General features: G+C 41.2%; 11 protein-coding genes across 16 annotated transcripts in view; 6 read left to right on the top strand and 5 right to left on the bottom strand.

The window, feature by feature from the left end:
- tm7sf3 (transmembrane 7 superfamily member 3) overlaps positions 1–13846 on the bottom strand; it is a 15067-nt gene extending 1221 nt beyond the window's left edge. The window contains exons 1-11 of the mRNA XM_030719845.1: positions 13563–13846; positions 11890–12044; positions 6278–6428; positions 5797–5917; positions 4671–4842; positions 4412–4589; positions 2171–2257; positions 1311–1391; positions 1060–1215; positions 851–951; positions 63–225 (exon numbers count right to left, since the gene is read on the bottom strand). Of these exons, the coding sequence (XP_030575705.1) occupies positions 63–225; positions 851–951; positions 1060–1215; positions 1311–1391; positions 2171–2257; positions 4412–4589; positions 4671–4842; positions 5797–5917; positions 6278–6428; positions 11890–12044; positions 13563–13635 (1438 nt within the window). The 5' untranslated portion in view covers positions 13636–13846. The remainder of the gene's footprint in view (positions 1–62; positions 226–850; positions 952–1059; positions 1216–1310; positions 1392–2170; positions 2258–4411; positions 4590–4670; positions 4843–5796; positions 5918–6277; positions 6429–11889; positions 12045–13562) is intronic.
- An 847-nt stretch (positions 13847–14693) lies between these two features.
- fgfr1op2 (FGFR1 oncogene partner 2) lies at positions 14694–23521 on the bottom strand. The gene is made up of 6 exons (XM_030719846.1): positions 23386–23521; positions 19713–19849; positions 19413–19530; positions 19109–19251; positions 18891–19004; positions 14694–15127 (listed from the first exon to the last, which is right to left on the bottom strand). Exons 1-6 carry the CDS (start codon positions 23408–23410, stop codon positions 14990–14992), a joined length of 675 nt encoding a protein of 224 aa, XP_030575706.1. The 5' UTR covers positions 23411–23521; the 3' UTR covers positions 14694–14989.
- Positions 23522–23594: 73 nt separating this feature from the next.
- On the top strand, positions 23595–30315 carry med21 (mediator complex subunit 21). The gene is made up of 4 exons (XM_030719847.1): positions 23595–23768; positions 25753–25867; positions 27838–27938; positions 29643–30315. The coding sequence occupies exons 1-4, from the start codon at positions 23727–23729 to the stop codon at positions 29820–29822; spliced, it is 438 nt and encodes a 145-aa protein (XP_030575707.1). The 5' UTR covers positions 23595–23726; the 3' UTR covers positions 29823–30315.
- A 1637-nt stretch (positions 30316–31952) lies between these two features.
- On the top strand, positions 31953–47947 carry LOC115773702 (serine/threonine-protein kinase 38-like). The gene is made up of 14 exons (XM_030720578.1): positions 31953–32446; positions 39784–39923; positions 40476–40527; positions 40616–40738; positions 40846–40929; positions 41024–41147; positions 41269–41423; positions 41534–41636; positions 41801–41862; positions 41953–42070; positions 42520–42643; positions 43109–43204; positions 43299–43390; positions 44118–47947. The coding sequence occupies exons 2-14, from the start codon at positions 39790–39792 to the stop codon at positions 44240–44242; spliced, it is 1392 nt and encodes a 463-aa protein (XP_030576438.1). The 5' UTR covers positions 31953–32446; positions 39784–39789; the 3' UTR covers positions 44243–47947.
- A 7728-nt stretch (positions 47948–55675) lies between these two features.
- LOC115773486 (aryl hydrocarbon receptor nuclear translocator-like protein 2) lies at positions 55676–77470 on the top strand. The gene is made up of 17 exons (XM_030720239.1): positions 55676–55894; positions 61063–61174; positions 61311–61349; positions 61430–61471; positions 61742–61899; positions 61979–62061; positions 62142–62234; positions 63130–63247; positions 64805–64954; positions 68218–68455; positions 70062–70168; positions 70333–70483; positions 70627–70682; positions 70764–70875; positions 72454–72544; positions 73030–73132; positions 74081–77470. The coding sequence occupies exons 1-17, from the start codon at positions 55843–55845 to the stop codon at positions 74236–74238; spliced, it is 1863 nt and encodes a 620-aa protein (XP_030576099.1). The 5' UTR covers positions 55676–55842; the 3' UTR covers positions 74239–77470.
- Positions 77471–79787: 2317 nt separating this feature from the next.
- On the bottom strand, positions 79788–98870 carry LOC115773471 (sushi domain-containing protein 3). Its single transcript, XM_030720222.1, has 5 exons — positions 98194–98870; positions 82677–82868; positions 82321–82474; positions 82054–82239; positions 79788–81433 (listed from the first exon to the last, which is right to left on the bottom strand). Exons 1-5 carry the CDS (start codon positions 98477–98479, stop codon positions 81097–81099), a joined length of 1155 nt encoding a protein of 384 aa, XP_030576082.1. The 5' UTR covers positions 98480–98870; the 3' UTR covers positions 79788–81096.
- A 15683-nt stretch (positions 98871–114553) lies between these two features.
- slc13a4 (solute carrier family 13 member 4) lies at positions 114554–141080 on the top strand. Its single transcript, XM_030720309.1, has 16 exons — positions 114554–114984; positions 122442–122570; positions 127676–127812; positions 127927–128102; positions 128298–128361; positions 128938–128977; positions 129088–129174; positions 129285–129469; positions 133905–134024; positions 134279–134380; positions 134605–134706; positions 135295–135401; positions 137808–137929; positions 138182–138343; positions 139610–139747; positions 139930–141080. The coding sequence occupies exons 1-16, from the start codon at positions 114862–114864 to the stop codon at positions 140065–140067; spliced, it is 1932 nt and encodes a 643-aa protein (XP_030576169.1). The 5' UTR covers positions 114554–114861; the 3' UTR covers positions 140068–141080.
- Positions 141081–142336: 1256 nt separating this feature from the next.
- Positions 142337–143840, bottom strand: coa6 (cytochrome c oxidase assembly factor 6). 3 transcript variants are annotated; one of them, XM_030720312.1, is made up of 3 exons: positions 143765–143840; positions 143172–143317; positions 142337–143010 (listed from the first exon to the last, which is right to left on the bottom strand). In XM_030720312.1, the coding sequence occupies exons 2-3, from the start codon at positions 143313–143315 to the stop codon at positions 142912–142914; spliced, it is 243 nt and encodes an 80-aa protein (XP_030576172.1). In that variant the 5' UTR covers positions 143316–143317; positions 143765–143840; the 3' UTR covers positions 142337–142911. The 3 variants fall into 3 exon arrangements, with proteins under 3 accessions (XP_030576172.1, XP_030576170.1, XP_030576171.1); XM_030720310.1 differs by having other exon boundaries at positions 143534–143819; XM_030720311.1 differs by having other exon boundaries at positions 143608–143819.
- Positions 143841–154080: 10240 nt separating this feature from the next.
- Positions 154081–237279, top strand: ptprz1b (protein tyrosine phosphatase receptor type Z1b). Of its 3 annotated transcripts, XM_030720006.1 has the most exons (32): positions 154081–154345; positions 183633–183701; positions 203051–203230; positions 205686–205837; positions 205921–206016; positions 207661–207727; positions 208377–208534; positions 209954–210104; positions 211115–211299; positions 214135–214261; positions 214359–214411; positions 214754–215227; positions 215394–215577; positions 215900–216112; positions 220380–220524; positions 220613–220701; positions 220808–220893; positions 221910–221930; positions 223091–223187; positions 223272–223354; positions 223430–223564; positions 223922–224053; positions 224142–224299; positions 224392–224527; positions 232220–232366; positions 232460–232553; positions 233914–233987; positions 234093–234221; positions 234307–234456; positions 234549–234691; positions 234769–234904; positions 235005–235277. In XM_030720006.1, the coding sequence occupies exons 1-32, from the start codon at positions 154282–154284 to the stop codon at positions 235146–235148; spliced, it is 4272 nt and encodes a 1423-aa protein (XP_030575866.1). In that variant the 5' UTR covers positions 154081–154281; the 3' UTR covers positions 235149–235277. The 3 variants fall into 3 exon arrangements, with proteins under 3 accessions (XP_030575866.1, XP_030575868.1, XP_030575867.1); XM_030720008.1 differs by lacking the exon at positions 234769–234904 and having other exon boundaries at positions 234549–234636; positions 235155–237279; XM_030720007.1 differs by lacking the exon at positions 221910–221930.
- A 143-nt stretch (positions 237280–237422) lies between these two features.
- Positions 237423–246166, bottom strand: LOC115773772 (HMG box-containing protein 1-like). 2 transcript variants are annotated; one of them, XM_030720686.1, is made up of 13 exons: positions 246123–246166; positions 245061–245163; positions 244094–244201; positions 243801–244005; positions 242178–242307; positions 241883–241994; positions 241640–241749; positions 241372–241528; positions 241145–241289; positions 240504–240622; positions 240177–240360; positions 239964–240105; positions 237423–239872 (listed from the first exon to the last, which is right to left on the bottom strand). In XM_030720686.1, the coding sequence occupies exons 2-13, from the start codon at positions 245149–245151 to the stop codon at positions 239855–239857; spliced, it is 1521 nt and encodes a 506-aa protein (XP_030576546.1). In that variant the 5' UTR covers positions 245152–245163; positions 246123–246166; the 3' UTR covers positions 237423–239854. The 2 variants fall into 2 exon arrangements, with proteins under 2 accessions (XP_030576546.1, XP_030576547.1); XM_030720687.1 differs by lacking the exon at positions 246123–246166 and adding an exon at positions 246027–246070.
- Positions 246167–256660: 10494 nt separating this feature from the next.
- pik3cg (phosphatidylinositol-4,5-bisphosphate 3-kinase, catalytic subunit gamma) lies at positions 256661–271370 on the top strand. Its single transcript, XM_030720224.1, has 24 exons — positions 256661–256842; positions 258017–258236; positions 258323–258494; positions 258579–258841; positions 259759–259845; positions 259915–260015; positions 260142–260311; positions 260395–260582; positions 262299–262406; positions 262557–262641; positions 262730–263159; positions 263266–263364; positions 263444–263579; positions 265499–265564; positions 265777–265920; positions 266847–266928; positions 267725–267828; positions 267988–268134; positions 268210–268300; positions 268446–268576; positions 270169–270280; positions 270426–270583; positions 270750–270831; positions 271050–271370. The coding sequence occupies exons 2-24, from the start codon at positions 258024–258026 to the stop codon at positions 271247–271249; spliced, it is 3369 nt and encodes a 1122-aa protein (XP_030576084.1). The 5' UTR covers positions 256661–256842; positions 258017–258023; the 3' UTR covers positions 271250–271370.
- Positions 271371–288358: the final 16988 nt, after the last annotated feature.

Genomic DNA, 288358 nt, shown 5'->3' with positions numbered 1-288358 from the left:
TGAGTCTAAGTAACTTGTCAGTAACCTGACTGTCAGTGTTGCTGAGGTCTTCATGTACTCACCGATGGTTTGAAACGGCACATCGGTGAAGACTGCACTGAAGTTGTTGTTGAGGAGGCGTTTGAGGATATTCAGCGTGATGTAAGAGAGGCTTGTGTAAATGTAGCTGTTGATGGCCAGAATGACAGCATAAGCACCAACGATCCCACATGTGGTGATGTTTCCCTGAAACAAACACAAACACACACATTTTTACTGTGTGACTGGGTTATTTAGCTGGCTATAAAAGCTGAACACACAAAAAATCTGTGCTATACTCTGGGTGTTGTAATTGTGTTTTGGATAGAGCTATTTTGCCCAAAGGAGACACTGAACTCCCCCCGTGCTCCCTTTGGTACAGGAAGGAGAGTGGGGTATGTGTAACAGATACCCCACTCTTTGCTAGGGCAAAACCACTGCGTGGAGTTTGCACGTTCTCCCCGTGACTGTGTGGGTTCTTTCTGGGTGCCATAGGTGTGAAAGTGAGTGTGAATGGTTGTCTGTTTCTTTGACCTGTGACCTGCTCAGGGTGTACCCTGCCTCTCACCCTATGGCAGCTTTGATAGGCTCCTCTTATTCACCCAAATTAGCCAATAAAAACCGGCTACTTTCTCAAAAACCTCTGGTGCTGTATGTGTCTCACATAGAGCACCAAACAGCCTGACGCTGGCTCTGGATAATACAGTCTTTCAAACTACTGCGTCTGCATTTATCTAAGAGTCATTCTTGCTTTGACCACCAGGTCACGCCAAATTAAACACCCTCAAACTGCTACGCTGCCTGCAGTGGGTTAAGGTGTTACATGAATTACCTCTCTGGGCCAACGCACAAAGAAGAGGGGAATGATGAGCATAATGCTGCAGAACGTCACCCAGAACACAACATCTGATTTCCTGTACACATCGAGGTCACCTGGAGAAACACATGGAACATACGGCATTGTTTAACATTGTGTTAAATGTTTAACACTAGGCTTCTTTTTGTCACGGACACACAACAGAAGGCAGATTTATTCCATACCTAGTGGAGTGAAGAGGACAATGGAGGCGACGAGGAAGCCGAGCATCAGGCCGACCACAATCACGACCACGGCCACGACTGAACCAAAACGCCACCATATCATTACCAGGATGACCCCGCCCACCACGCCCACCACCCCTGACAGAGTCAGACGGACTGCAGAGAGAAACACAGACAGTGGTGAACAGGATGAAATGCAAAATCCTAAACATTATGTGAAAAGACTGAAAGCCTAGAAAAAAAACCCTTACTGTCATAGTCCAGTTCTGTGGTCCGTGTGATGAGGACAAAGAAGAAAAAGGCTGCAAAGCTGAAACCCATGCAGAACAGCTCTGCGTGACCGCGAGAGGTGGAAACAGAAAGAGAAAGAAAATAAAAAAGGTGGAGAGGGAAGAGAGAGAAGAAAAGCCAATCATCAGATAACAGCAATTCTTTCTCTTCGCACATTTCACAACACCATTGAAGCTCCTGGAACGTCACGGAAGCCACGTGCTCCGGAACAACAGATTCATCAGAGGACTGGCAGCGCGGGCTGATCGAAGTCATGGGTTCAGTTTGGAACAAATGTATTTCTGCACGACACGCCAGGGAGACCACATGAGAGGCACGCCGCTGCTAAAACCCACTGAGCTTCTGACACTAAACTACAAGAGATGCACCACACCTGCCACAGGTGTCAGCTCCACGTCCAATTCAGGCTTTTTTTTTAGTTTCTATGATGAAGTTATTATTTTTTAACCACATCTTCTGATCCCATAATTCTTTCTGCTACCCTGAAATGAACTGTGACTGGGAGCTCTTGTTTACAAGATAAACATTTAGTTGTGAGTTTAATTTGGAAGCTTTAAAGGACTCAGCCTAAAGAGTCACTGAAACTTGAAGTTACATTTCAGCTAAACAGATGACAATGCAGACTTCCCATTCATACTAATAAAGTTATTGACAAATCAACAAAAACTATGAAACAAAATTAAGATGGAGCTGAAAGCAATAAGCGTTTGAGTCACGACAAAACATGCATTCAGAGCTATAAACTCACTAAAATGTCCTGACAGTTTAATATAATGTACTGGGATACCAAAACCACATAAAACAAGAACAAACTACTCACCAATTTTGAAGAATCGATGCCCAAAGAAGCAGACAAACAAGCCTGCCAAGCCAACGATGGTGAAGAAGATTTTTGTAGATATCTTCCCTGAAATATAGTTTATAAACTGCAATCAGAGTAAGGTGGTTTGATAGCTTCTTTACTGCAGCAAAGTGACATTTATTTATTTACAGTCGGAAATCAATGATTCACCAACTTTTTGACTGAGCTCAGAGCCCTGATCATGATTCCTGTGATGATGTTTGAACAGATAATGTGCTGTAAAACTTGGGAAAGCGACGTCAAATTGAAATCAACCTTTATGTGTGCTGTTTGTAAAGCTGGACTAATTACATCAGGAGTGTCTCAGCTCTACCAGATGCACAACAGGGAACTGAAAAATGCTGCTGAGGTACACCTGTGGAGCCAGTGAGAGATCTGTCCAGTTTAATAATTTCATTCTTGAAACTACAGCATTTAGTCCAACAACTTTGTTCTTGAACATTTTTATGTACAAGTAGTCATTGTTTACTAACTCAGCTGTGATTTTTTTTAATTAATTGTTTTGTTACATAATGAAAACTGAAAATTGTGCAGGCTGTTTTGGGGTAGTAGCTGCCCTATGTTGCCAAAACTATTCACTCACCCATCCAAACCACTGAATTCAGGTTCCATGGCCACAGGTGTATAAACCAAGCACCTAGGCATGCAGACAGAATGGCTCGCACTCAGGAGCTCAGTGAATTGATAGGTTGCCACCTGTACAACAAGTCCAGTCGTGAGATTTCCTCACTGCTAAATACTCCACAGTCTGCTGTTAGTGGGATTATAACAATGTGGAAGTGATTGGAAACAACAGCAACTCAGCCGCGGAGACGTAAACCACATAAAATCACAAAGCAGGATCAGTGGATGCTGAGGTGCATAGCGCACAGAAATCACCAACTCTCTGCAGAGTCAATCACTACAGACCTCCAAACTTCATGTGGCCTTCAGATTAACTCAAGAACAGTGCATGGAGAGCTTCATGGAATGGGTTTCCATGACTGAGCAGCTGCATCCAAGTCTTACATCACCAAGCCCAATGCAAAGCATCAGATGCAGTGGTGTAAAGCACACCGCCACTGGACTGTAGTGAAGTGGAGACGTGTTCTCTGGAGTGATGAATCACACTTCTCCATCTGAATAATCTGATGGATGAGTCTAGGTTTGGTGGTTGCCAAGAGAACGGTACTTGTCTGGCTGCATTGTGCCAGATGTAAAGTTTGGTGGAGGGGGGTTATGGTGTTTTTCCTGGTGTTGGTGATGCAGTGAAAGGAATTTCAAGACATTTTAAACAATTTCATGCTCCCACCTTTTCAGTGTCTGACCTCACAAATGCAATTCTGGAAGAATGGTCCAAAATTCCCATAAACACTCCTAAACCTTGTGAAAATCCTTCCCAAAAGAGTTGAAGCTGTTATAGCTCCAAAGGGTGGGCCGACATCATATTAAACCCTATGGATTAAGAATGGGACGTCACTCAAGTTCACATGTGTGTGAGGGCAGACGAGCGAATACTTTTGGCAACATTGTGTATGACTACAGAACACTCAGTGTCTAAAGTGTTCATGACCATAAACAGGCTTCAAAACTGACAGGAGCCATCAGCCAACAAAGGGCCCATTATGTTTGTTGCATTGGATGGTTTGCACACAAACAGTGACATAACCACAACCCCGTCACCATTTATTATGTATGTGGCCTGATTGATAGGTGTCCCCACTCAGCCAAAACCTCACTGTAAGTGCTGGTATAGCAATAGAAGAAGCCACAAAAAAGAAGCAAGGAAACCAAACTGTTGCAACATCTCCTTCTGTACAGTCTGGGAATCTTTGAACTTCTGCACTGTCATCAGTAAAATTGCGGTTAAAAACTACACAAGATGAGGTGACCAATCCACAGGAACCGACACGCGAGGTCACAAAACCTGAAGGTGCAGGATCAACTGAAGCACTATTCGCAAGGGCCACAATGGCAGGTACAACAGGGCCCTTGAGTAAAGCTTTTGTTAGTAAGCAAATAAGAATTTTTCCCCCATTTCTGAAGTTACTCTTCCACATTACTTTGCCATTTAAAAATGGGTTGATTCCTTAAATGACTGAATCCCAAGTTTTTACAGTGCAGCATTCTAATGTTTTTCCCAGCAGGCACCATGTGGCAGAATACTTAAACACATGCAATAACACAACAGGAAGTGTGGTAATAACAGCAGAGGCTCACCCAGTGTTTGACAGCTGTCCAGAGTGGAATTGAAGCTGCAGGCGTAGGTGTGAACAGGCACGTAGGAAGCCGAGGTGTTCAACAGCGGGTCTCTGACGATCACAGAGTAGATTACGCCCTGACCGGGGATGGAGTTGAAAACCATCAAGCTCTTATCTGTCGATTTCAGCGTCGCGACCTGCAGGGAGGAGACTTAAGCAGGCTGCTCTGCCATATTAAACAGCTAAACATCAGCATCCATCATGTTCGCGCTGCCTACCCGTCTGCCATTCCCCATCACGCCCTGCTCGTCGGCCACGGCCTGAAAGCCACTGAACAGGCTGCGCTCTGACAGGTCGTTCTCAGGGAGGAAGTACTGGTAGACGTCGTACTGCAGCCGCCACCGTGTCTCGGTTCCTGTTGATTGGTCACAGGCCGGAGGAACCCCACCTCTGACACAGTAGCAACAGGGAGGAAAAATATGTGCCTTTTCTTTAGTGCCTTGCTCATGTGCACTTGGCCTTTTAAAACAGAGATTACTTCTGCTGAGACTGGTTCAATTATTCTTACAAGCTTAAGTGAATAGAGTGGTTTTTGTGCACTGTGTGGTCAATCAATTCAGTACTTTGATCAATCGACATGACAGTGATAGTAAACTATATATATATATATATTAGTTTCCCCCTAGTTTAACTGCTTTGGGGTGGTCACTGTGCAGTGCTATGCTACAACTAAGGCTGGCATGAAAAATTGAGCCAATTTAGTGCATGCACAGTATTATTTTTTTAAAAACCTATAGCACAGGTAAGACCTGAAAGGATAGAGGGAGTGTCAGCAGGTAGACTCATCACCTGATATAATAACACATGACTCTGGTCAGACAGGAAGAGTTTCAAACGGATCATCAGAACAGTGATTAACAAAGACTTTAGTGTTTAAAGTCTAAACCACTGAAACAATGAGATCCAAACTACATTTATCATGTAACATGCATGCTGTTTGAAAGTTACATTTATAAAAAAATGTGCGGCATTGTCTGACAAGTCGAAAATAAGCAGCATTCAGGGGTGGCAGATGGCACCTACACAAAGCTGCGCAAAGCAAATAAGCTGATGCATTTTCATCTGAAAGCTTTCAGATCAAATCTGAATTGAGTCGCTACAGACCAAACAGGAAATGGCTGTGTGTAAGTGAGCAAAGCCATTTCAGGGCAACCTTTTGGCACACACATGCAAAGCAGAGCATGAGGAGGTTAGGCTGTGTGTGTGTGACACACAGAGCACGAGATAATTTCAAAGAAAATAGAGGCGGTTTGACAACATCGCCTGGCAGATGTTGCTGTTGGTGCCTGTGGCTCAACGGGCTGAACAGGAAGTGAAGAAAACAATAACTGAGTAATGCGTTACCTTTCATATCCCAAGTTGGCAGGTGCAAAGCGGATTGTGGTCTCGTAGAGAGTGTAGTGAATGTAGATGTTTGGGTCAATTTCCAGGTTAAACTCTGTATTACAAGCTCCAGGGACTGGATCTGACACAGAACAAATTCACTGTTAGATGCTGTATTGGACAGGAGGCACGCTGAGGGTCACTTCGCTATGGCAGCATGACTTGTTAAAATATGTTTCAACACAGTAGACAGTCAAAACAAATCAGTGACACTACACACTCATGGTCTGCACGAGTTTCCTCAAGTCAAAAATCACACTGCACTGGCACTTTTATTTAGTGGCAAAAGTGTGTCTTTCTTCTTCTTTTTGTTCTTAACAAAAACTATGTAGCGCACAACTTTCCTTTTTCACACTTCTCACACAAGACTCAAAGACAGTGAAACGAGTCAGAAGAGACGCACACTGATGTGTTTTGTAACGGAGGACAGTTCAAGTGTTACCAGTGCCGAGGTAGGGGAGGATGACCCCAGTGCCTGCCACGGTGTCACCCTCAGGAGAGGACAGGAACAAGGAGAGGGACGTTTGGCCCGACTGGAGAGCTGACAGGAGCCCTGAGTCTGCCGCCGTCAGAGAGACGCCCAAGCCTGGCTCCTGATCCGAACAGAGATATTGATTAGTAAGCAGAGAATATGCAAAGGCACATGCTATACTGTTTATATAACAAAGAACTGTTCGTGTTGATGCTCTGACCTGATGATGGTGTTTGAGCAAAAAAATATACCAAGCATTCACTCAAGGTGGGGAAGTCTGTTTTTTACATGGCTGCCTATTGAATAGTTAGCTTCAATATGTGAACTTCATGGTGGCTCTAGATGAGAGACTGTAGATTACCAAAGTCATGAGGCCCTTATCTCTGAAGACCATGACTATCTAAAAAACTTCCATACAAATGTTGGTGAGCTATTTCTGTCTTGACCAGTCTGGAAAATCAGACCGATTGTAAGATAATCTCATTTATCTCTCAAGCTAAGGTGGAGACATATGTTTCTGTAACCTACAGAAACATTTCTCCTCTTCAGAACATCTCAACACACTCGGTTCTTTGTTTCATGGATTAGTGCGGTATTAACGACTTGCTGGGGATTATGATTCACTGCGGTCTACAGTCCTAAGAAAGTGAACGAGCTGACGTCAATAAATGTTGATGTTTGTCTCCAAAATACGAGCAAAGAGAAAGTTACCGAACAACTTGTGCTATAAAAATAAAGCCATAATTTCCACTAATAGAGTTCCCAAGAAGAATGACAAATGTTCTATTTTAAGAGAGAAACGTTTAGGTTCACTAAGGGTCATCATTTCCTTATGCTCTAATTTTTTAGCTGATGCTACGGCTATGTCCTGGGACTTTCACAACCTTCTATGTGCATATGTGAAAGGCATTAAACGGAAATCATAGCAGCATGACCTCCTGTATAGAACAGAGCAGGCATCACAGATAACAGATATGAGGCTGATTGAGTCAGCGTTAAAGAATGTGTTAGGGTGGGGGTGGACTGCAAAGCAGCTTGCAGATGCACAGCTGTAGGCAGGCTAAAGCAGGTCAAACATGGCAACCTATACAGCATTTGCCTACTGGATGTGTAGAGACATATCAGCGGAGACATCAGGTGATGTGGGCTGGCATTAAGATGAGCAGATATGCAGACTGCAGACAAACTTGACTTCGTGGCCTGCTGTAACTGTACTCCAGTTTCAGCAAAGCCGAATACTTTATTCCTCTGAGCCGCTGAGACGATCCTGCTGCCTGAAATACTCACTGGTATCCAAATGTGTATTAATCTACAACTGAGAAAAGTCCCTAACAAGCACACCATTTTACTTGTTTTTAATGAAATGTTTCCTAAAAAGTAGAGCGCCCTGTAGTTTTAGGATAGAACTGAGCCTTAAAAAGAAAAGTTATAAATTATTTGTGACCTTTAGTTGGTTCTTAAAAACAACACTGTGCCTGCCTCATTTCAAACAATAGCCACTTATACAGTAGTGACTGAAGGACAGTAAGAAAACTCTTTATAATACATATTAAACAATCTTCGTACTGTAAATGTTTTGTTGTTTTAATGTTTGTTAAAACTTTAATAATTTACATTTTGGTGTCCTTGAAAGCAGCATGAATCAATCACTGAAGTGTGCTGCATGGTCTACCACATCCTGAACCGGTCAGTCCTCAGTTCACATGAACAAGTTGGTTTAGAGTTACAGGATGTGTTTAACCAAAGCAAAAATAAAAACAGCAAAAAGACTTCATCCCGTGGGCTCCAACGGGACACTAAAGCCTGACAAACATGCTTCAGCACTGGGACAGCAGAGCCTAATGATGACCAAGAGGCTTTACATTATCTGTATTCTGTCTCACATGGAAAGATTTTTGCTTGTGACAAACATCATTCTCAGGCAATGATCTGAATTACTATTGTGTGACAGGCCTGGCAGCACAGAAGATTTGTGCCCCCACAGCATGACTCTCAGTCCGACTGCTCTATAATAACTGCATTGTATAACGATACTCTTGTTGAGACAGAGGCTGCTGGAGTACGCAGAGATACGCCAATAAATGCAGGCTGTAGTTATGTAATGAGCTGCAGAGGTAGGCCTGCATCAAACCCAAATATCACAAGTGAGTACAAGTCTGGCAACACTTAGTCAGCAACAGGAAACACACAACACTGATTCGATTTAGCGTAGGTTCCATTTATGAAATCATTTCCTATCTGAAAATGCTCAGGGTGATCTGTTTTTGTGCTTCTGGTTGAAATATCTAGTCGGCATGGACACCAATAACCTCGACAGCTGATAAGCAACAATAAACAGAAATGAGGATCTTGCGGTTATCACGTCAAATGAGCTAGAGTTGAATAAAGAAAGAAAAAAGGAAATTGGTGAAAAAGAGATAATATAAAAGGAAACTGATGCATGCAGTGTGCATATTCACTTTTTATTAACCTTCACTTGCAGCTATTTTGAAAGCACACTTCCTGATTTTCTTTCTCTGAATTTCTTCTTGCATGGTTTGGTGACTGCTGCTGATCTGCTACACGTCAACCTTTGAAGTTCACTTGCGTCAGTAAGGAGAGAGATCTTCTAATGGTGACGAGAGTCTTCAATCACATGGATTTGTTTTCTGCTGTCTCCATCACCAGAAAAAAAAAGGTTAAACTAAATTACTCCTCATTGCTCCTGTGTGCTGCACAGACCCAAACGGCGCTGTCTCCTGAGACTTCTGGGACTGACGCCAGAAGTTTCCCCCCCAGAAGACACCCTGTCTGCCACTCATGACCAGAGGACTGTAGATCAGCTGACTGTGGCTTCTCTCACAGGGTCACCCACAAAGCCTCATTCATTAGCCAGATGTAGAACTAACTGCCTGTTCGTACACTACGAAACATGCCTGTAATTTCATTTATTTTACTTTGTATTTTTGCTGTGTCATTCCACTGCATCTCTGAAGGAATCGCCCAATTGAGATTACACATCCGATTTGCTGATATAACAGGAAATTCCCCCTCATTAACTTTTTGTTAATGTTAATAATTAACGTTAATGATAATTCGGTGTCTAAGCTAACAGCTCAGGTCAGTGTCTCAGAGTTTTACTGGCCCGTGTATATTCTCACTTTTATTTTTAGATTTGTTTTTTAAAATATTAACCTCCTGAGACCCTGCGCCCTCAAATGGAGACATTACAGTCTGGCTTGGCTGCACCTTACACTTCATTCTGCTCAATAGTGTTTTATACTTTGTTAATTAAAGCATTTTGACTTTGTTGTGTTATGCTATAAAATAAACCCACTTTTTTTTTTTTTTTTTTTTAAACAAAAGTATGTAGCAACCATGTAACAAAACACAACTTCCTGTTCAAAGAGGAAGCTTAGTTTACATATCAGGTCCATCTAATCACAACTACCAAGGAGAAATTAAAAATCCATCACAAAGAGGAGATCAGGATTCAGGAGGTTAATACAATTTAATTAATATAATAATTTATTTATATTTTATATTACTCTAAATCTGCAAAATAATGTTTCTAAAGCCTTGAAATAAATAGGTCTCATAACCCCATGCCCCCTTTTTAGACTCACTCCTGCTTTTCCACTGTGTGAATGGAGCAGCCACACAGTTCACTTTTCTCCACGCTGGAGCTTACTGATCAGGTGGATTGGTGAAGAACTCCCTCGAGCTGTTTCCCAGTAAAGGTTTTAATGGTGAATAGAGCGACAAGTGCTGCTGTTTTGGATGCTAGAAAAATGTTTTGGTGCAGTGAGCAGGCGCTCGCCTTGCAGCCGGAGGGTTGCCGGTTCGAGCCCCTGTCCCTGCACTGCGTTGTGTCCTTGGGCAAGACACTTAAACCACATTGCCTAATGGTAGCGCCGGTCTCTGGCTGCATGACCGCAGATGCTCGTCTCTGGATGAGTGATCTGGAACGATCATTTCGTTGTGTGCCTTGTGAGTTGAATCTAATCTAACACCCGAGCTCACTGTCTCTGTAACGACGCCACCTCTTTGAGCTTCACTATGTGTGTGTGTGTGTGTGGGTGTAGCCTCCATGTTAAACTATGATGTCGTCATCATCGTCACTATTAGTCTATTTCTATTACTATTCACACCTGTTTTTAGTTGTAAATGCAGCTGCAATGCACTTATATCAGCACTAACAGTACACTAGCTTGTGACCTCCTGAAGCCAGGTAAATGCTAATAACTGGCCAGGTTAACGTTTATGTTTACTGCTGGAACAGGAGCTTTACTGATCTCTCAAAATTTCTCCTGAAGTGTTGTGAACCTCAGCTATTTCAGCGGGTAATGAGGGGTGAGGCTGTGTGCCTGCCTTCCTGCAGCAGTGCTTTGTGAAGTTGTGCATCAGCTGGAGGAGGCAAAACGGCACTGTTGGTATGGATACTTCTGCAAATGAGTATCTAATCTGATTTTCATTTTTAGTATTGATTAGTATCTGAGTAACACTCTTTTGACAACCCTGGTAGCCTCCGCATTGGTTAAATTCCCATAATCCACAGTTGCTACACATCTGCAACATGATGTTTGTGGTGTTGGTGCATTTTGAAGCATTTTTTTTTTTATGTAACTATTGATCAAAGTAATACGGTCTACTGTGAGGTAAGCCTAATCTTAAAGATGATGCTTCAGTTTTGGGGAGTGTTATTAGCCTTTTACTCAGAACTAATCATCAGCTCTATGTACAATCCAATCAAATAGTGACGATAGCATTAGCTGATAACTTAGCACTCCATTCTTTTCATCTAAATATGATCACTTCTGGTACCAAGTTGAGTCCACAAACCAATGGGTGACGGCCCTGTAGGTACGTCCATCTTTTATATACAGCCTATTACTGATAATGAATTAATGCGTGAAGACCTGTGAGGTGATTTTTTTTTTTTTTATTGTGGAAACAGTTATTGGGCAGCACGGTGGCGCAGTGGTTAGCACTGCTGCCTCACAGTTAGAATACCATCTGGAAGGCCTGGGTTCGATTCCACCTTGGCCGAGGCCTCTCCCTCTCTCTGTGTGGAGTTTGCATGTTCTCCCCGTGCTTGCGTGGGTTTCCTCCGGGTACTCCGGTTTCCTCCCACATTCCAAAGACATGCACTTACTGGGGTTAGGTTAATTGGCTACTCTAAATTGCCCATAGGTGTGACTAAGTGCGTGAATGTGAGTGTGAAAGGTTGTCTGTCACTCCGTGTTGGCCCTGCAACAGGCTGGCGACCTGTTCAGGGTGTACCCTGCCTCTCGCCCTATGACAGCTGGGATAGGCTCCAGCCCCCCCGCGACCCTTAACAGGATGTGCGGAAGCGAATGGATGGATGGAAACAGTTATTATCTTGTGATATAATTATCTGATTTTCAAAAAAGAAAAATGTAACCTTTTACAGTTTTAGGGGTTCTTTCATAATGCACCAATAATCAATGGTTAAAAAACTAATTCCATGAGTGGTTTTCAGTATTATTTTTTTTTTTTTAACAGTTTAAGTAATATTTCAACAGTACTTCTGCTCTTTCCACCTCAATAAACTAGAGGCCATCATCTCAGCACTTTCTCACCCTTGTGTAGGACAGTGTTGCGTTGCGGTGCTGTGTGTGGAACTGCAGAGTGATAAAAGCGACCGCTGAAGAGATCGTGGACACCACGGCCTGCACCGTCTCATTCTGTGGGATGCTCACGTTCTGAAACCTCCCCGGCAGGAAAATCACCCGGTCTGAGGAAAAAAAACAACAACAAAAAAAACCCACCTCCAAAAATTAAAATCAGGTCTTCTGACACAGTGCAGGAGAGGCACAAGTGCAAAGGAACAGATTACCACACAGGGATCTTTAAATTGCAACTGTACTGAAAGTGGTTTATGCAGGCATCAGAAGATGACTCTGAAGGGGAGATCATGCCAAATTTAAAGTCAGGTGAGCCTTCTGATTTTTATAAGCCAAGTCCCAGAAATTCATCGGAGTACAGAAATGATATTTGTTCTCCAGCTTCAGTCAATGTGGAAAAGAACGCTGGCTGGCCGTAGCTGACACATATCCAGATACAGTAAAATGCTAATCACATGACACTGAGAGCAGCTTTGACATCAAAACTGGACTTACACAAAATACTTTAACATTAAATTACAACTGTGATGGTGAACTTGAGGTCTACGCTGTCACTGCTGACGACCCCAACTCTGACCCTACCCTGATCCCTAACTCTAACTCTAGGCAATCAGAATAAGCAATTTTTGTTTTCATTAAATTGTTCACCCAAGTCTTGGCAATCATGGAACAATCTAAATAATCACTCTAAATGACACATATCAAAATCTATTTCCAGTTTAAAAAGAAAAAAGAAAAAAAAAAGTCAATTTTGCGCTTCTCCAAAATAAAACACAAACAAACAAAAACACAGAACTACTTTCAGGTTAAGCAACACTTCTGGTTTTGTTGCATTCACACAAATCTCTTCCACACTTCCTTAATTATTACTGCACAGTTTCCAGACAGGAACTGTGTGAGAAAATTTTAAACATGAAAAAAAAATGGCGGGTGCTGAACTGAAGACTTTTGGGGATACTCTCAGTTTTAGCATTCCCACCAGATCCTACTGACCTACTCAGTGATTTAATTTGAGCTCCGGGGTGAGGGCAACTATGGAATCAACATGACTGATCTTCAGATAATGGATGTGCGTTCCTGACACGCAGACTTCAACCTCGGGGCAGAGTCTGACAGGAGTTCAATCACTCTGCATGCATCAGCCCTGTTGACTGCTCTTTCTCTTGAATCAGTCCTGCTGTTTAACTTTCACGGAGTCTCTGGCCTGTTGTTGTGTGTGCAGATGAAATATGTAAATAGGATATTTGGACTCGTAAATCTCTGCATACTCGGTAAGGATAGCTTTAAAAGCAGAACTTATTCACAGAGCTGGGCACCTCTGTACAACACTAACATCCTGTGTACGAGTAAAGCCTCATTTCAAACTGTAAACATAACTGAATTAAACATGTAAGTTTTATGTGGTCTCTGCTAAACAGACATTACATTTGTAGTCCGTTACTGAGAGAATAACATGTCATTTTCATTAGCTAGCTAAAGCCACACACGAGGGTAACTCCAGCACCTCGTTTATTTCTAGTTTCAGTATTATAGCTTTTTAAAATAATATATATTGTACATTTAAAAGCCTCATAAAACTGAAAGACAGTTTACTTACGGGGAAAAAAACCTCTGGTAAGGCTACTCACTTTCTACTTGCGCTTCAACTTCATACCCTAAGTGAAGAACCAGGAGCAGCGGGAACCAAATCCACCGAGACATTTTTCTCCGCTTTATTAAATCCCCAACAAATCCTCTTCTGCCCGCTCCTCGGTGAAATCACTGGTAGCCTCGCAGCGTCCTGTGTTTTGGCAGTAGGAGTCCCTGCAAACGCAAAAGAGACATGCTTGGCTGAAGCGAAACACTGTCTGCGACAGCCTTCTCTCTGCCGCTCAGACGGCTCAACGGACCCTCCGCGGGATTCTCGTCCGAAATCCCGCGATATCCCGGTGTTCCGTCCGCTCAGCATCACATAATCACGAGTGGATGCCCCTCCTGGCCGTCTTACTTCTGTAGATCTGCCTATTCGTAAGTGGCTCTCGAGGAAAGGCCGCTGAGCTGACGCTCATTCAGACCACAACAAATCACAACATGAGAGTAATTTACACTGACAAGCACTATTTTACGTGCGCACCGGAGCGGCTGTATATGAGCAGCTGTGCTGGGTGGATGCCGTCTAACACCACTCTTTGGATTGTCGTTTGTGGTAAATTGGGGAACTATAACTAAACATTGTCTACTTTTCAACATGTCTAAATTCTCCTTTTTGTATTTTGGGGGTTGGCCTAGTTTATAAAGTACAATTCTTTGCTAAAAATCTAACTTCCCAAAAATGCACACCAGTTGAGTTGAATTAACATCTAATTTATGGACAACTATGCCATCTGATTTTGTATGCAATAATGCCACACATCTCTTCCATCCTCTAAAATGATTTGCCTGCTTTCCAATATATTTTTAAATTCTGGATTACGTGACTAATAAATCTAATGATTTCAATGTGTTACAGTAACAATAATGCTGTGTTTCACAAACCTTCATGTTTTCAGTGTAGTATGACTACTACTGCTGGCAGCAGAAGATGCAGCTGACGGTTGGAGCAGATCCTCTGTGTATATGGTTTCTATTCCCACCAATGACAATACCCTGGGAACAGAATCCACTTTCACCAACACGAGTTGTGAAAGTGAGAAGTCGTGTATCCACACCAGCAACCAAAACAGAACAAGAAACATTTGACATTTGAAAGATAAGATGAACTGCACACAAACTCTCCACACTTTCCTGTTTACAGATTTATTTGAACTCAAGCCCTTCATTTACTCATTCACACCTTAAAACCTTGCAGGCACCTTGCACCTTTCTGCCAAAATTAACAAACATTACAGCAGTACCAAGAAACAAAAGAGAAAAAGATGTGCGGGGTACACCACTTGTTGTCTGAACCATCAGACTGGGATGCAGGTCTGGAGCATGATGCTCTAAATGCACCGGGAGACTCTACACCTGCATGTGGCAACAGGCTGTACACTCTGTATACTGGGGGGGGGGGGGGGGTTGTGGCTCATCCTGGACTCTAACTCTTCCGTAAGCTCACGTCAGCGCTGGTGAGCAGTGGTGACAGCGACGTGCTCTCTGATGGGTCGTCTCTCTTAAGAACCAGGAAAGCTTCGCGACTGATTCCCAGCAGCTCTCGGAGTCCGTTGTTCTCCAGCTGAAATGAACACAGAGAATGTAAATTGGTGCTAAGATGAACACCCTTTAAAATATTCCCACTACTTAAAGGTGGCAGGTTATCAGCAATGCTCAATAACAAACACACAACGTATCAGTCTAGAAAAGATCTGATAAAAGTTAAAAAAAAAAAAAAAAAAACTGTTGCAGGTAAAGTCTTTATATCAACCCCATATTTGATTCACAATAGAACACAGAAAACATCAAATGAACATCAATTTCATGGCAGCAACACATCTCAAAAAAGTTGGGACAGGGTGAATGCATAATTACTGGAATGGGAAACAAGTGCAGGTTCTATACTCTGATTATGCTTTTCAGGTACCACAACTTGAGCTATGTCCCCAATGTAAACTATTCCAGCAGGTCATTGTGAATGAAGCAACCCCTACTGCTATCATTCACCTCAAGGAAACACCTGCTCAAATAAACTCTTTAGAGAAAGATCAGCCTGTTGTTCAACCTTCAGGTCTTCCTTTAAAAGCACAGAGCTCTGCAGCCTTACAGTTTCCAGGTACTAGATCAACATTTGCCCCTGACACTGAACTGTACTGTAAAGACTTCTGGAAAATGCTTTTCATTCTCATCAGTTTGCTTCTTCACCAGTGGAAGTAATTACACCACCAGGGCTGGTGGGACATCAGCCCACACACGTGCCCCTGCAGCACCATTACTCAAAATCAGCATAATGCCTTCAACTGGCAAATCTGGATGCACCCCAAAAGTAGTTGACCCTGAAAGAGGTCAGAATGCAGCATAACCTAAATTTCATGCCCATCCCCACAACCAGGACAGAGGACCCTGTCACTCTCCTCTGAAAATGGGAAAACCAAAGCTTGAATGAAAGAGTCAGAAGCTGCTGTGTCACACAGTATCTTAACTGGCACTTTCACTTTACTTCTCACAGCAGAAACCAAGCCACCTGACACAAAAGGTTTCCAAAATTAAAAAAGACTCTCTGGTGGGCACGCGGCTTCTCACTGTGACAGAGCTTCACTGGATCTATACTTAACCTTAAGAGCATAAAAATCCTCCAATGCTCATTTTATGGCAAAAGTTAGACTTTGTCCAGGCTGTGCAAGGTGCTACAGTCCCTGCCTTCAGGCCTACCTGACTGAACAGAAGGATTAGTACTATCAGCACTTGCTCCAACTGCAGTACAATGGCTATGAGAATCCCCAAAAGTTCGCTCACGCATCAACATATGCTGCTAAGGCAGCAGCTTGCTACTTTTTGTTGACACGTGTGGCAATAGCCTCAGGGATCAAAATTTTTAAACTGCTTCAAGATGATTAGGTCTCACAGCTTTCCAAAAACAACCCTGCAAGATTGAACACCAGCACATAAAATGAACAGATAAATCCCACGCAAAAACAAGACGTGTGTTTTTCTCCCTTTTTCCACGTCCAAACCTGTTGCCTATAAGCATCAAGAACTAGCTCATAAGCTTCCTGTCCGTTACTAATCGACACACACAGTAACAGTGTGAGCAGACTCAGGCCACTGTCTTGTATCTGACGCACTCAAACAAGGAGGGGGTTTCTGGTTTCTGGATCTTTTTCATTAAATTTTGGCAACAATTTCAGGTTGCATAAAATATCAAAATGCTCTTCAGGCTCAAGACAAAATGAAGAGTTCTGCAGTTCAACAGAACTGTGAGATTTCAGTTGTCTATTTTTCTCTTTTTGCTGTTCAAATGTTAAACTTGTTCCTAAACTTGGCAGAAAACAACCAGCAACAGTTAAATTAAGCTCCTCATCATGACAAACATAAGAAAAACTAACACCAATTTAGTCTCTCCACTAACAACCAAACAAACTACTCAAGGCTGGATCAGGTGACCCTGAACTATCCCTTAGTTACACTGCTATAGACCTAGGCTGCTGGAGGTTTCTTCCTGTTAAAAGGGAGTTTTTCCTTCCCACTGTCACCAAGTGCTGCTCATAGGGGGATAGTTTGTTGGGTTCTCACTGTAATTATTGTAGGGTCTTTACCTTACAATATAATGAGCCTTGAGGAGACTATTTGTTGTGATTTGGCGCTATATAAATAAAATTTAATTAAAATGAACTGAGAAAGCCTCCAACCTTCACACCTAAGGCAGGACAAACATTTGGCATCAAGACAAACATTTCTGTAAGTCCATTTAACAGCCAATTTAATGACTTACCAATTGTAAAAGATTCAGAGGCCACAAGTATGTCATAGTCCAGCTTGAGGGCCATGAAAAATAATGGGCAAGACCACTTGAACAAAGATTTACCAATTTATTAACCAAAGTGGAAAACCATAATACTCCACGAGGTGTGCTAATCAGTGTTTTCAGTGTGTCAGTGTCACTAAAACAACCAGGCCAAAGCCAAACAAATAACATGAAGCTCTTAGAACGCTCCAGAGAGACTGGCCAGGTGCTTCCAGTTGCACTAATTAACCCCACGCAGCAGGAGCCTGCAAGACAACACAGAGGGACAAGCAGCAGCCAACAGCAGGCGCTGGCCAAGACAGAGCACCGTCACAAGCACCACCTGAGGGTCCAAAGGTCACAGGCATCCAATATTGATTTTCCACCTTGTCCCTCGTGCACAGAGATTTTTGCAGATTCTCTGAATCTTTTAATATTATGTTCTGTAGATGATGAGATATTCAAAGTCTTCACAATTTTATATTGAGGAACACTGTTCAGAGGTTGCTCCACAAGTTTTAGATGCAGTTTTTTTTTTTCCCAGATTTGTGACCAGGTTTACTTCCAAGAAACTCTGCCTTTCTAAGAAACTCTTTTTATACCCAATCTTGTTACCGATCTGTTGCCAGTTAACCTAATTATTTGCAAAATGTTTCTCCAGCTGTTTCTTTTTAGTATCACTTTTCCAGCCCTTTGTTGCCCCTGCCCCAACTTTTTTGAGATGTGCTACTGCCATCAAATTAAAAAAAAGATAATATTTTTCATAAAAGGGTAAATTTCCTCAGTTCAATCATTATAGGTTCATGAGATTTCAGCATTGACCAGTTCAAGTTATAGAATGGAAATTTGATTTTTTTGTGTGTGTTTCCTAACATGTTATAAGACTAAGTGTCACAATAATGATCAGGGTTTCTGCTTGATCATTTCTAACCCACTGAGCCTAAGAATCGGGGGAAACATAATGGTTCAATAGCTCACTGGTGACATCTGTTGGTTAACATGTCGATGCACTACTGGAAAACAACTGATCTGAGATCATCTTAACCTCCCTTGTATTTGAAACACTCAGTGGTTCCTACTATCAAAGTCAACTAGCCAAACAGTAACATAGATAGAACTTTAATGGGATTTAAAGGTAGGAAAGGTAAACACCAAAAAGCCTACAAATACAGTTATTTAACCTCGTGAAAATAAGGGGGCTAAATGGCTAAATGACTCAGGAGCTCAACCATGTGCAATTTCCTTTTTCTTCTCATTAAAATATTTAATAATTTAATAATTATTGTAATTTAATCTAATTACTAACTGCTTTGTATACACATGTAATAATGCTTGTTTTATTTATTATTTAATAATTACATTCATTACTACAATTTCTTTGACACTTTTTGTCCTCCATAATGTTACAGACATGAACAGACATCACACATCTGAATATACATCAGATTTTTATCTTTTTTTTTTATTTTAGGGATTCATTTGTGACTTCGGTGGAGATTTTGTACCCTCCCCGGGTCTCAAAGCTTTGGAACAGTTGGAACTAATGCTGCTATGCTTTTACCTCTAGCTGTTTAATCCTCTCCTCCTCTTCACATATCCGCTCCTCATCCACCTCTATTGCCTTCCTCATCACGGAGGCCATCTCATTGATCTTGTCTATATGTGCTTGCATTTCCTGCAATGATAAAAAAGAAACAAATGCACAGAGTTGGAAAACATGAAATAATACGTTTAAAGTACTTACACCAGAGACTTCAGGGAAAGACGGGCCTCACTGACCGTAGTGTGCTGCTCCTTCAGCTGGGTGACGATGGCGGGGTCGTCTCTCTTACTGGCCATGAGGAGTCTGAACACCTGCTCCCTGTATTTGGTCATGATGAGCTCTAAAGCAGACTGGTGTTCTTCCAATGATGTTCGCAGCTCTACGTCAAGTATGAACACAGGCTTGATTTATTTACTAGGCAACAATGGGGAAGAACATCTGTCAGCTTTATATTCTGCAAATCAAAATTAAACCAAAAATGCACAAAGAGCCCGATCACCCAACAAAAGCATTGACATTAAAACGTAATTAACTGCCTACCTTTGTTTTCCTGCTGGAGCTCCCTAATTTGACGGTTTTCCTGCTGGATTCCCAGGACTAGACTGGAACGAGGTCGATGCCGTGCAACTTGGTTCAGAGCATCTATCTCCTCCTGGTACTGTCAATAAAAAACAACTAGAACAAGTAAACACCTTCAGTCTGAATGCTACATCATCATAGGAGTTACAATTCCTTTTGGAATAGTGTTATTGCTGCTTTTAACATGGAACTTTAATATATTCTACATCAACATCAAACACTTTAGGTCTCAGATTTCCCCAGGTACATGTGACACCCTACCTGTTTCATGGCCTCTACTCGCTTGTTGAGATGTGTTGTTTGTTCGATTAACATCTCAGCAGCGTTGTCATGGTTGCGAAGCCTTTCCACTAATGATTTGGCATCTGCCAGGACCTTCTCTATGGTGCAGTTCATGCCTGAGGAAATAAAAGTCATCCTTAAAAAGGAGCAATGAAAATGTTCCATGTAAACATACTTGTCATCCACCTTGCCCAACATTCACTCCTGCTATTATCTAGTGTGTGTTTTTTAGCTTTTTTCCTTCCTTCCTTCTTCCATTTATCCAATTCAGGGTCACAGAGGGGCTGGAGCCTATCCCAGCTGCCATAGGGCAAGAGGCGGGGTACACCCTGAACAGGTTGCCAATCTGTCACAGGGCTAACACATACAGACAGACAACTGTTCATGCTCACACTCACACCTAGTCAATTTAGAATCACCAATTAACCCCATGCATATTTTTGGACTGTGGGGGGAAGCCGGAGTACCCGGGGGAGAACATGCAAACTGTACAGAAAGGGATCAGACTGGATTCGAACCCAGAAGGTGACAGCGTCAGCCACTGCACAACTGTGCTGCTTTCTTCTTCACTGTAGGTAATAAACTGGGTTAAAGCAATTATCCCTCAGCAAGCTATTCATTATAGCAACAGACTGATTAGATGCTACTGTGAGATAATCTGCAAAGGCTGAGCACATGGAAGAAGTTTGCCTTGCATTTTTTTAATAGAGCCATGCAGGCTCTGAAAAAAGTGGTTAACATTGAAAGGATTGTTGAAACATGCAAGCCATGTTTTTTCCCCTAAGCATAAACAAGCAGTTTTGTTGCCTATTCTTAACCAAACTGACTAAAAATAATAGACAAATAAATCCCTGCAGACAAACTTCTCCTAATCGCCATCCTTATCCATGTGGTTGCTAGCTAGTATTGTGTAACTTTTGCAGTTCTCTGGGCAAAGGTTTGCTGTGTAACAATGAGAAACATGTCAGTGTTGGATGTAACATTACCTGATGACTGACAATGACCTAACAATGCTCAGTGTACCTTGTAACTTGATCAATCATAGTAACATATGTTCTTTCTTTAAAAATAGGTTGATTCTGTATTTTAGTGAGACAATATAGAAAAACTTTAGTCTATAATTGTCTTTTTCTAGCTGATCGGGATACCTTGATTGTTTTCAGCCATTCTGTTGTAGATTTGCTACTGCACTTGGGATCATTGTCCTGTGCATGACCCAATTTGGGCCAAGCTTTAGCTGTCAGACCTCACATTTGACTCTAGAATACTTTGGTATACAGAGGACTTCATGGCTGACTCATTGACTGCAAGGTGCACAGGTCCAGTGGCTTCAAAACAAGCCCAAATCATCACCCCTCCAACACCATGCTTGACAGTTGGTATGAGGTGTTTGTGCTGATATGCTGTATTTGGTTTACTCCAAACATCGTGTATTATGACAAAACATCCTCCCTTTGGTTTTGCAGCTTGTTCAGATGCAACTTTGCAAAGCTTAGTTCTTCACAGGACTACACAGAGCCCCATGAAAACATTCTTCTTCATATGACTGTAAATACATCCATGCTGTGTAGCTGTGATTTCAGCTCAGCAAGTCTTGTTTTCAGTGCTGCCAACAGACTCCATTTATTACAAGTATTTCAAAATAAAGGACACCAAACAGAACAGAACAGAAAAAAAAAAGAAGAAACAGAATCCACTGCTATGTGCTAAGCTTGTGGAACTGAGTAAGGACACACGGATATAGCAGCCAAATATAAACATGAATCAATGTGACTTATATTTGCTAAAAAGATAAGATTAATAATGCCAGTGGGCTTATGATTATCTACTGTGTAAAATAAATGTTGCATTGGCAAAATGGTAAATGAAAAAAAAAAATGCTGTGTGATAAGGAGCCGAAAGACTTCAGCTACACTATATTACCAAAAGTATTCATTCACCCACCCAAATCATTGAATTCAGGTGTTCCACTCACTTCCATGGCCACAGGTGTATAAACCAAGCACCTAGGCATGCAGACTGCTTCTACAACCAGTGAAAGAATGGGTCGCTCTCAGGAGCTCAGTGAATTCCAGTGTGGTTTCACGATAGGATGCCACCTGTGCAACAAGTCCAGTTGTGAAATTTCTTCACTACTAGATATTCCACAGTCAACTGTTAGTGGTATTATAACAAAGTGGAAGCAATTCGGAACAACAACAACTCAGCCATGAAGTGGTACGCCACGTAAAATCATAGAGTGGGGTCAGCGGACACTAAGGCACATAGTGCACATAGAGATGGCCAACCTTCTGCAGAGTCGATCGCTACAGACCTCCAAACTTCATGTGGCCTTCAGATCAGTTCAAGAACAGTGTGTAGAGAGCTTCATGGAATGGGTTTCCATGGCTGAGCAGCTGCATCCAAGCCTTACATCACCAAACACAATGCAAAGTGTCAGATGCAGTGGTGTAAAGCACGCCGCCACCGGACTGTATTGAAGTGGAGATGTGTTCTCTGGAGTGATGAATCACACTTCTCCATCTGGCAATCCAGTGGATGAGTCTGGGTTTTGCGGTTGCCAGAAGAACGGTACTTGTCTGACTCAGGAGTTGGGCTCGGCCCCTTGGTTCCAGTAAAAGGAACTCTTAATGCTTCAGCATACCAAGACATTTTGGACAATTTCATGCTCCCAACTTTGTAGGAACAGTTTAGGGATGACCCCTTCCCTAAACACTCCTAAACCTTGTGGAAAGGTGAAGCTGTTATAGCTGCAAGGGACGGCCGACATCATATTAAAACCTATGTATTAAGAATGGGATGTCGCTCAAGTTCATATGCGTGTGAAGGCAGACGAGCGAATACTTTTGGCAATATAATGTACTTTATGAGAAAGATTTCTTTGTTTCACAAAGGGAGGAAGAAAAAACAAAAAACAAAAATAGTATTGACAAAAAAATATCTATATCAGCTATCAGCCAAATTGTTATTTTAAACATCCACATGAGTCCAGAATTGCACAATTGTAGAACTGGGGCTTAGGTTGGCCAAGCATAAGTTTGTGCAACAAATAATTTGAAACTGCGATACTTAGATTCAGTTCTCATTCATAATTTAAAAACAAAAAACAAACAAACAAACAAACAAAACACGACTTAATTCAGCCATCTAAATATGGGTATCTGCATTAGTCATTAAGAATAATAATTCATATCGGTCTACCAAGAAGTGACCTTAACTGAAGCTTCAGCTCTGACTTCAACATACTAACTAAAACTCATTCACTGAGATTGACTCCTGGTCGTCCTACCCTTGATTATAGCTGCTGTGTCAGCTAATTCGCTTCTTAAAAGCTCGCATTGTTTTAAGTGACATATTCGCTTTACTTAGTTGCTTATTAAGCATATCTCTCTCAGCTGTGGAAAACGTGAAGCGAATTACGCCCTCAGTTTTTCCAATGCAGTTAACTGACAAGATATAAAATTATATTGTGAGCAGTACATACACAAGCTTTGATCACTTATTAGCTGACTTGCTAATCACAGTAAAGCTGTCATGCAAATCTGCTTACATGCTCGCACTGCAAACGGGTTTGTTTAACATGTCGACTTACTTTGAAATCAATGTTTCTATTCAACTTTAGGTAAATAAAAAAAAAAAAAAGTCATCATACCTGGAGAAGCCACAGTACAAGACATTGGAACTGAACTGCTCTAATAGAGTCCTCGCTACTTCCTGTTGATGTCTGGCAGCTAACATTAGCTAAAGGCTAACATTAGTCCTCATCAACAAACCACAAGCAGAGGCTCTAATGAAGCTGCACTCCTCGTTAAAACACAAGACAATCTCCACAGATAGGAAACTCTCGATGTTAACACGTTCCAAGTTTGCTGTGAAGCCAGCCGTGAGAGGGTGAAAGTAGCTACAAGTAACCCAACCTTTGCCAACCAACGCTTCCTAAAGTACCGCGGGATATTTAATGCTCTCGCGATAGCTGCATCGGAAACAGAAAAGATGGCGGACCGACTAACGCAACTTCAAGATGCTGTTAATTCGGTAAGGGAAATGTTGAATATTTTAAACGCACTTTAACAGAAGGAGGCGTAAATAAATATAATGGCCTCGTTATGTCGTTTAGAGTTGATGGCTACTGAGAAATAGTGGCGCGAGTATTGCAGTGAGAACGTGAGAACAACACGGGCTAGCTCGTCTATACAGTAATGGTAGCCAAGAGCCAGAGGCCTGGGTTAGGAAACTAGCTCAGTTATTTAGAACACAGAAGTGTTACCGTGTTAGATTACTATAGTGGCGTCTTTAGCAGCTTTCTGGCACAAAAGGACACAAAAGAAATAAAATGCGAAAACAAAAATACGTAAATGTGGGAAAGGCAGCACCGTAGGGAGTCTACAGCATTCAGATGAGAGCGCAGTGTTAGTGCAGTACTGTGAGAAAATCATGAGTTACCCGTAATTTCTTTATTTTGCTTGGAAGGAGCCAGATTTTCTTGTAATTGTTTTATGGTGGTCTTGAGCAGCAGTTCTTAAGGCTTTCAGAAGGTCTTTCAAAGTTTTTTGAACACATTTTTCTTCTCATTTTCAGTCCATTCCTTATACAGGTGCTGGTCATAAAATTAGAATATCATGAAAAAGTTGATTTCAGTAATTTCATTCAAAAAGTTAAACTTGTATATTACATTCATTACACACAGACTGATATTTCAAATGTTTGTTTCTTTTAATTTTGATGATTATAACTGACAACTAATGAAAACCCCAAATTCAGTATCTCAGAAAATTAGAATATTACTTAAGACCAATACAAAAAAAGGATTTTTAGAAATGTTGGCCAACTGAAAAGTATGAACATTAAAAGTATGAGCATGTACTGCACTCAATACTTAGTTGGGGCTCCTTTTGCCTGGATTACTGTAGCAATGCCGCGTGGCATGGAGTCGATCAGTCTGTGGCACTGCTCAGGTGTTATGAGAGCCCAGGTTGCTCTGATAGTGGCCTTCAGCTCTTCTGAATTGTTGGATCTGGCGTATCACATCTTCCTCTTCACAATAGCCCATAGATTTTCTATGGGGTTAAGGTCAGGCGAGTTTGCTGGCCAATTAAGAACAGGGATACCATGGTCCTTAAAGCAGACACTGGTAGCTTTGGCACTGTGTGCAGGTGCCAAGTCCTGTTGGAAAATGAAATCTGTATCTCCATAAGGTTGGTCAACAGCAGGAAGCATGAAGTGCTCTAAAACGTCCTGGTAGACGGCCACATTGACCTTGGACCTCAGAAAACACAGTGGACCAACACCAGCAGATGACATGGCACCCCAAACCAGGCCTAAAAACTGTCTATGGCAGACCAACAGTATCTGAAAGCCATGTCCATAAGAAATAGGGGGAAAAAAATTGAGCAAAGACCTAACGGGGGTGTGCCAAATTACGAGAACTGGATAGAAAATCAGTGGCAGCAGGTCTGATGGAGTGATGAATCCAAATCTGAAAATTTTAGTTCAAATCATCAATAAGTGCAGAGGAGGTCAGGAGAGAGGTACAACAGTGAGAGTCTATAGTCATCTGTAAAACATGGTGGAGGCTCTGTCATAGTTTGGGGCTGCATTTCAGCCAGTGGGGTTGGGAATGTTTTCCAAAGTGATGGAATTATGAATGTAAAAAAACAGGTCAGGTTTTGATATAACATACAATACCAGCTTACTAGAGTATTACAAATTCTCCGTTGTCTTTATATGCAGTATTTTCATGTACGTTTGCACATGTTTCAATAAACTGTTGTACCCATTTACCATGGAACTAGCAAAATATAAAGAAATGAGGGGTAGCTCCAGACTATTGCAAATCACTGTATATAAACTAACTGGATAAAATTGATGAAGGAAACTTCTTTAAAACTTGTTCACTAAGGTTTGTGGATAGGATAGCATCAGCAGGTAATGTCTTGCTGAAATGACAGTGTAATCCATTAATGTTTTTTTTTTTTTGTTTTTTTTGTTTGTTTGTTTTTTTTTGTGTGTGTGTGTCCAGCTCGCTGATCAGTTTTGTAATGCTATTGGTGTCCTGCAACAATGTGCGCCTCCTGCATCCTTCAGTAACATCCAGACAGCTATCAACAAGGATCAGCTAGCAAACCCAACTGAAGGTTTGTGTATTTTTACTATGACATTGCTATTTACACATAGTTCAGCGTTTAATTTAATATTAGGGCCCAAATGAATTATCGGCTGATATTATTTGTCAGTCTATTGATATCGGCATTCATAACAGCCAGTAAATAAAAGATGTTAAATTAAAGAGGAGATGGGACCTTCAACTGTGGTCTGAATGTTGATGTTGCACAGTTTGTCCAGCAGAGGTCACTCTGCAACTTTCCTATTGGCAACGTGTGTTTAGACTGCCACAAACACAAGAACTAGCTGATCTGAGCAAAGCACAATGTAAATTATTATTATAATATTCTGTAATTTCATGTAAAGTGTGTATAGTGTGAATTACCTATTTTTGTTCTTCTTATTTATATGTGTGTGTGTGTGTGTGTGTGTGTGTGTGTGTGTGTGTGTATATGGTTGCAGGTCCAAAATACATTTCACTGTGCATTGTACTGAGTATAACTGTGCATGTGACAAATAAACACTATCTTATCTTATCTCTTAGTTGTGCAGAGCATCAAAGAGCAGGTGCACATAAAAAATGTTGGGGAAATCTGTGTGCTTTGTGTGTCTGAAAGGGAAAACAAGAATTTGCTGATGTATTGGAATATTGTTATTTTGAATCACAAAATATTGTCATTGGTCTTAAAAATCCTCTTAGAAAAACTCTCTTTAATATACGTTTCCTGTTGTTGCATTTTGATTAATACTTTTTATGGTTGACTGTTTCTTCCCATTTAAGTAATTAAGTTGGCGGAGTATTACCAGATGGGACAGATTCATAAAAATGAAGGCACAATTACATTTTATAAACTTTCTCAAGCTATATTAATTTTCATAAGTCAAAGAAAATAAGGGTTTGAATGTGTTATTGACTGTTATGAACTGAAGTTATGAATTTGGTGACTTAACAATGATCCCAGTTAGCAGCACTTCCTGATACCCTCAGTATAGTTTCAAATAGGTTTGGGTGGATGTGTTAACATTTTCCAGCTTGCTACTGTCTGTCCAAGAATTTGTGGCTTCTGTTATTTACAAAGGAGTTTACGTGTGTGTGTGTGTGTGTGTGTGTGTGTGTGTGTGTGTGTGTGTGTGTGTGTGTGTGTGTGTGTGTGTGTGTGTGTGTGTGTTCCTACCAGCACCTCCTTGTGCACACACAAGAGCCCAGTCTGATTGTGTGTTGTCTTAGCTTTGAAGACAATCACTTGCATGTTATAGTATCAGAAATATGTGGAACAGTCAGTGTGTAGGCTACTTGTGTTTGCATTTGTGCTGTTTTTCCTTTAACTTAGACCTCTGACACAGAGAAGATATGTTATAATATATAAAGAACTTCTTTGTAGTGAAATGAAACACAGTATTCAAATCTATGAATATGGTCCACTGCAGCCACTCTGTGCTTCTCATTTTTATTTATTTATTTATTTTAATCTTTTCTTTTTTTTGAGGCTTCCTCTTTGTGGTGAACTTCTCTGTCCCTCCCTTTCCTGTTCAAGTAAACTCTTAAATTGATTAGCATTCTAGTGTTATCGCTGTCAGGTTACGCTGTATGCACTGATGGTTTCTCGAAATACGCTATATAGACAAAAACCTACACAAACTGACACAAACACAGTACCACGAATTCTCCTTTTACTTGCTGCAAAGCATTAACAAAATCAGCTATTTTAAATTGTTTTTTGTTTTTAACTAAGACTGAATCAGCACCTGCTGATCATACATGATGAGAATAATCTTCAGTGTCTCTACATCTCAACTGATTCATGTTCATCACTTTTTTACATTTTCCTCAGTGTCCAGTGACTCTTTTAACTTTTCATTCTTAAAAGTATGGTACATAGTGGGGTGAAGGGGGTACCTCCTGTGGCCCAGGATGTAGTGGGTATGTGTTATACTGTATGTTTGAATGAGTTACAGGGTAGAGAAGGATGATTCACCTGTGTTTTTCTTTATCTCTGTTTAGAGTATGCTCAGCTGTTTGCAGCCCTTATAGCCCGAACAGCCAAAGATGTGGATGTACTAATAGACTCTCTGCCCAGTGAGGAGTCCACAGCAGCTCTGCAGGTCAGCAAATTCATAAGTACCACTGATTATTTCACTGATTTATTTTCCCTGCCTTAGAGGAGATAATCAAACCCACCCAGGTAGAGGAGCACTGTTAGCATTTCTAACTTTCAGTCAGCAGAGGGAGCCAGTTGAATGTTTGTGCAGTTGCTTTCAATTCCAACATCTCAAGACTGCAGATTTTTTTTTTTTCATTGGTGTAAATGAGTTGTTACAGAGCAGAAGAGTTTATCCTGCTTTGACTTTAATATCTCTGTTAAATCGTCACATTAATGCACATAAATACTCTTCAGAAAAATATTTTATATTCTCTGTTTGCTGTGTTTTTGTATGTAAGCAAACATAGAGACAGCAGCAATCCTTCCTGTGCTGATTCCACCCCTAGAAATAGAAAGATGACATCAAATTCAAATAACCCCCCTGGTAACAGTGACAAAAATAATAGTCATATGACTGTGTGGTTTATATATGTATATGAAATGACCGTTAGGCTAGCTAAATAAATCAAGTGAGTTCCCATGTGTACTGCTTTCTACTACTAGATACAAAAACTCCAGAAGATAAAAATGAGAATGGGCTGTTTCTCAGCGAGCATGGCCAAGTGTAGTACACAGTGCTGCAAGTGAGCATTTGCAACACAAATATCTTTGAACATTACATAAGGACTTCCCTCAGAAAACCTGCTTCTAGCTTTCTGATCCGTTCCCATAGACCTTTATCAAAAGGCAAAAATGTTTATTTTATTATTTTATTGCCTTCACTTAAGAGAGGAAAGAGAACCATGTCTGGCATGTGTTGATAACAAGATTGAGGAACATCCATTAAGTAAATGTTGAGCGAGGTGTTGGAAATTTATAGTCTTAAGTATAAAGGGGTTTTCCCTGCATTGGGAAGTTTTAGCCTGAGCCAAAGGAAAATCAACAGCATTGTTGTTAAATGGTTTCTGACATTTCTGTTTCATATACTGAATGATCATGCACATTTTTGTTGTTGTTGAAATGACAAGAAATTGTAGACATTGCTAGAAAAAAGAGGTGAAACTGTCTCATTGCCTTTGCATTTACCAGTCATGCTTGATGTCATTACAAGCCCCAAAGGCCTATTCTGAGCCAAGTAGGTGTTACTATTTTTTTTCAAAGGAGCATGATATTTATGTCTAGGTGGTGCCATTAAAAAAATAAGCTATTTATAAGTCTGCCATTCAGACTTTCATTGGTCTTTCTGAAAATTAAAACCAGAAATGGTGAATAAACAACAGTGCTGGATCATTTTTTTCACAAAGCAGCTCTCTAAAGACCAACCAAAACACACAACTGGTTTCAGATGTAAAGCAAAAAGAGGGTCTCAGGATACTTCCTGTACACCTTGTGAATCATGTGTGAAGTCTCTTCACAGTCTGATGGGAGCTTTTGAGTCGTGAAATCGAACATGTAGAAAGCGATTCTCATCAACTCAACCATTTAAAAAGTGGCTCAAACACACCACTTGTATAGTGAAGAAGTATTTGCTTTTATTAGGTGGGAAATCTTTTATTTTGATGAGACACTTTCTCAGTCAGTTACTGAGAGATCTGTTGCTCACTGGTTATATAGTCTACTTTTGAAATGCAAACAATTTCATGATCTGTACACAATTAAAGGAGAACTACAGTCAGTTGTTAACAGTTATGTTTTAATTGAATCTGACCGTCTGTGACCTCATCAGGTGGCCAGTCTGCGGCAGCTGGAGGAGGAGAACCACGAGGCAGCAGCTCGCCTGGAGGAAGTGGTTTACCGCGGCGACATGCTGCTGGAGAAGATCCAGAGCGCACTGGCTGATATCGCCCAATCTCAGCTCCGCACCCGCAACGGGGCACCCAGCCAGCCATCACCAGCTGAATCCTGACCTTGAGCGTGCATAATATAATCTTGGACAATTTTCAGTCATTTCAGTTACATCTCGACTTTTCTCGTTTTTGCCCTCAGCCACAAACAGCAAGCATCAAACCTGCCAAACATGGTGTGTGTTCACATGTCCGATGTCTGAAAACGTAGATGCTGAAGCGGTTCTATGTGGATGAGGTCGTTTATGAATGATATTTTCTTTGTCTTTGAAACGTCTTTGCCTGCAGCCCAACTGGAGAAAGATGGTATCTTTACATGCAAGCAGGTTTTTTAGTTTTTTTCTTGTAAGCTTATATTAAAAAACAAAAAAAAAACTTCCTCGTGGTTGTAAAGAGACCGGTCTGTCGGGTGTTGTGATTTTATGTACAGTATATGTTATATATTGATGTCTGTTTTTGTAGATATTCAATGAAACGATCATAGCCCATTTTTAAAGTTGTATCGCTCAGCTTTCTGAAGTTTTTTCTTTTTTTTAAATAAACTGTAGACAGCCACATGGGTGTTAATTTACCTTTATTGACCAGTTAATAATTTCCCTTTTTATATGATCTGCAAATAGTCTTTTAATGCCACTTTACATGGAACTATATTTTTCCTAATATGACCTAGCAGAAACTGATATGACGTACTCAGAGGCTTTAGCAGGAAATAATTACAATTAAATCATGACAGATCATATCAGTTCATGTGACCTTTAAAGGAAATTCTGACGGACACAACTTTGAGGAACTAAGCTGTGGGTTTGGTGTGTGTTACAACATTTTTGACAAAAATACCGTGGGAGAACAAAGAATGTAGACAGGGAAGAAAACTGACTTCAAAATCTCCTCCTATTGACAGCTTGAAAATATAAATTTGAGCAAGAGATGTGAAGAATTTCAAGGTTAGGAAAGTTATGTATTTGCGTGTGTCCTGCTCTAAATCCCAGGCAGCCTGAGTAGATCCCAGACACATGATTAAAAACTTTCTAAGGAGGGGAAAAAAATCAATCATTTAAAGTCACAGCTGCAGCTAAAATAGTTTCATAAGTCATGCAGCGCAGTCTTGATTTTGCTAAAAATGTGACTGAATCCACTTCAGACTGCAAAACACAGGCTGCAGGCCAGAGAGTTTATAGCACAAATCTAAATATAGGTGCTGTGTCACAGCTCAGTGGGCCCCATTGATGTGAAAAATATAAAAACAGCCTTGTCTGCTGGTCGCCACACCCAGACGTGTTAACGGGACCCACCCGCCTGTCTGCACATTGACATCATGGTCCTAACGGTAAAAGCACTTAACCCGTCCCAATAAGGAGATTTATGACAGGGACTCTTCACCTTCCACTCTACAAAACTTTGCTGTGTTAAGGTCCTGTCATCTGCCTTCTCTTTCACATGTAATTACAGTAGCTTTTCCCTGTGTACGCCTGTTCTTTGTCCTATAGACCTTTGGGATACATAATCTACAAGGAAATGAAAGAGTCCAGATAGGGTGAAGATATTTCTAAGCACCTTTGATGGCATTACTGCAGTCAAATGCTGAGGAAACAACTCAGTTCCCTTTTGAAAATGTGCAATGTGGACACGTCATATAGATTGCGAGTATAAACAATGACCACTTTTTAACCTATTTGGTGTAATCATTCTGAACTGTTATGGCAAAAGATCTCACCTTAATAGAAAGTGTTACACCTGTGTCTGACACTTTTATCTTATCATACTTTATGTTCTGTCTCGTTTATTGCTACTCGATAAACGTAGTCCAATAAAATATCCATGTGGTTTTCCTTTTATATTGTATAGCAGTAACATATACATGTAGCTTCTTGGTCAACAACCTGCTGTTTGTGTACTGATCATCAATGTGACCTTTTAGTGACCTTTCATACCCTCTTGTTCATACAGCATTTCCTAATCAATATGAAGAACATTTTACAGCAACCAACCATTTAATTCTTAAAAATTATCACAATAATATTCTTTATTTTTAGCAAGGATTTGCGCTAATCACAACCAATAAAATTATGTAACAAAGATTACAACTGCAGTAGCTACAGTGTATTCCTCATAGCCGCAAATGCTTTGCTAACTGAACTTGCGCCTTGGACCCCTCTAACTCTTGCGGGGCGGATTGGATGCCCTTATTGACCAATTCAGCTGTCGATCTTGTGAACATGGGACGTATGATTGGGCCAAGGAAAACCTGGATCCTTTTCGTCATCGTTGACTGGTTGGCGGTAGCGTCAATCAAGTGCTACGGCGTTGCGTTGCCAGAACGTCAGATGAGCCCGATGGTCTCAGGAAGGAGCGGAGCTTATTTTATATATTGTAGCGATAAAGACCGGGGCGACGGCGGTTTTGGGGGGCTCGGCGGGCACATATGAAGACAGTAAAATATTTTCAAATTATTCCGGCTTGAAGTATTTCCTCGTCAGAGGTCTTTTGTTATGATTTGGCGTTAATATCAGCGATGTTTAACGGGTAGCCTCATAGGTTCCTCTAAGAGGGTAGCCAATAACCGGAGCCTCTAGCTTAAATTTATCTGCCTAAATATTAGGCAGGAGCGATATAACACATTTAATTTCTTCACCTGGGTCGTGGGCTGGCGGCAAGCCAATAGTTGACTCTGGAGCAGGACACGGAGGTAAGTGAAAAATATTTCTTCAAAATACAGCATTTTCATGCTGTCTGGATTGACTGTATTAATATATAGTTGAACCCGCCACACAGACGCAAATGGCGAGCTCACACAGCATGAATACATAAACGGCCTCGCATTAATTAAACTTACATGTATTTGAACGGTGAATATTATCCCCGGTATGAGGCGTGCAGCGGTGGCGTCAGTGTAGGTGAGCTGAGACAAACGTGTATGTGTGTACATACCGGTAACCGGTTTAACGCCACATGCAGGTACACAGGATGTGTTTTACACAATAAACCAAACACCGCACATACATTTTATTCACTTGTAAGACTAAATTACTTTTCTTTCTCGCGGATTGAATTGGAAAGAATATACTTGGGATAAATGCTCTTTATACATTTTAAATTCCTATTACTGTAGGTTTTTTAGTGACTTTTTAACGCGCTCTTGGCTGTTTAGCTTTAAATAAGCAGGATGTTAAGGGGAACATATGTTTTAGTGTGTGATGTGTGCACCCTCGTCATCTCTCAGGCATCATGACTGAGTCCTTTCATTCAGGAGGGAAAGGGTTTTCCTGTCCAGTCACTTGAAGGGTGGAGTGTGTCTATGTGGAACTGAGAGAATTTTTCACACCAGACCAAGAAATCCACCTTTACAGGGTGGGGGAAAAAATTACACCGAGCTTCCTCTGCCCTGATTCTTCTGTCATTCCAAAGTAAAATTTCCAAGTATTTCCCCATAGCCATATGCAGCATTTAGTCTCTCAGCTCAGCGTTTGCCAGGTTGGGTTCAGTGGGCCATCTGGGTCATAGCTGTTTCATGTTGCTGCTGGTTGTGTGGCTCTGGTTTATATAGATCTGAGATCCACAGATCTCAGGATTTCATTAAGAAATGCTTTCTTTCTTAGTACAGGAAAATTTGCTCAAACAACCTGCAGCTATTAACAACGCATTATTAATTAAGTGTAAGAAATGCCATATATATGTTGCTAATTTTGTGTAAAATTAATAGACTGTTCTTTGTTTAGTTTGCCATTGCTGGTAAATGTAAATGGACACAAGCACTTGTTTCTATGCCTAAGTGCTCTCTAACATTTACACTCTGATGGATGCAACTCAGGGTTCAGTATCTTGCCCAAGGATACTTTGGCATGCAGACTGGCACAGCCAGGGATTTGACCAGCAACCTTCTGATTAGTAGATGACCTACTCTACCTCCTGAGCTACAGCCACCCCATTTTATCCACACCAATCAGTGTGCCCGCTTTCAGATCACTCAATTTTACTCCAGCTGGAGTAAAATGCCCCAGACTGCTCCATCACCTCCTATTTGCCCCAAAGTCCTTCTGGTGACCTGAGCACTGTTGATGAACAGTGGGAATGACTCTGTTAGCTTTAACAGAACTCTGTGCATTTAAAAAACAAAAAAAAAATATGGCTGCTTGATAGACAGAAATGTCTGTTTGAACTGGGTAAACATGATTTTTCCTTTGGCAGGATTCTATCTTTCTTTAGGACTGGATGCTTTACTGGAGCCACTGGTGTATTTCAGTTCTGGTGGCCTGTTTTAGGCTGCATTCTTAAGGTTCTAAATAGCAAGCCTGAGTTGGTAATGCCTTCCTTATAAGTGCCTGAGTTGTGCAGCCGTGTTTGTTTAACTGTGGGGTGGATCTGGTTAACTTCAAGCCAGCTGAATCCCCTTTAGGCAGAGCTAAGGCCTGGCTGGCTGAGATGTGATCTAACTGTTTAAATGATGCTACTTTTTCCACTGTCTTGGGAAAACCAGCAAATTAAAAAAAAAAACCTTCCATGAGGGCAATGGCACAAATGTGTACAGCACATCATAAGTACTTTTTCATAGTCTGACATGTCACATTATGAAAAACACATGTTATTGCAGTCATGTCCTTTCTATGTGATAACAGGTTATCCAGTTTAGATTAACTATGTGACATTTTTTTCTAAGCTGACTAAAAACTAATTGTTAACAGTTCACAACTCAATCTTCAAACTAAATAAAAGAACTGAATAGACTTGGTGACTGTTCTCAGGGTTATTTAATCAGTTCAGCTGTATTCCAGTAGCACGGCATACTGGTATACTGGTATTGTGCGTGCTGGCTTATTACTAACACTGGTGCTTTTCCTGTCAGCACAATAATCAAGCCACCTTAATGATGACACCTTGATATTCCCAGCCCGTAGTAGAGGTTTGCACAGTCTTTATGTTAGGCAAAATTAATAATAGTTGTGGTGATAATAATAATAAATGGAAAACTGTGTTAGAATACTCAGTATAATATGAAATCCCCGAGGATATCTTTTATCCTTATCTTTTATTTATTTAGTATAAATAACTTGTTTTGTGTGCAAGCAAACTTATGTGCACAAGCTAATTTACTTTAAGTTCATATCCTTCTCTCTAATGACTTCAGTCGTACATACAGTGAAATGTTTGCTGCCCGTACAGACTGGTGTTTACCACAGAATCAGGTTGTGTTTATGTGTGCAAAAGCAGGCACAGCTTTGTTAAATATGTTACAAAAATACCGCATTACTTTGTGACAATAAACAGTAAAGAAGGCTGCCTCTACTGTGGGTCTCATGGACGAACTCCACCTTCACTTGCTTGAACCGCAGCAGGCCTCGTTCCTCGTTCCGCTCTGCAGCCTCAGTGGTGGGCTCAGCCGATCGTCCAATGAGCCATCTCTCCACCTGCTCCAGGGTCTGGTTAAGAGTGACTGAACTGTCAAAATAAGACTGAGGGGACTGTCCAATGTGAAGTCAGTAGGCTTATTTTCTCAGATGCATGAAAAGCTAAAAATCAACCAGTGATGCTTCTGAGCAGCCCGCCCAAATAAAGTCTGTATGTGGGAGACACCATTTGCTTTGCATACTGAACAACTCTTTATGACACAGTAGATGCAAAAATTCTTTCCTCTCTAGACAATCACCTGTCTACTGGAACACTACGTACCAACTTTTAGTTAATTTTCTTCAAGCATAAAATATTTATCCTGCGCACACATTATGGGGGGGCTTGAGGGGCTCTGGAGGCTCAGGATAAATATCTGCACGTCAGTGCTCGTGGCCTACATTTCCCTACACTTTCAAAACACGAAGCATATTATCATTTGCTAACCAACACTGACATTTCTTCGTACAGTCACGCAGCTTGCAGTATCGCCAACAGTGCCTGACTGTAACAGTTCTCTGAAAGGTTTCAGTGTGTGGAGGGGGTGGTTTAGCATTTTCAGCATTTTTTTTTGAGCTCATCATCCGTCACTCTCAAATGCCTCAGGGGGAAAAAAAAAACACTTGTCTCCTTTAAAAGATTATGTGAACACACACACACACACACACACACACACACACACACACACACACACACACACACACACACACACACACACACACACACACACACGGCTCGCTTTCACCCAAAACCATTTGAACATTATTTAATTACACAATTGGAAGGTCCCATGCAAAATGACCATACTGAACTAAACTTTTCATGCCTGTCCTGCCTGAAGCTTGTACTATAATGTGTACAGATTATTGTTATTATTATTAATTGTCCCATCACTAAAAGATGGTGGGTAAAACATGCTTTTATATTAGTTTACCACTTCTTTTTCTTTGAAAAAGCAATTGAGCAACAACTTCTGCTGAGTTATTGCAACACCACTTGAACAAACCACCTCCAGAGATGCAGTGCACTGTAATGTACTGGAACAGCTCATAATAATACTGGCAGTTTGTTTTCTTATGATTATGGTTACATATCAGAATATTATTTAAGGCAGTGGTGCATAGTTGTAGCACAGCAACATTTTTTGATTTCATGACATTTGGGTAGACACTTTGACCACATGTAGCCAATGTGACCCCTCCAGTACATGAATTTAAATAATTGGCCTATGATAGCCTCTGCTTTCATTCAGCTCATGTGGTATCCTTTCTCTCCAGAGTGGTGTTATCATGTCAGTAAAGTGTTGTAAAGTTGAAGATAGGTAGGTTTATGTAATTTGTACACTTTCTTTTAAATCCACTTCTAATATGTGGATCCACAAAGTGATGCTATTAATGAGGCGGTCACCAAAATCACAAATTCGTAGTCAGTAACTGAAAAATTAGCTGCAGCAACACAGAAATCAAACTGTGCACTTGTGTACCAGAGTGAGTGACTGAAATTAGTAGTTTCTAACCACAAAAGAACACCTGTCCCTGTGACGATGTGGTGTGTGTCTTTGAGGTGGTGTGGTTTCCACTTTTGTTTTTTTTTTATGAAAGCTGCCTTTGTAGGTAGAGTGCATATTGTTCCAGCCATAGCTGAAAGAGACTATCTTAAAGTTGCACCACATGATGCCCACGTAAACACAAGAATTGTAAAAAGTGCCCGTGCTGTTTTGTGCTTGTGCAGGGTTGTTGTTCAGTAGGTGAGCTGAGCTTCCAGTGTGTGTTGTGTGCAGGTAAATCAGCACCGAACTCACTTAGAAACTTAGAAACCATTATTTGCAACTGGTCCAGTTTTCTTTTTGTTTTTCCCAGTTTGGGCAGTGATGCAGGATTTTTCTCAGAAGTCAGGAAATGTCTTGTTGTTGTGGGATTGTTGGGGCCAAAACGGGAAAAGCACCGGTGACTAGACGAAACACGGGTCCTATCTCTGAACTGCAGGGCTGTTTTATCTCTTTGTGAGCTAATCAAGCCCATTCATACCTTTCTGATAGCGTACGGCTAAAATGTTTTGATGATATACACATCCCCCTTCTTCCGCTTTCCTTCTTACTCACTTTGTTACATAATAGGTTAAGTCTTTTTATATATATGTTTGTACTCTATTAATTTAGCAGGAGACAATGAAACCTCTTTCTCACTTTTTCTTGTGCTCTTTTGCATAATAGTTTTTTCTTTTTGATTTTATTTAAACAACCTTTCTAATAGTGGCCTCAACCTCTAAATAGTTAAATATATATTTTCAAGCTCTTTCATCTGGACTTAAGACTACGCTGCTCCTCTGCGGTGCAGAGTCCTTGCAAATAAATGATGTACTTTCTTGTTTTCACCTCAGCAGAGTATGCTTCCAGGATCTGTTAGTCCTCCTCCTTTGTTTGCTCTTGTTTATAGGCTGACAGTTTGATATGATAAGGCATGCTGTGATAGGTCTGTGGAGATGATTCCCTGTCCCTGTTCTGGGGTCATAAGAATATTTTGGTACCAGGGATCAGACTCGGGCATCTCCTGTCAGTCTGAATGGTCCAGAGCTGAATTTATTGACATGGATACACATCATCACTTTTACAACATTAGTGTGCACATAAAGGTTTGGAACAGTTAAGGCATTAGTGGAGACTCCTACTTTCTCTGTGAAGTGCACTGCTGCTGGAGCTGCACTGATAAATTACCTTGGCTGAAAGGTGTGAAAATGAGCTAATTACCAGTATATGATAGTGGCATCTGTGGCAGGTGACAAGAAGCAAGAAGTAGGTTGAAGTTATGTAGAAAATTGTGAAAGTGTAGCCACAGATATTTGTACATTTTTGATAGTAAAATGTTTATACAGTGTCTTTATTACTGCTGTTCACCATAGTTAATTGTTTTGACACTAAATGCAACACTCATGCTAAAAGGTTTTCCTCTTTTATGCTAGCATACAGCACCAATGTGGACACACTGCTTTGATTACCCTGTTTATGGACTTCCTGTTGTATATTGTTTACATTATCACGGGCATAACAGCTAATTTGATAACGGTCCGTGAATGTTCCTGTCATTGTCTCAGAGGTTTTAAAAATATATCTTTTTTTTTTTTTTTAAATAGTGACCAAATGATATTGGACTAATCTCTCACGGATAACAGATGAAGCTTGGAAAAACGTGTGCAGACACATGTAACATCTTAGTTGTTAAAGCTTGGTCAATACTCAAGGTCACAGTGTCTGTATTGGACATGAAACAGTGGTGTGAGGCAGCCCTAATATGTGCATATATTATATTCCAAATGTTAAACAACGGGGGCACTGACACCTTATCCAGTCAGCTGTGATGCTGCTCTGCTGCAGATGCTGCAGTAGTGATGATACTGTAGTAAATGATTGTGCTCTGCACAAACTGTGTCTCAACGCTATTTTTAAATTACCTCAACCATCATTTTCTGCATTAGGTTATGTGTGTGTGGGGGGGGGTATTTTGCACATATGTGGATACTAAAAATACTGACTCACTGTGGTCAGGCTCTATTTTGATATTAGGCCTTTTTGTTTGCTCAAAAGCAGAGACCTTCTTCCTCAGAAATGATGCTACTTTTTTCCTATATATGTATTCATGTAGTGTAGTACTTTTATGGTAATGCTGCTGTGACAGTCATGGTGGTGTGTGATCACTCTCCACACAATATGTGCATTCATACCTCAGATGTAAATACAGGTGTGTCCACACCCTCATCGTTACCTGAGCGCTGCAGTTTGAGGTGGAAACATTGTCATGGCCATGCAAAATACAACACAATTTGCTAACGGGATAGGAAGAGTGTAGGTTTGATAATCTGCTTAGATTGTAATCATCTGACAGTTATTTTACAAGCTGAATGCATCATGCATGCAACAAAGGAAAGTGAAATCTGAGCAGAGGAATGGAAAACAACTCAAAGCCTCAGATATATGTAACTCCTGTGAAGCTAAATTGTTATTAAAAATATAGCAGACACATCCACTAACTGAGCATGACAGCTTATCATATTGCTGTGTTTGACTGTGTGGAAGACCATAATAATTCTGGGAAGCAGTCTGGGAGTGACAGTTTCAAAAGAAATTCCACCGGACGCAAAGCTGTTCCTACTTGCTTTGTATCCTAGAGAACAATGAGCAGACATTAATAACCTTTTTTGAAATGATGTGGAAGATTTGGATCTTGCAGTGAGTCTGTCAGAAAGCTTGTTTTGCACTGTTGAATTGATGATTCTTGCTGGGATGTGGATTGCCATGTGTAGAATGGGAAGAGTTGTTTGTTGTTCAGTGTGTTGCTTTGTCTTGGTTGTCCATTGTCTATTTATTTTTTTTAAAAAAGCACCTACAAAGAATTTATGGGTGTGGCCTTTTCCCAATGATATTTTAAACCTCCCCTGAGCTTACTTCCTGTTAGTGAAGCTCCTACCTTGCAGCAGAGTGATAACTGAAGTGACACTATTGAGGTTGCACATACCTGTCCATATCTTTGGCGAGCCAGCAGCAGAGTTCACATTAGCATGGACTGCATAGTACAGATACTTCCACACATCAGCGGATCTATGTACACAGTCTGATCCTTGTTCTTCGTTGTTTTTGTTGCCTTGCAGGATAGTATGGCCATGACGGGAGGGACTGCAGCTGCCCTTCCCATGAGCAACCACACCCGAGAGAGGGTGACAGTGGCCAAGCTGACATTGGAAAATTTCTACAGCACTCTGCTCACCCAGCACGAGGAGCGGGAGATGAGGTAAAACAGCATGAGTGCTAATGAGATGCATTTTCTTTCCAACCTGCATTGTGTAGCACTTTGTTTCTTGAAGATTTCAACTCAACTCCTAGAGCCACAGAAGCTGTAAGAAAAAAAAGTGTTTTTATTCTTTTATTACCTAGGCATCATACCTGTTAATGCTTAGGTTATGCACACATCAAGTGTCACTCCAACTACCACTGGAAAAGGTAACAATGCAGAGATGTTTCACCTTAGGTGTGAACACAACAGAGGAAATCTGACCACTTCTGTTCCCACGTCACCTGAGAGCTGAGCTTTTGTCCAGGTTTCATGCTTCATTGGCTCCTGTAAGACAGCTGGGCCACCTGTTCCCACCCCTACATAAACTGTGAGGGGATTCATTTTCAAGATTTGACATGTTCAAGGCCACCCCACCACCACCACCACCACACCCACACCCACCACCACCACCACACCCACCCCCCTGAACTGTAATTTGTATATCATGAGGAACTTTTATTTGCATTATTTATGTTGTTAAATGAACGTGCTGTTTGTTTTTATTCTTAGGCAGAAGAAACTGGAGAAGGCTATGGAGGAAGAGGGTTTACCAGATGAGGAGGTACAGAGTTTGCATTTTAGTTAACATGTATCAAAATGTTCAGCTTCTCTTTCTTGGACTTCTTCACATATCTCTGGGTGTTTTACAGAAAGTAATGCGGCGCTCCCAGCATGCCCGGAAGGAGACAGAGTTTTTACGACTGAAGAGGACGCGACTCGGTTTGGATGACTTTGAGTCCCTAAAGGTGATTGGACGAGGTGCTTTTGGAGAGGTACGTTTCAAAAACAAAAAAAGGCTGTCAAATCAAGGCCTCGAGGAGTGTGGGACTGTAAACAGAAGGGTTTTCCTCGTGATTTTGACTAATGCTGTCTCCTTCAGGTGCGTTTGGTACAGAAGAAGGACACAGGTCACATTTATGCCATGAAGATTTTGAGAAAAGCAGACATGCTGGAGAAAGAACAGGTAAAGTGTTTGCCTGTATTAGAGTTCTCCAGGATAATAAGGCATACTCCTACTGCTGCTGCATTCAGGATGCTTTATCCATCTTTCCCTGTAGGTCGCTCACATCCGGGCAGAAAGGGATATTCTAGTGGAGGCGGATGGTGCCTGGGTGGTCAAGATGTTCTACAGCTTTCAGGACAAGAGAAACCTCTACCTCATTATGGAGTTCCTGCCTGGAGGTTTGTACTGATAAAAGTCCACAGACCACAGTGACCCTGTCATCGCAGGTCACCTGCTGTTGGGATCTCAAATATTAACTATGCTGAGAGAGACATTGTTGACCTCTGACCCTTTTGCCAGGCGACATGATGACGCTGCTGATGAAGAAGGACACGCTGTCTGAAGAGGCTACTCAATTCTACATCGCAGAGACCGTACTGGCCATCGACTCCATCCACCAGCTGGGCTTCATCCACAGAGACATCAAACCGGACAACCTGCTGCTGGACTCCAGAGTAAGAACAAAAACACAGAAAACAGAGACGTGCAGATTCACAGAGAGAAACATCCAGATTTCTAATGCGTGTCGAGTAGATTTCTTAGTCAAATGCTTATTTGCTCGCAGGGACATGTGAAACTGTCAGATTTTGGACTGTGTACAGGACTGAAGAAGGCTCATCGCACCGAATTTTACAGGAACCTTACGCACAACCCGCCCAGTGACTTCTGTGAGTCACAAACATAATATCCTCAGGAAATTAAAATAGCAGTGCCAAAAAATGCATGTTACTGAGTATAAGTAACAACTTTCACCAAAATACAATCCTTGATGACTCTGAGTTGTTTCAGAGACAAAAACCTTACATATAATAATTTTTTTTCTATCCTTCAGCCTTTCAAAATATGAACTCCAAGAGGAAAGCAGAAACCTGGAAGAAGAACCGGAGACAGCTGGTATTTCCTGGTTGAATTTATGGAATTTCTCTACTGTATATTTCTAACTAAAACCTTCACGTCTCACTAAAACTTCGGTGTCACTTTCAGGCTTATTCCACAGTGGGAACGCCAGACTACATCGCTCCAGAAGTGTTCATGCAGACGGGTTACAACAAACTGTGTGACTGGTGGTCTCTGGGTGTGATTATGTATGAGATGCTCATTGGTAAGTAGGACATGTGCAGAGAGGGCAGGGAATAGAGTGATTTTAATGAAGTGATTTGAAGTATTATATGCACACAAATACTTTTTTTTTTTTTTTTTTATGGTGACCGTATCTGTGAGTGGATGGCATTAATACAGAAAAGCATTTGTTAAAAACATCTGCTGTCAATGGGGAAAAATGCAGTATCTGGAACTTTTTCTTTTGGGAAAATGCAGTGAAAAAAAAAAAGTTGCTGTGAAAAATAGCTGTTGGTGGGTTAATATTTCAAAGGCTCTTTCATGCTCTACAGCAATCAAATAGATATAAATTAAAATACCCAATGGACACAGTTATTTGCCAGACAGTCATTAACTAGGTCAGGTTACCCTGTCAGAGTCATTGATATCAGCTGCTGCAGGTAGAATTGCTCCTGCCACCAGTGTTTTAATATGCTTGTTGGTTCTTTTCAGGTTATCCACCCTTCTGCTCAGAGACGCCACAGGAGACGTACAGGAAGGTTATGAACTGGAAAGAAACGCTCGTCTTCCCACCTGAAGTCCCCATCTCAGAGAGAGCCAAAGACTTGATATTAAGGTATACACTGGCTGTTTCAGCAGACTTCATTCTCTGAGGAGAAACTCCAACTTATCAAATGTGCTGCTTTTCTTTCTTTGATATCACTGCAGTTGACTCTGGTCAGCTGTGATGATAATTAGAAGCTAATAAATGCATGACTTCTGTCGCTGAAGCTCAGATTTCCTAATCTCACTTGAAGGTTGGATACAAAACATGTTGCCATTTCCTCAGTCCAGGTTATTAGTGTGGAAAAACTGACTAAACACTTTTCTTGTCAATTTCCTGCAGGTGTGTTTCAGGTTGTGAGAGTTTAAAGCTTCAACAACACTTGCAGTATAAAATTTGTTGCTTAAACAATAAAGTTGTTCTTTATGCTACAAGTGCTGCTGGAGTTTTAACTTCTTTAGACCTGAGCCTTTTCTTATTGCACCTTGGACGCAGGTGGGTATTCCAAAAAAACCAAAACAAACTGCTGTGTTTTAGGTTTTGCACAGATGCTGAGAACAGGATCGGAGCTGTGAGCGTGGACGAGATCAAGAGCCACTTGTTCTTTGAGTCGGTGGATTGGGAGCACATCAGGTACAAAAAAACCAAATCTGCTGCTTATGAATGCAACCCCTTCAGGAAAATGAAACATCTGATTTTTCTTATGCCTGTTAATGATTCTCCACAGGGAGAGGCCGGCCGCCATCTCCATTGAAATCAAGAGTATCGACGACACCTCAAACTTTGATGACTTCCCTGAATCGGACATCCTTCAGCCAGGTTAGTTTTCTGAAATATTTTTCTGAAAATCCTGAGCAGAAACACTAGCATGAGGTCAGATTCAGACAGAGCATGACAAACCACGGATGAGTCATGACAACAGTCAACAAAAGCAGAAGTTACAGCACTGAAAACAAGCTAAATTTAACTTCTTGTTATTTATCTAAGTTCTAAGAAAGGGCACCTGTCACACTGTTCTGTATTTCCTGTCATATACAAGCTCAGTTCCAGAAAAGCTGATACTGTAAAATAAGAATAAAATGTAGTGATTTGCAAGTCTCATAAACCTGCATTTTATTCATGATTATTTTATTCATATTTTACTTTATTGGGAAATTACCATATTACAGCAACAGGATAAAAAAACCTGTGTAATCTACAGTAAAAACAACATTGTTAAAAGTACCTCAGGCCTGTAGTGAAGGCCTTATAATGTGACAACTGTGATAAAGATGCTCTTTTATACCCAGTCACATTACTGACCTGACAGACAGACTGGGGCTGCACTAATGCTCGGTATAAGATGAATGAATTATTTTGAACTGTGAATCACACAAAGCTACTCTAATAGATTGACAAATAGAAATAGCTGGAAATGAGCATAATAAGTTACCTTTAATATTATAATGACTTATGATATGTGTAGGGGGTTATTATTTAATAGTCTGTGGTGCCCCCAAGTGGTAAACTGCTTTTGTTGTTTGTTTGTTTTTTTTTTTATGAATAGCCAATGCAACGGAGCCAGACTTCAAATCAAAGGACTGGGTCTTCCTCAACTACACCTACAAACGCTTTGAGGGCCTGACTCAGCGAGGCACCATCCCCACATACATGAAGGCAGGGAAGGCCTGACACCCTCAAACGGGAGGAGGGCGCAGTGGAGAAAAATACAGACGTTTACGGACACAGGGTCGGGCCCTGGAGCCCCGCTGGTGCTGAAGGCTGCACCGCCAGCTTCTCAGTCTAAATTTAACCCTCATCACAAGTTATTTAGGTCTGCTCAGCTGCGGCAAGAAAGCCAAGAGCTCAGAAATTAAGGAGCATTACCGCATTACCTCGGTTGTTAATATTATATACACGTGCCGTCTTTAGCCATAGCTCTCAGGCCAGCTCACTAACTAGGACACTAAATCAGCATATCTGCATGTTCAGCAGCATATTGCTTCTGGAGATGATTTGTTTCTTTTTTGTTTTGTTTTTAATGGTGAGAACAAGGCTTGAATACAAATGACTGCTCCAACTTTTTCCACATTGTTAGTTTTTACACTGGTGGCTAAATTAGGTTATTGCTCTATACACTGTAGACAAACTCTGGATGATCGATAAGAACAGGAACCCCTCACTTGTTGTAGCCAATAGTCTGCTATAAGGTTCCAGCGTGATTTCAAGTGTTTTTGCTCACTTTGCACAGTGAATTTAAGGGTTATATTTAAGAGTTATATTCACTGACATTATAGCAGCCATCAAATTGTAAACACAAAAGTCTTTGTAGTTAGCAGAAGCATCTTTCTTTGGTTTGTGTTTTGGCTTGACTTGTATAAAAAGAGGTGGAAACAGCCGTAACTACTGGAGCTAATGCAGATGCATGTTCTTGTTAGCAAAGTGGTAATGGATCCCATTTAAAGCTGGGTTGGCATCAAAATTTTAACTCTGCCCAGGCTTACAGCACCACCTATGTGTATGGGTCTTCAGTTGAAGGCTAAGCTTGATGATACATTTTTAGCAAAGCTAGCTGTGCTGCTTTAGGGATAGCTGCTTAGTCCACCAGCTTGACCCAACAACGACTGGATGGGTGTAGTGTTCTGATGTTAGCACACAGCTCCACTGATTCTTACACCTAAAGTGTAACAAAATATTTATAGATGTATTAAAAAAAAGTGACTCTGCATTCACTACCTATATGTTAGCCTTTAGCTGTTTTTATCCACCGTTTCAGACCGACTGACCCAAAACAGCAGCAACAAAAGGAGAGAAAATCTAAAACAAATGAGCAAAAACCTCAGATCATGCTGGACCCATCCTTTAACCCTCATGCTAGTGAAACATGGTGACTTTGTGGCAGCTCAGTGGGGGAAACTGCCTCAGCACAGCTGCTTTTCTCACAGAACAACAGCTTGTTGCCAGAAAACTGTGAGATGCAGTTTACTCTGTGCTTGACATCCTTTACTGCGGCGTGTCGTCCTTTCGCATTGCCAAACTAACTGCTGAGCGTTTCCCTTCCCTTGCAGAGTTTTGGTCAGGTCAGTGCTAAAGTACTTGATATAATTCTGATCAGCCCACGGCCCAATCGCTTCTTTCTTAGACGGGCAAAACATGCAAAGTGCCTTTTGATCCAGCTGATAAATATTTAACCTGATATACAGGTGAGACCAATAAGAAGGCATTCGCTAAAATGTAACTGTTTTCACTGAAAAGGGAAAGGGAAGCAGGAGGAAGCCTCTTTAAAGCCGGTGTGCACTGATGTCAGTGGTGACGCGTCTGCAGGGTGATAAGTGAGGTGATACAGCAGCAAAGAAACAATAGGAGTACAGAAAACAGGAGTTTTATAGCTTAGATAATAAAACAGGAGGCTTATAAAATATAACGTGTCATGGAAAACAGCAGTGTGTCTTTGTCAAGTAAGAATGAAAGTTGTAGATAAGACAGTGGATCTCTGTGTGTTCAAGTTCCTGCTTTTTTTTTTTTTTTTTTTTTTTATTTATTTTGAAATTTCGAATAAGAATGTGTTTAATGTCTAGGAAAGGAAAACGTTTATGGTGAACAGCAACCTTGAGGCCCGTCTTTCTCAGCAAACCATCTAAGCTTCATGTCTGCTCAGAGCTGGGAGTAGGCTCAGTGCTAAAAATGCTTACCAAAGAGCTCTGATCATCACAGATTCACATGTAGCTGTCGCTTACTGCACTCAACTTAAAACTACCTTTTTGGGGGGGGTAAACTCTGTTTTGGAATAAATTGCCATTTCTATTTGTATACATGTGAGAAAGTGAGCGTGTGGGGGATAAATCATCTAAATTAGGACTGATAGAGACAGTGTCTACAACTGATCTGACAAATATCATTATAATACCTTTATACCTTTTGTTCCTCCTTAACCTTCACTCATCAATCTAGTCCTGCTGAAAATGTGATGATTTGAGGCCAAATGCATTCACGTTTTTCTGTTATTTTCATGTTTTTCATTAAGAGGCTGATGAATTGGATTTATTGATCATATTCAGTATACTGAAAAAGGGTGATTTTTATGTTATTTGTTTGATCTAAAGTGTAAAGGGGTATTACACCTTGTAAAATAGCGAAGCTTAAAGCAAAGACCCAGCAGATGCCAGGGTATTCTGAGGGTATCCTGTGCTAAATGTATGAACCCGACATATCCTATAATGCAGCTTTTTTCCATCTCCTAACGCTCGTCTTCCAAACTCTGCACCGCCTATTTGTCACGCAGTTTCTCTGTTCATAATTCATAATAATCTCACATAACCTGGGTCACGTTTTCAGACATATGCTCCTGTCCCCGCAGGGAGAGTAATGCTCCCTTTGATGTTTAAAATTAGTGGAGTGCCCCTTTAATGGTTGCCTTGAAACACAAACCAAGCAGTCTGCATCATATCACATAAACAAGTCTATTGGCTGTTTTTATAATTGACACGTATGGGTCTAAGACCTGGTTACAGGAGGCTGTGGCCCTACTGGAGGTCCAGAGCAGGACATGTGCATTGGAGGTGGTGTGGGTGGTGGGGGTTGTGTTTGCTGGTAGCCACTGCTGCACATTCACTCTAATGCGCTGACATAACCTGGGTATCAAAGCCCGAGTGCTGCACTCAGAGCATCTGGTTTCACAGCCAAACAGTAAAGCTTGTTTATGGAAAGCTTGTCTGAGAGTGTGCGACTGTGTGAGTGACAAAAATGCTGTTTTTATTAAGTAGATCCTTTCTGGTGTTCAGTGTCTTAACTCTGTTTTGTAATAGATTTTTTTTTTTTTTTTTTTTGTCTTCATGAAAAGTAGATGAAAATTGAGGGTAAATCTCGTATTTGGTATCTATACAATTCTCTCGATATGCATTATGACTTGAAATCCATTACTGTGTCACTTTATCTAAAGGGAGTTGAATTATTGACTTTTTCATGAGGTAGACTTCAGGAAGTGCTTCACTTTTATTACTTATTAAACCAGACAGTTCATTTCTGATGGACCAAACCAGCCTAATGACTCAGCCTCAGTGTTGGGCACATCATTGTTGCCGAAATATATTAAGCATTAACTAAGACAAAAACAAAACACTGACATAAAAATAAAGGCTGAAAGATTAAGAATCCAGTTTTAGAAATCCGAGTAATGTGGCAAGTACTATGGAATTTCCCCTCGATGAGGCAAGTTAAGGTTTTCAGATTACTTTCCACAGGCCAATACTACATTGTGAGATATTTTGTGTAATGATGTGTACATATTGTTGTGGACACTTGAAGGCAACTGTGTGGAGTTAAAGAGGAAATGCTCATTAATATATTCATTCACGTCATTGAGTTTTTATGTTGATAAAATGCTTAAAATAATAAAAATTAAACACTTCATGTCTTAAGGTTTCTTTAATGTTGGGGCGGGGGGGCTCTTAAGTACCTTTGACCAAAAGGTATGCAAAAAAGGTGCAATATAATGTGTCAAGCACTTTGGCAGCACTGAGCACGTCACTGCACAACGGACGATCAGTAGTCAAACTGGTCTGTAAACTGTAACTGAAGCTCTTGAAGGGTTTATATATACACCTGGAAGAATGTTGGTTTAAAGTTGAAATGTAGAAAACTGAGCAAATTAGTGTTTGGCACTGTTTATTATTTTTATTATTTTATTGGTATTAAAATGGTAATGACTAAGCTCTTAAAAAGTCAGTTGACCTTCAGTCACTGTTAAACTGAATGATCACTTCGTCGTACAGCATGTTGTAATCCCCTCTCTGTTCAGTGCTGCACCTTTCTGCTATGATTAAATGTCACCTCTAGAGGGAGCTCTTGTAGCACCTTTTCCTTACTGATCAGACTCTTATGAATGAGTGCTTTGGCTTATAGCTACTGTATACATTCACTGGCCATTTTATTAGGTACATCTTGAGAGTATCTGGTTGCTTTTTGAACTGCTTTAATTAATTATTTATTATTTATTGCTGTCTGAACTGCCTTAATTCTTCGTGGCACTGATACGACAAGGTGCAACAGGTGAAACATTCCTCAGATTTTGGTCCATAGTGACATGACAGCATCACACAGTTGATGCAGATTTGTCAGCTGCACATCCATGATGAGAATCTCCCGTTTCCTCCGCATCCCAAAAGTGCTCTGATGGATTGAGATCTGCTGACTGTGGAGGGGTCAGGAACAATAGGCGGTGGTGTTTAAACGATGCTCAGTTGGTAGTAAGAGGCCCAAACGGTGTCAAGAAACTATCCCTCACACCATTATACCACCAGCAGCAGCCTGAACTCTGGATACTTTGTGGATATTTGAGTTAATGTTGCCTTCCTATCAGCTCGGAGCAGTCTGTTGATTCTCCTCTGACGACAACAAGGCATTTTCACCCAGAGAACTGCTGCTCACTGGTTATTTTCTTTTTATTATCAGATCCCAGCAGATCAGCAGTTTCTGAAACACTCACATCAGCCCGTCTGGCACCAACAACCATGCCACGTTCAAAGTCACTTAAATCACCTTTCTTCCCCCATTCTGATGCTCGGTTTGAACTTCAGCAGGCTGTTTTCACCAAGTTGCTGCCATATGATTGGCTGATTAGATATTTTTGTTAATGAGCAGTTGAACAGCTGTACCTAAGAGCTGTTCAGCTGCCGGTGAGTGTATATTTGTTGAAAGAAAAACATTTATCTTTTGGCTTTCTGATGAAGGTGGAAATGCTTCTGTATCCAGAGAAGGTGTATTAAGTACTAAGGCTTGCTTAATAGTAGTGTTAATAATTTTATGTTACAGCCAATGATACAGATGTCTTCAGCCATCCCACTGCACTGCTTTCACTGTGACATTTTTCCTGCCTGACTCTTGAACACTTTTGCACTTGTTCCAAGCCGGGTCAACAATTCACCTTTTTCCCCGCTGCAAAAACACAGTTGTGGTAACTGGGTTCTTCTATAATCCCTTACCCCGCTTAAGAAACCGGGTTCCTGGTGTCCATGAAGAAATCAGGTTACTGCTCACAACCACTGAGTTCTCGTAAAAGCACCTGATGCAGGGGTGATATCGCCGAGTCATGACCCAGTTATTATCATGCATCCATAGTTGTCTACCCATTGAGGAGCTGCTTGATATTTTTTCACTTTTAATTTTTTTAATTGAATTTGAAAGTTGAAAATACTTATATTTTAATTTACACATCCTTTAATTTGCTGACTGTTGAACTGAATAAGATGGCAAAACCTTTGTAGTCACAGCCTTATTCAGACGTTAGTGAGTCCTTACCAAAGCACTGTTACGGCATTTATATTTGGCCTGTTAAGGTTGTTTTTATATATATATATATATATATATATATATATATATATATATATATATATATATATGCAGTTATTTTATTTTTGTGTGTTTATATATATATATATTAGGGGTGGGACTCGATTAAAAAAAATTAATCGAATTAATTACAAGCTTTGTAATTAATTAATCGAAATTAATTGCATTTTAATCGCATTTCAATATTTGACATGAGAAATATTAATTTAAGTTTGGTTGATGAATGAATCAATATACATAAGCTTAAACTTCAAAATTTTGTTTATTTTCCCACCAGTCTACTACACAGACCAATGAAGGGTGGAAGTGCTCCTGTGATAAGCAAACACCTGACATTAAAGTTAAGCATCATAACTGGATAGTTTTATTCAACATTAATGTCTCACTTAATATAGTTGAAAATTAATCATTCTCTCAGCTGTATTCCTTGATGTTGAAATGTGTTATGCTTGTTTTAACAGCTTATTTTCAATAAAAGACTTAAAATTAAACCACAAAAAGGAGAAAAAGTTGATTCTCTGTTTAACAGCTGCTTTTACACAGCTGTGCTTCACACTCACGGTTGCTAGGCGATATGACCTACGCAGAGGTGAGGACAGGTGATGCTGATATGAAGGCTAGCTGCTCACGTCCTCCCTTTGCGGTCTTCGTGGGCTCTGAAGGACGTGGGCCGGGTCCTTCGCAGGATGCGGCCCCTGAATTTGGACATTGTGCGTCGATATAATCTGTATGCCGGGAACTCGTGCACTGAGAAACGTTCCACGGTGCAAAGTGCGTTAAAATTTTTAATTCGTTAATTTCCCCGTAATTAATTAATCGAAATTAACGCGTTAAAGTCCCAGCCCTAATTTTATATATATATATATATATATATATGTGTGTGTGTGTGTGTTTCTAAGAATTCTAAGAATTGTTACAACAAAGGAAGAATTCTACCAACACATTGAGTATTATATATATATACAGTGGTGTGAAAAAGTGTTTGCCCCCTGCCTCATTTCCTGTTTTTTTGCATGTTTGTCACACTTAAGTGTTTCGGAACATCAAACCAATTTAAACAATAGTCAAGGACAACACAAGTAAACACAAAATGCAAGTTGTAAATGAAGGTGTTTATTAGTAAAGGTGAAAAAAAATCCAAACCATCATGGCCCTGTGTGAAAAAGTGATTGCCCCCTAAACCTAATAACTGGTTGGGCCACCCTTAGCAGCAACAACTGCAACCAAGCGTCTGCGATAACTTGCAATGAGGCTTTTACAGCGTTCTGGAGGAATTTTGGCCCACTCATCTTTGCAGAATTGTCCCAATTCAGTTACATTAGAGGGTTTTCGAGCATGAACAGCCTTTTTAAGTTCATACCACAACATCTCAATAGGATTCAGGTCAGGACTTTGGCTAGGCCACTCCAAAGTCTTCATTTTGTTTTTCTTCAGCCATTCAGTGGTGGACTTGCTGGTGTGTTTAGGATCATTGTCCTGCTGCAGAACCCAAGTACGTTTAAGCTTGAGAACACGAACAGATGGTCTGACATTCTCCCTCAGGATCTCTTGGTAGACAGCAGAATTCATAGTTCCATTTATCACAGCAAGTCTTCCAGGTCCTGACGCAGCAAAACAGCCCCAGACCATCACACTACCACCACCGTATTTTACTGTTGGTATAATGTTCTTTTTCTGAAATGCAGTGTTCCTTTTACGCCAGATGTAATGGGACACACACCTTCCAAAGAGTTCCACTTTTGTCTCATCGGTCCACAGAATGTTGTCCCAAAAGTCTTGGGGATCATCAAGATGCGTTTTGGAAAAATTGAGACGAGCTTTAATGTTCTTTTTGCTCAGCAGTGGTTTTCTTCTTGGAACTCTGCCATGCAGGCCATTTTTGCTCAGTCTTTTTCTGATGGTGGAGGCATGAACGCTGACCTTAACTGAGGCAAGTGAGGCCTGCAGTTCTTTGGACGTTGTTGTGGGGTCTTTTGTGACCTCTTGGATGAGTCGTCGCTGCATCCTTGGGGTAATTTTGGGCGGCCGGCCACTCCTGGGAAGGTTCACCACTGTTCCATGTCTTCGCCATTTGTGGATAATGGCTCTCACTGTGGTTCGCTGGATTCCCAAAGCTTTGGAAATGGCTTTATAACCCTTTCCAGACTGATAGATCTCAATTACTTTCTTTCTCAATTGCTCCTGAATTTCTTTGGATCTCGGCATGATGTGTAGCTTTCAAGGATCTTCTGGTGGACCTTACTGTGTCAGGCAGCTCCTATTTAAGTGATGTCTTGATTGGGAACAGGTGTGGCAATAATCAGGCCTAGGTGTGGCTAGGGAAATTGAACTCAGGTGTGAAAAACCACAGTTATAGTATGTTTTAACAAGGGGGGCAATCACTTTTTCACACAGGGCCATGATGGTTTGGATTTTTTTTCACCTTTACTAATAAACACCTTCATTTACAACTTGCATTTTGTGTTTACTTGTGTTGTCCTTGACTATTGTTTAAATTGGTTTGATGTTCCAAAACACTTAAGTGTGACAAACATGCAAAAAAACAGGAAATGAGGCAGGGGGCAAACACTTTTTCACACCACTGTATATATATATATATATATATATATATATATATAAATATAAACACACACAAATAAAATAAATGAACATTCTTAAAACACATCAGATTTCAATGGGGGAAAAAATCCTGCTACACTGATTTGAACTGGGTAATGTGTTAGGAATGAAAGGATGCCACATTGTTTGGAAATTAAAATAACCAACCTACAGAGGCTGAATTCAAAGACTGAAAATCAAAGTGATAAAATGATGCAGCAGGCTGGAACATTTTGCTGAAATTTCACTGCAGTAACTCAAAATGATACTCGGTAGTTTGTAAGGCCTCCATGTGCTTGTATGCATGCCTGACAGCATCAGGAACTATATCACAGGCATGTTCTCCACAGCTTCTCCAGACCCTTTCATGGCTGTCACATGTGCTCAGGGTGAACCTGCTCTCATCTGTTAAAAGCTCAGGGTGCCAATTCTGATATTCTATGGCGAATGCCAATCGGGCTTCACGGTGCCAGGCAGTGAGCACAGGACCCACTAGAGGATGTCGGGCCCTCAGAATCAAGAATCAAGAAGACTTTATTGTCATATATATGTAAACATATAATGAAAACATATAATGAAATTTGCATTCCAGAACACCCATCCAAGAGAAATACAAAAACAGACGCAAACAGGGGGGACAGGTGTCTGTTTCTGATTGTTTGGTCTGAGACAGTCACACTAGCGGCTACTGGAGGTCATTTGTAGCTCTGGCAGTGCTCATCCTGTTCCTCGAGCAGACACCACTCCTCCTGATGAGTTAAGGACCTTCTTCAGCCCTGTCCAGCTCTCCTGGACTGACTACCTGTCTCCTGGAATCTCCTCCATGCTCTCGAGACTGTCCTGGGAGACACAGCAAACCTTTTGTCAGTGACATCAAGGGCGTAGGAATGAGTTTACTATTGGGGGGGGCAGATATTGGAAACCTGACAGATCCGTAAATACTCTGAGGTGGGACAAATGTGCCTGTCTCCAATATTGGGGGGGGCACGTCCCCCCCAGTTCCTACGCCTATGAGTGACACGTATTGGTGTGCCATCCTGGAGGAGGTGGACTACCTGTGCAACCTCTGTAGGGTTCAGGTATCACCTCATGCTATCAGCAGACACTGACCCTAGCCAAATGCAAAACTAGTGGGAAAAAATGCGTGTACTCACACAGAAGGGGGATAACAAGCCAAGAGCCAAAGGCACAAATAGTCCATGTTAAACATGGAGCACAAATCGCCGCACCCAAAAACATGCACACCCAGGGGTGAAAACAAACCTTTATGCCTCATATTGGTTTACACGTGTGACAAGAGTGAGTCCAGTACAAATAAAGTCACATAACTGAAAAACTCACCTGCTTGCTCATGATGGCACAGAACCTCTTAATACAAACTGGGCTATAAAAACTTACTTAAACGTCTATAAAAAAAAAAAAACTGTCTATAAACGTCTGCTCTGTGTATTATCACAGACATTTTGAGGTGTTTCCTGTCCACTTACGGTGTTTCCGGGTGGCTAAAGTGCACGGGGACACTACTTTCTCTGCTGACGGCCTTTAAATGGGTTAACGAGCCAAGCGACACGTGACCGTCCAGTTATATAATATATAGGTCAACACGTTTTTCTCTCGCACGTGCAGTCTCCCCCCTTACGTAAAGTCTCGTGCGAAGGTCTCGAATTACACTATGTAGGTGAGAGCCGAAGATCGTCGATATCAGAGATAATGAAGCACTTTGAGTTTTTTCAAATCTTAAATTAGGGGAAATTATGACATTAGAATTAGAGTTTTATATTTAACACAGTTTTGTTTTCTCTTAAAAAACAAACAAAACAGATTTATTTAAGGTACTATGAAACAGGGATATGAGGAAGGTGGCTCAACAAAATCCCCAAATTACACAAATTTTCCCCAGTGTTAGCCAACCCGGTCAGGATTTAAAATGGTAACACATTCCAACAATAAAATCACAGATGGGTGAAGTGGGTAACAGTGACACCCCCCACCCCATGGAAAGGGCACTACCCAACAGCAGTACCCCCCAACCCCAGTAATAAAGTCACTGCAAAACTACCCAGGAAAGGTTTGAGAAATACAACAAATGCAGAGCAAGTGGGGTCTAAATCCCTAGACCCATAGGATGCACTGGGATAACCCTGGTCCACAGAGGCTCCCACTCCAATATCCTGGTGCCAGAAACCAGAGGTCATCTCCAGAGGTCCTGTGTCCATGCCCCAAATGGCCAGAGCAGTATGTTGTGGCTGATACAGCTACATATAGCCTATGTCTGAATATTAAATTTAATAATAAGAGTAAGAGTAAAACAACACAGATAATTTTTGTGTCTTAAAAATATCTGATACAAACTCGAACAAGGCCCTCCTGCGTATCTGCATTATTTCACACCTTGGTTTAATCCCGTGTAGTTCTTTGCGTGCCCTGGATACCCCCTGAATGTGACTGCGCTGGTACCAGGAAAAAAAGTACAGAGTGAGACATCTTTCCTATGGCAGCTCTGTTTGGAGGAAAGCGAGAGAGGAGCGAAGTCAGATCGGTGACGCGCGCTCGGTACTTTTCAGGTCATCAAAACGTGCGATGCACCGGGGTTGCCAATCTCTCACCGGTCCTATCAAGCCAAGGCCGGCTGCATGAATGAAAGGTCGTTTATTAGCGCCGTCACAGCGTCATCCCACGTTTCCCGTCAGACCAGCCACTTCCTGCCAGACAGTTTGCACCTTTAAGGTGTGCGATGGGAAATTCAAGTCAGTACCACTGCCGTGCACGAAAACACCCGTTTTCACACCGTGCAAAGTCCGGTATGAGATGATAAAACGTATGATTTGAAAACTTATGAGATGATTAAATTTTCAATGGAAGGTGACGTTTTTTAAAAGCATTTTCAAAGCAGCAGTACATTCAGATGATATTCTAGCAATGTCATCTGAAAACGCTTATTTTTAAGTATTATTTTTTTCTTCCCGGTTAACGGGATGCTGATTCATGACTCAGACGCACTGAAATGAATGGACCGAGCTGCTTAACACCGTCGCGTGAACGCGGGTATGAATGAACCGAGCAGGCGATAAAGGAGGAGACAAGCGTGAACTTTCCGCTCGTTTCCTAAAGGACCTGGGTGTTCCGCTCTCACCCATCCCTCACGTTTCTTACCCCCCCGCCTGCCTTGTTTAAAAAAAATAAAAACAGGGGGAGGAGGAGTCGGGTGAGAGGGAAAAAATGAAGTCAATTATACAACACCCCGGCTCTCCCTCCTCTCCCCTCTGCTACTACTACAGCTGGTGGCTCCACATGCGCCGCGGCGCTCCGAAGCCTTCACCGGGGCACACCGGCTGCAGTCCGTAGGCATGTCGGCTGGGGGCTCTGACGGGACGGCGGACAGGCCAGCAGGTCCACCAGGTAGGGGCTTGACGATGCTGTGGTTATTGTGGGTTGTTTAGCTTTGATTTATTTTATATATATATATATATATATATATATATATATATATATATATATATATATATATATATATATATATATATATATATATATATATACACACACACACTACTTGTTTCCTTGGAAAAACATTACATTAGCAATATTTATCTACTTTGGCCAATTCTGAACTTCTTTTATCCCCTTAACGCAGCTTTTCTTTAACAGCAAGTCAGGTTATAGTGAGTGAGGTTTATTTACGTATTTCTTTTTAATTAAACTTTATTGACGACACAACAGCGACCGGTTCGACGCTACTTAACCGGGTAGGAGCAGTCACGGGAGCCTGGCTGGACAATATGCGGGCACCTGCCTGCTCACCGACGGAACCGGCTGGCAATGCGCGCCACCGCCTGTCCATTCATTCCGTAGGTTACTATGTGGCGCTCCGTCTTCGGGTGGGGGTGTCGGCAAACTTCACACTGAAGATTAAACACGTCACTGTAGCCATGACGACGACTTGATTCCCCCAACCCCCCCTCAAATGATTTTACATTTTTGCTATAACCTCCGGTTCCTCTTCGACGGCCGCCGTCTTCTCCCAGCCCGCTGCTAATATTAATATTTGTATAACCTTCACCAATCCGGCCTCGAGGGGCTTAGTTTGTCACGTGGTTCCTCGAGGTTTGTCCCCGCATTCTTTCTCGTTCAGCTGCTTTCAGAAACTGGGTCAGTAGATCAGTGGACCAGCGCTGCCTTCGCTGTGCTGCAGAGGGAAGCAGCCGCTTCCTGCGCCGAGGAGCGCACAGGAATGCAGGCTGTCAAAGCCTTCAGCTCAGACTTACGGCACGCTGTTAAAAACAAAGAGGCTAAAATATCAGAGCTTTTTTTTTAATTATTATTATTATAACTAGGACCGCGGTGGCACAAGGGGTGAAAATCTGTTATAACCTGCAGATGCAACGCAAGGCAATAAATCACTAGGGCGTAATGATGTCACAAAAATATGTTTCGGTTGCAGCAACACTCCCGGAAGATTAGCTCATCAATAGACACTGAAAAAAAAAAAAAAACTCGCACAGCTTATATAAAATATACAAAATACTTCAAATCTGAAAAGTATTGCCCTAAAGCAGCAATAACAGCGACTGGAAATGCCACATTAAAAGTGCAGCTCCTGAAACTGCACAGAAAGGAGCCTTTTGTGCTCACTTTAAATGTCTGCAGTGTGTATCAATCCCCACCCAGCCTGCCGCTTGCACAGGAACAGTAGGTAACACAGGTGTTACTAAAGACATTAGTGATATTGTGTTTGGGTTCACAGTTGAGTGGATTAGTAACACCTGTGTTCACTTATTTTCTCTCAGAATAGCCACTGTGACTAAGGTGCATTATATCTCTGTGAAAGCCAGTCAGCAGGCCGTTAAGGTGGATTTTTTTTTTGAATCCCTTAAGTGTAGTGTCTCAGTAAAAATAATCATTAACACCGAGGATTTACAGTTGGGTATTTTCCAAAGCAAGCTCCTTATAAATCTTCCCTTTGTCTCCCCCGCATCCTCATGCTCTGCATTTAATGCTAGCAAAGTTATTAGCTGTCTGCTAACAGGCTATTACAGTAAACCTTCATGAAAATGTAAACCCTTCTCAAGCTGTACACAACCCAGGTTTCCTCTGTAAATCCATATATTTTAAGTACTTTAAGGCACAGCTGTTAGTATCATAATCTTTAATCATAAGTGGTGATTTGATCTATAAAAACCTCAATAAAAGAATCATAGACTCAGGTATTATTTTGTATTCCATACAGTCCCCTGTATATGGACCTCAGTACAGATTCAAACTAATGAAAACGTGTGTGCTCTGTAACAGAATAGCCATCATGCCATATGTAAAAGAATAGTCTCTTATTGCAAAACATCCTCAGCAATTGCATGTACTGGTTTTAGCGGTTGCAGGAAATTGTAGGTCAGTCGACCAGAAATAACCCAGAACATACTGCATTGTAACTCTAGGGTTTAGGGCCTGACTCCTCTGCATCCATCCAAAACTACAACCCTAACAGTTATGGTAGCAGAAGTTAGCAGAGACACGGAGCTGTGTCATTTACCATGCCTGTAACAGCTCTGCCATCAGTTCTGTTTCAGTAAATGTTTCACTCTTTGTCATGTAAACCAAACAGGTGAAAAAAAAGTTGTTTTTTTTTAAATCTCAGCTAAATGCTGAAGTTAAACGTCAGCATTTAGCTGAGATAAGAGGTGATGCTGTCTTTCCCCTGTGTCATCATTTTCCACATCTTTTGTGTCTTTCTGTTCCTTTTGAGTATCACTGCGGGTATTTTTGGTGTATTTTGCTACCTCTTTGCAGTAGTTCTGTGTCTTTTCGTGTTTTTCACTACTTCTTTGTAGTTAACTTTTCTTTTAGCATTTAAAAAAATTAAGAATGAAGTCTGGTTATGGAGGCATTTTAAACGAGGATATTGACATTTTACTTGTAGTGCAAAAACAATCAAAAATCAAAAATATAGTTTGTTAATTTAGTTTTTTAAATTTATTTTTAAAAAAGCAGCCACATGGAAACTGTCAGAGGAGACAGTCAGCTTCTGTCTCTCACTCTAGTTTATGTTGTTCTCTTTGCTCTGCCTTATTATATCTTTCATGTTACTGTACGTTACCTGAATGGTGTCATCACAGCCTAAAAGCATTCCAGTAGCTACTTATGAGCCACAGTTATCCAAACAATTAGGGCTACATTCAACCTTTGTTTAATTGTCTTGTGTTTTAGGGCTATATCATTAAAATGGCTATGTGCTGGTTTATGCATTATTAAATTAGGGTTATTGTGCTCACTGGTGTATTATTGTGACCTTTATATGATATCTACAAACTAAATCAGGCCATGTCTAATATTTTTCCCTGTCATGAACCACGAGCAGAAAGGACCCAAATGCAGACTCATGCAGACGGGAGTGAGCAAAAAGCAAGCTTTTATTGTGGCTGGTGTAGACAAAGAGTATAAAAATAACAACATACACACACACACACACACACACACACACACACACACACACACACACATCAGGCACAAACAAAGCTGGAACACAGTACGGCTCAACAAGGAACTAAGGCAAACTGAGGCTTTAAATAGAGACAGGAGGTGGGTAGGTAGAACAGACACGCCAGGGGAAAAAAGACACAGCTGAGACTAACAAAGGAATGATCAACAGCTAGCAAAATAAAACAGGAAGTAAGACACAAGCAGGGACACGGGAACACTGAAAGACAAAAGACAAACAGAGAAAGCTGATGGAGGGACAGAAAGGGAACAGGGGGAACTGACTGAAAACAAACTCCAAAGACTTGACGTGTAAAGGAGCAAAGCAAAGAATAAAGAACTCATAAAAGAACCCAAACATAAATCATACTCCAAAAACAAAAGAAACCTCAAATAGCATCCCCACCTTCAAATACCTTGAAATTATTCAAGTGGTACACTTAAAGGTGGAGAAGTGCATGTAGGTCATGTCACGCTGACTGTTTCATACTGAGTTACACTCCTGCGCATTTCCACCACAGGTGGTGGCCTGTGTTCCTGCATTTCAGTAATACGGTATGTCATCTGCTACCCTGCAGGCCTGCAGGCCTGGCCTCTTGTCAGTACTCTTGTCACGACCGGTGCTCTTGGCTCGGGCGTGACTCAGAGTGTTGACCGTCCAGACGTGCACTTTTGCACCGCTAAAAGCCAGGGGCGTTGCTTTAGCTATCGCTCGGCAGGGCTGGTGCAGGTGGCAGGGGAACAAATTTCCTGAATAACAGAGAAACAGGAAAAAAAAAGGGTGTGATGCTGGAGACGGTGTGTTATGCAGCAGCCAGCAGTGGAAAGCTGTGGTGGTGTGGAAGGGAGAGCCGGCGAGTGTCACTCCCACATTCCACTTTTGCGTCAGTGATGACCCACTAACTCCTCTGGAGGGATTAAAGAAAATGATGTCAGTATCATTAAAGTTCACTGCAGTGCTGATTGGATAGTAAGAGTCCCTGCTGATAATAAAAGCTTGCTGTGCTTGTTGGTGGGACGTGTGCAGCACATGAGAAAAGGGTCACCGTGACTTCTTACTTTCCTCAGTGATGAATATCTCGCATTTCTGTTACTAATCTAAAAACAAACTTTTATTTACAGTGAATGCCACTAAAGCATGCTTAAAGCATAAAGTGGGTTTTGGTAACATTTTATATTAGAAAAGTAGCTGAGAAAAACATGGGTTAACTATTGTACTACTTGCTTTTCTTCACTTAAATACGGATCAGTCACTTTGAAAAACTTTTTTTTTAATTTTTTCACTTTTATCAAGACTTTTTCTTCCCAAAAAAGTGTCACACTTTATAGTATGGGAGCCCTGAGTAGGAAGTAGGTCAGTGTTGCAGCATTATATAAGCATTAGGGATGACAATGGGCCAAACCCCATTTACTCTCACGTGCCTCTGAAACTCACAAACTGCGAGAATGCAGAGCCCGGGGTTTGGCGCCATGTAATGGCAACTTTTAGCCAGTGCACCGAAAGTTTGCCTAGAAACAGATTACTGCAGAATGGGACCGAGCCAAGGCCTTTCAAATGTGTGTGTGTGTGTGTGTGTGTGTGTGTGTGTGTGTGTGTGTGTGTGTGTGTGTGTGTGTGTGTGTTGTGTGTGTGTGTGTGTGTGTGATTTGGCAAGAAACTAAACAGACAATCAAAGGCAAAAGGGGGAAAAAAAACTGGTCAGTCCTGCTATAAACATGTTTTTGGGTCAGCCTTTAAAGTGGTATATTCACAGTGAGCATTCCTCCTTAGCTGTATTTAAAAATAGTCGCCACCTATTAGTGCGGAAAATAAAAATTCTGAGTCATTCTGGTGGTGCTCATAGAGACAAGCACGTTTCAAAGTATGACTTATGCTCAAAAATACACACACAGGAGGTACGTATGAAGTTCTTTATGATGTATGAGTGAATAAACAATTCCAGTTGTAAACTGGACCAGTGCAGTGTGTTCATTCATTCATTCATTCACATGTAAACAGAGAATCAGGCAGGCGTTATTAGAAAGATGGAGGTTGTTGTGCTTTGTGTTCATTTGTAGCTTCTCACTTTGCTGTGACGGCTGTTTTCGTGTATCAGATCCCGCTGCAGAGGATGAAGGGCCAAGCCAAGCAGGCTCTTCGCTGCCAGCTGTCGAGCTGGCGAGGAAACGAAAGGGAGATGTGGAGGAGAGGTCAGACGCGCATGTACAGTAAGAGCGGTGTTATGTTGTCTATGAAGAGAAACAAACTGTGACATTTTACTCTTGTTTTTCTCTGAAGTTCAAACGATACGGTACAAATGTGCACAAATTCAGTAACGCACCGCGTGTCCAATCGATCTTACAGGCAAAGCCTCAACATCCAAATGGACGATGACCTCAGCAGGTACACTGAGTCGTTGGCTGTTTACTGGCGTGTGAGAGAATGCTGATATAGAATTTGATTTTTGATGCTTTCATTTGCAGATCTGAAGGGGAGGATCAGCAAGTCAAAATGAAATGCTTCAGGTGATTCTATTTTTATACCAAGCGACTGTGTCATCTGTGGTTTAAAAAAAAAACCTCCTGTAGCTTCGCTCAGTCTCATTTAGGCTCAGATGTCAGGTATTTAAAACCACAATGATTCAGACAGTCTTAAAATAGCTCCACTATGAACTCCAGGTAATAAATACCCTCACAAAACAAACAGAAACAAACAAGAACCTGTCAGGTAGAAATGTTACCATGTACACCCTTTCAAGTACTAAGACACAGACTGATAGCTGAATGTGCCCACAGGGAGCCTCATCGTCAAATTGAGAAGCGGCGGAGGGACAAAATGAACAATCTGATTGATGAGCTTGCCGCCATGATCCCCGCCTGTCAGCCCATGGCTCGAAAGCTCGACAAACTCACTGTTCTGCGGAAGGCGGTGCAGCACTTGAAAGCCCTCAAAGGTACCTGTTAACCCACCTGCTGATTTAAAAAGTCAGTAATGTTGATTTTTGTTCACTCTAAAAGCTCCCGTGCTTTCAGCTGGGATGGGCAGCGCCTTTTCAGAAACCACCTGCAAGCCTTCCATCCTGCCTCACGATGACCTCAGGCACCTTCTGCTGAGGGTAGGTCCTCATGCATAACCCCCTCTACTTTGATTCGACTTTTATGCATCTGTTGACGTATCTTTTTATGTATTTACCAGGCTGCTGATGGTTTCCTTTTAGTTGTAAGTTGTGACCGGGCGAAAATCCTGTTCATCTCCGAGTCCGTCTCCAAGATCCTCAACTTTAGCCGGGTGTGTTGCACTCCTGTCACACAAATTGCGGTCTTTTTTTTTTTGCAGCTACTTCAGGTTACAAAGCTGAATATTAAGAAAATTAGTCCATAAATGTACAGATCCCCCAAATGAAACAAAGTAGCTCACAAAATTAGTAAAATAATGAATATGGTTACCCATCTAATCAGAGGTCCCATACTATGTCTTTTTTTTTAAAGTGAATCTAAGATAATTCAGCATTTTGTCCATTTTCATGCCTCTGCATGTGTTTCAGATTTTGCTCTTGGCACACAGTCCACAATCCTCTGTGGCTGAACTAAATCTTTGCAACTCAGCGGTCACATAAATTCTTGTTGTGCAGGCTGCAGTTTTTAATGAGAAAACAACACATGAAGCATTTTATTGAAGCTCTGACGAAGCATCAGCACTGCAAGTAAAACCTAATAATCGTGTTGTTTTCTGCACAGCCAGCAGCTTTTATACATGTTTGGCTGCTATTGTAAACAAAAGGTGTGAATAGCAAGTGGATGGGGATTCTGTGCTCACAGCCAGAGCTGTGTGCCTAAAATGACCATATTAGGGTTATTGGCTTATTGACACTATACAGAGCCAAATGTAGAAAAAAAACCCTGCATTTTTTTCTCTCTTATTTCCCCCCTAAACCAGTCGCAGCAGATGCTGCCCCTCCCTGAGCCTGGATCTGCTGGAGGTTTCTTCCTGTTAAAAAGGAGTTTTTCCTTCCCACTGTTGCCAAGTGTTTGCTCATAGGGGGGGTGGGGGTGGGGGTTGTCTCATTGTTGGGTTTTCTCTCTATTATTTACAACATAAAGCCCCTTGAGGTGACTGTTGTTGTAGTTTGACACTATATAAATTAAAAAGTTGAGTAAATAAATGCATATCATTGTATTCACAGTTGGAGCTGACTGGGCAGAGCTTGTTTGATTTCATCCACCCCAAAGACATCAACAAGGTGAAGGAACAGCTGTCTTCTTCAGAGATGCACCCTCGCCAGCGGCTTCTTGATGCAGCAAGTAAGGCCACTGGAACTACAGAATAGTGCAAAAGTCTTGAGCCACCCTTCATTTATTTATGTTTCACTTCCGAGGAGCCAGACTTTCTTGGAATCTTTTTAAAGTGGTCTTGAGCAATAGTTCCTTTCCTTTTTGATAAAAGCTTATAGTTGGAACTGACAGGTAATAGGCCTGTTTGTGAAGGAAGACACCTGGAAGACTTTAATTTAAAAAAGTAAGACATTTAATAAATTAAAGAATCAGAAAAATCACACATGCATGTGGGGGACTCAGAGGAAGACTGTGCTCTCTCTCTCTCTGAGCCCGTGTAGCTCTCTAACCATATCATTTTATACTGCCACTTATCTATATGTAAACAATCTGGATGCTTTCAGTTGACCTTGTCTTCGGTCTTGTTCAAGCTGGATTTTCATGACCCAGATTTCTCTCATTAGTGGTGGAGTCAGCACATCTTCTTCTTGAGGTTTTAATTTTGTCATAAAGAACAATCTTGTCCAGATTAATAACAGAACATGGTGACGTTGGTGATGTTTTAATTGTACGTACTGTAACTGAACCTCCAAGATAAGATGCACAGAGACAGAGAAGTTGGTCAGCACTTTCTATCACTTTCAGACTGCTGTGGGAGTTTTGTGATACACTGCAGCACGTCATTACATTTTTGTCTTCTCTCTCCCTTAGCATCTGTTTTGTCCTGTCTCCCTATGCTCTCTTTGTCTTCTTTTTTCCTTTTTTCTTTTCTCTTTCTCCTCAACCTCAGCTGATCATGGCAGATGGCTGCCCCTCCCTGAACCAAGATTTCTTCCTGTTTAAAGGCAAATTTTCCTTCCCACTGTCGCCACATGCTTGCTCATAGGGGGTCGCTTGATTGATTTTCTCTAGAATACTGTAGGATCTTTAACTTGTATAAAGTGCCCCGTGGCAACTATTGTGATGGATGGATGGATGGATGCATGGATGGATGGAAAGGAAAAGCAGAACCATCAGATTTTGATGTACCATTTGGAAAGCATCTGATTGGTTCACTTTTTAGCATTTGCTGGATTTTTTCAGCATGACAACAATCTCAAACACACTGCATACCTGGATAGACACACAATGAAACACTATCAGTCATGGATTAGCCTCCCTGGGGCCCGGACCTCCACATTATTGAAGCAGTGTGGGATCATCTTCAGAGAGAACAGAACAAAAGGCAGCCAACATCCAAAGAAGAGCTTTGGATGTCCTTCAAGAAGCCTGGAGAACTATTCCTGAAAATTACTTAAGGAAAAATTACAAGAACGAGGCCTGCGAGAGTGCAGGCTGTGTTTTAGTAGAAATGTGGTCATATGAAATATTAACTTTCAAACTTTATTTTTGCCTTATTTACTGTATTTCCATGTATGTTTGCACACTTCAGTAAGTCGCTGCTCCTATTTCCCATTTTCCTAGCAAAACATAAAGAAATGAGGGGTGGCTTAAGATTTTCCCACAGTACTGTTTGTGATATTAAATTCAGAGAAACAGAACAAGTACTGCGTGTCACAGTCATGAATGCCGTCCTTCTCTGTGCAGCTGGGGTTCAGGTCCAGGTGGATGCCCCTGTCAGAGCGACCCACTTAACCACCGGAGCTCGGCGATCTTTCTTCTGCCGCATGAAGCACAGTCGACTGGCAGGGAAACACGAGGACAAACACACACTTCCCTCTACTTCTAAAAAGAAAGGTGGGTTCAGTCCAGAGCTGCTGCCACATGTAGCTGTGGAGTATCAGTTTATTAAAGTGGATGTGCTGTTCATGTGCGCTCTAAATATGCTGGTGACTGTTAAACATAAAGTTTACTTTTGTTGCTGATTGAATTTTAATTCAGTGAACACACACACACACACACACACACACACAGTGCTACTTTGGAGTATTTTGATTCTCTTGTGAGAGCACTTAAGGTGATTCGTCTTAGAGAAACAGCCTGAGTGAGTTATTTGTTGAAACTATTCAGCTTTGTAAATACAGTCGTAGACAAAACAGATGAGGAAGAGGATAGATGATGCGTACCAAAAGATTAATAAGATCTTTAAAAGCGTTTCTAGGCAATGAGGTCAGAATTTAGGCAGCTGGTGGAAAACAAGCAAGTGGAGTTGGGAATAAAGAAATGATCCGATTAAAATTTGATAGAGAGGTTGATGAGAGTTTGCTTAGGCATTAAGAGTAAACCTTTGGTTCTATGTAGCTGCTTTTTAAGGTACTAGTCAAATAGGTACTCATATGTTTTCCCCATCAACAGTTACTTAAATAAAGAAACAAATATGGTGATTTAAACAAATAAATTATACGATATGGGTCAGTTTTACTGAGTGAGTCTTTGCTGGAAATAATTCACTGTTTGACTTTTTTCTGACCATCACTTTAAAACATGTTGTTCTGCACAGGAAGTAGGTCAGTGTTACGCCATTGTGTAACCACAAAATAAGAAGATGGTCCAAACTCTGCTTACTGTAGAGCAAACTGTAGCTTTGGTGCCACTCAGTGGAAAAACTCTGCAACTGCATGACAGCACTGTAGGCTTCAGCATAATTCTGTGTATTTTAATATTATTTGGTATGATTATTTGTTTGAAAAAGAAAGTGCACCCTGCGTAAATTCTAAGGTTTTACATATAAGAACATAATCATCATCCTGTTGCATGACACAATTTGGGCCAAGCTTTAGCTGTCAGAGAGATGGCCTCACTTAAGCCTCTAGAATACTTTGGTATACAGAGGAGTTCATGGTCGACTCAATGACTGCAAGATTCCCAGGTCCTGTGGCTGTACAAGTGGTACACAATATACTACTGTACTACATCACCCCTCCACCATCGTGCTTGACAGTTGGTGTGAGGTACTGATATGCTGTGTTTGGTTTTGTCCCCATGCGGTGCTTTGCTTTACAGCCAAACATCTTCACTTTGGCCTCGTCTGCCTAAAGGACTGTTCCAGAGGCAAACCTAAGCTGTGCTGGCATGTTCTTTTTAGAGAGAAGAGGCTTTCTCATGGCAACCCTTCAAAACAAGTCATAACTGTTCATACTTGTTCAGTCTTTTTCTAATTGTACTATCATGAACTTAATGCTGTCATAACTGAGGCCTTTAGCTTCTGAGATGTACAGTGCTATGAAAAAGTAATTACCCCCAAAATCTAATATCTGATTGTGCCACCCTTAACAGCAAGAACTGCACTCAAGTGTTTCTGATAACTGACAATAAGTCTTTTACATCACTGTGGAGGAATTCTGGTCCCCTCATCTTTGCAGAGTTGTTTTAATTCAGTCACATTGGAGGATTTTAGCATAAACAGCCCGTTTAAGGTCCTGCTAAAGCATCTCAGTCAGATTTAAGTCCAGACTTTGACTCGGCCACTCCAAAACCTTCATTCAGTCATTTCTGAGACATTTCTGAGGTGGTGCGTTTTGGGTCATTGTCCTGATGCATAACCCAAGTGCTCTTGAGCGTCAGAACATGAACTGATGGCCGGACATTCTTCTTCAGGATTTTCTGGTAGAGCAGAAGTTATGGTTCCATCAAATACAGCAGGTCGTTCTGAAGCAGACCATCACACTACCATCACCATGTTTGACTGTTGCTCTGATGTTTTAATGAAATGCTGTGTTAGTCTATGCAGATGTGACAGGATTCAAACCTTCCAAAATGTTCCCCTTTTGTCTCGTCAGTCCACAGAATATTTTCCCAAAAGTCTTGGAGACCATAAAGATGTTTTTGGCAAATGTGCCAATGCCCTCGAGCTCTCCCGTGGATACCATTTCTTGCCCAGTCGCTTTCTTATTGTTGAATCATAAACTCTGACCTTAACTGAGGCAAGTGAAGCCTGCAGTTCATTAGATGTTATTCTGGGTTATTTTGTGACCTTCTGGATGAGTTGTTAATGTGCTCTTGGAGTAATTTTGCCTGGGAAGCTTCATCACTGTTCCAGGTGGATGTGTGGATAACGGCTCTCACTGTGGTTCACTGGAGTCCAGTGTCACGGTACGACTGTGTGGCAGGCAGGAAGGAGGACCCCAGTACAGGATACACTTTATTTGCGAGTTGCAAAACAGAAGACTGGACAGGATGGGACCAGTGGTGAACTGAAGCAAAACCATAAATCCAGGCAGGGAAGTGCACACACACAGCAGGAAGACAATGATGAGGACACAACAACAGGCAGAGAAAACACAGGACTTAAATACATAGGAGGGAACACAGGTGAACCAAATTGCACTGACGAGAGAAGGGGACACAAAACTGAACATGACAGACAGGGACCAGATGACTATCAAAACAAAGCACGGGGTCCTGTGGACACTCAAAGCCTTAGAAACGGCTCTGTAACCCTTTCCACTCTGATAGATGTCACTGACTTTGTTTCTCAGCTGTTTCTTTAGATCGTGGCACGATGTGTTGCTTTTTAAGAGCTTTCATCCTGCTTCACTTTGTCACACAGGTTCTATTTAGGTGATTTATTGATTCAGCAGGTCTGGCAGTAATCAGGCCTGGGTGTGGTTAATGAAACTGAACTCAGCTTTCCAGTTTTTACTCGGGTTCTCGTTGACTAATATTAAAAACCTTTTGATCTGAAACATTTAAGTGTGACAAATATACACAAAACTAAGAAATTAGGAAGGGAAAAATACTTTGTCACAGCATCGTAGCTCTTTTTGCAGTGTCTCTGAGTACTGCATGGTCTGAGCTTGTTGGATGTCCATCTGTGGAAGCACGACGAGTGCGCTTAGTTTCTCACACTGTATTCTGCACTTTGGTTTAGTTATTGTTAAATAAATTAATAATGACATGTGTAATATGTGTTGTTTTTCATCTGAGATTGCATTCACCTCATTTTTATTAATACCCTGATCTGTAAAACCTCTGAAATGAAAGAGGGCGTACTTTCTTTTTCACACGACTGTATGACTGTATGTATGCGGCTCAACACACTGCTTGTTTTCTGCCCCCAGACGCTTACAGATACTGCACGCTGCACTGCACCGGATACATGAGGAGTTGGCCGAGCAGCCAGCTGGACTCATCGGAGGCCGACGGCGACAAGGAAACCTCGACCCTGACCTGCCTGGTGACCATGTGCCGCCTCTACCCTCACGTGTCCCAGCAGCCTCCCAAAGACATCAACATCAAGCCCCCCGAGTTCGTCACTCGCTGTGCGATTGACGGCAAGTTCACTTTTGTAGATCCACAGTGAGTTCCCCCCTTTCTAACTACGTCCATGTGCACCATTTTTCTTTCCGGCGTGAGTCATGGATCTGTTGTGCGTACGCAGCTCTGCTGAGAAAAGAATGGCAGAGGCGTTGCGTGGTGAGGAGGCCTCTGAGCGCAGCAGCGTGAGATTTGTCAGTTTCAACTGTCAGTGGAGATAATCATTTCTGTGTCTGCCGTTGTTTCTCAGAAAGACCTGAGCATCTCGATGGCATCACATGAAAATCTCTTCTCATTTTTTGGGAAGTAATTTCACACCACAAGTATAGTGAATCACTTTATTAAATTACCCATATGTGTGACTGATGACTGTTACATGAGAGGCTTTTTTTAATGCTGTGCTAACACTTTACAATACGGGAGACAAAAAACTTTCTTAGTTGCCAAAGAACGAATCAGGAATGCTCTACTGAATATTAATAAATATTTATGTGTACTATTTAAGTGACTTGACCAGTAATTAAATTAGTTCATAACTGCCTGGAAGCAAAGATCAACTCTGAGCCAAATACTCAAGTGCACTAAATTATAACTACATATTCATTACAGGATTATCCAAAATTACAGTCATCAGCTTTTTTTTTTTTACTTTGCAGAAAATAAATAAACCACAGATATGACACAAACCTGTGTGTAAAACTCTCTGCCATTAATTAAAATGGTCTAATTTAATTTATTTGAAATACATTTCATGCTGCCAAAATGTTCAGCTACTGAACCAAAACAGTTTGTGTTAGATTTGTGTGATTTGTTTATTTGCTACAAAATAAAAAAAAGCTGAAGGCACGTCCTGGAGCTGTGGCTCAGTGAACAAGCCAGAGGCTGAAGTTGCTCTTTTTTTGTGCCGTCTCAAGTAGCGAAACATCAGAGACATGCTTACTTAGTAGTTCCTCACAGGAAATTGCCTAAAGCAGTATCAAACCTGGGGCTCCTGCTGTAGCCTTTTGGCATACAGGTCACCTGCTCGCTCCACTGTGCTTTGAGTTGCCAGCAGCCCATCCAAACTGGTTCTTTAGAATCAGTATCTGCTGTAAAATCGTGGCGCGGGAGTTAATAGGGAAATATTAAGTAGAGCCAACAGACCAGCAAACCAATGTAGGATTTTTAAGACCAGTACCAATATCTGGTGATTGAAGAATCTGATACAGTATCGGCTGATCGTTGTGGGAGTCAAACACCTGTTGCCTACAGGGAGGTTGCAGAGTGCCCTCTGGTGGACAAAACTATTTAAGGCCAGCACTCACAACATGGTTGAAGGATGCTTTGTCTGTCTCTCCTTTACTTTTTTAAAATTTTATTTTAATTTATCAGTTACCGCAAATATCTGATAAATAAGTAGATGAATGTGGGCTCCAGTCCTGGTGAGCAGCTCTTCACTCTCAGGTTGTTCCTGATTCGTTCCTCATTTGTTTGCAGGTAACTAAGCAAGTTTTTGTGTCCCTTTTTGTAAAGTGTTATATATTCTGTATTCACTTTTATTCCGTTTTCCTCTACTGTTTTTAATTGGCACAATCTTGAGAGGCAGTGAAAGAGGCGAAGAAAGCCAGAATAACTAAACTCCATCTTTTTCCTCTCTTTCTTTTCTCAGAGCCACGAGCGTCATTGGTTATTTGCCGCAGGAAGTTCTCGGCACATCCTGTTATGAGTACTTTCACCAGGACGACCTGCAGCACCTCGCAGGGAAACACAGACAAGGTAATGGAGCATAACTGAATGCAGATCCACACTAAAATAACTGTAGCTCAGTTTGTCTTCAGTTCACAAGAAATGGCCATTTTTAAAGTGTTTGTATCAGCTTTTTTCCCCCCACATCTCTCTGCTTTGCTTTGTGATGACTCCTCTGTCGAATCTTTTGGCAGTTCTTCGAAGCAAAGAGAAGATTGAGACGCAGCGCTACAAGTTTAAAACAAAATATGGCTCCTATGTTTCACTCCAAAGTCAGTGGTTTAGTTTCACAAATCCATGGACCAAAGAAGTTGAGTTTATCGTGTCTTTAAATAGGCTAATTTCGTAAGTATTGATGCATTTGTGAAGCTGTGATTTCTACTTTTACTCTTTATCTTTGTTTCATATACACCATGCTGCCATAATACAGCTTGTAAATACAATGCTGTTCTGGATGAAGCAGTAAAAATGCTCCTTTGCACCAACAGGGGGCCTGGTCACACTAAAGATGAGGAGGAGGCAGGCAGCTCAAAGGCACTCCAGGGTAAGAAATGCGTACTGTGTTGTGTATTCATGTTCATATTTTTCTTTTGTTTGAGCTTTTTTTGCCCTTCTGTGTTAACAGACGACATGAAGCAAATACCGGTCATTCCCGGCTTCTCCAGCAGCGCGGGCACAATGATCTACGCAGGCAGCATAGGGACCCAAATCGCAAATGAGCTCATCGACACCTACAGGTACATTCTGTTAAATTCATTCATAAAACACACAATTAAAAAAAAACAAACATTTATTTAAAAAAAATTTTTTTTTAAAGAAATGGAATATATTCTGATAGAAGCTGCAGCAAATATGAATAGGATATAAGAGTTTTGGTATATAGACATCTACAGTGGGGAAATAATTATTTGATCTCCTGCTGAATTTATAAGTTTGCTCACTTACAGAGAAATGAACAGTCTCTAATTTTTATGGTAGTTTAATGTAATGGAGAGAGACAGAATATCATCTAGAAAAAACACATTACATAAAAGTTAGAAATTGATTTGCACATCATTTGTATTTGATCCCCAGCAACACAGCCAGAATTCTGACGCCCACAGATTGTAAATGATTGATTGATTACAATCAGTCAATCAATCTATTACAGATACTCCTAATCTCAACTCGTTATGTGTATAAAGCACACTTGTCCACAGAATCAATTTCTTTCATTCCAACCTCTTCACCACCACGGGCAAGACCAAAGAGCTGTCAAAGGACGTCGGGGACAAGATTGTAGACCTGCACAAGGCTGGAATGGGTTATAAAGACCATCAGCATTGGCGTGGTAAGAAGGTGGGAACTGTTGGTGTGATTATTTGGAAATAGAAGAAATATTAATGACCATCAATGGTCCTCGGTCTGGAGCTCCATGCAAGGTCTTGCTTCATGAGGTGAGGATGATCATGACAAGGGTGGTGGATCAGCCCCAAACTGACCACAGTCACCGAGAAGACCACTGGTAACACACTACGCCGTAATGGACTGAGATCTTGCAACCCCCGCAAGGTCCCCCTGCTCGAGAAGGCACATGTACAGGTCCATCTGAAGCCTGCTAGTGAACATCTAAATGATTCAGAGAAGGCTTGGGAGAAAGTGCTGTGAGCAGATGGAAGCAAAATCGAGGTCTTTGGCATCAACTCAACCCGCCGTGTTTGGAGGAAGAGAAATGCTGAGTATGACCCAAAGAACACCATCCTTACAGTAAAGCACGGAGGTGGAAACATTATGCTTTGGGGCTGTTTTTCTGCTAAAGATACAGGATGACTTCACTGCACTGAGAGGCCAATAGACGGGGCCATGTACTGTAAATTCTTGGACAAGAACCTCCTTCCCTCAGCCAGACCACTGAAGATGGGTCATGGATGGGGTCCTCCAGCATGAAAGTGACCCAAAACACACCACCAAGCCAACAGAGGAGTGGCTGAAGAAGAAGCACATTAAGGTCATGGCTTGGCCTAGCCAGTAAAAGCTTTGAGTTGCCAAGCGGCAGCGAAGAAACCTAAAGGATTTAGAGTGGGCCAAGCTTGAAAAAAAGGCAACTGGACTTCTTTCAGGTTCTTTGAATACATTTCATCTCTTATCCAAGAGGATTCTTCAGTTCTAAAACCAAAAGATCTTGGATGACTGAGAATTTAAGCAGACACAGAAACTGTTCACTTTTTTGTAAGTGAGCAAGCTTACAAATTCAGCAGGAGATCAAATAATTATTTCCCCCACTGTAATAATGAGCCTGAAAGACAGTCTCTGATAAATGTAATGTTTTTCAACAGGGTGAACTCATCTCCATCAAGTGGAGCTTCCAGTCCATTTGGCCCAGCCCAGGAGAAAAGTCCAGTGGTTTCCTCACAAACCAGCAGGAGTGTGAGTGACCTAAATGAGAGTGCAGTCAAATGACACTCTTTTTATTAGCATTTAACATTAAACCCCAGCTGTAATCAGTTTGCTTATTATGCTTGAGTTACTTTACTCAAATATTTTATCCTTTGCACTTTTTTGACTTCCCGTTATTGTTGTTGAGCTGTTATTGTTTGGAGGTTTGGGCTTGCATTGCCTCGCAGTGACTGAATTCACAATGATACTTTATAATTTTGTGACATGTTGGTATTTGTTATTTGTCCCTTGCCAATACTTTACTTACTGTAAAGATCTGAGCTGTACTTCCACCACAGCATGCTCACAAGTTGTATCAGTGTCCCTGTAAACAAGAAACTCTTCAAATGTGGGAGGAAATGTGTCTGAGAAAGACGGAAGCAGCTTGTTTTCCTGAGTTTAATTACACACTTCAGTGAAGAAAGGTGAAACACGGGGTCCTGCACAGTGTTTTAATGTATAATGACTTGTTGTAGGCATCCAGCAGAGAGGAGGCAGCAGGCAGTTCATCACAGTCCCAGTCCCAGTCTGATTCAAGGACAGCAGCAAACATGAGCAGTGCGACTTCTGAAAGCGCAGGTACTGCCGGCCAGATCATCCCAAATATGCTGTGTTAACAGTTTTTGTATTTTCTTTACATCTCTGCAAAGAAGGGGAGGAATAACTGAGCAGCATTCACAAAGGCTTCAAAAATGGCATTTTATCTTAGAATTTTATGATTTCATAGTTGCAGACCCTTTAAAATTAGGCGTAAGAAGAAAGCTGAGAGCACGACTGCTGGAAAACTTCTTCAATTATCAAATAATCAGGCCCGCTTGACCAGCTCTCGTAGTAAGACTCTCAGCTCAGGCATCAGCGAATGCACACTGGGCCACCCCAGCAAGTCGCTCTTTATACAAAAACAATGCAAAAATAAATCTGCCAAGCCTGAGAGCCAGGTAAAGACAGAAAACAGGCTCTGTGACTTCGTGCGGGACTGGAATGTGATGTTTATATCTCTGAAATTCCCATCTCTGGAAAGGCCATGGAGACGGGAACACCTCCTGAAGTGTCATACAAAGTTTCCTCTTTACAGACACATCTCTGTTCATATAAGAACTTATACAACAATTCATAAAAGCATGATAGTTATAATTAGCACAGCAGCTATTTTTCTAACAACGACAGTCCAACGTTTATGCAAATGCTACACATGCATAATAAAGGAATGAATAGATGCTGCTGTGCTACACGTTAAAAATGTTTAGTCAGTGAATTGTAATTGATAAATGCCATAGAACTAGAATATACTGCAGGTTTTAATACTGTGATACAGATAGATTTATGACTAAGAATAAAAATAGGTGTGCATATTATTTTAAAACAAGATGAAAACAATACTTTGTGTATGCCGTAGTCAAACAGAAATATGTTTATTCATCAAAAAAAATTACTGTACTGTAAGTTACTGTAAAAATAAAAGAAAATTTGAGGGTACTTATCAGTTTTTTTTTCTCGGATCTCATTCTGCTTTGCTGTTTCCCCCAGGTGAGCCGTCCCAGCTGGACTTGGACAGCATGGTGGTGCCAGGCCTGAGCGGCTTCAGCAGCGATGAAGCTGCCATGGCGGTCATCATGAGCTTACTGGAGACGGACGTAAACATGGGTCAATCGGGGGACTTGGAGGATTTACACTGGCCTTTCTAGAGCGCACTCAGACTCTCAGCCTCTCTCTCACACACTGTTGTGCCGTTTCTTGCCGTTTGCTGAGAAGTTGGCCGTTCGGTTAATTCTGATCTGCCTGATGCCTCAACCGGCCTTGCACAATTGAAGCTACAGGACTTGTACCAAAAACCGCAACATGTCAGGCTTGAGGACTGCTGAATAAAAGTGTACAGGAAGTATTGTGACTGTGATTAGCTCGTGGGTCCCTTGGTTTTTGCTCGAAGGAAGGTCTGGTCCAAGTTGCCTTGGAGCCTGCAGTGATACAGTGTCTTCCTTTAGTAACACTTGTGCATCCTGAAGGGGGTTTGGGCCGAGACTTCCCACAGTAGAGAGATCTATTTGCTCTGCTGCCCTCAGGTCTGGAGGAGAATAAAGCTCCTGTAATGTGCAGCGCTGCTACAGAAACTCCTCAAACCTTTGATATTTGTGGAACTTTTGGTACACTTTTAGGACTGACTTGTTTTTCATAACATAGTCTGATTTGTTTCTTTTTTTGTTTCTTTTTTTAATGTTTTTTTTTTTTTAAAAATCCCCACCAGACACATTTTAAGTAAAAGTAAAGAAAGAAAAAACAAAAACAAACCTCATGAGTAAATTACTGAAGAAGGCTAAAAAGAATGTCTACCCTTTATCTCCTCGATTGAGAATTGCAGCTAAATATGTAAAAATGGGGGCTCGTCAGGCCTTGAACAACCACCACTGATTCAGCTACATTTCATTTTGGACATGGCTGGCACAACCACACAGTGTGGGGTGAGTTAAAAAAAAATGAATGAATGCTGTTACCTAAAATTCTGCATTGATTCACAAATGCCAAGATTTTTTTGTAATACCCTAAAGGCAGGAAAAAGGTAGAATTCCACTCTGAGTTCTGAATCTTTGGGTAGTTATCTTGTAGTTTCTCTACATAAAGACCAGTGTTTAGGCACATTTTAGATTTATTGACTTAGTCATTATTATTATTTAATTATTTTGTGACTTCTTCATACCCCACCGCACTTTACAAACCTGCCCACTGGGCCGTCGTGGCAGTAATGGGGTGAAGACAATATCACAGACTAGAAAGACTGGTTTATTTCAGAAATCACTGCTGGGGACATGAAGATTGTGGGTTTTATCGGATTAACAGAATTGTGAGATTGCCAAAGACACTCAACCCTTCAAATCACACGTACTGTATTATTTAACAGAAATCATGCTCAATTCTGATCATTTATGTACACAAATTATCCAGAAGTGTGTCTGATTTTGTCAACACAGCAACTATCATGTAGAGCATCTACTGAGCACGTTTATCACCACACGAGCAAAGCTGCTAGGCTTATGCTTAGAGAGAATTGCTCATCAAAGAATTATTACACTTAAATAATGTGATTAAAACTTTTCACATTATTATCTAGCACAACCACCACACAGATTCCAATTTTGAGCTAGCTAGAGGGCTATTAGCAATGAACACTAATGCTATGAAAACCTACGAATGGAACGTGTTTGATGGTGAACACTTTACTTCAGGACTGTTTTTATTGAAAGAAATACTTGAATATTGAATCCTGTTTACAGTTCTGATTGCTGGATAAATGATAGGAATGTTAGACTTTATATTTGACTTGCTACACATGTGCAACCAAATATCTGACCAAGTGGTTTCTCATTTCATAGAGAGAAGCTAAACCAAAATAGCTTCACATTTAACAGTTTAACCACCCAAGTTCCTCTGTACTTGATGTTACAAATCACGGCCATATATTTACAATTGAGAGAAATATGATTACGGCCTCCTTGTAAAAAATACAATAAGTAAAGGAGAACATAAAGAAAACAAAATAAAGTGGTGTTTATGTTGAGTATGTAACAGAAAGCTGGTAAAGTGTATGCTTCTATTATGAATATGCACTAAAGGATGAAGTATGCCTGTAGTGTTAGTTATCGGAGACTTTCTGTATTCCAAGCAGTACGCTAACATCCTCGGAGGAGAATGTGTGAAAAAATGTTTTCAGTTTAAACAAGAAAGTCAAGTCAAAGGACTTTGAGGACAGATTTCCTTCCTCTCGCCTCGGAATATCTGAAATTAGCTGTGATATTTGTGTCCCCATGGAGCCACTCATGAAGCATCTCAACATTGTGGGTAGCTCAAAAAGGCCACCATTAGCTGTCAGAGGTCAGAATGAGCTGCAGCCACTATCATGTACTACATTACCACGCTTATGATTAGCTTGTTAGTATAAAAAATCTGGGGTTGACGGGCTGGATGAAAAGGTTTTTTTTCTAAAAAAAATAAATATATAAAAAAATCACAAATTGGGACCCTGACGAAGGTGGGTTTTAGTTTAATTTGCAGTGACTGCCGTCAGTATAGCACATGTAGAGTCTGGTTATATCACTGGTTCCTTGAAATCTTGAAAGTATAATGTGATTCTGTTGCCTTGAATACATGTTGCATCTGATGGGGTTCGGCCGGAAATCAAGAGTTAGGCGGTCTTTTTCCTTTACAAGGAAAACTCACAACATACTCTTGCCATCTGTGCCATGTGAAATGGACTCTAAAGCATGATGATCATGCCCCGTTATCAAAAGACAAAGTGTCTGATATTTGTATGTGATAACTGTTGTCATTGTATCTGCTGTAACAGAACAGAGGGTGAAGCCTTTGTCAGTAAAATAGTATTTTTAAGAAATTGTCCAAAATTCTCCTTTCATTTAAAATTATGGTCTCAATTTGATACCAGTGCCACGTGGTTTTGCACGTCACTGTTTACTGATGTCTGACAATGAAAATGTTAATTTTTTTTCTTATTTCAGTTTTGTGGAAGAGGAAACATTTTCTTGTCTTGCAGAGGTAGAACAGGTAGATCAGGACACCAAATCTGAGAAACAACAAAGATAATTATTTCAGATTACACAGGCCCTTTAGCCACTGGGTTAGTCCGTTAGACATGAAACAGCATTTATCTTTAATATGAGAACACATTTACAGAGGTTTATAAAATCTGCTTCACTGTCCAAACATTTCTCACCACAGTCTGCTCTTTGGCTGTGGGGAATCAGTGTTTGAGTACAGTCACCTGTTTTATTTGAGTGGGTTTATATGCAGAGGTGCAATACATGGCAAACTTACTACATGACATTCCCCACTTCATTACATTTTCAGGTGCCAAGGCATTAAACCTTTTTAGACCTAATCAATATCACCTGTTGGGAGACTTTGAGAAGCTGTGCAGGATCAAAATGGCATAAATGGGAATGTGACTGTACTTTCTGACTGTGCCAAAACATGCTTTGTATTATTGTAGATTTGGAACATTGTTGCACTTAAGAAACCAGATGCCTGTTTTAAGGTTTTAAATACAAGAGTTTCCATAGCAACTTTGTGTTAAATGTCACAGTGCTCTATGCTGTGGCTAATTCCCTTGCCCAAAGTCTACATAAATGCAGACTTATTGAAAGAGTGCATTTAAAGCTCATAATATCTGGGAGAGTGTTCTCATGCACTTGGATGGTTGACAGTAGGACAGCCCTAAGCCCTCGGGGTCTTGTGAGAGCTTAGGGCTTAGTTCATGGAATGAAATCTGTAAGTCCATGAGTGTTGAGTGTAGGACTGAGTCACAGACCCTTCTTGTTTTTTCCTCATAAACTGTCAGCCATGTTGTGGCATGTGCCAGCTCTACGAGGGCTCTGTTTGCTGACAAATTTCTCAGCTAAACTCTGACCCAGCGCTTACCTGAAAGGATCAGGTGAGCCCCCACACTGCTGCAGAAACAGCCCTACATAACTTCCACCTCCTCACTCTCACAGATCTAATTATCACTGGATAATGTACTTATACATTATATCAACATGGGACAGCCAACCAGGCTTAAGATATTTGTGATACCTTTTCATTCTTTTATTAGATACATGTATGTAGTGTTGGAAGTGATTGGCAAGATGGGTGAGCAGACAACAGCAGGCTTAGCAGTAGCCTCATGCATCATCTGAGTTAGCTTGGAATAAACTAGCCATAGTTGGTAGATGTACTATCAGTCTCTCAGCTAACATCTAAAATGGAGGTAATGAGATATTTGTATGGCATTCATTTTCATTCAAAATTGTGTTAAGCATCTGTACAGATGAGGTACTCAGTTGGGAAACAGTAGTAGTAGCACTTGTGGTGTGGCACTCCGGGAAGTGGTTCCAGTTTTGCACAGAAAGATTTTTTGTTTGGTGTTTTGTTTGATGGGTGTGTTTAAAACCAAACCAAAAGACTCAGATCCAGAACATGAAAGGCAACAGTTTAGGTTCTTTGGCAAAAAGCTTTAAGAAGTGTCATATCCCACCGAACATGGTTGAATCCTTGACGTCATCTCCCTGGTCAAAACTGGTCGTGGTATGACTGCAAAAACTGCAGATGTTGATTTTGTTTCCGCATAGAACAGAAGTCCAGTCAGACTGTCTCAGATTACAGACAGATTCCTTCAAAAACACCAAAGGTAGGGCAGTATTAGTTGCCAACCCTGTGATTGGGAAGACAGTATCAGGAATGTATTAGATTTCATCCATCCGCTTTTGACAGCAGTCATTTGAGACGGCATCCGTATGATGTCATTATATTGCTGGAAATGTCAGGAGGAAATGTTGGCATGCTGGTAATCTTTGATACACAGTCTCACCAAATGAAATCCAGTCAAAGAATCAGAGAATATCAAAATTTGACCTTATCAAGACACTTTTAAGACATAAGTGCTCTGTCATAGATTAATTTTCATGACAATAGTTACAAATTAGAAAGTAAATAGAGAATGTCAAAATGCACATGAATAAAGGTTAGTAAGATTATTAATTTTTTTTCTGCATTAGGCTGTGGAGCACATTGAAAAACATTATTTCTGAAAGTAAAAGTGGCTTTGGACACACACTGAGTCATCAGCACTGTGGAGCATCCCTACTGTGTTTTGAAGGTATTTTCAGTATTTCACCAGATGTCTGATGTTCTTCGATCTCAGTGCCTCATTTGCAATGCAAAGGAGAGATACTACAGTGATGAGTGAAACAAGAAAATGGTTTCTCAAAAGATATGTTGCTTAAAATGAACCAAATTGAAACATTTAAATTGCATTGGGTAGAGATGTAACTCTCAGTTGGGTATGTCTCAAAACCTTGACAACACAACCCAAACCATTTATTATTGATCATATATTATTTACCATATATTTATTACCAAATGTTTCGACGTTCTAGAGTTGCAGAAAAGAGAATTTTGAAATTTCCTAGATTTCTGTATACATTATGTTCTAAGACAAGATTTTCAAACAAGTCCCATCCATCCATCTACATTTTTTTGGTTTAAAAACACAGGTTTTACTTTTTACAATTAAGCCAGCGTTTCCAGCCTTCAACCCCATCAGTGCGGGCAGAGAGGTCACTCCAGCTTCCTTGTGACACAGCAGTGAATTGGGTTCATATTTCTTCTGTATTTCTTTCACTCGTTTCTTTTATTCTTTCATCATTTATGACCATCCACTCCTCTTGTAAACATAAACTGAACACACCGAGCTGTTTGAACTCTCTTTATTAAGCATTTATGGCAGTCCTATTGTTACACAAGAAGTTTACAATAAAAGACTAGCCGTTTAAAAAAAGGTTAAAGTGCAAATTTATTAGTGTTCTATTAAAAATAAAAGTAAATGGGTCTTGTACAGAGTTTATTATTTAAATGCATGTGCACAGTTCAAAGGAACAACAAAGGTTTATGGTTAAGAAGTTTCACCATCTCCCCCTGGTGCAGACTCACAGTGTGTCTGACTTCCTTATGCTTGCTTACCAAACCAACATCATTAACAATGCACATGTTGTTGTATAATTAATTTTACATGTGATGATTATTTGCAGTGTTTCTAAACCCATCTGCGTCCCCTGAATGTGGGAATGTTTCACCAGTCACAGTGCTGACCACTAAATCTTTTCTTATGAATAATTTTACTACACAAATAGCTGCAAACAAACAAACAAAAAAAGAAAAAAGAAAATCAAAGGAGTTAACAGTGTTGGTGAGAAAGAATAGGTGAAGTAATAATGGCCACTGTGTTATTAAATCCATACAAATTGGCTGTATTGAGTGGTTGCAGCAGCAGTGGTATTTAAATCACAGTGTCTATGCTGCCAATAAAATCCATCTCTTTACTCTGTTTTCAGTGTGGAAAATACCACAGTGTATAAACAAGAGCTACTTTCATTACATCACACATGGCTCTGGTTAACAAATAAGTGAGATTCCAGAAGTTAAAAAATATATTGGTTTATTTAATTCTAGAGTAGATTAACCAGATCTGCTGATGCCTGATGGGGGACCATTTCTAAATAGTTAACTATTAAAAATGTACATTTCTCAGAGCTGCCTAAACAAAGTCTTTCTTTAATGAACTAAATTAATGGGATCTAAATCACGACTCTCTGTGTCCCTTCGTTGATAGGCTACATAGGGTTTCAGTGATGATGATCTGGTGGTTATTAAAAGAAAGCTGGATTTTCTCTGACAGTCTCCTCTTGCTGGTGGAGCAGCTTCATTTGATTAAGAATCAAAGGGGAAAAAGATGTTCAGTTCCCGCTCAGTCCAAACTGAGAAGTTCATCAAGCATGCAGCACAAGGGGGAGCTTCTACAATGGCTGCATGTCCATTTCTACACGTCTGCTTTAGAGCATGGGATAGGCAGACTTTTGTGGGAGAAAACTGGGATAAGAAAGAGTAAAAACACTTCATGTGTCTCCAAACGTGCCTGTGACGTTTTCTCTCTGTGTGTTCCTTTAGCTTCTTCAGAAGAAACAGCGCAGCACCCTGAAAATATGGAAGGTGGAGTACATAGCTTACTGCCATGGCCTTTGTGGTGTCGGGTTGGGGTTGGGATAGATAGGTGCCGGTGTTGGGTGGCGGTAGTTTGGCACTGCTACATTGGGTTTAGGAGGATACGTTGGAGTGGGGTACTGTGGCATGCTGTGCGGCTGGCTGTGTGTGAGGTTGTGGGCAGGTGAGGAGGCGGCAGAAGAGGAGTCAGGAAGGTGAAGGTAGAGAGGCGCAGACGGAGCGGAGGGAGCAGAGGGTGCAGTCGGGGTTGGGACCCTCTGCAGGACAACGTGTGGGTATAGTTGAGACTCTGAGCGGTAGAGCCCGGGCATGGAGGCCTTTAGCAAACTCTCCTGACTCCTGAAAGATAGAGACACAAAAAGAGCAATGTGAGAGAGACGCAGTAAGCTAGCAGTTATTACAAACAAGGGAAATGCATCCATGTGAGGAGAAAATCTGATTTCACTGAATGCTGAAATTTCTCATGAAACAACTGGTTGATTGAATCATGTCAGGAATCGAACAAATACTATATACAAGTATGAAACAAACCAAGCTTAACCTGACTCAGTACATTTGTTACTCTTAGAAGTAATCCTCAGAAAGCGTCTGGAGGCAGTTTGAAAAAAAATCTGATGCCATAACCAAGAAAAAAAAATCACTAGTATTGTAATAAAACTGAATATTTAATCCATTATGCTGATTCTGGTTCATTTATTGAAGCTTAATTCATATTTTTCCACATCAAATAGTGAGAAACAAGCAGACAATTGTAGTAACACAGACACATTGGCTTCACCGCACATGCCCCAAACTTCCTCAGGGAAAACCCTGGAACCATCGATCACCACCTGCCTCGATCACCACCTGCCGCAGGCTAACTTCAACCAATTAGCGTAATGACGCTTATGACATAAGTAGAGAGGGCAGATAGTTTTTCAATCAAATGGGTTTGATTCCTGTGAATGTTGCAAGTTTACCTCTGGTACCCTCTGTTCTCATATCCACTGAGGCCTCCTGTCAGGTAAAGGGGGCTGTCTGGAGCAAGACGGGGGTTCATCCTCTGGGACAGGTGGAAGATCTTGGGTGGAGGGAAAGCTTCCCACTCGCACTCCTCTCTCTCCAACCAGCACTCACTGCGACGGGCTGAGCGCTTGTCTCTTCGCCTGACAAGGACAGGAGAGATTTATCAGTTTGCTAGTTTGACACCGACCAAACTCTTAGACACCTCCGTCCACCAGTCCTACCTGCTTCGTCCCTCTTTCTTGGCACGGTCCCGGCTGGATCGCTCCTGCAGACAACAGATGAGGAAGGACAGGGACATGGCAAGGATGACGATGCCGCTCACCACTGAAGCCAGTACAGCCACTCTCAGTCCACGGTCCTCCGGCCTGGGGATTGCTGTTGGGAAATGACTCAGTCTCAGGTAACACTTTAAGTTCTCTCCTCTTTCCTCTCTGCTTTTGGTTGTTTGCATGCTGAGAGGAACAGTTAGACTTGTTCCCTGAGCATGAAAAGGCACAGTGCACTGTCGCCAGCTGTTCTTTATATGCAAGAAGATTTCACGCACAACCAGGCATGAACCATACTTAAATCTACACACCTTCACAGACAGGCAGATAGTTGCTCCACTGTGCTTTGCCGTTCCTGACATGGCAGTATATTTTGTCGCTGCCAACCAGCTGGTATCCGTCTCTGCACCAAAAGGCCAACACACTCCCAATCGACACGCCTGTGCCGCCCTCCACATAGAAGGAACCCCGGCGTGGTGGCAGGACAGGAATACAGGACAGACCTGATGGGAGGTGAGACAAAGCTGCTTAGATCAACAAAACACTTGGACACTGTTTTAAAGAATGAGGGATTATGTTTAGACAGCGAGTCCCAGATGGATCAAAAGCTGATCCATTCCTGAATTTTATGACGCAAGTTTGCAAGTGTATGAATACTTGGCTCCATCCAAGCACATGTCTGAATATGTGTAAACGTAGCTAATTCCTGTTATGTAATTCTCCTCAAAAGCTCCATTAGAGAGGACCTATTATTTACGTTTTCTTGCACCCTACCTAATTACCTCATACTGGGCCTCAGTGCAGCCTCTCGGTTTATAATCTGTCTGACACAAGTCAGTTTAGCTCCTAACGCCTTCCTTTAAATCTGCTTCATTCTGATTGGAAACCCCTCGCAAACAAAAGGTTTGAACAGTGGATGGGTGGAGCTATTGTGCTCACAGCCAGAGTGGCATACTTGAGATAACTAATTTAGGGATATCTACTCTCAGGGACATCATAAAGAGCCTAGAGCAGAAAAAATGATGCTTAGAGTAATGTTTAGAGCAGTGTGAAGTCTGAGCTTTTGGCTCACTGGAATTACATTACATTACTTACACATACCTCATTTTAACCATTGGCCATGTTGAATATCAGCTTCAGTGACTGTAACAGTATATGTATGACATAAAGTAAGGAAAAGTCTAATAGCGCCGCCCTAAAGATTCTTAATTGGGGTCATGAGGTAGTTTTCATTATAACTTCTCATGAATTATGGCACCTATTGCCTCGGGGGAACAGACACCAGTCACTGCTTTCTGATTTCAGTGAAATAGTTAAATGGTTCTGATCTGGCTTCTTGTTGTCTTCTCCAGTAGCTGGACCATCTTTAGCAGAGTTAATGGGCGTTACATTCTGTTTCACTTTCATTTCAAGCACAGCCACAGCCTGGTCCAGAGTGTCTGCAGTCTGTGCTGGGACACTTAGATTACCATTTTCAGTGGTAGACAAAGAGAGAAGAGGCATGCAGCACTATTTTTATCTTCCTCATGCTACAATACGCAAATACCTCTGAGAGGTCTTGTGATACAGCTGCTATTGTTAGAGTGTGCTGTGGGGATTTTCGAGGCTCTCAGGAAATTTCATGTAAACATGCAGCACCACTGATTGCACAAAATGTCCCACATTTTTACACTGCATCTTGAGGCAAGCATTGTTTTTTTTTTTTTTTCAAAAAAAATGACCATATGATTGAGGCTGACAGGGTTGTCAACAGAGTCCATTATAGTGATGATTCAGAAATTACCAGGTACAGAGTGAACTGCCAGGATTCTGCATTTTAAGTGCTATTGCCAGAATAGTGCACATGAAGTGCCATTTTTGTACTAATGATGGTGGATTGCCAGCTGAAGATACACAAAATTTTGAACTTATTTTGGAAGGAAGTGCAACTTCACTTGAACCATTAACACAAGAAAACTGCTACCAAACTAAAACAGTCGGACACTTATACTTTGGGAAGGTTGGTGACATACTATAAGACTGTGAGGTCTGCATTATCATCGATAATGATGTAATCCTAACCAAAAAGGCGCGTCCACAAAGGAGCGAGATACTTGTCACGCCTTGCTTTGTTGTGACGGTCAGTCACTAGCAGATATACCAAGCTCTGGTTGCCTAAGTGGCCCTTTAATGGATTTACCACCCTGACATACTTTATGCCAATTAACTACATTGGTAGTCGTTTCAATCGAGCACTTGGAAGTTGAGAAAAATTTAACTCGGTCCACACATTTTGTGTCACCAGTGGTTAGTTGGTTATTACCCATCATCATCTGAAGTCACCAAATGTCACTGACCTTTAGTGTGTTCTAGATTAACTCAAAGTCAGAATTTTCAGCTGGAATGTCCCCTCAACTAGGATTTCCAACTTGGAAAGTCGGAGCAGCCCCGATAACCCTGAGTTACCAATCCAAGATGGCGGCAGTGAATGTAGTAAAACTTTTAATCTGTCCAGCCACTGCTGTATGAATGGCTCTCCCTTTTTTTGAGGAGTCTTTCTAACTTAAGCAGCTAAATGCTATGCTAGCACTGCCAGCCAGTTACCAACTCTATGAAATCATGCAGTGCATTAGATGGTTATCAAATTATTCAATTATAGTAGCCAAAAGAAGTCACAATAATAATATTATCACAATATCTATGGAAAATATAAAAATACAATTCTTTCAGTAAAACGTATTTTTAGTGTTGTTTACTGTGATTTTATTCCTGTTTTGGAAAATGGTGTTGGGTCAACCTCCAATACAAACAAGTTAACTTCTTCCTCTTTCTCATCTATCATCTTTTACAACACAGCTTTGTGCAGCAGGAGTAGCCACCTATGGTGGCAGCAAACGGCACCATACAACAAAGCTGACATGAAATTCACGCCACTGCCGCTGTTTCTGTAGTCTTGCACCACTCGATTTTTTTGTAACCTGGCGTATTGTGCCACTGTGGCTAGGTTGAAGACATGAATGTATGATTGTGCCAGTTTTTATTGCTTTTTTTTTTAATGATATATCAGTATAGAAGCTCAGAGAATCACAGATTATACAGAGCAAGATGTTGCAAGAGTTTGAAAAGATGAGACTTTGTTGAAAAGCTTTGCTTTCTTTGCTTCCAGTTTTGACTCCTTCTCCTCCTATATGGGTACTGATTTAGAGGTACTGTCTGAGTGGTGATTCCTATCATTCAGGAAAACACTGCAGCAGTTAACTGCTCTACAACAGCCAGTATGAATAGATCTGGCTGTGTCATGATGCTACTGGCGGCACGCACAGTGACCAGCGCAGGAGGTTTACTGGGACCTTTACAAGTTCCCATGTTGTCATCTTTGTTCTGTGTTACTTTGGATGGCAACTATCATTACACCCACTATGTTGCAGTTTCAACTAGATGTGTAGTATGTGTTGTAACTGGAGGTGGGTTAGAATGGGAACTTCTCAGACCTGAACAGTTAATCTGCAAGAGATTAAATCCAAATGCTGAACTGAAAGATGCTAAAACGGGATGACAAGCATGATTCTTTGTGAGTTAGACACCTATGCACTGCGGATAGTAATATTTTGTATTTTTAAAGAAAAATAATTATTTTTACAGCTTTAAAATGGATTAAAGAATTAAACAGAGAAAGTAAATTACAGCAGTGTTTGCTAATATGGTGTTTTAATGAGTAATGGCCAGAGGAGCGCGTGATGCTGTGGAATGCTTTGCTGTGTCAGTATTAGTGTAATCTGTGTGTGTGTGTGTGTGTGTGTGTGTGTGTGTGTGTGTGTGTGTGTGTGTGTGTGTGTGTGTGTGTGTGTGTGTGTGTGTGTGTAAATGAAACACAGAGAGACATATCATCCTTGTGAACATGCAAGCTGCTCTCTGCTGATTAGGAGCGACAGATGGGAGGATTTCTGCTGTGGTAGAGACAGTGAGGGAGAGGATCCCGTGATCCTGTGTGAAGATGACAAGCATCCTTTCCTTCATACACACACACACACACACACACACACACACACACACACACACACACACACACACACACACACACACACACACACACACACACACACACACACACACACACAGTTACACATCATGGCACACATACCAGACACGTGCATAATGGCTACAGTGCAGGGAAACAAGGACACGCTGACTCTGTTTTTTTAAACGAGGGAACTAAAAGCTTTTCTGTTTTCCCTAAGAGACCTTTGATTCATGCTTTGTGTTTGTATGTAGTATGTGTGTATCTGATGACCATCATGTAGAGGACTAAAAAAACAAACACTTGAATTTTTTAGGTCCTGATTTTTTGTGTTGGCAGGACATGCACACACAGCACTCAGAGATAAAGTACAGTAATATCATCTGTTTAAATAACTTAAACAAACGGCTTTACAGTCATACAATCCAGCATAACTTTAACTTATAAAAGATATTATGTTTAACCCTGTGCAAAAGAAAGATACACATGTGATGCAGATCAGACAGAGAAGCATTAATTTATTCTATTTTTCAATATTTGGCCCTTTTCTTTTTGCTCCTTTGCAACATTAAATATTCCTGCTGGGTGGGAAAAAGTAATCTGCTCATTTGTGTTTGAGTGAAGCATACCTCTCACCGAAAGAATATTAAGGAGATCACATTTGCATTTGAATGAAAGCTAAATGATCTTTAATTAAAATGAGGTGAACGTAATTATCATCAGAGATTCATCTGGTGAGTTTATCAGACATTATTACAGCACCAGGAGCTCTCATTTTATGATCTATTAAAAAGGCAGAGCACTAAACAACACATTGTTCAATGTCCTTATGGGGATATCAATTATTAGCTGGTGCAGAATATTAACTTTCAACCATGTGGATTGATATTTAGCTGTTAGATCTACAGGAGGATTAGCCCACTAAGAAGAACTTCTAGATTTACAGAGAGCCAGTGTCTAGAGGCTGTTATTTACTGACTGTAACAGTGTACTTTTATATAAAAAATATTGCTATCATTGCCCTAACAATGAACTAACACTGGTTTTAATTACCAGGCTATTAAATTTACTGCAGTATGCAGTTTGGCTGTCTAAAGTTCACTTTACTTTTACCTCTGTTTTGGTTCCCACTAACTCCCCCCTTTTCCCACTGTACATATATTCTGACAGATTTAAAAAACAAAACAAAAAACTTGGTGTCAAATGGGGTTGTCATAAAAAAAAAAAACAATATTACAATACAAATTGAAATTAAAAATTACAATCACATTAGATACTCATTTGCAGCATTGTCATCTTTGCCTCCTCCAGTTGACACACAGCTTCACATACAGTAGCTCCTCTGCAGACATGCAGGCACACAGCCCCTCCTCCCACTAGCAGCTGAACACTTGGAGCTGTGGGTCACAACACTGAACAATGAGGACTTTTAAGAGGTCAGTAAAGGTCCTGTTTCAACAACACTTAAGTTATCATAAATGTTAGCGTGGCTGGCACACACCTTAATGTTAGCTATTTTAATATTAGCAATTACCCACATTAGCCATCTGTTATCACTAAGGTAGTGGCTAGTAGCTAATAATGAAACAATAATGTTGGAGCTAGACAGTGAAAGTTATGAGCCCAGCCTGTCTGTAATGTATTATTACATTTTTATTATTTAGATTATTTTTATATTATTATTGTATTATATTAGACAGTATTAATTTAACAGGAAAACAATTATTTGTCTAAAAAGTTCTGGTCCTATAGAAATCTATGTTAAAATGGCTCTGTAAGATTTTCTCACCGAGTTTATGGGCTCATTCATTTTGGGTCATACTGAAGAAAAAATTCAATAGGGAAAATAAAAATGAACTAAAAAGTCTCTTTTGTAAATCATACTATGTTTCAAAATGGATCATATGGTATGCTGATTGGCTAACAACTTCTGATTGACAAGTCCTTAGCTGATGAACATGGTTTCACAGCCAGACCCTCTTCATCATCGAGGATTCAAAACAGAACTTCAGAAACCGTTGGGTGATGTCACCATAGCTATGTCCATCTTTTATACTGTCTATGGAGAAGCCCCCATGTTAAAACACTATACCAAAAATAATGTTAAATGTTTATTGTCTGGAATAAAATGGGTCTCTTTAGGTAATTTTACTGTTTATGACAAGTGTAAAGAAGGGAATATTTGATTAATTAATATTCTGGGGTGTTGAGTACCATTTCTTTGTTGCTCTAGGAGTCGACAGTTAAGATTTTTGGTTTTCTTTTAACCCTATTTTTCATTAGCTATAATTAACCATTTTATTTCAAAACAATAGTAAGCTGGCGAGCTTCAAAAACAGCTAAACTCAAAGCTTCAAAACCCATAGTCCACAAACCAGTGAGCTTTATTATCGTGGCTTTAAGTCTTGCTTTTACACACAGTCTAAGTTAGCTCATTAGCACATTAGCTATCTGTTGATCTGCTGTGTGTTAAGTGCACCTCCTAAGAAACAGATTAGGAAACGGTATGCTATTCAAGACTCTGATCCACCTCCCTCTGAGTTTGTACTGTAAAAAAGGAACAATGAAGACAGTGTAGAAGTCAGTGGTGCACAGAAGCAATAAAAAGCAGAATTAATGCTGGAAAGATTGAAGCTGTGTGTTGAATTTTGTGTGGTGCACTTTCTTATTTATCTGAGTTTAGACGACATTATTGCTCACAGGGGACATTGAGCAGGGGACTGATAATATCTTTCAAGCATAGATTTTGTGTGCTTATGCGATGTATTCAGGTATTGTGTGTCTTCCACAGAGAGGAGACTGTATAGCGCTGTGAGGGTATATGTGTGTGTGTGTGTGTGTGTGTGTGTGTGTGTGTGTGTGTGTGTGTGTGTGTTAGCTCTGCGCTGTGTTTGCTCAGTCATGTTGTTTCAGACCCATTCAGGAAAAAAAAACACATCATTGTGGAAAATGTGGGTTGCTAATCAAAGACTTTGGCTGCCAACAGGGTACTAATACAACTCTGGCCCCCCAAACCAGGCAACCCCACACCGCCCAACCAAGCATCCCCTCTGCTGTACTCTTCTTTATCACGTTCCACACTCATCTCTGTCATGGAAGCACTCAGAATAGTTTGTGATTAAATAAAGATTAGGCTCCCCACATTAAAGATTCAAACACGCACGTTCACAGGCACAGAGTGAGTGAACACATCAAAACTGCACAGCCCACCCCCATACATGTGGTATATTTTTATTAACAGCTGGTCTGCAGGGCCCTTTCGCCATTTCATTTAAATTTCAACTTCTTAAAAAAAAATCGAATTTATGACCTTACCCAAGAAAGACCATTACAGGACAGTGTGTGTGAAACCCCCCCCCCCCCCCCCCCCCCCCCCCCAAGTATTTCATAGAGTTCGGGGACAATTCAGGCAAAAAAAAAAAAATGGTCAAAATACGAGTCACAAAACTTGTCCACATATGTTTAGATAAACAATGCAAATAAACTTCTGCTAAAAGTCTGAATTGACGCTAATGAGAGATGGCATTTCTGGCTGACGGCTGACTCGCTTCATCTCGTTCGTCCTCGTGTTCCTGTCTTCTCGAGCATTTCTTTTTTTTTTTTTTTTTTTTGCTCCCTTTGCTCCAGCTGCTCTCTTATGTGATCTGACCTCAAACAAACATCATGCTTCCCTGTCCTACCCATCAGTGGATCTATTTCTGTGGCACCTCGCTGATGCGCCACATCACAGCTGATTACCTAATCCCTGCAGCTCTCTCTGCTTGTGCAGCGTATGTTCCTGTGCAAACACGTAAATGCATGTGTGTTTGCCTCAGCTGTGCATTACATTTGAAGTGATCAAAGCCATTTATGAGGGATTATCATTTTGGTTTATGCTGCCCTTCTTCCATTGAGTGTGCAAAAACTTTAGACAGAAGCTGAAAGGTACCAGTTTTCTCTGTTAACTAGCAGCTTTTGCTGGATCTGACTGAGGATAATTTATCCAGTTAAATAGGGTAGTGACATTAGGGCTGAACTCTGAATGGCAATAATGTCTTTTGAATTTGAGTTAGGCTTGTTTTCAGTGCATTCTGCACAAAATAAAAAGGCTTAAAAACCACATTTAAGCAAAAAGGCTTCATCAAATTTATATAACAGGACATCCTATTCCCACTTTCTCTGCTTGCATGTTCCACCATGGTGCCTGTCACTTTGTTTCAAATGTGGAGAGTCAAGTAAAACTCATTCTTGCATTTTAAAAATGTAGGAAATGGAAATACTTAGAGGATGAATTAGAATACTTATATCACAAAAGAAAATCAGAAATGACAGAGTGCAAGAGCAGTTGTTCCCCTTCACCCATCAAAGTAGAGAGAAGGCTCGTTTCCAGCTCTCGCTTAGTGACTTTGTCGAGCTAGTTTTAAGCTGTGGGAAGGTAATAATGAAGTTGAGTCACTGCCAAAAGCCATATTGGATTGACAGGCCAGAGAAAGAGGCAAGGCTTTTTTGTCTGGAGCTCACTGAGCCTGGCCGGCTCTGGAGTGACGATAGTGTTTGTCATTGACAGAAATACCCCTGGATCTATGTGTGTGCATGCATGCATGCGTGTGTGTGCGTGCATGTGCCCTGGCATGCACAATACTCATCTCAAAATAAATTCCTGTCACTCATGCTGCAGAAATCCAGAAACTACCATCATTATCTTTGCTGATATTCTCCTCTATGAAACTCATTTTTTGAGTGTTTCTCACTTAAAGGGAATTAGTGAAAATTTTGTGGTAACTGATATTAGAGGCGGCATGGTGGTGGAGTGGGTAGTGCCTCACAGCAAGTCGGTTTCTGGTTCAAACCCCATGTAGGCCCATTCTGTGTGAAGCTTGTATGTGATTCCTGTGCCTGTTTGGGTTCCTCTCCCAAAGACATGCATGTTAGGGGAATTGGTGATTCTAAACTGGCCATGGATAAAAGGTAGATAATACACTGGACTTTACGTAGTACTGATGAGTACATCTGTATTCCTTTGTATAAGTGTGTCATTAACAGGATTTCTTGCACTAGAAGTAACCTGGAATAGACAAAGGTAATTGGCTTTGTCTACAACTTAATCAGATTAAAAGCATCAAAACTTTTTATGTTTACATTTTTGGCTTACCTTTTAATTTAAATCAACTCAGCATGAATAAAAGCAGCTTAGTATGAGCATCTAAGCAGACGCTGTATTTAAAATGGAACTTTTTGTTTTTTTTCACAAAGTTAATAATTTTAGAGGATTTAGCTGATTTAAACTTAGCAGACTTGGTTGTGCTTAGTTGCACAAATAAAAAAATACTTAATTTTTTTTCTCCAGTGCTTCCTATGGTAGTAATATATATGGCTGCAGGTACAAAATACATTTCACTGTGCATTGTACTGTGTATAACTGCGCATGTGACAAATAAACACTATCTTATCTTATCTTATCTTAATATAGAGGGAGTCTCATTCAGTCATACACTAGGAGACTTTTAAATGATTTTTTTCACCATTTTTTTTAACCAATAGCACCGACTGACTGTCAGGCAGCCAATAAGGATTCACTGTCAATTTTGGCTTGTTCAGATTAAACAGCCCAAAGGCCTGCCAAGTAACGGATATAGGCCTCACTTCGGGATTAACATTAACCCTTACACTCTGTTGCGGTTAATAGGTTGTGTTACCGTGTTAACTTTGAGGCTTACAGCTTTCCTAAAGCTGAAATAGCCGCTGCGCATCAGGAGTCCGCCAGTTCCTCCGCAGGAAGTCGATCAGGACATCAGAATGCACCACAGCAGCTTCTCACTCCGTCACCAGCTCAGTCTGCTATCGACCAGATATTTAAAGCAGAGCTCCATAAATTTGAGAAAAGTAGTACAAAATAAAATATTTCTGCCAACAGGTTCTTTTTATGTTGATTTCTAAGTGCACAGTTCACTACAAGAGGGACTTTGTTACATTTAGCATCTGCCTCATGCACTTCAAGTTCCTACTTTCCAACATTTCCTTTTTCGAACTGCAAGACAGCTGATTTCTTGCCTTACTCCGATCTTTTGTTTCGATCTATATGATAATCTGAAGTAGTGCAGAACTGTCAATGTCCATCTATTGGTCAGTAACACAAAAATATTGGATAAATTCTTGTGAAAATTCCTCTAAAAAAGAATCTTAATGATTTTGGTGTTTCCTTCAGCATCAACATGAAAACCATCAACTGCATGTTTCACAATCTGTACCTTCCTGGTTGCTTAATGAATCCTAACGTCTTTGCTGAGTCCCTGATGTTTCACCCAGTTCCACCATGAGGTTGAATTTGGTTTGAGACCAAATGTCTTCTTTCATGCAGGGAACACTGTGTACAATGTAAGTTCTGTATGAAGCATACTGGATGGAAATTTTTGGATACTGTGTGAAATGAAAGCATATGTTGGACTACAGATAATTGTACCGGTAAAAAATAAATGTACATTATATTTGTTAAATTTTCACATAACACATTTTGAAGAAGTGAGAAAAAGAGGAGAAGCCTGACTGGTTGCACATGTATGTAAATGTCGTCAGATGTAAAAGGAGAACTACCCAAGGACTTAATCAATAGTAGAACTTTCAGATCAATTTACTTCCAGGAAGGGCCAGCGGCGAGGATTCCTGGATGAGCTACATAATGAATCACGGCTTCTATTGACGTAGTCTGAAAGCCCTGTTTTATCTAATGTTCCAAGGACCTTCGCACGAAACCTTAAGACGCCTGCTTCACCAGCTTTGTCGATTTTAACACTGAATTCTGTTAACAGGGCTTCTCAGTTGTGTTTGCAGATATTAAATCTCTGAAATAGCCACAGATGAAGACAAGAATTGACTTTGCCTGCAATAGATGTAGTCTTTTTAAAGTGTATTATTACAGTACAGTGAACTCATTGTCATGTTAAAGAAACCATTTTGAGATTATTTGATGGCATGGTGCATTATTCTGCTGGAAGCAGCCATCAGAAGATGGGTACACTGTAGTCATAAAGGGATGGACAGTAGGCATTTAAATGATGCTCAGTGGGTAATAATGGGCCCAAAGTGTGCCAATACTATATCCCCCAGACCATAACACAACCAGTAGCCTGAGCTGCTGATAGAAGGCAGCATGGCTCCATACTTTCATGTTGCTTATGTCAAATTCTGATCCTACCATCAGAGTATCACAGCAGAAATTGAGATCATCAGACCAGGCAACATTTTTTCAATATTCTATTGTCCAATCTGGGTTGAACTGCCTGCTGTGCTCTGCCTGTATTTTTTGTGGCTGCTCATTGTTTTCACGTGTACTATATGCGTCTGCTCCCTGTCATTGTGCATTTCTATTGGGCATCCAAAAGAACGTCACACTGCATGAACTTTGACCGCGTCACATACGAATGCTCCCTGGCCGGCATGCTATCGCTGTAATGTGCTCTGCTTGACGCAGCGGGACGTCATTTTCATTCACCGCTGTCTGGGGACTCCCCCAAAGTTTGTCCAGTTCACATCCAATTTCTCTAAAAGAAAGTTATATTTTTGCCAAGAAAGGTGAATTTTAACCCAATATCTTGCACCCTCATCACCCCATACCACCAAGAAAACCCTCTATATCGATTATTTCCCATGCAACTCCAGTGCCAAGTGACATTTGTGAGGTACCAGGAATTGCCAAAAAAAAAAGTTTTATTATTTTTGTTTAATGCATGAACTTATTTCATTGTTTTTACCCCAAATATACAATTTGGGGTAAAAACAAATATACAATATACAAATGTTTTTTGCAGATAATATTGTTAAATAATATTCAAATCAGATCAGCTGACTACTAAAGTTGGGGACCATTGCTGTAACACGCAAAGACGTTTAATTAGACTTTGTTGATAGCCTTTAATTTGGCTGCCGAATCGAAGCACTCTTCATGTTCAGAAATCTCCTTTATTTAACTGGATTTATTTTTGTTCTACAAAAGTCACGTGAGAGTGGCTTTACACTCACAAAGCCCAAACAGAAACCCCTATAATGACTAAACATAAACACAGTATTGCTGCTGTAATCCAGTCCTAAAGTAAAAACTCAAATAGCTTTAAAATGATGGTGGGGATAAGTAAACAAAATCTGGAGAGCAGCTTTTTATCTATTAAAGCTCGCAAATTAAGCAGTTTATTTTGTCATAAACATTAACTACCACATGCATTTTGGGAGAGCTGATATTAATCACACCTTTAGGATTTAAAATTTTGGATAAAAGCTCTGGTCTGGTGAAATCCCTCCATGTGGTACAGTGTGTGCAAAGCAGCAGATTACCTGTGTGTGCATGTGTGTGTTATTAAAGTATGAAGTGCTTATTCTTCCTTGGGCAGACACATTGTTGCAGTTGTGAAATGAGCAACTGTTTACTCTCTAAACCTTTAAGAAGATTGCTGTCGTTTGGGCTGAGTGTGTCCATTTCTAGTGTGTGTGTGTGTGTGTGTGTCTGTGTGTGTGTGAGAGAGAAAGTGAATTATGTGTGTATTAGCCACGTGAGGTTTGCATTTTGTCATCTGCTGTAGGCTATTTGTGTGCACACGTGAGGATATGGGCAGTGTGACTGAGAGGGGGTGGGTTTTGTGGAAAACCAAAAAGAAAGAAAGAAAGAAAGAAATACGAATGGAAATAGAAAAGAAATAAATGAGATTGAGAGAGAAACAAAGTGACAGAGGACAAAAAAAGCAATTAACAGAGAAAAAGAAGAGACAGGGGCTGGTGAAACAGAGAGACACATAGACAGGAGAGGAAAGGGAAAAAGGCTAGATGGGCAACGGGAGTGGAGAAGGAGATAAAGGCAGCTCATGCTCCAGTAGAGATGAAGTCATGCGAGTGGCGCTGCAGCTTTCTCTTCAGGCTGAGCAGCTCCAGCGTGGACATAATGAACTGTCTTTAACTGCATCACCTGCTGCTTCACACAGCACCCACTTACACTTCTGTAGTACCATACAAGCATAAAAAGAGCCGGACACGGATGCACACGTATAGAAACGCTCAGTTTGTACTTGAAGATACTGTATTTATAATTGTATTCCAAATCCCAAACCAACTGCATGGCAGATTGAATGTTGAAACTGACAGTTTTTCGTGTTTTTTTTTTTTTTGTGCCAGATGTTTGTAATAATCTGGGCTGCTGGCAGCATGTTTTAGTAGTACAGGGCCATGCTGTTGGAATACATAAATAATATGGTTTAAATAAGGAAGACTTTTCCTGAAAATAGATGGCAGTATACTATACGTTACTCCAGAATTATTTATATATATAGTTCAGTATCAGCAGCGCCTTCACAGATGTGCATGTTGCTCATGCTCACCTCCTTCTTTACCCCAAAGGATGTGCCATCCATGATTTCCAAGTAGAATCACAGCACATGAAACTTTTCCAATTTGTTCCCCAGACCATATTTTGTAAAGCCCAGAGAAGACAGCAGTGTTCCTTGTTTGAATATGGATTTTTTTTCTTTGCATGATATAATTGTAACTTGTATTTATGGATTTGTGTTTATGGATAATAGCTGTTTCACAACAATCATTCCAGGGGGTCCCGTGGGAACTACCTTGCCAGCCTTTTTTTCCCTGTTTGCTTTGTGAACTCTGCAGTGACGTAATCCAACATCATCTCTCGCTGTAGCTTTTTATTTCCCTGTAATGCTTTTTCAGCTTATTCATCTACTCTCTAAATTGCTTCACAGTGTGATGGATGCCTAACAAGTTGAAGAAAATGGCTATTATACATTTTTAGATTTAGGACTGACAAATGAAAATCACATTGTATTTCCTCTGTCACATACAGGCTCCATAAAGTCTGGTTTTTATTGCTGGTTCATTTTTCTGTCTTTGTAATTTATGTGGCTAATTGGATTTATGTATTTAATCAACTTATACATATATCTGGACCAAACTCAGTGTAGTTACATCATTCAAAACTTCTCATGTTCTGGAAGTACCTGCCCTGTGTTAGGACTGAAAACACTGCGCACATTGTTGGTTGCAGCAGGCCTCAAAGTCCACCCCAAACAATCCCAGCAGATCAACCGATCTTAACGTCAGCCCACAACTTCTGATGGCTCAGCTGATACTCTTCTACGCATCCAATTAACAAATCTCACAGGGGCTGTGGTAATCCTCTGAGTCTTAAGTCATCAAAGGTGTTAAGCCTAACCCTGTACTAACCCTATATTTTGGAAAAGCCCAAAACTGACTTGTCAACAACAACCCTGTATTTTTGATCCATGCATTTTGTTCCCGGATTGCCCAGGGTTAGGGTTAGGGTTGTTACCGATGGCGATTTAGACCTCTGAGGATTAAGCTGCTTTAGCCTGTCTACATTTGCTTCAAATCTGCAAGCCACTTTGCAGGCCACCTCCTTCACAGCTTCCTTATCCTTTATCTGACTTAATGTCACATCTTTTGTGACATTTGCACTCTGTTCTGTGCAGGAGTCCTGCAGCTTCTCTTCCTACCTCCATCTTTTCTTGTATACACACAAAAAGGCCCCATCAGGTGCTTATTGCACAGCTATCTCATTCTTTTGTTGCCCTTGTGCTTTATTTATTTAATTCGATAATAACTTTAATCTAAATGAGTCACTGCACCTTGTTGTCAAAGTTAAAATACAAGTGTTAAATGATTTGGAAGTCATTGCATTCTGTTTCCATTTACATTTTGCAAAGCCTCCAAATCTGACTCTCTCTCTCACACACACACACACACACACACACACACACACACACACACACACACACACACACACACACACACACACACACACACACACGTGTCCTTGCATGCACTCATCCTGACAAATGTTTGCATGCTTAGCAAACTGCAAGCTTACTTAACTGCACAAAAGGATTTACTATAAATCAAAAGCAAAACCCGGCCTTCATAAACAGTCCAAACGGCTCAGAGACAAACACACTCGCACACTGTAACAGCCAGATTGATACAGATGTTTACTTGTACAAATCACCTTGCTTTACTGATGAGTTTTGATGGGAGAGATAACATGCCTTTTCTGTTTGTTTGGGGTTTTTTTAAAGACTTTTTCATGGTGTGTGAACTGAAAAACAAAGTGGGAGCTTTCAGAGTGAGTAAGTTTTCTCCTGGGTGGGTGCAAAGACATTTCAGACCAGCTTGGAACAAAAGCACTGAAATTCACGGCACTTTCACTAACTTTCAAAGACACTTTTGTAGATAAAATACAGTGTTGGCCAAATAAATGGATCTTTGAGGATTTTTCTTTTTTTGACAGTCTTGGATGTAATCCATTTTTTTGTGGTTAGGCTTAGTGTTCTGGTACAAAGTTAGGTCAGAGGTCAGATGAGGAGAGAAGCAAAACCATAGACTCCATTACAGGTACATATGCAAAAATGTTACCTGGATTTATAAATGTAGTGTATTTATCTTATTGTGGTTCGATAGCTTTTGCAAATTACCGGGTTGTGTGTAAAACTCTGACCTGTGTCCAATATTATCTACCTTTTTAAGTCATAAAGTCACAAATTTGGTTCATATTTATTGGACACAATTTGCTGCATATAATATACTCTAACTTAGTATGTGATTTCATGTTGTGTCCAGAGTTATGAAGACCTAAATAAGGGGAAAACTTAATTCAAACATTGTCAGTTATTATCTTAATTGCACAGCCTTTTCATAAATTCAACTTTGCCACTTTAATCACACGCCTCAAAAGTTTTTGGTCATAAGCAAAAATGATCATTTACCCCTGAGACACACAAGGTTATTTAAGCAGTAAAAAAAGTAAAAGTAAGACTTCAGTGAGTATTTGGAGGTAAACCAACCTGTGTAGTTGCTGGTGACACTCTGGGTCTGCATGTCTGTCAGAGCTTCTGACTGTGCTCTTGTCTGTGCTTCTGTTGGTGTCTGGGCTTCAGTCTGCAGGTCTGGCTGTAGCTGTATTGTCGTGCTGGTCAAGTCTTCTAGCAGCAGTGTGGCTGCAGTTCTCTGCAAGTCCTCGGGGCTCAGTGTGGCGCCTCCAGCCAGGACCAGAGCACAGAGCAGGGGGCACAGCAGCATCCAGCGGTGGGTGCTGGCACTTTTACCGGTGGGTCCCACTTTCAGAGACATGGGTTCAGCTACTGAAGAAGAGCTATGTGGGAGAAAGAGAATTCAGAGCCTCATGGTGAGGTTTAAAATGAGGAGGAAAGATCCGTTAGAAGAAAGTTTTCTTCTCTCTGTCTTCCTTTCTCTGTCTTTATTTCCTTTGTCTGTTTCTTTCCTCTCCCCCTTCCTCTTCTTTTCCTCACTCCCTTGGTGAAGAGAGGTAAACTCCCTCTGTGTTTCCTCTCATGATGCGGCTGCTCTGCATGGCGGTATGAAACAGAGAAAAGGATCGTGAGAGCGTGCATATAAGTGAGTGTGTTCATGTATGCATCTGTGCATATGTAGTAGATCCAGCTGTAATCTGCCTGCTCTGTGCTCACTTGCTGCTGTTTTCTCTCCTCCTCGCCGTCCCTCAGCTAACTTGCCTTGTGCTCTTACTCGGACTGCTGCGCTCTCTCTCTCTCTCTCTGATCTCCAGCTGGGCTGACTGAGCTCTTGCATAACAGTAACTCACTCGCTGAGCCGTGCTGAGCTGTAACTCATGCAGCCTTAAGTCCTGATATTCCTGGCTGCTGCGCTTTCTCTCTCTGACCTTCTCACCCTGATTCTCCCTCTTGGAGGTTGCATGCACTGAGCGTTGACTATAGATGTAATAGATGTAATCGTTATCACGAGATAACGATATCTCGAGATAACGAGTTATTATCTCGTTATCTCGAGAAAACGGTAATCGTTATCTCGTGATAACGAGTTATTTATCTCGTTATCTCGAGAAAACGGTAATCGTTTTCTCAAGATAACGAGTTATTATCTCGTTATCTCGAGAAAACGGTAGTCGTTATCTCGAGATAACGGTAGTCATTATCTCGTGATAACGAGTTATTTATCTCGTTATCTTGAGAAAACGGTAGTCGTTATCTCGTGATGACGAGTTATTATCTCGAGAAAACGGTAATCGTTATCTCGTGATAACGAGTTATTTATCTCGTTATCTCGAGAAAACGGTAGTCGTTATCTCGTGATAACGAGTTATTTATCTCGTTATCTCGAGAAAACGGTAGTCGTTATCTCGTGATAACGAGTTATCTCGTTATCTCGAGAAAACGGTAGTCGTTATCTCGTGATAACGAGTTATTTATCTCGTTATCTCGAGAAAACGGTAGTCGTTATCTCGTGATAACGAGTTATTTATCTCGTTATCTCGAGAAAACAGTAATCGTTATCTCATGATAACGAGTTATATTGAGTACAATGGTTGCCACTATTGTATCTGATGGGCACTAGTTCATGAAGCGTAAGGTTATGCTCTAAGTTAATAAATGTATGTGCGTGTGTTCCGGCCAGAGCGGGGCAGTGTGTGGCTACCAGTGAATAAGAGTGATGTCTCCCGCTTCGTGTGTACATCTTTAAGAATGTCTACCTGAGGGAGAGCCAAGAGCCTCTCGTGTGAATGTGAGATCCGCTGCAGAAGAGCCAACAAGTTATTTATCTCGTTATCTCGTTTTCTCGAGATAACGAGATAAATAACTCGTTATCTCGAGAAAACATCAGAAAATAGTTTATACGTACCATGGCGGCTTCCGTAGGTTGGGGTGGATGTATGGGCTGACAAAACACAAAGCCTTAACATAGGAGAACTGTATTATTTTCAGTTTTAAATGTAACTGCTGTTTCCCCCATTATTGTGACCATGACGATTAAAGACAGCTATTAATATCTCACTTTTTACCCTGGAGGTCAGTGCTTCCTTTAACCATGACTTTTTCATCACCTTAAAACACTTTTTAGTGAGGAATAGCCAAAACGGAAGGCCGTTTTTGCTCTGAGCTTCTGCTTATTGTTCAGCCCTGGTCTCATAATGTCAGTTCAGATGAAAGAGGGCTCAGTGTTTCCTGACAGGAAGGGAAGTTGCTGTGGTTAGCTGGCTTATGCTGGGATTCTCTGAAGAGACACATAAATGTCTCAGCAAACCTGGATGAGAGAAGGGTGAGATGGGTAGATCTAAGAGTGCACACCTCCCAAATCTTGCACCTTGATGTCAAACAGCAAGTCTGGCAAGCTGATATGCATCTTATTTGTTGAATTCTATTCAAAATATATTTAAAAAAAGATCTATTCATAGCCTTGCAAAGTCAGATAAACAAATCTTTTGCTGGGTTCACTGAAGTCAGGAACTCATCCCAGCATCCGGTGGTGAAAATTGTCTGTCAATCCAAAAATAGGAGCCCTAGATTACCCTGTGAGGCAGATTTGGAGCTTTGGTGACAACAGATGAGAGTGTGAGGAATTTATGATTAAATTCCCACAGTCTGAATGCTGCTGCAACAAAACCCACACCTACAAACTATCTAGCATGCACTGCATCTAGATGCACTGCATCATGCACGCACACGAAAAAACTAAAAGCAGTGCAAACTGCTCTCAATAGGCAAGGAACTTAATCTGCAACACATAATTTGTAAAGTCATTTGGCACGATACTCCCAGGTCAGTTTGATCTTCTTACAGTATGTCACCCTTTCTGAACAGTTCTCTAGTTTGTTGACTCTTCCACAGTAATTAACAGTGAGCATCAGGCATGCTCAGACCACATCAAGCTGGATGGTTTTGGTGAGAGGGTGTAACGCAGCTTAGTGTGAATAAGACACTGAAGCCTGTGAGGAGAGTTTGATGCTTTGGGGAATATTCAGCGCAGAATGGAGTTTCTCTGTTCATTAATTCATCAGCACTGTTTTTGGTGATCTTTTTCACTGCATTCATGTGATCAAAAACGTGACTCCAGTACCTGCCTGGCTTCGCTTGCGTCACTAAGTGTGTGCACTACCTCACATTTTTGTTCAGCTGTGTGTGTGTGTGTGTATGTGTGTGTGTGTGTGTGTGCATCCTCATGTGGGACTGTGTGTGTCACAGGTATAACATGATGACCCTGATAGCTCTTGTTGATAGCGCCCTAGTCAGAAAGTCCATGCGAAGATATGAATTATTGATGCATCTGGGATCAAAAATAGGAGAGAGAGAGAGAGAGATGTGGAGAGCAACAAAAAGAGGTAGAGTTTGAAAGCGATCAAATAAGCGAGAGAGGAGGGGACGGAGTGAGCGATGACATGAGAGCGAGGAGGAAAGCAGTGGGAGAGAGAAAGACGGCAAAAGATTGAAAAAGAAAGAACGATGAAGTGATCTGGCCCTTTTAGCCTGAGAATACTGCCATCTATCAACTGTTCGGCCTGTAAATGGGGACTCGCTGGGCTCCGCTGATACAAACTGCATTATTTACAGCTACAGCTTTGCCAAAATGGACACAGGGATGGCTTCAAAGGACTGATCCAAGGTTTTATTTTAAACCATCAAATTATAGCTGAACAAGACCAGGTTTCTATGGTAAAAGTACTACTGGTGTGGTACAGAGAAAGGAACAGAGAAAGGTGGCTTCCAATACTTGCAAAGATTGGATTTGTTTAGAAAAAAGAAGATCAAATTCATTTTAGTGTAAATACAGAGGTGCAGTCTGCAGCTTCTTGGCTGGCAACCCTTTCTCAATTAAATGATAACAAAATCCACCAACCAGCATGTGACACTCATTAAAATCTCCTTCAATTTTAATAATGCCATTTGAGCAGTTACCTTTTTATTTTAGTCTAATGTTAAGCTACAGTCATGTGAGCAAGAAAGTGCACCCTCTTTCAACTCAAAGGTTTTACACTGTATATATATATATATATATATATATATATATATATATATATACAGTGGTGTGAAAAAGTGTTTGCCCCCTGCCTCATTTCCTGTTTTTTTGCATGTTTGTCACACTTAAGTGTTTCGGAACATCAAACCAATTTAAACAATAGTCAAGGACAACACAAGTAAACACAAAATGCAAGTTGTAAATGAAGGTGTTTATTAGTAAAGGTGAAAAAAAATCCAAACCATCATGGCCCTGTGTGAAAAAGTGATTGCCCCCTAAACCTAATAACTGGTTGGGCCACCCTTAGCAGCAACAACTGCAACCAAGCGTCTGCGATAACTTGCAATGAGGCTTTTACAGCGTTCTGGAGGAATTTTGGCCCACTCATCTTTGCAGAATTGTCCCAATTCAGTTACATTAGAGGGTTTTCGAGCATGAACAGCCTTTTTAAGTTCATACCACAACATCTCAATAGGATTCAGGTCAGGACTTTGGCTAGGCCACTCCAAAGTCTTCATTTTGTTTTTCTTCAGCCATTCAGTGGTGGACTTGCTGGTGTGTTTAGGATCATTGTCCTGCTGCAGAACCCAAGTACGTTTAAGCTTGAGAACACGAACAGATGGTCTGACATTCTCCCTCAGGATCTCTTGGTAGACAGCAGAATTCATAGTTCCATTTATTACAGCAAGTCTTCCAGGTCCTGACGCAGCAAAACAGCCCCAGACCATCACACTACCACCACCGTATTTTACTGTTGGTATAATGTTCTCTTTCTGAAATGCAGTGTTCCTTTTACGCCAGATGTAATGGGACACACACCTTCCAAAGAGTTCCACTTTTGTCTCATCGGTCCACAGAATGTTGTCCCAAAAGTCTTGGGGATCATCAAGATGCGTTTTGGAAAAATTGAGACGAGCTTTAATGTTCTTTTTGCTCAGCAGTGGTTTTCTTCTTGGAACTCTGCCATGCAGGCCATTTTTGCTCAGTCTTTTTCTGATGGTGGAGGCATGAACGCTGACCTTAACTGAGACAAGTGAGGCCTGCAGTTCTTTGGACGTTGTTGTGGGGTCTTTTGTGACCTCTTGGATGAGTCGTCGCTGCGCCCTTGGGGTAATTTTGGGCGGCCGGCCACTCCTGGGAAGGTTCACCACTGTTCCATGTCTTCGCCATTTGTGGATAATGGCTCTCACTGTGGTTCGCTGGATTCCCAAAGCTTTGGAAATGGCTTTATAACCCTTTCCAGACTGATAGATCTCAATTACTTTCTTTCTCAATTGCTCCTGAATTTCTTTGGATCTCGGCATGATGTGTAGCTTTCAAGGATCTTCTGGTGGACCTTACTGTGTCAGGCAGCTCCTATTTAAGTGATGTCTTGATTGGGAACAGGTGTGGCAATAATCAGGCCTAGGTGTGGCTAGGGAAATTGAACTCAGGTGTGAAAAACCACAGTTATAGTATGTTTTAACAAGGGGGGCAATCACTTTTTCACACAGGGCCATGATGGTTTGGATTTTTTTTCACCTTTACTAATAAACACCTTCATTTACAACTTGCATTTTGTGTTTACTTGTGTTGTCCTTGACTATTGTTTAAATTGGTTTGATGTTCCGAAACACTTAAGTGTGACAAACATGCAAAAAAACAGGAAATGAGGCAGGGGGCAAACACTTTTTCACACCACTGTATATATACATAATAAAAAAAAATCATCCAGTCTTTAGCAGGTCTTAAAATCAGGTAAATACAACCTCAGATGAGCAACACTGTATGACATATTATACATGTCTTCATTTATTTAACAAAAATTCAGCCAAAATGCAGCAGCAGTGTGTGAACCCTTCCAAATAAGTGTGGCTCATTTGGAAGGGTTCAGGGGAAACCTTCTTCTCTCTAAAAAAGAAAATTAAGTTTGTAAAACTGGATCTGAACAAAGCACAAGACTCGAACAAACAGCTCATACCAACTGTCAAACACAGTGGTGGAGGGGTGATGATTTGGGCTTGTTTTTGCCACCATAGAATCTGGACATTGAGCTGACCATAAACTCCTCTGTATACCAAAGTATTCTGGAGTTAAATGTGAGGCCGTCTGTCTGACAACTACAGCCAGGCCCAAATTGGGTCATGCAACAAGACAGTGATCCCGAGCACAGCAGCAAATCTACAGCAGAACGGCTGAAAAAGAAAAGATGCAGGAGTTGCAATGACCCAGTCAAAGTCCAGATCTCAGCCTGATGGCAGGACCTTAAGAGAGCTGTGCATAAATGAATGCCTGCAAATCTCAATGAACTGAAGCAATGTTTTAAAGAAGACAGGGCCACAGTTTTCTTCTGCATTTTTGGCTTAGTTTTCATTAAATAAATAATGAAAAGGTATAAAATGTTTTATAGTCAATCTGAGGCTGTATTTAAATTATTTTAGAACCTGCTAAGGACTGGGTGTTTTTTTTTTGTTTTTTTTTATGTCCTTAGAATTGAAAGAGGATGTACTTTCTTTCTCTGTATGGTTAGATATGAGGGTCCTAACTTCTAACAAAAATATTTCTCATGTATTCATTTGACTCTAAAAGTAGGATATTAAATAATAATAATAGTAATACCTTTGTTTGTATAGAACTTTTCAAAACACAGAGTGACAAAGTGCTTCACAGTTTGAATAAAAGCCACACATAAGTATACATGAACATACAGACACATGATGAACCACATGGTCATAGATCTTTATATATGAAGGCATTAGTTATTGTTTTATGATGGGGCTACCTCTGAGCTCAGAATCACTGGATACACAACAAACTGTTAAATACTCTACTGTACTCATTATCTCGTTCCTAACTTTGCGTGTCTGCTGATTGAAGGTGGGCAGGCTATTCACTTGGGTTTATCAGAATAATTCTTTGCTAACACTGATGTGCTGGAAGGAGGAGTTAAAACTAAAACAACGAGCTAAAAGACTGTAAAATGCAGAGAACTGTGGATAGCAGAATTTGCTGTGGATTAGTGACCAGCAGCTCCTTTCTTGTTGCCACTTCACCCATTTTTATAAAAAATATTAATCGATACTGCTTTTAAAAACGTAACTGTAAAGACAGGTAAAAGCAGCTAGAATATTAAGGTTAATAATAATCATTAATAACATAATTCAGTCGACAAAGTGTTTGAATTAAGTTTTGAGGTCTGGGAAAGCATGGAACATCGCTACATGAAAAAGCCAGCGTGTGCTGTCAGCTTAGAGAAAACACAGTCTCATTTTGTTCTGATGAATAATAAAACTTCCTGCATGTACAGTGTGGTTAGTATGAGGAATATTAAACATTAGGAGTCTGCCTGCCTGTGTGTACACTTTCACAGAGGCGGAGACAATCTGCAGCTCAGTCACCATCAGCCTAATCCCTAATGCGACATCTTAGAGCACATTAAATACTGTTATATAATACAGAAACAGAGCACTCACGTTTTCTTGTTTGTGTGTGTTCCCATTCCTGTTTCTGTGCAGTTCTTTAAATATATATACACTCATATATGCCAAAATTGGGTGCTAGTAAATCTGTAGATAGAATCCATACATATTTGCATGATTTAGGAAACATCAGAATCTGGTAGCTTATATTTATTATTAAATATCAAATATGTGGAAGTAGTATTGTCGTGGGGGCAGCATGGTGGTGTGGTGGTTAGGACTGTTGCCTCACGGCAAGAAGATCCTGAGTTTGAATTCACCATCTGGCTTTTCTGTGTGGAGTCTGCGTGTTCTCCCTGTGTCTGCATGGAGAGACATGCAGTTAGTGGGTTTAGGTTAATTAGTGATTCTAAATTGGCCACAGGTGTGAATGTGAGGTGACCTGCCTCTCGCTCTGTGGCAGCTAGGATAAGTGCCACACCCTCCCAAGTATCTCCCACAGTGCAGAGCATTTTAGCTCATTGTTTTGGTTTTACGACCACACCATAATATTTATTTCAAACCAAACTGACTCAGATTTACTTCAGATGTACTTCAGTAGTTCTTTAAATTATACTATTTTAATCTGCCTGTTGTGTAACATTATTTCTTAATTATTATGACTTCCTATGTAAAGTTCATCTTAAGCTTCTGATAATGTCATTAAGGAGTCAAAACAATGTTTTCTTCGGGCTGCAGAAGAGTTTTAACGTTCAAACAATGCATGCGAACAACACTCAGCAGTGAATTCATTCATTTCCAATCAGAGGAACTCAGATTAGTAAATATATAAACAAACACATTTTAGATTGCAAATGCATATATTTACATTCAAAGAGCTGAAAAATGAAGCTAAAAATTGCAGCTTTTCAAAAGTAGCGGTCTCCAAAAACATGTAAAAAAAGGCTGTGACCTACCTAAAAGTGATACGCACCATATATCCACCATATTTCATAAACATTAAACAATCATTTATGTTTTCCTTTAGTTATGTCATTTCGTTGCACTGTTTTCTTCCAATTTTATTAAAACCTGAGTGGAAAATTAATATCACCAGCTTTTTGTTTTGTTTTTATTAAAAAAAAAACTAAATCCAACTACAAATATGTCATATGAGTATAAAAGCAGGCATTGTTTTCTCAAAGTTCAAAGATCATGTAATAATATAAAGGAAACCTAGCAATGTTTGCATGCTCGTTTACATTTTCCAAATTTATAGAAATGTGAAGTTGGGTTATTTTAAGAGAACGTCCGGCATATTCATCTACTGTTTTCTCAGTCCTTGAGATGTTTATTGTCTTTTGTTGCACCAAGTTGGGTTTGTAGTTCCTCCATTTCTTATTTTCATGTTTGTGTGCAGGAGGTATTGCCTCTTTCAGTTATTTCCTGTTTTATTTTGACAGTTTTCTTTTTCGTCTTGTTGTGTTTTTACTTCCTGCCTTTGCTCTTTTCACCTCCTTTATGCGTGACTGCTCTGCCTTCTTTTTGTTTCACCCTCTCTGTTTATAGTCCTGTCTCCTCATAGGTCTTATGTCAGTCTGTCTGTTTTCATTCCTGTTTACCCATACGCTCCTCCTCTGTGCTCTTCAGTTCCTTATGCATGGCATTATTTACTTGTTTAGACTTCACTCCCTGCCAGTATTACGCAGTCCCTTTTGTTTGACAGCAAATGTTATTAAAGATATATAAAAAAAGTCTTACTGCTCGGCCTGACTCATGTCCTTCGTTTGGGAGCTGATTTTGACAGACGCTCTCACAGTAAGATTAGGAGTCAGGTGTTGCAAGATTGTGGATAGATGTCACCAAAGGCTTCGTTCATATTTTATAGTTATTTTTATTTGATTAAGAGTGATAGTATCTTATGCCTTTTCCCCCTCTAGACCTGTCTGCTTCCAGCTAAGTCGAGTCATTACTTTCAATCCATCAGCACTGCATATAATGCAGACACAACATCATCATACCAGCGATAAACAGCTTACAGGGTCTTACTGCAGCACAGTGGGGGTACTGTAGATTAAAAAAAGATCTCCCCTGATTGGATTCATCTTTCTACCCCATTAATGAAGTGAGGTTTTTGTTTTTTTTTAAATGAGAAGCAGTTGTATCTTGAAGCATCTGTTCCTGCTGCGACAAACCACATTTGACCCTAGAGGAGGGAAGCAGAGGTCAAACATGACAGAGGGGATCTGAAAGGCAAAGAAGATGCTGGTTCAATCATGGACTGTATACAGTTCAAAACCCCAGACCAGCTGGGGAATAATCTTCCACAAAAGCATCCTTGAGCACTTAGTGAAGTCTTGCAGGATCTTATACATAATTGTGTTTGTTTGTTGGGACTAAACAGAAGTGATTGTGGTCTAGGAAAAATGTACTGCCCACACTGGTTGATTGACTTGACTGAAAAACTTCTCTTTCATCACTGAGGTAACTATGAGAGATGAGATCAGATCAAGTTATTGATCTCTGTGGGGAAACTGGGCCATCACATCACCTGAAGAAAGGAGCGTAAGATGGAAGGGAAAGACAAACGTGATACAAGAGGGGGCAATAAAATGTTGCTGTTACACAAACTGTAATCAGAAGCTAAAAGTTCCTGCTTCCACTTTGATGCATCTCTGGTTTCCTATAGTTTCCACACCTGCAGACTCCACTCAGCTCTTAAGATTGAAACACTGAACCACTTCTTAATCTGTAGGATGAGGACTTAAGGGAAGAGACGAGCTTTGGGTGGCTCCCCGCAGCTTCGACGTTAATTTGGGAGGCAGGCAGCAGTAGCAGATTAAAAATAAGCAGTCAGATAAACACGTGAGCCTACACTGACTCTCTGAGAGGCTGAGAGATGCTGGGACCCCTGTAGCGTGTCTGACCTCCCGTCTGATCTACGCTGCGGGACCAGGCTTCAGTAAGAGTCGAATAACAACTGGTACAAAAGTGATTAGTCGCTGTCGTTTCAAGAACAGTTAATGACAGTGTGGCATTTTCATTTATACAAATGAAAATTAGTACTAATATTTTTACAGTTTTAAAAAATACAAAGTCTTTCTCAGTTTGTAAGAGTGTGTGTGTGTGTGTATTTATCTTCCCTCTACTTGAAGATAATCAAACCATGACCTTAACAGTAAAATCACAGAGAAGAAAATCCAATAAAATCACAATATCAGGTGTTTCTAATAAATAAATTAAAATGTTGAACCTTCAGCCATATTCTTATATTCTCTCTCTCTCTCTCTCTCTCTCTCTCTCTCTCTCTCTCTCTCTCTCTCTCTCTCTCTCTCTCTATATATATATATATATATATATATATATATATATATATATATATATATATATATATAATTTTGCAGAGGATGTGTATGTCAACACTGTACATCTGTAAAACACAGTACTGACTGCTCCAGCACATACCTTGGGGAGGTATACAGCACCATCTTGTAGCTATGAGATGCTAATGCAGGTTAACGTCACTCCCCTTCACCTCGACTCACACCACCCCATTTTTCACTGTGTAAAACAGAGAGCAGAATGCAATGATTGGCAAAAAGCTTGAACCTTATATTTCATTGAAAATACAAACAGCTTCTCAAATGTTGAAAAACTTGTACAGTTTTTTCTTAACATAACATATCCTTTTAAAGTTGGTGCCTCCAATATATTTTATTAAATGTAACAACAAACTTAACAGTCGACCCCTCATTGGAGCCAGAATTTTTAAAGTGGTGCTTTTTCAGTCCAGTCCTCATACCTGACTGTTTTCAGAGGAATATTTTTTTTTGCTTTTTAAGACACTTAAAACTGACCTATGAATCATTCAAGCATAAAAAGGCACCAAACTCAAAGGATGAGCCAGTGTTGGGTTTGCAACACAGACAAACTCAGCAACGGAACAATTTTAAATTGTATCTTCAGGCACTTTGTTACTTGTGGCCTGTCACAAAAGCACCTAATTTCTTCCCATTTCTTTAGCAGAATCTATGAAAAATGCCAAAGATAACATGGTCTGACAGGGGTAAAATAATGTTTTACTACAAAGTTAATCACAAAAAAAAAAGGTCATATTTTGGAATCATCTGCAGTGTGTGTTTTTTAAAGGGCAGGCCTAAAAACACACTGTCTACAGCAGATGAACAGTATCTGAAAGTCATGCCCTTAAAGAAATAGAAAAAAATCCAGCAAAGACACAAGACCAGAGAGCTGGATCTACTACTACACTACTGATCCATCTACTGTTCACTGAAGCCTCATCACAAATGGTCTCTGTGGAAGGGTGGCTGTCAAGAAGTCATTCTTTAGGAAGGGAAAACAGGGAAAAGGTATGCCACATTAGACAAGAACTGGAATGAAAATCAATAGTCAATTAAATCATTAATACACACACACACACACACACACACACACACACGTGTGTGTGTGTGTGTGTTGATTTGATATACATATATATATATATATATATATATATATATATATATATATATATATATATATATATATATATATATATATATATATATATATATATATATATATATATACTCTCTTAGGAACACTTTCCTGTGATTTCTTTAACTAGTCTGCAGAAATCACAGGAAAGTGTTCCTAAGAGATTTCAGGCTTTGTTGAAGAATAAAAGTGGTCGTACCATATCGATTTTCAAGTTTTTGCATCATAAACACTGCATTTCCATTTGTGTTTGCATGTTTCAATAAAACACTGCACCTATTTCCTTTTTACCTAAATAGCTCTAAAGAAATGAGGGGCTGGACTTTTGACAGTTTGGGGTGTCTTTTTGTTTGACAGAATGTCTTGTTTTCAGTGGTTATAAACTGCAAGCAGGCCAGTGTAGCTGTCATGTTGTGGGTCAGATGGGACTGTTTTTGTTTTGGCTTTGTCTTTGTTTTTTGGTGGGCTGATGGGCAGGCTGCATGCTCTCAAAGGAGCTTTTGACTTTTGACTGGATACCTGCGAGGTATTTAGGACTGACACTTCACCAGATTGTTCACCTTCTATTGTGGTAACACGGCTCAGCAGCAGTACCTAGGACTTGGTATTTAGCCTGTGATCACACTGTTTTTTTTCCATTCTCTCTCAACCCACCACTTTGTTGGTTTGCCCTTGTTACACCTCGGAGCTACTCCACACAGCCGCTGCCTTCGATGCACAGTCTCCAGCCACCTCGCCCTCTCACTACCTGCCTGCCCTTCATCTTGCTGAAACAAGCACGGTCGCGCCTCAAAAAGACATCTGGGTGGCAGCATGTGTTGTTGTAAAAACAGCATTGTTACTGTCGCCTTCCCAAATGTGCAAGTCATCCATGGCACGTGCCTAGACTAACAAGGATGCTGACTTTTGAACTGATCTCTCTCCTTTCTTTATCCCTGATGGTTTTCAAAATGAACTTTAAATTTTGATTAGTTAGCCATGGATCAATCTTCACTTAGGTGCATCCTAAATGAGCTCAGGCTCAGAGAAGGCAGCGCTGTTTCTGGACCTTGAGTAGTTTTTTTTTTTTTCAACAACACGCATTCTGTTTTATTTACTTTACACACATTACATTATTGTGTCATAATTGTATGGAAACACAACAAAACTAAATAGTTCTGTGCTCAACATAACTCTAATTAATGATCTGCTAAAAACAAGCTGCTGCTAATGTGCTAATGAACAGCATTCAGCACCACCGAGGGGTGGACAGCTCCTCCTCTGGTTAAGCAGCGTCTCAGAGAAGCTGCACATAAAACTTGTATTTAATAAGTAACGATACGCACACGTGCAGCTGGTGTAAACACTGACAGGTCTCAGGGTATAAAATCCCTGTTGCTGTGCATCTGTTTCCTTCTCTAGCCTATTTTCTGTTATGGAATTGCCTGCTACAAGGCCATGCTGAGCTTATAATGGAAACATGTTTGTTGCAAGTGGACTGCAGAGAGATGGATTCATGCTGAATGCAACAGCATCCACAAAGACAGGTTCATATTCCTAATATTCAGATCCTGTTCCTAACAATATTAGGCTGATTTTAATAACAGCACAACACTTTTGAAGGGTATCAAAGAATATCAGCACCCTGCATCATAGCAGCCTCAGTCTTATGTAAAGACTAAAGGAGCTGGAGGGAAAGGACTGAAAAAGGAAGCAAAAACTGCCACAATGGGAACATATCCAGTGGGGGAAAAAAGGTTATTTTATTCTCTGTAGCATTGCTAAAACAGAAGTGTAAAAATAATTTTTATCAATAGAAAAATGCAATGCCTAATTAATAAATACTTAATTTAGAACATTTTTAACTTTACCTTCTGATTCATTATTTTTATAAATATTAATAAAGTAATGTATAATAGAAATAATAATTATAAAAATGAATTCTGAACTAATTATTGAGCCATTTAAGCTCATAAATAACAAACTTGTAAAGTTCTGGGGCTTTTGGAACGCCTTCCATAACTTTTTGAAGTCTAATAATATTGAAAGCTGGATGGAAGAAAGACCTGAACTGACTCCTGCATAGGGTTATCCCTATTATTAATAACAATAACTGTTTTTATTATTATAATTAGTATTCTCTGAGGAGAGCATGCCTTAAGAAGAGATTTTAAGGACATTATTAGAAGAGTGCTACAAGCATCAGCTGCAGCTTTAGAATAACCATTCTGATAATGATCATAGATGGTTTACAATCTAATTATTAAGTTTGTGTCCACGAACTGACCATTTATTAACAAATGCTACAATACCTTTAGCAATGTGTTTACAGGCTGTTTTACTTTCTTGAATGTTTTAAAATATTTAAATATTTAAAGAGCATCAAAGATGATCTTGTACAGCACTTTGGTCAACGTCGTTGTTTTAAATGTGCTTTATAAATAAACTTGACTTGACTTGACTTGACTTGAAAGATAAGTTTGACAGCACCCCGCCACACAGAGGGGTATAAGTACCACCGAGGACTAAAGTTATGGTCTTTTTCAAAATTTTAAGGTCCTGGTGATGAGTTTATATTCCAAAATTAGCCAGATTACAGAGACTTTTTTAAAACTCTGCAATGAAATTAATGTTGAATTGATATTTTGTATCTATTTGGCATCGTTTAGACCATCATGTCAGATATAAGTTGTCATTGTCAAACTGGAGTTGGAGATCACCAACAAGAGGTAGCAGAACACCAAACACCACCTAATCCAATGAAAATAAAGACCAGCCAGATGATGGAATTATTGAATTCACCTGCTGTGACTCGGTGGCCAGCTGTCAGCATAGAGACCATGGCCGAGTGTAATCTAGATAGATCCTGTGAGAGGCAGAGGAATGGTCACTGTGGTGCTGTGTGTTGCTGCACATACACACACTCACTCGGATGCCTGCTTGTGTGAAGTGTAAAAACCACTGACAGAGTTTCTCACATATTAAGACCAATAAAGGTTCAGAGAGAATCAGAAACAGTGATGAGGTTATTAAAACCTGTTGAAACAGTTGACTAGATTGAAATACCCCCTTTCATTTCCAGGCAGGACTTCTGTCCATTGCAGTAGAAGCTAAGCTTAATTGCACAGTGTAGGAAAAGCCAGCTGACTGCTTGCTGAGTTCAAATACAGTGTCAGAATATTTGTCAAGCGACTGCCCTGTGCTGCTTGTTAAATGCACTCCTCTGTAACATGATATCATTGCAGCAAAATCAGAGTTCTTAAGTTAAATACTGTGTATTTACAGCACAGCATACTATTTATCAGGGCCAGCAGGAGCCTGGTGGAGGAAAGCAGTTTAGAAAATTCACTTGTTCACACTAACTCAGTGAGTCCTCTAGATGGCAGTGTGTAACTGCAGCCACACATCACTGGTTTCCATATTGGCCTCTTTTATTACACGTCCGTATGTAACTGATTAGTGTTATACAGTATGACACAATTTTAACCTATACACATGCATTTTTTCATTAACCCTTTCTTCATTACATAAATTTAGGATTAATGCACGCCCACTGGCCCAAAAAACCTTTCAGAGCAACACCGTCAACTTTGCTTCCTGTAGTATTAAAGAATGATTTACAGTAACTGACTCTTCATTTGGTGGTTATTTTAGTTGCAAGTGTTGCTGTAGTCGTGTTGGTTGGTTCATTTAGGAAGAGTACCTAGTTGCCATATTTGGATGCATGTACTCCAGCAGTGGTTCATTTTGTTGCTGTAGTCATTATGTTTGTATTCAAAGTTTCATTGCATATTTGGCTGTAGTTGTAATGGTTGGCGTGGTTAGTAACTTTGTTAGAGAAGGTAAGGAGAGACCTTTTGCAGATTTTACGTTCTGAACTGTTTAGTTGCTGATGTTACTACAGAGACAGGTATTGCTGTATTTGCAGTTGTTGGTTAGCTGCAGACAGCTGGTATAGGCTCCAGCCCCCCGCGACCCTGAAAAGGATAAGAAAATGGATGGATGGTTTACAGGTGTTACTGTAGTTGCAGTGGTTACTTTTTGTCACAGTAATTTCCATATTTGGTTGCTGGTACTCCTGTTGCTACAATGGTTAGTTGCAGGAGATGCGAAGTTTAGTTGCAGGTGTTGTAATGGTTGATGTAGTTGCAGCAGATTGTCCTGCTCTGTGATTGCTTTGTTGCTTCTGTGAAGTATAACTTCATAAATGTTCTCTATAAATGAAGATAATTTGTATTATTTGCTTCTTATAAAATCAACTTTCCTCCTGCAGGAGTTTTGTCCATGATCCACTATTTTTATGTAATTTGATTAAACCTCGCGGTATTTCCTTCTCACCCCTGTAACACGTTTGTTTAGGGACAGTTTTATTTTTTGTTTTGTGTTTTTTTTTTGGGTTTTTTTGCACACGCACACACTCGCTCTTGTGCAAACTTTTTCTTCCACCCTGATTGGTGGCCTCACAGCCACAGAGGGTGGGGCAACGTTGTGATTAATTAGCATACCTATGCAGTCCTATAAATGCGCCCGCAATCTCACCTGATCCCTCTGAGAGTGTCACACACTGAGAGGAAGAAGGGGACCTTCGTGTGAAGTGCGCGCTACGAACGTCAGTCACATTGGAAGCAAAGCGCTCTCACCTCACCGATACACGCGCAGGTCCGGTCACCGTCTGCAGTCTGTGCGTTAAGGCGCACAGCCAACACAGAACTTTACGCTCTCCCGGGAGGACCGTACCCCTTCTTCCTCTTTCCTCCGGCTCTCCCCGCTTGATTGCACCTTGAGGCTTTCCGTAGGCCGTATTTTTTTTTTAACTCTCACGCCCGGTTCTGCTGAGTTGTGGCCAGTTCGACCCAGAGCCCCGGGTCACCCATGAGGCTGGAGGCCGCAGCCAGGATGGATCTGTTCAGGAAGCTGTGGAGGGCGAGGAAGCTGATCCTTGTGGTGTTTATCCCGCTGTCCCTGCTTCCCTTACCGCTTATCCACCCTACCAGTGTGAGTACCAGAGAGAGAAAGTGGAGTTTTTACTAAGCATATGAACGCAAAAGAAAGTTTACCATATGGGCATGGTTTTCAAAACAAGAGCATGGTACTGTTTAACAGTATAATTTTTACTAACAAAGCATGACAATCTAATTGATTGATAGAAGGTAAAGGTATGAATATTCCATTGGAAATTAATATAAGTACGACAAAGTCAGTGAAGTCATTTCCTTCTTTTTTCTTGCACAGATTTGAAAAATTGGTCATTTTGAGCGACAAAATGAGAAATTACTTCCGAAGTACCATAAAATCCGATTAAAGCATTACCAGTGACGGATGTACCACTGTTTATAAGAGACATTAATAAAAAAACAGGCACGCATTGTATGTTAAAATGATTAGCATGTGTTAACTTATGTTAAATAAAATGTATCAATAATTTACTCTTAATAAATACCTAGCAAACATCCGACACAGCAGTAAGCAAGATATCCAGTTGATCTGTCGATGATGCTGCTGCTACTGCTGGCCTCAGTGTCCTGATGGGATCTTGGTGTGTGTGTGTGTGTGTGTGTGTGTGTGTGTGTGTGTGTGTGTGTGTGTGTGTGTGTGTGCGTGCGCGCGCGTGTTGGAGAGAGAGAGGGAGCGAGAATCAATCAAAAGGCGCACTGTCCTCTGTTTTGATGATCGCTTGTGTCGCGCTCCCTATCATCAGCTGAGCCTTGTGTGTGAAGAGGAGATGTCGCAACATGTTGATGAGATAAAGATCAGCGTGCTGCTGACAAAATAAAGCAAAGAGGGAGAAGATGCGATCAGAAAGCGAGGGCACAGCTCCCATCTTATTGTGCCTTTTTTTTCTGTTACTGTAGGATAGATCTGTCTGTGTGAAATTGTAATGGAAACCACAGGGTTACATGAGCCCTGTGGAAGCATTCTCCTTTCTGAGGCAAAAAACTTAAATTTTGTGGTTTCCACAGGTTCCAAAATGAGTGTCATTCTTGGTTGTTGTGGTTGTTTTAAACCCTCAGGTCGTGGTGTTTTCTCACATTTACTGAGGCTCAGACCTGTGAGATTTGTCTGATTTGCAGTCTCTCCGGTCGACGTGGTTTCATGTCAGATTTCATGATGGCCAGTGAAAAGCTTTTTTTCTTGTGTATGTCATACTGGCACAAGGACTCAACTGGGATTAGGATTTTTGTCTCCAGTGACTAGTAGTGAAAGACTGTAGTAATCAGCAAACCAGAATTGAAGCTTTAAAATGCCCTTTCAGAGCATCTCACTGTATTTATCATGCTAACGGTACACATTAGCACCAGTTTGTGACTTTAATGTATTACCATCTGAGTCAGAGAGGTAATAATCAACAGGAAAAATGAACACCTCTTATATCTTTGAAAAGCTCACATCATTATAAACGTATTTTCAGCATCCTCAGGATCTTCTGAGAGATTTTTGCTGCTGAAAATGACATCAGTTTATTGCATATTTAGGTGTTTCCATCTGTTTCTTATATTTTCAAGCATAATCTAGCATAATATTTAGAGAATAGTGTGGATTTGTGAATATAGTTACCAATGTGTTGAAGTTGGGGGGGGGTTCAGAAACTGCTGAGCATGTATTTCAGAGAATCTGATGCTTAGAGCTATGAATGTCCATGCAAAAGCTGTTTATTCATATAAGATAAATTATTCAGCAATCAGCCAGCACTGCATGAACACGTTAAACAACTCCCAACACCCCTGTTAAGCAGTGCTAGAAGCATGCTGAACAGTTTTTCTTTATGCTCAGTATTTCTGCATCATGTATTGACACTGTTTCTGATCAGCACATTGTAAAAAGTGCCACAAAGTGATTTTAAATGAAGCGTAACACCTGAGAGGGTGTGGGCTTCAGCTCATATCCTGTCACGTTGACTGACACTCAGCCGTATTGTCTTCAGCACTTATCTAAATTAGTGCTGCAGGTGTTTCTCTGCTTCTTTTAATGCCATTAATGTTCCAAGTAACTGTTGTGTTCCACGAGTTGATCGTCGGCCAATAAGAGCAATCGCCAAGGAGCCTTGCTGTTATGTCAGTGGTGGTGGATGTTTGGCATGAGTGAGTGGCGCAGGATGAGGCCAAGAAAGAACAAAAGAACAAAAACTTGACTACAAAGAAAAAGGGAGAAACAACCCAAGCAATTAAGTTATATAATCAACCCGCTGCCACGCTGGATTTGAGCCCCCACGTGGCTTCCTTACGACACCAGGGACCCCAGACTGTGCAAGGAATGTGACGGGTTCAGAGCAACAGTGTGTGTGTATGTGTGTGTTTGGAGAGGTACTGTGTCCAGCTGCAGCTGAACAGGACATCTGTAGGATGCAGTCAGGCCAGGTCAGAGAGACAGAACAGAGACAAAGAAGCAGAGCCGGTGGCAAATAAGCACAATGCTCATCAGTCAGACTTGCGCAGTTTCACAACTTCATATTCATGGATGCAAAGAGGTGTTCCCTTGGAGGCAGGTTTGGGTTTGGTTGCTGTGATCCGCACTGAAACACTGATGCTGTTGGAAAGATTGACAGTTAATTGATTTATTTAATGATCCTCCAACTTTTCCTCCTGTATGAAGTTGGCATTTGTGGTTTTTAGCTGTCTTGTCATGTTGCTGGATTGCTATTCGAGCAAAGATCTGCCCTGCAGGACGATAATTTTGATCAGGGCAAAATTGAAACTTGTCCATTACTTTGATTTTTGTGCTCAGTGTTAATTAGCAATGCTATGATTAGCCTTTGAATCAATGACAATTTTGGAAAAATGTTGAATATCTAAAATAAAAAAACAAGATTCAAACTTGGTGAACAACTGGCATATACAACTGTGCTTAATTTACCCAAATTTGATAGCAACAGCTGCACTGCATGGAGACAAATTCAGTTCAAAGCATTATAAAATGTTTTGGCTAGTATTTCAATAATTAATTGGCATGAGTATAAGAGAAAATCTAGATATTTCAAATAAACGTCACCGAAGTTGGTATATATTATAGTTAAAAGACCCCAAAGATTGCCCATATTTGCGATATTATGAGTGACTGTATCTGGTTAAATAAAGTTTTATGCTATTTCACCACTAGGGGCACTATAGTAGAAATTGAGAAATTGCTAGAAGCCAATTTGACTCCACTTTTAAGACATCAGCTGAAATCTTCCAACAATCACACTGCAGTTTGTGCTGGAATTATAAACATGCTAATGATAGCATTAGCTTAAAGCACTGAAATAACATTTGGTGCCTTTGTGATGCTGTTGGAAAATCCTTATAGATTAGAAAAGTTTTTAAATGGTTATTAATAGTCAGGTGTATGGGTGCATGGATGATACATGAATATATATTGTGTTAGATTTAGATTTAAAGTGTCTGTTTTTAACAGGTTTTATATAAATACTGAGCAGCTACAGAAAAACATCATTATACACACAGGAGATGGTTTAGTTGTACAACCCCCCCCCCCCCCCCCCCCCCCCCCCCCACCCAAAAAAAAAAAAAACAGGCCAGAAATGTTAGATTTAAACATTATATCTATACCATAGTTTTTTACACTGTCACATGTGTGACAGCCTGCTCAGCTCTGCTACGTGTGATGAAGACAGAGGCAGAGCTGCTCTACTGAAGAGTTATGTGATCACACAATTTCTAAATTACATCAAGCATCTTTTTCTGCTGACTGATATATCATCCATCCATCTGTTTTCTTCCAGTTATTCAATTCAGGTTCAATTCAGCCTGTCCCAGCTGTCATAGGGCGAGAGGTGGGGTCCACCCTGGACGGGTCAAACTCCAGTGTTATCAGTGAAGTCAGTTTTCTTCACAATGCAGGCTGTGTGAATGTGTTTTCTATTGAGCCATTTAGCCTTCTGCTGATTGATTGGAGAAACAAGTTTGAGCTGTGGTGTAATCAGTCCATCAGAAGTCTTTAGGTAACAGTTTTCTTTTTTTTTTTTTAAATGAATAATTATCACTTTCATTTCTCAAGCTGATCACAGGTAACAGTTGATGAGGCAATCAGTGGACTTCTGCTTAGACAAAAGTTGACTTGTCAGCTGTAAAACAGATTTTAAGGACGACTTCACTCTCATCCAAGTTAGCTCACAGGAATCGCTTTACTCAAACCTTCTAAAACCACAATGCAAAAGACTGAACAACTGTCTTGTGAATGGGAGCGGAGGGAAAGCATTTGCATTCCACAAAGAGTGGCTTACTTTCTAGTTAAAATGATTTTTAAAGATTGATAACTGGTTACATAACCTCCACAGAAGCTCACCTTAAAGCCAGGTCTGACTTCTAAGCAAAGCACAGGTGGTGACTTCTGCACCATGACACGTCTCAGTGTAAAGTCTTTTTTTAAACACAAAGGTTGAAGTACAGCCGCTTTAAAAAAGAAAAAGAAAAAAGAAGCCAAAGATGATTTGAGGATCGGGCTGAAGTTGCAGTTCTTGTGTGGCAACTGTGATAAACAGGCCAATAATCAATGACCTGTTACTGCTGATTTGCCTTTTTCTTTTAACAAAATCTGTCCATTTGTTCCTTCTTGCCATAGGTCACCTCTCCTTTTTTGTCTTTACATTCTTGTCAGTGTGTTTCACCTTTGGCTTTGCTTTAATCTCAGTTTCCCCCCCTGGGATTAATAAAGTATTCTGCATATTCAGGCTTCCTGCACATCCTCAGTGTGGAGTCACGTTTGACACAGGCAGGATGCTGCAAAGCTAGCTGCTAAAGTGCAAAAAACACATTCTTTTTGTCACAATGTCTCTTTATAAGTCTGGAATGTTTTCTAAATTGCTGTAACCTTTTCAGTGGCGAGGTCCTCTTTGATTATGAATCCCAAACACCTCATTCTGCTCTAATCCAGCAGCTGCGCCTAATGGCTGGAAATGCCTCTAAAATCTTCAGGAAGGTTTCCAAAAAGGAGCACAGGCTGTTGCTTTAGAGTAACCACCTGTGCTGTAAACGCCAAACCAAAAACGTATTTTCCACCTGTTACAGTGGTAGATGCTCGGTAATCATGGCCAAAGTTTCATATGAGGTCCTTGTATGTGCAAGTAATCCCTGTGAGCCAGCAGCTCAGGCTTCAGACTGCTCTAAATGCTTCTTTTGAGACAGTTTTTAAAATATATTTGTCTTTCTCTGATATCAGTGAGAGCAGAGGCGCACAACTCTGGCTGAAATGCACAAACTCAACCCACCTCTTGTTCAAATGTATTGCTTACAAGTGGCAACCAATCAGAGGAAGGAGAAGGGAGCTTAACTATGAATTATGCAAAAGTACTCAAGTCCAAAAACAAACATACAGAGTTAAAGTGAGGTGAAAATAATAGGTTTTTAAATGTTTATTTGACACATGATAGAATATGTTTGGACTCAGCAGCTGCACAGGCCTGACTGCAACAGGATTTTTGAGTCACATTCATTAATTTTTGGGTTTCAAAAAACAGATTGCTGCCAGTGTGTCAGGTGGATTTGTTTGTGTTTGGTATTATTTGAATTTGACAGTTGATTGTCCTGTTGGACATGATGTCATAGTGGCACTGTTTCTAAAGTCCTTCAGTAAATCTAATATTGCTTCAGATACCTGACGTCTTTGTAGAATTCCAGACACAGTGGCTTCAATGACCATCACAAGCACAACAAATGCTGGTTGATGAATGGGATGCCATCCCACAGCAGTGTGTGACCAAGCTGGTGACCAGCATGAGGACAGATGCCACTGAGACCCCTCTTTGTTAAATGAATAAACTGTTAAATGGTTTCTTCAGACTTTAATCGTCCAATGAACGATGCCAAACAAGAGTCAATAGCAGAATCAGCTGTTTGGCATCGGCAGAGAAGATTTGACAAGTTTTTCATGGGCGTGACCAACCCACTCAACTCTGCTGCTCAACCCACAAATGTATTTTCCTTACAGATGTGGGTCCATTTAAGGGGAAATAAACAGGTTTTCCAACAGTACTTTTTCTCCTAAGTTTATATATAAAGTCTATATATAGAGACCTTCTCCTCAGTTCAGTATAAACGGTAACAGAAGTCCTGCAGAGGCGGTTCCTGTGATCGAAAAGTACAGATTTCTGGACTGCCTTAAAACGGCCTGCAAGCATCATATCAAACCCTTTGATATGATGTAGAGTTCATAGTTGAGTCAACGACAAGTCGGCCAGTTCCTGAGACAATGAAGCAACCATGCACCACAGCATTTCCATACCTGTACTTTGCAGCTGCTGTGAGGTTCCTCTCCTGAAAAGTCTTTAATTTGTACCAAACATGTCTACTGCTGCTCTTGAGCTCTTCTGTTCAGAGCACAATGATCAGAAAGTTCTCGTCTTCAGTGATATATTGATCGCCAAACTGGGGTTTGGCTGTAATCATCATTTTGAACAGCAAATGTTGTTTTCAAACCTCCCATACAGATCACCTTTGTGCACTCTTCTTGTGATTGTTGTCACGTGCACTCGGGCATCTGCAGTTACCTGTGGATACTGTGGTGAAGTTTCAGGGTTCTTTGAGTCTTCTCTTTGCACCAGATGGGATGTGTTTGATTTATATTTTCCAAAGCAAGAACAAAGAATTGATCTGTATTAGTGGCTTTTTGGAATGAAATGTGATAATCTGCATGCCTTTTCTTTAATCTCATCACTGCAAACAGAAACCAGATATAACTTGCAACATAAACACAACCTGCAGACATGGATAAGCTTGAGTGGTAGGCAATTTATACAATATTTGACTTCTGAAAAGTCCTTTTTTGAAAGACTGAAGTTCAAACAGGTCTGGACTCGCTTCATGCTGGAATCCTGTGGCTAATTCTCCCCCTCTGGGTTTATTAATTTGAGATTAACTGACCTGTTACTGGCAAGATGTTATACTAAACCTTCTTCTTAAGGGAAATCACTACAGAAGTAAGCAGTGTTATGTTTAATACTACAAAACAAAACTCCATCCAAGTCTTACATTAAAACTGCCGTAAACTGCATATGTAATAGCTCTATGTGCAGCCTGTCTGTGACGCATTGATTCTGACCTGCTTTGGGCTAATTTATGAATTAATGATATTTTTTGGCAAAGTGAGTGTCAGCTATTACAGGTCTTAACAAATGTCACGAGATTCGTCTTTAGTTTTTAAGATTGGAGAGCGTGTCACTAAGCCGACTGGTGTTGCGACAGAGTGGTGTGAGAGGCTGGTATGTCGATATTATATAACCATAACAAGATTAATGCAACATTGCTGTGTGTGTGTGTGTGTGCGCGTGCAGCCCAGTACAAACCCCACTCCCCACTGCAGCCACAACAGTAAACTCACAGGATAAACACACAATACTTTGACTTAAAATTGTATTCTAATAGTGATAGTTATTATATAGGCCTGTGTGTTTGTTTCTGCTTTCCCTGTTGTGTGGAAGTATGACATGCTGTGTTCTTGTTTTTTTTGTTTGTTTGTAGGAGGCATGTTGTGCATATGTGTTGATGGTGACGGCCGTCTACTGGGTGTCTGAAGCAGTTCCTTTGGGTGCTGCTGCTCTAGTCCCAGCCTTCCTCTACCCGCTATTTGGGGTGCTAAAGTCCAGCGAGGTGAGTCATTCAGACCTTCTTTTTAGCTTACTGTCTGGTTAGAGGTTCAGGTCTCTGTTAAATAACACAATAACACACAATAACACACAAGCACAACACAAACAGAACTTGCAACACACTAAATGGCCAAGATGTCTGTGTTGTGTTGGAGAGATTATAAAGTTAGAATGTTACCCAGCTAGCACAAACCCAGACCATAAAACAGAGCCCAGCCCAAACATGGTACACTGTACCATGTACACTACATGGTACACCGTCTACTTTGAGCTCAAAGTGTTGATTTTTTTTTTTTTTTTTTTTTTTTTTTTCCCATTGAAGCATCTGTGGATATCACAGGTGTGCTCCATCTTTGCTACAAATGGCACAAACCAATAATTCAGTCTGTGATCACAAATGCTGTAAATCTAAATTATCTGTTAGAGCACATGTGTCAAAATCAAGGCCCGTGGGCCGGATGATTTAAACATTGCATCTATACCACAGTGTACAGCCTGCGAGATAATTTCATGTGGCTATGATTAATGACCCACCGGTAAATACCACTCCCACCACTTATACAAATCCCATGATGCACTGCAGCAGCTGTCATGCAAGTGAAGACCTGCGCACTAACCCATTTTCCAGCGTTACCAATGACTCATTGATCAGTGGATAAACATCGGTCAGCACTTTTTACAGCAACATTTATACTAGCCTGACACCCCCCCCCAAAAAAAAAAAAAATGCCCAAACGAAAACTGGAAAACAGAGATTTTCCAAACAGGTGGGAGGCAAACGACCTGATCACTGACATCGGAGGTAAACCTGTGCGTCTCTATTCCCCGCCTGCGAAGTGTGGGGAAAAGAGCGCATTGGTGGGACGGATGCTGGAGAAGATGCAGAGGGAGACCTGCACAGGTGAGCTGACAGTGCATCACAAAGCAGGAAACGCTGCGCAGCAAAGTCCTGAAGAGAGAACGAGTCATAAGCGCTGAAACACAGGCCTTTCTCTGCAATATAATGAAGCATCTTAATCCATTAAACCTGCAGCTTCAGGGATGGGACCGCGTGATTACGTGTGTGATCATGTTGAGGGAAAAGTTGCAGTTTTCCGGCCATTCAAATTCGTATTGCTGATTAAAATTTGTTTTAGACTATTCAATAAAGGTTAATCCTGTTTGGCCCGTGACTTAGACTGTCTTCAATTTTGGCCTGTCCTTTGAGTTTGACACCCCTGTGTTAGAGTATAAATCTGTATCTGCTGTTTTTAAAGGGCCTTATATATTGAACCTTTAACTTAATCCTTTAACAATCCTGGCTTTTTTTTTTTTGACAAATTGTTTTGGGCCCGGATACGGGCCCTAGATCAAAGAAAAACAAAGGATAAATTTATGAAGTGAATTAAAAAAAAAAAAAAGAATTGACTTGACTGTGGCAGTTTCACATAGACAGGCCAGGAGATGCGGAGCAGAGTGTAATGTGAGGCGAGGTGAAGCCAGCCACAGAGGTGTGCAGGTGGATAGCTAGAAGAGCAACGGCGTAATAATCCACAAAAAGGGTGGTTTATTCCAAACATCAAAAATAAGGCACTGGTTTAAGCTACACGCTACTGAGAAAAAACACCATTCCTCATACACACAGAGGTCAGGTCTCTCTCTCTCTCTCTCTCTCTCTCTCTCTCTCTGTAGCTGATTTGCATCACTGTGACAGCGCTTTAAGGAAGGAGAAAAGGACTTGTATTGATTGGTTAGGCAGAGATATTGAGCTAGAAAGGATGTGCAGAAGGTTAAAGTGTCTAAGGACAGATGGAAAGAACTGATGAATGAAGAAAAAGAGAGGAGGAGGGATGGACTAAAGATGGGAACAGCTAGAAGAGCCACAAGAAAATGTAAGGCTCTGGGGTTCTAGGGCTGTACTATAGCAATCAATCAGTATAGAGGTGATGCTACAGTTGCATGAATTGCCCACTCAGTCACTCAAGGAAATGGGAGAAGCATGATGACTATGCTTACTCAGAGTCCAGTATCCCACAAGATAGCAGCCAGAATTGTTGCTGCTTGTTTGATATATGTGAAAAAGGGAGCCAAGATCATTCTGCAGAGAGAGGGAGGCAGAATAGAGTTTTCTGATTTTTCATTTAGCTGGAGGAAGTTTTGGGACAGCCAACACCCAGTTTCTAAAAAGACATTACCTGCTGTTACTGTTTTGTAATGGGACGTCAATCTTTGTGTCATTCCACATAATAATAAATATTGTGCTTGCTGATAGTATGTCTTAATAGACTTAAATGATGAACAACAAGGTGCCAAGGATGGAGACACAGCAGTATCTCTGTGTAGCGGGAGGGAGCATGATCAGAATGAGACTATCTAGAATAATAACCATTATTTATGGTAATTTTTATTTTAACGTAGTTTAATGTGTAATATATTTTGTATATTATATTTTAATTAAAAAAAAAAAAACCCACACATTCACGGTGGCCCTGACGTGCAAAACACACATACACACTTTTCTTGCAAAAGACAGCATTTCAGAATGGACTAATTAAAAGGTCCTGCTCACAGCTCTTAAGGTTTTTTTTTATTCAAATGCTAATACAGTAATACCTGTGTTCTTGTAACTGCACAGTATATGGGGCACAAGAATGCAACAAAAACTTCTGTCTCTAAACAATGGTGTTTTTACCTATAACTTTTTAAAAAAAAACATCCAGGTAAGTCATAAGCCGCATTTCCATTAGTGCCTACTCAACGCGGGTCGACTTGACTCTTGAGGCAATTGACCGTTGAGGACCATCTCAGTGTGGGTGGAATCGATATAGCAATGCGGGCAGAAGTCTCCTGATGTAACTTGTATGCAACTCAAAGTGTTTTAGCTTTTGTTTACACTGCTCTGTTGTGCATTGTTACCCGTGAGCAGCAATTAGCTCGGAAACTTCATGATAAACTTTCTAATTTCTCGTCTCATCTCCCAACAAGCGCAGAAATGTCTGCACCTCCTCATTTGACCACGGTGTTGGTTTGCGTGCCTACATTTTCTTGCTGTCAGGTTTTAAAAATGGCGCGGTTGATTCTGGTGAAGGAGTCGCTCTCATGACTCTAGTGACGACACTTCCTGGGCAATCAGTGCCATGTTGTTTGACATCACATTTTCGCTTGGAACCACGGCTGAGTAGTACCTGGTACCAGGTACTTTTTAGTACCCAATGGAAATACCTACAAACTGTGCCGAGTCAAGTCATACTGAGTAGATACTAATGGAAACGCGGCAATAGTGCCATTTTCTGACTTGATGTATAATGTATAAGCTATAGTTGTATTTAATTTAAAATTAAGTAAAGAGCTCTTTTCTTTGGCATAGATTGTTTGACTTACCCTCACACCACGCACTCAAAATATACAAGTTAGTAAAGCCAACTTATTAAATGTTACAAATTTTTACTAAAAATGTTTTTATATACAGATGTAAGGCAAGTCCAGATCAGAGTGTATGGATAAAAGGCTGTTGTGTTCTGGACTGCGCTGCATATGCTTAAAGAAATGGGGTCCATGTGGGTGCTTCTCAAGCATATGCCAGTTTTCCATGTTGATTTACAATGCAGTGTTGCTTATCCTATTATGTGCCAGTGTAAACCAGAGGCATGGGCACTCGACTGTGAAGGTTTCATTAGACATGACTGAGTGGAGAGTGCAGATGAACCCATTAACCCGGCACTCATCATCATCATTATCCACTGATGTTCTTCAATGTTCTTCCATACTTGATTCACGTGGCCACACCCAGCCACTCACGCGCTTCATCAGCCATTAACACCGCTGCCATGCTCTGTTTCTCCTTCCTAGTACAATACGATTGGCGTGACTGATAGTCGCGGTCATTGGAGTCAGTCTTTTTTTTTTTTTTTTTTAAATACCAGTAACCGTTTCCTCTCAATTAAACTCACATTCATCATCTTTACCTTTCTTATCTGCATTACATAAAAAGTGAGCTGTGACCAAAGTGCCTTGACAAACAGTGACAAAAGCTGCCTGTTAACACTGCTGTAAGCCGCTTACAATGGTGTTCCATAAATACGCCAGCAGAGAGCTTTATGCAACATTTCCAGTCTATTATAGTACTTTCATTTTTTTGTAATCTCCTCATTTTCTGCTGCATGCTTTAATGCTGCTAATTTAGAAAATGAGTGACAGCAGAAGGTAAAACTTAAGTGTTGAATATAGCAGCATCAACACACAGGATCTTATCTCATCCAGTTAACATTTTCCTAATTGGGTTTTTTTTTTTTTTTTTTTTTATTGTCTACAGCTGTATGTTTCTCATAGAAAAGTTAAAATAGAAACTGACTGGAAAGGCCTCTGACTTGGATTTGTAGCTGAGAATCTAAAATAAAACTGATTAGCCACGTTTCAGGGCTAAACAGCTGGAAGCTGGTGAGGATAATCTGTATACTGTGTGTGAATACTGTAGCAATGATTATGTGTCTGTTACAGCTGGAGCTCGTGTCTCTCTACTAAGCTTCACATTAGCCAATGCTGAGAATTTAGCTATTTTAATCCTTTCCTTAACTTATTATCATAACAACTGGAATTTCTGTTGTAGGCTCGGATATATTCCAGCATCTTTCCAATTCCCATTTGGTCCAAGAAGTTGGTTTCTTTTTTTTTTTTTTTTTTTTTTTGTTAAATAGTATTTTGATTTGAAAACAGTGTCGAGAGACAAGGGTGGCATATAACTAAAGGGCCCTGAAGAAAGAGGATTTTAGGTGAGAGGTGAGTGGATGTGGGCTTATGTAACTCCGCAGAGCTATGAAAACTGCCAGTGGGAAGTAGAGCAGATTAAGAAGAACAAATGGCAAACTGCAAGTGTTGATCCAAATGAGGAAGGGTGAAGTAGGTCCTCGCCGCTTCTTTCTGTCTACTCGCATCTCATTTTGTTTATTTTTTCCTATACTGGAATTTGTGCCAGCAACCGTTTGCATAGTTTTAAATGACTTAGGCTTTTATTTGAAGTCAGAAATTTTAGTGTGTGTGTGTGTGTGTGTGTGTGTGTGTGTGTGTGTGTATATGTATGTATGTGTGTATGTATAATTTTTTATTTACTTTTTATTTTTTATTTAAATTCAGGTGGCAGCAGAGTACTGCAAAGACACCACTCTGCTGCTGATGGGGGTCATCTGCCTGGCGGCCTCCATAGAGAAGTGGAACTTGCACAAACGGATTGCTTTACGCATGGTCATGATTGCAGGGGCGAAGCCTGGCATGTGAGTGTCACAATTTTGTACATTTTAAGGCACATTTAGGTTAAAAGGTGTGGGTTTTTTTTTTTGTTTGTTTGTTTTTTCACAGAAATATCAAACTCCGTCTTTCTCCTGCAGGTTGGTGCTGGGCTTCATGTGCTGCACAGTATTTCTCTCCATGTGGCTCAGCAACACATCCACCACAGCTATGGTGATGCCCATAGCAGAGGCTGTCCTGCAGCAGCTGATCTGCACCGGTCTGGCTGACAGTCATGACGACTCTGAAACGGCAGAGGCGCCTGAGGAGGACAGCGGTACGTCTGTCACTACAGGAGAAAAGTCTTTAAACACCTTCTGCAAAAGTAATGACATTAAACCAGCACTGACATTAGCTTGTGAAGCTAGAAAACTGGGGTGCTTTAGCAGGAGAGTTCTCCCTTTTAATAGATAAATGCTAAAACTTTTTGAACTAGTTCTGTCATTAATTTGATGCCTATGGCTATCTGCAGCTGTTTCAGACAAAGAGGAGAACCTGGACAAGAACCAGTTAGAGCTGCTCTATCGCAACAGCTGGTATGTGTGTGTGTGTGCGCATGTTGGGCCTTTGTTTTTTTCTGTGTACACTTGATGAGTTTTAAATGTTTGTGCAAGTTGTATACACAGGGTAGATATTCTTTATTTTATCTCTTTATGTGTTTGTCGCCTTGAGGGGACTGCTGTTGTGATTTGGCACTATATCAGTCATGCCCAAACTCGGCCTGTGGGCCGCTCCTGGCCCTGCCCCCTACTTTCGGTCCGCGAATTGATGTCAAACTAACGTACAATTTGGCCCTTTCAGTTTCTTTTTTGATATTTCACCTTCCCCTCCAAATAAGAGAGTTAAGCAAAATGTCAAAAAAGTAACTTAAAGGGCCAAATTGTATGTTAGTTTGACATCAATTCGTGGACCGAAAGTAGGGGGTGGGGCCAAAAGCGGCCCACGGGCCAGGAGTTTGGTCACCCCCTGCACTATATAAATGTGAATTGAGTTATTTATGCCTTCAAATGACATCAAATAATTGGTTTTCCTTCAGTCTCACATCACTTCTTTTAACCAAAGTAAAGTCAATTATCTCTGACATAATAATGCTAATTCTCCTCTTATTCCAGCAATGACTACACTAAAAAGGAGCTCTCCACACTCAGTGATGTAAGACATGTCAAGGCTTTGTGTGTGTCTGTATGTGTGAAGTTCAAATTCAGAAATTGGCAGCAGAAAAATCTAAATGCTTGCAGTGACGTTTGTTCCTGTGTTTTCAGACACAGACTGGTGAGGTCAACGGTTTGGGTCTCAAGCCCATCTCAAACCAGGAGTTCATAAGAAACACCAACGGGCACCTGCCGCAGGTTAGCGGCGTGTTAACGAAGAGTGTGTCACAGTGTCAAACTCAGTCTCTTCTGTCACTCAATCCAAGTAATGTTTGCTCTTTCTTTACTTTTACCTCGCTGTGATTTAGGTTGCAATTGAAATCCCAAATGTAAAGCGGGTGAAGATGAGAAGAGACTCCCAGTATCCCACCAAAAGGGATCACATGATCTGTAAATGCCTGTCGCTCAGCATCACGTATGCAGCGACCATCGGAGGACTCATCACCATCACCGGCACGTCAACCAACCTCATCTTTGCTGAGCAGTTTAACAAGTAAGTGTGCATGCACATATAGCATCTGTGCAAGTTACTGCTGTACTAAAGCAGCTTTACAAACTGGTCAGAACCAGGATCAAAGACACGTCGGTCTGTGTTAGCTTAGGGCGACTCCAGACTCCTCAGTTCTCAACCATATTTACAGCATGATTTCTTGGCTGCTGTGTTTGCTGGACTGAAAAAGTTTATGTTAACTGAGTGTCTGGGGCCACGAGGGGTCGGAGATCAAACTAATCAGCCTCTGCGGTGCTGACAGAGCCGATTTCCTCTTGCCGCTGCTCTAAGCCTGACAGAATGGCCTCCTTCATGTCACAGCTCGTTGGACAAAGGTCAGGTTTTGATCTGTGTGGGATTGAGTTCTATTAGTTGTAATGCTAATGTCATGTTGCCAGGAACAACAATCAGTCTAAGCAATGGAAAGTAAAATCTCATAAATTAGAGATTTGAGCTCGAATTTCAGTCAAAGTGCGTGTAAAGGTGATGCACGCGCACAAACAGCCTCTATAAGTGAGGGGAAATGGCCCTGTGTTTTTTGTTCAGTGCTACACAAATATAACCAAACTTCTGAAAATACAATAGCAGAGCATGCAGACAACTTGGACAGAAAGGTTTTCTATTTTATCATTTCTGTGCTTTTTATTAAGCTGTGCTGGTGTTTAGCGATCTCGGCTAAATCCATGTATGGACACAGTGCTTCATATTTGAACTGGAGGGCTCCTCACTGTCAACCACACAATATGCAAATGAGGGCTGAGACACTTAAAAAAAAAAAACTTTGTCAGATTATTTCAGCACACAGTTGGCTTTTGTGTTAGCAGGTTGCTGTTGGCTAGCGGCTTGCAAACATAACATTACTCACAGCTTTATGAATCAACATTTACTTTTACCTGATGTTTCACAAATGCAGTAAACCACTACATTAGAAAACTAAAGCCAGTGTGAAGCAGGCTTGCAAAAAAAGATTATATAGACGTCTGTGACTAAATGACCCTAGCATTGACTTGATCTGTGATCTCAGTAAACATTTTCTTGATGAGTTTATGGTCTTAAGTCGTTATCTTAATCGTAATCTTTTTATGTAGTCTGTACTGAAGTCTCACATCTTTAACTGTTCTCCACTTTTGTCTCCTGATAAGCTCAGTTTTACAAAAGCTTGGTTATGTGTTCATTACCTTATTGGTGGTGTGTCCCACCACACTGCAACTTTTAGGAGTTGCTCTGTTTTTTCTTGCTGATGGAACTAACAAGGACACATCTTTAAGCAGTATAAAGGATTTATTACCCACTCTGCTGTTGGCTTAAATGTGCTCTGTCTCTATTTCTAATTTTGTAGGTAATTTTGTGGCGGTACAAACTGGATTTTATGTTTCAGTGGGGAAAGTTCTGCTCTTACGACGATATTACTACGATATTCATGGAAAATGGGTTTCAACTATTTAAACTGCCCAAAGGATTTAGGTGTTTCACTGCAACAGACTCAGATTCACATCATAAGAGTATCAGATTTTTGTAAAGTGACTCTTTAGTTCTGATCATAAAATCAAACCAGATATAAGGAAACAAGATGGGCAGCCATTTATGTTGTCAACATATTATAATTTTATGATATTTATTTTTATTCAGTGATCACATATTACGCAGACAAAAACAGTTCATATAAAATCCACAACCTTTTTAACAAATAGTGACTGACAGGCTCAGGCTGAAGCAGTGCTTACATGCCTGGGCCATGTTCTTATCATTAAAGCTGCTCTACTTTCCAAATGGAAGAAGAAAATTACAAAGAACAGAAACAATATTCTCGCCTCTAACCCTCAAATATATTTGTAGAGCGTTCTTTTTCATGAAAAAAACATTTAATCAATGTCTCAGTGCGATCATAATAACCAGCCTCATTAATTACCTGTATTGCTGTGTGGGGTTTTTTTTTTGTTTGTTTTGTTTTTGTTTGTTTGTGTGTAAATAACTGGTGAATTTATTTTTAAATTTTTTATGTTGATCCCAACAGTTTCACACAGTAAGAAAAGTAAGGAAGTATAAGTGAACAATAAATTATATGCAGGTCATTATAATTTAATACATTCCTGTTTTTTTTTTTTTTTTTTTTTTTTTTTTTAAAAGAACTGCTGACGACTGAAAGTTTTCATTCAATATAATCTTTTTTGTTTTGTTTTCAAGTTAATTTGTGATCAATCACAACACCTAGAAATTTTGCTGCATAAACTCTTTAAAGTTTAATGTCACAAATCTTTAATTCAGTGTTTGCTACGATTTATTTTTGTTTGCGAAAATCATAAATTTATTTTCTTTTAATATTAAGGGACAATTTATTAACATCAAACCACATTTTAAGGACTTCCACCTCCCTTTCAATAACATACAAAAGATCCTTTACATTTTCCAAGAAAATAACAAATTTTAATAACTTACTAATATTGCATTATAAAGTGTAAAAAGTGATAGTTTGATAGTCAAAAATATGAATGTCCTGAGGTCAGAAGCAGAGCTGTTCGTGCAGCACACACTTGTTCACCATCTCACCTTTACCCTACTTAGTGTCCATACAGCAGGCAGAGCAGTGAAGCATATCTGTGCAAACACACTTTATTACTTATATAGCTTTAAATTAAACAGAAGTTGTGTTATAGCTTAAAGTGCCCTGATCATAGACTACGACACACTGCACCTTTTTTTTTTTTTTTTTTTTTTTTTTTTTTTTTTTTTTTTTTTTTTTGTGCAAGCATCTCTTACTAAACTCTGACAGAAACATAAGAATGTCTTTTTAAAATTGATGTAGCGTATAGCAACTGAAAAATGGGTGTGCAAAATATTAGGTACACTTCATCTGGTTCAACTGTCCTATAAAAATTCTCTTCAAATGATTTTAAAATATTTGCTAATGCTCTTTAGTCAGAAGTCTTTAAGAAGAACAACATTTGGGTTGTTGTCATGAATGCTTCACTTTCTCATTTCCATCTGCTAACTTAAGTGAATTTCATATATGAATATTAAAAAGGAAAGTCTCACCCCAAATTAAATTCATGTCAATTTCATGTTTCCTCTGGCCTGTCTATAGATTGCGTGAGTTTCAGTTTTGGAGATTTTGCAGAGATGTCTACCTTCTGAATATAATTGAACCAAATTGTACTCGACTTTTTGTCAGTTAAAGGCTGAAAACTGAAAAAAATCTCAGCAGTCTCATATTTATTCAGATGTCATTTTGACAACTCAACAAAACTGTGTTGTGCACAGTTTCGGGTGGGAACTATAGCTGCCGACTGTATCACTGTATAAAAAGTCCCTAAACATCGACCCACGATAAAAGGCTCATGCTAGTGACAGCCTGACATGATGTAAAAATTAATGCTGACACCCCCTCAGCCGAGCTGGCTTCACACTACTTTTGGTTGAGTAAAAAAGAAAATATTGGTTTTTGGGAAGACGAATTGCTGATGAGTAATCCATCCATCCGTCCATAATAATTGGAGAATATGCAAACTCCACACAGAAAGGCCTCAGCTGGCTGGTGAATTCAACCCATGAGCTTTTTTCTGTGAGGCATCGAGGGCCATTTAGTTACAGCTGATATCTGTAGAGCTTTTAACACACACACACACACACACACACACACACACACACACACACACACACACACACACACACACACACACACACAAACACACACACACACAGACAGACAGAAACATTCCAGGTGTATAAATAGCACTGCCGGCTAAAACAAATACATTTGGTTTGCTGGAAAACTTACCTTTCCTGCGAAACCTGTTTTTAATAATTTGCTGAATCAAATCAGTTTGTAGTTGTAGATGTTAACAGCATTGCAGGAGGAGGATAAATAATAGCATCGTACACAACAGGGCAACCATACATGGCTGTAGTCTCGGTTCATATCTGAACTTGGATCATTTTGTATTTGCAGATTTTTATGCTGGATTCCCTTCCTGATGCAACCCCAAAGGGATTTGTGTCTCCTTCTGGGATTACTCAGTAATAGTGGTCTCCACTAAGTTTAAAGAGTGTTTAGTTGACTCATTATGGCTTCTGTCCAGCAGTGTACTAAAACAAACCAGGCCATACTCTGATGCTGTCACGACTTGGAGCTGTGATATTCACTCTTATCAGTGTGCACAGTCAGCTGTGCAGCAGCGCAGATAAGTGAATGGGAATGACAACATCTGTCAGTCAAAGCAAACACACGTGACCAAGGGTCAAGGTGTGCAGCTGTTGTGGGTTAAACGGTCATTTTTAAACCTGATAAAGTTGCATTTTTATCAATGCAAATGCTGTCATGTGGCACAAGGTTCAGCCTGTGTGTAGCATATGTGTAGTAGCGGGTATATTACACATTAGCATCAAATGAAAATAACCGATGAGTGTGATTTAAGGCTACTCTTTCCAACTTTCTCTCCAGTCGTTATCCGGATGCAAAGGTGATCAACTTTGGTACATGGTTCATCTTCAGCTTCCCCATTGCCATCATCATGCTGGTCCTCACCTGGCTGTGGCTGCACTTTCTCTTCCTCGGCTGCAAGTGAGTGCCCACACGAAGCTTTTTGGTGTGTTGTGAAAAATTCTAACCTTCTGTGTTGCTAGTTGTTCTGCTAATGATCACATCCAGGTGTGTGATTACAGAGGTGGATGTCCTACTTGCCCACATCTATATCTTATCATTATGGACTCTTGGTAATCCCACTGTCTGTATGTTGTTGAGGCTTCAGCTTGAAAAGCACAAAACGACCATATGAGCTTACCGTGTGATTGATGTTATTGTTGCTGTGTGTTCAGCTTCAGAGAAACGTGCTCACTGAGTAAGAAACGCAAAACCAGGAGAGAGATGCTGTCAGAGAGGAGGATCCATGAGGAGTATGCAAAGCTGGGACCGATCAGGTGTGTGTCAAACCCAGTCTTACATTATATTAATCTAAATTAAAATTCCAACTCTGCTGGCAACTGTTCAACTTTTATGGGCTTCTATAGGACTAAGTCACCTGTGAGTGAATATACGTTATGCATTTGTATCTTACTCACAAACCCAGACGTGACACTGTGTCCCCATCGTGTTGTCACTCGTGTAATTGCTGCTGACGCGCTTGTGTGGATTGTGTGTATAGCTACCCAGAGGTGGTGACGGGTGTTTTCTTCGTCCTGATGACTCTGCTGTGGTTCACCAGAGAGCCTGGCTTTGTGCCCGGCTGGACATCGCTCTTTGAAAAGTAAGTACTTGCAATGTTGCGACAGAGAACCACAAACGTTAAGAAGTGTTAGTGGTCAGACGCTTTACTGTAGTGCTGGTTCTCAGTAACAAATACGCACCCTGTCACACAGGGAGCATGCAGCATACACGTAGAGGGGTGCTTCTGTGCCCATTTCAAGTTCCATATTTTTATTTTTGGGCTATAATAGTGTAATTTAGCATGATTTGCTTTTCAAATTCATCTTCTACTGAGCCTTGGCACAGCCCATCATTTCATCTGCAGTGTGCAACGTGTTATTTTAGCCACTTCTCCCTCCTTTTTATTCAGTTTTCTCCTCATTGGCTGCATCTCCCAAACAAAAAAATTTAAACTTCTGCGCTCACAGCCAGAGCTGTGTCCTGAAAAGGCCGTATGAAGAATATCTGCTCTCAGTGACATCAGACAGAGCTTACAGAAAGTAGAAAACAACTGTGATACTGAGTATTTAGAGACCGAAAATAAGGAGAAGTATAATAGGTCCCCTTATCTGCGTGTGTGTGTGTGTGTGTGTGTGTGTGTGTGAGATAAGTCTTTGTATCATTTTTATATCTGCATGTTTTCTCTTAGGAAAGGCTACAGGACTGATGCAACAGTGTCTGTTCTTCTGGGCTTCCTCCTCTTCCTCATCCCTGCCAGGCGGCCCTTCTCTTCCTCCTCTTGCTGTAAAAACTCAGGTCAGGAACATGCACTCAAGCATCCGACACTTTTGATATACCTGTTCTACTTTTGGGCTATCTCATCAGGGCACCAGTGGGTGACTTTAAAACATACTGACTAGAAAAAAAAAAAGGGGGGTCAGTGATGTCGTTCAGCTCTGTAAATCAACCTCAGTTACCATTCATATATTAGCACTGTTTATCTTAACAGCACATTGTAGATGTTGTGATCCATTCATTTGGCAAAATAAATGACTGTAAGTGTTAGTTGACTTATTGAGGTGAACAATTACAGGTTTTTTTTTTTTTTTAAATAATGCCTGACTCTGTGACACAGCTGCATGCTCCAGACTGCTCTGGTTTCATTGGGCCCTTGTTTGCATTATCTGCCTCTGCAGGTTGACTCACTGGGTCAGAGAAACTCTGCTTTAAGAGAAATAGCAGGTCAACTTCAGACAGTTTCCACAGTTGTGCAATGATTTGAAAAACCCTGGGAACGCCTGAGATTTGTCAAAATTTACAGTTTCGTGCAGCTTAATGCAAAATATAGTGCTGACTCTAATCAGTACAGTAACCTCTAACACCATAACATAAAGGAAACACAGATTTAATTGAGGTGTGCGCTTCAATATCTGTGATATTTCGGACACACAGAGGGGAAAAAAAAATGATGTGACATCATGACTTTAATGCATTTACTGCTTTAGAACATTTAGCTACCTCTGCTCTTCAGTACGCAGGTCTGTTATTTATTTATTGTTTCCAAGACATTCATGAAACAGCTTGTTAACCAAACTCAACACAATTGTTTAGCTTCTAAAATTTAATTAGTCTTAATCATGGTTTACATGGGTTTGTTTTTGCCTGTAAATGGTACCATGTTTGATATTCTTGATCATAAAGTCATGGTCAAAGGTTCACAAAGTTTGCTGCTTCAGTGCTTTTAAATCTTTTTGTCTATTGTTTCTATGGTATACTGAAGTATAATTTGAAGCATTTAATAAGTTTCAAAGGCTTTCATTGACAATTTCATACTTGCAGTGTGGGTCCTCTGCAATTCGCCCTGGCACTGCTGTCACTCAAGTTCTGAGGCAAATCCTGACTGATAGTGACCCATTCTCAATGCTCAACGCTTGGAGTTTGTCAGAATTTGTGGGTTTTGGTTTTTCAGTTCACCTCTTGAGGATTAACCAAGTTCTCAATGGGTTTGAGGTCTGGGGAAGTTTCTGGCCATGGACCCAAATTTTCAATGTTTCATTCCCAGAGCCTCTTGGTTATCACTTTTGCCTTATGGCACGGTGCTCTGTCACGCTGGAAAAGGCCTTGTTCTTCACCAAACTGCTCCTGGACTGTACCAAAACATTGGAGGATGTTTTGGTATCATTCATTATTTATGGCTGTGTTCTTAGACAAAATTGTGAGTGAGCCCACTCTCTTGGATGAGAGGCAACCCTATGCATGAAAGGTCTCAGGGTGCTTTACTGTTGGCACGACACAGGACTGATGGTAGCTCTCACCTTCTCTTCCAACAATGCTTCTTTAATTTTCTGGAAGACGTTTCACTTCTCATCTGAAAGGCTTCAGTTCTCAAACTAAAAGGTGAAGAGACCCAGGTATTTAAACCCCAGTGGGGGTGTCCCCTGGAGGTGGTTGTGATCCACTATTGTGCATGTGCATAATCACATAATCACATTCATAATCACATGGGGAATGTTGGATTACGTTACCAACTTTCCCTAATCTTCAATGCTGTCCTGAGGTCCCTCCCCAGCAACCTCAGCCTCCATTCACACTTGACAGAATGGGTGAAGTCCCAAATTGGTTTCACCCAAAACCACTGTGATTATGCACATGAACAATAGTGGGTCACAACCACCTCCAGGGGACACCCCCACTGGAGTTTAAATACCTGGATCCCTCCACCTTTGGTTTGAGACTCGAAGCCTTTTGGATCAGTCTGTCCTTGGTGTTTTTTCTGGGAGAGAAGTGGCTTCTTTGCTGCCGTTCTTCACACCAGGCCATCCTCAAACCTCACTGCCTTTGCAGATGCATTCACACCTGCCTGTAGCCATTCCTGAGTGGGTCCTTTTGTGGCAGGGCTGAAAACAGTGAAAATATTTATTTTTTGGACTAAGTACATTTTTATGGCAAAGAGCGACTTTGCAATTACTTGCAATTCATCTGATAACTCTTCATAACATTCTAGAGTACATGCAAATTGCCATCATAAAAACTGAAGCAGCAAACCTTGTGAAAACCAATACTTGGGTCATTCTCAGAACTTTTGGCCACAACTGTACTTGCATACAGTATACACAACTGAAATTTGAGAGATTTTAAATCAAAAAATATAAACATATTTCCCCAGCTCCTGCTCTACTGACTTTTTTTTTTTTTTTTTTTTTTCTGTCCTTTTAAAATTAGATGATGAGTCAGAGTCTGACCCCCTGGCTCCTATGATCACCTGGAAGGACTTCCAGAGACTCATGCCATGGGAGATCGTCATCCTGGTTGGAGGAGGCTATGCACTGGCAGCTGGCTGCAAGGTACTGTGTATTCTTGTATTACTGTACTGCTCTGCTATAGTCATTGCATCTGGGTAAATTGACGGTTATGGTCCATTTTATCATTTAAAATTTCTTGATTACTTTGATGCAGCAAATTGGATTCAAATACATGTACAAGAGACTGTGTATTTATTTCAGATAATAATACAGCAGAGGTGGTGGGCATGCATGAACACCACGCAGAAAGCTGATATAGTGTGTGTGTGTGTGTGTGTGTGTGTGTGTGTGCAGGTGTCAGGGCTGTCAGTGTGGATTGGCAGACAGCTGGAGCCCATGAGTGGTCTTCCTCCCTGGGCGGTCACCCTGCTTGCCTGCCTGCTGGTGTCCGCAGTCACCGAGTTCGCCTCCAACCCAGCAACTCTTACTGTCTTCCTGCCCATCCTGTCAGCGCTGGTATGACACACACTCCTTTTCACACCGCAACATCCGGTCCTCATTAATCATAAAAATATCAAATCATAAAAGCAAGCATAAACAAACTGGGGGATAGTCAATTTAACAAGTCTGTGTTTATGTCTGTTTGAAAGTACTTTTTCATTTTTAAACCGTGCTAATTACTTCTGATGTGGGCCACGTATTTGAATAATCTTTACCAGGTGGTCTAAATACTACTGGTTACATAACTGTTACATAAGTGTGTGCATGCAACAGTGCAAAAAATGTAAAGCTTGAGGCAAGGGCCATTTTTTTGTGAAGCCTGTTTCTTCAGTGGTGCAAAGCCATGTGCTGCACCCTCAGTTTACTATTTTGTTCCTTCAGTTGAAATGTGAGTAATTTATATTATAATCTTATTTTAGAACATAAAACAGACTGTTATTTACGTTATAGTTTCCAAATATAGGCTGCATATATATATCAGACATACCAGTACATACTCTATATTGCCAATAGTATTCACTCACCCATGCATATCATTGAATTCAGGTGTGCCATGTCCACAGGTGTATAAAACCAAATACCTAGGCATGCAGACTGCTGCTACAAACATCTGTGAAAGAATGGGTCGCTCTCAGGAGCTCAGTGAATTCCAGTGTGGTAATGTGATAGGATGCCACCTGTGCAACAAGTCCGGTCGTGAAATGTCCTCACTACTAAATATTCCAGTCAGCTGTTAGTGGTATTATAACAAAGTGGAAGTGAGTGGGAACGACAGCAACTCAGCCACAAAGTGGAAGGCCACGTAAATTTGCACGTCATGACCAGATCTGTCAGTCAGATCTGCTAGGTTCCAATTAGGTATGTAGAGTTAGCTGGCAGGTGTTAGCTTAGCACACAAACTGTGTGCCAGCTCTGCTGTCAGGTAAACCAATCTGATTACTGGCACATATAAACCTGATAATCCACATTTCCATAATCTTTGCTTAGCCAAGCTAACTGATTTCTGTCTGCAGCTTCATATGTAGTGGAAAGAGCAATAGCTAATGTCTAGCTCTTACCAAAAAACCAAATAAATATATTTCTCCAAATCCTGAGTAATTCCTTTTGAAGGATTCACATTTTGTATATTATATATCTTGGTGTTGCCTTCTCTATAACCCGTCCCACCCCCAACCATCTCACCTGACATGTTGAACTCAACTCCTCTCCTCTCCTCTCCTCTTTTTCTTCATCACTCTCTCTTTACCCCCTTTATTCTTCATTGCGCACTTCTCTGTCCAGTCGGAGACTCTGCTCATCAACCCCCTCCACACTTTGATCCCTTCCACCATGTGCGTGTCATTTGGGGTCATGCTTCCAGTGGGGAACCCCCCCAACGCCATCGTCTTCAGTTACGGCCACGTGCAGATCAGGGACATGGTACGACACACACACACACACACACACACACACACACACACACACTGTTCCTTTTGCACCTGCAGAATCAAAAGGAACAGCATGTCAGGTTTGACGCTCCTTGTTTTTTTTTTTTTTTTTTTTATTTCTTAACAAAAGGGAAGCAATAATTCTTACTGCATTTTTCTCCTCCTCTTCTCCAGGTTAAAGCAGGTTTTGGTGTGAATCTGATTGGCGTGGCGGTTGTGATGTTGGCCATCACCACCTGGGGGGTTCCCCTCTTCAATCTGACTGAGTTCCCAGTCTGGGCGGTGGCCAGGAATGGCACTGGGAGCTTATAACCAACAGTGGGCTGGGAGCTGGTGGTACAAAGAGGGGATGAACTCAAAGATAGGAGAGGAAGAGACTGAAGAGACTGTCAAGAGTGCTCAGAATTATACTGATTAAACTGGCCTTAAAGGAGGAACATGGATGTGGTGAGAAGAAGAGGAAGAACCATCACCAGCTGCTTAGATATAAAATTATGTCTCGGCCAAATTGGGGTGTTACGAGGAATGTTAAAGTGGCCATTGGGGGGGTTAACTCTGAACTCCAGCTGAAACCTTTTTCTTCTTTTAAACCTCTTAATGCATTAATGCGGTGATCAAGAACTGATTTTATTTTTTTTAATATAATAGAAAAAAATTACAAGTGAAGGTTTTAGAGTATACCCCCGTTTTTAGACAAATAAGCTACATATGGCCACTGCAACTAGATCGCACACATTTCGGCATTTCTGGAAAATCTCAGTTTCTGTTTTGTCTTTTGTGGACGAGAAAGATGTGGCTGCTGCATTAAAGCAAGATGAATGCATGAAAAGAGAAGTCCACCTTGGCTGCAGGTGTACTGTATACATACAGCTACTGTACTTTTTGTCGGAGACGACGGGCCTTTCTTACACATTTCAAACACATTCCTACCAAAGCTGCTTTTGTGTCCTTAGATGCTGTGAAAATGATTCTTGTTGCTACATTTTATTTCAGCACACTGCAGTGCCTTTACAACGATAATGCCTTAAATTCTAACAGTGTTAATGTCTTACTGTTATCTCAAAGCATGTGGTTGCAGTCGATTAGTCAGTTTTGCTTAGGAAATTTCATAAAATGAGTGACGTGAGCCTGGCAGCCATAATAAGAGCTGGCTAAATGGTAAATGCTAAATAAAGGAACTCCTTTTATTACCTGCATTAGCATATGATGCACTGGAACGTCCATTATGAAAAGGGGACAATGCTTGGAAATGCTCTCTAGGCTTGTTTGACCGGGGCTTAAGATGGCCTTTTTGCGATCCTTTTTTTTTTTTTTTTTTTTTTTTTTTTTAAAGCATAGTAATATCACCTCATAAGACCCATGGTAACAAGACTGAGCAGTGTGGTGTAAGAACAGGATTGTGGTTCTCTTTTACTAAGTCCTTCACATTTTTAATGGAAGCCAAGGACAACTGATTAGACTTAAGAGGTCATTTTTTTTTTTTGACTATTCGACCACAACCAGCCTCATTATTTTCCTCCTTCAATCATGTAACATAACAATGTTACAAAAGGAAGATGCACTGTAATTATGCTAGAGTCGTGCTGCCATCATGTACTTGCTGCTCGGTTTATTCCTGAACTTTCTTTTCCTTGTTGCAGAAGCTTGTAGACAAACTGGCAGTTATTCAGTAAACTCAGCAGGGTGCTGTGAGTTCTGCAAACCTGTCTGTACTCTCCTTGATTTACATTTATGGCAGATGTTCCACTTTTTTGTCATACTGACTACATTTGGAAATGTTTTTTTTTAAGTTTAAATGACGTCAAAAGGATATTTTACCTGCTTAGATCTGAAATTATGGAAGTATGATCTTTAACTGTGACACTGTTAGTCAAACACTAACAAATGATCATTATGAAACACTGATAGCTTGATAGCAACTATACGAAAATCGGTTTTATGAAATTTGTCACTTCTGCATGTCACAACAGGATGATCATGTTTTGTTGTCTCCCTTTTGAGGAGCAAGAATTTTTTTCTTGGCATGTAAAGAAGAAAAAATGAAATGTCACTGTGGGAGGCTGCAGATTCCCTCTGGGTTCTGAGGTATTAAACAAAGCAAACGTTTAAGAACGAGACTGGGCGAGCGCGGGGTTGTAGGGTGCCGTATTTTTTTTTTTTTCCAATCAACTGTCAAATCACAAGGTTTGCACAAAATGTTCATTGTACTGTGCAGAAATGTAAAATATATGCCTTATATTTTTACAGATTTTAAATGTCAGTCACTTTTTTTTTTTTATATCACTGCATTGTCGGTACAGTATGGACATTAGTGCAGGCTGAATCAGAAGCATGTCTGTTTAATTTTCATCACTTCTGCTAAAGGTTTCATGCATCTCAATGGTGTTACAGCAGTGACCTTTGACCCAGGGGCCACCCTCTTCTGTAAATACTTTGACTTGTAATATAAACATAATGTGCCTTTGCCTGTTTCAAATGAGCTGTAACATTCTTAAATTATGTTTTACCAGCCAGCTACAACACAACGTAGGAGTCAGGACGATCCAATGATATTCATGTACAACAATAAAACCACTAAAGCCACCCTGTTGTTTTGATTTATTTGCAAACACCACGAGTCATTCATACTTCTAAAGTTTTGCAAAATGTGGAACTCTTCTGGGAGTAAAGGGTAAGTATCCACACTCAGATCAGCTCTTATTTGCAAATGACAAAGATTATTTTAATCAACACACCACACAGAAGTAGAACAAGATTGTCTGTTCTACTCACAGAAATGGTGAAAAAGATGTTTTCCTTAAACACAACCACAGAAACGTGAATATTGGACAGTGTCAGGATAAGCAACACATAATGGGATGAGTGTGAATTCCCGCAGGACATAACACTAAATTATGTTGTTTTGAGGTGAAATCCAACTGGACTCCTTAACTCTGGCTCCTTAGTATGTTTTTGGAAATGGAAGATGCATAGATTTTCAAACAGGTTCATTGTGCTGTCACTTGGATTTCAAAAAGCAGCTTTTATCTTCAAAAATAAATATTAAAAAGGTGATCTCCAGGTTCTCTGTCCACAAAGCTGCAAGCTTCCACAAAGTCCTGCACCTCAGCACCCAGGTCAGACTGCAGCTCTTGATGATTTCTAGTTGGGCAGTGATTAGGATGCCCCTTGGGGTCCTTGAGCAGGTGTGAATCCCTCTGTCTGCATCTTGTCCTTGTATTTCAGGAAGTCTCTCCTTTTGGTGAAATATTTCACCTGCAGGGGAAAATGGGAAAGATCAACAAGCTAATAAGGAGTGCCAATCCTGTTCACGTTTCCAGAATAAACACTCATTTGTGAACCTACCATCCATAGCATCTATAATACAGGTCATGACGCTAACTTCAACCAAAGACAAAAAAGATGGGATATTTTACCCACTGGGCGGGGCATTTAGCCTCAAACTCGGTCCGGAACCTCTGGCAGGATGCAACACTGTCATCATTATCATCCAAACACTTCCACAGATGGTCCCTGGCGTCCCAGCAGGCCTTCCTTTCTGCCGAGTTTGGAGCCGTCATCACTGCGTGCACAATGGGGAAATGAATGATCATTAAAACTGAAATTTCAACAGCTGCTGATTTCGCACAGGTAAAGGGTTAAAAAAAAAAACGATGCTGTGCCACAGAAACCTATTCTAATGATTCTAACATTGTATGCACAACTGGGTAAACTCTGCCTTCAAACAGTTTCCACTACTTTCTATGAGTGAGCCTCAAAAGTAACTTATATACCTTACCAGTTAAGCTAGGTTTAGTCCAGACTGCTACTTTAAACCCCGTAAGAACCAAACCGAGGGCAGCCTGCCGGTACCTGTATGAACGCAGCTGCCGGTCACTGAAGGAAACGCTGAAACCTCCCACAGCGCTTCACTCTATAAACCCCAAAACACCGCGCAGCGCTGCTACTGTTCTACACACACAACACTTTAGAAAAGTGTTTGGATCCGAGGCAGAGAATACTCTCTCACCTCTGGTTTGGATACTGTCGCACTGAGCTCAGTGAAGGACGCTCGCAGCGGCGCTTCCTTGTCGCTCAGCGATGACGTTTAGACGTACCTACTAGAACGTACCAAGTGATGGCGTCGTTGTTAAGCAGAAGAAGAGCAAGGATGCGCGATTTGAAGGTTTAAAGGTTGCTTTTATATAAAAATAACTGCTGAAGTGAATTAACCTAATATTTAAATTAATTAAATTGTATTTTTAAATATGGTGTCTTATGTAACTCGTAAGGCAAGTTCTGTCAGGTTGGTACAGTCAGAGCCCTGGAGAAGTAAAGAAGTGGGCGTTTCCTCAAGGAAGCCACAGGTGAGAGGGCGTGATTATTGAAAGCTCTCATTTATCGATGACAGTCTCATTCACTGCACATCAACACTGCATTATATCTAACTCTTTATATCTAACTGCATTATATCTAACTCTTTATAAATAACTGCATTATATCTAACTCTTTTTGATATTGTCCCCCTTCCTTCCTTCACTCCCCACCTTTCCTTTCCTTTCCTCCTTGGAACGGCTATCATGGTAAAGTAATCCTGGTGCACCGACTGCCAAGTTATTTCTCATTCCTGTTATGAAGATGTGGAACATCTGTCAGATATTCCAAATCTTTGGAACAGAAGTGGAATATGTTGAGTATCTGACTTTAAAGTGATTTTAAAAAGACCGTTTTAATTACCCAGGGAACTGGGTAATATATATATATATATATATATATATATATATATATATTACCCAGGGAACTGGGTAATATATATATATATATATATATATATATATATATATATATATATATATATATATATATATATATATATATATATATATATATATATATATATATATATAAATATATATATATATATATATATATATATATATATATATATATATATATATATATATATATATATAAATATATATATATATATATATCAGTGGAAGCCTCAACAAACACTAAGTGAATGTAAAGTTTTTGTGTGTGCATGCAGGGGTGTGTGTCTATAGCTAAGTAGAAAATGCGTGTTGTTGATTAACTCTCCCTTTTCTTCCCTCCTTCAGCCACAGTGATGGAGAATAGCCCCACTGGTTGCCATGGTGCCCAGCAGAAATCCATCCCAGTTAGTGTGCTTGTGCGGACTGAAGGGAATGGAAAACACAAGCACCCCAATGCAAGGGTGGGAGGCTCACTCTCTTCTGGGGAAAGTAAGTGTTTATTTGTGTGTGTGTGTGTGTGTGTGTGTGAGTGTGTGTGTGTGTGTGTGTGTGAGACTTGAGCATGTCTCTTCAGAGACTGAACCTCATTCACTATTTATGCCACACACCATTTACTGACCTCACTTCAAGTTTGTTTCCTCCACTGTTAATGAGGGGTTTTCATTTGAGCTCGCTTCGTTACGGAGATTTAAGCAAAAGCATGCAAGCATTTATAGAAGCAGCTCTCCTGGAAGTACGTGGAAAACCAATAGACAAAGAAATAAAAGGCTGTGATCCACGAAAAGTTTTAGAGTGGCTGAAAATTGTCTGTACCAATGTCACCACTACAGTGGGATGAGTAAATTGATTTGAATTTTTGTTGACACACAAGATAAATATTTTATAGAAACACCAAAAACCCAGCTATGATATACTGTTATCTACTAGGATAGCAGCTGAAGCTGTAAGAAAATGTTTTAATATTTGAAAACTGGAGCCTCCTTCATGTGGCAGGAATCCTGTGCATTTGCCATGAGCTGTATTCCACCAGGCGGTCAAAAACCCTTATAGTAAACATGCTTGTCAGCTTATGTAGCTGCTGTGCAAATGTAGTTCAGCTTAAAAAATGCATTAAGTTTTGAAGATGTGCTGTAAATGTCTGAGTGATGAATAATGAGTGTCTCCCTCACGTCTGTAATGTGTCACCTGGGATTTTTGCATCCTCATTTCAGTTAATCGTGGACTTACGGTGACTCGTTTCATCTGGGAGGACAAAAGTATGTCGCAGGATCACAGGCACTTATTAGGAACTAAAGGACTAAGGGATCAAATGCTGGATTCAGAGATAACAGTTTAATAGTTCAATAGAGTTTCTGTGGGTCTCAGAGGCAGCTGAGTGTAGTACAGAGTGGCTCAGGCAGCTCAGGTTGCTAGAAGCAAGGCATACGTGAAGTTTAAGCTAGTCTGACTTGTAATTTGAAAGTTGGAAAATGGAGAGCCATGTTATACTGTATATACACTGCAGGGTCTTGATGACTGGAGAAGTCTTTGAGGCCCACGCTTGCTGCAAGGGAAGAAGGTGGGAAAGAGGGAGGCAGTCGGAATGAAGAGAGGGCAAAGCCACGGGCATGATAGGACTGTTTGATTAGGATCTGCAACAGCACTACAGTAATCACAGGGCAACAAACAGAAAGCATCCAGGATCACATCATCATTTTTATTTGCAGTACACTCACAGACTGGCTTCTTGAGAAAACTTTGTTTTGAAACTGAGTGCAGGCTGCAGAATGGGGTTCAAAACCCCTCAATCCGTGTTAATAACTAAACCTCATTCACAGTGACCGTCAGCACCTAAAAACTGCTGTTTTCTGCAAGACTAAATGAAGTATACCTCAGTCTGCCCCTTATACCCTCTCCCTGCATACTCTCAGTCTATTTACTCATTCTCAGGGAAGGTCTGCCACATTAAGTGCTGCTTCAAACCAAATAGCCTTAAATGGAAGTGGGTTATAAAGCCGAGGCTTACTAACCATAGTCTGTGAAGGAGCAGCACTGCTTTTATGTCTGATATGGATGACTGGGTCTGTATTAAACTAAATGAAATGGCTTTCCTGAAAATTGTGCACTTTTTGAAAAGTGGTTCATAACTGAATTTATTTTATTTTGTTAGAAATTGTGAAAATAAACCAAAGGAAGGCAAAAATGTAGGATGGCAAGTGGGGGGATTTCAGAAATAATAGTGAAATTAAAAGTGAAATGGCACAGGAGCATTTTCCATCAGAAATGATGTTCATGATCTTGATATATCCATCTGAAGTCCCTGTTTCCAAAAGTTGAGGTTGTCCCAGAGCTTGCCCCTGTACTTCTCTCCTGCTCCTTAATTTTCAGAGAAACCCTCAGCAGCCACGAGGCACATGGAGTTATACTCATCAAAAATACATCAGGCTGTTATGAAAGTTTTAAAATGTTTAGAAGGGAAATAAAGCAGAGCATAGAGTTTTGGAAGGTTTTTACTTGAACTAATATTGATCCCCCCCCCCTTTTTTTTTCTGTTAAGTGACCTGGCTGTTTTTGACAGTGCTATTATTTTTTAAGTGTGCACACACTCCACATAGAAGGTTAGATTTGAAACTTAATTCTATGGGCTCAACCAGTTGGGTGATGTAGGCTCTCCCCACTTTCATTTGACACCAATCGCTCTCAAAGTTATTTTCTCATTCTGTTTGAAAGACTTTCATTTTTTTTTAAATGAACTAGTGAGGTGGTGGATCCACAGTGTTATTTCAAAGCTATTAAAAGCTCTAAAGCATTTCCTCTTCCTCCCACTGTAGTGTTGTCAGCAGCAGCAGCAGCAGCAGCTCCATCTAAGCTGGCAGCAGATTCTTTATGGAGAGAACCAGACATGTGAGCAGGGACGGTTAGATCGCAGTAGTGTGATGAATTATCCATTCACAGTTGTCAGGAATAATGTCACTGATAGAAAAAACAGCTACACCAGTGAGAGAAGTACTTTTACTAAGTTTTAAATGAGCGTCTCTTATGTGAGCACCTGTTCCTTTGGGGTGACCATCAGCTTGCTGTCACCTGCCAGTCAGTGTCAGTTCAGGATGTCAGGAGAAGGATGGCAGAGTTTGTCACAAGGCAGCTGGGTTTAAAGTCAGTTCTCAGAGGAATTTTAAAGGGATTATCAGACCTAAGGGCACAATTTGCACCTTGTCTTTAAGCTAAACTACCCCTACTTCAAAGTCTTTCTAATTCCATTTCAGATTTTTAGATTGCTCACACACACCTTGCTGTTTACCAAAGCTGTTCTCATGTCTGTGTTAATGTGGTGCCCTTTGTTCTTTCTGTGCACTGCACGTCTTTGTTTGCTATCAGTACAGCTGCTTTCTGACCATTGTGCAGTTCTCCACAGTCACTGAGTTACACAAAGACAAACAAACAAACAGAAAAGTAAGCATGGTGTTTCTTGCATTGATATTTAGGAATGGATTACTATTTCTCAGTGGCAATGAAATATAGATTTAAAAAAAAAAACAATTTTTAATGTATCAAAAACCTCATATAAAATCATCCCGTCATGTGATAAAGAACATTTTCACAGGACTTTATGCAAAAGAATCGAGGTGCTGCAACAGCCCAAAGTCCAGACCTAACCCAACTGAAATGCTGTGCATAAATAAATACCCACAAACCTCAGTCAGCTGAAGCAATGTTGTAAAGAAGAGTGGGACAAAGTTCCTCTACAATGATGTGAGAGACTGATAAAAATCATACAGGGAATGATTACTTCAAGTTATTGCTGCTAAAGGTGGTCCTAGAAGCTCCTGAGTCATGGGGTGCACTTAGTTTTTAACTACATAGAGTCCTGTGAACACTTTTTTTTCAGTGAGTATATGTATATAATATATAAGCCCTGATGTGTCACTTTGCTCTTGTATCTCTGTGATGTGTGCTGGAACTCCTCCAGTCTGTCCAAACAAACATCCTTCCTGTTGAATCTTCATTTCTGGGGAAGATGAAAGTCTCAGGGAGGCAAATCCGGCATGCAGGGATGTTGATGACAGTATATTATGTTTGTGCAGCCAAAATATGTTTTCAATTTCAGTGCACACATTTTCAGTGTGTGCAGGCTCACCACAGTTCAGATCATTTCCAGTAAATGTTACAGTCTACCCGTGGGGGCGAGAGAGCATCACAGCTTACTTTTCTTCTTTTCCTGAGAGTGCCTGAAACACACAGAAATATCACCACCACCCTTCGTCTCGCTCACGATTACACCCACTATGAATGAAAGCTCTAATAAAACTGCTTGCACTCTTATTAAACACTAGTAATTCAGTTTATCATAAGTAGAGCTATAGAGCAAACCATGTGATCATGCAGTGTGTGAAAACTGCTGCTTACATGCAGGGTAAAAGAAATGACCTGCTTTACTTGGACTTCCTGTGGACTCTACCTGTCTGGTTGTCTCCCTCTCTCACTGCGTGCCTCTGTCTTCCTGTACTTCCTGGTGACTCATGTAAACACTTCATCTGAGTAAGGTTAATGAGATGATAATGTTAACGTGAAAATGTGTGATATAAATGATCTACACGTCTAGATTTGTTCACTTAGTCCATTTATCCCTGTGTGCTAGAGGCTGTCATATCCGAATATTTATGAGTGTTGTGAGATGGCATCTTTTCCCCAGAGAGAAATAAGAAATGAAGGAGTTGATAATGAGGTCTGAATAATGTAAAAGCATAATTGCAGATAGTCCTTTTTTCTCACATGATAAATTGTGTTTCAAGTGAGAGATGAGTCATTGGACTCTAAGATCTTTGGTCGAACTTTTAGTGTTCCAGGAAGGTAAATGTCACACAGACACACACAGATACAGGTAATGCTTTCTGAAGCTGGTTGATGCTAATAATAAATGATGACCGTGACATTGCTCTCCACTCTACAATAGAGAACACAGAAACTTGGATCAAACATTTTTAACACAATGTAGTGTGAGCATCATCTATTCTATATTGTTCAGAGCAATGTTTTCAGCACAGAGGGATTGAGTCATTCATGCCACAGCAAAGGCATCTCTGTCTTTCTCTCTCACTCACACACACACACACACACACACACACACACACACACACACACACACACACACACACACACACACACACACACACACACACACACATATCGACCGGTATTTGTCAAACCAGTGGAGTTCAGGATATTGACCTCCCATTGCCACCTCCAAGTCGATATGACTACCAACTTGGAAATGACATCCACTGTCATGACAACAGAGGTTCAGCCACCCCCCAACACACACACACACACACACATACACACACACACACACACACACACTGACACATACTTAAATACAATTATTCAGAATGTAAAAATGGATAAACAGTTCATGAGTTCATGGCAACAGTTTGATCAGCTTTTCTTTTTGATCTTCTTTTTATAAACTTTGTGCTGAAGTACTTCTTTTGAACATTTCAGATGAAATCCTTTGACAGCAGGCACTGCACTAGAGAAGCTTTATCTCTTAAGTCTGTCTTTCTGACTGGTTGTGTGTACATCTTTATGGCAAAATGTTGTGCTAGGGACACTGACTGTAGTGCAACAACAACAAAGATTATGCTTTCGCAAGTGTTTTGGTGCATTTTATGCATTTCCCCACATATTTAGATACCATTTCTTGGCACTATAAATATGCAAATACAAAAGAAGGCACATGTAGGGTTTCTTAAATTACTAAATAACACTATTCATAAGTTACTAAATTCAATTCAGTTCAGTTTTATTTATATAGTGCCAAATCACAACAAACAGTTTCCTCAAGGCGCTTTATATTGTAAGGTAGTTCAGTAGTTCAGCGTACAAGCAATAAATGCATGAACTTACTCTGAGAGCTCCTCTGGAAATATTTATATTGCCATGTGCTGTGAAACAAATACCAGAGCAATGTAATCAGCTGCGTCTCCATTGGGTCTACTGTCCCAGTCCACTGTCCTGCACTGCAGCTGGTAACAGTGGTCCTTATTCTGCTCACAGCTCAGAGAAGTTTGGTGTATCGGCGCATGAACTAGTGCTCCACCTGCTCCAGGTTCTGTTTTGAGTGGCACTTTAGCTCACAGCAGATTGTTCAGAGCAGAAGAAGGACTACTGTCACCAGCTGCAGTGCAAGATGGTGGAGTTGTTCTCGTTCTCACAGACGGATGAACAAACAAATATTTAAAAAAATGCTAAAACTGGGCTGGTTTTAATATGCTTGGCAGCCCCAGTAAACTGTGTGTGGGAAACATTGATTTTGTCAGCTTGATAGTGTCACAACTGGCCAACTGATCCCATCGGTTCCTACTAGCAACAGTCTAAATTGTTATGTAAAGATGCACTTCAACAGCAGATCAGCTAAATTTATTTTGATGTAAGGTTTTAAGTTTTTATGGGTCCCTTCAAAGACCCTTTTGAACACTCCTTGTGTCTCTAACCACTGGTCACTTTAGTAAAATTCCAGGGAACTGGGATGTTTAAAGTAACCTGACAATCCTAAAATACTTCTGGCTCTGTTGCCAGTGTAATTAAGACTCACGATAGCACTCTTTTTAAGCCTATCACTGAAACTCAATATGAGGTTTTGTCACACTGGTTTAGTTAAGTTAAAAACTACTAGAGGAATCGTCAACAGTTACCAGTACGATGTGAAGCTGATGGAGGGCAGCTCTGTGGAGTGAATCTGTTTTTAAAAGCGTCATTAAATCAGTGATTAGAGGCGCCACTGATAACATGGCGAAAATCTTCACTGCGGGTAACCTAAATGAGCTCCCGTCAGGTTATTGACCTTGTTCCACTCGTGATGTGAATGCACAGTGAGAGTGAGGAAAGAGAGCAAACACATAATCCATAATCCATAGCTGCCTGTGTGCACTGAAAACAGACTCAGCTTTCTTCAGTAACAGGATGTGAAAAAGCTCTGGTTATTTTGCACCAGGCGTTCATGATGCTGCCAGTGTCTTTGCAAATGTCAGAGCAGGCGGTGTGTGGGTCTGTGTGCGTGAACATGTGTGTTATTAGATGATCTGATTAATTTCTCCTCTTCTTTTTTTAACTCGTGTTGTAGGCTCTGTCTATAAAAAGCAATGTTTGCATTGTGTTAATAAGACTCAGTGAAAAAAGATTTCCTCGGTAGCTTCAATTTTCTATTTTTGTCAGTAATTACACAAACTGAGGCTGCAATCAACATGTTTTCCACAGTCCGCACTCTCTTTCTTTCACAAACACGCACGCGCATGCAGGGTTATGTCCCGGCAGCACGGAGGCAGAGAGGATATTGTAACAAGCATCTGGAATAATGTTGGTCCAACAAGTGAGACAAGGCTCCCGCCTGAGTTAAGGGGGGATTATCACTCTTAATTTATGCTAATTAATGCACACAGAGTAACAAGAGCTGCGTGTTATTGTGTGACTCATGCCTCTCTCTCACACACACATGCACATTTACAAGCTCCCACTACTTTGTGTTATTGCACCACTGAAGCCTGTTGCTTGTGAGACTATGCTCCATCTTTTGTGCAGTTCACACACGTACACACACACTGTCCTGAATCCTTTAGTCCCGCTACTGCCAGAACTCTCCACCATCACAAATATGCACACCGATCCCGCCGTGGGACTGTGCCGGCTCGGTTGGATCCACATCGTTGTTTCTGATTCTGCTCCAGCTTCAGCACACCATAGTCATTTCTCTGCTTAGTTGCTCAAATTAAAGGTCACCACCTGATGTCCATCTGTGACCTTAGAGGCATTTGGAGTGACCTCACCGTGCTTTTTTTGGGTCTTTTCTATGATGTCACAGTTGTTTAAATTGCCTGTGGGGACACTTAGCCTATTTGCCGTCCTCATTTCCTATCAATGGCTTTTCATGCTATGATCAGATCAGTTAATATGCAGTCAACAGGATTTTTTCCTACATATGAATAAATGGCCAGACTCGTTTTATAAATAAATGGTTTTGCACAGGAAATTTGTAATGTTCTGTTACATAACACAAAGTAATTACTTAACTATATGTGATATATTTATGATATGATTACATATGATTAAAATGTCCATTTTGAAGCTATCCCACATATCAAACATGTGGTCTTAAGCTGGACTGCTTTTGTAATCAAGTCTGGAGTAAGGACCCAAAAACAGACACAAGAACAAAAAGGAATGAAATAAAAGGAAGCCTTTTTTGGCTGTAAGAAACTTACAAAAATAACAAAGTCCAATAAGTGAAGATAACAGAAATCCAAAAGATAAACACAAGGAGCCAAGAGACAGGTAATAATAAACACAATTCCTAAACACCATAAAATCCTTGAGCCAGGACAGCCTTTGGCACTTAAGGCACTGATATATGTTGTGTGTATCATGCAGGCTTGATACTGGTGACCAGAAGGGTTGTAAAGGCCAGATATGGCCCAAATATAACAGCACAGCTCTCATCTCTATTGTGGACCTCTGGCTACATTGTAGCAGTCAGCTCTGTCCGTGAAAGCCCACATGTGGGCCACATCTCTGGGTTCCATTGGACCACATTTGCGTAAAACATCCATTACTGTCATTCAACCCATTTTTTGTATAAATACCATTTCATTGCAAGGCTGAGGAGAAGGTCATGCAGTACTGTGCAAATGTCTTGAGCCCTCCTTTCTTTATATTTTGCTTCCATGGAGCCAGACTTTCTTGTCGTTTTTTTAAAGTGGTCTTGTTCTCCAGGCTTTCTGAAGGTCTTTCAAAGATTTGGTTTGGGCATTGGCTGCTTTATCACTCAGTTTCAGCCCAGAAGTGGCAGACCTAAAAAAAAAAAAAAAAAAAAAAAAAAAATATATATATATATATATATATATATATATATATATATATATATATATATATATATATATATATATATATATATATATATATATATATATATATTACATATATATATATATATTACAGGAGATAAACAGTATCTGAAAGTGATGTCCTTAAAAAGACCTGACACAGGACCTGCGATCCAGCAGTTGATCTATTTATTGTTTGCTAAAGCCTCACAGGAAATGGTCTCAGTGGAAGTACCAAATATTGACTTTCAAGCTTCTTAGAATTGTACAAACTCTGTTTTTGCCTTATATATTGTATATGTTTGCACATTCCAATAAATCACTGCAATTATTTCCCATTTTCCAAAGAAAATATTGAGAAATGAGGGGTGGCTCAACAATTTTGTACAATCCTGTATGGAAGATAAAAACAGAACACTTTGCCTTTGCCATATGCATTTTATTTTCTCTGTAACAATTTATATTCTTATCATGCTAACACTGACAACTTTACCTAATTGCGTAGACAGAGAAGGAACGCTGTATAATGTGTTTGTACCGCTGCCCTGGATTATATTCATAGCCAGCCGCATACTGCACAGAGACACGCAGCGTGTCCCTAATATCATAAGAATATCAGAGGAGCGAAACAGTGATTTCCATTAATGGCAGTGGGCGGCGCGCGCACACAGCTCGTCTCTTTTTGCGACACACACACGCGCGTCCGTAATCGTCCAACCAGCCAGCGAGCCCGCACTCCTCAAATCAAACCCAATCGAACCAACACGAGCCCAACTACACCGATCCGAATCTGCATCCCTGCCACTACAATCCAAGGCAGGAGGGACGCAATGATGACCTCTTAGCGCATCTTTGCGCACTCGACCCGCCGTCCGTTCCTTACATCCTGCCTGTTTACTTATTCGTCTGATGAGATCATGGACACAGCACTTCTAAGGACCCAAATTATCTTCTCCCTGCTTTTCCTTTTCAGCCAAATAGGTAAGAACCTGGGGAAGAAAAAAAAATTATCCCGATTTAATAACTGATTGTGGTGGCTGACATGTGATCCTGTGGATGTTTATAAACGCTGCTTCAAGATTGAGCGGTGCGTCTGTGTAATTCCCTCGGATATTCAGCACACTTTCAGTCAGTGTTTCCAAATCTGCAATCGGTGGCAAAGAGGGAAGAATTTCATATGTTACCACTTGCTTCTCAGACGCGGCAGCGGGCTACAGGCTACCAGCGAATAATGTAGTGCACTCAGATTTAGTTTCAAAGGAAGCGTGCATGCAGAGATTTCCCTGATCATGCTTTAGATGTGTTTTTCTACAAAGACAAGTTGAAGAATGAATGACATGAGGCGCTCCGTGTTTGATGATTTATTTGGTGAATGCTCGCAAGCGGGCAGTCTTCTGAATGTATTTGATACATATTAATAAACAATTTCAGTGACATGATGCGACATGATTGGTGTTTTTCTGTCATAAAAATGCATCTTTTAAAATCCACACAGAAAGATGTAGAAATCTATGTGTCTTTAGAACGACACAGAGCGGGTTGTGTGGCTTAAGGCTGTTTATAAACGTACTTTTTCTGGTTTGGCTGCTGAATCGATTCATTTTAAATTTGTTGTACTAGGGCTCTTCCCTCTGGACAAAAATGGTCAGGAATGACCTTGTTGGCTGCTTTTTACCTGTATGCTGTCTGAGCATACTTTTTTATAATGGCTAGTTAGAAACAGTCACCCATAATTGTCGGTAAAGCAGATCACAGATCCCCATTTGGCGCAGAACTGGGTGCAGATTTGCGTAACAGGTGGGGAAGTAACATAGAAGAAACCATAATTCTGTACAAAATTCAAAAGATTAAACTGAAATGCACAAACAGGTCCGGGAACAGTTCAGTATCTGATCTGTTCAGATTTCATCAAACCCAGACTGCTCCAAGATCCAGCCCCCTAATGGAGCAGAACAAAGTTACAGTTAAGTGAATTAAAATAAAATAACCAGTGGAGCTTTAGACATTAAGTTTCTGTCACTGTGAATTATATTATAGTTGCAATATAACATATCTAAACATTATCGTGACATTTGAGGCAAACAGTAACATCAAAGTAGAGCTTGATAGATGAGGAATTTTCCTGGCTTAGAATCGGCCTTTGAGTGGTAACCATGCATGATTAGTGTTGGTATGCTGCACAGACAGGAGGAAAAAGATTTTTTCAACAAAAATTAAAAAGTGAAGAATAAAATGAAGAAGTTTCCTAATTTGCTGAGGTCCTCTTTGAACCCCTTTAAGGATGCCTGTAATCCCAGCCAGCCTGCCCTGCAGTGCTCTGTCTGACAGTTTGATTTGACCTTACAACAAACTCTGACTTGTATAACTTTGACTCTTAACAAGGTTATCCAACTTTTATATTTAATCAGTTGTTCAAAAGCGCAGGACCTCATGACGTTCCAGTTATTAAACGTTTTCAAATGTTTTCGTGTCCTGGACACAAACATGCATGCTCCCATTTGATGGGATTTTCTGTGATGAGATTTACCCAGATGAGACTCTCCTTTTTTATTTGATAAACTCTAAGTTGGTACAGAAATAGATGAATGGTGATGGATGGGGCGAGTGAGTAAATCTCCCTTTACTTTTGGTTAGTTGATTCCAATAATGGCAGTGTAATTGCTACTGCCCTTGTTTAAAAAAAAAATAAAATAAAGGAAGATCACATTGTACCTAAATTCCACTGGGCTTTAAGTCCTTCTGCCACCTGCTGTCACCAGAGGGAAAGGACCGTATCTTAATTAAATGGAGATCCTTGGAATAAAGCGATCTGCTGATCTCAGATTTGCTGCGACTGGCTGAGATCATTTTCTAGTAAACTTTAAAGGTCTATGTTCTCTCTTCTTGGCTATTCATCTTTTGAGAAACACCTTTGCACAGTCAAAGTTTGATCTGAAGTTGTTGGTTTTAGCACATGCTCGCTGCTGATTCTCTTTGCAATTATCTGATGCAATTTGGTCCATTTCTTTTCCAATGTTTAACTTAAAGCTTATGTTTTTAGATACATAGTGAGAGAAATGTTGTTTCCTCTCTCTGGAGGAAGCGCAGCGTCCCCCTGCCATCTGTCTCACAATATGCCTGGACACCACACAACATCACACACATTTTCTTGCTCAGCTTTTCTGTTACACTCTTTCATGCAAACAAACAAACACACATACAAATGGCTGTGATGTTGTGGGTGCTCTCAGTTCTGCCAGTGAACACAGTCCTTTTCGCTGTGCCATATGCTTTTCAACAGCACAGTTCCTCTCCACAGCATACAATCTGACTTCTCAGTGTGTGTCACACCTGCTGCCTTTCATGTGCTGTCTGCAGTTTATCAAGAAAGAGAAGACGGGAGCATGTGTTCACATTTGGATACATTCCGGCTTTGGATATATGAAGAAACAAGTGTTTGGAAACCCCCGTAACGTGGAGTTTTAGTATCCTGTGATCCTGCTGGTTAGAGATTTAAACCTAATCTGATTGAGCTCAGCATGGTGGTTGTGTCTGTTCTTCTCTCCTCTGGTGTTCTTACCACTTCACAGCAGACCCCAGGCTTCACTCAGCTCACTCTTTCCACTCAGCTTTCAAAACACGACAAGTTGTATCTGATGCCTTATCCCTAAGTTGCTTCTGTTGTTAGTGGTGATGGATTTGCTGCAAAAGTGTGGTACCACCAGTCATTTTGTATTGAGCTTAGCTCTGGTGTTTGAATTTAAAATAGCAGCAAAAGCACTGTGGCAGTAATAGATTTGGCAGTGCATGACAGTTAGTTAGATGGAGTGAGACAGCAACAGGCTGCATGCTATTGATCAGTGTGTGTTTGTGTGGTCTCTGTGTAGTGTGTACTAATCTCATTAAAATTCCTCTAATCATCAGATAAAGTTCATAAAGCCCCCCTATGCAGAAAATATGAGCAACACATCACCATACACTGTCATCTCTGAAGTGTTCATGGACTGTATTGCCTGCCTGTGAGAGACCATCTGGCTGGCCAGTGTGCTTAGGGAGTTTGAACCAAAGGGGTTGCATCCGGTGGCATAAGGACAGGGTGTCTGATGGTGTAATAGTAATTGGCTACAAAATATTGGCACATACATCCATGCACTCATAGAGTACTGAGCATACTCCATGTGTTAACACATGAATTATATGAAAGGAGCAGTGATTCCAGTCATATACATAGTAATTCACAGTAGGCAGGTCTCTTCTACAACAGTTATATTTTTCACTTTTAAATGGGACTTGTTGCACTTTTCCTTATTTATATACATTACAGTATATATACTGGTACATGCAGCACATACACTGTCCCTGTGACTGATTTGGACACTAATAGATTTCCATGGTATCTTGTAGTTTGAGCTCATAGTTTGAATGGAAAATATCAATTTGTATGCAAACACTTGTCAACTGCTTGCTAAAACAGAGTGAAACTTGAAAAAATGTGACACAAACTGGAAATGGAGAAATTTCCCCTTCAAAACAAAAGATGTGCCTTGTCTTTGCAAACAACAAGTTTCAGAAGGCGCAGCACTTGCTAACCAGTTGGGGGAATGCATATTTTCCCTGGTGGCCACCTTCTAGACTGGAGGTTGCCAAGGGGTCACTGAGCAGTCTCTGTGCCTGCGTGACTGTGGCTTTAGCAATCGAATTCACAGCAACTGCCAGTAACCACGCACTGACTGGTCAGGGAATACACATTTTTCCATAGTGACCAGAGGAAGCCAGGCCATCGCTGACCAGTCTGTAGGCCTGTATGACTGGGACCTAATGACTGAGGACTAAGAATGAATAATTAATGTAAATTGGTAATATAGGGCAACTTTACAAGTATCAGCAAACTTATTTCCATTAAACCTATTACTTTAGTCAACTTTAGAGGTAAGTTGAACGCCACAGTAATTTGCCTACAGAATCATGCATAATTACTTTAAAGTAGGATTACAGTACACTGATCCAACTTTTTTAGTTGTTTAATAGATTCAGATACTGTGACTTTGGGTATCTGCCAATAACAAATACCAAATACCAGATCCAGTCGAATATCAGTGTTAAATTAGTAAACTATATTTCTCATTTTGAGAAAGAGACTGAGAATTGTTGTTTTCTGCAGGGCAACATCAGAAAACAGAAGCAATATCAAATATTGTTTTCCTAGGTTTGTAAAAAATATAACAAATAAATACATACAAGTACATAGATTCACCAAATTGGCATATATTAGCAAAAAACTACATAACAACGAGGTCAGTATACAGTTAGGTCCATGAATATTTGGACAGTGAAATATTTACATTTTTAAAATTTTGTCTCTGTACACCACCACAGAGGATTTGAGATCAAATGATCAAGATGCGGTTGGAGTGCAGACTTTCAGCTTTAATTCAAGTAGTTTAACAATAGTATTGTTTTAACTGTTTAGGAATTATATTCATTTTTATACACAGTCCCCTATTTTCAGAGACTCTAAAGTAATTGGACAAAGAAACATAATTTTAAATATAAGGATTGTTTTTAATACTTGGGTGAAAATTTTCTCTTCCTATCATTTTGGTAAAAGTTATTCTTGGTTTCATCTATCCAATGATTGATTACACCCCTTCTCATTTTTTCTCTCTTGGAGGTTTATTTCAGCCCGACCACGGCCTCCCCCATTCACACAGACATCTCTTGAACAGCTACCAAATGCAAGTTCAGCACTCGGAGTCAACTAAAACAATTAATGCAGTGCTTTTTATAAAATACTTGAATTGAAGCTGAGCATCTTCTGCACTTAAATCAAGTCTTGATTGTTTGAAACCCACTGTGGTGATGGACAGAGGCAAAATTACAACAAAAAAGTTTCACTGTCCAAAAACATACAAACGTAAGTCGACAAAATGAAAAATAATAAATTTCTTTATGTTAATAATCAAATTTATTGCACTTGTTACATTTTAATTCAGATTAGAGGCTTTGCTGCCCTTTAGTATCATTCATGACTGTACTCGTTTCTCTCTTTGCTCTCAGTGTCACTGCCTGTGCAACGATGTCAATAGTGGGGCAGAAAGAGCAGCACTGAACTGAATTGAACAGATCGGCCTCTTAGGTCGCTCTATTGTCACTGATATCCAGTACAGCTATTTGAGGCAGCGTTAGAGGATATCTGATACAAATATCGGGTCATTTCCTAATTTAAAAATCTAGAGCTGCCTAAACTTTGAACCTTCATGGTTGAGTGTTAGCATCAACATTATATATAAACACTACTTCATGCTTTCTTCTCCGAACCCCTCCTGTTTTGTATGTAGGATTGCATTTAAGATATACTCTGTGCCTCTCCGTCTACCTTTAACTCCATGCTTAAGATGAGATTATGTGTGCACTAATTTACATGCATGCATGCACACATTCACACACACAGATACACACACATGCGCAGGCTGATGGAGTCAAGCTCGGTGAACCAACGAAACAAAAATCTTCACTGAGGGGAAATAAATCTTGTTAGAAAGATTTTCCAAAGCCTTCTTAACTGTCTGGCATTTGGGGTAAAAAATATAATCTGATTTTATTTTCTTTCTGACAACACACTGGAGAGAGGATGAAATTGTATTAAAAAGTTTCATTTTGGAAGTTTAGGAATCCTGTTAAATAAGGGAAGTTGTTTAACATTTTTGTGCTCTTTAGACTTTGTACAATAAATCCTATTTAAAGACTTGAATGTTGAGTATACTTGTAGAGGTAGGATGAACTGCTGGCAGTCACTACAGGTTTGGTATTGCTAAAAACCACAGCTGTTACACTAAATAATTGATTGCCTGCTTTCTACTTTGATAATTTTTCTTCCTGCCCTCTGCGTCTCCCCCTCGCACAGCTACTTTTCTGTCTAGGCTCTCCATCTAAAGCATTATATTCATAAGTGCTCTTTTTCTTTAATCCACTTAGCTGCAGTCTGCTATGACTGTGACAGCGTTTGGTCACGGCTATTTTAGAGCCGGCCTGTGCCATGAGGACTGCTGGTTCTCTTTGATACTGAGCTGCCCGGACAGGAAACTCAACTCAATGAATCACTTACGTCAGTCAAAACTTTTATCACGAGCTACTTTGGTTGTTGCTGGCTGTCAGCAGCGATTTAAATATGTACAAAGTCTCAAAGGTAAAAGTGGAATGAAATGGTGGAGTTACTTTCCTCTAATGAGGAGTTGGTGCAAAGAAGAAATCACTGCCTTGAGATTTTAAGTCTGTCTGTGATTTTTTTTTTTTTTTTTACTTAGTTTCTGTTTGTTAAAAATAAACTTCAGTCAGTTTTATCTCAGTGTTTAGTTTAGTTTTTAATAAATGTTTCAATTTCACTTTTCTCATTTCTACTCACTGTTTCAGTTGGTTATGCTCCTGAAAAGGTCCTTTCACATCCTTGCACAGCATTAAATACTCTTATAAACATTTTCTAGGTTATCCAGGTAGCAAGCTCACTTTGTATTATACATGCAGACAAGCACTCAAGGTTGAATATTATAAAAATATAGTTATAGGTTGTAAAATAAGCTTGCAGAAATAACCTCTGGGAGAATACACCTGGAGACAGTTTCTTCCTTTGTTGCTTCTCTGATTTGAAGACCACTTGACTGAAAATTTGTCTTGGATGTGTTTCTTCACAGAGAACAACAGCTTTAGTCAGCGTTTCAGTGATGACCCAGTCATTGCAAAATAGAAACACAACAATCTCAAAAAGAGCCGCTGCAGCATATGTTCTATTTCTCCTGCATAATGTTTGCTGTTTCCATTCATTGCTTCACTAATAAACTCCAGGTCATACCAAGAAGTGTTGAACTAATTTGTTAGCTTGTTTGGGAAGTCTCTCTTAGACATCTCTTTTACGAGAAAACATTAAATTTTCCTAGTGAAATCAATTTACACTCAAAATCATTAAAAACACACGTCCACACTAATTATAACATTCACACATATCTCACATCTATAGTGGGGGAAATATTTATTTGATCCCCTGCCGAGTATGTAAGTCATTTCCAAAGAAATGAACAGTTTCAAATTTTTATGGTAGTTTCATTTTAATGGAGAGAGACATAATATCACTCAAATAATCCAGAAAAAAAACATAGTACATAAAAGTTATAAACTGATTTGCATGCCATTGAGTGAAATATGTATTTGATTCCCTACGACCCAGCCAGAATGCTGGTTCCCACAGATTACAATCAGTCAATCAATTACAGATACTTCTGATCTCAAATCAGCATACCTGTCCACAGGATCACAGTCACCAAAAACACCATTGGTAACAGACTACACCATAATGGACTGAAATCTTGCAGCGCCGCAAGATCCCCCTGCTCAAGAAGGCACATGTACAGGCCCATCTTAAGTTTGCCAGTGAACATGTAAATGACTCACAGAAGGCTTGGGAGAAAGTGTTACAGTCCAATAAAACCAAAATTGAGTTCTTTGGCATAAACTCAACTTGCTGTATTTGGAGGAAGAGAAATGCTGTGTATGACCCAAAGAACACCATTCCCACAGGGGGATCGTTGGCCCCTCAATGCAGGATGACATCACTGCATTGAGGGGCCAACGGATGGGGCCATGTACCGTAAAATCTTGGATGAGAACCACCTTCCCCCTGCCAGAACACTGAAGATGGGTCTGATTGATTCAATTGCATTTTATTTATATACCACCATATCACAACAATAGTTGCCTTAAGGCACTTTATATTGTAAGATAAAGACCCTCCAATAATACAGAGAAATCCCCAACAATTAGATGACCCTTAAGAAGTGAATGAAGAAGAAACACAGTGCATCATGGGAACCCCCCAGCAGTCTAGGGCTATTGCAGCATAACCAAGGGATGGTTCAGGGTCACTTGATCCAGTCCCAACCTAATAAGCTTGATCAAAATGTAAAGCTTCAAGCCTAAATAGAGGGAGTATCTGTCTCCCAAATCCAAACTGGGAGCTGGTTCAACAGAAGAGGGGCCTGAAAGATGAAGGCTCTGTTTCCCAGTTCGGACTTTAAATACCCTAGGAACCACAAGAAAGCCAGCAATCTGAGAGTGCTCTTTTGGGGTGATATGGTACTATGAAGACTTCGGTCTTGATTATTCATGACGTTGTAGGTGAGGAGAAGTATTTTAAATTCAATTCTGGATTTAACAGGGAGCCAATGAAGAGAAGACCATATGGAAGAATTATGCTTTCTCTATGTAGCCGGTCAGTACTCTGGCTGCAGCATTTTGGATCAACTGATGGTTTTTCAGGGAGTTTTTAGGACAGCCTGATAATAATGAATTACTTCCAGCCTAGAAGTAATAAATGCATGAATTTGCTTTTCAGCAACACGCTGAGACAGGATGTTTCTAATTTTAGAAATTAAATTAGAAAATGCAAGAAAGCAGTCCTACATAATTGTTTAACATGTGTGTTGAAGGACATATCCTGGCCAAAAATGGTTCCAACATTCCTCACATTGTTACTGGAGGCCAAAGTAATGCCATCCAGAGTAAGTATCTGGTTAGACAACATATTTCTAAGGTTTGTAGGGCCGAGTACAATAACTTCAATTTTATCAGAATTTAGAAGAAGGAAATTAAAGCTCATCCAGGCCTTTATGCCTATAAGACATTCCTGCAGTTTAACTAATTGGTGTGTGTCATCTGACTGCATGGATAGATAAAGCTGAGTATCATCTGCATAACAATGAAAATTGATGCAATACTTTTAATAAATTCTTTTAAGAATTTTGAGAGAAAAGGAAGGTTGGAGATAAGCCTATAATTAGCTAAGAAAGCTGGATCAAGTGTTTTATTACTGCCACCTTAAAGGCTTGTGTTACGTAGTCCATTAATAGAGATACATTGATCATATTTAAGATCAAAGTATTAATTAATGGTAGGACTTTTTTGAGCGGTCTTATAGCAATGGGGGCTAATAGACAGTCACGGCTTGGAGGAAGTAACTATTGAAGTTAACTCAGAAAGATCAATTGAGAGAAAGAGTTTAAATAAATATCAGAAGTATTGAAAGCAGCTGAACATAATGATTTGTCTGTGAGATGGTTATGAATATTTTTCTCTCTAGTGGTTAAAATTTTACTTGCAAAGAAATTCATTACTAGTCATTCCTACCGGAGCCTATTCCAGCTACCATAGGATGTGAGACTGGGTACAACCTGGACAGGTCGCCAGTCGGTCACAGGCCAACACAGAGAGACAGACAACCATTCACACTCACATTCACACCAATTTAGAATCACCAGTTAACCTAACTCCATTGTCTTTGGACTGTGCAAGGAAATTGGAGTACCCAGCTTCCTTGTGCAGACATGGGGAGAACATGTCTGCACAAGCAAGGCCCCAGCCAGATGGTGGATTCAAATCCATGACCTTCTTGCTGTGAGGCAGCAGTGCTAAACACCGCACTACCCAGATGGGTAGATGGGTCCTCCAGCATGACAATGACCGAAAATATATCACCAAGGCAACAAAGGAGAGGCTAAAGAAGAAGCGCATTAAGGTCATGGAGTGGCATAGCTATCTCCAAACCTCAATTCTATAATAAAAAAAGCATTGAGCGTTGAGTTGCCAAACAGCAGCCAAGAAACTTAAGTGATTTAGAGAGTTTCTGCAAAGAGGAGTGGGCTGCATTTGTGCAATCCTGGTGACCAAAAACAGGAAATTTCTTCTGCAGTGCTTGCCATCAAGGGTTTCTCCACCAAGCACTAAGTCATGTTTTGCTTATTTCACTCAGTGACATTCAAATCAATTTATAATTTAAGTAGTTTGTGGGGTTGTTTTTCATGGATTTTTGATTGATATTCTCTTTCTCCATTAAAATGAAACTACCATAAAAATTAGAGACTGTTCATTTCTTTGTAAGTGAGCAAACTTATACATTTGTCAGGGGACCAAATAATTAATTCCCCCATTATATGAGCAGGTAAAGCTTTAAAGTCTCTCTGTCTTCAAGCTGTGTTGTTGCTCATTGTGGTCACATGCACAACTTCCAGCGATCCCTATTTCAGAGGGAGGGATCCTTCCCTCCAGTTTTAGTCTGGACATCCTTCTTTTTTGATAAAACTGATACTGGCAACATAGTGGTACCTCTTTATAATCTGGGGATTGGTCTAAAGCACCATGGTTGTGATCTCACAAACTGCGTGAGAACCCAGCTGCCTTGCAAGGTAAACACTGGTCAGTAAAATGTGGTTAAATATTTTTCTGAGAAAGAGGATGGCTGGCTTTCTTGGGAAGTGTTCAGATATTTGGTGCCACAAACTGTCCTCAGACACAAGAAGGTTAGCTAGACCAGGAGAAGTTCAAATCCATCTTACATTGTCACTTTCCAGCGGATGGCCAGTGGCAGCCTGTAGTAGTGGTAAAAGTTCATCAGTGAAAGTTGGCAGTGAAAGTTCATCTTCACCATTTAGCGCTTTCAGTCTGAAAAATTATGTTCAGGATTTGAATAGAGGATGCAGCTAAGGATAAGGATCAGAGGAGTTGGCATCACAAAAAGGGGACGTCTGGATAAGAGAGAACAAAAGGTGAAAAGGAGAGGAAGAGTGTAACTAAGTCAGTGAAACCAGTACTCAAATGTACAATCAACAAATGCCAATGCTCTCTCTGTGGTCTTTCCACTTGAGAAGGTCTGTCTGAAGTTACAGCGGCTGACAATGGCCGTCTGTCTGTGTCTGTGCCCACATACAAAAGCTACTGTTGTTTTTTAAGAGGCTGGCACCAAGGACTGAGGCTATTGGAGAGGGAGTACCTTGCTAGTACTCTTCTGTTCTTCTGAACTCACACAAACACACTTTCAGGGGACTTCTTAGCTTGTTATATTAAAGTTGGAGTCATGCTAAGGTAAAATTCAGACTTGACCTTTATCTAAATAATTTTTTTTTATCTTTGGTTACATGTGTTGCTCCTAGATCTATTGTACTCATATTTTTGTTTCAGTGCTCTAATGTAGACTTGATTAATGGATACAGATGTGCCCAGCATAGTGTGTCACAACCTTTTTGTATTACTCTGTTGGATATCATTGTTTTTTTCCTATTATGGCATTGCTGTGATTTAGTGTGTGACTATCTAGATTGTTGATATGATAAAACGAGACATTTGAAGCCATGGCCTTGGAGTGTGGGATATATAATGGCATTTGTATGGACAAAATAATAAGTGACACACAGAACATTAATCAGTATGTTAATTGTTAGTTGCAGCCCTGATGGACCCATTGTTCTTCATTTACTTTAATTTTGAGCTATATTGTATACCACTGGTACAAACTACATGAAAGACTAATGGAAGCTAATGCTAATGTCCTGTCTGTCTCCCCTCAGCCCCAAATGGTCGCAGAAGATGACCCCCCCTCCCTGAGCCTGGTTCTGCTGGAGGTTTCTTCCTGTTAAAAGGGAGTTTTTCCTTCCCACTGTCACCAAGTGCTGCTCATAGGGGGTCGTTTTGACTGTTGGGTTTTATCTGTAATTATTGTGGGGTCTTTAGCTTACAATATAAAGCACCTTGAGGTGACTGTTTGTTGTGATTTGGTGCTATATAAATAAAATTGAATTGAATTGAATTGAAATTGAATTGAATTGATACTTAATTGATAATTATGATGTTCAAATTAAATTGTTCAAAATAGAGTTGCTGCAGTTTTCGTTCTGAATTAGCTGAGTTCTGTAAGCACCACACAGTGTGATTCACTGTGCTACACTAGTAGCAGACAACAAAATAATTACCAGGAATACCAACATGAGTAATGTTGTGCTTATGTCAATATATGTGTGTGTCATCATGCCAAAATGTGGCCCTCGAGACAGCTATTGTTGTGGAAACTGCCACCAAGCCAGTTCTGAGAGCTTTGGCAGGTGTTTAGGTCAGATTTGCCAACATGATAGCAAACATGCAAGTATAGTCGAAAATCTTACACTTTTGAACAACAGTTGTGTATTTCAGATCAAATGGATGTCTGGTTTTAAGATGGTAATGGTTCAGCCTATGAATATTGATTCACCAAATCCATATTAAGGTTCTGACCGGCAAGATCATATGTAGTTGAAAACGGAAGCTAACTCACCAGGGTGCCAGAAGAGCTGTATATACCTTTTGGAGAAAAAAATAGGAACAGCATCTTTCAGTGGAAATTAGAAGTAGTGAGAGTTGGTTAAACCTGGAACACTAATGTGAGTTTTTTAACACGGTCACTCTTGATTTCAGATGGGTGAAACTCACCCGACAGCAGTGTTCTAGGGTTAAGCTAAAGAATTTAGAACTTCTCTTTGTGTGCGTGTGTGTGTGCGTTTGTTTTTAAATGAGAATAAAGTGCAAAACGTCGTCTCAGCTGCAGGGTGGTATAGTCTGCATTGAAGTTGAGTGAAAACCGAACCAGTGGTTGTAATAAAAAATGAATGAATGAAGTTTTGGGTATTGTTTTGTCAAAGTTCAGAGATGAGCAGAGTAGAAAACTGAATTTTAACAGAGCATAAAGTTTTTTTCGCCAGTGGGAAACTTCATTAAGTTGCTGCTGCTGCTGTGACCAATGAGTGGTTTGAACGTTGATTAACCCCCACCAGCCACCCCATTAGTCACACATGCATGCACATAGAGATTTTTGAATAGAAACATTTGGGTGGGCACTTGGAGTAGTCCCCCCTATATCTGTGTGCCTGAACACTTTCTTGTGTTTGTGTAATTGCATAAATACATATATGTGTAAATCCATGTGTTTTTGTTTTACTATTCCAGTGTGTATGTGTGTGTGTGTATGTTTGGGGGGGGTTATGTGCGCACTTTCTGCTAAACAAGAGAAGACTTGTGGGCGTGAACCTGCACTGAAAAATAGAGAGGAGAGGGGATGGTTTTGTCTCCATGGAGATAGAGAGAATCAGAGTAGGAAGCCCACAGGAAGTCAGGGTGTTCAACACGCCATCGGGGGCTCTTCCGTTGTCATGACGCTGTGAACTGTTGTCATGGGAACTCTGCTGATTTAGGCTGAATGCTCATGGAAAGCATGCTGAACAGATCCTACAATGAGTCTCGACACTTGTTGATAGGGAAGTTTTTACAATTACGCTTTTAAGAAACAGCAGATGAACAAGACTGCAGGATGTTGCTGGTCGGTGTCATAACATAATGCACAATTTAACTAAACTGGAACAGAAAATGCTCAAAGAATACAATCCCATCCATCCCTTCAGGAAGCCAAATGTTTTTTTTCATGTGTTCAGATTTTTTAGATATCCTGGAGTAAACAAATGTTGCAGATCCCAAATGATCATTGTTTAAATCCACAAATATATGCATTAGTTTGCAAACTTGCCCCACTAAATTACAGACTACTAATCACATACTGTACATGCCTATACACACACACACACACACACAAAATGATATGTGGCATTTTCTGAATTTGTGCCAAGCAGATGGAAATGGTACATCTCACTGCTCTAACAGGCAGATTAGTGAGGCACACACATGCACGCACGCACACAGCTCCCTCACAACTGAGGTGGACATGTAGAATCATGCGAGCTCAGTACAGCAACCACAACACACAACCAGTGGGAATAGAGGAATTGGGTTGAAACATTAAGCACGTGCACGCACACAAACACAGATAGGTCGTGTGTGCCGGCTGGCTGCTTTCATTCAGTCCACTGTGCTTTCTCCTTCATACATACATGTGTGTGGTTTAGATGTCACCTCACGTCACTCATTCCTTACTGGTAACACGTGTGTCATGGCTTAAGAAAATGATCTGACACACACATGTGTATATGTGTGTCAGAGAGGGAGGGGGAGGGGGGGAGAGCATATGCTTTCATGTGTCTTTGTGCTGCATTTATTCATAGCTTTGGATAAGATGTGTCGTGCCTGACCTGCTAGTTTGATTTTTATCTAGAGGCAAAGATTTGAGGTCAGTCCCCTACAGGGCCTCTACCACTCACAGTTCATCAGAAATATCCCAGCTGCAGACTAAAACTGAAGAGAACATGCTCATTCATCTTCTTAACACCTGGCTTTAAACCAAGGCTAGGATTTTTTTCTGAGTCTAACACTACAGCTTCATGAGCTTAGATCATTAAAGTTTTAGATTGCACTAAAGCCCAATGAACAAGGCAAGTGCTCTCTTGATACAAATTTAATAGAGCAGGAAGAGAATAAAGTACACACCATTGACCCTTTGTCATCATCATAGACTGTATATCAAAGATGGAAATACCCACAGTGACGATCCCCATTGATTTGCAAGCCATCTCTTTAAATCCTCTATTTTTGCCATTTAGGTCATTGGAAACCTTTAAAAAAAAAAAAATCAGTTATGACCATATTTGGCTGATCTCAGCTAATGCTAGCCTGGCTTTGTTAACAAGCAGCATGCATTACTGTGATATTTACAGTACTTGGATGCTAATTTTGGCTAGTTAAAAAAAAGAAGTCCATCCATCCATCCTGTTCAAGGTTGCTGGAGCCTATCCCAGGGCACACCCTATACAGGTTGCCAACCTGTCGCAGGGCTAACACAGAGACAGACAACCATTCACACTCACACCTATGGGCAATTTAGAGTGACCATTTAACCTAAACCCAGTAAATGCATGTCTATGGACTGTGGGAGGAAACCCACACAGGCAACATGCAAACTCCACACAGAAAGGCCCAGGCCGAGGTGGATTCAAACTCAGACCTTCTAGATGTTCTTCTAGCTGTGAGGCAGCAGTGCTAACCACCACACCACCGTGCTGCCAAAACAAAAACAGCAAGAAACAAAAAAACAAGTTTAAAATTAAATTTATATATGGGAATACTGAGCAGTTGACTCTTTCAGTAGCTACTTTGCAAAAGGAAAACTTCTTGTGGATTTTGATTGTTGTGGTAGTTGCTGCTCTATGGATATTGCCTACATATCTTATTGGCATTAAAGTTGTTAATTGTGTTTGCTTTGTTTAGCTTCATTGTGTTGCTCTATCTTGTTTCTGATCATAGTGTGTCCCTGTGGACGTTTGTGTGGTGTGAAGTTTTGGAAAAAATCTACACAACATCCTTTCAAAACAGCTGACCTACATACCTACAGCTGAAATGCAGGCAAAAGATAACTTTAAACCCAAAGCAACTCTGATTACATCACGAACTCATGCTGCCAGTGTGGGTATTCATTTAATGTACAGTCTGTTACTCTGAAACACACCAAAGCTTTTGTCCCATGGAGCCACTTTTGAGTTGTCAACTGGTGTGTAGATGCATCTGGTTAAAGCTGAGAAGAGTTTTAAATAACAGAGCAAGCTTGGTTTTATTAGATTTTCACTGAGCCAAATGGCAGTAAGGGAAATGTGATACCTCATCTGGCTGGACATAGTTGGGTGTTATTCAACACTCTATATGTGTGTCTGCATATGTGTTTTTTAACCCTCACTTCCCCAGCTGTTCAAGTGTATTACCAACTCCGACACAGGGCCCCATATTCTCACGGTCACCTCAAAACCCATTCACACACACACACACACACACACACACACACACACACACACACACACACACACACACACACACACACACACACACACACACACACACACACACACACACTGTCTCACAGAGCTGATTCCTTTGCCACTTTCAGAACAGCTGGAATGCAAGACACTCCACATGCTCTATCGCACACACACACACACACACACACACACACACACACACACACACACACACACACACACACACACTGCAGTGATAGGCTTTTCTGATAAGGTTTTATATTGCACCTTTAATGTCATTGAGTCTCTGTAGAACAATGCTTGGTTTGTTTAGCACACAGAAACAATGTGCTCCATTTTAAACGGAGCCTGATCTCTTAAACTCATAACCTGTACTGGTAGACTTCATTCTGAGGTTACATTCCTTGAAGTGAACATAGATACAGCATATGAGACATCTTAAACATCCAAAACTAGGCAAAACTTCCCTATTCCTGTGCATTAAAATTTATAGAAAATCTTCGTTTTCTCAACGGGTGATTAAATTGCTGTTTTAATTAAATGGCCAATTTAATAATTGATTTTCTTTTGGACATTTAATAGATTTTTATTTAGACTGGTAAATAATGTGGTGTGTTGTAGAGTCAACGTTTAAGCTTTAGGTTAATGTCTTTCTCCTGTTTGCATCTTCTTTCTGTTTAACCATCCTGTTAATGGTCCTGTGCATAGTTTCCAATATCATATGAAGTATGATAAGGCAACAGAAACAGTGAGATGATAAATGTGAGAGATGTCAAGCATACTAATTTAACCAGCTGATGGTTAACACAGCTGAGTGCTAAATAAGTTATAAAATGGCCTCTGAAGGTGTGTGTGTGTGTGTGTGTGTGTGTGTGTGTGTGTGTGTGTGTGTGTGTGTGTGTGTGTGTGTGTGTGTGTGTGTGTGTGTGTGTGTGTGTTTCTGACACTGATGTCAACAGGTGTCACGTTTTATGTGACACAGATGTAGTGTATGCATCAGTGGTCAGTTATGGCAGTTGTCATCGTTTCACTTAGCAAAAGAAGTCTTTAATTCATGGTTGAAGGTTTCAGTTTGGTTTTGGATGTTGGTTTGACACTTTGGTCTAATTTAAGATGTCTCAACACCTCCTGGATGGATTGCCAGGAAATGTTTTATATACAGGATATTAATGAAATATGTCAGTGTCTTCTACAGTCAACAGTAAAAAGAAAGTCCACCCACTGTGAATTCTAAGGTTTTATTATCAGGACATAATAAAAAAAACTATCTATTACTCACCAGGAATTAAGGTGGTAAGCAGCAGCCAGGTGCATGAATCAATCAATTAATTGATCATCAGCAAGTGTGAGCACCTGTACTGTGTTAACACAATGCAAAGGAAGAAATATATTGGCAGCATAATGCACAAAGCAAGGTTTGGTGAGAACCAGGCATAGCATATCAGTACAAACATCTCATACCAGCTGTCATGCACGGTGGTGGACGGGTGATGATTTGGGTTTGTTTTGCAGCCACAGGACCTGCGCACCTTAAAGTCACAACCCCACCCCCCATATCAAAGTATTCTAAAGTGAAAGTGAGACCATCCGTCTAACATAGGGACGGATGGTGTCCCTGATCCAACACACCTGATTCAAATGGCTGAATTACCTCCTCAGTATGCAGTCAAGTTCTCCAGAGTCCTGCTAATAACCTATATTTGACTCAGGTGTGTTGGATCAGGGACACATCTAAAACCTGCAGGACACTGGACCTCGAGGCCTGGATTTGAGGATCCCTGGTCTAACAGCTAAAGCTTTGGAGTCATGCACAGCAGCAAATCTACAACAGAATTGCTGAAAAAGAGAAGAATCAGTGTGTTGTGATGGTCCAGTCAAAGTTAAGACCTCAACCTGACTGAAATGCTGTGACAGGATCTTAAGAAATCTGTGCATAAACAAATGCCAGTAAGCTGAAGCAACATTATACAGTGGGCCAAAAATCCTCCACAACAATGTGACTAAAACTGATAAAGTCACACAGAAAACGATTACTTCAAGTTATTGTCTCTAAAGGTGGTTCTGCCTCTGCACTTCGGCTTAGTTTTTGTTAAATAAATACTGACACAGTGTAATATGTCATGTTTTGACTGACTGTATATCTGTATCTGGTATTAACCATTAATTCCCCTCACGATGTATCTTACTGACTTTGGCAATTGCCTGACTTCTTTATTTATTATTTTGTCCTGGCCAAGAACATGGAAAACTATTGTAGTCATTAATGGTCACTATTTATGCTGATGTACATTGCTATATTTTATTAACAGACTCTACTTGAGTAGCTTTGCATGTATATAAAAAGTCTTCATTTGCATGGGTCAAAGACACACATGCTAGCTTATTTGTGGACTCTAAATTGGCCATAGCTGTGGATGTGAGCATCAATAGCTGTCTGTGTCTCTGTGTTAGTCCTGTTATGGTCTGGCAACCTGTCCGGGGTGTACCCCCATCTCTTTGACAATGCCAGCTGGGATGGGCTTCAGCCCTGTGTAACCCTAGTTAGATAAGCAATGGTCTGAAAAAAAAAAATCAATTTTAGCGAGTGTCTCTTTATCGTCCCCTTCCATAAAAGCTGCCTTTCTGCTTATTTGCAGCCTTTGTAGAATTGTATTGGAAAAACTAACACATCTGTAACATCAGTGTGAAGTTGTTGTTTTTTTGCAGAAAACTGTAAATATAAGCAACATAATTAGTTGTTTCTCAAATGCATCTGTACATATTAGATCCCAGTAATTAAAATGTTTTTGATTACATGGATTAATTTTACATACATTTACCTTATTATTTGGAAACTTGGGATGCATGTGCATGTATTATTAGCATCTATAACAGTATACTGACTACATATCAGGCACTAAGGACATATATGGGTCCCTTTTAAGGTCAGAACTTTTTGTTGTTACATGCTGTATCAGAGTTATTCCATGTCCAAATCAAATACTTCATATATGCAGTCATCCACTCCTACCTTCATAACCAGAGTTTTTGCTGTGCTATACAAAAAGACAGACACCTTTCCTCCTGTGGTTTGAACACATGTCTTCTGTTGTAACACTGAGCCTCATTTAATAGGACAATAGTAATAACATCTACCATTAAAAATCAGTTTGTGTTGGTGTGAATGCAGCAGCCCATTCCCTCTTCTCAGGAGCCGGGCTAAATCTCTCTGAGGAGTCATGTAATCCAACACGGTGCTATTCATTAGTGTTCAGCTGGGACAGGCTCGCTTTTCCTTAATCTAATAACACTGAGATGGTTTCAGTGAAGCATCCCTGAAACCCCCCCCCCCTCCGAAAAGAAAACACCTAATGCTACTGCTGTATAAATGTAATAAAAAAAAAATAGTGTCATCCCAGTTGATCCAAAGTACTTCAAGGGTTCACAAACCGCAGTACTAAAATTCTTTGCCTGAACATGAAGACTTGATTGAAAGTGGCAAATTCCCGTCCCATCTGCTGGGGTTCCTGGAAGGCCTTCTAGGAAACATTAGAGATCGGTAACTAAAGAAGGAGATGAAAAGGTCACGGTCAAGTAGATAGACTGAAACAGTAACAGTTTCAACACTTCATCACAAAATCACTCCTGGAATGAGCTCAGTGTTGATGTATGGGAATCTGAGGGGTAACACTAGCCTGTCGGGGCAATTTGAAAATGACCTTTGCCTTTGTGATCGCTGTCCTTTTCTGTGTGAACGCATCATTAAAATTCTGTTACATTAAAAAGTGGCACTGTTATCTTCATAAATGCTGAACGCTGCATTTGGGGTTGTGTTACTACCTTGAAGTAGTAACGCAACCAAGTCTGTAACTCCTTTGATGTCTTTACTTTGCATTCTGTCACATTAACTGCTACTTAATTTAAGAAACATGGTTGTGTGATGCCACGTTTTTTGATGAAAAACTTGCCAACAGGTTTTTACCATTCAACTGATTCACATGTGAAAACTAATTATCTTTTTTGCTAGTCAAGTTTTGGCCATATTATAGGCACGAGTGTTGCGCTCTCAGCAAATTATCCTCACTGACTGACAATCAGTGTAGTCAGTGACAAGAGCCTGGCTCAGCCTCTCAGCTGGGATTTCATTTGGCTTCATTACTTTCATTTACAACAGGATGATAGTTGCTTCTGACTGCCCTTGATTCAGGTATCAGGTAGCATCTGTGTTATTATTTGACAATGAAGCAGAGCATTGTTGGAGCACTGCATGTCCCTTGACTTTCGTGCATGAATAAAACACCATCCATAGAAATGCCTTCTTTCTGCAGCAGTCTCTTAAAACTTTAATATCAGGAAATCTGATAAAGCAGATAGAGTGCAGAAGGGTGGAATAATACAGTGATTCAACTGTGAGCTTCATGCATGGCCAGCCTGCAGCAGTGAAGTCCCATCAGTATCCGCCATGCTCTTTAAAGCACAGAGCGTCAGTGTCTCTTTGCTCCTGGCTTTGCGCTCACTCATCACCTCATCCCTCAAGTCGTGCCTCAAACTGACTGACAGCCTCTTTTTGTGACTCTTGCTAGGAGCTCCCGCTTTAGATATGAAACACACCTGTGTGACCCAGAGTGTCCAGATGTGCCCCGAGTCTTATTTCCTAAATGCTTCAATTTTACAGTTTCTGCACTTGAAATCAGAAAGTTTTCATACTGTCAGTAAAGTGCACACACATGCATTTCAGTGAAGTGTCTATCATATTGTGGTAATATATTTATTACTGTTAGTAATGAAAGTGTTTTGCTATTAGTGCCAATCTGAAAGCCAGGATCTGCATGTGTATGGATGGGGGAGTGGTGGAGGGGAGGGTCGAGGGTAAACAGGGGCCAGGAAGCGAGGGGAAAAGGTAGAAGGAGTCTGGGTTATTTTCTCCTAATTTTTCTGTTTTCTGTACTCCACCTTCACCTCCACCAGTTTTCTGGACGTGGTGGAGGAATGGGACAGGGGAAGGTTACGGGAAGTGTATAAAATGTTTTCTCTCTGCAGTTTCTCTTCCGTTGTTCTCCGCCTGTCGTTTATCTTCCTTTCTTTGTATGCTTGAAAACCCTCCACAGTGATGTGAAAGACTCACTGCCAGTTATCACAAAGCCTTGATTGCAGTTCTTGCTGTCAAGGGTGGCACAACCAGTTTTCAGGTTTAAGGGGCAATTAGTTTTTCAGATAGGGTCAGGTAGGGTTGGATAATTTTGTTCCTTTAATAAATGAAACAGTAATTTAAAAACTTCATTTTGTACTTGCTTGGGTTATCTTTGTCTGATATTAAAATTTGTTCGATGATCTGATGCATGTAAGTGTTACAGATATGGAAAAAACTAAGAAATCAGGAAGGGGGTAAATACTTTTCATGGCACTGTATGCTGTGACACTTCAATGTCAACCAAAATCTGAGATACTTGCCACTTCAGGAAGCTGAGTGGAAAATATTATTTTTGCCTCTAGAAGCAGGACTCTAACAAACACGTTTTAAGATGTCAGTGTTGTAGTGTGATGTTGGAAGCACTACGTCCATGTTCTTAATTCTTGCACATAACATTTATACTTCTGTCTGTGTGAGGAGAAAAGATGTGAAGTGAAGAAGATTAGGCTACAGTAATCAGCAGCTGGGTTCATTCTAATAAATGTGCAGCCTATAGTAGAAAATTGCCTAGTGAACTAAAGAGTACATGTTTTGTGGTGAAGCAGAAAATAATTTTCATGGTGAAGAAAAATAAATTTACAACTACAGAGTGGGCCAAGAATGGACTCCAGGATGCAGGAGGACATGTCTAATCAAGTGCGGTCACAGTGACCACATGGGAAGAAAATACTGCTGATATACATTTGTTATGCATTTCCACGTAACTTTGAATATTTGGTTTTCACGCATTGTCCATGGCAATTATCCAGTTCTCCTATTTTTCTCCAAACAAATGCTTCAAATATCATTCCTTTTCAGATGGAAATTTTATTCTTCCATTCATCCATCCACATGTATCCTGTTCAGGGTTGCGGGGGGCTGGAGCCTATCCCAGCTGTCACAGGGCGAGGGGTAGGGTAAACCTTGTACAGGTCTCCAGCCTGTTGCAGGGCCAACACAGAGAGACAGACAACCATCCACACTCACATTCACACCTACGGGCAATTTAGAATCACCAGTTAACCTAACCCCAGTAACTGCATGTCTTTGGACTGTGGGAGGAAACCAGAGTACCTGGAGAAAAGCCACGCAGACACGGGGAGAACATGCAAACTCCGCACAGAGAGAGAGAGAGGGGCCCAGATGGTATTCTAACTGTGAGGTAGCAGTGCTAACCACCACACCACCGTGCTGCCTGGTAATTTTATTCTTGAAAAAAAAAAATCATTGAAATCACAGGTTACCAAAGATTGTTACCAAATTAGATTAAATTCCCACAGTGTGATGTTAATGAAGTCGTTGTTACAGCTACAGCACCAGCTGACTCCAACCTTCTCCTTCTATTTGTTTCTCAGCAGTGTTTTTCCTTGTTGTAGACTGGCACACATCATACATTCTTATTCTTTGTTTTCCTCTTTAAAGTCACTGTCACCAAATGAACCATGATCATTCACAGATACAGACTGGTTGCAGTTTTCTTCACTTTGCAATACATTTATCTATTTGTCATTCTGTATGAGGTGTAGGCTAATATACTGCTCAAAGAAATGAAAGGGACACTTCATGCTGGTTATCTACACTGATATGGGCTGGGTAATGTGTTAGGAATGAAAGGATGAAACATTGTTAAAAACAGGAAAAATTATCAATCTACAGAGGCTGAATTCAAAGACAAAAATCAAAGTGAAATAATGATGCAGCAGGATGGTTCATTTTGCTGAAATTTCACTGCAGCAACTCAAAATGGGACTCAGTAGCTTGTGTGGCCTCCACGTGCTTGTTTGCATGCCTGACAACATCAGGGCTCCTAATGAGATGATGGATGGTGTCCTGGGGGATCTTCTCACAGATCCCAGATGATCCTTTTGTGGATATGTCTCCCCAGATCAGCACTGACCCACAACCAAACCGGTCATGCTGAACGATGTTACAGGCAGCATAACGTTCTCCACGGCTTCTCCAGACCCTTTAATGTCTGTCACATGTGCTCAGGGTGAACCTGCTCTCATCTGTGAAAAACACAGGGCGCCAGTGGTGGATCTGCCAATTTTGGTATTCCATGGCAAATGCCAACTGGGCTCCACGGTGCCGGGCAGCGAGCAGAGAGTCCACTAGAGGATATCGGGCCCTTAGGCCACCCTCATGAAGTCTGTTTCTGATTGTTTGGTCAGAGACATTCACATCGGTGGCTGCTGGAGGTCATTTTGTAGCTCTGGCAGTGCTCACCCTGTTTCCAAATGCGTGTGTATGTGTGGTTTTTAAATTTAAGGATATTTAAGAAGAACTTATTCCCAGGGAACTAGATTCATGTAACAGTGACAAAGCTTGGATACATGTTATTTTTTATTTATTTTAAGGCTTAAGACATGAGTCACTGCTCAGATAATTCCAGAACCTTTTTCTGGAAAAAAGTTGGCTGTCTTCATCTGACTAATCAGCAGTCTGTCAGCTCCAAAAGGAGAAAAGAAAGCAATTCTTCTTTTTTTTTGCTTAATTTTCTTATATAGGAAAAAACACAGAAGAAGCAAAAATGAGTTAGACAAGTGTAAAATGCAACATTACATCCCCTGTGGCTGCCTTTCTCTCAGAGTTTGTTGAATATTCATTTGGGAGCAGATTTAACAGGTGATACAGAGAGGATTTATGGCAGCAGTGCATTGCATATATTTGGTGTTTTACCAACACAAATGCATATGCCACTTGTGCAATAATTTACCCCGTGTTTCTATCCTGCTGTTGTATGTAGCAAACAATAGGATTATTCTGTTTTTAGTTGAGCCACATGCACAGATTTAGTGTTGCAGAGATGATGGTTGCTGTCCGTGACCTAAATCTGACTCGGCGTAGAGCTTTCATCTTCCTGGAGGACAGGTTTTTGGTATTTTTGCACACAGTAAAAGATCAAAGAAAGAGGAGATGTTTTCTTTTAGTCCTCTTATTTTTTATTTATTCATGCTGTTTTTGACCCGAACCCTTTTATGATAAGACTTGATGACGGAGTCTTTACTATCATGTAGCCCCTGCTGGTCTCTATGTGGAGTTTAGTGTAGCAACAGGCTTGTCAGATCATGCTTGTACCTATTTTTGCCATTTTTAACCTCGGTGATAACAACATACATCACGTAGTTGCAGTGCCCATGCAGTTGGCTACATTGCACAATGCTACATTTCTATTTATCTGCAGAAGTGATGCTTTAACAATATAAAGCATGCAGTTTCTGTGTGTGTCATATTAAAAGGAATGCAGTCTCCTCAGGGTTATATATTCAAATATACTGTATTTCTTTCTCAGGAGCAAAGGTCTCTCTATAATGTTGAGATCACCCTTTTGCCATGAATAAAAATCATTAGGAAATGCTATTGTTAGTGCAGCACTCATAAAACCATCCATCCATCCATCCATTCTCTTCCGCTTATCCGGGGCCGGGTCGCGGGGGCAGAAGCCTAAGCAGAGAAGCCCAGGCTTCCCTCTCCCCAGCCACCTCCTCCAGCTCATCCGGAGGGACCCCAAGGCGTTCCCAGGCCAGCCGAGATACATAATCTCTCCAGCATGTCCTGGGTCTACCACGGGGCCTCTTCCCGGTGGGACATGCCCGGAACACCTCACCCAGGAGGCGGCCAGGAGGCATCCTAATCAGATGCCCGAGCCACCTCAACTGGCTCCTTTCGATGTGGAGGAGCAGCGGCTCTACTCTGAGCCCCTCCCGGATGGCCGCACTCCTCACCTTATCTCTAAGGGAGAGGCCAGCCACCCTTCGAAGGAAACTCATTTCTGCCGCTTGTATTTGCGATCTTATTCTTTCGGTCACTACCCAAAGCTCGTGACCATAGGTGAGGGTAGGAACGTAGATCGACCGGTAAATCGAGAGCTTCGCTTTTACGCTAAGCTCCCTCTTCACCACGACGGACCGGTGCAGCGTCCGCATCACTGCAGAAGCAGCCCCGATCCGCCTGTCGATCTCCCGTTCCCTTCTCCCATCACTCGTGAACAAGACCCCGAGATACTTAAACTCCTCCACTTGAGGCAAGAACTCGTTCCTGAGCCGGAGATGGCACTCCACCCTTTTCCGGCTGAGGACCATGGCCTCAGACTTAGAGGTGCTGATTCTCATGCCGGCCGCTTCACACTCGGCTGCGAACCGTTCCACTGCGAGCTGGAGGCCCCCCCCGATGAAGCCAACAGAACCGCATCATCTGCAAAAAGCAGAGATGAGACTGAGGCCACCAAGGAAGAAGCCTTCTGCCACCTGGCTACGCCTAGAAATTCTGTCCATAAAAATTATGAACAGAATCGGTGACAAAGGGCAGCCCTGACGGAGTCCAACACCCACAGGAAACAAATCCGACTTATTACCGGCTATACGGACCAAGCTCTCACTGTGGTTGTACAAGGACTGAATGGCCCACAACAATGGGCCAGACACCCCATACTCCCGCAGAACCTCCCAAAGAACACCCCGAGGAACACGGTCGAATGCCTTCTCCAAGTCCACAAAGCACATGTAGACTGGTTGGGCAAACTCCCACGCACACTCGAATAACCTTGAGAGGATAAAGAGCTGGTCCAGCGTTCCACGACCAGGACAAAAACCGCATTGTTCCTCCTGAATCCGAGGTTCGACTAACGGACGCACCCTCCTTTCCAGCACCCTGGCATAGACCTTACCGGGGAGGCTGAGTAGTGTGATCCCCCGAAAGTTGAAGCACACCCTCCGGTCTCCCTTCTTAAAGATGGGGACCACCACCCCGGTCTGCCAATCCAATGGCACTGCCCCAGATCTCCACGCGATGTTGCAGAGGCGTGTCAACCAAGACAGCCCTACAACATCCAGAGCCTTCAGGAACTCAGGGCGAATCTCGTCCACCCCAGGGGCTCTGCCACCAAGGAGTTGTTTAACTACCTCAGTGACCTCACCCCCAGTGATGGTCAAGTCATCCCCCTCATCCCCAGACTCTGCTTCCACTACAGAAGGCGTGTCAGTGGGATTCAGAAGGTCCTCGAAGTATTCCTTCCACCGTCCGACTATAGCCTCAGTTGAAGTCAGCAGCACCCCCCCCCGCACTATAAACAGTGTGAGTGGAGCACTGCTTTCCCCTCCTGAGTCGCCTGACGGTTTGCCAGAATCGCTTCGATGCCGTCCGAAAGTCTTTTTCCATAGCCTCACCGAACTCCTCCCACACCCGAGTTTTTGCTTTGGCCACTACCTGAGCTGCATTCCGCTTGGCCTGTCGATACCTGTCAGCTGCCTCCGGAGTCCCACAGGCTAACCAAGCCCGATAGGACTCTTTCTTCAGCTTGATGGCTCCCTTCACCTCCGGTGACCACCATCTGGTTCGGGGGTTACCACCACGACAGGCACCAACCACCTTGCAGCCACAGCTCTGAGCAGCAGCCTCAACAATGGAGGTGCGGAACATGGTCCATTCGGACTCAATGTCCTCAGCCTCCCTCGGAATGCTGTCGAAGTTCTGCCGGAGGTGGGAGTTGAAGATCTCCCGGACTGGGGCTTCTGCCAGGCGTTCCCAGCGCACCCTCACAATACGTTTAGGTGTGCCAGGTCTGTCCAGCATCTTCCCCCGCCACCTGATCCAACTCACCACCAGGTGGTGATCAGTTGACAGCTCAGCTCCTCTCTTCACCCGAGTGTCCAGAACATACGGCCGCAGATCTGATGATACGATTACAAAATCGATCATCGACCTGCGACCTAGGGTGTCCTGGTGCCATGTGCACTTATGGACATCCTTGTGTTCGAACACGGTGTTTGTTATGGACAACCTGTGGTTTGCACAGAAGTCCAATAACAAAACACCATTCGGGTTCAGATCCGGCAGGCCGTTCCTCCCAATCACGCCCCTCCAGGTCTCACTGTCATTGCCCACGTGAGCGTTGAAGTCTCCCAGCAAGACTATGGAGTCACCAGATGGAGCACTCTCCAGCACCCCACCCAGCAACTCCAAAAAGGGTGGGTACCCTGAACTGTCATTCGGCGCATAAGCACAAACAACAGTCAGGACCCGTTCCCCAGCCCGAAGGCGCAGGGAAACTACCCTCTCGTCCACCGGTGAAAACTCCGACGTACAGGCAGCAAGCCGGGGGGATACAAGAATACCCACCCCAGCTCGCCGCCTCTCACCGAGGGCAACTCCAGACTGGAACAGAGTCCAGCCCTTCTCCAGGAGACTGGTTCCAGAGCCCAGGCCATGCGTTGAGGTGAGCCCAACTATATCTAGCTGGTATCTCTCAACCTCACGCACTAGCTCAGGCTCCTTCCCCACCAGAGAGGTGACATTCCATGTCCCAATAGCCAGTTTTGATAGCCGGGGATCAGTCCGCCAGGGCCTCTGCCCTCGGCCACCGCCCGACACACACTGCACCCGACCCCTACGACACCTCCTGCGGGTGGTGGTAGCACAAGGTAGAGAGAGTCGTGCATCTTTATGATTGTGCACGATATCCTGTCATAGTGGAAGAGAGGCGGTTATAGAAGGGCACGAAACTTTTAGCAAAGTACAGCCAGTGCAATTATCAGTTAGGCAACAGCACTCCCACAGATACACAGAAGCTGTGACTTCATGCATCATTGTGTCCTCTTCTGTTCCTCAGTGAAATAGATACCCCTGTGTGTGTGTGTGTGTGTGTGTGTGTGTGTGTGTGTGTGTGTGTGTGTGTGTGTGTACATATGCGCTAACAGAGGTGCCGTTATCTCCTGCATCGTACACAGTGATCTCCTGTTTGGTGATACTGCTGCTCTGTCTCTACTGAAAAAAAAAGCTTACAACACATCCTTAGTTAAAAAGTAAAGGGAAGGAGTTAGGATGGGGGCGTGAGCCTGCGGCCCCTCTCCAGCAGCCCTGTGACAAGATGAAAACTAGATGAAGCTTAAGAAGGAAATGAATAATTTTTTCTTTTATACATTTTAATGTGTATTTATAATTCAAATGTCTAAATCAAAATGTAAAAAAAAAGTTTTAATGTGTGCATCATGGCCTACAGCCTGTCATCCGGCTCCTTGTGCTTTTAGTTTTGCTGGCCATGCAGAGCTGTGTGTAGCATGGATGTATACACATAAATGGAACCCAAATCCCAAAGAAGAAAAGTTGTGGAGAAAAACAGAATTTAACAGTGCCTGGACAGATTTATTCACCTCCAGTGATGCTGGTTTACTGCTGTGTTTGATCTGTAGCTGGACTGGAAACTGAACTGTTTCTTTTTTTTTTTAAATTATTACTGCTATATATATTTATTTATCATCAAAGCATGCTGTTTTTAATTGGATTAATTTGCATAAACACAGGTAACTCTCAAAGTGGTCTCTAAAGTAGGCCCGTATGCACTCATACATATTTTCCCTCCCATGTCACAATTATTCTGTTTAGATGGTAATACAGATTAGTAAAGAAATAATTGATGTTCATTATTTCACTTCCAGAATTTCATAAATATTACCAAAATGTGGTATTATTGTAATGACAATGCCCACTGCAGAGTAACCAAATGTGATAAAACAGTCTAATTGCTTCTACAGTACTTACTAACAAGGTTAGGTTAAACTACTTGTACCACCATCATAATAAGGCTCAAATATGTTTTGCGGGTTCATGCAGTTTTTTTTTTTGGCTCAGAATAGCTCATTTAACAGCAGAGGTTGTTGACCCCTGTGTCAGGAGAACAGTTGAACAGTCAGGGGAGTACGATGAGCCCAGCAAGCAGAAAATGATGTAATTATGTAATTAAGCCCATTCACCACTGAATGTCTAAAATTTTTTGTTTAATTTTTTTGTTTAAAATAAAACATGAAACATCACTGGATATGTAGTGTCAGAAGAAAGGGACTATAAGAAACTGAAAATAAAAAAATGGCGGAGAACAGTGGGGGTCTGTTGTAAATAACCACTTGGCTGGAATATGTTCACTACAAACCATCTGACCTGCTCTCACTGCAAACAGGAAATGCTCATGAAAAGTTATGTTTGTGTTCATGTTCGTGGTTATGATTTGTGACAGCGTTACTTTGAAACTAATGTACAGTACCAGTCAAAAGTTTGAACACACAGTGGTGCTGTGACTGGGACTGTATGCTGTGGAGACTCTTCAGAGGAGACGTCAAGAAAATGGAGTTCGAAAAAGTGGCAACAGTTGTATTTGAACCCAAACTATGATCTTCTTTAAGCCTAACCCACAAGTTTTAAGTATATATACTATATTATAATTGAACAGTAACATCTGTCACATGTGGGCCTCAAACTGTTGCAAACCTTCCACCCGTTTTTTTTTTTTCTTGCCCTTTAAAAGTGGAAAACATTCATTTCATGAACGTGGACACAAATCAGTAGATATCAGAGCAGTCAGAAAAATGGAAAATTTCTGTCAATGAAAAAGTAGATTCAAAACTACAGCAAGAGTGTTTTCAACTGTCAGCCTTACTTATGATAATAAGAGCCTTTGCCATGTGCCTGAACAAACCCAGTCTAATTTCTAGGAAAAGTCACTGATCATATGGTACTTGTACTGTAAGATACCTAAAAGCATGTGTATTTGTTTATGGAAATGCAACATGGTGCTGATAATCTCTCTCTCTCTCTCTCTCTCTGATAGCGGTGGAAGCTGAACCGCTGATCCAAGGCCTGAGAAAACTCACCGAAGATGTCAGCTGGTCATACTCAGGTCTGTATGAGCTTGTTATGACTTTTCTTCTATCCTTTTTTTTTTTGGCAATAATTGGAAATTTTGGATGTGAATCAACCAAATTCTGCTCTGCTGTCACTCTGCATTAAATGACAGGACCAACATGCAGGATGTGTTTTACAAGAACAGATTTCAGGTCTATTTTGAATGTAGCGTCGTGGTTTCTTTCTAACATGTTCTACATCAATAAAAAGGACGATAAAGGAGAAATGAAAGATGAGCAGAGAAGAAGGAGAGCACGCTGCACGCTGCACGCTGGCAAACAGTGACAGAAGGTTTCAAGTGGAAATCCCACAGGATTTCAAATCACTCAGACGCTTCCTAAAACAGACAGCTACACCAGACTGGGCAATGTCAGTCTGGACAGTCTGAACATCACATGAAGTGAAGGAATTATGTCTCGCTAGCTCCCGTGAGAGAACCTTGATCTACCTCGGACCATATGGCTGGATGATAACAGTTAACTCAGCACAAAGCTCCTGCCGAGCTAAGCTGTAGTCTAACAGAAACAAAGAGTGGACACAGACAGACAGTAATGGTCCCTGAGGGAGAGATTAGCTGTTCCAGGGGAACCAGGAGGAGCGAACAGGCTTAACAGGCCATCAGGGGGTTAAATGCAGAGCTATTAGACTTATTAACCCGCACCCCTAAGTAGCATGTTGGTGATAATTGGCATGTCATTTGAAGCTCATAAGAGAGTAATGGTGAAGGTTAGGCTTGCAGAGCTCACAGGCAGTATAAATCATTAACTGGCAACGTATTGTGTCTGGTTTATTGATCTTTACTCCTGATGCATATGAAGAATATATTATGCAGCTATGATTATTTGTCAGAAATGCTCATTGATGGGCATCCTGGGCAGACAGTAAAATTTTTGTGAGACAGATGGCAATGCTGTTCTCCTGCACACCAAATCCACTGTTTGGGTTTCTGTTCTTTGAAGCCCTGCAGTTTCAGCTCCTTAAAAGAGAAGCTTACTGTGGCAAAGAGTCACAGTTAACGTCACAGCGTTGCTAAAAGACAGAAAGCAAAAAAGATTAATGTTTCTCTTGGTCTTCATTCCTTTAACTGAATTTCAGCAAATTACCATGACAATGTCTCCAGCTTTTGCAAAATTTAGCGTGTGAGTGTAATAATGCGCAATCCGCTTTAACAGCACGTGAATTGTCATCGTGTTCCCTGTGTGGATGTCATTTGCAAGCGAGAAGAAATATCTCCGGCTGCATGGTTCCCTCGGCTGTTTGTTCCAAAGTGCAACTCATTCATGCTCTCACTAATTGAGTGAAATGCGAAGTATGTTAATTATGACAAAACAATGAAGCAAAACACACAAAACAGGATCAAATCAGTGTAATAAAAGCTGTTAGAACAAATTTAATTACGTCAAGTTATTAATTGCTTTTCATGCATTTTTGAGACCTGGCAGTGAGACAGGTTTTAATGGGATTGAATTAAGGTAGCGACTCAGCCTAGATTCACACACATGAACACACAAACTTTGAATGCAGCTGTTATTTTGTTTAGGAGATTTGTTTCTACTCATATTTGTCAAGCAGCATTAATGTCAACAAATGCATCTGTAATTTCATCTTTCAGTTTTTTTTTCTTTCACCCTGTTAAATCATTACAATCATTTCCCTGACACATACAGTGGAAAAGAGTTTTTGTGTCATATGCTGAAATGATTAGGAATAATGAAGCCTGTCTATGATAGACAGGGTTTCTTTCTTTCTTTCTAATTTTTCTCTGTACTGGATTTCAAACTTCCTCATCACAACTAAAGGCGAATCAGTGGCAGTTCATTTAGATTCACTCTATCTGTAGCCACTCCTGCCCTGTGTGTGTCTGTATGTGTGTGTGTGTGTGTGTGTGTGTGTGTGTGTGTGTGTGTGTGTGTGTGTGTGTGTGTGTGTGTGTGTGTGTGTGTGTGTGTGTGCATGCGCAAATGTACGCAATCTTGTTTTCCTGACCAGCTCTGTTTCTTGCCTTGTGCTGTGCACTGAGTCGTGAGTAAAAGCATTAACATGTGAAAGAAATACACTTCATTGTGAGGCACTGTGCACAGCATTTTAGTTAGGTCAGAAGTGGGGGTGGTGGGTGGGGGGCGAAAGGGAAATAAAAGAAAGTGGGGAGGTGGTGGTGGTGGTGGGGGGGCAGGGGTGGGGGGGTGTCAGAGAGTTGAAGAAGGTTTAAAATTAGGTTACATCCAAATCACAATACCCTTTTTCAAGTTGCTTACGTCAAACAAACCGCGGTTGTTTGGTTTGATTTTCCACAATGTTTCAGATTTTAAATAATGAAACACAATTTCCTGCGTGGGGTTTTGGGCTTCATAAGGCCTTCAAAAAGAAGTGGTAGTTTACACATTTTATTCTACAACAACACAGGTGTTTTTCCATCTGTACTGAGTTTAAATTGGAGGTCAGCTTCATTGATAAAGTTGCTGAAAAGCTTGAGAATGTACTCAGTAAGACATGCTGTATATTAATGCTTTGGGATCTTGTCATCTGTTGAGTGTATGACTGCATGGTACATATTAATTTGGGCCTCTGGGAGCAGTGTAAAAAACTGTTGTTACACTGTTGTTACTGTCACCAGGGTTGTTGGACAAATAAATTGCATACAGCATTTGGCCAAACACTTTGCAGTTGTTTGTCTATTTTGTAGTTTATTTCTGCCAATTTGGTGACTCACCTACTTGAGAACTGAACTATAAACGCAGTAGAGTGCTGCAAGGATGGCATTTTTTGTAGTCCAGCAAGGAAGTTAGCATTGCCCTGGTTCTCTCAACAGAAAGCTGATGGATTTTTTTCATATGCCTTTGATTACTGGAGAAAAAAAGGTCTCTTGGAAATAAATGTTTACAAAAGCGCACTGAAGATAATCTTCACAAATGAATGCAACATTTATGTAAACTATCCTGTGAGAAATAAGATATCATAAAATAACTACATTTGGCAGCTGAATTTGTCTCCAACAACTTCTGTAGTCTCATTTAGCTTCTTGTTAGTAACCAGTATCTCTGGGACATGTGAGAGCTTAGACTTTCACAAGTGGGAGTATTTACTTATGAAGTCTATGTTGTAGAACTAAACATGAATTGATTTAACCCCAGACCTGATTTCAGGCATCTAAAAGTGTCACAAAGTAGTAACACCTTCATTTTTGTTGGGTTTGGCCAGAGTTAAGTTTTATGCAAATGTAGTGTTGTGGAGCTGTGGCATTTTATCACGTTAATACTGTAGATCAAAGCACCATGCTAGATGAGCTGGCTATGTGCTGCCACTTTTTCACCAGTACACTTTACAGGCTGTGTAAGCCATAGATCTTTTTTTTTTTTTTTTTTTTGCAACATGTAAGTGTGTACACAGATATATCACAGGCTGAGGGTGGCTGATTGGAAAATGGAGTTATTGCATAAAGCTGTTATGGCGAATCGCAGGAAAAACATTAAACTAACTGCATTCTTTCTAATAGCCAGCAGGGCTAACAGAATCCAGTTAGATCTGATGTTCATTTTGTTAATTACATACCACATTAGCGTGAAAACAAGGATTAAGAAGGGCATGCTTTAGGCGTGGATATGTTGTCATTGACAGATCACTATCATATGAGCCTGTAGTGCTCCTTGTATTTCCTTGCATCCAGATTCAAAACAGTGAGATGGCAAAGGCAAAAATGCTCAGCCTAAGGCTTCACAACAGGATGGTGGCTACGTCCATCTTTTATATATCGTCTGCTAAATAATCCATAGTGTTCTCAAGGTCGTCAAACTTTCTAGCATGTACTCCATTGTCTCTATCCATTTGTCACCATCACTGGGGGCCAAGCAAGCGAGGCTGTGGGTACCCATTGTGATTGTTGTAGGTTTCCTTATTTATATATCATCATCCTCATCATCATCATCATCATCATCTTTTCCTCTCCAGTGGGATTCTATGGCAGCCCCTAGAACCATCTGGTAAAAAGTTGTGAAATTTGGCACACTTCCTCAGGACAATCTCATTATCATTTTGACAAAGTTATGTACCATTACCTTGAGCACTCTAGCGCCAACATTGGGACAAAGTTGGATTTGCATTTGCAACTGTAACTTGTGGACCATGTGGCTGATTTTGGAAATCGAGGTACTGTTGGAATCCTTGGATCTAGCTGAGTTCAACGCACCCTGTGACGCCATTTTCCGCCCGCCCATCCATCCATCCATCCATCCATCCATCCATTTTCTACTGCTTATCCTTTTTTAGGGTCGCGGGGTGGGGGGGTGGCTGGATTTTATGGAAATCCTTCAAAAGTTTTCACATGTCACAAAGTTTGTTCAGTGTTCACCAAAATTGGCTCAGATCCTCTTCAGGCCAAGCCTGACCCTTTCCCGTCAGAGTCAATCAAAATCTCTGGCAAAGTTGCTAATCAGGAATTGAGCTCATATCTTGGCAACACTTCAACCTATCAAAACAACACTTGGTAGGGAGACTTGGGACCCTTTTAGAAGGAAGCACAAGAATTTTGGTGACATTTGACCTTTAGGGGCGCTATAATTAGTAATAATGAGTTTTGACCAATAACAGCTTATGCGTTTGGGTTTACAATGAAATTTGTGTGCCTGCTAATACTGCCCAAGGTCGGGCGCCTGGGTGGCTTAGTGGTGAAGCTGGCGACCACATACACATGCCGCGTTGCGGTGTGGGCAGCACGGGTTCGCGTCCCGGCCCGTTGCTGATTTACTTGCATGTCTTCCCCTGAATCTTTCCCCCATTTCCTGTCTCTCTCCACTGTCACGGAAAGCCGCTGTGGCCAAAAATGCAAAAAAAAAAAAAAAATACTGCCCAAGGTCCTGAGCCTGATAAGTGGCAACTCTGGATGTTGAGTGAATTGGTTGAGCCGCCATATTGGATTTTATACAAAGCGAAATAAATTTTTTACAGGTTGCAAATTTAGTCCAATTTTCATGAAATGTTCGCGAATCTTCAGATCAAGCCTCACAAAAGTTATTACATTTCATTGTGGTTTGCAGAAGCATTTGATGGCAAAGCCACCAAAGAGGAAGTGAGCTTATATCTCGGCAATGCTTTGGCCTATCAAGACCAAACTTCACAGAAGGCTCCCTGAGGACGCACAAGGAGTTTGGTGTCATTAAATCTTTTGGGGGGGGTGCTGTAATTAGCAGAAGTGTGTTTTAGCATACAATACAACTTGCTGGCAGATCTTAACACCTCTTTCTTTCTATTCTCACAACTTGTTTCCTAGCAACTGTCGCATCTTGCTGCTTGGACCCCTCATTGCTGCTTACAGCTATATTTTCATACCCAGTTACTTTAAAAACTTTTAGAAAGTAATAATCTAAAATTTTTTATTTCTTTTCAGCTATTGGTGTTTTATGTATTCTAAATTAAAACCTTGGTTGCTTTAAAAAGTATGAGCATTAACACACTTTGTGCAGCAAGGAAGAATCTTCCTCCTCTTCCCCTCCTCTGTGTTGTCCTCAGCATTACTCTGTGCTCTGCCTCGAGGGTGTCCATGGGATCCTTCAGCCTGAAAGACACCCCTTAGGGCCCCATCTGTTATGTGTGTATGTGTGGATGTAAGAATTTGTGTGTAATCATGTGGTCTGTTAACCCAGCGTTTCATCTGCATTTGCCTGGTATATTCATGTCCTTGTAGAACTATTACAGATGTACGATAATACTGCTACTTAATGGATCAATCTATGGTTTCTTTTTTGAGTTTTTGCATTATAAACCATTTCCAAAAAAATAGTCACCTCAGAACAACATCAAAATGAGCTCTCATAATAGGTGCTATCCCTGCTATATAAGCCAGTATTTTCACTGAAGCAGCAACAATATGAGACTTCGGCCTTAAGAAAAATACAAACAGAATATAATTGAATGAAAATGTTGACTTCATTGCTGTTTTTTTCTCAGTGTTTTTTGTCCATTGTCTTTTTTTCCAGTATCTGTGTATCTGAGCTTCCCTGTGTTCTCTGTGTGTCTCTCTGCCTCTTCCTTCTTCTTGATCCAACTAAGTCATAGCCAGGGGCAATGCAGGCTTCAGTACTCCCCTCTTTGTCTGGGGGAGACACACACACACACACACATACATGTACAGATTTTAAATATGAATACCTCTGTCTTTATACACTTTTTTTTTAACATTTTCATTTTATCTGAGTGGAAAGAGAGTGGACTGTGAAACACCTCAGACATGTTCACATTTAGATTCAGATCACATGTTTGGTTAAACTGTGCAGTCGTCTCCAAGAAAACGTCCTGTGTCTACCCTGCAGTTGAACAGAGCGTTGCTCTTCATGCAGCAGAATCATTAGGACTAAGGCTGCATGATGGCTTAATTGTGTCAAATCTCAAAGGACTTTGTGATTTGTGTTGTGTGTGTGGGTTCATAGTCTCTATATATTCAGACAGTGAGGATTTCTGCATAGATGCTGGGAAAATATTACATTTATAATATCAGGCAGTGAGGAAGTGTCTCAAAAATTTTAATGTTAAGTATCGCACTATTTTGTGGCAAGCGTGTTCTGACAAACACAGTATTGTGATCTCAGTTAGCAGCTTCACAGCATCTCCTCTGATGCAGTGTACCCCAACAGTAGGCAGATTGATAACCATGGATATTAATCATCTTAGAACGGTTCAGTCAACATATGCACATTTAAATAGGTCACATCCCCAAACAAAATATGCAAACGTGACCTGATATATTGAACTGTCTGGTTACACTCATGTCTAAAACCAGGTAAACTTCAAAAAAGGACCAATGAGTAAATCATGTAGGCTGACTCAGTTGGGAGAATATTAAATGAGAAAAGCTGTGAATAATTTATGATAAAATTTAGGAGTCCTTACATGTATTTCAAAAATGATAGAGAATGTCTGAGAGCCTCAGCACTTTAGTATTTGTTGTGCCAGATTTTTGTTTTCTTCTTGTCATGATCCTGGGTCCGTTATACTTTGTTTTTGAATTGTGTTTACCTTTTCTGTGTTTCTTTTGTTGTGTATAGGTTATGTTTTGATTTCTAGTTCCCCAGTGTTTCCCGGTGTATAGTGTCTAGTCCATTTCTTTGTCTTACTTCCTGTTTATTTTGACAGTCTTCTGCTCCCCATGTGTTGTGTTCTGCTTTACCTCCCTTGTGTCATTAGGATCATTGTGTTCACCTGTGTTCTCAACTATGTCCACTCCCCTCATCAGCCCTCCTGTATTTGAGCCCTGAGCTTCCTCTGCTTGCTGTCGTTTCATTATTTGTTCCAAGTTTTGCTATTAAAGCTTAAATTTTAATAAAATTTTAATTTTATTTTTAGGGGGGCAATTCAGGCATTCAGTATTGTAGAGATGGAGACTGGAATAGCAAGGGATCAGTTAGGCTTGACACATCCATAATTCTTACATTTACTGTGTATGAAATGACAGAAATGATAGGATGATGTCTGACTTTGTAGTATCTCTTAATATTGTGGAGTTTTACCATTTGTCATGTCATTCTTTTAGTTTTACAACTGCAAGCTTTACCTTTCTGGTTCACACTCACCTGTCTTATCAGCGTTGTTTCTGAATGCAGTCTATGTCAAACAAACTAACAAAAGAAAAACAAGCATAGCTTTGCCTGCATTAAACAGCAGGCAGTTCTAAACTTTTCGAGACATCACCTGAGGTGCATGTGAGAACATAATGTGAGACGCAGCCCTTAATCTGCAAACTCGCTGCTATAATGCCTATTTCAAGTTTGATTGCACCGATTTGTGCTGATGTGAGAGGAGTGCAGGTACTCACAGCTATGTGAGTGGCTGCCCTGTGCACGTTCTGGTCAGGCAGCATTATTTCCTGTAGTACCTGATGCAAACTATCCCTTGCTGTGTGCAATGTTTCACCCTGTTTTCCAGAGTTGATGTGAAAAAAACTAGAGTCACCACCTACTTGGGGAACACAGTGAGCATTTATCATCTCTAGGATTTTGTGGCCACTAAAATGAAGCAGAGAGATGGGTGAATGTTGGACTTTTGAATGCTAATATTGCTCTGTGTCTGCTGGATGTGCTAATAGGCTGTTTACTGATATATCCACCTCACTTGCTCATAATGTTACTCTTGTGTGGTCTGCATGGTCTGTTGGCCCTAAGCAGGGGTGGGCAATTAATTTTCCCAAGAGCTGCAACAATAAGCTTATAAAGAGATAAAATTATTATTCAGCAGAATTGAGTTCACCTTCTTGGTTTTTCTCTTCAGTTCTGCCTTCTAACTAATGTTAATGCTGATTTTATTCACAAATTAGGACAAATCTTCTTTCCAAAACTACAGGACAGAGAAATTAATGTCATTTTAATTTGACTTGTATCGTGCCCAAACCCTAGCAAATGTCACACCATTGCATTTTACATAACAGGGTCAAGACATTACTGTATTATAGGGAGAAACCAGTTCAAGAGTGGAGAGGTAACTCTGACACACCAGACTCAGAGCAATCAACACTGAGCAAGTTTGTGATTAAAACGGCCGCTGCTGGATAATGATTTGGCTTATCATTGTTTTCATAATAATGCAAATCATTTGTGATTTGCGAGCACACTTTTTAATCCCACACTTTCAGTGGATGATGGTTATTTTAATGTATTTTAATGTTTGCGTCCTTTAGTAAATTTGCAATTTTTGAACTATATTGTGTTTATTTAGTTATTTGTTATGCTTATATGCTGAAAGGATATAACTTGAATGGTTTTCAATTCAAAACTATTTATTTAATTATTATTATAGCTTTAGTTTAAGATGAATGCATGTTTTAGGGATGAACGTTTCGATCTGGGGTTTAAAAGCTCTTGCAATCGCTTTTCCACCATGACATGAAGAAAACACTGAATCCTTGTTATTTAAGTGTCTCTCAGCCAGCTAGCTGTGCATTGCATCCGTTCTTCATGCGTTTGTTGTCTCTTTTTCTCTTCACATGCTTACATTCACCACCCACTATGTTCTCAACAGCTCTCTTAGTCACCAAATACTTTAGGCTGGCTGCTCTTCTGCTCCAGTTGTTGCTCAGTCTGTGTGGCTGCTCTCGGAGCCTTGTGGGAGACGTGAGGTAATGATGCAGAGGTGTGCATGTGTGTTTCTTTATTCACAAATACACAATCTGAGCTCCCCATTTTCTGTCCTTTTCACTTGCTTTCACCAGTATGTGGCTGGGTTAATGAGTTCTCTGCTGTTTTTTTGCTGCACATTGGCAGCACTACACAACCTTAACAGGAGATGCTGTGAAGCAACTTCAGCATTTAAAATGCTCAAACTCCACACTTCATGCTTATGTGTACTCACTTGGCCAGTCTAGTTTTTTTTCTAACAGTCACAGATTAGCAGAGGGGACTCTAAAAGATACAAGTAGGAATAATTTCAATGGGCAAAGAAACTGAATTCTTATTTTTATTTTTTGAAACCTTCAGCGTTTAAGTTCAGATAAATATTAAATTCATTCAGAGAGCCAGTCTGCCAGCCAGTGTTTAATATTTACACAAGTAGCAGACAGAAGACTTTCTCATGCTCACTACTTTTTATCGAGTCATCAAGATAACATGAAGTGCATATGGGAACTGATTCATACCCCCCTCCGTACCCCCTCCTTTCTCTTTGAATCTTCTGACGGGTCTTTGTCAGATATTCTGGCTGCTGATGTGTGTGACAGTCTGTCATTGTAGTCGATCTTGCTGAATGAGTGATGTGTGTGTGTGTGTGTGTGTGTGTGTGTGTGTGTGTGTGTGTGTGTGTGTGTGTGTGTGTGTGTGTGTGTGTGTGTGTGTGTGTGTGTGTAGTCCTTTCTCTCTCATTCAGAAAGGATTCATTTAGTGGCTTAGATCTTGTCAGCTTCAGACTCGCTTCTTTGTGTCAGTCAGTCACTCAGTCAGTGTGAGTCTTTGTGTGCATGAATGAATAAAAATTAGTCTAGCTCAAAGGTATAATTCTTATTTTTGTGCTCAGCTGTCCGCCGTGTTTTAATCAGTGTTACTGCTAGCTGAGATGCAAACCCGTGGCTCCGGTGCTGTCTAATTGTAAAATCCACCATTGAATACTCAGGTTTTTGAGAAGGTTTATTTGTGGTATATAAAAAGTGAACAGCTGTTAACCCTACATAGCAATTACAGTGCAGTAGCAATGATCTCTGCTCTCTGTTGTCTGCTCTTTCTGCAAACAGAACAGAGCGGGTGGAAACCTTTTGGGGTGGGGTAGGGGTGTGGGTGGGGGGGTGACAGACCCACACATGAGAGAAGCTGAGGGGAACATCACTAATAGAACTGTAATACAGAAATTGAAGAGTAACCTATGTCGTAATGAAGGGGCAATTAAATGGGAAGAGCAGGCTCCTCTGTCGTGTGTGCGTGGCTTGATTGCGTTTGAACCCCTGTGATAAGGACCTGCTCTGTCAAAACAAAAGGCCAAAAAATAAAGAATGCAGCAGGCTCATTAACCAGCTTCACTGGTTTCGCCTCTTAATCAGGGACAGATGTGCGGAGAGCTTCATCGCTAATTAGTTTCTCACAGTACAAATAGATACTTTTAGCTGGCTAGGCTACTGTTATATAGCGAATACACACCTTATCTGTGTCCACTGGGTATAATTTATAATAATTAGACAATAATAGGAATTTCCTGGTTCCAGTGTGTGGATTCAGTTTCATGCTTTAAATCATGGTTAAAATGGATCATAGTTTTTGGACTATTTTGTATTTTTTTCAGACTAGCGAAAAGAAAATGTTGAAATTACACATTTATAGTCATGCAAAAAGAAGCTTTTCACTTGGACTCCATGCAAGCCTGTGAAAAACGAAGTGATTTACCTCATGCTTGTAGAGCCGCCTTGATGTAATGTGCCAACAAAATGAAACATGAAAGAATTCTAAACCTGCCTTTCTCCAGCATTCACACTTCTGTCCTTCATTTTATGTCATTTTCATATCTAAACATAAAATTTCAGACAACCTATACCAAAAAAAAAAAAAATAACCGTCTTAATGAAAGTAATTAACCGGGGAAGTTTGATGGTGATATTTATTAGTTGAAGTGGACCTATTTATGCTGATATCCAGCTCCATATTATTATTATCGTGACTCTAGAGTAGTTTTGCATGATTCGTAGTGGTGCAGCCAATCATTCTGTCCACAGTACGTTTTAGCTCCTTCCCCCTCCCTTTAATCCAGCTTCCTTCTCATTGGTTGCCCCTTGCAAACAGAAGATTTAAATGGCAGGGTGGATGGGGGTTCTGTGTTCACAGCCAGAGCTGTGTGCCTGAGGATATCTGCTCCTACTGAACATTACACAGAGCAAAAAAAAACTGAAAAGAAAAGAAACTGTTGAATTCAGAGCAGTTGAAGCCTGAGTTTTTGGCTCATATGGAACCAGCACATATGCTGACCTCATTATTTGAAACTTTGTCCATGTTTAATATGAGAAGCCAACAGTATATATCCAGTATATATATGACAGTGATTACGGAAAAGGTGGAGCTTAGAGCTACATCCAGGGCCTTTGAGATATGGTGGCCTCTCAGCACATGAAATGAGGTTAAGCTGTTTAACTGGTGTTTTATCTGTGCCAGCCAGATGATAATGCAGATTCAAAAGCGCCACCAACCAGAGGCCGTTTTTTGGCTTTTAATATTTGATACATATCTAGTTCTCTTTGCCAGCAGTGATGCAAACAGGAGCAGACAGTCACTGAAAAAGTCAAGCCCTACATTATTCAGAGTAATAATCCAGCATGTTTTCTGAACACTTAGCTCACTCAGCAGTGCAGAACCTTTTCACAGACAGTGAAATCAGCTCTCAGTGTGTTTATGCTGTCCATGGGAGCTTAATTGGTGTAAGCGTAGGCGGGGGAGAGAGACACACACACTACACAAACACACCATACGTCGATGTGCACATCCTGTGCTGTTTGAAGCACATCTGTACAGTATCTCGCTGCACGTATACACACTGCCATCCTCATTTCGTCTCATTCTGTGCTTCTCTCTCTTTTCCTCCCACTCTTTGCCTTCTGTCTCCTGTTTTTCTTTCTCCATTTTTCCTTATCATCCCCTCTCTGCTCCTACCTTAGCTTCTTTGTCCTCTGCTGCTGTATCTCCTTTCTTCTTTTTGCCCTCTATCCACTCTCTTGTGTCACCTCTCCTCCCCTGAGTGAGGGGTGAGCTGAAATGATTGGGGATAAAAAGAGCAGCAGCAGCAGCATCAGGTGTAAATGGTTTCTGTCTTGACCAATTTAACAGCTGGCTGCTCCTTTGGCTGCTGCAGAAAACATAAAGTTTGTTAATAAAGTTTTCTGTCTTTTTGTCTTTTGGGGTGTTATAACTTTAGCGCAGAGATTCTAAATATTAGCTCAAATTGCAGAATTTTAAACAAATGAAACAGTTTCTGCTGATACAATTTAATATGTGTTGGTTTATATGGAACAAACACATTGAAAGTGGCAGAAACTGAGAAGGAGAAAAGTACCACACCATGGAAAAAAATACATTATAATTATTGTATAATTTATTGTAATATTCATGGGTCATGAGTTTTCATACAGTTATTGTTTTTAAAGATGATAACTTTTGGGACATGCTTTGGTAAAGTCCTTTAGGCTTAAACAAGACTAGAGCTGGGGCTCATGGTTGTAGAACTGTAAAGTTTTATTACTACTTCAGTTATCTAACTATTTACTCTGCAGCAAAATGTTCCCCATCAGTATTATATGGATCAGTTTTACTGTTGCAGCTGTTTAAAGTTGAGCTTCTTTTAAACACTTTATATTCTGTTCTACAGTAATGCATCATGTTCTAAAAAAAATCATGTTTGTAGCTTTAATCAGCTCAGAAACACAGGCCTACATCTTGATTTTAAAAAATATTATTAAATATATTTATTTTAAAAAATCACAGCTGAAATAAAAGACTTGAGCATGTGACTTTCAATATCTTAAAACAATTCATGAAAAATGAAGGTGGCATATTAGTAAAACAGCTGATTTCTCAGTGATGCTAATCTGGAAGTGCTGGTGGAGCCTGCACCTGTTCAGTTTGCCTGTTTTATTAAACTGTACATAGCAAGAGTTCCCCTCTCCATCACTTAAGCCTTCATTGACAACATGCTAAGCGAGTTATTAAAAGTTTCGTATATTGCACATGTTGGCCGAGGTGGTCAGCAGTAGGAAACTCTAATGACTTCCAATTACTTGCTAATGCTAGCTCTGTTTCCAAAAGTGCAGTTGGTAAATGATCTCAGAGCAGTGAAAGCAGAGCCAGTGTCAGCTTGTCTAGTACAGCAGTCTCCCATCAGTCTCTGATGATGTAAAGGATGGATTTATGAGAGCTTTATTACCAAACACGGAGATGAAAGGAGAGAGAGATCACTTTACTTTGGTATGTTTTATTTGATCTTTACCTTTAGATTTGAGTAGGCAAGCACTGCTTGCTTTGCTTGCTCTGACAGAACACCACTGCTTTATACATATTTCAGGCCTCGTTATGTGTATATTCCTGCATTACAAATGAGACCCCTGGGGTTTACAATATGCGTAACAAAAGGAATTTATAAAGATCAGTCCAAGCAGAATAAACTATTGTTATTTGAAGAATTTAAAAGTGAATATGATATACTTTGCTTTCACTTTTTAAAAATACTTTAATTTAATTAGCTTTTTATGCACAGACACAGTCATATGTAACCTTCTTTATACTCATTATAAAAGTCATCAGTGAATAATTACAGGGGTCAAATATCCTTGTTCTACAACACACTGGTGAGAAATCATTTAAAAAACTGTATTACTGAGCACAGGAGAACTCAATGGATGTTCAGTTTAAATGGAATATGAGGACTTGTGCTACTTTGCATAGACTGAATACAGTGAATACCATTATTCCTTGTGTCTGTGTCACAGGCATTGTGGAAAAAAAGCACCTCACTTCACTTTTCATTATGCTGATACAAAACTCTTCTCTCTACCATGAAATGCTTTGTTCCCCTGTAAATCTCTTCTGTAATGCCACAGCCACATACTACTTGTGATATCACACAGGGGTTAATGAGTTCTGACTTGAAGCCTCAGGCTGTCTTGATGTTTAGAAACCTGATGTGATGAACAAAGGTTGGATATGATATTTAGTAGCAACTTGTCAATCACAAAGTAAACTTGACCATTGTCATTCCCCACTTTGTTGTGCTTTTTGATTGTAATGTGGACCATGATTTAAATACATGTTGTATTTAAAAAGCCTTGAAACTAGGATCTGAGACATGAACTCATCAGGAAAGCATTTACTGAGGTATAGGGCAATGAAGATTAAAGGGTAGTTTTCCCATAGATGTCTGTATATCTCTACTTCATTTTGCAACCAGAGGAGTTAGATTAGAAAGATTGTGATTAGAAAGACTGCAGGCTTAAAGCGCTTCTGTATTGGCTTCCCTTTTCAGACTCAGTATGCTTGTATATATATATATGTGGTCTGTGGTTGTAACCATACCTTTTTTTCCCCCTTAAAGTGGTGGTGGGGCTGGATGTTATACTATGAATGAGTGGAAGTCATTAAAATGCATCTTTGTGACTTGTAAAAACTAAAACATGAGAAACACATGCCTACGAAAACAGCGTCTTATGTGATTTTGACAGACCCATAGCAGTGGCAGCATCGGCAGCGCTGGCAGACTGTTTCCTGGTATTACTCTGAAAAAGCAAATGGAACTCAGAGATATGAAATGTAATTTCCATATTTAATCATCTAAATTTGACTCCTTTACTGAGTGTGAGTTGGTGTGCGAGTGAGTGTTTATGGATTTAAATGAAGACAGGAGTCTTCATTTAAATCCAAGTCTAGCTTCAGGGGATTTTTTTTTTTTTTTTAATTCCTCTCTCCAGCCTGTCAGCTACTTGTTGCCATGGTAGCATTATGTCAGAAGTGTGTGTGTGTGTTTTTTTTTGCGTGTGTTATGATGTTGACAGATGAAGCTGTAGGGGTGAGATGTGGTTATTGATGCACAGAGTTCCCCCTGACGTTTCCCCAACATCCATGTGCACACCTACAGTACTACCTCAAAGTCGACATGGGAACGGATCAGATCAGAAATACACATAATGATTAAATGCTAAATTATGTTGTTAAAACTGGGCCAAAAACACGAGTGTGACCAGAGTTCTGCTTTGAACACTCCACTTTAATTGCCCGCAGTCAGTGAAGCGAAGTGGGATTTGAGGTTTCGGTGACAGATACTGTGTGTATAAATCTTAGCCAGTGAAAATGATGCTTAAATCACAGTTGCGCTTTGTGCCAAGTGACGCTTTATGTGAGTCTTGAAGGGACAGTCTAACGTTGCTTTTGAAAAGAATGATGCCAATCTTATATCGCAGTTGACTGGTTTAGTTCAGCTTCACTCCAGTAATACACCTGCGCTTCTTATTCAAGCACTTTAGAGTTTGCCTCTCATTCACCTATTAGCACACACACCAAGACTGTGAGCCAGTTTATAAGGCAACACTACTCACAGCCAGTGAGTGCACTCCCTTTGGCTAACTTTAACACACTGGCAGTGACAGGCGGCTGTAGGAAATGTGGTAATGTCACTGTGGAGCTGGAGGTTGCTGTGTCTCTTTCAGTCTCTGTTGTGTTTTGTAGTCTCCTTGTGTGATGTTATTACTGGACTACTGAAGGTCACATGGCAGTCTATTGTAGATGCACAGATAGATGATGTCGTTGTTTGGGTTTCTGAGTTACACAAGAGAGGTGAAGAAGGCACAGTGAAGTGGGTGGAGATGAGTGTCAGGGGTGAGTTGTGACTGAAGGATAGCAGCAAGATTGAAAGGCAAAGTTTACAAGATGGTAGTGAGACCTACTGTTGGAGGGCTCGAAGATGGTGGCTCTGAAAAAAAGACAGGAGGCCGAGCTGGAGGTGGAGGTGGCAGAGTTGAAGATGCTAATATCTTCACTGGGAGTGATCTCGATGGACACAATTAGAAATGAGAACATCAGAGGGGCAGTGCAGGTTGAGCATTTTGGAGACAAAGTTAGAGAGGCAAGGCTGAGATGATTGAACATGTGCAGAAGAGGGATAGTGGATATACTGGACAAAGGATGTTGAAGATGGAGCTGCCAGGCAGGAGGAAAAGAGGAAGACCACAGAGGAGGTTCTCTTTGGTCTTCCTCTTTTCCTCCTGCCTGGCAGCTCCCTCTTCATGGATGTAGTGAAGGAGGACATTTCAGTGAAGAGGGTTGGTGTGACAGGAGAGGATGCTGGGATAGGGTGAGATGGAGGCAGATGATTGGCTGTGGCGACCCCTAAAGGGAGCAGCCGAAAGACGAAGAAGAAGAGGTTTAGGTTTCTGAGTGGTCAGTACAGAAAAAAATTGGGTCACAAACCACAACTTGTGAAAAATTGGTTGTTGACTGGTGACTGAATCTCCTTCAGTGGTTTGATTTTTATCAAGCTGTTATGATGAAAATTTCAATTTCATATTCACAAACAGCAGCGTGAATGTCACTCCAGCTGTGTCCCCGAGCTAGAGCATTAGAGGAACAAATAACACAACTGCTTATCATACATATTACATCTGTGGATAGTAAACAACTGCCGTTCTGCCAGCCTTGTTCAACTGTAGCTGCTGAAAGAGGCCACAGTGGAACAAAGATCAAATTGATTTAGCTGAACTTTCTCTCTGTCACATGCACGCTCACACACGCAAGCAGGAATGTAAAGCCAATAGCTGTTTAGTCATGTGTGTGACAAGTTACAGTTAAACCATCTGCTCTGACCTCATTAGACTCACTCATTACTGTAAACTATAAATCACACACATGCTCATGATTAGGTTTGGGGAAAGAAGCGTCTAATTACGCAGTTTCATTATCAGCTATGTTAACTCTTACAATAAGTCTTTGCTCTGTATAGCTGTTTTTGGTAACTTGGATATGAGAATATTTAATTCCAAATGAAAGCATTCTCCTTTTTAAAATATGTCATCAGATTAAAACAGAATGAAATAATAATTGCTGTTATTATGGTAAAACTCAGCAGCACTGTGCCCAATGCAGAGCAAATCTGAAAGTCAAAGTTTCTTCTGTGTCCTGTGGACACAAAATGAATGTAGAAATAATAATCATATGATATTTACAGTACTATCTTATGAGATTTGTCAGTTTTACAGAAATCTCAGTAAGTTTAGTCCGCTTAATAAATGCAGTTAAGCAGGATTTCCCTGAATATGCCCGGAGGAACTGAGTGAATGTCGTGGATCTGGATGCACAATAAATTAACATATTAATTCATGCAGAAACATGAACTTCTCATGCATGGGCTAGAATGCACTTATGAATTAATATTTTACACACTTGAATATATTGCATGTTAATAAATACAAAGGTGCAGCACGGACAAGAAAAAAGCACATGCAGCCAAAGCAGAAAACGGGCATCATGTAAGTGGACGTAAATGCAGAGTATGTGACATGCAGTTATAGATAAACTCACAAACTCATATGCATAAATTCTGACAGGTTCTCATAAATAATAATTCACTGGCACAAAGACATTTGAGCTGGCGAAATTTAGCATGACATTCATTCCCAGAAAAAAGACGAATGCCACTTTTGGTTTACCTTTTGTGCTTCTTTGATTGGAATTTTTCATGTTGGCTGTTTGGCTCCTGATGCTGCACATCATCTTTTACATAATTCATGTGAAAAATACAGCATTGTTTAAAAAAAAAAAAACACACACATCTGCTCACCCACACCACATCAATAGGTTTAAGCAGACATCATGCTGTGCACTCAAGAAAAAGAAAGAAAACAATTCATGAATTATAACAATTCACACATAAACATCAATAAATGTACTCATAGTATTAAAAATGCACTCATGCATCACCAATGCACACATAGAGTGCGAGCATAAAGTGTGACTGAGGCCAATCGGTTACTTTTGACCTGCGGTTTGACCATCTGCTCCTGTTTGAGCTGAACTGACTAAAAAATGTAACTGAAATACATTTCTAATTGAATTGTCCTTGTAAAGTAAAGATGCTTCATTATTTTATATATTATACAGCAATTTTATATATTTTGCTACATCTAAGGATTGTATATTAAAGTGGAAATCAGCAGAATGACTTTTTAGCACAAAACATAGAATTGGAGTTAAATTTAGTAACTATTTAGTAACTAGCTACATGTATAGCTTTTTTTTTTTTTTTAGCAGAACTATTTTCAGAATGATTTTTGCAGTTGTTCCGACAACAGCCGCAACCACTCAAATTGGAATAATCAGCAAAAAGAGCGAGAGAGAGAGGGGAAAAGGAATAACTTTAACACTGTTAAACAACGTCAGATTTTTTAAACTATTATTTTGTAACTTATACACCGATCAGATGTAACATTATTACCACCTGCCTAATATTGTGTTGATCCCCCTTTTGCTGCCAATACAGCCCTGACCCATTGAGGCGTGTACATGGACTACCCCCCTGAAGGTGTGCTGTGGTATCTGCACCATGATGTTAGCAACAGATCCTTTAAATCCTGTAAGCTGTGAGGTGGGGCCTCCGTGGATCAGATTTGTTGGTCCAGCACATCCCACAGATTCTTGATTGGACAGTGATCTGGGGAATTTGGAGGCCAAGTCAACACCTCAAAGTCATTGCAGCTGAACATCCAAAAAGAAAATGTGATTCATCAGACAAGGTCATCAGACAAGGTCACCATCTCCCATTTCTCTGTGGACCAATGCTGATGCTCATGTGCCCATTGTTGATACTTTCAGTGGGTGGTGGGAGTCAGCATGGACACCCTGACTGGTCTGCAGCTATACAGCCCCATGTGAAGTAAACTGTGATCCACTGTATATTCTGACACCTTTCTATCAGAACGAGCATTAAATTTTTTAGCAGCCTGAGTAATCTAGTCATCACCATTTGGCCCTTTAAACTCACTCAAATCCTTTTGCTTGCCCATTTTTCCTCCTTCTAACATGTGTTCACTTGCTCTCTAATATATCCCACCCGCTAACAGCTGCCTATTCACTTTACCTCTCAGTGGTCATAATGTTATTCCTGATCGGTGTATAAGAGCCCTCTTGGCATATTTTTACATGGCAGTCATATGTACATAAGAAAAAAATGAGAGTGACACAAAAAATAGATAATTAAGTCTTCCATGAGTTCTCTTGCTGAAAAAAAATAAAAAAAATAATGACAGCTCATTTTCTGTGCTATCTCAATGTTCTGGTTTAATGGTCTGGAACTGCCACTGGTAACAACTATATTCCCACAGCATTTACGAGCACTAAGCCACTTTCTCCATTCTGTATATAGGTGCCCTGAACCAGCGCAACTGGGGTAAGAAGTATCCGTCCTGTAACAGTCCCAGACAGTCTCCTGTGGACATTGACGAGACTTTTACCCAGGTCAGGCTGCAGTACCAGAATCTACAGCTAGAGGGCTGGAACAGATTGACAGCAGAGTCCACCACCATTCACAACAACGGGAAGACTGGTATGTCCATAATCCTCTTCTTTACCTTGTGTGCCTTTTCTTCTTAGTAAGTATAAGTTCCAACATTTATCTTTCTACAACAAACCAGTACTGTAAAGTTTCTTAGAAAAATCCTCTGTCCTGCAGGAAATCCAGTCACAAGCCAGTTAATATATATTGAACTATTCCAGACAAAAGCTAATTAATGCAGCAAGCATAGAGGTAGAGATACAATATGCGGTCAGTTCAATGTACAGCAATAGATTTAACATTATCGTGGTACTGGACAGCGCAAAGTCTTTGTCTCTGGCTGCGAAAGCAAGCTTAACTTTCCAGATGCTACAAAAAAAATGATTTAAAGTTCTGAGGTTAATGAAGGAGAGAGCGGCTCGGATTTAAAGGAGAAAGAATCAAAGACAGATGAAGAGAAAGAGACTAAGTAATTGAGAGCGATGCAAAAAGAGGGACAGCAGTAGAGGGAGATCATGTGGAGAAAGAAAAATCGATGCCAAGAGGCAGAGATGAAACTGAGTAAAAGAAAAGAGGCGACAAAAGAGCAAAGGGAAGATGTATAGAGTGGGAAGGAATGAAATGAGGGCGATGTGAAGAGACAGCAAGGAGAGGCATCATGTGGAGTGATGTCTGCTCTGATAAACAAATGAAAGCTGTCTGAGCTATCATCACCATCTTTCCAATACTGCCTGGGGTGTGGGAGTGTGTGTTTCTGTGTGTGCTCCCTATATGTTAATGGTTCCAAAATTAATCTTTTCTTGCTCTGTCTTAGAGGAAATTGCATATTTAACAGATATTGCATTGCTGACAGGAATTTCATGTGAGATATGTATAACCTGCACAGTCTCATTAAAATATTATATTATATTGTGAGATATTCTTCAACAAGTAGAAAGAGATACACTGATTGATCCGGTGGTCACCAGTATTGAGCTGGTGGGCCCGACCGATCAGCCTCGGATCTATCAGATTCTGTGCTGATATCATTAACCTGTGACTGTGATTTCTGCCGTGTAAGCACCTAAATCACCTAAATCAGTATAATAATCTGAAACTGTAATGCTAATGCTGTAGCCAGTTTTATAATGGCTCTTTTTGCAGAAATTAAAATACTGTCATAATCAGGATATCACCCAAGCACTACATTTCTGTAGTTTTAGAAAAGTACAATATTGGGGTGGCTGTAGCTCAGTAGGTAGAGCAGGTCACCTACTGATCGGAAGGTCAGCGGTTCGAATCCTGGCTACTCCGGGCTATGTGCCAATGTATCCTTGGGCAAGATACTTAACCCCAAGTTGCTCTCCGACCGTTCTGTCGGAGTATGAATGCGTGTGAATGTTAGGTAATTAAAAGCACTTAGCTTAGTAAAAATGGAAGTGCTTGTATGAATGGGAGTGCATGGGTGAATGCAAAACAGGTTGTATAAGCGCTTTGAGTGCTCATACTGAGTAGAAAAGCGCTATATAATAACTGGTCCATTTACCATTTACAATTTTTAGTTCTAACTCTGACATGTTCAGCTCTGTTGGCATTGGTTAGACAAAGTACTCTGTTATATATAACAGAGAACATGGCAGGCAGTTTTCATCAGAGAAGCTCTAAAAGTCAACTATATGTTACCTGTTAGCACTCCTGCTAGCTCTCCCTCCTGTAGCTGATCTCTGTCACAATATGATAATGAGATCCGGTGATTGCAGCTTCTGCAGCTTGACTCATAAAAATTATACCTGATTTAAATTTGGCCCATTTCCCCTTCGTGATCATCTTCTTTTTCACATCTGGACTACTTTCAGCATGGCTCCTCCTCTCCTGCAGAGAGAAAACATCAACCTCCGTTTGTAGTGATGAGAACTAGATCTCTAGATAGAACCAGGCGTTTTTAAGTAGCTTTCAGTTGAAGAGTCCACAGTTTCCAAGTGTGGAGGAAGCATGTCAGGGGAAAAGGACAACCAGGAGAGACATGTACAGGTATGTGGACCACGAAGTCATACCTTAGGGTCAGACTGTCAATGTGGAGTTCAACTAATATCCTCTGGCAGCTGATGGCGAATAGTGGAAATGGCCTGAACTGTGGATACAATGTACAGCATGTTGAAAAAAATGAGTTTTTTTGGCCAAGCCAGCACCCTCCCCTATGCCCAAGATTTGCATCCCTGTGACTGTGTGCGCTTCCCGAAACTGAAAACCAAGTTAAAGGCTCATTACTTTTAAGATAGCAGCCACACTTGCATAGAATAACAAACTTGGCTACAATAACAGATACGTTTTGGAGCTAGAAGTTAGCACTGTCTCACAGTTGCTGAGAGCCTAGAGATCAAACACTGGACAAATCTTTTGGAGTCTGCAGAGCTTGAATACATATCAGTAATTAATCCTGCCTAAACAAAATTGCTGACCAGACCTTTTGTGTCAATGAAACTCATCATTTACTAAAATTAACCTTAAGTTCTGGTGTGCATTTTAGTGGCAATTGATGTGGATGGGGAGTTCTTTGTGAGTGGCGGAGGACTGAGCTCCAGGTTTCGTGTTGGCAGAATCACCTTCCACTGGGGTCGCTGCAATACAACATCAGATGGGTCTGAACACAGCCTGAATGGGATGAAATATCCTCTGGAGGTAAAGGATAGTGGTATGCAGCATCTGTTTTGTATGACCATGAACCTTACATGGTGATAACCTTTGTGTTTCTTGTGGATCAGATGCAGATCTACTGTTACAATTCAAATGACTTCCAAAGTCTGGATGAAGCTATTGAAAAAGAAGGAAGGGTGGCTGCCCTAGCTGTGCTATTTGAGGTAGGCTGACCTGATAACTGACCTAATTGTTTCTCCTCAAATACTGCAAAAGTAACCAGCTGGCACCTGTGTTTACACTGATATTCAACCTCTCACTGAAACTGTGTGTGATTCCCACCTGCTTTAAAAAGTCCATCATAGTCCCTGTCCCAAAGAAACCACACCCCAGCAGCCCCAATGACTTCAGGCCCATAGCACTCACCTCTGTGGTGATGAAGTGTTTTGAGAGACTCATCAAGACATTCATCACCTCCTCACTGCCCACCACCCTCGACCCACTACAGTTTGCATACCGGCCAGACAGATCCACAGATGACGCCATATCCTTCCTCCTCCACAAGACCCTTTCACACATAGACACTGGTAAGGGGAACTATGTGAGAGTGCTGTTTGTAGATTACAGCTCAGCATTCAACACCATAGTTCCCTCCAGGCTGGTCTCTAAGCTGCTGGACCTGGGCCTGGGCCCATCCCTGTGCAGGTGGGTTCACAGCTTCCTGACCAGCAGACCACAGGTGGTACGAGTGGGTCACCTCACCTCATCCTCCCTCACCCTCAACACTGGATCCCCCCAAGGCTGTGTGCTCAGCCCTCTGCTGTACTCACTGTACACCCATGACTGCGAGGCCATGTCAGAGTCCAACGTCATCATCAAGTTTGCTGACGACACTGCTGTTGTGGGACTAATCTCTCACAATGAGGAGACAGCCTACAGGAGAGAGGTCTCCCGCCTGGAGAACTGGTGCCAGGAGAACCACCTCCTGCTCAACGTCAGCAAAAGGAAGGAACTGATCGTGGACTTCAGCAGGAAGCAGCAGAGGGACTACCACCCACTTGTCATCAGTGGTGCTGAGGTGGAAAGAGTGGACACCTTCAAATACCTGGGAGTGACCATCTCACAGGACCTGTCCTGGACTCATCACATAAACATCACTGTGAAGAAGGCCAGACAGCGTCTCTACCTCCTCAGGCGGCTGAGAGACTTCAAGCTCCCACTCAAGGTGCTCAGGAACTTTTACACCTGCACCATTGAGAGCATCATGCGTGGGAGCATCACCACCTGGATGGGAAACTGCACCAAGCAGGACTTCATGGCCCTAAAAAGGGTGGTTTGTTCAGCTGAACGGACCATCAGAACCACCCTCCCCAACCTGCAGGACATTTACACCAAGCAGTGCAGGCTGAGGGCCATGAAGATCCTAAAACAGCCCAGCCACCCCGGACACTCTCTCTTCTCCCTGCTCCCATCAGGCCGGCGTTACCGCTGCCTGAGGGCTAAGACTGAAAGGTTGAAGAAGAGTTTTTACCCACAAGCCATCCGTCTGCTCAACTCTGAGCCCTAACTGGACCATTATTGCACAGTGTAAATATTATAATTTAAAAAGTGTGTATAGTGTATAGTATATAGAGTATAGTGTATAGTGTGAATTACTTTTTTTTTTTTTTTTTTTTTTTTTTAATTTTTATTCTTCTTATTTATATGTGTGTGTATATAAGGTTGCAGGTACAAAATACATTTCACTGTGCATTGTACTGTGTATAACTGTGCATGTGACAAATAAACACTATCTTATCTTATCTTATCTTATCTTATCTTATCATTGCATGCCTATCCTCAATACACGCTTGTGTTTTTGTGTGCAGATTAGCTTGGAAGACAATGAGGACTTCATTCCTGTTGTGGAGTCCATTAACACTGTCAGCAGGTTTGGTAGGTTACTGCAACAGAGCTCTGCATTATAGTTTGAGAGCAATGAACATGATATAACAGGCCTTTAAATGGAGGGACTGATTAAAAATATATGTTTTAGCAAAACTTGCCCCAAAACATGTAATTAGGTAAAACAGGCATCTGCCTAATTTCAAATTTACACTTAAGTGGACTCTGAGGCTGGATAGCCCAGTGTCTTGGTATGAAGCACTCAACACAGCTAAAGGTTAAACAGCCTTTAAAGTTTGCATCTATCATTATTTATATGCACTTATAGTAATAAATAGTCTTATTCTGTCCTGCCCTTGCTGGCTTGGTGCATTGCAACCACCTGTTGATCAGTAATAGTTTGTATGGCACCATTAGTATCACTTTGTAGCACATCTTCATGCACATGCATATAGGAAACAAACTGAGTTCCCCTCCTGGGAAAACTGCTTCATAGGGCTATTAAAGCAGAAAAAACTTAGTAGACTATCTAATTTCCTTGAAATTTTAATAAGGAGATGACATACGATAATTCTAACAGATAATGGATCTATGAAGAAAGAGACCAATGATCAACATTTTTAACAGTTTGAGATTTTTAAAATGCTGAAAATGTTCTTGCAGCTTGGACAAAAGATTTGCTATTTGTTGTATTTGCAAGGTAAGAGTGGGTCAGTGGAAGCTTTCACCTTGAGGTCGTTGCTGCCAAATAACACAGACAAATACTACATCTACAACGGCTCACTGACTGCTCCCCCATGCTCTGAAATGGTGGAATGGATCGTCTTTAAACACACTGTGGCCATATCAGAAACACAGGTCAGTAAATTTAATCACACACATTCACCAACAAAAGTGGCCAAAAATCACAGTGAATTATTTTTTCAAATGAAAAAAATGTACACAGAATAGAAAATGCGCATTATAGCATTTAATAGCAGTGCTGGGCCCGACAACATTTTTAATCATATATGTAATTTTTAAAAATATTTAGAATATTTGTTGACTGTCACTAATGTTGATCTCTTTGTAACTATGTCCATAGATTTTTAATAGTCAAATTGACTCTAATTGTTTCCTTTCTATCTTCTGATTTTTACCTTGAAGCATTTGCATCATTCTTCAGCACAGCCAACAGTCATGAAATGTTTTATTTGTTAGTCACAACGGCTCCAACTACTAAACAAGAGCAAAATGTGATGGAAGCCTGCAAGCTTCAAGCTGCAATTAGACACAAAGTTAGACACGTGTTCACCTGCCCAAGGTGGCAAATGGAGAAAACTGTGATTTACAGTCCTAATGGATCTTGTTGCTGTGTTGGAAGAAACAATAATTATAAATAATAATGAAAATGCTGCTGCTTCCACCTCTTATACTTTGGGGACACTCATATGGATAATATTTAATTAAGCCAGAAAAAAGACTCCAACAAAGAGCTGCAAGCAAGAATTTCTGCTACTGTTATTAATTTTTTCACATCAGGTTTGAGACTCTTATTTACAGACAGGTCTGTGTCAGCCTGTCATTTATTTATATCTCATTAGCCTGTATTGGTGCCCCCTCCAGCACTCGGTGCCCTTTGCACAGCACATGATGTGCATATACACAATGACGGTGCTGCTTCTGCCTGTAGTTGTGTCTAGTAGTATTCTAAGGTTGGCTTCAGGTCAATTGCCTTTGACATCTGTGCACAAAATAAAAACAAAATGCTACACTGAAGTGATGCAGTGTGACGGGTTAAGTCGAAATGTACAGAGCAGGGTTTTGTAGCAGCGTAATCTGGTAAACACGGCATCACGGGCTGACACAGCAGCATTACTACATTTTTGATTCTGGACTGAAGACGCTTAAGGACCCCTGACTTGATGAATTCATCTGTGTAATAATCATCAATTTTGCAGCAGAGGGAATGAGGCCTTGCCAGTGGTTGCGTGTGTATTGCACATGAATATTTGTGTGTGTTTGTGAGAGTCCTTGCATGATTGAAACTGGGTGGCAAGGCATGACACGGGCATATTCATGCTAACCAAAAATAGAGCAGTGTTGTCTCTCTGCCTCAGCCTGGCACCCAAACAAGCCACTTTAACACACATAGAAACACTCAGAGGCAGGGTTTTGGTTTATTTGGCAGCCTGATAGAGATTAGTAAGAAGATGCATAAACATGCCCTTTTTTTCCCTTTCTTTCAGTTGCTATTTTCTCTTTGTTCACCTCTGTGTCTTCTCTGTCTGCCACCAGCTTGAGGTGTTTTGTGAGGTGATGACTATGGAGAAGGCCGGTTATGTGATGCTGACGGATTACTTGCAGAACAACTTTAGGGAGCAGCAGCAGCAGTTTACGGGTCAGGTGTTTGCCTCTTACACTGGAGTCGAGGATGTGCTCACACCCAGTATGTCATCACAGTCTGAAGGAAAAGTTTACTGCTTGTTTGTTCTTCTTATTTCTGCTTAAAACTCCATCCATCCATCCATCCATCCATTCATCCACTTACTGTGTGTTTTTAACCTTTGGTTACAAGTTTTTTGTTTTTTATGTACTGCATATGTTTATGGTTTTGGGCCCACATTCAGACTTTTAGACGATAAATAAAAAAAAGCATGAAAGTACATTTCACTGAGCTCAATTTGCTTGTTTAAAGTGATTTTTAATAAAAAACAACTCAAAAAGTGAGACACTCCCAGCAAATACAGCATGTTATGATTTTAAACTATGAAAAATTCATCCTTATTATCCTTTAAACAGTTCAACTCAGAGCCTCTAAAGCTTTTCAATAATCTAATTTATACTAAAGTTTGGGTGCGTGGTGGAGAAAATTCAATCTCCCCTCAGGGATCAATATAAATATTGCATTATTAATCTTATTTTTTTCCACTTCACTAAAAATATTGCCTGTCTTCTACCTCCACTATGGCTGTAACTTGGTCCTCGAAGGCCAGCCTGATTGCGAGATCATCAGAAGATACAATTCACCGCACTCTCCATTTTCATAAAGTCAACCTTGAAGTGAAGTGGGTCTTTTGGGTTGCCAAGCAGCTCGACTTTGTAATTCAGTGGGCCTGCTTCTCTCAGTGCAGGCAATTTATTTTGCAGCTCTTTTTGAAATTGAAATAATGTCTTCAGAAATTCAGAAAGGGGTATTCTTGCCTGTAACAAATTCATCCGCCTGTACACACACACACACACACACACTACACTCAGCCATGAAGCTTCAGCAGTCGATTAACATCAAGTTACCTCAGAAACTCTGAACTTGATGTGAAACGCTGAGCCGTTTGCGTGTTGCTCACATTTGATGTTCACTTGCAGTCGCTGCTGTCGCCTCTTCATTCCTTGTTTGTTTATTTTTTGTGTTATTCATACAAATTGTTAGTAATCTGTTTTTCTCTGAACTGCCTTCAGCCTGCAGCTCTGAGCCACAGAACGTTCAGGCTGACGCCCAGAACGACACCACCATCGTGGTGACCTGGGAGCGTCCCCGTGCAGTGTACGACACGACTATTGACTGGTACACTGTCACATACCAGATGCTGCAGGGACGAGACCAGCGCAAGCAGGAGTACAGGACCGATGGAGACCAGGATGTGGTATGCAAGATCTATTCATAGCTCTCCACAAAACAGAGAAAAACAGCACCTGTATGTGTGGCACCTTTGGCTGCATGTAATTTCAGATAGTGTTTTGCACCATTATCTATAGTCCACACAGGAATATTTAACTGATAAATAGGTAATTGGTAAAAATTGCAGTCATTTCCTGCACTTTGTAGCAAAAAATCAAGAATTCCATCCGTCCATTTTCACTCTCTATATATCTTTCACATAGAACAGCTACTGCTGATATCTTAATGACCAGTGATTACATGACCACAGTTGGTGGTGACAGGCAATTTTGGCCTTTCAGTGTCAGTCACTGAACATTTCTTACTGTGACTAGCAAAATTCATGTATTTGATTTTTACAGTATTTGTGTATCTGCACATACTGTAGCTCTTGTGATCAACTCTTTGCATAAATGGTAAATGGACTAGTGCTTATATAGCCCTTTTCTACTCTGTCTGAGCATTCAAAGCGCTTATACAACATGCATATGTTGTGTAATATACACATGCATGTGTGCATATACATTAAAGGTTCTTAATATTCAGACCGACCTAACCCAACAGAATGACTGCCATCCATCCATCCATTCTAATCCACTTATCCGGGGCAAGAGCCTAAGCAGAGAAGCCCAGGCTTCGCTCTCCCCAGCCACCTCCTCCAGCTCATCCGGGGGGACCCCAAGGCATTCCCAGGCCAGCCGAGAGATATAATCTCCCCAGCGTGTCCTGGGTCTACCACGGTGCCTCCTCCCGGTGGAGGATGCCCAGAAAACCTCACCCAAGAGGCGGCCAGGAGGCATCCTAATCAGATGCCCGAGCCACCTCAACTGGCTCCTTTCGATGTGGAGGAGCAGCAGCTCTACTCTGAGCCCCTCCCGGATGGCCGCACTCCTCACCTTATCTTTAAGGGAGAGGCCAGCCTCCCTTCGAAGGAAACTCATTTCTGCCGCTTGTATTCGCAATCTTATTCTTTCAGTCACTACCCAACGCTCGTGACCATAGGTGAGGGTAGGAACGTAGATCGAGAGCTTCGATTTTACGCTAAGCTCCCTCTTCACCATGACAGACTGGTGCAGCGTCCGCATCACTGCAGAAGCAGCCCCGATCTGTCTGTTGATCTCCCGCTCCCTTCTCCCGTCACTCGTGAACAAGACCCCAAGATACTTGAACTCCTCCACTTGGGGCAAGAACTCGTTTCTGAGCCGGAGAAGGCACTCCACCCTTTTCCGGCTGAGGACCATGGCCTCAGACTTAGAGGTGCTGATTCTCATGCCGGCCGCTTCACACTCAGCTGCGAACCGTTCCACTGCGAGCTGGAGGCCACCCCCTGATGAAGCCAACAGGAACGCATCATCTGCAAAGAGCAGAGATGTGACTCTGAGGCCACCAAGGAAGAAGCCTTCCGCCACCTGGCTATGCCTAGAAATTCTGTCCATAAAAATTATGAACAGAATCGGTGACAAAGGGCAGCCCTGACGGAGTCCAACACCCACAGGAAACGAATCCGACTTATTACCGGCTATACGGACCAAGCTCTCACTGCGGTTGTACAGAGACTGAATGGCCCGCAACAATGGGCCAGACACCCCATACTCCCGCAGGACCTCCCAAAGGATATCCCGAGTTAAGGTCGAATGCCTTCTCCAAGTCCACAAAGCTCATGTAGACTGGTTGGGCAAACTCCCACGCACACGAATATCTTTGAGAGGATAAAGAGCTGGTCCAGTGTTCCGTGACCAGGACGAAAATCGCATTGTTCCTCCTGGATCCGAGGTTCGACTAACGGATGGACCCTCCTTTCCAGCACCCTGACATAGACCTTACCGGGGAGGCTGAGGAGTGTGATCCCCCGAAAGTTGGAGCACACCCTCCGGTCTCCCTTCTTAAAGATGGGGCCCACCACCCCAGTCTGCCAATCCAGTGGCACTGCCCCAGATCTCCACGCGATGTTGCAGAGGCATGTCAACCAAGACAGCCCTACAACATCCAGAGCCTTCAGGAACTCAGGGCGAATCTCGTCCACCTCAGGGCCCTGCCACCAAGGAGTTGTTTAACTACCTCAGTGACCTCACCCCCAGTGATGGTCAAGTCATCTCCCTCATCCCCAGACTCTGCTTCCACTACAGACGGCGTGTCAGTGGGATTCAGGAGGTCCTCGAAGTATTCCTTCCACCGTCTGACTATAACCTCAGTTGAAGTCAGCAGCACCCCACCCGCACTATAAACCGTGTGAGTGGAGCACTGCTTTCCCCTCCTGAGTCACCTGACAGTTCTGGCAGAATGACTGCGTGTTATAAAATGCAAGCCTTTAGTTTGTATATCTTATATTTGTATGTGCACTTACACACTGTAGTGTCAACCCTTATTTGAATGTTTTTCATTGTGGACTCTGAATTTTTGTTCTGTTGGAGTGTGATTGGGGTGAATGATTAAAATCTGTTTTATTTTATATTCATGTATGGTTTTACAGCACCTCATAAGCTGTCTTACTCATCTAAATTTAAGATGCTATTATAACACACAAAATGATTATTTTGTGTGTTATAATAGCATCTAAATTTAAGATGCTATTATAACACACAAAATGATTATTTTTTAATATAACAGTTTATTGTGCAATTGCTTTGTGGCTTGAGGATTATAGAAACAACAATTATTATAAAGCTGAACATGTGTTGGCTTTTACACAACATTTAAAAGTTTAATCTCATTGAGAAGAGACGCATCTCTTTGAGTTTGTGTCAGGAAGGACATCCAGTGTAAAAATCTGCGTAAGTTGGACAAAATACAGAAATTTAAAGTCAGCCATGTAACTTTGCAGGGTGCCATCATCTCCAACCTGCTAGGCAACAGCAGCTATGTGGTCCAGGTGGTGGCTGTTTGTACCAATGGACTCAGAGGACGATGGAGCGATCAGATAATAGTGGACATGCCATTGGAAGACCCAGGTACAAAGATACACAAACATGTGCCTGGTAAGAGCTTTTTTTGTTTTGTTTTGTGTTCACTGCAGTGGCAACTTTTATTTCTTTCTTCTTGTTCTAGAAAATGATTCTGACCCTGAAGCTGTCACAAAGGATTTGGAAGGCAACAGGGAGGTAAGACTGTGTTATCTGTGCTTTCACTTGACCACATAATTGAGCTGAATTTTGCACAATTATTTTGTAGTGCTGACGTTTGACCTGTAGGCAATCAAATCAGTGAATCTAATTATTATGTTAATAATTGTAATTACATTTATAGAGGCTTTGAGAGCAGTATAAAAGGTGGTGAGGGACTTTATGAGGAGCATGTTGATTTGGGATTACCAGGAAAACAGTAATAATACCAGATTTTTTCACCCATTTAAGGAAGAAGAGGTGAAGGCATAAAATTGTTTTTCAAACATGGTCTACAACCAAGCATCTTATGACACAGCTACTTTTTTTTCTTCTTTTAAGCTCTCCATAGTCAAATGGGAGAAGTCAGAGAAGCAGAATCAGGTGGATTTGGCTTCAGAGGACAACAGCCCAGTAGAGGAGATCCCAGTGGAGCAGACCAAAGTTTACCAGAACCACCCTACGAACCACGAGAACCAGCCCACAGACCAAACCCAAGCAAACCAGAACATCCCAGTCCAGGTCAGCACCAGTTCAACCCCGGAGACACCCACCGACCCCACAGTTTCTCAGAATGTGAGAAAGAAACCGGGTAAAAAGTCTGTGGATGTGGATCAGAACTGGATTGATGGTGACCAGATGGTGCAGACACACCGGCCCTTCACCAATGCTGGTTTTGACGGCAATAGCGCAATATGGGTAACTGAGATAACCGAACAGCCAGGTTTCCTATTTCCAGTTATCCGGACAACCTCTCTGCCAGCAGTTCGCCGGCAAATCACAGAAGAGGCATCACTGTCAGTGCTGCCGCATCAGGTAATTCTTTAAACCTCAATTTATGTTGATTTTCCCACTTTAAAACCTTTGATTTGAAGAAACTTAATGCTGAATCTAACAGGAATTTGAGACTCAAAGTGTTACTTGCAGCAATAATTTAAGGTAACGTGTTCATTCAGCCTAATTCAATCTTCTTTGCTTACAGACAAGAGATCAAAGCCCACCACTCCAAGCCAGTGGAAATAGCTTCCCTTCTCACCCATCAGAGCTCTACACCACTCCTGTGGAGGATATCCAAGTCACAGATATCTTCTATGAAGACACAGTCAACAACACTCCACAGGAAGCCACCACCTCCCCTCCAACAGTGTCTGCCTCTGCGGTGCCAGGTCAGATTAGAGAGGAAGTGCTTCTTCATGTTTATTTCTGTTTGTTTCTGCTATTTCAGCTTTTCACACAGAGTGAGGAAGGAATTTAATCTAACAGATACAAACGGAAGGTTAGGTCTGCCGGGCACTAGTCAAATGGTGTAAAACTTTTACTGTTTAGTTTCAGATTGAAACTGTTTGCCCACATTTAAAATTAGTTTAGCATAAGTTTCTGAAATATTGTATGGTTTATGACAAGTCCTGGCATGTTTTGGCATAATAGCTCTGATGTCATATCATGTAGGTTCAGTTTATACCATCTTTGTTCACATTTTGTTCACAGGTGAAAAAGTGGACAAAGGCTTCCCGCCGCCCACTGAAGATGATGACGCCCCTGTGAATGAACCCCTGCCGAAAACATCACCCCCGTCTTCATTCTGGATCACCGAAAAGGTGGCAACGCCCAGCAACACACTTGGCGATTCAGTTTATAAGTCCTTCACCACCTCCTCTCTCCTTGGAGCGCTGATGCATACGACTCAGCCCATGTTCAGTGGTAAGATGTAACACCTTCTCTTGAAATAAATCTAGCATTCAGTTAAACAAAATATATCCAGTTCTTAATAAAAGCATTTATGAATTGTCATTTTGATGGATTTTACTGCACAAGAGCACAATTAAATTAAGTTCTTCAGTGGTAAGGTAGACAGCCGGACTTAAGTGTGGTGAATGTTTGCTTTTCTCCTCTTAATGGCCTGTGACTGTGCGTCTAATCACTGCTGTGCTCTCTGATCAGTGTGGCATTTTGTTTAGTGGCTGATGTGACTAATGCTGGTGGTGATGGTAAATGTGATGGCCAGAAAGAATCTGGTGCCATTGATGATTAGAGTAATAATCAGCAGCTTCCTTTCTCGCTTTGGTTTGTGTCGTTTGCAGTAGTCATATGTTTGACTCTCTCGCAAATCTTTCCGCAAGAAGGTTATGTTTCAGTTTTCAATGCAATCTACTTGGATCCACTCAAGCTTGGTGATTGTCATCTACTTTGGGATTCCTTCTCTGTCTGAATTCTTTCTGTGCCTCAACAGCACACTCTGGTGGTTGTTCATTTCCTCTGTCCTCTTTAAAGAATGCAAACTTTGCTTTATCTGTAGGGTGCCTCATCTGTGGTGACTTTTCACAATCATAATGAAGAACAATGCTTCACTTCTTGTATATGGTATGAAGATGTCGATAATTCTTTTTCTTCCATCTTTGATGGTGTGAGAAACACAATGCAAAAGGAGATATTTCTGTAAGCTTGGTGTCTTGGATTTTCTTTTTTCACTTTGCAATATCTTGCAGCAAATACACCTACACCGAGAGTTGAAGACTCAACCACTGATGAGTCGTCTGGCTTTACAAGCACTCTAAACAGGATGGTGATCGACCCTGCAGTCTCAACAGTCTCTGTCCCTGAATGGACATTCTCTGCTGAAGGAGATTTATTCAGTATAATGCCTCCATCACAGACACCATTCAAATACACTGACATTTTCCATCTTTTTCCTGCCCTCCATGAAAACAGGAAAAGTGGTGTTATCTTTCAGCATAATGACAAGTCCTCTAAAGAGCCATCCTTTGTTCCTGTACAGACTGATGTAGAATACCCTCAAATCTCTACCACTTCTTCTCAGGATCAATTATTTGCCACTTATTCTCTTCCTGATTCTGGTTGGAGTACCATAAACTCATCAAAAACAAACACTCTTGATGATAAAAACCCCAATTCTCCTCATTCTCAAAGTGGCAGTCAGATCCAAGAAATGGAAGTCATGGTGGATAGACAAATGGATAACTCCAACATCAGTGCAGTAACATTATTTGATTCTAAAAGTCTGGATTTGTCAGATAGTCCAACAGAAGACAGTGGATCAGGCTCTGGCTTTGGTAGCAACAAGTTCAATGAGGAAGTTAATGAAGCTCCTGCAGTTAACACTGAATTTACAGTGTTTGCAATTTCAACTATTAGCTTTGAAGAAAAGAGTAGATCACCAGCAACTAGGATGGTCACTGATGAAGGCAATGATAGAGATGGGACAAAAAGCAAAAACAAAGACCCTGAAACAGAGACAAAGAAAGAGAGAAAGGAGAATGAAAGTGAGCTAAATGGCGAGGAAGAAGAAAATATGAGACGAAAAGGAGTAAGAGACATTGACAATGAGAGAGTAAAGAAAGTAGACAGAAAAGCAAATGAGAGTTTAAGGAATATCAAGGATATGCTGAAAGAAAAATATATAGAAACTAAAGTGGTAAGTGTTGTAGGAAGGACAGTATACAGCGAGAGTGGCAGTGGGGCTGAGGATGTCAGTGGCTCTGGAGAGCATGATGGGGTTGACCTTAGAGAAAATTTAAAGGTACTTAATAATGATAAAAAAGATTTCAAAGCTGTAGGTAGCAATGATGTCAAAGGTGCCAAAGGCAATCGGAGGGACTACAGCGCTGAAGAATTTGTATCTGGAAGAAGAAAAGATCAGCAGTTGTCTGCCAGTAGGAATGAACCTGCAGCAGAGTCCATACTACTTGACCACAGTGAAGAACAAGGCCATGATGGCTCCCTTGATAAAGACAATCAAAACAAAAGCCTTGACAGTCCATATATTGGGGTTGAATCAACTTTTGAGGATAAAGAATACATAAAAGGAGGCAGTAAAAAGGACATAGAGGCTGTAGCTGAAGACGGTGTGCAGGAGTTCTCCAGTATGGATGGGTTATTTTTTGATGGTGCAAGAACGCCTGTGTTGGGACTTCTTGTACCTCTAGTCAGACTGACGGACACCAACAAGGCAACAGAGGAGCAACTGGAAGGTACATGCTATAAAGTATTTTACGCAGCCCTGCCCCTTTGTTATAGAATGTGGCATAGTAGTCGAATTCCCAGCACATGATGCAGCAGCTAACTAAGTTTGAGGTGGTGCTCTGTTCTTCATTTTAACTTCGTCAGAATCCCTAATCATGTAGAGTACAGAAGTATTATTGCTGGTGGCGGCACAGACAATTAGAGCTGGATCAAATGACTGTGGGTTATGTGGAAGGATTCCAGAAAGTGTGTTACCACATTTCACACAGCTGTGTTCAGTGTTCAGTTCAAACAGGGAACACAGCAACTAGCTGATGAACACAACCTGGTTACTCTGCTTTTGTTTAACCAGAGCAACTAGTTCTGCTTGGTCTGAGTCTTTAGCAGTTAAAGACCCAGACCTTCCTCTCAGGAGTTTGAGGAGACCAAACCAGAGCTCAAAGAAGAGTGACTATTGGAGTTGGATTTTTTTATATAGCCAAAAACATGCCTATAAAGAAAGCAGGAACCCTGACTCATAGAATAGTGATCTCTTTAATAAATCCATGGTAGGAAACAGTTGGCAAACATGTTAGGTATATCATCTGAGTAGGTGATAACAGGCCAGATATTTTGACTTGTCATAATAGGAAAAGCACTAGTGACTTGAGAAAAGTCTGTGCAGGTTCTCAGTCATCCAGGTCATAGTAGTCTCTGGAATTTGACTGGCCAACTGGACTTCTTTTTGTTTCTCAAAGACTTTTCACCTCTCATCCGAAAGGCTTCTTCAGTTCTCAAACCAAAAGGTGGAGAGACCCAGGTATTTAAACCCCTGTGGACAGAGAAACTCAGAAGAATTTTCTCCAACCATGACAAAACATCCCAGTATACTTCAAACCAGGTCACACTCTTAGGGCAAAAAACTGGTCTATTCCAAGGACAAAACCCCCAAACAAGATAAGCAACATAGTGTATGCTGTCCAAGTGCAGTGAAGAGTGCTCAGACCTCTACATTGGAGAAACCAAACAGCCTCTTCACAAACAAATGGCACAACAGAAAAGAGCCACCTCGACAGGACAAGACTCAGCTGTGCATCTGCATCTAAAGGAGAAAGGGCACTCTTTCGAGGATGCCAACATTCACATTTTGGACTGGGAAGACAGATGGTTCAAAAAAGAGGAGTAAAAGAAGCCATCTATGTCCACTGTGAACAACCATAATTGGAACAGAGGAGGTGGATTACATCACCAACTTTACCCCTGCTTACAATGCTGTCCTGAGCTCCCTCGCCAGGCACCTCAACCCCCATTCACACCTTTGTTCAGGTGACCTCAAGAGGTTACTTGATAGAATGGGGCAAAGTCCCAGAATGGTTTCACCCAAAACCACCGATTGTAATGACTCACGCCTCTTTTCACACCTTGGCACATGTGATTATGCGCATGAACAATAGTGGGTCACAACCACCTCCAGGAGACTACACCCACTGGGGTTTAAATACCTGGGTCTCTCCACCTTTTGGTTTGAGAACTGAAGAAGCCTTTTGGATGAGAGAAACATCTTCAAGAAACAAAAAGAAGTCCAGTGACCTTTTTTCAAGCTCCATAGGCTGACTTGAGAAAAGTTTTTTTTAATGATTCCTCTTGAATGGAATACAGTCAATACTACCTTTATAAGCAATGTTATGATTACTGCTTATTTATTTTGTCCCAAAGTGGTCATCAGAGCCACATTTAATTCCTGACCAGACATTTTTCACAGGAGTTGTTGGGGAGCAGTTTGAAACTCTTATATAAAGTGCACGCTGGCTTTTTTCTTACTTTTTTTTTTTTAAAGGTTTGAACCTTTTGTCACTATAACTTCATATATCTTTTCTAACTTTTGTTTTGTGCCATGTAAATATATTATACTATATTAAATTAAAAGTTCATTCTTGACCTTGAAACTTGTCTCCTCCTGTGTCTCTCTCTCTCTCAGCATCAAGCATCTCTGTCTCCTCTCTTTCAGAGGGCAGCAACAGCAGCCATGAGTCTCGGGTCGGGCTTGTTGAGGGTGTGGACAGGGAGAAGAGGACAGTCATTCCTCTGGCTATTGTCTCCACTCTCACCATCCTGTGTTTGCTGGTACTGGTGGGAATACTCATCTACTGGAGGTACACACCCACTCAAACATACAGTGTCTGTATAATTTTTATCCCTGCACTTTACTTCAGATTCAGATTGTGTGTGTCTATGTCACAGAAACTGTTTCCAGGCAGCCAATTTCTACCCAGATGACACATCACCTAAAGTTGTATCTGCTCCGTCTACACCCCTGCTGTTGGCTACAGGTAACATGCTCACCGGATCCCCTAGCAGTCTTATTTTAATTGCCATTTGAAACACTGTTAAGCTGAGGTGAGCAGCATGTAGTAAATATTCAGTCTTGTGTTCCAGATGGCCACGAGCCACTGACAGTGAAGCAGTTTGTGAAGCATGTCATGGAGCTCCACGCCACCAACACTTTCTCCAAGGAGTTTGAGGTCCGTGAGATTCCCAGTCATATTATTTGAGTTCAGAAAAATATATTTTTGTTAAAAACAATTCCAGTGAATCACAGTATGTTTGCTCTTTTAGTGAGTTTCCTAAAATCTTACTTGTCTTGTATTTTTACTTGTATTGCAATGTAACCAGCATATAAATGGCTCACCTAGCTTTGGCCCCTTGCATAAGTGCAGTATCTCATTTGTCATAGCCCCTTAATGCTCTTCCATATCTCTATTAACATCACGTTCTTTAGGCAGATCATTTAGCACAGCGTTGATGTGTAACGTCCATGTGCAGCATCAACATACAGGAAGGCTAGTTTGGTACTAACCATGACAGTGCAGCTTTCTTCTCACTCCAGACTCTAAATTCAAACATGGCAACCTGAAAATAGGACTTTACAACTGACAGGCAGGTTTGTAAATGCCAGGACAGTTCGTTGCAAATTACCTATTGACGTTCAGGCTTTTAAAAATCTCCATCTCTGCTTGTACTGAATGTGCAAAAAAAAGATAATAGTCCTATGTGGAGAGTATTGACATATCTGAATGCTGGTTAACAATTTGAGAGGAATATGTGGATTAATTTCAACAGGTACATTTGCATGACATTAGTCACCCCTATTTCCTAGCATGAACCTCCTAAGAAACACACAGATAGGATTAGATGAAGTTTACTTCTCCCTTATAATTGCCAGGGGGGCTTGTGTTTTTACTTTTTCTTTTGCCACAACAATAAACCTACATTTTTACATTAAAATGAGCCTTATTTATTATTACACCTGTAGAATAATAGAAGATGGCTTACATAGTTGCAAGTTTAAAGTCCACAGCTCAGATGGGAGCTGTGAACTTTAAACACACCTTTCTGTGTGTATCTGAACCCCTATATCCTGTACCTGCACTGACTCCCTGTCTGTCTGTCTGTCTGTCCATCATCTTGGCCCCCTATCCCACTCTCCTCTCATCTCCACCATCGTCGTGCTTTCTGCATCCTCACCACCCTCCATTAGATTGTCAAAGAGTCCTACGAGGTAAGACGCCTGCCATCCCTCTCCTGTTGCAGAGGTGTTGTTGTTTTCTTGTCCTTATTTACAAGTTTTATCTCTAACACCCTGCAACTGTAAAAAAAAACAAAAAACAAAATCTCTGCTGTAAATTTAGTGTTGCATGATGTTTTATCTGTGAATAAAATGTATCGGTACCTCGACTGCCCTTACCATATGTTATACACAACACAGGGCCTTGAGTGCGAGCTAAACACTCTCACAGAGATACTATGATAATAGCACAAGCTAAGACTTGCAACTTGCATCCATTGACTGTATGAGTAGAATGCACAGACAAAGAAACAGACAAATAAAATATGATAATTTCACTTACCAAAACTGGATGATAGACTTGGAAGGACTGCTAGTACACTTAACTACACAATAAGCCATATTATTTGTCACATGGTTGCATTAAAACAGTCCAGAAGGTGCAAACACAGTCGAGAAACGCTAGGCCCATGACTCAAACTAGCTAAGGCGAGGCCTAGCAGATGCCTAACGGCTACCGCCACCAATGTTGGCACAAAGCAGCTACAGTCCTTAACTCTAAGCCTTGAAGAAAGTTTAATAACGTGAGTTACAAATTCATTCCCTATACAGTTGTCATGAAGGGACAAGCAGCTATGGAACCCAATATCATTTTATGTACCAAGCTGTAAACATGCTTCATTTCTGCTACAAAATGTCACTTTTCAACCCAGCCTCAAGTGGCCACTCCAGGAACTGCTTTTTTTTTTTTTAAACACTTCCCCCGTTGGCTTAATTTTGCAGCCCTGGAAGTTCCTGCTTGTTTGGGACTTGCCATTAACAGTCGCCTTTTGCTCTCAAAGCTTTATGGAAATATGAGGCTTAAATACAGGGTCAACCTCAGTCTGCTGCACACATTAGATCAAAAATTAGAACAATCTCATCCCAGTATGTGCCTTTATTTCATCTTCTCTTATTTCTACACACAGCTCACCTTCTCATTTAATGTGATATCATTCAGTGCTGCTTATTTCTTGTACGGTAGCTTCTTTGCAGTATATACTTGACCATCATATTGTAATGCTGCAACGTGCCTGTTCATAAGAAAAACAGCCTCATTGTACTCATCTGAGCAATTAATGTCATTCTTATTATTATTCTGTTGTGTGTTTCAGGAGGTGCAGGCATGCACAGTGGACATGGGCATCACTGCAGACAGCTCCAATCACCCTGACAATAAAAACAAGAACAGATACATAAACATACTGGCCTGTATGTCATCCTTCAGTGCGTACACTGTTGAACTTTTAACTGTGAAACCCACCAATGTAACTAATTACACTTTTCCTCTCTCAGATGACCACAGCAGAGTGAAGCTCTCCAACAGTTTGGACAGAGATGGGAAATGCGGGGACTACATCAATGCTAACTTTGTAGATGTAAGTAAAGTTCCTTTTTTACGTGTTCACGTTACATCCAGGCTGTCACAAGCACATAGGTGTTTCTTTTTTCAGGGTTATGAGCGGACGAGGGCATACATCGCAGCTCAGGGGCCTCTCAGATCAGGCAGGGAAGACTTTTGGAGGATGATCTGGCAGCAGAATATCGGAGTTATTGTCATGATCACCAATCTGAAGGAGAAAGGACGGGTAGGAGCTCACACCAACACGAGCTTCACCGCAGCGATATTTTTCTATCTGATATTATACACACTGACTCCAGGCAGCTGATTTCTTTTTAGTTTATATTTCCTGTCTCTTGTCAGGTCTAGACACCAACTGATTCACATCAGACTTCTTCACCAATTACATTTTTTCAATTCCAGATATTTAATTTTGTTTCACTGCAGGCTGACAGCTGAAAAACTGCAGAAGCTACACTGGTGCAGTCTGGTTCTGTTACACACTTGAAGATTTCTCATTTGACATGTTTGCCTGTGGTTTCAGATGTATTAGGGCTAAAGTTAAACTACATCCCCAGAATAAAACTTTTTCCCCTTTCGACAGACAAAATGTGACCAGTACTGGCCAGAGGAGAACCAGGAAGATTATGGGCCTTACCAAGTTACCCTGAAAAACACCAAGACACTTGCTTACTACACACTGCGAACTTTCACAGTCAGAGATACCGCAAATAAGGTACACACACAAACAGCCCCCCTCCCTCTGCAGTGATAGTCCAAAGTGGGTTTGAGGTTTGATTCTCACACTCTCGCCGAACCTCCAGGCATCTCAAAGGAGAGTTGAACACACAGTCCTTCATTACCACTACACCCAGTGGCCGGACATGGGTGTCCCAGAATATACGCTGCCTGTCCTGTCCTTCATCAGAGCATCCTCCAGGGCCCGCACACAGGAGATGGGACCTGTGTTGGTACACTGCAGGTAGAGTGTGTGTGGATGATTTATTGCACTTTAATACTGAGCCAAACCTTATGGTGTACGTAGTGTTAACATGTGATGCGTGTCTGTCACAGTGCTGGTGTAGGAAGGACAGGAACCTACATTGTGATAGACAGCATGCTGCAGCAGATCCAGGATCAAGGGACAGTGAATGTTCTTGGCTTTCTAAAGCATGTCCGCACACAGAGGAATTTCCTGGTTCAGACAGAGGTAAGAGGATATTGCAGAGACATAAAACTGTTTGAATTTACCTTCATTTTGAGAATCTCAAGAGCTTGAAAAAAGGTGACTGGACTTCTTTAAATTTTTTTGAAGATGTTTCACCTTCATCCAAGAGGCTCCTTCAGTTCTGAAACCAAAAGGTGGAGAGTCCCCGGTGTTTAAACCCTAGTGGGGGTTGTACCTATTGGAGGTGGTCATTGACCCACTAATAATCATGTGCATCATTACATGAGCCAAGGTGTGAAAAAAAGGTGTTGGTCATTAAGGCTTCTACTTCTTGGGTTTTGATTGTGACCCAGGTGTCATCCAAATATCTGTACCAGTGGCCTCCTTCAAAGGGATGGCACCTAGCCACAGGTACAGGTATGTGGGTGACATCTGGGTCACAATCAAAACCCAAGAAGTAGATGCCTTCACTGAGCACATCAACGCAATGGATAAAAAACATCAATTTCAACAGGGAGGATGCCAGGTTACTGTTCCTGGGCTGTGCTGTGCTCATTGAGGATGGAAGATGGAAGCCTCAGCATTGAAGTTTATATGAAGCCCGCACGCACAGACCAGTACCTACTCTTTGACTCCCACCACCAACTGGAACTTTTGTCCTCTCTCTCCCCTCACCCCCAACCAGCCGCGGCAGATGGCTGCCCCTCCCTGAGCCTGGTTATTCTGGAGGTTTCTTCCTGTTAAAAGGGAGTTTTTCCTTCCCACTGTTACCAAGTGCTTTGGTATTTTTTGACTGTTGGGTTTTCTCTGTATTATTGTAGGGTCTTTACCTTACAATATAAAGCGCCTTGAGGCTGTTTGTTGTGATTTGGCACTATAATTGAACTGAATTAAACACAAACTTGGGGTAATCAGGACTCCGTAGAAGGGAAAGAAATGGAACACACACGTGTAAAGAAAGCCTTTAAAACATGTGGTTATCCCAACTGGGCCCTCATCAAATCAGCGAAGATGCACAGGAAAGAAGGTCAGACACCATCTAGGGAGAAAGAGAATGACAAGCGGAACAACATTGTCATCCCTTATGTAGCAGGTTTGTCAGAGAAACTCAGGAGAATTTTCTCCAAGCATCCCAGCGTGCTTCAGAGCCAGCCATGCTCTAAGACAAAAACTGGTTCATCCCAAGGAGAAAACTTCCAAACAAGATAAGCAACGTAGTGTATGTGAGCAGTGAGGAGTGCTCAGACCTCTACACTGGAGAACCCAAACAGCCACCTCACAAATTCATGTCACAACATATAAGAGCCACCTTGACAGTGTCATAACCTAGGGGGAGGGTCTGCGTGTGTGTGTGTCTGTATACATGTGTGTTTGTCCTGCGGGCCACAGCGGAGGTTCCGGTGTCTCCGCCTCCCTAGGGCGGAGATCACCACACCTGCTACGGATCAAGTCATCAGGCAGGGTCTTTTTAAGCTGCCAGCAGACCATCACTCTTCGCTGGATCATTGACTACTTCTCAGTTAGTACCGGCTCTCTGGTGTGACTCTCGCTTTCGTGGATGTATATTACTTACCTGCTCTTCGTGTTCGCTCCTTTTTCAGATCCCCGTGTCAGTTCCTGCTCGTCCTTTCGGAAACCCCGGCTTTTCGTCAACCCGCCGCTCCACGCCGTACCACAGCTGGCCCCTCACCACCTGGGAATTCCTTCAGCCTCTCGACCCGCTTCAGCCGCCTCCCCCCTCGCCTTCCTGGACCCCCTTGTCTTTGCACCTCTATCAATCACTGTAAATAAACTTGCACCTTGCTTTCATCAGCCACCGCTTGTGTGTCCTCTTCCTCCTCGAGTCTTGACAGAATGATCCAGCCAAAACCGGACACCGCGGACGCTGATCCGGTTCATCGGGCCCTGGCTATTCAAGAGGAAACCCTCCAGCGTCACGACCATATGCTCCGTCTGGTTTCCAGTCAGCTGGGCGCAGCCACCCAACAGCTCGCCGATCTCCGAGGTATGTTGGAATCCACCATGTCATCCGCTACGCCCCGTCACCAGGATTTATCCCCTCCGCCGACAGATCCGCCGGCTGGTTTGGCTTCCGCGACCGAGCCCGCCGTAGCGTTGGAGAAAGCCCTGCCCATCCCGGAGGTGTTCCGCGGTGAGTTAGGGAAATGTGGAGGTTTCCTCACCCAATGTTCCCTCGTTTTCCGGCAACAGAGAAATGCCTACGCTTCTGATTGTGCAAAGATTGGTTTTATGGTCAATCTGTTCCGCGGTAGAGCATTAGAGTGGGGGCACGCTGTGTTACGGGGAAACCCCGATCTGTCTTTCCCTGCGTTCTTGTCTCGATTTAAGGAGGTGTTTGATAAAGGCACCAGCCCTGAATCCGCATCCCAGAAGTTGCTCAGCCTGCGGCAGGGACAACAGAGCATGGCGGATTTCTCCGTGGATTTCCGGATCCTCGCGGAGGAGGCCGGCTGGGAGGAAAAGGCGCTCAGGGGAGTATTCCTGAACAATATTAATGATGATCTCAAGTATGAACTTGCCACTAGGGATTTGCCTCAGTCCTTGGAGGCCGTGATTTCATTGTGTATCCATGTAGATGACCGCCTGAGAGCACGACGGACTCCGAGGAACTACAACTCCCAGCATGCCCCTCGCCGGGCGGTTTCCGCGGACCGGAGGAGCCTCCTAGCGGACGACAGCTCGGCTACGGCGCCCCCTTGCGACGCGGAGGAGCAACCCATGCAACTCGGCCGCGCACGGCTGTCTCTCTCTGAGCGACGACGGAGATGGGAGGCGGGGGAGTGCATCTACTGTGGCAAAAAGGGCCACTACATCGCGTCATGCCCTGTTTGCCCAAAAGACCGCGCCCGTCAGTAATGGTGGGGATACTGGCGGGTCAAGCTAACGCATGCTCCTCCCTGCCCAGATTCACGCTTCAGACAAGGATAAATCTTCCATCAGGCAGTCACACAGTCTTGGCACTCCTCGATTCCGGAGCTGAGAAAAATCTCATGGACCGTGCCCTCGCCCAGCAGTGGGGTGTTCCTTCCACAGCGCTACCCACGCCTCTCCTGGTCTCCGCTCTGGACGGCGCCAAGCTTTCTGAAATCACTCACAAGACCCAACCGCTTTCTGTGACTCTGTCGGGTAATCACTCTGAACGGCTCTCCTTTTACCTGTTTGACTCTGCACAGACGCCCATCGTCCTCGGCTTTCCCTGGTTGCAACTGCACAATCCACAGATTAACTGGGCGAATCGCAGCATCTCGGGTTGGAGTGAGCGGTGCCACCAGCGCTGCCTCAGATCCGCAACTCCCTCTCTCCCTCGGTCCACCGATTTGGGGGAGGGGACCCCACCTGACCTGTCCGGCGTCCCCTCGATCTATCACGACCTCGCTGAAGTATTCAATAAGGACCGGGCTGTTTCCCTGCCTCCCCACCGGCCTTACGACTGCGCCATCGACCTCATCCCGGGGGCGCCCTACCCCTCCAGCCGCCTCTACAGCATCTCTCCGCAGGAACGAGATGCCATGGAAAAATATATCACCGAAGCTCGGGCGTCCGGTCTGATTCGACCCTCCACCTCTCCCATGGGCGCGGGGTTTTTCTTCGTGGCCAAGAAGGACAAGACCCTCCGGCCCTGTATTGACTACCGCGGTCTGAACGAAATCACTGTGCGCAACAAATATCCTTTGCCACTTCTCACCTCTGCCTTTGAGCTCCTGCAGGGGGCAGCCATCTTCACCAAACTGGATCTCCGGAACGCTTACCATCTCGTCCGGATCCGGCAGGGAGACGAGTGGAAGACTGCCTTCAACACTCACCTCGGCCACTTCGAGTATCTTGTCATGCCCTTCGGCCTAACCAACGCGCCAGCTGTGTTCCAGGCCCTCGTAAATGACATACTCCGGGACTTCATCAATCATTTTGTGTTTGTCTATCTCGATGATATTTTGATCTTCTCATCCTCATTACAGGAGCATCAGGGACATGTGCGGCAGGTGTTGCAGCGGTTACTGGAGAATCGTCTGTTCGTGAAGGGGGAGAAGTGCGAGTTTCATGTGGAGTCCACGGCGTTCTTGGGATACATTATTGGTAAAGGGCAGATCAAGGCGGACCCAGTTAAGGTACAAGCGGTCCTGGATTGGCCCGAGCCAGCGGATCGGAAACAGCTGCAGCGTTTTCTGGGCTTCGCCAATTTCTACCGCCGCTTCATTAAAGATTACAGCTCCATCACCCATGCTCTGACCTCTCTCACCTCTCCCAAGATTCCTTTCAGATGGACCCCCGCCGCTGCAGAGGCTTTCGCGCTCCTGAAGGGTCGGTTTGCCTCCGCACCCATCCTCATCCAACCTGACCTATCCAACTCATTCGTCGTGGAGGTGGACGCGTCCGACGTGGGGGTAGGGGCAGTGTTGTCCCAACAGTCCATGGGTAGCCTCCGACCCTGCGCCTTCTTCTCTCGCCGCCTCTCCCCGGCAGAACGGAATTACGACGTAGGGGACCGGGAGCTGCTGGCCATCAAACTAGCCTTGGAGGAATGGCGGCACTGGCTGGAGGGCGCGACGCATCCCTTCTTGGTCTGGACTGATCACAAGAACCTGGCCTATCTGCGAACCGCCAGACGTTTGAAACCCCGGCAGGCCAGGTGGGCCTTGTTTTTTACCCGATTTAACTTTACTATCTCTTATAGACCTGGGTCACGGAATGTCAAGCCCGACGCTCTGTCCCGACAGTTCAGCTCCACGGACTCCTCCTCGCAGCCAGAGTTTGTCTTGCCTCCCTCTTGCGTCATTGGAGCCATCACCTGGGAGATCGAATCCGCCATTCAGGCAGCTCTACGGACTGAACCAGATCCTGGGACGGGACCCCCCAACCGCCTTTATGTTCCCTCTCGAGTGCGAAGCCGCGTACTGCAATGGGGACACGCAGCCAAATTCACGTGCCATCCCGGGGCCAATCGCACTGTGGCCTTCCTCCAGCGTTATTTCTGGTGGCCTACATTGATTAAGGATACCCGTGAGTACGTGGCAGCATGCAGCATTTGTGCACAAAATAAACCTTCTCTGTCACCTCCATCAGGTCTCCTCCGGCCCTTACCCACCCCTAAGCGACCATGGTCTCACATAGCTCTGGACTTCGTCACAGGACTTCCTCCCTCTGAAGGAAACACCGTGGTCCTGACCATTATCGACCGGTTTTCCAAGGCCACCCACTTCGTTGCGCTACCCAAGCTCCCCTCCGCCTTGGAGACGGCCCGGCTTCTCACCACCCACGTTTTTCGGCTCCATGGGATTCCTGAAGACATCGTGTCGGATCGGGGGCCCCAGTTCACATCTCAGGTCTGGAAGGAGTTCTGTACATCTCTCGGAGCCAAGGTGAGCCTCTCCTCTGGTTATCATCCCCAGACAAATGGGCAGACGGAACGGGCCAACCAGGAGTTGGAGGCAGCATTACGATGCGTGGCGTCCACCAATCAGGCCACCTGGAGTTCCCACTTGGCGTGGGTTGAGTATGCACATAACTCTCTCTCCTCCTCCGCCACAGGGGTGTCCCCCTTCGAGGCCTCCTTGGGTTTCCAACCGCCACTCCTCCCTGCCATCGAGGAGGATCTCACCATTCCCTCCGTCCAGCATCACCTTCGCCGCTGTCGCCGGCTATGGAGGTCCACCCGCGCAGCTCTGCTTCGGACGAAGGAGCAAAACAAACGCGTCGCTGATCGCCATCGGACCCCTGCGCCGGACTACCAACCAGGCCAAAAGGTATGGCTCTCCACGAAAAACGTTCCAGTCCGTGCCGAGTCTAGGAAACTGGCCCCCACCTTCCTGGGGCCCTTCGAGATCGACTCCATCGTTAACCCTGTGTCTGTCCGCCTCAAACTCCCTCGTACCATGCGCATCCATAACGTCTTCCATGTCTCCCAACTTAAGCCTGTTGCCACCAGTCCTTTGTGCCCTCCAGCTGCCTCACCTCCTCCTGCCCGTTTTCTCGATGGCCAGCGGATCTACACCGTCCGTCGCATTATGGACGCCCGCCGTCGGGGGCGGGGTTATCAGTTCTTGGTGGACTGGGAGGGCTACGGTCCCGAAGAGCGATCCTGGGTGTCCCGAGCTAACATTCTGGATGCGGCCATGGTGCGGGAGTTCCGGCGGCGCCATCCCGAGAAGTTTCGGTCGCCAGGAGGCTCCCGTTGAGGAGGGGGTACTGTCATAACCTAGGGGGAGGGTCTGCGTGTGTGTGTGTCTGTATACATGTGTGTTTGTCCTGCGGGCCACAGCGGAGGTTCCGGTGTCTCCGCCTCCCTAGGGCGGAGATCACCACACCTGCTACGGATCAAGTCATCAGGCAGGGTCTTTTTAAGCTGCCAGCAGACCATCACTCTTCGCTGGATCATTGACTACTTCTCAGTTAGTACCGGCTCTCTGGTGTGACTCTCGCTTTCGTGGATGTATATTACTTACCTGCTCTTCGTGTTCGCTCCTTTTTCAGATCCCCGTGTCAGTTCCTGCTCGTCCTTTCGGAAACCCCGGCTTTTCGTCAACCCGCCGCTCCACGCCGTACCACAGCTGGCCCCTCACCACCTGGGAATTCCTTCAGCCTCTCGACCCGCTTCAGCCGCCTCCCCCCTCGCCTTCCTGGACCCCCTTGTCTTTGCACCTCTATCAATTACTGTAAATAAACTTGCACCTTGCTTTCATCAGCCACCGCTTGTGTGTCCTCTTCCTCCTCGAGTCTTGACAGACAGGACAAAACTCAGCTGTACATCTGCACCTAAAGGTTAAAGGTCACTCTTTCAAGGATGCCAATGGTCACATTTTGGACTAGGAAAACAGATGGTTTGAAAGAGGAATAAAAGAATCATCTATGTCCACTGTGAATGACCATCACTGAACAGAGGAGGTGATTATGACACCAGCTGTCAGCCACCTACAATGCTGTCTCGAGATCTCTTCCCAGGCGCCTCAAGCCCCACTCTACTTCAGGTGATTTCAATAGGTCACCTAATAGGGTGGGGCAAAGTCTCACAGTGGCTTCACCCGAAACCCCTCATGTGATGATGCACATGATCAATAGATTAATATTGGGTCAGCGACCACTTCCAAAGAGGAACAACCCCCAGCAGGGTTTAAATACCTGCAACTCTCCATCGTTTGGTTTCAGAACTGAACAAGCCTCTTGGATGAGAGGTGAAATGTCTTCAAAAAAGTCCAATCAACGTTTTTCAAACTCTTGAGACTACTATGACCTGGATGACTGAGAATCTACACAAACGTACTTCTTTTTGGGAAATAAAAGCCTGTATTACAAAACTAAACATGTGCAAAGAAGCAAATAAGTGTAAGTTTCCACGAACTGATTGTTAGTCAGTGTAATGTGGTCTGAACTGACTGGCATAATAATCATGCCGCTGTGCAGAGGGATGCATGTGTTCAGTTCTGTGGTAACTTGCTGCATGCTTCTTTTTTTTTTTGGTGGATGCAGACAGTACAAAAAAGTAGCCTCTTCATGAAACTGCTTACAGCAAAGTTTGTGAATTTCTGGACTAACTGGGCCTCGATTTCTGAAAAGATGCATTGCTGCTGAGTTTATCTAAGAGAATTTTTTGTACTTTGAGCACCTCAAAGCAAGTGTAGGCAACCTAGGCCACTTATATAAAGACAATCTAGATGAAGGCATTTAAACATACAGCACCTTACTGAGACCAGCCTGCTCTTTGCTCTCACTCTCTTCTAGGAGCAGTATGTGTTCATCCATGATGCTCTAGTTGAAGCTGTCTTGAGCCGGGACACCTTGGTGACCTCTGACCTCCTCCACAGTTACGTGTCTGACCTCCTGACCCCTGGTGCAACAGGCAGGACACGTATGGACAAACAATTCAAGGTACAGCATACAGCATGCTTCCTTTTTTCCACCGACCTCATGTTCCTAACATGTACACAATAAATGTAACCAAATGTCTTTATTGTGTTCCAGTTAATTAGTCAGCGTCAGGCAAAGCACGCAGACTACAGCACCGCCCTGAAAGATGGCAATGCTGAGAGGAACAGAGCCAGAGCTCTGATGCCTGGTAAGCAGATCTGGATTACTAACTGGGCAAAGCAGGCAACTCCCAACAACATGTTGCAGTTAATTTATGTTAATTTCATTAAGTGTAACTTTTGTGAATGTAATAAGAACCAACATAAGCACAATATCAGACGACATGATGAGGAGCTTAAGTTAAGCTTCACTTTTCTCTTTTATTGGCTTGAAAGTTGAGGTTTGTAGATGAGTAATACTCACTGATATTATTCATTGCAGTCACCTGCATTGCTGTTCGGTCTAGTATGAACTCTGTATAGAGATGAACTAACAGAATCTATAGGCCAGGGACAAGGTACCAGAAGCTTTTTGCTGTCCACATATTGTCCACTTGTAGTCCAAGCAGTATTGACTAATCTCATGTACGTGACTTTCCTTTGCATTATTTGGTTTTTATTTGATTTTTTTATCTGTATCAAACAATTACTGGCTGATGGAACAGGAAATCTTAGCTCAGATATCTATTATCTGTTGCCGAGACATCCTCTGGTTATACAGGAAGCCCTAAAATATTGAAGAAGCTACATTCACAGACTTGGAAGGTGGGGTTGTAAATTAGGTTTAACATGACTCTGTGCTACTTGCTGTAGTACTCTAAAGTACTGTGGCAAATTCATAGACTGTATAAAAAGATGGACATTTCCAACATGATGTCACCAATTGCCTTCAATGGAGCATCTTTGCTGTTGCCATCTTAGCTTTTTGAAACCACATGAAAGCTGGCTGTGAGATGGACAGACTGCTCATTTGGTAGCAACTGGTCTTTCATAAGGAATGCCTACCCTAAATCAGACCCAGCTTTATTATTCTTCTGAACAATAATGGGGACCATAATTTATCCTGGGTTTTTAAACTACTGAATTAAACAAAGAATGAATGAGTCTATGATACAGTCAGGGAAAATGTTTACAGTGGTCATAGCTTACAGGAGCCGACTGTGCTTTTGCAGAGGAGGAGGCGCCACCTGGTGGTCATCACAAAGAATGCAGCTCTAAGGCACTTTTTATTGCCCTCACTTTTCAGACCCAGAATCTTTGTTCATTTCTAATAAACACTATCGACATACACATGTTTTATAACCAATCTGTAAATAATTGCATAAAATTGCATGTTAATTACCTGTATTGATGATGTAATGGGTGTGGGATTTGTTTTTCTGTTGGTTCATGATTGTGACAACAAATAGCAGTTTGGACCAGTAACCTGATGCAGGGAAAGTTTTATCAGCCTCACCTGTTCAATAATTGCCCATGAACACACCTTTAAATCTGAAATGCAGGACTATGGTTTCCTGTCTTATTTTTGGGCATTTTATCTCTAACTTATGTCTCCATGTCTCTGTGTAGTGGAGAGATCAAGAGTCTCTCTGACTGCTTCAGAATCAAACTCCACAGGCTACATCAATGCATCCTACGTGATGGTGAGACCACTGGAAGTTGTATATTTAAATCATTCTTTAAAGGGAACTTTTCCTGTCTTGAGCAAAACATTAGCTGGTGGTGTGATGCTGCTCGTACTTCCACAGGGACATCACCACACTAAGGAGTTCATAGTGAGCCAGACTCCTCTGAGCAGCACGGTGGCAGATTTCTGGAGAATGATCTGGGAACACAATTCACAGATTGTTGTCCGTCTGCCTGACTCACACAATCAGGTATAAAACACACACATACTCTGTAGAACTTTGAGTTACCTGTATATAACCACACACACTTAAACATGTTTCCTGTTTATCTCAGAGAGAAGAAGAGTGTGGTGTGTACTGGCCCAGTAAAGACCAGCCACTGAGCATTGATGGTTTCACTGTGTCGTACTCCAGGGAGGAGCACATATGTCTGTCCAATGATGAGAGACTTTTGGTGCAGGACTTTACAGTCCAGTCTCCACAGGTAACACACAATATAAGAGAATATTTTACATAAATGTTTTAATACAACCAGTCTGAGACTCTAAATCTGTTTTTTCATCTGTGCCCATCCAGAACAATTACGTGTTGGAAGTGCGCCAGTACAGCGCCACCTGCTGGCCCAACCCAGACAGTCCGATCAGAAACAGCTTTGATCTTGTTAACACAGTCAGAGAGCAGAGCAGACACACACAGGGACCAGTGATCGTACATGATCTGTAAGTATGATTCTGATTAAGATCATTCTCATCATTAAATCTGTTTGTTATTAATGGGGTTTTGTGTGTGTGTGTAGTTTGGGAGGTGCTACATCAGGGTTGTTTTGTGCCCTCACCACCCTGTCCAATCAGCTAGAGGAGGAGGGATCAGTAGACGTCTACCAGGTGGCACGGATGACCAACCTCATGAGGCCTGGGGTATTTAATGATATAGTAAGTACTCTTAAGGCTCTAAATTCTCAGTCCACCAGCATAATTTAGAAAGAAACAGGCATCAGGTGCAGCCTGTTACCTGTGTTTTTGCCTCTTACAGGAGCAGTACCAGTATCTGTACAGAGCGGTGCTGAGCCTGGTGAGCAGCCAGGAGGACCAGAGAGCCCTGCAGAGTCCCGAGACCAACGGATCTGTACCGCTGGGACAGACCAACATCGCAGAGAGCCTGGAGTCACTCATGTAGACGTCCACACACATGCACAACAGAGAAAATACATCACACGCGCACACGTTTCAAATTATGAGAAGATAATCCAAACACACTGTGTGAGATTCACAGCTATGTCTGCTGCTCATGCTGCTTTCATGTATAGTCAATGATCATTATTTATAAGATCAAAATAAGTAAAGCACTCTAATAAAACCTCACGTAATCTAAAATACTCTCTTCACGCTCAGTTGTTATGAAGGAAACTCGTAATCTTCAGAGATTTCAGCTGCGTCACAGTCTCCACGTCTCCATGTCTGAAACACCTGAAAGTGACCTTTATTGATTTTAGCATGCACAGCAGACAAAGCTGCACAATCTACTAGATCAGAGAAAAAGGTACCGCCTTCTCCTAAGGGACCCTTTATAAGTGAATGAATAACTTTAATAATTATTGACAAATCCTGTACTAATGTTTAAATAATGAAAAAAACAGACTTTTGGACAGAAATGATTCCCTTCAGCAGCTCTGATCAAATAGATGTGATGACCAAAACATTTGATTAATATCTTCACCGTGAAAACCCTGCAAAGTTATAGCTGATTTCAGATTGATAAGCTATCATGCAATTTTTAATTAATCATGATTAAAACCATTAGTTACAGTTAGGGGGTAGTGCCAAGAAAGTCTCGCTGCTTCTTCCATCTCTGTCTGTGACACTGGTCAGCACGGAGCAGGAGGCAGCAGAGAGACACCCAAACAGCTATCTTTGAGTTTATTTAATAACTCAATAAACATGAAATATACAAATTTATGTTATTAGAAATGCTTTTTCTTTCCAGTGACAGATCCACAATAATTACATTAATTCCACTGAAATCTTTAACATTTATTTTTCTTTCTTTTACTTTTCTTTGTATATTTTTTCATTAGTGTCATAGGCTGCATCTTTCTTCTAAGAAAAAAAAGAACAGAAATCAATATTAAAGAAATCCACAGGCAAAGCCCATTTGTGGAAATACAGATAAATGTAGGTAAAGTGCAAATGAAAAATAATGTTAAAAAGGGAAATGATGCAAGATAATCCTCTGTTTTCCTGCAAAATATGGAATGCACTGCACAACCAGCACATTCTGGGGCTTCAGCTACCAAGTACCCTTAATTAGAACCATGTTTTTACTAACCAGAATCTGCTTGTTTTTTGATTACGTCTCCTTGCAACTGGCTCCATGGTCTCTGGTACCCAGTGCCTTTTGTAAGTCACGTTATTGTACTTTTTAAAAGCAGCTGTGTGACTAATATGCCAAAATACTGGTGACTTATTTCTACCTGTTTTTTTTTAAAGGTGATCCCTGTCTCGTTGAGCTCAGTTGTTTTGTAAAAAAGGAACAAGATGAAATCTGGGATTTAAAGTAGGACGCAACCCAAAATTCATCTTTTGAGAATGAAACCAGAATAGAAGCGAAGATCTTCTCCAGCAGAATAAATCATAACAGATGACATTTCTTATTTTCTTATCGACTTAAGCAGAGATATGAATTAAAAAAAAAAAAGATCTTCATTCAGTTGAGACTGTTCTGCCATGAAGCTGTAAAAATTCACTGTCATGAAATGAGACAAGGGAAAGTAATATGAACTGCTGAACTTCTTGATATTTTGGGGGCGTAACATTAATACTCAGCGACTGAAAATGAAATTCCTGGTAGCGCCTGTTATGACTGTTTTCATTTTCCTGAAAGGGTCCAAATGCTTTCTACTGCGTCAGACACGACTACGCCAGCCTGTCAGTCCCTTTCAGTCCTCTGGCATAAATCACACAGGAGACTGCAGCTGAACACAGATCAGTTCAAACTGGAATAAAACTCTTTATGTGTAAATATCCCTGAATACTTTAAAGGCCAAATTTACTGTATGTTTATACTGTACCTCTACATATTTTCTATTTTACTATAAAAGGTGATTTTCTAGTCATTTACACAAATATATAACTGTGTGGATCCTATTTGATAATTTTAGCCTGGAAATATTGATCATGTTTATAGTTTTAATGAAATGGTATCTCTTTTTATCTCTATTACAGTAGCAGCTTAATGTCTATACCTTTGTCTCCAGCTATGAACTGGTGCTGTATGTATAATGCAACAAGATTATTAAAGATTTGTTCAAACCTTCACTCGTGTCTCTTTCATTGCAGGTGTTTTATTCTCAGAGACAGCAGGAGAAGAAGTCCAGCTCATTTGATTGTTTTTTATTTAGGCTGGGCACAGAACCACTCACTTCTCTCAACTCAAAAGTAAAGACATTACATATTTATCACACCTTTATTTTGACTATAATACATTGTATTGCATTGTCTCCCCTGATAGACCTGTAAATGATGGCAAAGACAAAAAGTCAAACAATCCAAAGCACAACCATGAAAAGTTACCAAAGATTAAGTCAAAACCAAAAATATAGATTTCTATATAATCATATTAATGTTTATCATTACACATTTATACTGTAGCAGTCACAAAAAGTAGATAAAGTGTATATAGTGCATTAAGAATAAACCTCGTTATGCAGTGAGTGTAAGAGTGCCCACCCTTCCTGCACTCTGCGTGGATAATAAATCTACTTACTCTCATAAAACTGCGTGACATGCTAAAGCCTCACACAGCTGGGTTCCCCACACACCTGTTGAAGTCCAAATATTTTTTGGCAGCGGGTGTGTTTACATGCACACAATCTCACATTACTAAGGCTCTTTTTTTTTTTAATTAAGAGCTGGTGTTTGCAGCCCTGAGTTGTGCTTTTCAGGCAGGAATATTTTATAAACTGACATGTTTCACTTTCAGTTTGATGGTATGATGTCAAAGAGAGGGGATATCCTTTTATGGTCATGTCAGGAACAGCACAGAAGCCCTGCCCACCTGCCTCTTTAAACCTTTGTAACCTTTGGCTTAAGAGGAGCAGCAATCAGAGGAAAGCTGCCTTAAAGAGAAGGTTAGAACAGCTCCTTTGGAGATGATGAGATGAGGGGCTGTAATGGAAGATAAATAAGATAATAAGAACTGCTTTGATCATATAGAGTGGCTATCTTAACTTTATAAGAATATGAAGTTGGAAATTGACATAAAAACAGGTGGATGGAAAGCCACATTTTTGAATATTTAAGATATATGTATATGTATATATGTATATGAGACTCCTAGCATTCCCTAATACCACCGAAGCCTCAGGGCTGCAGCAGTTTATAACTCTGTTATAAGCCCATCTTTGTTTTCATCTGAAAGAGACTCCAATTTTTCGTTCTGTCTTTAATATTTTCAGTGTGCATGTAAACACATTCACAAAGTTGCTTATTTTAAGAAAAAAAAAAACAGCCCACATTCTGACTAAAATACACCACAAAACTTTATGATTTTTGCTGTGGTTTCTGATCATATTGAGCACGTGTGAAGCCCAGTTTCTTGGCATTCAGCTTCACCAAATGTTCACAGTAACTGTTACACAATGAACACAGTTTTCCCTCAGTGTGCACACTACCTGCCTGACAGTGGCCAGTTTTACATAAAGTCAAGCTACCAATAATCATTCAACTTTAAGCAGTGGGACTATGTCATAGTTATCATCAATCAATTCAAAGTAAAATTCAAATGCAGTTCTACTTCCACAAATGTATTTTTCTCATTTCTAAATAAAAGCTTTGGGGAAGCGAGTGATTCTAGGAGCTCTTTAAAGATTCCCTGTGGAGTTTTAAGCCTCATCTACACACAAAGCAATATACTTGTCGTGCATCATGTTGTGTAGCTGATGGCAGTGCAATATATTTACTGCACCACCAAATGCCAATCACTGGTTTTCTTCACCTCCACTGGTGACCACTATAACTGCTTTTTAAAAAACTGAAGCACAATGGGACACTTGCTAAAATAAAACAAATTATTACCGCTAATAAAGGCCACGCCTAATATGAGGTGAATCAAACCCAGGCCCCTGTTTAAGAGTTTGTGGTGCTTAATAACTACATGTTACATGATAAATTAAATGAAAGCGAAGTTAAAATATATATAGTCTTGTGCAATAACACTAAGTCCAAATACAAGTAACACAGGCAATAAAATAAATTGTATAACTCTTATTGTATAATATAGAATTTTGGAAAAAATAGCTACATTCTCTACTTTGGCTAAAAAAAACACCATAACTTCCACCTGTTTCAAGCATATTGTGAGAAACTGAAGGTAATCAGAATCTCTCTTTTTTTTTTTTTTTGGATATTATGACATTGCTGTAAGAATCACGTGTGGAGATGAACTCTGGTTGTTGGGAGTTAAAACCCGTTCACCTCTTTGGAAAAATATCCGGTCCCCAGCAGGAGACACTACGGTGTTCCCAGCACTAAAAAAAAAGGCAATGTTTGACACCTCTGTTAGAATTCCTATTAAGAAATCACGATTTATAGCACTTCAAAATTTTACAAGTAGCACCTCTGAAAAGCAAGAAAAAGGAAAGTGACGTTTGCTGAGAGCAGCCCGAGGTGTTCACCGGGGTAGCTGCTCGTTTTTTTTATACTATAACAGGATTTGAGAATTTGGGAGATCAAGACAAAACAAAATATAGAATTGAAGCATAGTATTCAGTTATGCATAGCTCTGTTTCTCCTTGTCACTTCTGAACGTGTGTGTGTGTGTGTGTGTGTGTGTGCGCGCACACTCCAACGGGCTCTGTCAGTTGTCCTCTTTTCCTTGCTGTCGCCTTAATTTCCTTGACAGCCCTGCGAGACAAAGAGGCAGCATCAAACAGATGTACAAAGCACTGGGTGAAGCTGTGTGTGTGTGTGTGTGTGTGTGTGTGTGTGTCCTTACAGAGTTGGTTCGTTTCCGTTTCCAGCAGTCTGGGTTGAGTCTCTTCTGCTCGTCTGCGAGTGCTTTGGCCTGCAGGGTGAACACGCGACGCTCCTCGCTTCGCATTTTCTTCCACCGCTCACCGAGAAGGACGCTGATCGCTCTGCAGCACAGACACACACATTACTAACATATCACACAACACGCATGCCCACAGTCACAGTATGCACCTACCTGTTGTCTTTGCCTGGGTACATCTGTGTGTACTCTACACGGAACTTCTTGGCAAACAGCATGAACGCGTTCATTGGCCGCTTACACTTAGTGGGCGTGGCACTGCTCGCTCCCTGTGTACTGACAAGCTGGTTTTTGGGGGGCTTTTGCAGAGTGTGGTGGGAACGGCTGGGACTGTGCTCCTCTGTAAACAGGGTTCACATAGACTGTTATTTTTTTCGGGCAGTACATCCTCAGCCATGCTTGAGCATGTCTGCGTTTTTTGTATTTTGCAAACTGAACAGTATCAGCGAGTAAGGATAATTCAGGAAATTTGAAGTACGGGACCTCGTAGCAGATCTCTGTCTGGAGAAACGGCTCCCCCACTGGACTGGGATGCACGTCGTCTTCTTGCCATACTGCTCAACACATAAACCGCAGAGGAGTCCAGAGGCGTGAAATCATAACTAAGTAGGAGACAAAGAGAGGCTGGTTTGAAACTGCATGCAGCATTATAGCATTAAGCACAAGTCCACAGCTTCTCAAACTTTTCTTTAAGCCTGATTTAGGTGGACATAAGAACACTGAATCGGGCTCTACTCGTCTTGATCATTCTTCATCATGGCCATTAAAAGAGCTTTGTCTAATTCAGTGTCAGTTTATGGGAATAAAAAGAGGTCTTTTTATAGGCTTAGCTGGAAAAAAGAAGAGTATTTTTTATTTTTAGTACAGAATTCCTCTGTTTTCAGAATCCTTCCACTGGAGCTTAACACTGTCTGAAAAAAGGTGTTGATGTTAAACTGACGTAAAGTCAACTTTGAATACAGGCTTGTGTAAAAGAATGAGCTGCACCCAAAACCACAGCCTGCACACGGACACCTGATTACTGTTTTAAGACAGGCTTGCAAAACTGCAGACCTTTCCCTTAATACTGAATCATTTTCTGTTAACACTTTAATTAAGGATTACACCGCAAGCGTCTACTTTACCTTTTGAATGTGTCAAACACCAGTGAATCCTCTGTGTGCTTGGCGTCTCTGTGTCCCGGAGGCAGGCACACATCGCCCACTTCCATTTCATAACATGGTATCCCATACTGCACCACAGTCAGGCTCGGGTAAAAGGATGACCAGCCTGACAGAAAGAAGGATGAAATGTGTGTAAAGATACTGATGCTGTTTAATCACTTTAAGACCCACACTGACCTCACTCATACCTTTGTTTTTGACATAGAAGGGGTGATCGAGTTGGCAGCGGGCAGTCAGTGGAATATATCCAAATGTGCCAGGGTCAAAAGTCAGCTGTAGGACAGCCTGACCAGACAACACAATCTCTGCATGCTCCATCAGCTGCAGCCCCTCAGAGCCATAGCTCTGCAGAACAACAAATGGTATTTTTAACTCACTGTGTAGTGTGTTTCAGTGGACCCTTATTGTTTTCATGCACATGCTCCTAGCAGTCCGTTTATGCTCCTCTTAATGTACCTGCAGAAATCTAGACCGCTCCTCATCTGCAGAGTCTTCTTCAGCACACTCCAAGTCCTCAATGTCCCGCCACTCTATATTTGAGCTGTTGTGGAAATGCAGATGAGTTCCTGGTGACGGAGAAGAGCAGCTCTTCATCACATTCAAGACACGGCTGAGCTAAAACCTTACCAGTGAGATACACTGAAATTAAAGAACACAATCAGTCCACTTTGACTGACTCTGTGTGTGAGTTGCACGCACCTTTGAGAAAGCAGTGCCAGGTGGTGGGTGGGCAGGAAAAGCTCCAGCCCATGTCTTCATCATCAGACAGAGAAGATCTGGTGGATACGGCAGAGCCACATTCACTGCTCGTCTGGGGAAAGATACCGAAGCATCATCAGCTTCCATACACACTGTAAGAACCCATATAAGCTCTGGAGGTTAAACTAAAAAAGTGACTGTATCAACCTTATATGATAATAAAATCAGTGGTGTAACTGAGTTTTGATTATTGGCTGTGGGTGGTTATAAAGCAGATGAAATAAGAAAGCTCTACCCTGCAGCGCTGACAGTCCCTGCCATGACCTCTGGGGGATGACAAGGTGCTGCTGGGGAAAGGAGGAGGAGGCCGAGCGTAGGAATGTAGATCACTGCTGCTGCTGCTCGGGATGCAGACTGAGGAGGAACTATGAAAGGACAGAGGTTTGTGAGTGTGAATGGTCAGAAAACCCACTTATATGTTGCTAAAAGAGGGATCAAGCACACAAGGTAATGTGTACTAAAGATGCTCGCTGGTGTCACTTGGATGCTATGCTACATTTTTTGTACTTGTCAACATGAGACATAAGTTTTGTTAAGGTTGAAGTCAGCGATGAAGTATGTGACCATCCCACACAATGCAGAGATATTCTTATCAATCTGACTTTAAAAAAAAACAAAACAAACAAAAAACCTATAACCACTGTTTGATCAGCTTAAAACAATGAAAACCATAAGCCTGTTTTGGCTGTTTCATCCACACATATGAAGTACCAGATTTCACCAGTAGAGGTCACTTGTTTTATTTCCATGTTCTGTGGTTAAAACAACGAACCATTCTCTGTTGCTTCAGAACATTTTATCAGCACTGTTACTGTTGAAAAGGTTTTTTTTTCATGTGATTTGTTTGAATTTGGAAGTAAATGTTACATTCTGCATATTACAAACAAGAGAATAAAACCTGTTTCATATATATAAATAATCTGGTCAGTGTATGTCCAAGTAATCGCTGTGAGCCAAGAGTTCAGATTTTAGACTAAACATTTGGTTTCAGACAGTTTTTCTACTCTTGGCTCTGTGTGACATCAGGGAGAGCAGAAATCCCCAATATGGTGATCTAAAACGGGATTTATATTTCTGTGAGAAATATATGCCATAGGTACATTGTAACCATAAACACCTTCTGAAACCCTTATCTGCAACTTATGCCCTAACTTGACATGCACGTCCCTTTAAATATTACCACACACGTCGAGCCGATACAAGCAACAAAGACTGTGATTGGCCTGTTCAGCATCGTTGTTTCCTCCTATGCATTTCTGGCTACTTCTTCTGCCACCATTTTTCAAATCACCTGGGAGAGAACGGATTACTTCAAAGAGAGAAACTTGGCCACTAAATAGTGTTTTGGTGGTGAAATTGCAGAGCAACACAGGCACAGCACACTCTTTGTAAGAGGCAGCTAATCAATAGAAAACAATGGCTCAAAGGGAACTAAAACAAAACTTGTTTCAGACCATGAATGAATTGATGAGCTGCGCCAAAGCCCGGTATAACGCTGCATCCACACTGGAACTTATTTGCTTGCTGTGCATCGCTTGCACAGGTAACCCTCTAATGTATTTGCTACTGCGCTCTCACCTGGAAGCTGAGAAAAATTTAATTGCGGGTTCTGCCCACTTTGTGTTATTTAGACCATAGTAGCTCCAATCTCATTGTACAGTCTGTATAATAAAGGCATTCTATTCTATTGAAGTTGCTAAACGTCATTCACTTCCTGTGGCCTCTGGTCACCATGGTGCGCCGAATTGCGCTGATTTGTTTAGAAGACAAATTAGAACTATCCATACTTCCAGTGATTTATACTTTCAGTATATAATGTTAAAACTTTGTTCTTTGAGGATGTACAAAGTGCACCTACCTGCTGTCAGGAGGCTCCTGTAACAGTGGACTCTGAGGTCCAGTGGCAATATGTGCCAGCTGTGTCAGCCAGTGTGTGTCCGGAGGCTCTGGGCTGTGTGCTTGTGTGTTTCGTTCCTGGTGCGACACGCCCAACTCCACATGGTAAACAGGTGCTGCTGGTGACTCGGGCTCCTCTCGAACCTCTTGTAGATCTGGCAGGTCATCTAGGAGAAGTCAACAAACAGCAGGAAAGGTTAGCTTTCTTTGGAAAAGAGCTGACGCCCACATGCTGCTTACTCATGTCTTACATACCGTATTCCATGTAACTGTCACTAGTGGGGAAGTCGGGTGAGGAGGGGAAGTGTTCGTCACAGCGCAGAGGATCGTGTGATTGGTCTCCATCTGCATCCATCATCATTTCTGAAGGTGACAGCAGAGTAACAAAAGATCACCACATGCTTTAACAGTTGAACTGCAGACAGCCTAAAATTCACGACGATATTGGATTTGTTCCAGTGACACATCCTTGTCATGTTAGAATTACTTTGGTTTACTGAGGACAATTTTTAAATATTATAGGATGGAAACAAATTTGACAAAATAATTAGAACATACGACATGCAAACATTTCTTAAAGTACAAATAAGAAGAAAGATCTTCTCTGTTTTTCCCTCACAAACTACTTTTTAAAAAATCTGTATTGCTATTTCTGCTTAAAATGGAAATCCACAAATTTTACTCATGAAGATAAACTTACAGCAATCAGCCAAAAACATCCAAACCCCCACTGAACAAGCTGTGGAACAGCTGAAAGAACCTGACAATAAGCTTAAGATGAGGACCCAGATCCCAAACTCTCCTGATCACAATCCCAAAAGTATCTATGTAACAAGCCTAATCCACAGACATCCCATCCTGCAGATTCTCGCAGAATTCTGTGCTATTGTCCCAGGATCAAACTCCACAGAACAGCAGGCTGCAGCTGCTATGGTGGCAATAAGAGCACTCTGCTCAATATGAGACCAGTGGTTTTAATGTTGTGGCTGACTCGTGCCCTCCTGCACTCAAGTTTGAGGAATGATCTTCTCATGAGTTCATCAAGGTTGGTTTTTTTTTGGAGGGGTGTGAAACCATCCATTTTTGATGGGAAGCTGGTGTTACAATATTTTGAAATTATCCATAGCGCTGGGACATCGAGATTTCAACCTTTCATTTTTTTTAACTGTTTTTTGAGTCTCTTGTTTCATCGCATGAAGCAGGTGTAAACTGCTGCAGTTACCTGTGTGCTCAGCCTGAGGCTCGGGCTCTGGCACTTGGTGATATTTGGGGTGACCTGACAGCGCAGCTGGAGTCACCACCTCCCACACCATGATGTCCAGGCACTAAAACATAGAGTTGATTTACAGCTCACATGACTGTCAGACATATGACCTAGAAGTAAGGCTAATAATCTATACGCTTGCATCAGCATTCGCTATGTTCCCCACGGGTCAGACACAGACACACACATGCACACACACACAGCGAAGCATGATCCCTCACTGGGCTGTAATGTATAGGCTATAAATGGTTGCTGGCTGCCATTACACCCTCACACACAGGTTTAGACACATTAGAACAGCTCCAGTTCACTATTATAAGGACTAAGAACAAGAACTTAAGGCTATAAAGTTGTCTATCCCATTGCAAACATGTAAAACCCAAGAGAATATGTTTCATTCTTATCTGTTATAATTTTATCGTCATGTGACGTCTTGTTTATAAACTTTGTTCCTGGACGCATGCGCACAAAAAGCCCATTCATTCAATACCGAGAAGGGCAGCGATAATACAGATGAATAAAGTCGTTAAAGCGAATAAAACACAAGGAAGTTAAATCCTCCAAAGCTAACGCAACAGCGTCACGCGATCTGCTGCCATTAAACGTTACAAATGTCAACCTCTTTTACGCGTCACGCGAGGCTTTTGTATCGAAACCAATTGTCGATGGAACTGTTTGTACTTCGACAAAAAAAGCGAACAAAAGAGTCGCGGTTTGTATTAAAACGGACAAAATACGTTCTCGAAGCATATCTGGGGTGCGAAAATGTGATTAAGAGGGTGAAAATGGACGAGCTATCCGATTGCGCAAAAGACATTACAACAAAACAACAAACGTCAACAATGAAGCTTTACGGAGCGAGCGGCGCAAATGTATTTACGACTAAAAACAAGCAGTGTCAGCTTCGCATTGCAGCTCCTCTACCTCGTTCGAAGAGAAACAATTTAAATTGTGATGTCGCTTTTTAATTTCAACGCTTTGAAACCTATAAACGATTTCAATGAACTTTACTTAACTCACCAAAACAGTCGCCCCGGACGGAAAAAATGGGCTGGTATAAACACAATTTCCCAAACTCTGCTATTGGCGACAATTCACGTCAATCCACAGTTTCCCTCGCGCTGATTGGTCGGTTTGATGTACTCTGGCTCTGTACGTTATTGTCTTAATTTTATTTTTTTTATTAACATATATCGTGCCAACTATCAAGTTTTTTAACTTCTGAGGCTAAATAGAAAGTAGATTTTTAGCTCTCTAAAGACGACTCATGTCTCTGGAGTTGTATGCTTGTCTCAAGTGTCGCTGTCTTATTTCTTGTGAAATAAAAGCAAACATCGGCGCTCAAATAGCCTTCAAACTGTAATGATCCAGTGTAACAGAAACAGTGGAGGACGCCAAAATACCTGATTAACATGTCTGCCCTCTGCCCGTGTTTTTCACGTATGTTTGTAACTACTGTGTAAAGGCCCTACCGTCTTTACTGTAATTATAGATTTCTGCAGGTAGGCCCAAGTGAGTAAGTAAGGAACACGTAGCAGACTTTGCTCTGTGATATCCTATGTTTTATCAACTACGTTTACAAATGTGGCTAAACAATTTTACCTATCTGTCAAATGAGTGAATACTCATCAGTATACCAATTTGAGCCAGTCCCAGAAACATTCAGCTCACCAAACCAGAGATTTGGATCTATATTATTAAGCGCACTACAATCGGGACTCAACAAAAACAGTGAGGTGATCACATCACTAGTAAACCTCCTGGCTGGTATACGGTTAAATAAAAAAAAATTATGTAGCTTATACTGCGGGTATGGTTGCAGCTTCGTCCCTCACTGCCCTCTAGTGGTCACAATGACCTATCTCAAGGTGGATAGATCAAGTTAGACATTGTTACATATTTACATTTCCACTTAATATTTCAAAATGAATTAATAATACACTAATAAAAAAAAGATAAAACCAAAAACTTTAACTTTTCCATTAGTAATAAGCTACTATTGGCTACTCCCTAAAATGGTAGAGTGTTACTGTCGAAGGCTGAAGGACTCTCCAGATCTGTTTATGTCTCTTTATCATTAGAAATGCCCAAGGAGATATCTAAAAAGTTAGACAAATTGTTATTTAATTTTATATGGAGAAATAAAAGCCATTATTTTAAAAAAGACATTTTATGTAATGCCAAAAAATATGGTGGTCTGGAAGTTCTGAGTTTTGAAATGTTAAATAATTCTTTTAAAGTGAAGTGGTTAACAAACTTACTTAAAGAGAAAGACACGATTTGGAACACCTTTCCAAAACATGTCTTTGGTTTGATGGGCAGGGCAAAATTTTTGCTTAAATGTGATTACAAAATTGAAAAGTTAGCTGTAAAATTGTCCAATTTTCATAAGCAAGCTCTTCTGGCATGGAAACTTATATATAAGCATAATATTTCTCCAACAAATTATTATATATGGAATAATGGGAATATTCTTTGTAAGATTAAGTCACTTTGTTATAAAAAATGGGTGGAAAGAGGCATTATCCTGGTTAAACAGCTCTTTAATGCTCAAAGGAGTCTCTTCACATATGAAGAATTTTTATCTGAGTTTAACCTGCCTGTTACTCCCAAAGAATATGCAATTGTGTTTGATGCCTTACCGAGAGGTGTGCTGCAACTTTTTCAGGGCTCAACATCTAACATTTTAGTTACTGATTCACTCAATAGCGGCATACTGATTGGTGACATTGATGTCAGTATAAAAAGATGTTCCAATAGAGTAATACAGTGTAAGGACAAATTTGGAAAAGGTAGCTCTGCCAGCTGGAAGATCATACTGGTCTTCTATATATGGAGAAATAAGCTGGAATTACATTTGGCTGCATGGAGGAAAATTTTGTTTAAATAATAAGGTTAAGGAAGTTTCTTTTAAAATCTTACATAATATACAGGGGTTGGACAATGAAACTGAAACACCTGTCATTTTAGTGTGGGAGGTTTCATGGCTACATTCGACCAGCCTGGTGGCCAGTCTTCATTAATTACACACTGCATCAGTAAGAGCAGAGTGTGAAGGTCCAATTAGCAGGGTAAGAGCACAGTTTTGCTCAAAATACTGCAATGCACACAACATTATGGGTGACATACCAGAGTTCAAAAGAGGACAGATTGTTGGTGCACGTCTTGCTGGCACATCTGTGACCAAGACAGCAAGTCTTTGTGATGTATCAAGAGCCACGGTATCCAGGGTAATGTCAGCATACCACCAAGAAGGACGAACCACATCCAACAGGATTAACTGTGGATGCAAGAGGAAGCTGTCTGAAAGGGATGTTGTGGTCTAAAACCAGGTGTTTCAGTTTCATTGTCCAACCCCTGTATATCCAGTTAAAAAAACATTGGAGAGGTTTAATCTTAATATTAACTATTCACGCTCTTTCTGTGAGTCATATAGTGAAACAATTTCTGATTTATTTTATCAGTGTGTACATGTCAAAATATTCTGGACTGAATTACAACATTACATTAGGCAGAAAACTGGACAAATAATTCAACTTAAAGAGAAGGACATTATAATATGATTTGAGAACAAAGGCATGGACAAAGACTTCACTGACTTCATTCAACTGCTGCTGCTCCTGGGAAAATTTCATATTCATAAAACCAGATGGACAGACTCCAAACCAAATATTAACCACTTCTGTCAAGAGCTTCTGCAATACAGCACTACAATCAAAGAACTGGAGAACAAGAAGGCAATTAAGACAAGCCATATATTTGAAAAATTCCATGTTAATTAAGAATTTTGTATTATATTTATTTTGCTTATTGTTATGGACCTTATACTCCTCTTATTTTTATTTTTCCAGTTTCTTCTTTCTGTAACCCTGGCATCATTATGTTCTGTATTTACTTGTTAATAATAAATAAAGTTTGGAGGAAAAAAAAAAAACTGCCTGTAAACACACCAAGAACAGACAAAACAGTTAAATACCAGCAGTTGCTGTTTATTTTTTAGTTATTTTTTTTAGTATATATATATATATATATATATATATATATATATATATATATATATATATATATATATATATATATATATATATATATATATATATATATATATATATATTTTTTTTTTTTTTTTTGTACCCCAGTGAAACACAGGGGTACAAAATCTTTTTTTTTAAACATTGGGCACTTTATAAATAATGAGAAAATTACTTTGCCACTCATGTAGTTTAACTGTCATTTAGGTGGCAGTCCAACAGAGAGCACTATTTCTCTATTTTAGTTACTTTACAGATTCTGCATCAAAAAAACAAACTTAAAAGTGAGCTTGCTTGCTGTTTCCCTCTGTGTGTGTGTGTGTGTGTGTGTGTGTGTGTGTGTGTGTGTGTGTGTGTGTGTGTGTGTGTGTGTGTGTGTGTGTTTGTGTGTGTGTGTGTGTGTTGTATACTCAGATTTTGGAGCTAGAAAATGAGAAACAAGAACTGCCCTGCAAAAATTACCTGTCTAAATAAAAGGAAAAAACTACTTAATTTGGAAAGATTCAGACTATAATCAAGTTAAATATTCTGTCAGTGGATTGAGAAAATTACACTTCATAAGATTTTTTGAAATAAGACAAAATATCTAGTCTTTAGACAAGTGAGAAATAACTTAAAACAAGTTGTTAAACACTCATTCCAAGTGCTTTATGAAGTCAGATAAACTCAAAACTAGCCTGCCAATGCTTCTTTCAGAGTTTTTTTCTTTCTCACTTTGAGGGGAAAAACTCTTAAAACAAGAGGAACTAACAGCTGTTCTTCTGAATTCAAGAATTGCTAATTCTACGTATTCTGTCTTAAAATAAGAAAGCATTTACACTAAATGAACCCAAAAACACAGTACAACACACAACAGCCTTTATTTAAATTGCTTCTCCAAATAGCAACGATAGTATACAGCATTGCACACATGAACGTGCAAAACAAACCCACACAGAAATGATAATGTTGAGGTTGTAATGCAGGTAATGCCATACATTATACATGGTGTCATTGAACTAATAGTAACTTTCAATTACAACTAAAAACTGGTAAAGTTAATTAACTCTAATCAACATTTAAAGCTACTGAAACTCAAATTATAAAGCAGAACATTTGAAGAACAGAAGATGTGTTTGTAATAGATAAACAAAAATGAAGAATTTAAATGTATTTTTACAGCTCTTATGTCAGGTTAAAACTTTCCAACACAGACTTGTGTACCTGTACAACTCTACTCCTGAATAAAAGCCTTCCACTCTGCCATGGCTTTTTTGTATGAGCCTGTGGTGTCTCGCTCATGGATACTGTCCTTTAACACTTCAGTCTGAATGACAGACAGAAGGGTTGCCACACACTTTGGATATGTGAGATGCAAGGTGTAGTAGTATGCCATCAGATACAGCAAACCTTGACGGAGGTCTTCTTCAGCAAATGTGGTGATGGGTGTGGTTCCAATTGCCATAATACAGTGGGACCCATCAAGGAGCAAAACAGGGCTGAAGAGAGATCTCCTCTGAAGGTAGATGGCTGGATCTTCTGTTGGCTAAAGAAAAAAGGACAAAGCAGAGAAGAGATACATTTTATATATATATATATATATATATACACACATATATATGAATGATCACAATCATAGAATACATGTGGTAAAGCTCATCTTCATATCATTTTCTGTTTCTTTAGGTTGAAAAATGCCCTACAGAAAATGTCAAATATGCCTGCCAATGAAATAATTATGACAAGATTAACTTGTGTCTTAGTCACTGTTAGTAGTCATTCTCTACATACTTTGGGAAATGACAGAGATACTGCACCTGTAATGGTTTAAATCTGTTATTACTTACAGTTTGTTTTGTGAATTTTTACGATTTTGATGAAATTTAGTTTAATTAGTTATTTTTGCACGGTGGTGCAGTGGTTAGCACTGCTGCCTCACAGTTAGAATACCATCTGGAAGGCCTGGGTTCGATTCCACCTTGGCCCAGGCCTCTCCCTCTCTCTGTGTGGAGTTTGCATGTTCTCCCCCGTGCTTGCGTGGGTTCCCTTCAGGTTTCTGCGTGTTCATTTCATCGAACAGGAATTGACACAAAACAAACAGGAATAAGGAGTCCAATTATTAAATTTAATAAAGCCATTTCAAACAGTTTACAGATTAATCTGGTTCAGAATTGTCAGAGCTGCCTGATGCAGTCAGTGCAGCTTCACACTAGTCTGACACCGCTCTCTATCTTAGTTCAACTTTTATACACAGACTTGACACAGTTACACAGTTATCAGTTCCTTCTTCTGTGCCCTTCACTGTCGCCTGTTAACGGCCTCATCTGGGTCCTGTAGACACAAAACATCAGACCAAACACTCATTCTTTTCCAGTAAATCATCAGCATGTGATTTTGTTGTTTCTCTACTATGCAGTCTTATTTCTGTCTGCTGTACAGAGTTATTTCAACACCTTCACCTTGTTGCGAAGATTAATTCTGCAATATGCTACTTGATGCTATATTTCTATTTAAATTGTTATATTTATGGTATGTCTAGTATGCAGCTTATTTACATTCCTTCCTTCAATGCTGACACACTACAAAATGAGCAATATTTTGCACAGCGGTGAACCATTTTGCTTCTGTTTGTCAGTATTTATTTTTTCTTTTTGTGTTAATGATGATGATGGAGGTGATTTTTGCCGTAGAGTGCCTGTAGTGCTTGTCTTGCAAGCCTAATGCTGCTTCTGTCACCCCCACCCCCCTCCAGACTTGATTACTTGAGGCACCACATTTCACCTAATAACTCTACATGTCATCTCAATATTTTATTTTATTTATAGTTTAGTTTCAGTGCCACAGTGCATGCTGATCATTAGAGTTGTCTCTACTGATGGGAAATGTGGAAGTTTATTTTCCTTTTGCTCATTGTCTGCAACGCACAAAGTTAAGCACCTATAATTCTTTTCTTTTTTTTTTTTAAAGAAAAAAGCGTGCTGTTAATAATATCTGTAAATTTTAGTGTACATATGGTACTTGCATATATACATCTTAACAGCATTGGATGGGTGATGACTTGGAACTGTTGTGGGAGACTTTTGATGAAACTGTGTAACTTTTTGTAATACTGTGTGACTGAAAGGAAAGCATGATGCCTGCAGAGATAAATGAAAACTGTTTTTGTTTTTTGTAAAAGTGTTTGATTATTTATTTTTACGTAGTTTTGAGTAAGTGTTTGGAGGGAAAGACAACCTGTTTTGATAGACTGTAATTTTTTTTTCTTTTTTCCTTCATTTGGTGGACCAATAAATTCACTCTGGGGGGAAAAAGCTGTTTGTTTTGTCTTCACTGGCTCATATCCAACAGTATTCAGGCTACTCTGTGCTTCCTTTTATGGTGCTAATCTGCAGATGACATTGCATGTTCTGGCTATCTCACCTATTCACATGAGTCACACAGAGCTGCACAGTTACAGGCTGTTTATCAGTCCAAATGTGACTTGGTGCATTCAGGAAGTTGCTATGACTGTAAATAATAAAACATTCACTCTAGGAAGTACACAACACTGATAAAAGCCTGATACATTCATTTTTATGTATTTAAAAATGACTAATGGAAACATTTTATTTATTGCTTGAGACATGTGGCTCCGTGGATGGTGCAGTACAACAAACAGCTTTTGTGTTGTGATGGTGCAAGGTTGAAACAAACAGTTCTCGTGCACCTTGTAGAGAGTGACAGCATGAGGGAGCGGTCCTTGTGGAGTAAGTGGTGCAGAGGGTGGTCAGGATGATCCATAATGGATTACAGTTTGTTCAGTGACCTCCACCACAGCTGTGAGAGTAGTCATATTACACACCTAAACCTCAGCAGGTTAGTGCTGTATACCAAAATTATGTGTACATGCATGATGGCATTCATCTTCTAAACTTGAAGCTAGAATTCTCCGTTGTGTGTTCTTCACGACACGTCTGTTAATTCAACTTTAAGCTCTACTTGCAGTACCTGTTTGCACGTAGGGTTCTGCTGCTGTTCAGCAGCTGACAGCTGAGCCAGGTCTGTTTTTAAGTGATTCTGGCAATTACTATATACAATTTCAATAATTTTGTTGTATAGTAGTGTATGCATAGTTATATGCATAACCTATAGTAGGTTATGCATAGTCATGAAAAGGCAAAAAGCCCATTTGATCAGGAATTTATATAAAGTTTAAGCAAAAAAAAGATAAATGAATTTTTTTACATGTATACAGTGGAATGTGAATTCCAGTGTGGTCCAGTTGTGAAATTCTTTACTACTAAATATTCCACAGTCCACTTTTAGCGGGATTATAACATAGTGGACATGATGCTGAGGTGCATAGTGCACAGAAGTCACCAACTTTCTGCAGAATCACTACAATCAAAACACAAAACATGTGTTTTGGTCAAAACACGCAGTGAGGTGTGAGATTGTTTTGGCTTCTGGAAAGTGTTTGCATAGCTAAAAGTACAATTGGTATCACAATGGCAAACATTCCAGTGTGTGAACCAATGAATATTTGACCAAGATGTTTTTATATAAATATACTGATGACCTTTGATGACTTCAACATTTTCACAATCTGTTTTCCTTTGTTACCAATTTAAAATACACACAAACAGGTTTGTGTGAAGGTTTGTTAAGACTGACAAGAAGCATCTTTAACTCTTCTGGTCTTGATACACACAGGAAGCTTTGAACGAGTGCAATTGTCTCCTTTATTGGAAAGTTGCTGTAATTCAATATTGAAATATAATCTGCTGAACTTTATTGAGCTCTAGGTCATCAGAGGCACTATTAGAGCATTATTTTTATACTGCCAAAACAAAGGAACAGATTTTTATTTTATTCAGGAAACTCATGCTTCAGAAGCAGATGTAAGATTTTGGAGTCGGTGGGGGAAACAAATGTGGTTTTCTTTTGGTACCAACAAATCAGCAGGAGTAGGATATTGATCAGTCACAGTTTATAATGATTAACATATATGGCTTTAATAATAAACAGCAAAATTCTAACTTATTTTTAACTATAGAAGACAAGATTAATGTGATATTGGCCTCATTTCCTTCAGCCAAAATTTTATGGGGAGGAGATTTCAACACTGATGGATGGAAACATGGACAGGTGGCCCCTAGAAACCAAACATCATCCGAATTAGAACATATTTGTAACCGAATGGACTTAATTGATATTTGGAGACATAAATATTTGAATAACAATTTTTACACATGGAGTAATAAGGACAGATCCCAACAGTCCCGCATAGATTTCTGGTTGATCTCTTCAGATATTGAAAATAAAGTAACTGACATATTAATAGAACCAACAATTCTGACAGATCACAAAGCAATTACAATTAAGGTCAATATGAAACTTATTAGACACATTCGGAATACAGGAAATTAAAGAAAAGGTTGTTACAAAATGAAGAATTCCAAAATGGAACCCTGAGACTTATTAATAAACCCTGGACAGAAGCAAAAATGCTCAATTGTTTTGGGAAGTGCTGGGAATTAAGGAAATTTGAAATTAGAAAGTTGGCAATAAGAATAAGGAAGAAGGTTGTTTTAGAGAACAAAGAGAGAGAAACTCAAATAATTTATAAATTAATGAAACTGTCTGAGAAAACCAATTTGTCTGAACATGAATCTAAATAATATTCATTGTTACAGATCTGGAAAAAATATATGAGGATAAAGCCAAAGGTGCCTTTATTAGATCTAGGAGGAAATGTTAGAACAGGGTGGAAAATGCACAAAGTATTTTTTTAATCTCGAGAAAAGGAACTTTGAGCAGTCCTTTATTGGGAAACTTAGAATTAGTGATGCAATATGTGAAGATGAAAATGTTATTTCAAAAATATGTAACCAATTTCTATCAAAGATTATATATGACTGACTCAGAAAATGAGGATGACATGGATAGATTTCTTAGAGGACAGGAAGAGAATCTCAACAGTGTAGATGATAATTTTAAGTTGCTTTGTGATGAAGGAATTCATTTAAAAGAAATTCAGGAATGCATTGGTTCTCATAAAGATAACTAATCTCCTGGAAATGATGGATTAATTAGTGAATTTTACAAGTTTCTCATCAATCCATTAGCCCCATTCTTAAAGGCTCTGTTTGAAGAAGAGATAATCAAAGAGGAACTGCCTCCAAGGCTTGATTAAGCTAATTCCAAAGCCAAAAAAAGATAAACTAAATCTAGAAAATTGGAGACCAATTAGTCTTTTAAATAATGATTTTAAAATCTTTGTGCTTGTTTTTGCCAAGAGGCTAAAAACTGGACTACAGAGCATTATTGATGAGGAACAATCTGGATTTATGGCTGGCAGAAACATTTGCAGTAACATTCGGTTAGTTTTAGATATGATTGATTATAATGAATATATATTAGATGACAGCTTTATCCTCTTTGTTGATTTTTATAAAGCATTTGATACTGTAAGCCATAAATTTATGTTTAAAGTCATTCAGCACTTTGGATTTGGGGATTATTTTTTAAGAGCCATTACTACCTTATATAGGCGCTGCAATAGCTCAGTTAAGTTAGCATGGGTTACAACTCAGAGATTCAAAGTTAATCGTGGAATTAGACAAGGTTGTCCTTCAAGCCCGTTCCTGTTCCTTCTTGTCACACAAATTATGGCAGTGCATATTAAAAAAGGTCACTTTCAGGGTATCATAGTATTAGGAAGGGAATTCAAATTATCACAACTGGCTGATGACACTGCAATAGTCATCTCTAACCAACACAATGGGAATAAGGCAGTTGCTTGTGTCCAGGATTTTTCCTCAGTCTCAGGACTGAAAATAAATTTGAATAAGTCTGTCTTGTTTTCTCTTAAAGATTCAAGTCTGTCAGAAATTAATGGTATACCAGTGAAAAATAATCTTACATATTTGGGAGTGGTTATTGAAAAAAATCAAAAATTGCGTAACTCTTCAAATTTTGCTCCGGTGATTGAACAAATAAGCAAAAAATGTAATATGTGGTTGATGAGAGACCTGTCCTTAAAGGGTTCACCACAGCGGGTGACCCTGAAGGGATTTGTCTCCTCCTAGGATCAAATCGGGAATCTTTTGGTTGTGTTAGGCGAATGTGTGAACCACTACACTATAGAGCCATTCATCTTTATGCATCATTCATATTCCAATAGGGATATATATTTCATTTTATTATTTCCTCAGTGCAACAGTTAAGCCTTTCATGAGAGTATTTATCGGTAGTGATGTAGTTTTGTACTGTAGCCACTAGAGGGCAGTGAACGCTGGCAATATGGAAACAGGCATGCGCGTGACACCAGAAAAGCGTCATGATTAAACAGCTTTAATTGTGCTTTAGAGTGATAATAGTATTGCTTAATACCCCTCCGCCACCAAAAAATGTCTTTATTTTGCTTTGTCCTCTTTAAAAAGAGCAATTTTTCTTTCTTTTTTTTTTTTTTTTTTTTTTTATAAATATTAGTCAGGTCTATACAGTAGCGCGAGTAGGGAGTAATAGTATTTTATTTTGAAGAGACGCCGGAAGTGGTGGTGTGGTTCTGAAAAAGTTGGCCGGTGAGATTGACCAACTTTATGAGTAGATACGCAGCGTTTCCTTTACCCAGAGTCTGCACGCAAACTTAAAGGTATCCTTTACACTGCTTCGTGGTCTCCTTCATCAGCATAAATGCCGAACCTTTTGTCCAAAGCTCCGGATTTGGTTGCCGTCTTCGTTCATTGGTGAGTCCGCCTTTATGACTTTTATTTTCCATATTTCCGCCTCTCCTTTCGCTTATTGGGGCAGCTGTACCGTTACACCACGGACTAACCCTGCTCAGCTATGGTTAAGTTAAATAAAAGTTTAATAAACCCCTGCGTAGACTCGCCACAGTCAATTTTAATGGCCTGAAGATGTTTATGACTCCGTCGTCTAAACAGCACACTGTGGCTGAGTGCGGTTCTAATTGCATCCATAATGTTTTGAGTTTTGCTTCCTGCTTTTCAAAGCTTCCTCTGCTGATGTGACAGAAGCAGAAGGGAAACTCCAGCCATTTAATCCTGTACACGTCAACCAGTGAAGATGATTTATTTTTATTTTATTGTTTTTTGTTTTTGTTTTTTTTTTAAACAAAAAGGTATTTAGATGTTAATGAATCATGCTAGTAAAGCTGCTTTACTTACATGATTCATTAACATCTAAATACCTTTTAAAGGTATTTAGATGTTAATGAATCATGTAAGTAAAGCTGCTTTGGGAAATCTTTTCTTTCCCAAAGCAGTGTCAGTACATGCAGCCACCATCCGTGTGTGGTTAGAGGTGAAGTTTATCATTCTTACAGAGCTCCAATTTTAGAGAGCTCATATTATCCAAAAAATAATAATTAAAAGATTCAGAGTCTGTGGGATGATTGCGACATCTGCCTCTGCACTGACAAAGCAGCTTAAGAGCATTTGAATAAAGGGGAGTAAGTACATTTTTGTTGCTCATCCTGATAGCAACTTTTAGGAAGTGTGCAAATCTAAAACTGTGTATTAAAAGGAGAAGGAAACTGAAATTGTGCACTGATGAAAAAGGATGTGAAAAATACAGAGGAAAATGTGATTAAATGGGGAAATAAGTAAAAATAAGTGTCTTATGTTTTAGTCTTTGTTAATCTGTACAAATTTGCTAATACGATGAGTATGAGGAAGCTTTGATGGAGGACATTTGACACTGGGACGACTGAGTCATCGGCCTTTAGAACATGTGTCATATTGTAATATCTATCATAACCTTCTTAGTTGTCCTGTTTATTGATGTTTGTCAAGTTTTCAGTAGCCATGATGTTTCAGCAGAAAACACAGGGAAGTGCTGGGCGGCCGATTACAGATTAATGACAGCATGTCGCATTTTTACGTTTCCATCCGTCTCTAGCTAGGCGATGGACAGGCGGCGGATCCAGGTGAGCGACGAAGAGTCTCAAGTTCCACGAGAAGAGAGCCGGAGGAGGAGGAGAAAGAAAGCCATCACCTCGTCCTCCTCCAACTCCATGGATCAGATCACCGTTGAGTTTGTGCTGCCCACGGCCACGCGGGGTGGGAACAGCCCTGACACTCTGCAGCTGGATGTGGCTGGGAACTGGACCGTCGAACAGGTCGGCTCATTTGCTTATTTTCTTGCGAGGCCCGGGGACCATCAGTTATAGATGTTAAAATGGTCCTCACTGCACCTTATTCACAGGTGAAAGCTCAGGTGTGGATGAAAGCGGTGACTTCAAACCTATGCCCTGAGTTCTACCAGCGGTTTTCTCCTGACCATTGCATCCTGCTTTACCAGAAGAAAGGAAATGTTTGTGAGATCTATGACAAGCACCAGGTCTTCCAGACGCTAGACTGCATTGGCTACTGGAGAGGTACCACGACCCCTCCGTCCTGCAGTCAGAATCTGAGCTGGTGTTTAGCGATGATGTAAAATCTTTGTCTTTGTGTTTCAAAAGCCCTGAAGAAGGATGTGGGGCGAATTCAGCTGGCGGTCCGCCCGCAGCCCATGCAGGAGTCCGTGGAGTACCAGTGCTACCTGAACTACCTGATAGGCTACGACGTGACTGACGTCAGCAATGTCCACGACGATGAGCTGGAGTTCACGCGCAGGAAGCTGCTGACCCCCCGACGCATAGAGCTGTCAGATCGCGACCCAAAGCTCTACTCCATGGACCCCTGGGTGACCCGCAAGCCACTGCCTGAGCACCTGCTCTCCAAGGTCTGTGTGTGTGTGTGTGTGTCGGTTTGTTTTTATAACAATATAACAGCATTAGCGCTGTTGCCTGTAATCACTGCAGTTCTGAAAGAAACATAAGACTGAAAAATTAGCCAGCTCTCCAAGCCCTGCACATCTGAATGAAAGCCTGTGCAGAAACATGCGGCCATCTCAGCCGTGGAAGTGCAAATTCAGCTCATTGCTCACAGAGACTGTGCCAACCTTTGCTACAGATTCTGCTTGTGTGACGAGTTCATTTTAAACTTAAAAAAAAGTGCTAACCGTGTGCCTCGTCTGTCTCTGGCTTCCTCTCCTTTTCTTGACAGTTTGTGTCAGTGCTTCTGCTGATGATTGACACAGTCGCACATAAAGGTGTGACTTGGAGATCCTTGTTTTTAATAATGTGTGTCTGCCTTCTGCCAAAAAGCCATTTTCTTAACCAGCCTGAGCTTACAGAATACAGTGGCATTTATTGCTACAGAGACCACCGCCTCTAGCCTCAAGCCCCAGTTGTGTGATTGTTGTGTGATGGATGATTAGATCCTGGGGATGTTGTTTCCAGTTTGAAATCCTGGGCTCTTTAAAGTTAACTTAAAAACAGGCTGATTTTTTTGCAGAATAGGGCACAAACTTCACTGAACGACAGTAGTGAATCTTTTTTTGGAATGAGTTGAAGAAAATGGTGCATCAACAGCAGCCTGTACTGTATGACTGTGAGGAGTGAGACCGCATGTAAGAGAACAGATCGACAACTCTTGGTTGATTGTCTGTTTATGCATACTTAGAAATTATGTTTCCACTAAAAAACTGACCGGCTGTCAGTGAGTCATTGGTCAGATTTCTTGAATTAATTCATGCCTAAATGGCTTAAGGTGTGTTTATTTTGACTTGTAAATTGTTCTTTTTGCGCCTCCTTTCAGATCAATAATGGTCACATCCTGGTGGTAATCCACGTGAGCAAGGCCAGCCAGACCATCAAGGTCTCTATTGATGACACACCAACTCAGGTAAGTGTATTTTCACTACTTCCTGTTCCTGTTTTCTGTAGTTTTCTGAAAGTTTTCCATCTTGTTTAGGTGTTGGCGAGCTTTTTTGCCAAAACAACAAACAAAAGAGCTTTGCTGGGCATCTCTGACAACGTGTGTGAGGCTGACTTTGTGCTTCGGGTGTGCGGCAGGTATGGCACACGCAAACAATGTCTTCAAGTTGGGATTGAAAGCCAGTGACAGCTTAAATAGAGAGTAGATTTAAACAGAGGAACATTACCATTACATTAGAAAGTAAGCATGCCAGTGTCACACAGGGACGAGTACCTGTATGGAGAGAAGCCTCTGCAGAACTTTAACTGGATCCGTCAGTGCCTGAAGAATGGTGAGGAAATCCACCTGCTTCTGGAGACGCCGCCTGATCCTAATCTGGATCTGGTACGGAAGGAAGATTGGGCCCAAGTGGATGACTGCACTGGAGTTGCAGGTAAGGAGTTAAGCTAAGCAGTTTAATCATTTCCCTTCCACATGGTCAACCTTGTAACCTAATCTTCGGATTTTCCCTCTCAGGTACCCATGAGCAACTGACCATTGATGAGAAAGACCATGAGCGTGTGTTCACCATCTCCATGTGGGACTGTAACAGGAAGTTCAGAGTGAAGGTGCTAGGGATTGACATCCCATCCCTCCCCAAAGTCCCAGAGCTTATTGTCTACATCGAGGCCAGCATCTTCCACGGGCAGCAGCTTTTAGCTCAGGTAAGGACACTTTCACACAAACTCAAGTGTTAACGTGGCTTCTGAGATACATTGATCTAAGAGCAGTTAGAATCTTTATGCTTGAATTTCTTAACTAAATAATTTAATGGTAACAGAATTATCAACACAATAGATACATGCTAATGTAAAAATTGACCTCACATATAAACATGTCAAACATTACTTGTTTTATAGACACTTCTGAAAAAATTTTATACCAAAAAGCCACTCTGTTTTTTTTGGCAGGTTAATGCCTTTAAAGGAAAGTAGAAGCAGCTGGAAATGTTCAGTTTACATGAATAATAACTTGATATATACTGGTGACCTGCCCTTGGTGTGGCAAAAACTGCAGTTTCTTATATGGTCACTTAAGGCCAGCCCTAAAACCAAATCTATCCGTGTGCACCCATGGTAAAATAACAGACATATCATTTTTATAGTCTGGTACAAAAAAAATATTTTTTTTTCCTCTATAGATCATTTTACTCTTTGTGGCAACACATCTATTTAAATTATACTAATGCTTAAAAGTTTGACCACTAGCTGGCTCCAAGGCTAAACCGAGTCACTGAACTGGACCTTTTGATCGTGGTGTTGTGGCTTTTTTTTTTTTTTTTTAAGTGCATTTATCTGACAAATACTATGATTATTGTGATGTCAGCTACCCTAACAGACTGTCCAAGAAGTCTGTGCTCCAGTTTTGGGGAATGAAATTCTAGTATGTCTGTGTAGATTCTCAGTCATCCAGGTCACAGTCAAGTTGGACTTTTTTTTAGGTACCTGAACCTTCGTGAACCTAAAATTGTTGTAGTTTTTGTATTCAAATTATCAATAATTAGCAAGTAAACAGTGGTTAATTAACAGGGATTTGTCAGGTAGGGGAAGGTTACCCGTGCAGTGTGGGGAGAGTGTGCAGGCTGTGCTATTTTGCCAAAAGTATTCACTCACCCACTCAAGTTATTGAATTCAGGTGTTCCAATCACCTCCATGGCCACAGGTGTATAAACCAAACACCTAGGCATGCAGACTGCTTCTACAAACATTAGTGAAAGACTGGGTCGCTCTCAGGAGCTCAGTGAATTCCAGCGTAGTACTGTGATAGGATGATACCTGTGCAACAAGTCCAGTTGTGAAATTTCCTCACTACTAAATATTCCACAGCCAGCTGTTAGTGGTATTATAATGAAGTGGAAGTGATTGAGAAAAACAGCAACTCAGCCACAGAGTGGTAGTCCACATAAAATCATAGAGTGAGGTCAGTGGATGCTGAGGCGCATAGTGGACAGAGGTCACCAACTTTCTGCAGTCAGTCACTACAGACCTCCAAACTTCATGCAGCCTCTTCAGCCATAATGCTAAAATCAAGGCATCAGAACAGGAAATCACAAAAGTGTCTGTAAAGTGTACTGTGGGAATGGTGGACCCCACCACTGAAAACTGCCACATATGTTGGAAGAAGTATGAACAAAATGAAACTACGTGAAATGGATATGTTTGAAAAAGGCAGTGAAACTATTCCACAGTGTGGGAAAAAAGAGAGTTTTTCCTTCCCACTGTTGCCAAGTGCTTGCTCATAGAGAGTTGTCTGATTGTTGGGTTTTCTCTGTATTGTTGTAAGTCTTTAGCTTACACTATAAAGCCCCTTGAGCTGACTGTTGTTGTGATTTGGCGCTATATAAATAAAAGCAAAGTTTAACCCCGATTCTAATTTTTTAGGAGAGAACCACCTCCAAAACTTTCAGTGAAGAGGTGCTGTGGAACTGCTGGCTGGAATTTAGCATTAAAATCAAGGACCTACCTAAGGGAGCACGCCTTAACCTCCAGGTAAACTCAGAAATTTCATTCTGATGGTATAATCATCCTTCATATGTATTTGTCTATATTTGTTTGTGAATAATTGTTAATCATTAATAAGTTATAACTGTTGTGTTTTTGGTACATAACTGTTCACTGTGCTCTGTGTGTCCCACCTAGGTGATCTGTGGGAAGCAACCCCAGACCCCAAATTCCAAAGCAGGTTCCTACCAAGAGAATACAGCAGGAAGCAGCAGTCTTGATGGTAAAGTCCTCTCCCATTCTGTTGCTTCACATGTTGAACATCTACAGAGCAAGCCTTTATTCAGTCTGAGTAAAAGTCTGTCTTTCAGGAAAGACCAAGAGTCGTCTCCTTTACTACGTGAACCTGCTCCTGATCGACCACCGCTCATTGCTCCGTCAGGGCGAGTTCATCCTCCACATGTGGAAGATGCCAGAAAAGAGCGAGGAGAGCAGCAGTAGCATCAACGCAGACAAGCTCACCTCAGCCACGAACCCAGACAAGGCCTCTTCCATGGCCATCGCCATTTTGCTGGACAAATACTGCTATCCCGTGGTGCTACCCAAGAGCCGGGACGTGGGCCGGGACTGGGGGGTTGGGGGCGAAGAAGCAGAGGGAGGGGAGCGAGGTCAGAGAGAGATGCCAAACCACTTAAAAAAACAGTTTGAGGCCATCGTAGGTACCGATCCCCTACATCCCCTCAGCCCCGAGGACAAAGAACTGCTGTGGCACTTTAGACATGAGTGTATGCGTGACCCCAGGTACTGATGTGTTTTCTTACTTTTCTCATTCTAAATCAAATGGACTACAAAGTGTTGTACCATTATTTTTGAATATTTAATTTTGCCATCAATCACTTGCCCTTAGAGCCTACCCAAAGCTGCTGGGCTCAGTCAGGTGGGGAAAACAGGAAGATGTTTTGGCAACACACCGGCTGCTGGAGCGCAGTAGCGCATGGGACACCAGGTATAATGGCGTTTCACTCTGTCACTACTGTGTGGAGGATCAGTGTCACACCACATTTCACCATAATATTCCTTTGCAGTGGTCTGGATGTTGGCCTGGCCATGCAGCTGCTTGACTGCCACTACTCAGATTCTCAGGTTCGCTCAATGGCAGTGAGGAAGCTGGAGACACTGGAAGATGATGATGTGCTCAGATATCTTCTCCAGCTTGTACAGGTACAGCCTCTCTTTTTTTTATATAGATATAATATTTGGTTGATTTGAGTGGGGACCACTTCAGTCAAAAGAAGATGGTTATTTTCATCTTTTTTCTTTTTTTTTTTTAGCTATATGGCTTTTTTCAAGGACCTTCCCACCTTTCTGTGTGCATGCATTAAGAGCTTAAGCTAGTAGGGCACAGAAGCACAGAAGAGAGCAAGCATTACCATGCCCATCAACTGATGCTGCTCCCCTGAGGGTAACACACTATGGCACACAGCTAGAATAATCTCAAACTGGTATCTTGAACATGACAGTGAGTTCTCTGTACTCAAATGGCCTCCAGAGTTACCAGATCTCAATCCAACTGAGCACCTTTGGGATGTGGTGGAACGGGAGATTCTCATTACAGATGTGCAGCTGACAAATCAGCAGAAACTGTCAATATGGACCAAAATCTCTGAGGAGCGTTTCCAGCCCCTTGTTGAATCTCTGCCACGAAGCATTGTACCAGGTGTACCTAATAAAGTGCAGTGAGTGTATAATTAACTAGTGCACCCTATGTGGGAGTTGCCAATAGGAGCTGCAGAAGGCTATAATAATATCAGCTGAGCCATCAGCTGATATGTGCTGGCATTAAAATCAGCTGTTATCTGTTGATAACATTTGCATACCTAACATGCACTTTCTGTACCTGCGTCTACATTTAGGAAGCAAATGGTGCACTTTGTATTCTCCTACATTCAGTAGGAGTTATGTTTGCATACAAAACAAATAATCTACTTTTAGAATCTAATGCTTAATATAAATCTCCCAATATGTAGCTGAACGTCAAAGTCGATCTTTTACAGCATAAAAACATTCAGTTATTGATGCGTCAGTCATGTTAGACTGTTTAGTTTTACTGTTGGAAAGGTGAACATTTGTTTTCTCTCTCAGATTTAGACCATTTCTGGTATCTCTATGTCAAATGTGGCAGCACTGTGAGAAACTGGTTATTGCAGCCTAGCACAGACATGCTACACTTTCATCCTACACTGGCAGTTTGTGTACACTGCCTGCTTTACATCATCACTGCAGAGTTTTGTTTTGGCCTCTTTTATGAGAGTGGTGTTTATGACGTGGTCCTGATGAACATATACTCTGCTGCTCTTATAGTTATTATTGTTGACTTAAGATGCGAAACAGCCCATATTTGACTGGGCAGATAAATGTTGGCTTGACATGATGAAGCCTCTTTTGCATTTACTCTCCTGCACCACCTGATTCACAAGCTCAGGCTCATCAGAGACATGCTGTGAGTTTAGCTTTCAGTAGCTTTCCATAGTTGACTCTGTGGTCAGCTTTGCATGAATGATACCGTATCAGTCATCAGTCATCAGCTGAAGTCTATATAGGGTATATATGTAAGAATACACTGCTGGCTTTCAAATACTAGTCAAACTTCTTCCCAAGAGTGACAGCATGCTGTGGATTGTCAGCAAGGATTTCAGTTCCTTTTAACCAGTCACTGCTTCTTTTTCTAAACATTTAAATTGCAGTTCTGTAGGAGCACAGTGTGTTCTGTGTTTTCATTACACTTGCTTGGCTGCCACAGTCCATGCTGTGTCCCATTCACAGTGTATCCTCTGTTAAATGTATTCACGGAGCCTGTTTGTTGCAGTGTCTTTGTTGTTTGCTCTGCTAACTTCACGTGCTAGAAAACCTGCTATTTTTGGATAAGCTTCCATGTGCTTTGGAGTTCATCCAGAGAGATGAGACTGCAGTAAGAACAATGTTGCATTGTTCTTTTTGTACATTACACCAGAGTTCACACGAGTTTGTGATACAGTGCATGTATGAGACTGAATGAAACCTGGAAATCCTGGTAAGATCAGATTGTGGTTTCGTTAGAAATAAAGTTCATTGCTTTGTGAATGTGTTTGTGTGTCCTGCAGGCAGTCAAGTTTGAGCCGTACCATGACAGTGCTCTAGTCAGGTTCCTACTGAAGAGAGCTCTGAGGGTAAGCAGATGTGTCTGTCTGTTTTTTTTCTCTCAGCAGTGCATGTGTTTCTAAAGTTAGCTTAGTTGTTGCCACACATTTATTTTGTTGAAGCTAAAAAAAGAAAGTTTCACTAGCAACATACTGTAAGCACAGTCTGAAAATGTAAAAATAATCAGCAGTATTTTTTTCATACTTTGTCTTTTTTTTTCCTTTTTGTTTTTCCTTTGCAGAGTAAGCGTATTGGTCATTTTCTCTTCTGGTTCTTGCGGAGTGAGATCGCCCAGTCCAAGCACTACCAGCAGAGGTACGCTGTCCTGCTGGAGGCCTACCTCAGAGGCTGTGGGGAAAATATGCTGCAGGACTTCAAGAAGCAGGTGACATGCTTTATTTACACATTTTAACACAAATGTACCGTACTGTGAAAAAGTGTTGAGCCACCCTTCATATTTTAAAGGGGTATTGTGAAATGGTTCTTCAGGCTTTCTGAACGTCTTTCAAACTATCTACAGCAGATGAACAGCATCTGAAAGTCATGTTCATAAGAAATAGGAAAAAAAAATCCAGCAAAGACCTGACACATGACCTGAGAGATGCACCTGGCTCTTCAGTTCACTGAAGCCTCCTCAGAAATGGTCTCAGTGGAAGGCTGGCTGTCAATAAGCCATTCTTAAAGAAGGGAAAACAGGAAGAAAAGACTGAGGTGTGCCACATTACACAAGTAGACTGTCCTTCAAGAAGCCTGGAGAACTATTCCTGAAGACTACTTAAAGAAATGACAAGAAAGCTGCGAGAAAGAGTTCAGGCTGTGCTGATTAAAAGCAGTCATACTAAATACTGACTTTCAGGTTCATCAGAATTAGCTTATATACTATATTTCCATGCATGTTGGCACATTTCAGTATTTTAATGCACTGGTTTCCCATTTTCATATATAGAAATGAGGTGTGGTTCAAGACTTTTGTACAGTACTGTATATGTGGATGACTGCGTGATCAGAGGACTGAGAGGTTTTTTTAATTTTGACAGCATTTACAGACTCTCAGTACTTGACTGCATGAACTGATGCTCTCTCTTTAAACAGTTTACCAAAGGAATTCAACCCGTTTCCTTTACATCTCACCTCTTCTCTGTCATCTAGTCTTGACCTTTGGCACACACCTGAATGGTGGCTTTTTGGGCATAATTGTGCTTCTGTGTCACCTTGTTTTACTTTGAGAGCAGTAATCTTGTGGAGGGTGATATCTGTTAACACAATGCAGTCAGTGAAAAGATCTTTGACAGAAGGAACTGATGCTTCCAGGTGGATGTGACGGAGGCTCTGCAGAAAGTCACCCGTGAGATCAAGACCATGTCTGCAGACAAGTACGATGTTACGCCACAAGGTGAGAGGCAGAAAATGAAAAGAAGCACTGGTGTGAACCTGCATTTTTTTTTTGTTGTTGTTTGGAAACTAATTTAGTGGTATTTTTAGTAGTATTTAACTTTCATTACAGATTTTGTTCTATTTCAGCCCTGTCCAACGTGAGCTCAATCACAACGTTGTCCATTTTCTGACAGAAATATCAACTCATCTTATTATTTTTGATAGGCTTTTGAATTTTGACTTTCGAGGTTACCACTGTCACCTCACAGTAAGAGGGTTCCTGGTTCAGATCCGCTGACCTGTCTGTGTGGAGTTTGCGCGTTCTCCTGACTGTGATACTCCCAGTATTCCGGTTTCACCTCCACAGTCCAAAGGCCTGCTTGTTGGGTTAATTGGTGGCTCTAAATTGCACGTACATGTGAATGGTTGTCTGATTGTGTTAGCTCTGCAACGTGTGCACCAGGGTACCAGGGTGTACCCCCACCTCTTGCCTAATGTCAGCTGGAATAGGCTCCAATGCCCTTCTGATCCTGAATTGGATAAGTGGAATAGGATGGATGGATGGAATTTTAAAAACAAAGCTGTGCATGGCCTCACCCCTGCTGTTATAGCAGAATTCCCTATCCCTGCATCCTCTTCATTCTCTCTGATTAAGCCTTCTCTCCTGTATGTTAGGATGTTCGTATATGTTTTTAATGTGTAGATATTCAGATTATGAGCCATTTGCACCTGTGTTTTTAAAAAAGTGCTATACAAATAGAATGATTCTAAAACATTTTGAAGAGTCACATCAAAGCAAAGTGTGTGTTTTTCAGTGGTGTTTCAGTTGCGTCAGAAGCTGGAGAATCTGCAGTCCTCCGGTCTGCCGGAGAGTTTCAGAGTCCCTTATGATCCAGGACTAAGAGCTGGACCGCTGCTGGTGAGGAGCAAAAACACACATACAGTGTATTAAACACTAAAATGAAAACAACTTCAGCAGCCTCATAGCTCACATGAGAACTTATTTCTGGCTAGAAACTTCAGAATCTTAACTATAAATCACTAAATTCAAAGATGAATGCAATTTCTGTTTGTGTAGATTGAGCAGTGCAAAGTGATGGCATCTAAGAAGAAGCCGCTGTGGCTGCAGTTCAGAAGGGCCGACACCACCACTCTGTCCAAAGACCCCATAGGCATCATCTTCAAAGACGGTGATGACCTCAGACAGGATATGCTCATCCTGCAGGTGAGTAGCGACTTAGTTTTAGACAGAACTGAGCAAGTTATGGAAGATAAATATCGTGCACTTTCTTCCTTTCAGATTCTGCTCATAATGGAGTCAATCTGGGAGACTGAATCTCTGGATCTCTGTCTTTTACCGTATGGCTGCATCTCCACTGGAAATAAGATAGGTCAGTTATTTACACCAGAGATACAGAAATTAGATTTGATTCTGTGGCCTTTATTTTAACCCGACAAATTCAGGAAAAAATGGCCTCTGGCTTGTCACTGCTGTGGCGCTTACTCCTTTCATGTGTCTTTATTGCATCACTGCAGGTATGATTGAAATTGTTAAGGATGCCACCACCATCGCCAACATCCAGCAGAGTGTTGTGGGAAGCACTGGGGCATTTAAAGATGAAATCCTATATCAGTGGCTCCGGGACAAGTGTGTCAGCGAGGACAAGGTACATGCTGTACCCTACCAGCTTATGCTTCTTTTATGCTTGAGCGGTGGTAGCACGAAGACAGTCTGCGGGCAGTCACGGACTCCCCGTCTACCTGCAGAGACTGTTTGTTGTTAGATGGGGTCAGTGTCAAAAATATGTGGTGCAACCGGTCTGTGGGCCACTCTTGCTTGTGCTGTTGCCGGTCCATCAACCAGCTGCAGAGAAGAGCGAGGCCATAACATGCAAAGAGCTGAAATGAAACCGAAATGAAAAGTGCCTGCTGCAACCGCTGTCTGTGCTTTTCATGCTGTATTTTCTGATCTTTGATTAGTTTTTTTCCGTGCTTCTCCCATTCCGGATAAACTCTGCTGTCGCTCCCTTCCCCATCCCGGCCCACTTGTTAACCGGTCAGCACTCAACTGACCCATAGGTCATCCGTGTCCAGCGACGTGCAGTTGCAGTGGGTGGAGACCCCTCTGTGCAGACGGACACATTTGCAGCACCATAAATTACACTTTAGTCTCGCGTGTGAAGGAGGCACCCTGCTGTTTTTGTGTTTCAGGACCAGTTCTGTAGCTCATCAGTATACTTGATTACATATCACTGATCAATAGAGTTTTATTTACAGCAAGCATTGCACACAATACGTGCAATTATGTAATGAGTGTTGATAGTGCAGCTTTGTGCACTTTATTATATTGGCGGAAATGGCACTTTGAGAGAGGAAGGAAGCAACCGTCAGAGTTTTTCCTGTCACCACAGCACCCACACACACACACTACTTTTAGCTCAGACACCTGCTCTCCCACAGTCTGTGCTTGTTCCTCTTATTGCTTTTGAAAACGTTCTTTTTTTCCATAGTGGGGTCAGTATAACAAGTAATCCCCATGAAATCAAATCTAATTTCATCTAATCTATCTCAGTTAGCATCAACTCTGCTTCTTGGGCTCACTTTGGGCATTTTTGTTTATCAGCAGTGATTCACACACATACCCTCGCTTTATTCTAACACTGTATAATTATGGCTGTTCTCTTAAACACTACTGTTCTGTGTCTCTGAGTGTGCACACGTGGTCATGGTTTCTTTAATAGCCTGTTTGGTGAGTGTGTAACCGAGATTAGTATTTGTACAATTTACAGATGTCTCCTAAATCCATCACATGCAGGAAATCGTAAAGCTACACTTTTGAAAAGAGAACAGCTACAAGGATACAGTTACTCTTTGTGTGTGTCTGTGTGTGTGTGTCTGACTGAGCACAATGGCAGAGTCTATGTTGCTTTCTCGACAACTGCTCATCCAAATTACAGACTGAGTGACTCAAGTCATTTGTTAAATAAAAAACTAAAGGCAAAAATAAATAAATCTGACAGGGAATGTAGAAAATATTGTGTACTTGTCCATCTCTGCAACATTTTTAGACCATCAGAGTGATGAAATTCTGTCAAAATTAGAAGTTTTTTTTTAGGCTCTCATTCTTTCCCCACTTTTTTCCCCACTTGGTGAATGTCCTTGTTTTAAATAGCTGCAGTATTGAAATTCTTCTCATTAATTAAAGTTATGGGTTGAAACTTAAAAGTAGTTTGTTTGTGTTGTTGTCTCTGTGCTGTAGTTCCAGCAGGCTGTAGAGAGATTTCTGTATTCCTGCGGTGGATACTGTGTGGCTACTTACGTCCTGGGTATTGGGGATCGCCATAATGACAACATCATGATCACTGAATCTGGTAATCTTAAATCTGTTTTCACTTCACTGTCAGACAAACTGAAGCATATTAAGTCATGCAGTTTCTAAAAATGTGCTATTTCTTAAATTAAATTCAAGTAGGTATTAATAATTGTCGCCATACTAACTGCTTCATGTTTCTGCAGGGAATCTGTTCCACATCGACTTTGGTCACATCCTGGGGAATTACAAGAGTTTCATGGGAATCAGTAAGGAGTGGGTTCCCTTTGTGCTCACACCAGACTTCCTGTATGTCATGGGAACATCAGGAAAGAAAAGTAGCCCCCACTTCCAGAATTTTCAGGTGCTTTTTTTTTTTTCCATGCCAGTTCACTCAGTACAGTGTACACTGAGGCAGACATGCAGGAGCACACTTGCCCCTTAAATGAACTCAGATCATCAAAATGAGATTCACACGGAAACCAGTCAGTCAGATTTGTCTGTATGTTCATCCATTCTCTGTGTTTCAGGATGTGTGCGTGAAGGCTTACCTCGCCCTTCGGCATCACACCAACCTGCTGATCATTCTTTTCTCCATGATGCTGATGACAGGTACTATCTCATCCTTATAGCGCAACAGCCAGTTATTAATAAAAATAATGTCATTTTCCCAGTTAATATCAGCTGTACCTAATTTGAGTGTGATTGGCTCACCTGTGACAAGTAGTTTTAAACTGGGTTTTTTTTAGATATTTATTCCAAAGTGAAGTAAAACTAACACATGGTTGTAGTTTTTGCTTAAAAAAAATCTTTTTTTGGTCCATTAACAGGGATGCCCCAGCTGACTAGTAAGGAGGACATCGAGTACATCCGTGAGGCACTCACTGTTGGCCGTAGTGAGGATGAGGCGCAGCGCCACCTGCTGGATCAGATAGAGATCTGCAGGGAGAAAGGCTGGATGGTTCAGATTAATTGGTTCGTTCATCTGGTCCTGGGAATCAAGCAGGGTGTGGAGAAACGGTCCACTTAGGACTTTTTAGGGCCCGAGCACGAACTGTGCGAAGGCCCTATTGTATTTGCTCTGTTTATTATTATTATTATTATTATTATTAGGGCCCGAGCACGAACTGTGTGAAGGCCCTATTGTATTTGCTCCGTTTTTTTTTTTTAGTTTTTTTTTATTATTATTATTTTTATTCAGGCAAAAGAAGTGCCTTTTTGGGGACTTTATCATATTCAAAAACTCATGAAACTTTGCACATGCATCACACCTGGTGAAAATTTAAGTATTTTAATGGCCTTGGGCCAGCCAAAATGCCTCAGTAGCGCCCCCTAAAGTTCAGCCCCACCGCTGTGTTTCACGTACATTTATGAAACTTGCTACACATATGTATCATATCCAGACGCACAAAAAATCCTCTTGGAGCCATGCTCTAAACCCAACAGGAAGTCGGCCATTTTGACTCAAACATGCAAATTTGGCGATTTGCACCCTTCAGACCTTCTCTAATAACTCAAAGGGTTTAGAAGTTATCAACTTCAGATTTGGTGTGTTTCATCTACACACCAAGGGGAATCTACATTTCAAAAATGGTGAGTTTTTGCCAAGGGGGCGTGGCCCTTATGCCCCCCTGAAATTTGACCTTTCGCCATGATATTTTGATTGGCTCTCATTCATACCTGCATAATCCAATCTGGATCAAACTTTCTCAGTAGGATGAGCATCCAGCCCTGAACACGTACATGTGGCAATATTTTATGACAATCGCAGCGCCACCTAGTGGGAGCAGGAAATGTCTAATGCGTAGTTTCTGATACAGAACTGAAATAATCTTTTTAAAGTCTTTTTTCCCCTCTACTGCATCAATCCAAAATTGCTCAAAATCTGTCGTCCTTTCTTTTACTTTGTATAGTTACTCATGGTTTTGGAGATAATGCCTTATTTGGAAGAATCTGAAGAGGTCACTATTAACAATATTGTATTCGGCTTGAAGCTGGGAAAATGATTTTAATGTTGTCTCTGCAAATAATTGATTTATTGTAATCAGGCCTTTGTCTGCCCATGCTCGAGATAAAGAAAGTGGCAACCCTAATTTCTTCCCACACCCCTAGAGTAAACATTATCCATTCATTTTGTATCTTTAGTTTCCGCCATTGTTTTCTATTTAAAAAGGGTAAATCTGCTATGGATATATTTGCTACAGAGCCTTGCTCCACCTGTAAACCATTTTGTATCTGTATCCAGCCTAATCCAGGAAACCAGAGCCCTAAGCTGCACCGCCCAATAATAACTCTTAAAATGTGGGAGGGCTTAAGCCACCTAAGACTTTAGAAGAACAAAGAATTTTAAGTCTCACTCTCAGGCGTTTATTTTGCCAGATGAATCTAGATATGAGCCTGTCCAGCAGTTTAAAGGCGGTGTTAGGGACTACAACCAGGAGGGAGCCAAAGAGAAAAAGTAACCGTGGCAACACATTCATCCTGATCGTTCCCCCCCTGCCCACTAGAGACGGAGGGAGAATTTGCCATCTTTCCAAATCTTTTTTTAATCTGTGATAGAAGCTTTCCATAATTGGCATTATATAGCTGGGACGAGTTATCAGTCAGTGTGACTCCCAGGTACCTAAAACCATCTTTTGACCATTTAAACTTAACACCTTTGTCTAACTGAATTGGCCAGTGTCCTGAAATCATCATTGCTTCTGATTTCCTTTCATTTACCTTATAACCTGAGATATCTCCAAATGACTATAGGCACTTCATAATGGAGGGTATTGTGGTTGATGGATTTTTAATGTACAAGAGGATATCATCTGCAAATAAAGATATTTTATGTTCTATGCCGCTTTTATCTGTTATACCTTCTATGTGTTTATTTGTTCGAATCCATTCTGCTAATGGCTCGATGCATATGGCGAAGAGGACAGGTGAGACCGGGTTCCCCTGTCGTACCCCCCCTTTTATGTTGAAAAATTCAGAGCAATAACCATTTACACGAATCCTCGAAATTGGATTTTGGTTAAGAGTTGCAATCATTTGCATTTGCGTGATTAGCCTTTTTTTTTTTCTCGCCAATTTATAACTAGACAGGCTTAAAACTAAAAAAATATAGGTAGTTTCTTAGCCTAACTTAAATTATTTTCAACAATCTGGAGGACGGTGGAGAGGACCTGGATAGTTTGCTGCGGTACATCGACGGGTGTTTTGAGCGAGTCGTCATGGGGAAAACAGACAAGACGCTGACTCCCTCCACCAGCAAAGCAACGCCGTCCACAAAAAGAAGCCGCCCAGAAGATTCCCCAGAGGCAACTTCGCCACCCACCACCAATATTGTGGACATTCTGGAGTCCATTAATAACAAATTGTCCAGCTTTGACGCCCGCTTGGCCCTGGTTGAAATCCTTCACAAGGAGTTTCAGGCCCTGCGGGAGTCAGTCGAGTTCAGCCAGCATCAGGTGGAAACACTGGCTGCTGAAAACGCTGTCCTCAGAGAGTCGGTGAATTCCCTCACCGAGGAAACGACCCGGCTCTCAGAAGAAAATAAGAAAATTAAAGAATCGATTATCGAGCTTCAGGCCCGCAGCATGAGAGAAAATCTTGTGTTTTCAGGTATCCCGGAGAAGGCAGAGGAGGACCCGGAGGCTACAGTGAAGGAATTTATCCAAACTCACCTGAAGCTCCCGGAGGACGCCGTGAAGACCATCGCCTTCCATAGAGTCCACCGCCTGGGAGGGAAGCGACCCGGAGCACGCAGACCCAGACCGATCGTGGCCAAATTCGAACACTTCAAAGAAAAAGAGCTGGTGAAGAGCCGCGGCCGGGAGCTGAGAGGGACGGACTTCAGCGTCAACGACCAGTTTCCAAAGGAGATTCTGGAGCGACGCAAGGCCCTATTCCCCATCCGGAAGAAGCTTATGCAGGAAGGCTCCCGGGCTGTCATCGCCGTGGACAAACTGTATGTAAACGGACAGCTTTACCGAGACAAAAACACCACGCCATGGCTCAGCTGATCGATCAGGTGATCTGTGTCCATATTAACGTTCTTTTCTGAGTTTTTTTTTTTCAACTATCTAAACAGTACCATTAAATAGTCTAAATCTGTCTAAGTAGTACCATTAACGCCGACGAGTCAGCATAGTACCGTGATCGTTTGTTTGTTTGTTTGTTCTGTTTTGTTTTCCCCTCATCTAATTTTATTCTTATGTCACTTAGTTCACTTTTTACACGTCTTTTTTCTTTCTGCACTCAGCAATATGTTTACGTCACTTACAATGCTACAGTTTACTACACTAACATACAGCGCAGATGCACACACACCAACATACAGCGCACATACACACGCACACATCAATATAAAGGGCACACGCCAACATACAGAACATATGTACACACACACACACATCCTTAGTGAGCACACAACAGTCCATCAGTTAGTTTAAATATGAGCACACTCAGATTTGTCTCATGGAATGTGCACGGGGCTGGTTCGAGGGAAAAGAGACTAAAAATTTTTAATCGGTTAAAAGACTTAAAAGCAGATGTTGTTTTTCTACAGGAGACACATGTGTCCAAAACATCTGTGCTCACTCTTTCCTCTCCACAGTTCCCTCACACGTACTCAGCCTGCTATAACTCCAAACAAAGAGGTGTAGCTATATTGATTAACAAGAAGATAAACTTTAACATTAGCAACAGTACAATAGACCCTGAAGGTAGATTTATAATACTTAATTTATCTATACAGAATACAGATTTATGTATTGCTAGTATATATGGACCAAATGTTGATGACCCCTCCTTCTTTCATGCTTTGTTCACTTCACTCTCAGATCACTCTGACACCACACTTGTAATAGGAGGAGACTTCAACCTGGTACTTAATGCAGATATTGACAGGCTCAGTACAGCAGCGAGTCAGAGGAACTGGCAGTCTGCAGACATTCTTAAACAGTACATGAAGGATTTTGGACTTTGCGATGCTTGGCGTTCACATCACCCTACTTTGAGAGATTATAGTTATTTCTCACAAGTACACAAATCTCATTCCCGCTTAGATTACTTTTTAGTTAGCAGCTCCATAATGATGGATATCACAGACACTCAGATTCACCCTATCACTATTAGCGATCATGCACCGGTGTCTATGTCTCTGACACAGAAAAGAGTCACACCACCAATCAGGAACTGGAGATTTAATACATCATTACTTAAAGAAGAAGATTTTATTAATTATTTCAAAAAGGAATGGTCAGCATACTTAGAATATAATGATATTCCAGGAATATCACCATGTGTTCTTTGGGAAGCAGGAAAGGCAGTAATGCGGGGCAAAATAATATCTTACTGCTCGCATAGGAAAAATAAAGAAAAAGCACTTGTGTTAGAATTAGAACAAAAAATTAAATCTTTAGAAACTGCTTATGCCGCTTCACCACAAGAACATACAATTATCAGCCTGAGGAAACTGAAACTGGAGCTAAATGAAATAATTGATAAAAGGACACAATTTATGTTGCAGAGGCTGCGTTTGGAAAACTTTGAGCATGGAAATAAATCTGGAAAATTCCTGGCCAAGCAATTAAAACTGAATAAAGAAAAAACAGCTATTTTTTCTATTAAAGACTCGACTGGTATTATTACTCATGACCCACAACAAATAAATAACTCTTTCAGAGACTTCTATGAAGCCTTATATTCACCACAGATTAACCCATCTGATACTGAAATTGAAGAATTTCTTAATAATATAAATCTACCAAAACTAAATGACAGCCAGGCTGCAGCTCTGGATTTACCTCTTTCATTGTCTGAACTTAGTGAAGCCCTACAGCATCTCCCAAATAATAAAGCCCCAGGCCCAGATGGTTTTCCAGCCGAGTTTTATAAAGAATTTTGGTCTGAGCTAGCTCCCATTTTTTTCAGAATGGTAACTCAGATTCAGAATGACCACATCTTATCTCCAACCTTAAACTCTGCTAACATTAGCCTGCTTCTTAAACCAGGCAAAGACCCCACACTCCCATCCAGCTACAGGCCAATCTCTCTCATTAATGTAGATCTTAAAATAATTTGCAAAGCCCTTGCCAAAAGATTAGAAAGTATTACTCCATTTATTGTACATCCAGATCAAACAGGCTTTATCAAGGGTCGGCACTCAGCCAATAATACACGTCGACTGATAAATATAATAGACTATTGTTCTATTAACAAATTAGAGACGACAATCGTGTCTTTAGATGCAGAGAAAGCATTTGATCGGGTAAATTGGAAATTCTTACTAGCAGTTCTGCAAAAATTTGGATTCGGTTCATCCTTTATAAACTGGATCAGAACACTACACAGCTCTCCGAATGCGCGTGTTAGGACAAATGATCTCATTTCACAAAGTTTCAGTCTGCAGAGGGGCACTAGGCAGGGCTGCCCACTCTCTCCCTCTCTTTTTGTAATTTTCATTGAGCCGCTAGCAGCAGCAATCCGTCAAAATGCAAATATTAAAGGGATTCAAACTGAAAATATGGACCATAAACTTAGCCTTTATGCTGATGATGTATTACTTTTCCTTGGGAATTCACAAGGCTCTCTTTTGAAGACTATCACACTGATAGATAAGTTCTCATCTATATCTGATTACTCTATCAATTGGAGTAAATCAACAGTTTTGCCTCTGAATTGTAATTTCCAGAGAACCTCTAGGACCCCACTAAAGTCAGGAAATATTAGATATTTAGGCATAAATTTTTCCGCCAGTCTCTCAGACTTGGTACGATTAAATCATATCCCCTTATTAAAAACAATAGAGGATGATCTCACACGTTGGAACAGTTTACCTATATCACTTATGGGGAGAGTTGCTGCCATTAAAATGATGGTTTTACCAAAAATTAATTATCTATTTTCATTGATCCCTAATAAACCTTCTATTCCTTGGTTCAAGTCACTAGATTCAAACATCTCAAAATTTTTATGGAAAAACAAACCGTCAAGAATAAGCTTAAAAACTTTACAAAAGCCAAAACACAGTGGAGGTCTAGAATTACCAAACTTTTATTACTATTTCTTAAGCAGTAGATTGCAGTATATTTCAAAGTGGATCAAATCCAATTCATTAGACAACCCATGGCTGGATCTAGAACAGGCGTTTTGTGGAAAAATAAAAATCTCAGATTTACCTTTCATTAGTTCCAGTATTAAACATCATAATTGCTATAAAGTCCTTAGTATAAATACCTCTCTGACAGCCTGGTGGGAATTTTTAAAAATAACTAAGTCTTCACTCATCCCCTGTAAACTAACACCCATTTGGAACAATCCAGATATTTGTCAGAAAAAGAAAATGCTGAATTTTCCGTTATGGCGTGATAAGGGTATAAATAACTTAGAACATATTATCCAAGATGGAAATTTTATCACGTTCCAAGAACTTATATCAAAATATAGAATTGGCAACGGTAGATTTCTGGAATATCAACAAGTTAAGTCCGTCCTACAGGGAAGATTTAACCTTAATCAATTGAATCTAGAAATGCCTACTTGGGTAACAGAATTTCTTAACCTCTGTACCCCAAAATTGCTATCAAAATTATATAAATTATTAATAAAAACTGATGATTCAGTTTCCCTCCCAATTACAAAATGGGAGCGTGATCTTTCTGTCAACCTGGATCAAAATTTATGGACAGAAATATGTTTAAATATCTTCAAAATGACTAAAAGACCCCAAATACAACTTGTACAATATAAGATTCTCCATAGAACATACTACACTGGACAAAGGATGTTCCAAATGGGCCTTACACACTCAAACATATGCACCCACTGTACAAGCAATTCAGAGGATAATCATCTACACGCTCTGTGGTCTTGTGTACCAGTTCAGAGATTTTGGCAGAGGATTTGTGAAGATCTATCCACATGGTTTAGCTGTCATATCCCAACTTCCCCCAGACTATGCATCTTAGGTGATGTCAGTGAATTAATTATGGAGTTAAATATATCACACATAGTTCTTACTGCCTTGTGCATCGCTAAGAAGATGATCCTCATGAACTGGAAGACAAAAAATAAACTATGTATTACTCAGTACAGAAATTTATTAGTAGATCATGTTAGTTTAGAGAGAATGTCTGCTTCTTCTAAAAACAAATTGGAGGAATTTGACTCTCTTTGGTTCCCACTGCTCAGCTCCATTACTTAGTGGGGGTGGTGGGCTGCGGGCTCTGCTCCTGATGTGCTTTGTGGGGGGGTGGGGGGGGACTCCGGGGGCCTGGGTAGCTGGTAGCCTCCTGGGGCTGGGGTCCTGGGGCGACCTTCTGGTGATGTCTGTGTGCCTGTCCTGGTTGATGGTGGTGGGGGCTTGGATGGTGCTGCCTTCGGTCCTGGGGTGTGGGCGGGGTGCTTGGGGGGGTGGTGCCGGCCCTCGGTCGGTTGGCTGGTCTTCCCTGTATGGCTTGGGGGCTGGGGTCTGGGGCCCCGGCACTGGGGCCGCGCCGGCTCCCGGTGGGCCCCCCCTGGCGCGGGGGGGGCCTCTGCTGTCCCGGCCGCGCCGCCGGGTGGGGTGGGTTGGCCTGACGTCGGGATGTCCGGTCTACGCTTTTGGGGCCCTGGGGTGCCTGCATTGCAGGGGGGTGGGGTGGGGGATGGGGCCGCGGTGGGGTGGTTGGGGGGGACTGGGCACTGCATTTCCATGCCCAGGCCAGTATGTCCTGTCGCCTGTTTGTGTCTATTGTTGAGTGAATGGGCATCTAGGAGGAGCGGGCCGCCCTCTGCGGTGGGGGCGAGGGCGCCAACCTCGGGTGCTGCAGTGCTCCGGGATGCTGTCACCGCGGCCCCGGGCTCACCTCCCCCTGCCCTGTGCTGGGGTGTGGGAGGTCGGGGTGCCTATTGAGCCAGCGGCTAGCTGGCTCTCTTCTTCCAGGATTTTTCCTGGTCATATGCCCCCCCCCCCCCTCCCCCTCCCCATACACAAACACACACACACACACACACAGAATACACATCACTCACAGATGTAGGATGGAGAGGCCACGTGGAGAGCTGCACCACCACTTGCCTCTCCGTTTTAATTGCACTTTAGTCATTATAACTCACAACACATACACACTTACACCCTGATACACATAGGACCTTTGGGGCAGGCATGTTACTCAGAGGTTGATGAGATGGGCCGCTGAGGTGGCCCCACTCGGATCCTCGTCACTGTCTGTCTCCAAATTTTATTTGCACTTTAGACATGGAGGGTTTTGGGGGGGCAGTGTGGGCAAGCGCTGACGACCAACAGTTGGCGCTTGTGGCATAACTGTCCCCTCAATTTTAACTGCACCCTATACACCTCATTCACTCACAAACATTAACACATAGACCTACAAGTTGGGGAGGAGGAGGGGTGGATGGGTCATCTTACACCCCGATTTCTTGCGTCTCGCCCGGGGTAGGGGTCGGGTGGTTCCTTGGGGACCGGGCTGGTGGCGTCCTGGGGTCGCTGTTGGCCCTGGGGTGGTTTCCACTTGCCCCGCCTTCAGAGGGTGGGTAGCTATGGATGAATGTGTGTCTTTGTGTATTTGTCACCGTCTCCGTGAGTATGGGTGGGTGAGTGAATGTGTATGTATGGCATATCTGTGTGTGGGTAAGTATGTATGGGCATGTATGAGTATCTGTGTATAAATGTGTACACGGGTGTCTGGGTGTGTTTGTATGTATGGCTGGACCTGGGTCTGGGCCTTGTGCCTTGCCTCCTGGCCGCTCCTTGCTGGTTGCCTCCCCCCCCCTACCCCCCTGGGATGGGGGTGCCTCGGGGTTCCTGGGTGGGGCTGGGTGTTCTGGCGTGGGTACTGGCCTGCCCCCCTTGGTGGTGCGGTGCGGGGCTGCGTTGGCTTCTTCGGCGTGGGGGGGGGCTCTGTGGAGGGTCGGGCGGTCCTTGGGTGCCGTGGGCCCGGGAGCCCTGCCGCCGGCCAGTGCAGGGGGCTGGCCGCTGGGGGGGGGCTGGCTTCTCATCGCCTTGGGTTCCCTGGAGCCCTCGCTCCTCGACTGGGGGGGCTCCGTCTGAGACCACCCTCTCCCGTCTGCTGGGGTAGGTGTGCGGTTGTCTTTGGACTGAGTGGCCGGGGGTCTTCCTGGCCCTTGGTGGGCTGCTGGTGGCCTGGGGTTCTGGGGGCTTTCCGTACCTGCCTCTGGCTTCTGATGGGTGGAGCTGCAGCGCTTTGCCCTCATTGGTAAGTACGTTCCATGACACAGACACAAACATGACACAGACACAAACGCCCACTCAATCACAACTCAACAAAATTGTTGGTGTGCGTAACATGCTTTGTTAGTTTTGTTTTTCACACACAAATTTATTTTTGCAAGTATTGATAGTATTTTTTTATATGTTAAAGTGATGAAGTATCTGATTAATAGACTTGTGCTCTTTCCCCTTTTTTTTTTTTTTGCTCCCTTTCTCTCTCCCTTTTTCTTCTCTTTATTTTCCTCTTCTTCAGCCTGTCAGCTCTGGCTGTTACATAGTATGTGGAAAAATAACTCAGATAAATAAAATAAAGGGTTAAAACAACAACAAGAAGAGCCTATTGAGAACCTATAGAGCTCATCTTGAAATAGCAAATATGTTTGGCACAACAACGCATTCAGATCACAGTTCTGCTTGCAAGATCTACCAGACATGACAGGCTAAAAAAAAAAAAAAAAAAGAGTTGCAATCCAATCAATGAAAGTGGTACTAAATCCCATCTTGTCCATTGCATAGTATAGGTATTCCCAGTCCACCCTATCAAACACTTTCTCAGCGTCTAATGCTAAAAGCATTGAGGGGTGACTATCTTTCTTAGCAAGTGATTGAATATTTAATGCTCTCCTAATATTATTTGATCCCTGTCGTCCAGCTATAAATCCAGTTTGATCTGGCTTTATTAGTTTTTTAAACATACTTGCATCCTGTCTGTGTAGATTCTCAGTCATCCAGGTCATAGTAGTCTCTGGAGCTTGAAAAAGGCGACTGGACTTCTTTTTGTTTCTTGAAGACCCTTCACACCTGGGCACATGTGTTCACGCACATGATCAATAGAGGGTCATAACCACCTCCAGGGGACTACGCCCACAGGGGTTTAAATACCTGGGTCTCTCCACCATTTGGTTGAGAACTGAAGAAGCCTTTCGGATGAGAGGTGAAACGTCTTCAAGAAACAAAAAGAAGTCCAGTCGCCTTTTTCAAGCTCCAGAGACTACTTGCATCCTATTTGCCAGAATTGAACCTAGGATTTTTACATCAGTTCCAAGAAGACTTATAGGTCAGTAGGAGGCGCACTCTTTAGGGTCTTTTCCCTCTTCATGTATTACTGTTATTATAGCTTCTGACCAGCTTTTCGGGGGGTCATTTTCTTTTAGAGCATAGTTAAATACTTTACATACTTTAGGAGTAAGTTCATTTATAAATACTTTATAAAACTCTCCACTAAGGCCGTCTGTCCCTGGACTTTTAGTACTTTTTAATGATTTAATAATGTCTCCAATTTCCTTATCTGTGATTGGCTTGGTTAAGTTCTCCCTTTAATCTTGTGCTAGTCTGGTCAGATTGAGCATTTTAAAGAAATTATCCATTTCTACTTCTTTTTGGGATGAACTGGGTGAGTCATACAATTTTCTGTAAAATTCTCGGAATGCCGCTGCAACTTGATCTGGTTGGGATAACTCCTTTTTATTTCCAGGATGACGTATATTTGGAACTACATGGCTGGCCTGTATTTTTCTCCATTGGAAAACTAATAAACGACTAGCGCGGTTGCCCATCTCATAATATTTTTGGCCTGTATACCTCATAGCTCCTTCTGCTTTATAAGTAATTTATCCAGTGCTTCCCTACAGCTTTTAAGTTGCTTCAATGTCTCATCCTCTCTATCGATCTTATGGATCTGTTCTAGTCTTTTTATTTCACTTTCTAATTCTAATTGTTTCTGTACCCGTTGTTTCTTTAATTTAATTGCTAACTCAATACATTTACCCCTTATCACTGCCTTAGCTCCATCCCACAGCACCGCAGGGGACACTTCCCCATTATCATTCAATTGAAAATATTCCTCTATTGTTGCCTTTAGTTCTTGGACATTTGGGTCACTCAACATGGAAACATTTAATCTCCAGTATTTAAAACGTTTTTCATTTCATGTATATAGTGTTATTCTCACTGGTCCATGGTCTGACAAAGTTATAGGTTCTGTGACACTGTGTCTATGAAGGTCTTGTTTGGATATACATATCATATCCAATCAAATGTACACGGTATGAACCGTGTACATTTGACAAGAAGGTATAGTCTTTCACAAGTGGGTTAAGTGCTCTCCAGGTATCTACCAGCCCTAACTCTTCTAATAGATGTTTCAAGGATTTAGTTTTTTTGCTAGGGGCACCCTGTTCTGGTGGAAGTTTGTCCTCTTTTAAATCCAGCACACAATTAAAGTCACCTGCCAAAATTACTACCCCTTTGATTCTTTTGCAAGTACAGATGATACTTCTGTGAAGAAGGTCGGATCATCTTCATTTGGAGCGTATATGCTCATAATTGTTATATCCATCCCTTCTAAAGTGCCCACTACTGCTACATATCTGCCTTGTGAATCTCTCACCTCCTTTTGCTTTGAAAAGTAGGTTGATTGACTGAATAATAATGCCACTCCTCTCCTTCTACTCTTTGGGCAACTGGCAAAAAACACCTGATCCACCCACACTCTTTTTAATTTCTTGTGCTCAGATTCATTTAAATGTGTCTCTTGCAATAGCGCTATTGAACATTTATATGATTTTAATTGGTGCAATATTTTTTTCCTTTTTATAAGATGGCCCATCCCTCTCACATTGTAACTTGTAATATTTAAGTCACTCATAAAATTGTTTCAATCACGTCCGCCTTAGCTATTTCCCTTTGTGCCCTTAAGTTTATTCCTAAACATAGTAAGTTGGCAGGACTTGCATCATGAAGACAATTTAGTGTGGGCCTGAACATGTCAAGGAGCAGGAACACAGTAACACAGAAATTACGCTACAGACGCTTAGCCAATGAAATTCTGAACACGCCAATGTGTAGTTTGAGGGGGTTTATGGGTCCTGTAAAACAGAGCATCCTTCCAAAGAGAGATTAGTGATTACAGGATTTCTGTGCGCTCATGCATAAAAGTTGTTTTATGTGTGCTATTGCTGTTTTTATGGGGTTTTTTTTGTTCAAAACACAAAGAAAAGAACAGAAAAAGGCTAAAGTGCCATGAAAAAACTCCAGTCAAGTGTGTAACATGCCCTTGTATAATGTTGCAAACCGTGACTGCTACAATGACTGGCACAGAGAAAACAACATGTAAAATAATAATGTGCCATAAATATGTAAATAGTTTTATTTATATTTAAAATATAGTAATATTTGTGTGTTTATTAAAATGTTTGTTGACTATAGCACTGGTTTGGACTACTTTTTGTAATGCACACGTTTAGTGTACTCTTTATAGTTTTTATGATAAAATATGAATTTCTAAAACAGGGAGAGTGGCTTTGGCTCTATATTCTAATTCCTCTAAGTGTAAGCGTTCATTAGAGCCCTCATTGATGTCTCTAGGATGAAGCATTCAATAGTTATTGCATTTTTCAGGGTTGTCCAAGTGTCCATTTGTAGTGTCCAAAAATGTCACTGAAAAATGCACAACCTATACCTTATGAAATATGCTGTAAAATGCTCAGTTTTACAACTATTGTTTTCAAATTTGAAATGGGAATAGCCAAGACCTTATTCTTTGCAATCATGGTGTGTTTTAGTCCATAAGTACCAAATTCAACTGTCTAAAAATACAGTTGTGTATTTTTATCATTTTGACATCAGTATTTACTATCAATATTTTTATATCATGTATTGTTACATATATTAATCACACACACTGGATTAATGGTCACATTATATATTATTTGTCACCTATATTGTCCCTCACACACACTGGAACACTGCATGCTTTAGGTGAGTGGAAAGGGCTGAGGCCTGCTCAGCTCAGGGCCTTGGGTTTTTTTCCACTAGTAGAACTGCACTCATTCATATTTAGAGGCTCACCTTTGTACACAGTGCACTTTTGACACAGCATTGCCAGTGTGGAGGTCTGAAAAGGGGGGTTGAAGTCCCCCCTGAGCTACTGTAATAATGTAAGGGAGTAAATTTGTGTATTGAGATAAGACCGCCCTAAAAGTGTTTCAAGTTAGTGAAAATATGGATAGAAGGGCGGGGTAGTGCTCCGGTGGGAGGTATTTTCACGTGGGAAAAGTTGTTTGTTTATGACAGCCCGGAGAACAAGTCATGGAGCCATTGCATGAGGATCAAACTCATAGTGGATTGGGAGCATCCTTCTATGTCCACTGGTCCTGATAACAGCAGGGGGAGGTGTGAGTTTGGGCGATAAAAGGCAGAGGCAAAGTTGGGAGGGAGCGCACTTTTTTGCTCTTCCTCTCTCCCCTTTGCAACGGCACCAAGGCACTCACTCTCGGGAGGGCTTTTTGCTTTCTTGTGCTTTGTTTAACTTTGTGCTTCAATAAATCCTGGAAACGAAACCTGCTCATCTCCAGTGAGTTTTTATAAAGTGTGAAGTTACTATCAAGGTGCACTGGTTTCCATTGGTATCACCTCCGCCTGGTAAGAGGGGCAGAGGGAGAGAGCCGCACCACGACATGTGAGATGTGTGTACCCATGAGCCATGGATGTTTATGGACATGGTGAGACTGGCTGATGGACTGTTTTCATCATCACACAAAAGCCAAGTAAGTCATCATTTCCTTGGGAGAAAATGCTGCAGGAGCTGCTCTGCACTTTGAAACATTTAAACTCTTTGGGAGACATCCCAGTGAGCTGAGCAGAGTTTTTCCAGACTAACCTGCCTGATGATGTGAATCTGGAGATGCAACACACTGTATAGTGGAGTTTTTCAGGCAGCAGTATCCTGATGGCAGAGATCTTCTAAGATAGCAGAAATCCTGACAGAGGAGGAGAGTCCAGCAAAAGGGCTGCATACATTCCAAGGAGGAGAGACTGTGAGAGATGACCAAACAGAGGAAGGAGAAGGCTAAACACCTCTGATAACTGCACACTGAGGCTCAGGCCCCAGTGCTGACTGCTAACACGGCCCAGAGTCTTGCAGCTTCTTCTCACACACCCAGCCTGCTCCTCCTGCTGTCAGCACTACACAGGTAACGGGTGGAATCCCTGCACCAACTATTCCTAACACTAACTGAATCTGCTGTGCCTGTTGTACACATGCATGTTAATCAAGGTGACAATCTGGACTTGTACACCCGTGGGAGAGACGAGAGGCAGATGAGAGGCAGAGTGACCTGGCATGGAGGAAGGAGAGAACTGTCACAGCCAGGACCGCCGCTTGGACTCACTCAGCCTACTCAACAGAGGAACAACCTGCCTAGAGGTAACTTCACAGGTCACCTCCAGAGACTGCCACATGACCTCTTGGGCTGGAAAAACAGCCTGTTGGCCATAACGAGGTCCAGAGAGGCCTGAAGAGGAAAAGGAGCAACCTGACGTATCCTTTAATTTGTCAAGTGAGCTGACATTTCAATAAGGCTCATGAGAAAAGACAATTTGGGTTCTACAGAAGCAAACTCATGTGCACCACTGATGAACTGTATGCAAACTGCCAACTGAGGAAGCACACAGAATGATGATGTGCAAACAGACACAGAGACTGTGTCTGGGTTCAACCTGAGGTGTTTTGGTTGCAGCCAGTGACTGAAGACTCCATGTTAAATGAATGATGGATGAAATGTGGGAGCTCTGGGTACGAACGCAAAGGAGAAGACTGAGGAGCTGAGGAGCCCGGGTTGCTCTACATTTATTGTTTGATGAGAGACTGGAGTCCAAAGACTATGAACTGTGTTTTGATGAACTGATCAATAAAAGAACATTTTTCTTTTTACTAATGACTACATCTACTTTGCTCCACAGGGTGTGGCTGCTGCACCTGATGGACTGAAAAACTGGTAACAAGTGTCAAATGCTGGGCTGCATCTCATTGCTGGTTGCTTGTGGACATGCTCTCATGTACTGCACTGATGTTTAAAAAGACAAAGCTTATTTTAGAGGGAATCTAACTACACAATAAATGCATGCACATTTCTAAAGACAAACAGTTCATTAGGATTTTAGTGAAAAATAGTGATGAAAGTGTTAGTGAATAATGTGGGTCGCAGTGGGTAGGTGCTCACCTCGCACCTCGAGAGCCCTGCACAAAAAATTCCAATGTGTCTAGACCTCGGTCCATGCACAAATAGCAAATAAAAATCCTTGAATCCTTGAAATGAGGGAAGGGTCAAATTTGTCCAGCCTGATACAGTTGAGCTGAAACCTGGGGTCAAATGACCTTATTAAATTGGGCAATGCTCATTTAAGTCACATGCCATTGAAGCTATCAGGCTTAATATTGATGAGCTATTGAAGGCTGGAGTGCTTTTTAAAGCTCATACATTAAAACCAAAATTCAGACAGTTACATACTGATGCAATTGCAGATTCTGATACAGCTGTGGTTCCTGATCCATATCTTTGCTTTCTAACAGTGCACCAGATATCAAGTGGTATTTGTGCTTAGCACTTAGTACATTCTATGATAACTGTGATAATTGTGATTAACAGCCCTAACATCTTCAACCAAATTTTAGTGTAAGATTTGAAGTATCTGAATATTCTCAGTACTGTCTTACAGCATGCAGCTGATTTGTAGTCCTCTAAAAGAACAAAATGATCTAATATCCATATCTATTCTACAGTTTCCAGAGGGAGGGGATCATGCTCTGCTTCATTATTTCACAGTACATACTGGAGTTCATGTGTCCCTCAGTGAAATGTAACTCTCCAACACCTGCTGCACTCATGCAGCCCCAGACCATGGCATTCTCACCACCATGCTTGACTGTAGGCATGACACACTTATCTTTGTACTCCTCACCTGATCGCCGCCACACATGCTTGAGACCATCTGAACCAAACAAATTAATCTTGGTCTCATCAGACCATAGGACATGGTTCCAGTAATCCATGTCCTTTGTTGACACGTCTTCAGCAAACTCTTGGCGGGCTGTCTTGTGTACAAACTTCAGAAGAGGCTTCCTTCTGGGGTGACAGCCATGCAGACCAATTTGATGTAGTGTGCGGCGTACGGTCTGAGCACTGACAGGCTGACCCCCCCACCTCTTCAATCTCTGCAGCAGTGCTGACAGCACTCCTGCGTCTATCTTTCAGAGACAGCATTTGGATGTGACGCTGAGCACGTGCACTCAGCTTCTATGGACGACCAACGCCAGGTCTGTTCTGAGTGGACCCTGCTGGATGATCTTGGCCACTGTGCTGCAGCTCAGTTTCAGGGTGTTGGCCATCTTCATGTAGCGCAGTGGTTCTCAAATCCAGGCCTCGTGGCCCGGTGTCCTGCAGGTTTTAGATGTGTCCCTGATCCAAAACACCTGAATCAAATGGCTGAATTACCTCCTCAGTATGCAGTCAAGTTCTCCAGAGTCCTGCTAATGACTTCTATATGTGATTCAGGTGTGTTGAAGCAGAGACACATCTAAAACCTGCAGGACACGGGGCCATGAGGCCTGGATTTGAGAACCACTGATGTAGCGTAACAATTTGTCTTTTAAGGTCCTCAGAGAGTTCTTTGCCATGAGGTGCCATGTTGGAACTTTCAGTGACCAGTATAAGAGAGTGTGACAGCTGTACTACAAAATTGAACACACCTGCTCCCTATGCACACCTGAGACCTAGTAACACTAACGAGTCACATGACATTTTGGACGGGAAATGACAAGCAGTGCTCAACTTGGACATTTATGGGTGTAGTCTCTTAAGGGTGTACTCACTTTTGTTGCAGCTGCTTTAGACATTAATGGCTGTATATTGAGTTATTTTGAGGGAAGAATAAATTTACACTGTTATATAAGCTGCACACAGACTACTTTTCATTGTGTCAAAGTGTCATTTTGTCAGTGTTGTCCCATGAAAAGATATACTTAAATATCTGCAGAAATGTGAGGGGTGTACTCACTTTTGTGATACACTGTATATCTTTTTTTCTCTCTCTCATAATGATTCAAGTTCACCCCTTTTGATTTGGGAAAGATCACAT

Source organism: Archocentrus centrarchus, chromosome 23 (assembly GCF_007364275.1).
Source record: "Archocentrus centrarchus isolate MPI-CPG fArcCen1 chromosome 23, fArcCen1, whole genome shotgun sequence".
Classification (NCBI taxonomy): Eukaryota; Metazoa; Chordata; class Actinopteri; order Cichliformes; family Cichlidae; genus Archocentrus; species Archocentrus centrarchus.
This window is presented reverse-complemented; position numbering and strand designations above follow the sequence as displayed.

What these genes read in the sequence shown, in the direction of transcription:
- LOC115773772 (XM_030720686.1), bottom strand. Translation starts at nt 245,151, where the DNA reads ATGGTGTGGGAGGTGGTGACTCCAGCTGCGCTGTCAGGTCACCCCAAA. An exon ending in AGCGGTCTAGATTTCTGCAG is followed by an intron (nt 241,529 to 241,639) that starts GTACATTAAGAG and finishes GTTGTTCTGCAG; the next exon opens with AGCTATGGCTCTGAGGGGCT. An exon ending in AGACAGAGATCTGCTACGAG is followed by an intron (nt 240,361 to 240,503) that starts GTCCCGTACTTC and finishes CCCTGTTTACAG; the next exon opens with AGGAGCACAGTCCCAGCCGT.
- LOC115773486 (XM_030720239.1), top strand. Translation starts at nt 55,843, where the DNA reads ATGTCGGCTGGGGGCTCTGACGGGACGGCGGACAGGCCAGCAGGTCCA. An exon ending in GTCAAAATGAAATGCTTCAG is followed by an intron (nt 61,472 to 61,741) that starts GTGATTCTATTT and finishes ATGTGCCCACAG; the next exon opens with GGAGCCTCATCGTCAAATTG. An exon ending in CCTCACAAACCAGCAGGAGT is followed by an intron (nt 72,545 to 73,029) that starts GTGAGTGACCTA and finishes GACTTGTTGTAG; the next exon opens with GCATCCAGCAGAGAGGAGGC.
- ptprz1b (XM_030720006.1), top strand. Translation starts at nt 154,282, where the DNA reads ATGGACACAGCACTTCTAAGGACCCAAATTATCTTCTCCCTGCTTTTC. An exon ending in CTTTCTCCAAGGAGTTTGAG is followed by an intron (nt 220,894 to 221,909) that starts GTCCGTGAGATT and finishes ACCCTCCATTAG; the next exon opens with ATTGTCAAAGAGTCCTACGA. An exon ending in CCTGTGTTGGTACACTGCAG is followed by an intron (nt 224,300 to 224,391) that starts GTAGAGTGTGTG and finishes TGTCTGTCACAG; the next exon opens with TGCTGGTGTAGGAAGGACAG.
- slc13a4 (XM_030720309.1), top strand. Translation starts at nt 114,862, where the DNA reads ATGAGGCTGGAGGCCGCAGCCAGGATGGATCTGTTCAGGAAGCTGTGG. An exon ending in CCAACGGGCACCTGCCGCAG is followed by an intron (nt 129,175 to 129,284) that starts GTTAGCGGCGTG and finishes GCTGTGATTTAG; the next exon opens with GTTGCAATTGAAATCCCAAA. An exon ending in CTCTTGCTGTAAAAACTCAG is followed by an intron (nt 135,402 to 137,807) that starts GTCAGGAACATG and finishes TTTTAAAATTAG; the next exon opens with ATGATGAGTCAGAGTCTGAC.
- pik3cg (XM_030720224.1), top strand. Translation starts at nt 258,024, where the DNA reads ATGGACAGGCGGCGGATCCAGGTGAGCGACGAAGAGTCTCAAGTTCCA. An exon ending in GGAACTGGACCGTCGAACAG is followed by an intron (nt 258,237 to 258,322) that starts GTCGGCTCATTT and finishes CCTTATTCACAG; the next exon opens with GTGAAAGCTCAGGTGTGGAT. An exon ending in TTGATGACACACCAACTCAG is followed by an intron (nt 259,846 to 259,914) that starts GTAAGTGTATTT and finishes CATCTTGTTTAG; the next exon opens with GTGTTGGCGAGCTTTTTTGC.
- fgfr1op2 (XM_030719846.1), bottom strand. Translation starts at nt 23,410, where the DNA reads ATGTCTTGTACTGTGGCTTCTCCAG. An exon ending in TTGTACTGTGGCTTCTCCAG is followed by an intron (nt 19,850 to 23,385) that starts GTATGATGACTT and finishes TTATTTCCTCAG; the next exon opens with GCATGAACTGCACCATAGAG. An exon ending in GCTCCAGCAGGAAAACAAAG is followed by an intron (nt 19,252 to 19,412) that starts GTAGGCAGTTAA and finishes TACTTGACGTAG; the next exon opens with AGCTGCGAACATCATTGGAA.
- LOC115773702 (XM_030720578.1), top strand. Translation starts at nt 39,790, where the DNA reads ATGGCCATGACGGGAGGGACTGCAGCTGCCCTTCCCATGAGCAACCAC. An exon ending in AGGGTTTACCAGATGAGGAG is followed by an intron (nt 40,528 to 40,615) that starts GTACAGAGTTTG and finishes GGTGTTTTACAG; the next exon opens with AAAGTAATGCGGCGCTCCCA. An exon ending in CAACCCGCCCAGTGACTTCT is followed by an intron (nt 41,637 to 41,800) that starts GTGAGTCACAAA and finishes TCTATCCTTCAG; the next exon opens with CCTTTCAAAATATGAACTCC.
- med21 (XM_030719847.1), top strand. Translation starts at nt 23,727, where the DNA reads ATGGCGGACCGACTAACGCAACTTCAAGATGCTGTTAATTCG. An exon ending in TTCAAGATGCTGTTAATTCG is followed by an intron (nt 23,769 to 25,752) that starts GTAAGGGAAATG and finishes GTGTGTGTCCAG; the next exon opens with CTCGCTGATCAGTTTTGTAA. An exon ending in GCTAGCAAACCCAACTGAAG is followed by an intron (nt 25,868 to 27,837) that starts GTTTGTGTATTT and finishes ATCTCTGTTTAG; the next exon opens with AGTATGCTCAGCTGTTTGCA.
- coa6 (XM_030720312.1), bottom strand. Translation starts at nt 143,315, where the DNA reads ATGACGGCTCCAAACTCGGCAGAAAGGAAGGCCTGCTGGGACGCCAGG. An exon ending in CTAAATGCCCCGCCCAGTGG is followed by an intron (nt 143,011 to 143,171) that starts GTAAAATATCCC and finishes TTTCCCCTGCAG; the next exon opens with GTGAAATATTTCACCAAAAG.
- LOC115773471 (XM_030720222.1), bottom strand. Translation starts at nt 98,479, where the DNA reads ATGTCTCTGAAAGTGGGACCCACCGGTAAAAGTGCCAGCACCCACCGC. An exon ending in TGTCACCAGCAACTACACAG is followed by an intron (nt 82,869 to 98,193) that starts GTTGGTTTACCT and finishes ACCTCCCATCAG; the next exon opens with GTCTGTCCTGTATTCCTGTC. An exon ending in GAGAACAGAGGGTACCAGAG is followed by an intron (nt 81,434 to 82,053) that starts GTAAACTTGCAA and finishes TCTATCTTTCAG; the next exon opens with GAGTCAGGAGAGTTTGCTAA.